At 42.0% G+C, this 243,793-nt stretch overlaps 15 protein-coding genes and 4 long non-coding RNA genes across 34 annotated transcripts; 9 read left to right on the top strand and 10 right to left on the bottom strand.

Moving 5' to 3' along the window:
* Positions 1-549: 549 nt before the first annotated feature.
* On the bottom strand, positions 550-92,170 carry gabbr1a (gamma-aminobutyric acid (GABA) B receptor, 1a). Of its 2 annotated transcripts, none has more exons than XM_030395073.1 (24): positions 91,679-92,170; positions 85,960-86,046; positions 85,630-85,694; positions 84,209-84,347; positions 79,452-79,637; positions 77,025-77,042; positions 62,917-63,077; positions 51,517-51,651; positions 42,957-43,127; positions 41,433-41,534; positions 41,066-41,131; positions 40,635-40,826; positions 35,669-35,914; positions 34,177-34,240; positions 33,126-33,203; positions 21,127-21,277; positions 17,259-17,391; positions 13,482-13,598; positions 11,873-11,983; positions 9,908-10,001; positions 8,626-8,753; positions 6,358-6,486; positions 5,418-5,561; positions 550-2,697 (listed from the first exon to the last, which is right to left on the bottom strand). In XM_030395073.1, the coding sequence occupies exons 2-24, from the start codon at positions 86,036-86,038 to the stop codon at positions 2,419-2,421; spliced, it is 2,988 nt and encodes a 995-aa protein (XP_030250933.1). In that variant the 5' UTR covers positions 86,039-86,046; positions 91,679-92,170; the 3' UTR covers positions 550-2,418. The 2 variants fall into 2 exon arrangements, with proteins under 2 accessions (XP_030250933.1, XP_030250934.1); XM_030395074.1 differs by lacking the exon at positions 91,679-92,170 and adding an exon at positions 86,187-86,305.
* Positions 25,517-37,455, top strand: LOC115568036 (uncharacterized). Its single transcript, XR_003981319.1, has 4 exons — positions 25,517-25,652; positions 27,665-27,733; positions 36,022-36,099; positions 37,100-37,455. It is a non-coding gene; the product is annotated as an uncharacterized LOC115568036 (long non-coding RNA).
* A 642-nt stretch (positions 92,171-92,812) lies between the features above and the next one.
* sh3bp5la (SH3-binding domain protein 5-like, a) lies at positions 92,813-100,191 on the bottom strand. The gene is made up of 6 exons (XM_030395075.1): positions 99,958-100,191; positions 99,474-99,536; positions 98,967-99,095; positions 97,235-97,399; positions 95,331-95,504; positions 92,813-95,046 (listed from the first exon to the last, which is right to left on the bottom strand). The coding sequence occupies exons 1-6, from the start codon at positions 100,189-100,191 to the stop codon at positions 94,501-94,503; spliced, it is 1,311 nt and encodes a 436-aa protein (XP_030250935.1). The 3' UTR covers positions 92,813-94,500.
* A 1,515-nt stretch (positions 100,192-101,706) lies between these two features.
* mgat1a (alpha-1,3-mannosyl-glycoprotein 2-beta-N-acetylglucosaminyltransferase a) lies at positions 101,707-104,850 on the bottom strand. Its single transcript, XM_030395124.1, has 3 exons — positions 104,590-104,850; positions 103,261-104,197; positions 101,707-103,058 (listed from the first exon to the last, which is right to left on the bottom strand). Exons 2-3 carry the CDS (start codon positions 103,891-103,893, stop codon positions 102,360-102,362), a joined length of 1,332 nt encoding a protein of 443 aa, XP_030250984.1. The 5' UTR covers positions 103,894-104,197; positions 104,590-104,850; the 3' UTR covers positions 101,707-102,359.
* Positions 104,851-107,145: 2,295 nt separating this feature from the next.
* LOC115566721 (uncharacterized) lies at positions 107,146-109,191 on the bottom strand. 2 transcript variants are annotated; one of them, XM_030392672.1, is made up of 3 exons: positions 108,783-109,186; positions 108,292-108,355; positions 107,146-107,424 (listed from the first exon to the last, which is right to left on the bottom strand). In XM_030392672.1, the coding sequence occupies exons 1-3, from the start codon at positions 109,015-109,017 to the stop codon at positions 107,421-107,423; spliced, it is 303 nt and encodes a 100-aa protein (XP_030248532.1). In that variant the 5' UTR covers positions 109,018-109,186; the 3' UTR covers positions 107,146-107,420. The 2 variants fall into 2 exon arrangements, with proteins under 2 accessions (XP_030248532.1, XP_030248531.1); XM_030392671.1 differs by having other exon boundaries at positions 108,292-109,191.
* Positions 109,192-111,152: 1,961 nt separating this feature from the next.
* On the bottom strand, positions 111,153-113,561 carry rnf183 (ring finger protein 183). 2 transcript variants are annotated; one of them, XM_030392791.1, is made up of 2 exons: positions 113,415-113,561; positions 111,153-112,731 (listed from the first exon to the last, which is right to left on the bottom strand). In XM_030392791.1, the coding sequence occupies exon 2, from the start codon at positions 112,666-112,668 to the stop codon at positions 111,700-111,702; it is 969 nt and encodes a 322-aa protein (XP_030248651.1). In that variant the 5' UTR covers positions 112,669-112,731; positions 113,415-113,561; the 3' UTR covers positions 111,153-111,699. The 2 variants fall into 2 exon arrangements, with proteins under 2 accessions (XP_030248651.1, XP_030248652.1); XM_030392792.1 differs by lacking the exon at positions 113,415-113,561 and adding an exon at positions 112,815-113,047.
* Positions 113,562-116,085: 2,524 nt separating this feature from the next.
* Positions 116,086-134,155, bottom strand: dhx16 (DEAH (Asp-Glu-Ala-His) box polypeptide 16). Of its 2 annotated transcripts, XM_030394840.1 has the most exons (21): positions 133,857-134,155; positions 132,529-132,731; positions 132,128-132,366; positions 131,471-131,651; positions 131,331-131,387; positions 130,955-131,209; positions 130,620-130,853; positions 130,052-130,243; positions 129,563-129,673; positions 129,283-129,398; positions 128,828-129,038; positions 128,375-128,473; positions 127,802-127,954; positions 127,232-127,372; positions 124,259-124,421; positions 124,006-124,124; positions 123,176-123,243; positions 122,889-123,051; positions 121,797-121,958; positions 118,579-118,752; positions 116,086-116,866 (listed from the first exon to the last, which is right to left on the bottom strand). In XM_030394840.1, the coding sequence occupies exons 2-21, from the start codon at positions 132,724-132,726 to the stop codon at positions 116,738-116,740; spliced, it is 3,165 nt and encodes a 1,054-aa protein (XP_030250700.1). In that variant the 5' UTR covers positions 132,727-132,731; positions 133,857-134,155; the 3' UTR covers positions 116,086-116,737. The 2 variants fall into 2 exon arrangements, with proteins under 2 accessions (XP_030250700.1, XP_030250701.1); XM_030394841.1 differs by lacking the exons at positions 116,086-116,866; positions 118,579-118,752 and adding an exon at positions 121,584-121,672 and having other exon boundaries at positions 121,734-121,958.
* A 1,029-nt stretch (positions 134,156-135,184) lies between these two features.
* LOC115566741 (lysosomal thioesterase PPT2-A-like) lies at positions 135,185-142,838 on the top strand. The gene is made up of 8 exons (XM_030392702.1): positions 135,185-135,567; positions 136,887-137,040; positions 139,099-139,194; positions 139,292-139,399; positions 139,496-139,579; positions 139,669-139,753; positions 142,242-142,296; positions 142,482-142,838. Exons 1-8 carry the CDS (start codon positions 135,334-135,336, stop codon positions 142,623-142,625), a joined length of 960 nt encoding a protein of 319 aa, XP_030248562.1. The 5' UTR covers positions 135,185-135,333; the 3' UTR covers positions 142,626-142,838.
* Positions 142,839-145,765: 2,927 nt separating this feature from the next.
* On the top strand, positions 145,766-159,207 carry LOC115567583 (uncharacterized). The gene is made up of 11 exons (XM_030394308.1): positions 145,766-145,995; positions 147,927-148,148; positions 148,221-149,227; positions 150,407-150,553; positions 153,161-153,238; positions 154,347-154,451; positions 154,942-155,091; positions 155,262-155,429; positions 156,894-157,046; positions 157,758-157,949; positions 158,293-159,207. The coding sequence occupies exons 2-11, from the start codon at positions 147,983-147,985 to the stop codon at positions 158,395-158,397; spliced, it is 2,271 nt and encodes a 756-aa protein (XP_030250168.1). The 5' UTR covers positions 145,766-145,995; positions 147,927-147,982; the 3' UTR covers positions 158,398-159,207.
* LOC115567588 (uncharacterized) lies at positions 153,104-170,542 on the bottom strand. 7 transcript variants are annotated; one of them, XR_003981224.1, is made up of 12 exons: positions 170,404-170,542; positions 168,226-168,322; positions 166,662-166,768; positions 166,286-166,427; positions 164,944-165,232; positions 163,634-163,682; positions 162,935-163,156; positions 161,703-162,590; positions 160,326-161,028; positions 156,874-156,953; positions 155,240-155,402; positions 153,104-154,963 (listed from the first exon to the last, which is right to left on the bottom strand). It is a non-coding gene; the product is annotated as an uncharacterized LOC115567588 (long non-coding RNA). The 7 variants fall into 7 exon arrangements; XR_003981223.1 differs by having other exon boundaries at positions 166,286-166,351; XR_003981226.1 differs by lacking the exon at positions 166,286-166,427 and having other exon boundaries at positions 161,703-162,010; positions 162,318-162,590.
* Positions 160,757-166,241, top strand: tektl1 (tektin like 1). The gene is made up of 8 exons (XM_030394312.1): positions 160,757-161,071; positions 161,737-162,021; positions 162,384-162,488; positions 162,970-163,120; positions 163,552-163,718; positions 163,794-163,889; positions 163,976-164,089; positions 165,003-166,241. Exons 1-8 carry the CDS (start codon positions 160,781-160,783, stop codon positions 165,228-165,230), a joined length of 1,437 nt encoding a protein of 478 aa, XP_030250172.1. The 5' UTR covers positions 160,757-160,780; the 3' UTR covers positions 165,231-166,241.
* LOC115567587 (sperm acrosome membrane-associated protein 4-like) lies at positions 166,762-169,615 on the top strand. The gene is made up of 3 exons (XM_030394313.1): positions 166,762-166,912; positions 168,184-168,303; positions 168,484-169,615. The coding sequence occupies exons 1-3, from the start codon at positions 166,861-166,863 to the stop codon at positions 168,687-168,689; spliced, it is 378 nt and encodes a 125-aa protein (XP_030250173.1). The 5' UTR covers positions 166,762-166,860; the 3' UTR covers positions 168,690-169,615.
* On the top strand, positions 170,257-174,998 carry zp3d.2 (zona pellucida glycoprotein 3d tandem duplicate 2). Of its 2 annotated transcripts, none has more exons than XM_030394311.1 (8): positions 170,257-170,877; positions 172,583-172,698; positions 172,809-172,912; positions 173,043-173,217; positions 173,333-173,438; positions 173,611-173,696; positions 173,807-173,880; positions 174,607-174,998. In XM_030394311.1, the coding sequence occupies exons 1-8, from the start codon at positions 170,353-170,355 to the stop codon at positions 174,978-174,980; spliced, it is 1,560 nt and encodes a 519-aa protein (XP_030250171.1). In that variant the 5' UTR covers positions 170,257-170,352; the 3' UTR covers positions 174,981-174,998. The 2 variants fall into 2 exon arrangements, with proteins under 2 accessions (XP_030250171.1, XP_030250170.1); XM_030394310.1 differs by having other exon boundaries at positions 173,608-173,696.
* A 1,103-nt stretch (positions 174,999-176,101) lies between these two features.
* On the bottom strand, positions 176,102-199,731 carry fli1rs (Fli-1 proto-oncogene, ETS transcription factor-related sequence). 5 transcript variants are annotated; one of them, XM_030394664.1, is made up of 10 exons: positions 199,577-199,731; positions 190,164-190,369; positions 188,151-188,317; positions 182,588-182,791; positions 180,189-180,275; positions 179,165-179,233; positions 178,928-178,990; positions 177,866-177,913; positions 177,540-177,626; positions 176,102-177,224 (listed from the first exon to the last, which is right to left on the bottom strand). In XM_030394664.1, the coding sequence occupies exons 1-10, from the start codon at positions 199,592-199,594 to the stop codon at positions 176,647-176,649; spliced, it is 1,527 nt and encodes a 508-aa protein (XP_030250524.1). In that variant the 5' UTR covers positions 199,595-199,731; the 3' UTR covers positions 176,102-176,646. The 5 variants fall into 5 exon arrangements, with proteins under 5 accessions (XP_030250524.1, XP_030250526.1, XP_030250527.1 ...); XM_030394666.1 differs by lacking the exon at positions 199,577-199,731 and adding an exon at positions 199,030-199,462; XM_030394665.1 differs by having other exon boundaries at positions 176,647-177,170.
* Positions 199,732-205,334: 5,603 nt separating this feature from the next.
* Positions 205,335-211,485, top strand: etsrp (ETS1-related protein). Its single transcript, XM_030392730.1, has 8 exons — positions 205,335-205,478; positions 205,803-205,884; positions 207,706-207,825; positions 208,105-208,179; positions 208,266-208,415; positions 208,509-208,754; positions 209,305-209,423; positions 210,578-211,485. The coding sequence occupies exons 1-8, from the start codon at positions 205,413-205,415 to the stop codon at positions 210,860-210,862; spliced, it is 1,143 nt and encodes a 380-aa protein (XP_030248590.1). The 5' UTR covers positions 205,335-205,412; the 3' UTR covers positions 210,863-211,485.
* Positions 211,486-212,589: 1,104 nt separating this feature from the next.
* Positions 212,590-216,701, top strand: LOC115567535 (uncharacterized). Its single transcript, XR_003981216.1, has 4 exons — positions 212,590-212,963; positions 215,755-215,797; positions 215,892-215,929; positions 216,463-216,701. It is a non-coding gene; the product is annotated as an uncharacterized LOC115567535 (long non-coding RNA).
* Positions 216,702-217,070: 369 nt separating this feature from the next.
* Positions 217,071-226,672, bottom strand: LOC115567530 (uncharacterized). The gene is made up of 6 exons (XM_030394220.1): positions 226,622-226,672; positions 222,511-222,838; positions 219,692-219,729; positions 219,226-219,585; positions 218,145-218,236; positions 217,071-217,927 (listed from the first exon to the last, which is right to left on the bottom strand). The coding sequence occupies exons 2-6, from the start codon at positions 222,752-222,754 to the stop codon at positions 217,855-217,857; spliced, it is 807 nt and encodes a 268-aa protein (XP_030250080.1). The 5' UTR covers positions 222,755-222,838; positions 226,622-226,672; the 3' UTR covers positions 217,071-217,854.
* Positions 226,673-227,433: 761 nt separating this feature from the next.
* LOC115567536 (uncharacterized) lies at positions 227,434-228,224 on the top strand. The gene is made up of 2 exons (XR_003981217.1): positions 227,434-227,482; positions 227,991-228,224. It is a non-coding gene; the product is annotated as an uncharacterized LOC115567536 (long non-coding RNA).
* Positions 228,225-229,158: 934 nt separating this feature from the next.
* On the bottom strand, positions 229,159-240,034 carry LOC115567529 (uncharacterized). Its single transcript, XM_030394219.1, has 5 exons — positions 239,687-240,034; positions 231,153-231,184; positions 230,690-231,046; positions 230,007-230,134; positions 229,159-229,725 (listed from the first exon to the last, which is right to left on the bottom strand). Exons 1-5 carry the CDS (start codon positions 239,934-239,936, stop codon positions 229,677-229,679), a joined length of 816 nt encoding a protein of 271 aa, XP_030250079.1. The 5' UTR covers positions 239,937-240,034; the 3' UTR covers positions 229,159-229,676.
* Between the last annotated feature and the right edge of the window lie 3,759 nt (positions 240,035-243,793).

Genomic DNA, 243,793 nt, shown 5'->3' with positions numbered 1-243,793 from the left:
TTTTTTGTAGTTTCATGTAGCGATGAGGGTAATGAAAAACTGTACACAGATAGCACAGACTAGCTAGCATCTAGTTGCATGGCGAGGGATGTAACTCAACTCAAATATCATCGAGAAATCCTTCCCTTTGTGACACATGAATATGTGGAAGCAAATAACTCTGATTCAGTTTCATGGGACTTTAAATTAAGTAACCGAGAAAATAATCCCAGGCTCCGCCCCTTTATCTGTACTCACATGGTGTCTATCCTCGGCCGAGACCTTCATCCTCCATCAAAGTTTTGTGGAAATCCATGTGGTAGTTTTTCTATAATCCTGTTGACCAACCTACCAACCAACCATCCAACAGACAGGTGAAAACAAAACCTCCTTGGTGGAAGTATTAAAATGTAACATGACCTGAGCTGAAAAATCCACTAGAATTTCAGGTATTTACGTTGTCCGTTGCGCTGAACACTGTAGTGTTTTCGGAATCAACCCTGCAATCCCCCCTTTTGTTCATTCCACCTGTAATCCCACTGATGCGAAAGGTTTCACTGAAACACAAAATTACCCGATGAAAAAACAATTATTTTATTTACGGTACCCATATATCTGCATACACATACTCTGAAATATATTAACATTTAAGATCTTAGATATAGTGAATACAAATATCCCCAAATCCATGTATATTGTCATATATGTGCAAGGTAATAGAACATTTCCTAAATTATTTTCTGCATTCATATGTTACACTATCTGATCCAGGTACTGTACAGTTAATAAATATGGCCTATTTCATTCATTTATATCCTTCTCCGTACCCTGAGCTAAAATGTATTAGAATAAACAGCAACATAAAAGTGGGATAACCATAGTTTGTTCAGTTTAAAGTGCACACTGAAATATATATATTTATATATTTAGAAATATTTGACAAAGTATTGTTTTACCTGCTGATAAAGTTGTTCAGGTATCATTGCTTATAAAATCTGGAAATAGCTCATGAATGAAATAGTACATCCAGATTAACTGCTGCTGAGTAAATACAGTATGTCACTTTAAATTACGTATATCCCTCGTTGAGTCATTTACAACTTATCCAAAGGCAAAAATGGGAAAGAAAAATACAAAAGAAAGAGCATCCATCCAGATTGTCTGTTACGGGAAAACATAAAAAAAAAAAAAACATCCTTTAAAATAAAAAAAGGTTTACGAGAATGACATGTATGTATAAAATCTTGAGGAAAAAACTGTGCTTTCTTTGACCGCCCACAGAAATAGCCATCTTAGAAGCACCGCATCAGACCGCACCGCTGCTGTAGAAATATAGATTGGATTTCATTTTCTGGGAGGCAGGATTCGAACTGTTTCCACAAAATGTGAGAATCAGCTGCAGACTTTCTTTGTCGTCTTTCTCTGCGAAATACATCCGATGCGGGATGAGGGATTCAGCAGATGGCTACTACCGTTCTATACTGCTAGATAGATACGACACGAATCTCAAAAAAATACATTGTAAAACATTTCAAATGGCAAAACTATCAAAATCGTCCTCACACACCAGCAAGCTTCGATCATTTTCTCCTTTAAAATGGGTCTAATATTCGTACATCAGCGAAGGACTGGATTTTTAAGATGCAGTGCTGTACTTAAATACATAGTCCTGACAACAGACATCCAAACATGCCAAACTCCTTGGTCCTTCTACATTATGGCTATTTAATAATGCACACGATCGCTTTCCAGTGGAGCCAGTTTTTCACGCAGTCGAGCTCAGCTGCTCCTCGGAGGGGAACCACCAGAAGAAACTGTACATTGCTTTGTCCCTTTTGTGAAACGTCGGTTTTCACAACTCTCCTGAAAAAGTAAACAAATAACTTAACAACAACAACCCCATGACGAAAAACAGATCAGATATTACAGAACAATATAAATCACTACTGTAAGTGCTAAGTCAACGAACTGGAGAGACAAAAGGTGGAGACGATATAGCAAAGACACAAACACAAACACTTCCTTTTTGAGATCCTCGAGTGTCTCCACAACAGAACGAGATAACGAATGAGGGAGAGGAGATGACTGAGAGATCTGCGACCTTAGAAGGAGATCTCAAGTGCTGCTCGTCTGAGATGTGCTTGTCGCCGCGTCGTTGCTGGGTTGAACACAGTGAGATCAAAACTGTGAGGACGGGTGTTACCTGCGTGACTCTCCCCGGAGCTGCCAAGTGTAAAACACTCCTGTCTGCGGAACTTGTTTGTGCTTTCACACCGTTTTTTTTTTTTTCTTTTCTTTTTAAAAACAGTGTCACAACACCGCTGTGCTCGTCGCCGATACAAGTGAAAGTCACAGTGTCTCGTTTGTGTTTTCGTGTCCCCCCGTGTGCATTGTGCGACTGCCCCCTCCCTCTTCCCCCTCCCCCCTCCGTGCCTCGCCTTATTTGTACAGCAGTGGGATCTGGCTGTTGTGACAGTGGTTGCGGCTCATCTTGCTGTCGGCGGGGTAGAGGTTGGAGGAGTTGGAGAAGGAAGGCGGGAGGGAGTGATTGTCCGTGGTGGGGTAGCCGGGCGGGGGAAGCAGAGACTTGGGATCCGGCTGTGACGACGGCGGTGGGGCGTTGTGGTTCTGGTTCTGGCCTGTGGAGGGCCGGCGGCGGTTGCGCAGAGCCTGACGCTCAGCCAACTGGTTGCGGAGCGCCGACACCCTCTCTTCTTTCTACAGACACAACGAGAGGAGAAGTTATTGAACAGCTGTCACGTCTAAATGAAATCAGTGTCAGGGCGACACTTTATGTGTTAAGTTATTACATCAGAAATGAATTAGACAATTGTCAATTAGTCATTCAGGAGAAAATTAATTGGCAGCTGTTTTGATTGTCAGCTTTCTTAATGAGAAGTTTTCTGCCTTTTCCTGGCAAATATCGCAGTGAATTTGTGTTTGGGATTCTGGGATTCTGACCCTCGAATATCGCAGAAAGTGAGATTTCCACGTCCCTTTTGATTATAACGTAGGTCCCCGTGATATACAACTACTGTAAAAAATGGTCAAAGCACTGAGAAATGCAAACAGCCTGTATTCAGAAACTGCTCCTTTAAACTGCCCTCAGCTAATAACAGGCTCAGGCAAGCATGAGCTGACCAATAACATCAGACCGAGCTCACTGAGCGGCGCAGTTCCTTAAAGAGACAGAGCGTTCAGACAGAGGATGAATAGAGGTGCTGCAGGATTGGCTTGTTCGAGTACAAATAATCTGCTTTATGAACATTAAAGAACATTATGATTGACTAGTAGATACGTAAAATTAAAGTATGAACCTGAAAAACAGCATAAGGGAAACTTATGGGGGGAAACTGTGCTGATCAGTTTTCACAATTATTTGACATTTTGGAGACTAATCATAGAAAAAAATCTGAAGCGTCTTTGATAATGTAAATAACTGTCCTAATAAGAGGGATGCAGCACACATAAATGCTTGTTTACACACTGTTTTGTAGTGGTAAGCTTATATAAGTGCTTATTGTTTATCTGTCTACAACTGTGACTCCTCCTGTGAGGCCGGTGTATAAATAGATAACAGATATAAAAACTCTTTCATCTCCTTATCAGTGAAACTCCTGAACGCAGGACAGAAGGAGGGCGTGAAATGACGGGCTGTGCTGCATTTATGTCAGCACCTGTCTGTTAATTCCTCATAATGTGTGTATGTACAGACAGTTTTGTGTGTGTACTTGAATTAGAGCTGCAACCATCAGCTATTAATCGATTAGTCGATCAAAAGTAGACGTGTCACTATTTTGATTAGTTTTTTAGATTTAGAGAATTTTCAAGTTTCAAGTTCCAGCTTCTGATTTTCTTTGTCATTCATGATAATAAATGAGGAGGATTTGGGTTTTGGGGCTGTTGGTTGGACAAAAGAAGCAATTTGCTTATAAACATTAAAAATATATGATGGGGTTTTTTTTGTAACATTTATAGACTAAGCTGAATTAATCATATCATCAATCAAATAATTGTTAGTTGCAGCCCTACTTATCTGTTGTACGTACTCTTGTCTGCTCTTTATTGTATATATTTAGCAGCCTTGATGTCCAAGACAAATATTCCTCGGCACAAATAAAGTAATCTTGAATCTTGATAATTAATGACAACATGGTACGACAACAATAACTGAGAATAATAAATGTCTTAATAGGAGAAGTTAAAATTAAATAGCTACGTTTTTGTATCCGCTTAACTCTTCATTACAGCGTGTTACGAACCCTTTATCAAATGTTTATATTGTGCTTGGAAATTAAAGTGTTACCAAACTAATATAATAATAAGTGTGTTCCAACGTCACAGTGTCTAAAAAGTCTTGAAAAAAAAAAATGTGACCAGAAACTGTTTTCACACTGTAATAATTTGTTTGAGTCGGAAGTCTTCCTGCCTCTGCAGCCTCTCACTCCACTCTGCTTTCACACTGCTGTTTCGATGTTTGAGTGGAAACTCGAGCGCAAACCGAGGCAGAACTATCCTAACAAGCTGCAAAGAAGTAAAAAGGAAGTTTGAAATAAAAAAAAAAAAGAGCGAGAGTCCCTATTCCTCTTCCCTCCGAGGAAGAAAACATTGCATGGCACCCCTTTTCATATGCGACCAATCTGGTAATGAGTAGATGCCGGTCTGTAAGCGATGGCGCATCCACTGACTTCCTGCCGAGGATAACAGCTGCATGGAGTCATTCACCGACTGAGAGCAGAAGGATCTTCTTTAGCACAAATAAGCACGGGCAAAAGAGAACCCCCCCTCCTCCCGATCAACAACCATCTCAACACATCTATGAATCAGTGCCCAGAACGGCTGGAGCTCCGGTCTCCTTTATGTTTAGATTATTTAGCAGGGGAACAATAAACTCTTCTGATATTCTAAAATGTATTAACTTAATGCACATACCTCACATGAGTTACGTAAAACATCAAACTTATGTTGCACGGAGAATACAACATTCTGATCCCTTTATTATCCCTTTATGATATGATGAATGATGAATAAAAGAGGGATGCGTCATGACCCCCCTTTCAAATCTGTCAGTGTGAAATGAGGTTAAAATATCAAAGGAAACCTGCGGGATAACATTCAATTAATAAAAGGAATAATTGCAACGTTGTGTGTTATTTTTATTCTCTGTTTTCTCACATTATGCGGCATTTACCGTTGCGAATTCTGTACAATTGAATCGCGCTCACACACAGAGGAGCAGCAAGCACACGCTGCATGTTAACTAAACAATAAGCGCTTAAAATTACATGTAGATATTTATTATACAACTTCTGCTTCCAGGATGAACTCAGATGCTAACGAACACAGAGGTGTGCATCACGGGTGTTTAAATGTGCATGTTGGGTAATGACACTAATGTGTCTGTGTGTGTTTAATGTAACGTATGTAATGTTTCTCACCTCCTGGATGATCTTCTGCAGCTCCCTGTTCTCCCGCTCCAGCTGCCTGGATTTCTCCTCGTCGTTGTTGTTGGTGGACGAGCCGGTCTTCAGAGTGTCCTGCTGCTCCGACTGCCACTCGCCGCGGGTGATCAGGCGCCGCATCTGGACCGGAGAGTCAATAAAGAACAAAAATCAGCCCTGAGAGTGCAGCGTGCCGGATGAATAATGCATCTGTTGAGAACATATTTTTTAATATTTGCAGCCCCGTAAGCCTAAACCTCTCGCACTTGTCTGGAGGCTTAAAGACGATCACTGCGTGGAGCCATTTTTAAGGGGCTGATGCTTTCATTTCTTTTTTCTTATTCCGGTGACATCTGAGTGCTCACCGCTGTGCGGTTTCTGCAGCGTGCTCCCAGAAATAGCCAGACAATCAAACAATGGTGACAATATTGTGATGTTTTTCTGCCTGAGTTTCAGCTGATGAAGTTAGAGCTTCTGTAGGTGGCACTCTTCCCTCTGTCTGCAGCGGCTCTCGTGTGCACTACCCAGCTCTATTTAGTCCAAACAAATTATAATAGCTGCTGCCAGACATGTAAATGTCTCCCTTTATTCGTGCCAGAGGATTATTTTTTTTTCTCCCTAACACCAACTGTTTACAGCAGCTACACATCTAAAAAGCTCATTATATTTTATATTGTCACCGTGAGGGACAGATTTGCAAACTTATCAAAGATTTGATCATTCAGGTAGTCTTCTTATTCGATCACACAGCCAGTCCACGCATCAAAGCTTCATTTTTTAGAATGCAGACTGAACAATGTGCGTTTCAGAAGTTCTTTTCACCCAGAACAGCCTGGACTCTCTCCTTAAAGACGCTGAGGCCGGCACGTTTGACATTTGCTGCGTTAGTTAGTTAGTATACTTTTCAGTGTGTGCGGTGCGTAACGAGTCGGAGCACCTTGGGTACAAAAAGCACCACCAGCGTGATGTAGGCAGAGAAGACGATTGCCAGAGAGGCAAAGGCAAAGGAGGCGTCCTGCTGCGAAGACAGGATCATAGTCACCGGAGCAGTGATCAGGCACAACACCTGCAGGAAGAGAGAGACCGAAACAGAGACAGAAAGAAAGAGAGAGGACGGGGCATGGGAAGAGTAAAAGTGAGGTTTCAAATAAAGAGAAAGACGGAGGCAGGAGGAGGAGGAAGAGGTGGTGGAGTGTGCGAGCGAGAGCATGAGAGGGGAGGAAAATCACATCCATAAAAGCATTAGGCATCTGTTTATCATTCCGGGGAGGGCTCCCATGTGAAAACAGCATTAAAAAGTCATGACTGAAGTGGCAACAGCGCGCTGACAATCACCACATTGTCATCTCATCAGGGCCTGCAGCTCCCAGCTTAGCAAAGAGGAAGGAGGTCCCTTTACAGACACCATTAACTATTAACACCATCATAAAACTGAAATGTGTATATCATAACATAAAATAATCACATTAGACTTGTCTCACATTATGGACCCATGTGATGAAATGAGCGTGCAAGCTGCATTTAATGCTCTCATAAATAACCATGAATGATGATCAATGATAAATCCTCTCCGTGACGGGAGGAGGCGAGATCAATCCATTTACTAATTACATATCCACAAAGTATAAGCTGATAAATGTTTGGATGCTCATTAAGACGCTTCCTCTTTTATTCATTAGCGGCGATGCGGGCGAGGACGGCAACTTCTGGCAAGATGACTGCTGAAGACTGAGAGGGGGGAAGAAATGTTCCCTGCCTTCCATCCAAACAGAAAACGTGAAGTGACAGAGGCCACTTTTCGGAGACATTTTACATCAATTACAAAGTTACCCCGTGTCAAGGATATGAGGAAATGCCATCGACTATTTGTCTTAAGTGGCTGAAGTGAACATAATGGCAGCTATTTTCATGTAAAGTGCATCCTAGGTGCCTCCGTTTGAGATGATTCACTTGCTATCAACAGTGGCTGACAAATGTGTACGGCTGACGGCAGCGTTCACCACTGTACTTTAGTGCCTAAATGGGTACATTTTAAACCCATTCCTGCCACAGGGCAAGGTAACAGCTCCACACAAAGTGTTTTGTTTGCTATCTCCACGCACAGATTTCTCCCCATATTTATGCCTCAACGCTAAAAGCTAAAGCACAGAGCACTCACGCAGGTAAGCTTGAGTTGCGCGACATTGCAGCACAATAAAAGTTTGCGATGCAGCCTTTCGTATTTTATAGATTTTTATTTAACATTTATTTCACCAGGAAGTCCCAGCGAGAAGGAGTTTTCATTTCACAAAAGAGAGCCAAGATACGGCGGCGGGCACCGTTGCACCACGGGCGCCATAAGCATCAAAATGTATGATTTGTTCAAAACAGCAGCTTCTGTTTGCAGTTTACTGATTTGGACAGAAATGCGTAAAGGGATGTGCATTTTAGAGAACGAAATCTCGGGACGCACTTGTAGAAAGGCTTGAATATTTTATATAGAAGTCCTGTTTCTGTGTCTGGTAACGCTGCGACTGAGCATTATAGCAACATGTGCTTTCAGTTTATCGTACTAGATCATCAATTTATGATGTGCAGCACATCCCCGAGAGATATGTAAGAGGTAAAGACTCAATTCATATTCTGGTGCACCCACAATAGACTTTTGTTGCATGTTTTTTTAAATGATTGTCACTAAAATGGTTAATCTACAAATAATATCATTATCACACAGGAAGCATTTTAATTTGATTTTCTGTCACGCTTTGCCAGTTTTCAACTCAAATAAAGAAAATGCACCACAGAGGTATTAAGGGAGCTTCGAGTTATGACTAAGAACTCCATTAACTTTCATAAAATGCAAAGAGTATCCCCTTGAGAATGCAGCTTTAAGCCGCTGCAGCTGAAATGTCTTGACACGCTGGTCAGCTGCCTGGTTTGCTCTGAAATGAGCAGAAAAGTGGCTTCTGGAAGCCAGAAATCTCCACACCAGGCAAATTAATCACTGAGGCGCTGGCACTGATTAACCCCCGCCCCCCCCCCAACAGATATACTACACCAGTTTTGCGCTATGGAGCAATAAAAAAATCCGTATTGCCACTTGAATGTTACTCAGTGCGCTATAGTGAAGAAAAGGTCCTTGCAGAAAAAAGCAAAACGGCAGAAAGCAGACAGCAGGACCCAGAAGCAGGAGTTCAGGCATGACCGGTTCTTTTTTTGGACTCACAGCAACGTTGTAAATAGCCATCCCAACGGCTCGGTGGTCATTGATCTTTTCTGTGGAGACAGACTTGGTCTCGTAAGCCAGGAATATGCCCAGCAGCAGCAGCAGACCCTTGTAGCCGTAGACCACACCTACAGGAAGAGGGAAACAGTGAGAGAAGGCAGGTAAAAAGAGTGAATGAGTGAGTGTGCAGCCATGGAAATGAATATTATATAACGTGTGTGCGTAATGCGCATGGTGCAGTAATTCAAATAATGCAGAGTCTGTTTAAAGAGTTGTATGGAGACAATGGACACAAAGCCCTGTACGCAACACGTCGGTCATGATTTTAGCTCAAACCTACATCACCCACCGCTCAGGACCACAACATCATCTTCACTGCTCGTAACGTTAATTTTCAAGACAATTAAAATAATAAAAGTTCAACATGTGCCACGCTAAATCGGCCCAGTGCAACTTTAATTCATGCATTTAGCTTGTCAAGTTATGGGATTGTGTCAATGGCTAAACATGGCTCCTGCCTGCTGCTAGCGCAGAAGAGTAACAGCTCAATATAACCGAGGGAGTGAGCGAGTGTGTGCAGGGGTAGAAAATCAAAAATGCAGATACAATAGATGTTTGAATATGTTGAAAGGGAGACAGAGCCGGGCTGACTGACAGAGAAAAGAGAACATAACCGTGAAAGAGAAAGAGAGAGAGAGAGAGAGAGCAGGGAGGAAAAAGAGAATCTGTGACTGAGTGAGTTCGACACTTCTTCAGACTGTCCATTGTTTCTTTATACCGCCTGATATTAAAGCACCATCTTTTCTTCTCGGAGAAAGGAAATGCTATGGGGCAATGGCCCAGTTTGTGACCCACATTATTTGAATTTCAGCACCATTATATTTTCATAAGAGCTGCCACGCTAAGAAAGACAGCAGAGAGACGGACGGGGAGGGAGAGAGAGAGAGAGAGAGAGGGTCTGCGTGGGCCGACAAAAAGAGAAGCAAAGAGGGAAAAAAGAGAAGAGAGAGAGAGAGAAAAGAGGAATCAAACGTAGGGGGGCGGCGGGGGCTGAGGGAGGAGGCTGTGATATGAGACCTGTTTAATTCAGAGTGAGTGGCAGTGACGTGCGTGCGCGCGCATATGTGTCTGCATATGTCCATGTGAGTGACAGAGACGTTAAAAAACACAGCAGGGCAGAGAGTGATAAAGAGACAGACTGAGATATGAGAGAACAAGAAGAAGGAGAAGAAGAAGAAGAAGAAGAAGAAGAAGAAGAAGAAGAAGAAGAGAGGTCTGATACCGAGCCACGTGTTCATCTTCTCTGAGCTGCAGTGCTCCAACAAGGGCTGAATCAGGACATCCAAATCTTCTTTCGGGGCCTCCTTAGTGAACTTCTGCTCACATGGCAGACGGATGAAGAGGGGAGAGGAACGGGAGGATGAAGAGATGGAGGGAAAACGGGAGAGGGAGAGAGAGAGGAGGGGAAGATAATAAGAAACGATGAGACAGCAGCAGAATGGAGAAGGAGGCAAAAATGCACAGTAAGCAAAAGCCCCAGAGACTGCACGCTTGAGCCCCTCGGGTACACAGGCCTTCCTGTTAGTCAGATATAGATTTCTGAATTAAAAGAGTATCAGATATCCAATAAATATGAAATATGGCTATTTAGAAACTCCATATAAGCTCTGACTGCAGTTAAAGTCGATGCTGTTCAGATCAGGCCTGACGCTGGCGTACGGCCTCTTATTCCAGCGGAGGTTTAACGTCCTTAATGAGGACGGTTTAGAGAACAGCTTAATGAGCAGGCAACATGCAAATAAGATGCACAGTCTGGTGTCTTATCCAGCTTTTGATATTGTTTAAACAGTAGAACAGCATCAAGTATACTACATACTCATGCACAGGGAAACACACTCATCGTAAGTCGCTTTGGACGGAAGCATCAACCGAAGACATGAAAGAAATGCAATGATGAGGTAATATTAAAGAGACCCTGCAGAGATTTGACCACTGGTGGCGCTGTGCAGCAATATTCTGAAGAGTGGGTGCCTGTTTTGTTTTCTGTCTAATGTTTTACCAGCACAAGCATGAGGATACACATGCATATTGAAAGGCATGACGCATATATATTAGCATTAGAGTATTAGCATTAACATCAGTGGCAGAAAAGGAAATAAACAATGCTATTTTCAGATCTTTAAAGTGGCTACATATGAATACGTCATGTCAACAAAAGACCAGGTGAGGATGGCCATCTGTTCCTGCAGTTCCCATCAGCCCTAAGGAGCATTTTAGCATCTTTCAGCTAAGTGTTTTGCTTTTCAACACTGTCCGTTTTTGTTTGCAGCTGTTTTCAGCTGAAAAAAGCTCTAAAAACGTATTTATATAACCTGCTCAGCACTAAACAGCAGACAGATAGTGTAAGCAACTAGCTGTGAACATAGCGGAGCATTTAGCAGCACTCAGGATGACAGAAATATCTGTTTTTGTACTTTCTGGAGTGTGGTCTTTCATTTTCTGGAGGCTTTTTTTGCTTCAGAACACAGATTATGTGTGGTCGGTGTGTTTCTCAATGGATCTCCCATAAACACCTATACATCTGTCACAGCATTCAGGCACCAAATCAAGAATTAGTTACGTAATGACCCTTCCTTCTTTTTAAGGTTCCTTGGCGCTGAGCAGATTATGTTATCAAGATGCAAAAGCGATCTCCTCTTTTTGGAAACAATTGCACACGAAGGCCGACGAGAGCCGCTCTGTCAGAACCAGACTCTGTGCTACACAGTTGGTGATTGTACATCCAGAGCTGAGCGTGCGAGTCCCTTGCGTCAGTGTTAATACTGAAAATATTGATCAATGCAGGTTTAATGAAGTTAAACTCAGAGGAGGAGAGGAGCTCGTTCAACTTGTTTATTTAGCTGCTTGATGAATGTTGAATTTTGTTTGCCGAAAAATGCCTCCGGGCACCTTTAACAGTGATTCTGGTAGTCACACTATAACACAAACACTCGCACATGGATAAATATAATTATCCAAGTCATAAATGTCACAGCTACACTGTTACACTGCCGTTCAGCAGTGACATGATATTTATTCTTGTCTGCGACGGTGCTCTTTGAGCGTAAGATGAATCAAAATGAGAGAACATTGCTACAAACGAGGCCCGGTGTCTCATTACTGCGTTATTGACTGATGGCAGTGGCTGCACGTTCTGCGCCGTTGGGCGATGACACACAAATTATCTCATCTGTCTTTCGTACTCTACCTCAACCGTAATGTGCAGAGGATCCACAATCTGCCAGATCATGAGTGACAGGAAGTCGATAGCCAGCAGCACTCCAACTGTTGCGTAGAGTTTCCATGGCTCCAAGTGTTGCTGTGTGAGTTCGAGCAAAGACACACACACACACGCAGACACACACACACACACACACACACACACAATAGTCATCAGTATCCAAGGGCATCACGAGCCGGTCCACAAACAAAGACAAACAACCGGGACGAATAATACGACAGGCGTCCTTGTGATTTCTGCATGACTGGGCGCGAATTGTCTTTCTGAATGTGTGTCTTCAAGTGTGTGTGTGTGTCCGTCTCCAAGTGTATTTTAGGAGCAGTGGGAGTTTGCTTGTGTGTGTGTGTGTGTTTGTGTGTCTGCAGGCGACTCACAGAGAGCCGCTATATTTGTGCTGCCACCTGAAATCACCGTTTACACACACACCGAGATGACGGTCCCTTTGTGTGGACGGTTCCCGAAGCGGCTGATATCAACTTTATTGTTCTTAACTTGAGCCATAATGGAAGTAATACAGCCGTAACCGAAAAACAAGCAACCGAAATGAGCTCCCCCACCGTGCGCCCCCTCGCTCTCTTTTTCCACACATTTCTTCTTCTTCTTTTTCTTTTTCTTTTTTTTATTTGACCACGCTTACTCCCAGAACCTCCGACGTAGTAGCGGCCATTCAAGCGTGGAATAACTAAAACTGAAAAATATAATAAAGAAGAAAACGCATTACACAGTCCCGAGCGCCTCCCCACTTGAGTTGCATGAAAATAAATGATTTGAAAGGCGCTCATTCACCCCTCGATTTTTGTGAAAGTTTCTTTAAATACTCACGCTAGAGCTCTCTGGCAAAATGCCCTTCTGTGGACAAGAAGAGAGTTGAAAGTCATCCTGATTCGTTGTGCTTTGGCTCAAATAATAAAGCCCCCGAAGGTTGGATTTCTGCATAGAACTTTAATACTCATCCATATTCATAAATATCCCATAAATGGCTTAATCTCTTATTCTTCTGATTAGGTCTTAGAAATTCCCACTACACATCGCAGACTGGCAGTATCTAGCTGGCTCCAGGATACACTATCTTCAAGGGTAAGCACACACACACACACCCTCATATATAAACACACACACACACACACCCTCATATATAAACACACACACACACACACACACACACGCCCCACACTCGCACACACCCGTATGCAAATAAAGCTGATGGCGGGGTGTATCAGTGGCCCCGGTCCAAAACCTGCGTCTGCATGTTTCCGCGCATCAATGTTGTGTATAGTGCATGTGTGTTATGTGTGCATGTGTAAAAAGTACAGTATCTATGTCAGTGTGTGTCCAATACCCTTAACGCCACCGCCGCAGTGAATGATGCCGAGCTGGCCTCTTAGAAGCTTATGTGACTAGGAAGCCTGCAAAGTTTTCTTAACTGAACTTTTTTTTTATCAGCCGGCGCCACACATGCTGCGTGGCCTGGCCCCCCTCTCCCATCTTTTCTCTACTCTCCCGAGACAGCTGAGAGGCTTATCCCTTCCTCGCTCCCTTCCTCCCTCCCTCCCTACCACTCTTCCTTCTTTCCTACCTTCTTCTTCTCCTTCTTTTCGTCCTTCTTCGTGAAGAGGGTGTGGACCCACCAGATCTTGGTGAACATGCTGCCGTACGCCAGGCTGAAGCCGAGGCCGAGGAGCCACAGGCGGAACTGGGAGGAAGAGGAAGAGGAGAGGAGAGGAGAGGAGAGGAGAGGAGAGGAGAGGAGAGGAGAGGAGAAAAAAGAAAGGGGGGGTTGTAAAATCTCTATCATTTTTGTGGGTTTTATGTTCTTATTTCCAGTCAGGCACCCCCTTAGGACAGCCTGGGTCCTAATGTTTGTTGAGTGAGGACGGGATCATATTCCTAACAATCAGAGTGCTGCGGCTGAGGAACCCTGAAAAAGACATTTTTTTAAAAATCACTCTCGATTCTGTTGATCATCCAGTCGACATTATATGAACAACGCAAACTGTTCCGTGTGTCTGTGTCGACTCTCTGGACCCGAGTTTCTGTGGGTTTGGTATCAGCAGTGGGGAATAAATTGAAAATATATAATTATCCAAAACACAGAAGAAACCCGGTGCACGGCCGTCTCTCCCTCTCTCTCCTGGATGCAGCTGCAACAGGGCAAACCATAGCAGACAAAAAAACCCATCAGTGTTCCAGCACACACTTTATAAACTAAGCCCGTTTGCAATAAAGCACAAATTAATCTGACAAAGCAACAAGCAAAACACGGAGCTCCTTGTTGTTTTAATACAACTGTTAATAAAACGTGTCGATCGTGTCTTGGTGTGAGCTGGAATATGGATTTTTTTTTTGTGTGCTAAAAATATGGAGATATCATCTATTGAGCAAGTTTCTCAGTAAAAAAAATAATAATCATAATTTCATAATGATAATTTCACCTGTACTTTAAGACAAAGTTACACTTGAAGCAGATCAATCTGGGATTTAAGAAATACTGATGACATTGGTTGTTGTGTTTTCCATTATATTAAAAAAACCTCTTTGTCAAAATCTTTGCTGCACTGCTGCATTAAACACAATTGACACTACATTTGTATTTGCATGTTTGCTACAAGGAGCGCTGTGCTTCACCGCCTTTTCCACTTGATGTTTCATTGAAATGTTTTTTAAAGAAAATACACACTGCGAATAAAAGCATAGATATCATGATGTTTTTTCCTTTCCAAAGAACATGTAGAGAAGGTGGGAGTACTTTTTTCATAATGATGTCTGCAGGTGTTTTTGTTTTTCAGACTGCATGTACCCCAAAAAAAAGTATGTGTGGAGCCAGCAGGATGAAAGAAAAAAAGTCTGCGAAACACTCCGCAGATCCTTAAGCTTATTGCTCTGAGCGCACAACTGAAGGTGACTCAGATGGAAACATCAACATTTTTATCAACACCTCTCTTTGCTTTTCTCATCTGGACTGTGGCGGACGGACGTTGAGAGTTGAAAAGATTTTTCTGTCAGAAAATCCCCTTGAAACTTTAAAAGCGGGTCGGACGGAGAGACAGTTTTGAAGTTTTCCCCGGTGGAATCTTATTTAACTACAACAAACACAGAAAAACTAAATGTATATGCTTATTTCTTCTATTTACCTGGAAAAAATAGAAATGAGTGCGCATTTACATAGATAGATAGATAGATAGATAGATAGATAGATAGATAGATAGATAGATAGATGGTCAGAGGCAGAGTGCAGTAGAGAGGCAGATAAAAGATTGAGAGAGAATAAAACTGGACAAAGGCGTCAGAAATGGAAATCTCCCTCTCGCCTCCGCAACAAAAAGGCTCAACATGGGTGACGGAGGAGCGCTCCCACTCCTCATTAGTGCTGGTGTCCTATCGTCTGGGCTATTCTGGCGTCCAGCAAATCACGTCTGTGCCACCGAGCACCAAAACACGCTCAAATGCTTGATGAATTATGTCTGTGTTTTAACAATTAGCGTATTCCGTCCACTAAGAGCGCATGATCAGACTCCTGGAATGACAGAATGGGACACACACAGGACAACAGAGGGCTTTAGTTTAGGTCCAGCGGTACTGTATTTCAATAGGTGTATTTTCATGAACTGCTGACATAAATATCTAAGTTTTAACCATCACTGACCTGCAGGTGGACCGCTCATTACGCATTCACGCCGTGCAGCCCGACATTGTTTAACCCCACAGAGCCTTATTCTAAATTCCAGTTGACATCCTGAGGTATCAAAACGTGTCAGGCTGAATTTCGGTCTAATGTGTATAGAATGATGCACAAGACTTCGATAATATTTCAATTTCATGGAACGGCGCCACCATGAAAAAAAAATGTTCCACGCATTTCACTCAGTGTAAACCTCAAATAGCATTAATCAAAAGCTGGAACAAGATGAAACACAAAATGTATAGAATGTGACAATCACAGTCACTGTGGAATAAGTTGATGTTCCCAACCTTTAAAGGAACAGAATATAAATGAAGTGGAAACATTCAGTCATTATTCAGCCCCCTCGCTGATGGAAAGTCAGATGAAGTTTCATAGCCAACCAAAACATTTCTGGAGCTTCGCAGCAGCGTTGAAAACTTCAAAGCTTCCTGCACATTTGGGTCAGCCACGACTAATTGTAACTTCAGTCGGACTTTAAGGGTTATTAAATGGAGGTAACAGGTTTACTGAAGGCCCTCAACGCACAGTAGGTAATTCTTGCCACTATGGTTCTCTCAATCGAAACAATGAAAGCCAAAGATTTTGTTTGATGATGCCGTGGAACAGCTTGTTGTCTTCATTATCAAACAACCATCACTGCGATGAAAACCCGACCCGACTCCAGCAGAACTGTTCATGGAGAAGGTAATGTATTAAAGGAGACATATTATGCTTATTTTCAGATTCATAACTTTATTTTGGGTTGCTGCTAGAACAGGCTTACATGCTTTAATGCTAAGAAAACACATCAGTTATCCCTCTCCGCCTGAAGAGTTCTATTTCAGCTCCTGTCACTTTAAGGCCCCCCCTTCTGAAGACCCAGTCTGCTCTGATTGGTCAGCTCACAGACGCCTGACCCAGCACAGCTAACAACAACAGAGCAGCTTTGCTAAATCATTTCTTCAGTGCACAATTAGACGCTACGTATAAATTACGCAAACGTATGACTCTGTGACATAGTGTGATGTCACAAAGTCACAAAATTAAAGGCGGGACTAGTGACGAGGCGTTTCAGGAGCAGTGTGTTCTGTGGGAGAGAGGAGCTTCTGTTGGTGCGGACTTTGACCTTTTTACTCTCGAGATATTTTACATGCACAAGAACATATACAAAACATACAAACAACTGTACTGGGCCTCCTTTAAAGTTTTATTTACGTTATGTTTAGTCACGTTCGCCTGATGTTCATCTGATGTTTGTCCAGATGTTTTAGCGGCATGTGGCCAAATTAAATGCAGCGCTATCTGAAGTAAAATTATCAATTTTTCTGGGTTTGAACTTTGTTGGAAACATTTAAGATAATGCACACAGCTCAACTTAATAAAACACAGGTCGTTTGTAGACAGTTTAATGCAGAAATCTTACCTATATTATATTTTTCCAACTAATAGTTTTTCATCAAAAACTTACTTGCAGCTTCTACTTTTAAGAGAGAGAAAAATAAATGTATAAAACGTCCCAAAAAAAGGGCATTTAATTGCTGCAATAGCTTGTATTATATCACCTAACAAGCTTTTTGTTTTAGCATCAAATCAGCGAGACCAAACATCCGCAGCCCTACAGCTCTGGTCCTGCCCTCTAGCTCCTCTCTGCCTCCGTCTCTCCCCTGTGTGTCCGTCTCTTGCGTCTCTTACCTGGCAGACGACCGGGAACTGTGATCTGTGGACGTGATGGCCATCAATGCCCAGCGGGAACACGGCAGCCAGAGCCATCATGCAGCCCACCGCCGTCATGTTGTTCAGGTACGGTTGAGAGTTCTGGATGTAGCTGCAGCAGTGACAGATTCACAGAGGGACACACAATGAGACAAAAAAACAAACACTGGTAATTACTTATTTATACTTGAAAGGTACAATTTGTGAATTTGCAGGTAAGGACGCGTTAATTGTGTTGGGGGTCCTGCTGTTAGCTGTTAGAAATGCCATCAATTGTTTTTAATTGCTCTCCCATTGTTTTTTAATTGAAATTTTTATCATCTTAACGTCCTACTTCAGACAGTCTGGATGTTTTTTTAATTACTCAATCGCTCTGGCTATTCCAGTTTAAATGTATAGTTTTTTTTAACCATAAAACTAACAAATGAGAAAAGGGACATTTATGTGTGGCAGGAGGGACAAAACAAAAAGAAAATGTTGGAATTCGGTTTAGTGCAGGAGGAGCCACTGCTTTATTTTGTGAGCTTGAGCCCGGCAGCAGGGGAATTTCATCCTAATTAATTGCGAGTTGGCACAGAAACAATGCGCTGATTTCTCTGGATAATCCTCTGATCACACCCTCAACAGTTTTAATCATATGGGTGACAAAACTAAGAGTCTGCAGCATTGCTCACGCCTCCGTGGGTCTAAATAGGAACTGAGCTAAATGCTAACATGCTGGTGTTCGACTACACGCCAGTTCGAAAGCAGGTTTTTAGTATATGGTCAGAATTGTACATTAAAAAAGTCAGTAAGAAATGGAGGATAAGTAAATTATGACGGTGACACAGCGCAGAAAGTGCTCGGAAAAACAACAAGAAAGTATTAAAACTTAAGAAAGTCACACTTATGATGATATCTAAAATCCAGGATGATTTATACTCTCGTATCACAGTATCGACATAATCTTGATACATTGCCCAGCTCCATTCTTCTATCAGATCTTTTAAGTGCATTATAAACTCGAGCCAGTTCTCCTCAGCTGGCGGCAGCGATTTCAAAACCTGGACGGACAAACTACCTGTGCGTTCAGATTCAATTAAAGGTACGCTGTCTTTTAATTCACTGGATATGTTGTGTGCCGTGTCATTTAACAATGGCAGCAACAATTCAGTGTGGGGGCGCATCTCATACACTTTTCCTCTGCCTACATGTTTGACATCTGATGAAAGTTTTGCATCTTTTCACTGCGGTAAAGCGTCGCTGTGCTTTTCGTGTACACTGTCACTGTTGGTGCAAGTAAAGACTGGAGCTTAAAGGATAATGAAGCAAAAAAGTGATTACCATAAGAAGAAGAAAAAAAAATAAGCACAGTGATTTTTCCTACCCGGTCACGACAAAGTGTTTATGTAAAATGCTACATTAGAGATAATCTCAGTGTTAAAATATTCTCCAAAAAAACCTCCAGATTTAAGACTTGTGTGTTTTACATAATCTGCGCTGTGCAGCGACACCCAGCACGGCAGCCTTCCTCCGCTCTGCAGCTCGGGCTCATCCTGCAGCTGTAGGTGTGTCTTTAATTCTTTCATCCCGCTGACCTGCCCTTCTGTTGCCCTGAGGCCACACTGCTTATTTACTGTACAGCCTGCATACAAACACCCAATCACACAGAAACACACACACACACACGGATGCACACTGGCCCCAGTCCAACCTTTCATACCCCAGAAACCTCTTTAATGCTGTTATATACCATGAATATATGATGTTCATTGTGCTGCAGGAGTTATTTTCTAACAGCGAGTGCTGCTTTCTTTCATTATTATGCACCGTGCTTGCGGTCGCTCTGAATTATAGTCGATTGAGGTTATTATTAGAAGAAAAGCCATCATCTTTTTCTCTTGTATGCGGATATTGTTGAATATTTTGAATAAAAGAAGTTGGGTGATTTAAAAAACTAATTTATATCGTTGATGTCTTAGATCACTGGAGGATATTCTGTGATCAAACTTAAATGAAGCGTCACTGCAGTAACTGATTTTTTGGGTCGGGAAATTGAGTGTTTTGCCGATTGTTTCACCAGTCGTTACAGACATATAGTCACCATTAATGGTTTCTAAGGTTCTAAAGTCCAATATTCACGATCTGTTGGCTCCATTTTTGGTCTCCACCACCTCCTGAGGGAAATATCTCGATCCTTGGCTGCTAAATGATCAACTACATTAACCCGTTAATCAATTCAGACGGATGTTTGAGCGCCTTTTCACTGGAAACAGTTGCCTGCTGCAGAGGAAAACACTGATATGACAGCAGTGGCAGTGAACCCCTGTGAGCTCCGTAAAGCCGATGGAAGCTGCAGATTCAGGTGTTAATTCTCTGTAGGTGCATCGCTACGACCGACCCCTCTCACACTGTCACCTTGTTTTGACATTTTCAATTTGAAAATTTCTTATTAGAAAACATTGTTTGTATCTGTTTTAAAGGGGCGTCAGTGTTTCTAAAGTGTTGCTCCTTTAGGACTGTGATTGCGTTTGACTTTTTCTTGTTTTTAAAATGAATCGGTTATGTATTTTTGTCTCCTAACGAGGCAGTCGGTCGCAAACTTGTTTTTGTAAAAAACAGCTTACTGAATAAATATGATTTGATTTGATCTGACTCACAGTGTTTTGGCTGCTGAGAGCAGCCCTCGGTGAAACTGTGTTTGAAATATAATCAAAGCTGGAAGAGGGCCTGACTGCCACACTGGAGCGAGCCAGAGATCCCCAAAGGAACAAACCTCTCCCGCTTTTCCGAAAAACTCACGATAAGCTCGTGGATTTATGGGACTTTAAATCACTTTGACCCCGGTCAAACATAAAAATACTGTTAGAAGACATCAGAGATACGCTGCGCCAAGTTCACAGACATGTATTAAGCTCAGAAATCCAAGATCAAAAGGCATGTTTTAGGGAAAGTCTATTTGCATTTGGTCCAGGGCTACGCTTAAGCTGCGACAATGAAACCAGCTGCTGGATCGAGAGAAGCCACACCCAAGTCACAAACTTTGTAGTCCCTAAACTCAAGAAGCAGCAGAGCCACTCAGTGTTTACAGAAACCTCAAAAGAGGCAAAGATCTCCGTTGAGCATGTGAATATTTTTTTCCCTTTGTCTCACATACTTCACATAATCACATTCGCACTCGTGCAACCACAGTGAAAGATCAGCTCTGCTGGAGCAGCTGGAGGTTGTTACGGGAAGTAATTTCCAGTCGCCTCTCGGAGCCGTTGCAATTCCTCAAACAGGTGACCTTCATGTAACAAAACCATGTCTTTAACCTCTGATGCCCCGTTTAATTCATCTGTCAATACTCATTATTTTCCAGCTTTTTAAAAAATCCTTTCAACCATGACCTTCCTGTTTGGAGGACGACTTTATTTGCAAAATTATCCGAGATATCGCTCATTACTGATGCCTCTCAGAAGGACAAACAAGAAGGGTGGAAAAGCGAAAAAACTCATAAAACTAGACACACTCTAATCAACCCGCCTGAAATACATGACTTCTAAATGTTGCAGTGAAATAATGAATTCTGGAGCCACAAATTTTCAATTAATCTGCCAATTATTTCTAGATAAATCGATTAAGAATTTTGTCTAAAAAACTTGAGAAAACAGTGAAAAGCCTTGTGTCATTCTTTTCGTCAGACCAAAAGTCCAGAAGCTAAATATATTCAAATCAATATCATGTAGAACCAAGAAATTAATCGATAAATTTACTTATAGTTGCAGCTGTAATGAGTGTACCTACAATAATTTAGGTTTATCGATCATAGCCTGGGAATTAGATGATAGAGCACGCATTTATTCTCATTCAGCCTGAGCGAACTCACCGGACGTTGCCATTGTAGATGTTGAAGGTGAGACACACGATGCCGAGCAGGATGCCGAGGCCAGCGAAGACGGACACGGCCGCAAACAGCTTTTGCGACAGGAACCTGTACTCTTCGATCACCACCGTCCGATCAGCCGGAGGTCCAGCGCCTGAACGGAGAAAATAAGAGAAAGAAATGTGAAAAGGGAGAATGCTTCAGGAGCCGTCTTCTCTCAATCAAGGACACAAGGATGCAGTAGTATGTTCGACTAAACTGGCCAAAACCACAATAAGTCAATAAATAAGACAGAAGAAGATCATTACAGGATCCAGACGGCAATGTTTTTTTAGTTGTTGTGTTTTTCCATAAGAAGACCAACACCAATTTCTGGTTAATCCATCTCGTGACATTTTCTTGACCTCCCTTCCATGTCCGACCCAAACCCACTGGTTCCTACTGAAGCTCGCAAATATGTCATTTTGAATTTCAGCCTGTTAAAAAAAAGGCAAAATAATTTCCCAAAACATCTGTCGACTGCAGTGTTCAGCCTTTTTAGGGTGTGCAGTGACTTTGTTGGGGACTACATACAAGTTGTTATTTCCAGGATCAGCACGGTGCATGTGGGATTCACTCAAAAAAAAAAGAAAAACGACACTGTGTGTGTGTTTGTGGCAATTATGTGACTCATTGATATTCAAACGTAGTGATATTTGGGTTTGGCTAATTGCCCAATTGACAGAAAATGTATCTGCAATTATTTTTAATGATCATGTAATTAGCTCAGTCATTTTTCAGGCAAAAATACACAAAGTTTGCTGGTTGAATCTCCTAAAATGTGAGGATTTGCTGCTTTTTCTGGCCTTCAATGACAGTAAATGAAATATCTTTGGGTTTTGGACTGTTGGCCAGACAAAATAAGACATCTGAAGGTGGCCCTGGGAAACTGTGAAGAGCGTGTTTCATATTTTGTGACATTTCAAAACTAAAATATTTCCTTGATTAATGAAAAAAGAAACATATTTGTTGGTTGGAGCTCTACTATCTCCCCTTTTTAATACTCCTCGTACAAGAGTGCTACAAGGCCAATCAATACTGGCTGAGAGTACCTGAATGTGTCTGCAGCTAAAATTACAGTTAGACACATTCACACAGTCCTATCTGCCAGCCACTGAACAGCTCTACTGGGGCAGTTGCGGGTTAAATGCTTTGCTCAAGGGCACCTCAATGTTGCTGTTTCACTTTCCCCACCCGGATTAATCCTGCTGGTCCGGAGCTCAAGCCAACAATCTTAAACTAACAAGCGTACTTCATTAAAGCAGTGATTCCCAACCCGGGATTTATTTGCATCCCCCCGGGGGAGGGAACTTCTACAGTTGGCAAGGAAAGATCGAAGAGAAGCTCGTGGACTAATTTGTGTGCATGTATCCGCTTACTGAGTCAACTGTAACAACTGAACACTACATAGCTCGCAGCAAGCAGACAAACTAAAATAAAGACGTTTACCAGCAATGCTAAAAGGTGCATCATTAAGAATCCACCTGCTGAAATCATTCTCCAGACAAATAGGGGGCAACATATCACCAGAGCAATCACTTACTGCTACAGGCTATAGCTACTGTTAGCTCAGTGAGCTGTGCAGCTAGCAGCCTGGACGGGACCTTGTGATGTTTACATTGCTAGCACATGAAAGTTGGACTGCTGGGAGGAGGAGGAGGTTTTCAGGCGTTGGGCGGAGAGGAGTTAGCAAGGAATGAGCGGGGATCAGCATTATCAAGCTCAGGAGCCTCAAATTGAACGCAGCCAGAGACCAGACCAAACACAACAACAGGCAATACAGCACTCAGCGGCTCAGGGGCTCAGACAATTGCCCCTTCAGGTACAAAGTGGGATAAGGAGACAGAGGGGGCTAGCTTGTTAGCATGCTTGCTTTAGTATATATCTCTGAAACACAATTCATTAAATGTAATTTCTTCACTTTCAGTTGATTTTAGTTTTAAACAAATTTTTAAACTAATAATCTTCCATCAACCATCTATAAATAGTAAACAGTCAGCTAAAAGTATCAGATACAGTTGAAATAGTTAGCTAAAAGTAATTGATAAATGGTTGAAATTGTTATTTCAAAGAAATGAATTAGCTGTTGAATGAGTTAACAGGAAGTGTTATAAATAAAAATCATGTAAGAGCTAAAGTAGTGGTTGAATTGTTGAAACTGCGTGAAGTAAAAGGACAAATGATTAAAATAGATAGCTAAAAACTGATTGATAAATGGTTAAAATAGATCGCTTTAAGTGAAGAATTAACACTTGAAATAGTTAAAAGTAACAGATAAACGGGTGAAAAGTCCAGAAGCTTCCACTCCTGATTGGAAGTAGAGCAAATGCACACTTGACAAAACTGAACTGAACATTTGCACTTGGAAAAGCTTTAAAACAACCAGTTTAAAATCAATTCAAATTAGCATGTTTAATCGTGACTGGTGGTGTCGATGAAGAGTGCTTGAGCTCGTCTGACGGAGCTGTGGGGCTACATTAGAGAAAAATGTTGGGAACCCACTGAATTAGAGGACCAATTAATGCAATTAACTAGAACCTCCAGACTCCTCAGGACTTTTCATTGTGACTGAGTCATTGAGCCCTCTGAGACATTACGCACATCTAATCTAATGCAAGTTTGACTGAGTCATAAGAGACTGCCGCGTTCAATATCTGCTCATCACAGAGACGTTAGCCTGCAGCTGTCGTACAATATACATCAACGCTTAACACAGAATTACACAAAGTTACATTAGACACTGGAGGTACAAAATAAATTCATACGCTGCACACGTCTCTCTCTCTCTATCTCTCTCTCTCTTTGATTAGTTTAAAGAAAGAACAGACAAAAAGTCGGAGTCTGTTAAATGTTCCTTTAAAACATCAATATCATTCAAATTAAACTGCAAGTCAAGAGTCAAGAAATGCCTGTTTGCTAAAGCTGAGCGCCTGACAGACATCCAGCCGAGGTCAAAGATTTGGATCATCACTGCATCGATACGGACAAACATCATTCACACAATGCTGTAAAAACTGCCCAACAGTTGAAAATCAAATCAGGTCCAGCGGCCATGATTCCTCTACGGACGAATAGCTTCAGCAGCCCACACCTTTCCAGTGCCAGACCTTTGTCTATGATCGTTTCCGTGACATTCCCACGATCCCGCGTTCACACCCTGATTCAAACTTTGACGACGCAACTATTTCTGTCCGTCTTTTTTCTTGAGAACACGATGAACGTCCTCCAGGTCTGAAAATCTTCATATTTAAACAACATCACATGTATTTCCCCCCGTCTCCTTGACACACTCTTCTCATGTCACCAGCAGTGAGTTGTTTTGAAACGACTACAAGCACTTTTGATCCCAGACGACAAAGAACACGTCACTCGAATGATTCAGCGAGGATTCAAACGGCTGAGACGATAGCGGTCGACGGCTCCACATATGTACTGCCGTTAAAAGACTTTCCCCGATTATTAACAAAACATTCTCTTCACAAGCAACCAACCCACCTCTGTCTCACCCCGTGGTGTTTCAATACAGACAAGTTAAAGGATAAGTTCACCCAAAAATGAAAATTCAGTTCACACCCTTTTTTTTTTCTTTCTGGAGCTTCACAGCAACACAGCATTCAGCAACCAAAAAAGAAACCGTAAAATGCTTCCAGTACGGCGTACTCCAAGCCTCTAAGAACCCTGAGATCCCAAACTGATTTAAAAAGATGCTTATTTAGACCCTCGAGCTCGTGCACCCACTTCAGTTGGTGTGTGGCTTTTAACTCAGCAGCTGCAGTGAAGAGTTTGGTTTTAAAAAGAACGTAAATATGGTCTTTTCAAATCAATTTAGGATCTCAGGGATTTCGCAGACTTGGATTAGGACGATGCCATTTTCGTTTTGGTTTTCTCCATTTTTTTTTTTACTGTGAAGTTCCAGGAATGTTTTCCGGGCTGACTCTCCATGGACTTGAGGGTGAGTAGATCGTGACTCAATTTTCATTTTGGGGGAGATTTTTCTGTAAATGCTCTTAACGCATGTACTCTTACATTGAGTGCTCACTCACTCTCTCAAATATTCATTGCAAATTCACATCCATAAATCTGCTATGAAATCAGAACGAAGAACGCAGAACTTTGCAGAAAAATCATCTAATTGTAACCACTCAGATTTCACCCCGCTCCACTTAAATTTAGTTTCAGAAATAAAGTTTCCAAGAAAGACAAAAAAATTTATAATAATAATAATGATAATAAACCTGTGTTTTATTTCAATTTTACCTTAAACTGTCGCCTGGCAACCAAAATGACTGAGCGGTAGAAAAACCCAATTTTTCCAAGTAGGAGTGATTTATTTCGTCGTCGGCCTCGCCTCGGACTCCTGGTGAGAGCGGTACCTGAGCGAAGATTGGAGCGGGATGGAGTGGGAGATGATGCGCCAATCAAGCGTTTTTTAAAAAAAAAAAGCTGCTCTGCACTCCATCCAAAATCCTCCCGCTCGCTCCACTAATCTGGTGAGAAAATAATGACTTGAAGTTTGGGTGGATTTATTTTTTAACGTGGTTAACATGATACAGTTTGGCTAGGTTCAGGAAGAGATGTATAGCTTCATACGGGATGCGAACAGCGGAGTGAGGGTGCCGTGTGTGAGCCTCCACTGAACTCTGACCTCCACCCTGGGAACTGATGCTCAGCAAGTTCAACAAAACTCAAGTCAACAAGAACTCGCTATGCACTTGTAACCACGGTTCTGTCTGTTTGTATGATGCACTGAATGAAAGTACTGCTTGAGATGATGCCACAGGTGTCAAGAGTGGTTTTTCTATATTGAATACATACAGTAGCGGACACATACACACATAGCTCAGAGAGTTTTTTTTTTCCTATCAGCGTATGAACTCCACGACCTCCATCAAATACTGATGAAAGGCGCAGAGGGGTCAAATATACGATCGTGAACTGAGTCGTAAATAGATGTCGGACGTTATTGTACCGTTATGTGACGGGGTAAGCAAGAAATACAACTTTGGTGATAATTACTGTACGAGTTGTAGCTTCGGGGTTTTATAAACTACCCAATTATTCATGCTTGTGCAGCTTCCAGCCGAATTCCTCAGTGGGAGTTAAGGTTCAAAGAGGGGCAGATGGACGGGGAGCCTGTTTTTACCCTCAACAGCCCCGGACTATCTGTCTAAATATGGGACTGCTTGCAGATTTGTGCGTCTGTTTGTGCTCCTGAGTACGCATATGCCAACTGTGGATATACTGTTTATGTGATGAGCATGAAGACCTACAGCATACAGTGAGCATGAGGGTGAATATGAGTGCAGCGGAGCATTAATGCATGTATACAGTACGTGTGGAGTGTGTGTGTGTGTGTGTTAGTGTGGGAGAGAGAAATGGAGAGGGACAGAGTGTGTGTGCATGTCAGAGTGGAAGCTGAGCGGGATTGTCAGCATCGCGTGGAGCTGATGTGTCAGATGTCAGAGGAAAGTGTCAGAGTTGTCGCACCCTCGGGGGGCGCAGGGTGTCGAGACGCCCATCATGCTCTGTTTAGATGCTTGTCACCGGCGTCACACAGCCGCTGTGTATCTGGTGTCATCTGGCTGAGGGATGACGATGTAAGAAGGATTCTGCAGCATTCACCAAGTTCCAGTGAAGAATTTTCAAGACTTGTTTATTACCGCACGGAGTGCAATTCCATGGTAATGTTTGTATGAAAATATGAAATTGTGATGGGAAACCAGAGGTGGGACGACATCAGGGCGGTTCCGAACACCACTTCTGGGGATTCAGGGAGAATTATGTCGACAAAAGCCATAATGTGTCTGTCATAAAAAAAACTGCACGATGTCTCCGCTGAGTTTTCAGGACAAACTCGTAGTAGACTTTGTGATACGCCAGATTCCTTTGGCATATCTGGCACTCGACTTGTTGGGGTTCATTTTTGCAAACTTTAAAGCGATGCCAGACGCTGGACATTTTTTTGACATCTTGCTGTCCCTGGTTGCTTTGCTATTTTTCTATAAAACCGATGTCTGCGTGTGCACGATAATCCAACCAAAGCACATGCAGCATTGTCTGGTTCTGGTTCTGAATGTAACAGTATTTATACATCTATAATGCAACAAATATTAAAAATATAATCATTCTGTGGGGCACTGTTTGCTGTCCACGCAACCGTTACAACTACTTTTTCCTAAAATCAGCACTTGCACATGATTAAAGGAAAAGCTTCCGAGTTACTGTAGAGAGCAGTATTAACAGTACAGTCCACTGTTTTAACTTAGACTTGGCTAATAGTTGTACAACATCTCCTGACACTGTTCAATCGGATCCAAATAATTTTATAATCAACATCACTGTCTACAGGTTTTAATACTTTTTATATCTCAAAGCCTTTTGAGGAAACTGAACTCAACTGTTCAAAATCTACAAATATACGCCTCAATTTATGGTATCGCAATTATTCACTTGACAAAAAAGAAAATGTGTTATTTATAAGAACGTTTGTCCCCCTTTGCAGTTTACAGCATGCACAGCAGACCGATGTGCAGTGACCTGGAGTCGTCACATACTGTAAACCACAAGTAAGGTGAGCACAGCCTTACTCAACAGCTCAATACACACAGTAGTAGTCTTTAGGGCTGCCCAATCAATCGAATTTTCATCGTCATCGCGATATGAACATGTGCGATAAACACATCGCAAAAGACTGTCTGACATGCAATGAATATGAAAAATCATTTTGTTTACATGCGCCATGCATGCACCTTGAGCATGCCAATATTTAGCCTATCAGACGGAGCCCTGGATACAAGGGCCAATCAGATGAAGCCCCAGCTAACCGTTAGCTACCCTGACAAAATTAATCAGCATCAGTTCGGTGGTGATTGCCAGGTTATGAAGGTGAGAAAATCGATGAAAATGTGGTCGACGAAGACCTTGTGGTGAAAAGAAACAGCACTTCTGCTATATGGACTTAATTTGGATTCAAGAGAGACGACGTGTTACAAACACAGGTACTGTGTAAAACATGCCGAGCAGTTGTTGCAACTTCTAGAGGAAATACAACCAAACTCCATCACCACCTGCAATACAACCATAAAGACCTACACCAACAATTCAAAACTAATGTTAGCCATCATTAACTGTATAGTTAATAATATGCAAACTTTAATATTTGTTTATTTATCGCAAGTTATATCGTCATCGCAATATTGAACAGTGTTATCGCAAATCACAGATTTTCCTCATATTGTGCAGGTCTATTAATGTTCTTACGTCTTATTTTGAATTTCATTCTCATCAATCTTACCTTTTTTTATTGATTTTCTGTGTTTCATAAAAATGTATTTGTTTAAATTCTTTATTATATAAACAATTTGACCTAAAATACTTTGAGCTATATATAAAGAGTAAATGATAAAAGGACATGCATGGAGCATTTACTATGGACTTTACAAAAGCTGCTAGAAAATAACGTTTTATGACCATGGTATGATGCAAAAAAGATTATATTAAATAATGTATGTGTCTAATGGCAGTAATTAAAGGTCTAAACTACAAGATTTCAGTCCTCGTTGATTTGGCGACACCTGTGGTTACTGGTAGTAACAGCGAGTGTAGTTTAATACTTGGTGGAGCCAAGCCAATTATTGTTGTTCTAATAAAGAAGTCTAGCAATAATTGACCTTTTTCTGTCATTCTGTGAGCAACTATGATCTGATTTTATGAACTGAGTCTGCGAACAGCCGGGTGCAGTGAAGGGAAGTTGGAGGCGTGTCGCCTGCAGATCGCTGCTCCTTCTTGTTCCATTACACCCGGCATTATAACGAACTGATTCACTGTCAAAAAATGCAAAGAAATGCAAGAAAATGACTGTTATTTCGTTTGTCTGATGAAACGTAGCAGTCAATGCTAATCTCACTGAGCAAAATATTTCCTGTGACTACTTTAAATGCTTAAATTGTGAAGCGGCAGCAGTGTGAGATGTGTGGTTTGCATTCGCAATAAACAAGCAAGCGATTTGTCAAATTCTAACATGACGGATGTTTAACATGCTTTGCTTCATAGTGGCGTTTCACATTGTCGCTTTTGACAATTGTTATGAATCCAGACATGAGTAACTCTATTTCCAGACTGCCTGTTGGAAGCATGAACATTTAAGAGTTCGTGCTTGGTTCGAGCTCAGCATTCACTGTTGATTTTCTCAGACTGTTGTGTCGCCGTCGTCTCATCTCTCGTCTGTCTGACTCAAATCACTGCGCTACACACAATACACAGATTTGATTCGCTCAGTAGCATCACCTGAGTGCTTTTACGATGCACATGATTGGTATGACAGTTTCCTGGACCACGAGAGCCGTAAAGGCAAGAAAAACTGGGAAGATCTGAAAGGAAACGCTCTCTGAAAATGTAATAATGTTCATAATATATCAGGTTTATGTCCCTGCTCGGAAAGGATGGTGTCGGGTTCAGACTAGAGCAGCGGCCTGCTTATTAGTGATCTCAGGGGAGAGGAGAGGACATTGCAGGTTAACAAGGGTGACACAGTTTGCTCATTTTGCTAACAATGACGTCCTTCCTCGAACGCTAACCCCCCTCACATCGCCTACCGACAGTAACTTAATAAAGCATGTTTTGCAGGAATGTCACCACAGAACACCAGTTTGTAATACTGCTCATACAGTATCTAAATATTGCAATACTTTCATCAGTAGCCTGAAGGCACCATCACCATTGTGTGACAGATCGTGACTGAACACACATTTATTTAAAATTCAAATCTTCGAGATTATTACTTTAACGCTGCGTGAGCATATGTCTGCATGTGTGTGTGCGTGCGTGCGCGTCAACTGTCCGTCCTTGATCAAGGAATCAGGACAGGGTGTTGCCATGGAGACCCAGCTCTATAACAGTTGCCACAGCGATTAGAGGCAGAGCTGAGCTGAAGTGGTTGTTAGGGCGACCGTGAAGAGAGTGAGAAAGTGAGGCAGGGAGGCGCCTGGTGGTTAACACGCAGGAAAACAAGCGGAGGGGTTAAGTTGAGAGCCCCTGTGTGTGTGTGCTCCACCCTGTCAGTGTGGAGCAAATCAAACGCACCCGCCGCCTTGTCAAAATAAAAAAAATAAAAAATAAGAAACTTCCCCCGAACTGACTCAGCTCCAGAGAGCAGGAAATTACTCATTTCCTCACAACAAGTAGATGTCAGTTGGATGTGTCTTTATTTGGTAAACAGCAAAAAAAAAAAAATAAATAAATCGGGCTCCAAAAGAGGAGGCCGGGGCGAGGGCGAGGTAAACAGAACTCACCTCTGACAAGTTGGAGAGCGAGTCAGTTTTCAGCCCGGCAGGTTTTAACTGGGCTAACACAGAGCCTGTCACGTTGCACCGAGCCAAACTAAAGAGCTGGCAGCCGGCCCTCGCGAAAGACATGCTGCCTACATGCATACAGGTCACTCGTCCCTCGCCACTGACGCTGACCTGGAATCACTACCTCTTCTGAGTTCTGTTAAGCCTTTGGCAACAGATCATTTCCTTAAAAGCCTAAAAAAAGGCAGCTCTCTACGGGCCACTGAGGCGTGTAGGATTGATTAGTGGCACACTCTGTCCAGGCACAAGTATGTCACCTCTCCGGGGAGGGACGGGCCAGTAAACAACCACAGAATTGGTCTTGGTGTCTGCGGCAAATCAGCAGTAATAGGTTTTCACAGCGAACTAGAATATGGGCAGCAGGAGTTAAGAGAGTCGGTTCTGGTTTGTGTGACGTGAACTCGAGCTCCTTCAAAGAGCAGAATGATGTAAAAATGAACTCATAGTTTTGTTGGGTGAGTTAGCTCGGAGGTTTTTTTTAACTGTGAAGCTTGGTGGGGTGCGCAAGGAGAGACGTGAGGCTAATCTACTGGGACGAAGGTGACATCTGATAAAACAACTGGAAGTTATTGTATTTGGTGCGCTGATTTGGCCCACTTGCCATCACAGACAGCGGTGGGAGCTGCGGCAGTGACGGTGACACACAGCTCGTGGAGGCAATTAAGGTACTTTCAAAGATTGCTGCAACTTGCCACTGAAGTCGCACTCCTTCTCGGGCAAAACTCATGACTTATAACTGAGTCACAACTCATTAAAAAATTAATGGAAAAGCTCTCCCAGAAATTAAAGTTCAGTCGTGTTCACCCTAAAGCAGTCTGCAAAACAATTCTAAGAAAACAGTGTTCGGTGTTTCCCACAGCGTGAGTGTGCCTGTGGTGAGCCTGTGGTGGTGGATGATGGTGAACGGAAGTATTTCACACGTAGAGCATGAGCCTCAAAAATCACCCAAAGTCGCCCCAAAAAACACTCGTCCTGTTTTGTATTTCCTCGCACCAGATGTCATTTTCACAACAGCAGGTGAACCGCGAGTGGAGGAAGCTTGTTGTTAATGACGCCGCCGATCCAAACTATTGAAACCAACATGGTGATGAATGACAACCAAGTGCGCTTACATATTTTCATAAAACAATGGAAGCAGAAGAGCTACACAATCAGTGCGTTTACAGAAGATTTATCTCTCTCTCTCTCTCAGTGTGTGTCTGGTCTCTGCAGAGTGTGTGCAAATGTCAGTAGACGGGAGGGAAAGTTTTTTGCTTTTAAGGGAAGCAAAAAAAAAATAAAAATAAAAAAATCTCAAAATATAGCTTGGTGGCTGTTAATCTACCTGGTTGGTAGTAGTTGGTAAGTGTATGTGTGGGAAACACTGGTGTTGCAAAATTCTGCTAAACAACTAAAGTAGATGGAGTTCTGTTAAAACATAAAAAACAGCAGAAAATAAATAATAAACTGGCTTTATGTGCTCACATAATCCAGGTCTCTGGCAGTCCCGACACCCCAAATTGTTTTGGATAGACGTTAATTACAGTCTTGACATGTGGTCGAGCTCGTGTATTCACTGCAGACGGGGTGCGCGCTAACGCTTTAGCAGCCACTATGTAATGTATTCATGATTCAATTTGGGATCTCAGGGCTTCTGGAGACTTGGATTACACTGAACGAGCTGTATGGAGCCATTTCATGTTTTTTTGTTGGTCGTTTATTAACGTTTTCTAGACTCCATCTACTCTACTTTAATTGTCGAGGAGAACGCTGTAACACTGTTTTGCTGTGAAGCTCCAGAAATGTTTTGTAGACTACGAAACTTAACTTTACTTTCCACCGGCAAGGGGTGAGTTGATAATAAATGTATTTTTTATTTTTGTTGGTGAACACTTACTTACAGATACACAGACATGCTCTTAACACACACATACATACTGCACTTTTCTAGATTGAGTGCGACTTGCGCTCACTGAGGATATCATTATCTCAAATATCCATCACCAATAAACATCCATAAATCTGCTCAGAAATCAGAACATAGAGACAGAACTCTGCGAATAAATCATCGAATTTAAAGTTCACTTCAGTATCTCAATGATCCACTGACAGTTGCCTGTATTTACAGGGGAGCATTGCAGACAGGAAGTGCTGATAGCTAATTCGGCATACATTTAAATATGCGACTTGGGTAAAATAAATAACAGGACTCAAGTTTGCCGACCGCTGACTCACCAGAGGAGGCTGCGTCTGGAAGGTACAATGGCTTTGATTTGGTCTGCGGGGGGCCCCCACAGTGAAAACTCCATGGTTAGCTAATCAAAGCTAGCTGCTGCTCGGTATGATTACTGTGCATCTGCTGCACCAACATTTTAACACATGTTGGACGGTGAGTGTGCAGGCGGCTCACTGCGGACGAACGTCAGCCTCCAAATAACTAGCTTCACCCAAACAAGCGGTTAGAAAAAAATCCAGCCTGATTATATGTAATTTCGACTGTAAGGAAGTCTAAATTAAGCCACACCGAGGAGGTCTTATGTCACAGCACAAAGATGTGACCCTGTTGACTCACAGCGAGACAGACGGGACACAAATACAGACACAGGAAGCTGGGTGTCATGAACTCCATCTTACCTATCCAAACATCATTGCCAAACCAGGAGAGGTTCTTCTGAGAGCTGTCGTAGTAGCCGATCTTCTTGTAGCTGCCTCCTGTGCGATTGGAAAAAGAAAGAAACAGGAAAAAACAGATTGAGCAAGTGAAACAAAACCACAAAAAGTCACGGAGAAAGATAAAATTTTAATTGGTTTTGCTTGTGTAATTCATTTCCTCCCCCGGTGTGTTGTGGCGGATCATGTTCTCAAACAATAAAACAAAACTCGACAGAAGTGATAAATATTCATATTCACGCGACCACTATTAAGCCATTTTTCTATTATTCCTGCGCTTTCATATTAATGGAATTTGTGGGCACAGAAATATAAGCACAATGCACAGATAAGAAAGAAGTGAGGGATGAATGAAAAGGTGCATAAAGAAAAGGACAAACAAAGACGTACCAAGGGGAGAAGAAGGAGAAAAGGAAGGAGGGGGGGGGGGGAAAAGGAGCTTATGTGGCGGTCTTGACCAGGAATACTGATGAGGACCCACAGTGATTCAGGGATGCAAGTCAGGTCGTCTCATTGTGGATGTCAAATTACCTCGACACCACAACAGGAAATATGAGACGGAGTGTGAGGGGAAAGGGGCAGGATTATAAATTTTCATCCTTTAGGACGCCAAAGAGAACAGAGGTAGAAAATAATCCTCAACCTTATCCGGCGCGGGGAAACTCATTAAGTCACTGGTGACAAATAGGATGCCATTTCCAGAAACGGCTTAAAACGATGGCTTGTGCCCAATTAGAGCAGAGCTTACAGTCAACACATTCCTGCATCCGGCCCCCTTTTTTTTTTCCCGCATGTGCAATTATAGGACGTCGAGACCAATCGCAGTGAAGGCCTCGACGACCCCCCTACCCGCCCACGAAAAGCGAGGCTTCGCACTGAAATGAGCTGAGAGCATCGATCGATACATGATGAATTTTAGTCACTGGTGATTTTTTTGATGAATGAGTGAGTTTACCGCTCGGCACAGATTCCGCAATACAACAACTGTGGGAGGACAGCATGGGAGTGTTTTTACCTTGCAGTTGCTCGATAAGAGTCATCGCCATCCTGGAACCCTGGGCGTCAAACACCACTTGGCCCTGAGACACAGATGGGAGGAAGGATTCCTTATTCATTTTTTACTGCAAATGATTAACTCCTTCCTTTAAGGAGTAGTGTGACCTTTTGACAAATATTTGCTTTCCTGCCCGAGGGCTGGGTGACAAGATTAATACCACTTTTACGTCCGCACACTGATTATGAAGCTGCAGCCGGCAGACAGTTAGCTTAGCTGCGCTCCAGACAACACATATCTGAAAGATTTACGACCACCTACCTGAAAAAATACAATGGAAGGCCACTTAAATGTATCATTTAAAGAATATGGCCTATGGGTCCAAAATCCTATGTGGCAGCATATCACCAGTGTAACAGACAACTGCTGCTCTTTGCTAGCCTTCTTTGGCGAGCCGCCCAGGAGATCGCCGGGCTTTGAAGCTAACGTTCACAGTGGCCAACTGTGTCATTACAACGTCACGTGATGCACTGTGGCCCAAAAAAACATTTTTTCTTTAAGCTTACATCATGAAAGAAGCAGCTGTAAAACGGCGGATACATTTTTTGAGCATCCCAGTGATCATAATTTGAGCCATTCCATCCAACAAAATATGGAAATTCTAGAAAAACAGCAAGATTAAATAATTTTATCTCTGTTCGAGGTACCCAGGTGATAAACTGGGAGTTAGCCAGCTTGTTTGGTGGAGGTTTCTGGTGTGCATGCTCTATGGGCCAGATGATTAAATGACTAGTTGTCATCGCCACCTACTCTGATAATTGATTTAGTGGGAGGAAAAAAGGTCAAAATTCAAACATTTTCTGGTTTATTTGCTCCTCTATGACAATAAACTGAATGTCTTTGGGTTGTGGACAAAAGAAGACATTTAAAGACGACATCTTGGGCTTCGGGAAATGCTAATCAACATTTCTGACATTTTATAGACCAAAGAACAAATCAATTCAGCAAGAAAATAATTGGGTGTCTCAGACACAAGCACAAACTATGAGCTAATGTGCAGTCCTGTCGTGGTACATCAAATAGTATGCAGTCTGTGATCTGCTCTCACTGATAACCATCACTGTTATCAACTCCATTAAAAATACTGATTTGTAGTGAAACACTGCACATTTCTATCAGAAAGTTTTTCCCTCTTTGAGAAGAAGAGTTTCAGTGAACAGCGGCATCACTGTCTGTGATATCAAACACATTTTTTTATCTGTTCCTTCCAGCCACACAGATGTACACTTCACATGTACAGGCCTCGACACAGAGATTCGAAATGAGAGCGTTGACATCGTTTGATCACCATGAAGAGCAAGAACTGGAATTGTAGAGTCAAAAACACGGCACTCAAAACACCTGAGCAAAACACTGCATACTGTTGTAGGATTAATAACTATAAGGCACCAAATTAGCAATTATTTTAATTATTCATATTACTTTCCCATATTAAATCATCCTCTGCACTTACCGAAACACCTTCGAAGGAGCTTGTGTTCAGGGCCCTGTAGATCTCGGAGGTGATGTCGTGGTTGTTATAGTTGAAATCCTCCAGTCGTCGGCCCTTTGCCTTCAGCGGAGCCACAGTCTTATTGAGGGCAAGGGCCAGAGCCCACACGGCATCGTAGGCGAGAGGGGCCTCCTGAAACCCGCCGGTCTCCTCGGGGTTCATCCCGCCCAGACGAGACATCAAGGCGGCGATAAACTCCTGTGATGTCTGATAGAAACAGGACAGAACTGATATCAAAGAGGAGTCCTTGTGAAGAAATGCAATGCCTCAAATAAAGATAATTTTAAGAGGATTTTTGATATTTCTATTTTTAGATATAACATGTCTATACTGGCAAAGAGGATGAGATGGTGAAAGGGAAGCAGTGGAGAATCATCTGGAACACCTCTGGAGTAAGTCCTCCACGAACACACATCCTACATGAACATATCCTTAAAAGTAATGACGTTAGAAACGTCATTAAAGAAAACACTGCTGGTACAAAAAAAAAATAAGTGAAGTTATTTTTAACCTCCATGATGATATCAAGAGGACCACGGAACAACCTGAATCCGTCCACTCAACATGAGCAGTATTTCGTACGCCAAAATATATACAAACCTTGACAAAAGTAAGGAGGAGGGTGGTGAATGAGAAATAAGTAAAGAGGGGGCACCAATTCTAAACGCAGAGTTCGGGGTGTTGCGCTACAGCAACACACCACCACATATGAAAAGGAATCACACAGACCTTCATTGAATAAGAGTTAAAAAAATGTACGATATACATTTTTTAAATAAGCAAAGTAGTGAGTAAAATATGCATTCTAGAATAAAAATGTGGATTAAAAACTGTTCCGCATCGTCTGAAGTTATTAAAAGTTGGCATGTTTCCGGTCCGACGCACAACAACCGATGGGTGGCAGCAGAGAGCAGGTGGTTTGTCGTGGTAACCGCCAGATTGGTAAATGAAATGACCAGTCAGGGAGGAATTTGGGCCACAGGAGCTCCTGGGCCGACAAGCAGGCATTTGGGCCCACTGAGGGCTTTTTAAGGGGCAGTAGAGCTGACCGGAGACCACCTGGACCGCTCAAGTGCCCAACACATGGGCACTGCAGTGTGTCCTATAAGAACATATCCTGCCAAAAAATATTTTCAAACAGAAGAGCCCTTTGGCATTCAGTGCTACGAATGGATTTGAAATATTTAAAAATATTAGAGTTCGGTAAAAGGATTGATACCACTACGCTAAATGTGGAGCTGGAGCCAGCAGGCCATTAGCTTAGCTTCAGTGTTGCCAAATTGACAACTCTGGCAACGGTGCTGGATGAAAATGCAGTGACCAGCTCCTCCAAATGATGCTACATCTTTGTTTTTCTGACTGTCTAACTTTTTTTTACTGCATTGCTGACAGGGGTACTGCCTATGGCGGAAATACAGTCATCAGCACTGGAGAAGAAAGCAGGTGTTTTGGATTAAGAGCAGCAGACACTGAGTCCATCACGGCCAGCTGCGCCTATCGACCATCCAACCTGAGCAGCTGGACCGCCCCAGGGAGGAAGAGAGTCGGAATAAGAGTTGTGCTGATGCAGCATGGTTTTTAGGCTGCTCGTGGCTAACGTCCAGAGGAACTGCAGCCTCGTCTACCGCAGGCACATGCAACTCCCTGTGTCTTCATGCTAAGCTAGGCTAATCGCATGCTGGCTTAAATTCATATTTAGTGATGTCAATCTTCCCATCCAACTCTTGGCAATAAAGCACAAAAGCGTCTTCCCCAACATGTTGAACCGTTCCTTTAAATATGCTGAAACGCCTCGTCAGTAGTCTTGCCTTTAATTCCGTGACTTTGTGACATCACACTACACCAAAAGATTGTTTCTAGATCATATTGGTTCTGATGATGAAGTTCATTATTTTCTTGCTTTTAATTTACATTCAATACAAGTGAAATACACCCACATTTGTTAAAGTTACTCGTGAAAAATGAAGGAATCTTTCATGTAGCTTTATCAAAAACTAAAAGCCTCAGAAGTGATTTGTTCCTATTCTCACATGTACATAATCAGGCTGTTTAGAACTGTTTCTGTTGGCTAATTAAACACCAATAAGCTTGTTTCTCTGAGGGCGAGGATGCGTGTGTGATGGGAAATTATTGCTACCAATCATCATGGTGTCCCTGTGGATTCTCCGGGGCCAATTAGGCCGACACACTCCCAATTCAGTTACGTCAAATTCATCTCATTGAAATTCCACCTTGGCATTTGGCATTTAAATCCGCCACTACCTTCTGAAAACTAGCTGACAATGTGCTATTGCAGACCCTGCAGCATCGGCACACTCGCTTAATCTGACTGCTCCATCTCGAAGAAATATGCCAATTTCAAACTTGGAAATTGAATTTGAATGGATTGTCTATGAGCAGGAGCTCTGGCTGTAATTCTTATCACCCGTTGAGCAGCACGTCAACAGCTAAATCAGCAGGTAGTGGCAGGTGCTGTATGAATATAAACAACAGCTGCTGATGAAGTGCGAGAGAGGGGAGGAGGGGCGCTGGGGGAGGATGGTGGAAAAGGTGGGGATGGGGAAATGATAAGGAGAAGGGGAAGGGGAAGGCGAGGAGGGTAAACAAGAAGAATGAAAGGATGATCCGCCGCAAGACCAGCAGAGTCAGAGAAGGTCGAACAATGGGAGAGACGGAGAGAGGAAGAGACAGTTTAAGAGGATTAGAGAAGGTGAAAGAGGGGAGAGCGACAGGCAAGAGAGAAGCCGAGAACGACAGGTAACCGAGAAGCTGAGCGGGGCAGGAATTATGCAGGAAGGTGTTCAGAAAGAGGGCGACGTCGATGTTCCTACCCTTGATCGGTGATTGATGACACTTAAAGCCTTTTCACACCTGTCTGTTTTTTCGTCTGCGGTCTTTTAATCCGTCACCCGATAAAAACACATCGGCACGCCGAGTCTCATGCGTTGATTTATTTTTTTTTTTTTTGGGTGAAAATGTCCAATATGAGACCTAAAAATTAAATAAATAAATACATAAATAAATAAATTACTGGGTCCATCTTCTCCTGGAAGCAGGACAAGAGCAAGGGGAGTTTCACCGGCTGATGAAGGAGCCGCAGAATCCTGATTGAGATTCCAGGTGTGTTTCCAGATGTCATGACACGCACACATGCAGATACACACCACACACACACGGCACATCGCATAATTAATCCAAATTGCGCCATCGGAAAGCACGTGCCAGTATCACCTGGATCCGCAGATATTGGCCATGATCACGGTCAGTTGTTGTCCTGTTTTATCCAACTTTATAACACGGTCTCAAAACACTACGGTGGCTCTGAGCAGTCAAACAACCCAATAAACGCCTTTGATGGATGTGGAAAAAAAATGCAGAAAATCAAACCCCTTTCTGAAACAACTACATGATAGATGAATGTCAGCGTGTACCGACACAACATGAGGTCGTACTTGTTTTTAGACGTGTTGCCATTTCGGGCGGATGCAAAGTCGCTTAATATTGATCCGGGTCAATGAGGCCGTGACATCATCGTTCTCAGTTTCTGATTGATCCAAAGAAACTCCATCGACGATCGAAAAATAATCTGCCTAAAACAATAACTTCAAGTGTTTGAATCGCATGTTCATTTTTCACTTAAGTGTCACATTCAACTTAAAGTTTTTCTGTCATGTTGAATCAATTTGAATAAATTAACTGACTATATTAAATCAATGCCGGTGCAGACGTAAACATTCTGCGGCCATTCAATTCATCCAATTATAACATATTAATGAACACAATGTGTATTTCAAGTCTCACACATAAAAGTCATGAATTTCAAATTGTTTTTTCTGTCTCCTGTAATAAAACACACGTGTAGTTATTTTATTTAAACACACTGCCTCAACTTGACAGAAAAAACTGCAATAAATGTGACACTTTACATTAAATGTTTGTCACAGGAAAACTCCTGTGTAATCAAAATCACTCCTTTAGGCAAATTGTTGTTTTGAGTACACTGGAAACGATCTATTTAACGAAATACGGCAGCAGATGTTTGTTTAGCACACAGGAAGAGAAGCTGTAGCCACGTATGAGCAGATAAGTAGCTCAATCTGCATTAGATCCAAAAGAGAAGACATGGCAGGACGAAGGTGGGAAGAAATCTAATATATAAAATCATTTCACTGTATTTAAGGACTTTATGTGTATTTTAAAAAATACTAAGATCGTCAGCATCAGCATGCAAACATACTCACGATGTCGATGACAACGTGCTTATTTTTCGGTCATTTTGTAGGTACTGCTAAACTGATTAAAAAGGAAAAAAGAAAGGCACCATCCCCCAGAGCAAACACTGTACACTCTATTTTTAATTAGCGAGGAGACTCCGGTGCATAAGCAGCATCGCAGTTGCACTTAATCCCCATTTTTCTTTTCACCTTTTGGGTGCAAAACACAGGTGATAATTGGCGTAAACCAATCTGTTCCTTTTTCTGAGTGTCTGAGCTTTTTTTCTTTCTTTTTTGCTCTCATTAAAATCACTTATTCAAGTGTTCGTTAGAGAGTTCATGAGATCTTTGAGGGTCGTTTGTACTTCGTGAAGGTTCTGCAGATGTTTGTGCAACGTTTCCTTTCGACGTAATCGTTCTCATTCTGTGACGTGCTGCATTCGTGCGGTATCCCACGTTCCCGGACCTTGGGAGACACATCTGGGAACTCACATTTTCCCATGTGTGCCGTATGACAAAGCACAGGTGCTCTCTGTTTGATGTCATTAAAAGCTCATTAAACACCCTGGACCTAAGTGGCTGAAGTGTTTTGTAGTCCGATGTAAGACTCGCACTTTATCAATTCCAGGATGGCATGATTGGTTGATGTTGCTGCTGATGATTAACACAAAGACGACTTAATGCCTCTCTGATATAATCGTAAAAAATCCCACCATGTTGGAGACGCCGCGGACGGTCTCGGGGTTCAGCATGACGATCTCGGTGGTGACATGTCCCTCCACGGCCTCCGTCATGTTCTCCACCGTGCAGTTGATGGCGGGGTCTTTGATCTTGAACCAGTTGTCTGCGTACCAGCCGATCAGGAACCACACATACTTCTTCCCGTAGAGCTTCTCCTTGAACACCTGCAGCAGGGAGGGGAGGAGGGGGGGGGGCGGATATGCGGGGCGGATGAAGGGAGGGAGAGAAATGATAAATAACCATGAGGAGTGTTATTCCCACAGATGTGTTGAGCGTGTTGTATAACTGCCAAACAAGGAAATTCATTCAGACATTCAAACAGCTCATTACAGAGCTCAATTTCTTGCTAATAGCCAGTCAGGTTCGGCCTACTGGGATCAATCGAGGAGAAAAAGGTACGAACCTCACAGAACACCTTCCTGGCTTCAGTCTCATAAAAGAGCCCCACGATGATCCTTGCGTCCTGGCGCTGCATCAAGACGCGAAAGCAAAAACACAACATTGCTTAGTTACATCAGTAGCAGCAATATAACTTCACGTTAGCACAGCTTGATGTGGCGGCTCAGTGTGCCAAAGTTCCTGCTGCTTCGCAGGACGGCACGTACTGCTGTTCAGGAGTTGCTAATTAGCGTGGCGCATTAATTTCCTCTATCAAATCGCCTCTATGCTAATGGTGTCGTGTGCAGCTGTGAGCCGGAGGAGGAAGTAGAGGTGGGGGGGGGGAGCGAGCGAGACGACCAGCAGCTGAGGTGAATTTTTAATCAAAGCACCTTGAGGTTCTTGACAGCGACAGCCGGGTCGGTGAGGAAACTCTGGCGAACGCTGATCTCGATGCCTGCCTCCTTCGTCCTCTGCTCCAGATCATCCAGAGTCTGCGAGATGAAAGGAGGGGACAGAGGGAGACAGACAGGGTGAGAGAGGAGGTGGGGGAGGGAGGAGGGAGAGGTTAGAGAGGCAGCTCAACAGAGAGGAACAGAGAGAGGTGGCGGGTTGAGATTACAGAGCAAGACAAAAGAAAAGGCAACCAAGTCCGAAGAGACAAAAAAATAGATTTAAAAAAAAAAATCAAAAAAAATCTGGAGTGTATATGAGAAATGTCAAGAAAGGAACGGGCAGCGTGCGGATGTGTGATAAAGGCAGCCGGAGAGGGAATAGATTTTTAGACAAAGAACATGAGCGGAAAGAAGAAAAGACGAATGTGAGAAGGGAGAGGAAAGAATGTGAGCGGGAGATCATTAACCTCCATTACAGGAACCAACCAGAGTGTCATGGTATCGACCGCCGTGCCCGCCAGTGATGTATTGTGTGATCAATATTTCTCACAACCAATACTCGAACAAATTACTGCAAAAATCCTCCATCAATCGTCAGGACGGATCGCTGGAAGCAGCGTTATACAGCCCGGGAGCACAACAGCCCTCATAAACAAACACAGCCGCTCAGTCACCGGAGTAAAATGTTTGCATTGTGCGTTTCTGCAAATGACACAGGCGGTTACATTCAGACCGCTTGTAAATGAGTTCGCTTTCTCATCAGGAGGAGGAGGGTGTGTTTGGCATGGAGACGGCGACCAGGCTAGAGACCTCGGTTCAACTTGATATTAGCCGTCTTTGTGACGAAAGAAAAGAGAGTTTTTAACAAGATATCGGGACATTTGTAGCAACAAAACTGAACATTTTCAGCCAGACGTCGGGACAATTTCCTGCCCTCTTTGTGGCAGCAGGACCAGATTTTTTTCAGCGTGACATCGGGACATTTCCAGCTGTGTTTGTTGTGACAAAACCAGATATTTTCAGCCAGATATTGGGGCAATTTTCGGCTATCTTTTTGGCAGCAAAACCAGATGTTTTTCCATGATATCCGGACATTTCCTGCCATGTTGGTGGCAACAAAACCAGATATTTTCAGCCAGACATCGGGGGCAGTTTCCTGCCATCTTTGTGGCAACAATCCAGATTTCTTTTTATCAATACGTTGGGTATTTCCAGCTATGTTTGTAGCACGAAACAAGATCGTTTCCTAACTCTAACCAGCTGGCATTTGAGCCTAAACCTAACCTAAATAAAGCTCTAGTGGAAACCTATAACGTAAAGTTTCAAGTAGTCGTGGTTTGCAGTAACATAGAATGACAACATGTATTCTGCTGATTGGGTTGCGGCACCTAACATGACACGTTCACCAAAAATGATGGTTGCAAAAGAAAATAAAAAGAAAAGACAGGGAGGGAGATAAAAGCCGGAGACGTATCAAAGCTGTAAGATTGAAGGTGAGATGAGGAAGATTAAGGCACTGACGGAGGTGAACACTTCAGTCGTCTGCTGGATGGTGGCGATGCGGGTCCACTTCCACTTCTGGAAGAGCTGCACTCTGGTGGGGTTGTGAAGGGTGGCCGAGGGGTGCGTGCGGAAGAAGGTGGGGAAGCGCTGGCGGTTGGACAGCGCCGGAGAGCTGGAGCCGTAGGACAGCTGCGAGACACGAGACAGAAAGTGGGAAAAATGAGACGGTTTGGTTAAGCTAAAAGGTGTTAAAAGGATATAGAAGTTAAGCAGGGGAGGATATAGACAAACAGGGGAAAAATATACTTCTGAAGGTCCTTCAAGGCATCAGTAGTAAACAGACTTCAATCAAAATGTATTCAAATCAGGACTCTCTTGTTCTTCCCCTGTACACAGTGTTCTTTGATGACGACTGGTTCAAACAGCAAACAACAGAGAGGAAACCCAGCAAAAAGACAGAACCAGAGAAACAATCCCCGCTCCCATTTTTCTCATTTTTCATCCACTCCCCCTCCCTCCCGCCCTCTTTTTAGCTTCCCTCCGGCTTATCAGGTGCGCCGATAAACTCTGTAATTCAGTAAGAAAAACACAAAACACCGCACGCAGGAGTTCCCGCGCATACATCGGCATGAAATTTTAATGACACATTCTACATTTACACACGGAACAGACACACAAAAAAAATATCTAATTATTGCCGTTGCAAACAGTAGCCCCAGTGATCATCTGTTTCTTTCATTTGGACCCATGTAATTTCAAATCTCAGGCACAATTCCCACAAGGAGGCAGATTGCTAAGATGTGCGTCCAGATCAGCAGGGAGGACGGATGGTGGAAAATGCCAACCGAAACGGAGAGAAGACTGTTCCTCTAACAATTAGTTTCACAGTGACGACTCGAGATAAAATCCTCGACAGGCCTCTTTTTAAAACGAGGAACCTGGGCGTTTAGGGAACCATTACAGACACAGACAGCCTATCCGGCTCCCCGGCTTTAATCTCAGCCCCATTACTGATACAGCTCTGGGAGATTCACCACTGGGAGCTTGATGATAGATGTCAAATGTCATGTACGATGTGGACTTTCCACAATAACAAATCCCTGTGGGCACAGGCAGGTAGACGAAGGCATCAGAACGAAAGACGTGGGGAAGCAGACGTGAAGTGACAGATGATCTGGGCGCGGCAGGGAAAGATGTGGAGGAGACCGGCGGCGGCTTCGGCGGTTGACACCTGCTCGATAATAAACGCGAGAGGTGCTCGTAACGTGCGTGAGCGCAGGCAGACAGTGTGGCGGGGTCAAATGACAGAAACATTTCTTGAAGGATACGGCTATATTCCATGTTTTCTTTCATTTTCATCGTCAACGAATTCCACGAAACAACGACAACTAAAGGTTAATTGATCTCACTAGCAAGTGGCCTGTATAGAAAAAGCCTCATCGCTTATTCCTGTTCCTGTGCTGGAGCTCTTGTAACGGTTCTGCACACAGACATCTGGACTGACAAGCAGGACTGAGAGGGAGAGCAGCTGAAACCCGTCAACCGTTGACTCGGTAAGAGTTTAATGCAGGATTCAGCAACAGGTAATCCGTCAGAGAGCGCAAACTAAGAAGCCACGGAGCTGGAAACACCAGGAACAGGCAGGCGAGGAAACAGGAACGGACAGGACTGGATGGAACGTCGGACGATCCGGTAGAAGTTGTGACGGCGTATCTAACATGAAGAAATCATTTGCTAATCCTTTTTAAGATAAATCCAGTTTAAAGCAGTAGACAGACAGTGTGTGTAACGCTCTACCTCAGCTTCACTGATTTTTGTAAATATATGACATTTTTGAATTTGATGCAAGCAACACGTTTAAAACAAGTTGAGACAGGAGCAACAAAACACTGGGAAAGCGAGTGAGTGGTTTGTTGAGGTGATTGCTTCATAATTGGAGCAGCATCCTTGAAAGACTCAGACGTTCACAAGCAAGGTGGGCGGAGTTTACCACATCATGAAAAATGTGATCATAGGGTATTATTATCACATATTAAGGATCACATGATCATCATGTCACAGCTTTGTAACTTGGGAAAAAGACCAAAAAACGCCACACATGGGTGAAGTCATCCATTCTTACACATGACCACATTGTGAAAGGATCTATTTTGGACAAAAACATCTTTTCCAAACCCTGACCAAGTATTTCTGTCACCTATAAATCAAAAATGTGACAAAAAACTGGAAAAAAACCAAAAGGAAAACTAGAACAAACAGCATGTTCCCACTGGGATATGAAGGTAAAATGCTGCTCCTGCATTAATCGTGATGTTGCAGGAACGACACCAACATGAGTCGCTATGACATCACAACAACGTGATTGGTCAGCTGCATAGACGATCCGCGAGCAACAGTCATTATAATGCTGTATGAACACCAGCATGACAAAATAAGATCAACCGTTGCTACACCGGCTCGGGAACACTTCGGTAAACACAGTTTGTTTGCAAAAGGATGAATTCTGTGTTCAGAGTGTCAGGTTGTAAATGCAGGGGGAGAAAATGACGCAACAGGGAACAGGTGTTAGGTGTTTCCCATGTTTCAGGGGATCGGGTGGCTTGGATTGTCGGGGAACACACACGGATTTCAACTTCAGAGGCTGAAAGAAACAAAAAAAGGAAAGAAATATGCACATGGCTGAACAGAAGAAGCTGTTGTGACAGCTCCAATGAGACGAACCGCACTGAGTGACATGATCCTTCATTGCAGCCATTGTAGTTTATCTCAAGTCAGTCCCACACAGTCCCTCTGCTGTGAATACTCTCTACAGCACCAGCGTTGTATTAATCCAATGTATGTAAAAAAGGCACAGAAGAAATGTACGGAGATAAACAACGGCAAGACGCAGCAGAGACGTTCAGCGTAGATTCTATTAAATGACTTTCGCACAAACTGCCAAGCGACCTGTAGTTTCAGAAGTTCTACACGCCAAACAGAAATGTCGGGATTCTTATAACTACGACGAGGCACATTATGTAACTGCGATCGAGAAGTTGACAGAAATTCTCCACTACAACACTAAACACTCTCTTCACTTTCTCCAGCTGTTAACTCAACACAATGCCAACGACGGGGAAATATGCCACATCAACAGGAGCGCTGTAAATTATCTCCAGCTACACTGTGTATTCAACTGCACCGACAATGTATCGATCAATGGAAAATGTAATTAAAACAGAGAAAATGTAACGTTCATAATGTATTGTAGTCTTCATAACTTCAGGATTGAGTTCAGAGTCCCTGATCTGTTATATGGGCATCAATGTTGGACACAGTCGTCTTTTGACATGTTGCTGTTGAACTTGATGAACGTCATATTTCAATCCGGTGAGGACCACAAATGAAATTCCCCCATAATTATAGGCAGAGGCAGAATCTCAGGGGCCCATATCTCAAATAACAAATAGAACATACAGTTTACTAACATGGCTTCATACGACCGGAGGTAATCGAGAAAGCACGAATACTAGGGCTGGGTATCACCAGGTGCCTCGCGATACGATACTATCGCAATATTTTGCCCACGATAACAATAATATCACGATACAGCGATTCTGCGATAATCGATATATTGCAAGACATTTCATCCACGATACATCACGATATCTGTGTCAGACTCAGAATTTATTGACTGCACTGAATCCATTTCACAGGAATTACAAAACACTGTCAATCAGTTTCACATGAATGACAGCCAAGTAAAACAAAGTGTATACTGCACAGTGGCTCTTCTTAACGCACACACCGACCGCAACTGAAATATTATTAAATATCTATATTCAGCGCCAGTGTATCGATAATGTACCTCAAGACGAAATATCGTGATATATCGTAGTATCAATATTTTCGTACACCCCTAATGAATACACCTGTTAAAGTCAACCAGTTGCTTTCGTCTCAGCCTCGAAACATTTGGTAGTTTGTCGGGTCTGTTTTTTTGGCTCGTAAGAATGTGAAATAATCTAAATGAAGCCACAACCTGAAAATCCAACTTCGCACTGCAAAGCTTCTCCTGATATGGTGCCACTCAAATAAAACCCCTCAACAAGACACGAAAGCAGCGACAAAACTGAAACGGGAGTGAAAAGCTGCTGTGGCAGAAATAGACCGACGTAGCAGCACTCTGCAACACGCTGGCAAAGTTCCACATCGAAGCTTCCCAAAAACCACAAACAATATCTCTTGATTCTCGGTTTTCTCAGTTCTCCCGGAGCCTTGTAGCAGCAGATCAATGCCCATCTACAGCTTACAGTGCTTTTAGAAAAAGGGAAATAGGGGATCAAATTAACACTGTGCCAAGAAGAGCCGATCGAGAGCCCCTCCTTGATCACCGTCCAGAAATGGAGCTTGCTTTTTTTTGCCTCCCCGGCACTCTGATGAGGCTGTTTGACATGCGAGGAGGATCCTGCAGGCAGCCAGCGTACAGAAATAATTGAGTGTGGCGGTTAGGAGGTTGTGCCAGTGGTGGCGTGTAGTAAAGAGAGACAGATCCCTTTGTGTGTGGGGAGAATCGACTGCTCGAGTTGAGGGAGCGAGGCGGAAATGAAGAGTGGGAGAGATAGATGGTAGAGATGGAAAGGAGGAAGGAAGGGAGGGAGGGAGGGAGGGAGGAGGGAAGGAAGGAAGGAAAAAAGAGGCTGAAATAGAGCAGACCGGCTCCAGGCGGCGACGGCAGTCGGTGGAAAGAGGAAGGAAGAGAGTCGAATAGTGGGAAGGAGTTTTTAATGACGAGGAAAGAAAGGGTGACAAAGAGAGGAAGACCAGAAACGAGAAAAAGAGGGGCAGGCGCCAACCACTAGAACTGATTGTTCTCGATGACTAATCTCTGGATGAAACTTCAATTACGGGACAAAGCTAATAAGCAGAACGCTGTGAGTGACAGAAAGGCAGATCAAGAGAAGACGGAGAGCGAGATAAACAAAATAAACCGACTGAAGGAGGCATAAAAAGCCAGAAATATTGTCTAAAAAATCCCACAGCAGCAGCAGCAGGCGACAGAAGCAGATCCCTGGTCTGATTTAGAGATCTGGGATGTGTTTGTGTTGGTTATAAGTGAGTGTGGCGAGGCAATATGTTTTTTCTTGCGCTAAGTGATCCCGTCAATGCCGTATTGTCAAGCTGCCCTGTAACGTGTCATCGCTGATTAACAAAAGTGCAGCGTTGAGTATTTCAAAATCAATAAACTAGTACGGAATTGATTTTTGGGGAGTTAGTGTAATCACAAGCACAAAAGATCATCATTTAGATAGAACGTCAGCGTGCAGCAGCATCCGCAAGACCATTTTACACACGGACGACGTTCTTCCGGCGCAAGCAGCGCTCGGGATTTCAGCAGTTGGTGTCGAGGTGTTTTTTAATCAGCTCATCCACGTTATCTGGGGACGGAGATACGGGACGAGAGGCAACATCGTCTTGTTAGGCATCTGGCTCTTGGTAGCTACGGAGGAGCAGTTTGGTTATGAAATGAATGTAGCGCAGTGTCTTTGCGCGAGGGAGCAACAGGTTTTATGCCTAATGTGATCCTGATTGTAAGACAGAAGTTCTAAATTGTTTCAGCTATGGTCTCCTTTATTCGCAGCATCACCAACAGGCTCCACTGGACCCGTTGCGATCACAGGAGCTGATCGCTGTTCTACACAATGCTCATGTTTCAGGAGTCCCAGGAGCTTTTTTCTGCTCTGCTCCACGAAAAATACTCGGCAAGTCTATTCCTGACAAAAGAAGCCACGTGGATCTGCACAAAGCAGATCGAGCCAGACAGGAAGTAAGACAGCGGAACAGAAACAAAGCAGTCAATTCTCAAAATAAAACACCCCGTGCTGATGTGCGGTCTACGGCATAACACAGTCGGAAATATTATCAATGAACACACTTGAAACAGACATGTTACGAACTGATTTAACTACGTAGCCGACTCAACCACAGTAGAGGCACAAAAATCAAGGAGAAATGATAAAATAAACACATTCTGAGCAGGTCAACGACATCAGGCGAGCATGACGCTCTACTTCTGAAATGCTTCCGTTGGGATATGAAGTCACGCGGAGGAAAGAGCGAGAGACAGAGACATCGCACCAGAGAAAAGCTGCCCTTCACTTGTTGTGTGTATTCTTCTCCTGACATATTCTAGAGATAGATGTTAAAACTGTCCACAGATGAATTTGGGTGTATTTCTGCAGAGAAAAATGTTTGAGATCTCCGGATGAAGCGGCGCCGCTTCGCAGAAGATGCGCCGGCTGTGTGGCGGCTCAACCTGCTTACATGGGCGGTGAAATGAAAAGCCTTTTCCGCATGGAACATGCGCCGCTCACGCAGGAGGTCTCTCCGCTCTCGTTTTAATCCGGTTTACACATCCTGAACTGCTCGCAGACTCGACCCAAAAGTATCAAACGCATAAAACCCTGAACGATCTGTCGTCGCTCGTCCAAATGCTTTCAAATTCGAGACCAGACTTCCTCACGTCCTCAGCAACAAACTCGCCATGTGGGAGGTGGATTGGAAGATCAATTCTCGAGATAAATGAAGGACAAACAGAAGAAGGCTCCTCGCTTTAGTGCGTCAGTGTCTCAACTGCATCTCAAGGGGCGTAAACGCAACCTAAGACATTTAATTGAGCTTCGAGTCCATATTTTCAACAATACTCTGGCAATGCAAGGCTGAAACCCAAGAAAAAGGCACCGAATAAATATTTTCATCTTAATATTTTTATACTTAGAAGCCGAGGTGGAGCAGAGTGTGCTTCTGTTGACCAAAAACCCCCCCCCTTCCCTTTTGCCCAGCAGCTGAGAGGCCCGACACCGAAACTTGAGGAGCTGCAGTGTTTATTCGCGGTGAACTGCAAACACTGTGTATTTACTGCCACCAGACAACTTCACGTCTAACCTTTGCTTCTGCTCTGATAGCCAACGCTGTCGGCCCCGAGCGCGGCCAGCGTCGCTCTGCCTCTGTCGCTCAGCTGCACACTCACTGCGACCCACGCTGCTCCAACGCATCAATCACACGCATCCGTGTTGATGGTAAAATATACAGGAATAATCGCACACATTAAAGGAAAACAGCACGCCGCACGGAAAGTTTGGCTGCTCCCTCATTGACACTTTTAAATTCTGACAGAAGCGGTCGAGACAGACACTTCAGTGTCTCGATGACAGCGTCATCACTCGAGCTCTGCTCTGACAAGACGGCTGCAGTCTAGACACGGCATGCGGTAGAGAGTTGTGCTTTAGAAGAAATAGTTCCTAGGATGTGATGCACAAGTTGGCGAGGATGGAGAAAGAAATATCAGGAGAGCTGCCAATCCTACTTTTGATTTTTAATTAAAAATGCGACGCCTACAGAAGCCCTGAGGGGAAAAAGAGGAGAACAAATGTTTTCTGGTGATATAAATTGTTTTCTCTCCTGTGTTTACGACTCGAGAACTAGTGAATGAAAGTTTTTTTGGCCAGGATGTTCTTTCTAAGTTCCTCAATATTTTTTTTCCATCTGTGAAAACATGTAAAGGGAAAAAAAAAAATCATGTGTGAAACCAAGCAAAAACATTCTCCCTGGAAATGTCTTCCCACTCTTTCAAGTGTGAAACCAAGTGAATTGTGGTTTTTTTTTAGGAGAATTTCTTTTTCCCCAGGTTTCACACATCAAAGAAAAAATCCTGAAAAAAATAGAAGAAAATGAGAAAAAGTAATAAGATAAGGAACTCGGAAAATAATATGAGAAACTTCACCAGTTCTCAAGTTACAAACACAAGAGAGAGAGAAACTACTTAGATAAGACTTTGAAAATAGATCACCGGAAAAATACATTTCAAAAAAGTCCTCAAAGTTTCCAAAGAGACCAAGTAAAAGAAAATCTCCCCCAAAAAACCCAAACAATTCACTTGTTTTCACACATGAAAGAGTCGGATGGAATCAGGAGAAATTCTTTTTTTTTCATGTTTAAAAACTAATTTCTTTTTTAAAATCATGCAAATGTTTTTTTTTACAAAAAAAAGTTTTTTCTCCTGGAAAAAAAAAAAAATCTCCACTTGGTTTCACACGTGAATTTTGTTTCACGACATTTTTTCACAGATGGAAAAAAAATGATGAGAAACTACGATAAAATCATCCTGGACCAAAACTTTTCTTTCACCTCAAGTTCTCAAGTCATAAACACGGGAGAGAGAAAAACAAATGAGAGCAAACTTATGTAAATGGATCACCGGAAAAAAAGATGAATGTCTTCACCTGCCGGGCTTCATAAACAGCTCTTTTTGATACTGAAGTAAAAGATAAATATGTGATAATCTGGCAAGTTCTGGACTTAAAATGAGCATCTTTTTTTACATTTCCAAGCAGATTTATGGATGCTTGCTTGCGACTGACATCAGAGTTTGTGTTTCATGTCCGTGTGTCCTGAATCGACTGAGTTATGATTGAAATCGAGTCTGAATTTTTGCGGAAATTGCAGCTCACACCTTCCAATAACACTGGGTTAAAAAAACAATAAAAATTACTGGGGATTGTGAATGTGTGTTGAAGGGGAGATCTAAACAGTCACCCACCACGATGAGGTTCCACATTCGAGCGGCTTCGGCGACCAACGTGGAGACGCCGCTGCAGCCGGGCATCAGGACGATCTTGATGGGCTCCGTGTACAGAAGGTCGTACAGCAGCTTGGTGGCTTCTCCCGGGTCACACTGCAAGGACAAAATGACAAAGTGTTAAATGGATGGACGGGTGGATCAATAACGCGGAAGAGAAATGATCAGAGGCGCTCGAGGAGAGAGCAAAGGCGAAGGTGGAGGAAAAACGGGGAAAGATGAGGGAAAGGGAGACGGATGGAATGAGAGCAGAGGGCGAGGGGGGAGAGGAAGGAACAAATAAGCAACGAAGTGTGGGAGACGGAGGCGACCGAACAGACAGAAGATAACGGAAGAGAGTAGATAAAGTAAAGGGAAATGACACAGAGGTGGAAGGCAGGGAGCGACAAAAAGGCCAACACAAATGTGAAGAGCAAAGTGGGAGAAAGGGAAGGACAAGTAGGGGAAATTGTCACGAAAAAAAAACAGACGAGGTCAAGACAAAGTAAAGGAAAATGGCCCCAAAGTGGCGGCGGGGCATCAAAGACGCAGACGCAAACGCGAGGAGAAGAGACGAGCTGGATATTTCGCATTGAGTTCACGTCCAAACGCAGCCAGGACGTATCATCGAAAAACACAACGCGCCGTCCACAGATCGAGACATAAAAGCAGAAAGACAGCCGGAGAGCAAACAAAAGTGAGGCCGACGACCAAAACAGCAGCCATCACAAGTCATTACAGCCCTTCCAATAAAGTCATTTGCAGCGCGTCTAGGCGGCGAGAGTGTGGCTGGAATGATCCATCACTGCTCTGTCAGCCAGATCACCGACAGGCCATCACCGCCGCGCCGCTCATCAGAGTCACAGATAAACTGGCCTGACACGTCTAATGATTCGCCATGGTAGAGGAGACGCGGCTCGCAAACACGAGCGCGCGCGTGCACGTTTAAAAAATAAATAAAAAATACACTCCAGATGAGTGTCACAAACAATCACGCCGCCGCTGATGATGGCGCCGACCAATACGGCTCCTAATTGCGGTGCTTGTCTCAACGTCTGAATTGTCTCTTTGAGGCAGCGCTGGGATTTTTTATTTATTTATTTTTTCTGAGGAGGTAATCACCACTCAAGACCCGGGAGCACGTGGTATAGCTGGACTTGAGTAATGTGTTTTTCCTTTAACTCAGAGTGAGTGTCATGCCGTCGCAGAGAGAAGTCAGGACGTTAACATGCAGGAGTTAATGAAATATGAAAAGTATTAAAGGAACAGTTAGTAGAAGTAGTAGAAGCAGGTGTAGTCGTTTTAAACGTAAAACAAAAAACAACCACACAGATTCTCCTTGAGGTCTCTGGAGGCCCGATGAGATTATCTACTAAACTGGAGCCATTTCATTTTTCGCAACTGTGTTTTGCTGTGAAGCTCCGGAAATGTTTTGTGAACTTTAAAACTTCAAGCAACTTTCCATCAGCAGGAGGAGGAGGAGATAGTGCCCGAATGTTCACTTTTTGGTGAGCTTATCCTTTACCGTTACTTCAAGGGACTTTCATTTTGGGTTTCTGGCGGCCATGCAGCCGCCGGGTGTAGTCAAAGTCACCGGGAGCCTCGAGATCCCAAACTGATTTGAGCTACAGTGAAGATTTCGGCTTAAAAAAGATCGTAGGTCAAAACATAACTCTTGCTGCACTGTTTTGCCGTGTCACTCCAGAAATGTTTAGCGGACTACACACGTCTGCATGGATGTGAGAAGTTAATGACTGGATTTTCATTTTTGGGTGAACTGTTCCTTTAGAAACTGTTGACTTGTCTCACTGTTCACCCTCTCTGTGGGTTTCTTTATCTGTCCTAGTCAACCTTTGATGAATTTCCCAATTTGGGATTATAATAGTATATAAAATGAAATAAAAAGAAATGTACAGACTTCTTCTTCACCGCAGGAAAAGCTCAGCTTTGACCAACAACGCTAACGATGGCTCCATTCCATTAAGGCCTGGTCCACACGTACGCGAGTATTTTTAGAAACAGGGTTTTAGAATAAACACATCTCAGCCCAGACGAGCATTTTGGCACCATTTCAGAAATAATCTCCCTCCATAAAACACACCTGAAAACACACATCTCATGGCCATTAACTCACACTGAGCATGCTCGGATTGCGCACCCCGGTCGGTTGCTTGGTTACAGAAAACACAGCGAACGAGGCAGTGAAACGTGACGGCACTCCACAGAATCTTCTTCTTCCATCTTCTTGGATAATTTATCAGCAAAACGTTGTGAGCAGCAGTTCTTGTCTCTTTATTACCATCATTGTATCATGTTTGTATGTCTGTAAACAACCATTCGTACTAACTCGAACGCTCCGATATCATGACACACACTCCGGGTTCGCTTTTCACAATGATGCGACAAACACTGATAAACATGTCCGTCTGCATCATCATTTCCAAAAATCTCCAAAAAAATGCATTTCTGAATATCTTCTCCCTGGAATGAGGTTTCCAAAAGCTCAGTATTCAGTGACTTTAAACACTGAAAACATTGTGTACAAAAGGCGAAAACATATAGAAAAACTCTCCTTTTTAAGAAGAAACCCTGTCCGTGTGAATTGGGCCTAACCCCCCCCCCCCCCCCCCAGATTCTACTGGGCCGGGCCACAGTTGCCGGAGCCGACTGCAGCTGTTCTAGACGATGCTCGCGTGTCCACCGGCTGCACCACGGCACATTTCGGCAGCGTCCCAGAAGTGCGTTCCGAGAATATGCGCCGGGTCCATTTTTTTTTTTTGAAGGAAGCGAACCACAGCTGCATTCAAAATACAACACCCACGTGCAGATTCTGAAACTACAGCACAATCAAGGTGAAAATATTAACAATAGCACACAAACAATGAAAAGGAAAAAAATAAACACAATCTGAGCGAGTCAACAGCGACATCAGGCAGACGTGACGCTCCGCCTCTGAGACGCTCCCGGTGGGATGTGCAGCTGTGTGGAGGACGGAACAAAACAGCATCTCACACTCCAGGTAACAGAGACGCGCCTGATGGAATCGAGGGACGAGCGTCCCCGTGAGCCACGTCAAAACCGCCCCTCAAACCAGCTCAACTAAATAGAACGCATCCATCATTAATGTTATAAATTCCACCTGTGACGAGTGAAAAACGTCTGCCGTGAAAAAGCGGGTCTCTGGGGCCGAATAACAAACTGTCATCAAGGTGATCGTCGGAGGCTGCGGAGAGACAAGGTCACAGCCTCCGTGACATCGCCTGCGTCCGATCCAGTGGGTGCTCGGGCGGCTCGGGCACCCACCGGGAAATGACACTGTGGAGGTGACCGAATCAGAAGAAAAGGGCACTGGCACACAAAAGGGCACAGCCGACTTTTAGCTGTGATCGAAACCTGCGACCATTCTTGTATCAATCTTTGTCTGCACCTTTGTCACCACCCCTCCTTTCCCGCCGGGGGCTTCTGCGTCTGTTTTGCTGCCTCTGCTTTGTTTCGCAGGATGAAGGTCAGGAGGACTTTATGAGCCACACCTGAGCCCCGTGTGCCTCTCTCTATAAAACTCACCGCCACCCCCACACACCAGAGATCCCCTCTTCCATCCCGGCCTGGTGTATTCGCTGCAGACGTTTGCACACACCCACACATGCTTACATTAGTGATTACTGACTTCCACGTTCCTTTTTTTTTAAAATGTTTTTGTGGATGCATATGCCCGTGCACAGCCTGAAAACTCGCCTGGTCTCCCTTTTTTTGTCCCAAATCTAAAAGCTGGGCTGTGACAACTTTTGCATCACCTGACCTAATTAGCTCTAACAAGCGTACAAAGACTTTTAAACCGAGGGCCGTTGGAAACAGTTCAACGCACCCCGTCCATTAGCTTACATTGAAGTCATGTTGGCACATATTTGCACTAAAAGATAGCTTTGATTAGAGCCACGTTTGGGCTACAGGGTGAAAGCCTGGGCGGATTAGAGGACCTAAAAATGAATATTCAGTCATTATCTACTCGCCCCCATGCAGACTGAAAGTCGGGTGAATTTTCATAATCCACAAAACAGCAAAACAGTGTCGCATGAACAAGTGAAGCAGATGGAGACTGGTTTTAAAACGGAAATAAACAACAGAAGAAAACGTACAACGGCTCCTCTGCAGCTTGTCCGGCACAATTCGTGTCTCCAGGAGCCACGAGATGCCAAATTGATTTGACAAGATGTTTTTTTACACCCTTTTTTTAAGCAGATATCTTCACAGTAGCTGCAAGACTAAACGTGTTAGCGCACACCCCTTCAGCAGCAGGGCCGCACCTCGCAGGTGTAAACAACATATCTTCAAATTAATCAGAATCGAACGGCTCTGGACAAGCTGCATGTAGTCGGTCGTTTTTTTGACATTTCAGAACAAGTCTGCATCGACGTTTACCACCTGCAGTTGTGGAGGAGAATGCTGCATTACCGCAAGCAACAGTCAATTCAAGCCTTTGTACCGTCTAAAGGTTGGGCCATTGATTGGTATTCTGATTCTTGTTTCGTTCAGTATACAATTCTATTCTACTTCTTATCATACTACCATATACTCACACTTGATAAGAGATTTCATCTTTAAAGGAGACGCTTCAATGCATGTAGGTGAACAGTTTAGCTGCTTAAATACATATTTGCTGAAATGTGATCAAATGCTTTGACCTCAGGCGCCCCGGCGGCTCACCTGGTGGAGTGCGCTCACTATGTGAATGTACAAAGGCTGAATGGTGGAACATGCTGACCCGGCCCGGGTTCACTTCCAGCCCGGGCTATCAGCTGCATGTCATCCTCTCTTAAGCTATAAGCATCCAATAAAGGCAAAAAAAAAAAAAAAGCCCCAAAACATATTTATAGTATTTATAAAAACAAATATTCTACAGTCAAGGTTCACTCAGTCTGGCACCTGAGCAAACACTGTTCACGTTCAACAGCGCTCCATCAGTTTAGCCCGGCACTCACGCTAAATATAACACTGTCAGACTCACGATCGACGATTTGAAAAAAAGAAAAAAAGAAAGAAGGAGATAAAAATTGATGCAGCAGAACTTGAGATAGCTTCATTTTAACTCCATGCATTCTCCTCCCTTGTCAAAACCCTGACACATACGTACATTACCCACAATGCAACTTGTGCATCTTCCTAATGCATTCATGATTTACTCAGCTGCTAGATCAAACCTTGTCAATACAGCGCAATGCTCATTTTGTAGTTAATGTCTCCAAATCAGATTGAAATAGACGATAAAGCACGGTTTGCTAACCCAGCTCCACCCTCATCCAAATTCAGTCACTTACGGTTAAAAAGAAAAAGCAAGATGACGGCGGCCAAAACTGCAAAATCAAGGCTTTAAAACTGTAGTCCACAAAACAATAGTGGCTTCTTTTACGTTGATTGATAACTCCACGTAATAAACATCTAGACTGCATAGAGTCTTCACTGTGGTGGTCAAAGAGAACATCTTGTCATAAAACTATAAAAAACACCTGAACATGTTATCTCTCTACCTTCAAAGCCACCTGGCTGTCCGACTGTGGGACAAATCCTTGAAAAACTTGGCGCCCCAGTTCCTCGCAGGGGTCCCAAGATCAAAGATAGTTTAATTTCTTCTAATTTAACACACCACCAGAAGAGAGCGGGACGGCTTCATCGCCCAAAAAAATCTGCAGCAGAGGAAGTGCTAGGAGAGCTGGCTTGTACATCTTTGTTAAAAAACACTCACTGACCAACAAATCCAATCTGTCCAGGAATCTCATTACATGTTGACATCAACCTGGCCTGACCACTCTGAATAATTAGTTAATTAGAGTGTGTGCCTGTAAACCGGCTCAGTCTCCGTGCACTGCTGCCCGTCTTCAATGCACAGGGTTAACAGCATTAACACTGACTCGGAGAGATGCTTCACGTTATCGATGTCACATAGGAATAGGCAACCTTGCGCGGTGCCGGGGCCGGGAGGCTGCAGGTTTTCCTGCCGATCAATCACTGCGCCGGCTGATTTCACAGACCGCTTCCTCCTCTCTGGTGCTCCTGGTATAAAAATCGCTGCTGCTTGTTCCTCGTAAAACAAATTGCTGTGTTATCTCCGTGTGAGGGAGAGGCACAGACTGACGCACAGACCTTTTTTAAATACTCTCCTTCCCGAAGGTTGTTTGTGTTCTCTGTCGCCGTGGCTGTGGGCTGGCTGCATGCTGAGAAGAAGCTTGTTAGCTTTCTGGTGTTAAAGTGTTTTAACCATATGAGCGGAACTCCAGCGCCCACGCTGATTAGCTTTAAATGATTTCATCAATTTATTATTTACCATCCAACACCACAGCTTTAACTAATAGTTGTTTCTATACATTTTCCATTTCATATCATATGTCTTGACATTAGATTTAGATTTAAAAAGTGCAGATTCGGACCCTGCGGAGGTTAATTAAGTCCCTCCACTTGTTTGAGTCAATATTATTTTTTTACATATTAAAGTAGTGTCAGGCAAGAAATCATTCGGAACGTTTTGTGTGTTGAATTAATCTTTTTTAATTGGAACAAACCTGGCGACAGTGTGGACTGCCAGGTTTAAATATAGTCAGAGAGGCAGGCTTGTCTGCAGAGCTTCTATTAAGAAAAGGAAAATAAACAGTTTTATTGGGTGATAAATGGAAGCTTAAACCCAATCACTCGCGGGCCAACACCCTTTTAAACGTAAATCTACATCATCACCTATAAAATGCACAGATTGTTTTATGTATTGAATAATGACACAATCTGCGTTTGAAATCAGTTCTCTGAAAACCTAATTTTCACTTTGAAATTCATCTGCCACTGGGCATGAAGATGACGGCTGGCTGGCGATCCAGTCAGCCTGGCACCACTTCTATTTGCTCTCTGGCTCCGTCTAACTATTAAGCAAGGAATCTCTGTCTGTCTGGAAATGGACTTCGACTTCGACAGCGCTTTTCCAGTATACTGACCACTCAAAGCGCTTTACAATACTTGCCACACTCACCCATTCACACACTGCCATGCAAGGTGCCAACTCACATCAGTCGCAATTTGGTGTTAGGTATCTTGCTCAAGGACACTTCAACATGCAGCTGGGATTCGAACCAGCGACCTACTGATCACTAGACGACCCGCTCTCCCCCCTGAGCTACAGCCGCCCCTGTCTGTTTGGTATTCATACATCTTGCGAATGGTTCATCTGATATTCTCCACACTTGGCAGGTTTGTTGCTGAGGATGTGCAGTGTTGAATTTGGTGTCATTTTGATACTTTCGTACGCGGGACTATGTCCGGTGTTAATACGTTTTGAATGAGCGACGAGCACCGCTCTGTGCAGCAGCGGGGCCGTGGCTCAGCGCGATGTCAGCTGTTACGGGACGGCCTCTCTAATTGGTTGCCGTGGTCTAGCTCGGAGGTTACCGCTAGATTTAGCTAGCGCACATGAGCTTGTAGTCTCGTCGTTCTCCCCGCTGCTGCTGCTGATGTGCTTAGTGACGCCTGACCGTGTCACTTCCCCACAATGACGCTTCACTGCTTCCAGCATTCATGTGCATACTGCATCATGCGTACCCTAAAGCGTTGCTCAAGACTGGATCTGTTTACCACTCACATTACCAGATCGTAGGGCTGCCACTGTGTAGTCGAAATGCAATCATTCATTTAAACGTGGGGTGAAAAGTTCATATTCGAGCTGTAATTACCTGTTTGAAATGTAAAGTCTATGAGCCCATCACGCTGTCCAGCTAGTTCGGCATTACGGTCCTACTGACCTATCAGTAAACTAAGATAACCTGCATCTGTAACATCTGTAACATCTGTAACGTTTGAGGACCCAGAGGATCTTTTAACGTGGAGGACTGGTACCAAAGGAAGCACCGCGTCAGGCGTCTTCGTTTGATTTTCTCGAAAGCACATTTTGAATTGCATGTTTTGAACAGACTCTGCACCACTCGTAGACTACATGAATGAATAAACTCAGGGTTCGTTTCGTCTCGAAGCGATCTGGTTGTCTTTGCGACTGCGGCGCCCGACAATAATACCACTTGGAAACGCTTGGGGTGGGATTTTTTTTCCTGCTTCCACTTAAATGTGAGAGCAAACAGAGGAGCAACAGCTTTAACTTGACTTTAATAAAATTCACTTGTGTTACCCTTAAGAGTTACTCAAGGTGCCTTATAATGAAGGGGGTCTATTCTCGATCACAAGTGCAAACCAGCACCAGGCTCCGCAGCTGAACCTCCCTTTCATTCAAGTTGTTTCTACGAGCGTAAAGGAACGAAACGCTCGGTAACAAAATGGGAACACGGTGCAGTAAGAGGTGAATAAGCACACAGTCTCCCTCCTGGAAAAAAAAAAAATAGAGAGAAAACAGGGGTGTTGGCAGGTATGCAATAAAGGCTGAGGAATCTCTGCTATTCTTGGAGGTCTGTCTTCTACAACCCTCTGGGGTCATCACCATTTCCACTTTCATTTCTGGCTTTCTCTGTTGGCTCATGAGAGCGCCCGGGTCGTCGGCCCCCGATGCCGCTCCCAGACACACACAGACGCAGAGATTAATGCAAGTGTGTGTACACAGTCATAAAAATGCGCTCCAACGGCTGCACTTACACACATTCGTGACAGAGGCGCACCACCTCTGTCGCCGTCCTCTGTGCTGAAATTCCCTGAGCCAATATCAGTGTTGACGTTAACGCGCCGACGTGGCCCTTCCAATCAGTCAAACTCAGCCTGCGAGAACCTTTAAAGAAACCCGAAAGGCTCCCTGGGCTGGGAATAAAGGGACGAGATACTGGCTCGTCATAATACACTCTCTAATTACACTCCAGATTGAATAATATAAAAAGGGTGTAAAGAGGGGATAAGATAAGGGCCCGTGGGACAGCCTATGTATTGAATCTCAAAGCGTGCTCAGCGACATCCTCCTAATTTCCTCATAATCACGCCTGGCACTGCACTCGGGGCTTGTATGCCAGTGGACACGCACGAGGACCAGTGATGAAAACTGGTTCTGCCACAGCGGGGAGGGGAAATTGTGTCACGGCTGCCAATTAAAATAAAGGGCGGAAGTGAGGGAAGCACCTTGTTTCACCATTTCTCTGTATCTCCACTGTCTCACTCCATCACTGTTAATAATTGATCAAAGTTTGCAGTCTCGGCTTTGATATATCCATGGCAACGGCCTGCGCGGAGAGTGTGCGCCTGTGTGTGTTTGTGTGTGTGTGTGTGTATACACGTCTGTCCGTGTGTGTGAGTGTGTGTGTGTGTGGATCTCAAAAGGCTGTAAATAGTCTGATGCTGTCGCCAGAATAGCCAGAGAAACAAGCCGTTCTGCTACCACGGGGTATCTGCATCCATTAAAAGGACAGGCTGGGATTAAGTGTTGAGCTTCATGAATATTGTATGATGTTGAACAAGCTGAGGACACCGCTTGATACTCCCAACCCTAATGGTCACGGACACTCGTGTGTGTGTGTTTAGGCACCTGTTTGCCAACTTTTAAGCACGCCTCGCACTCAGTGCTGCCGCTCGACTCAAAAAGATGCAGCAAAAGTTTCCCGATCATGATAAATTCAGGTCAAGAGAGTCCGCCGCATAATTACGCCTCTCGAGCCTTGATCTTAAGACGCTAGCAAACAAAGGGCCAGTTACGCCCTTGTCTTAATCTCGCAGTTAAACAAAGAGCTTGCAAGCTGGAGATTTGTCCTCTGACCAAACAAGAATGAGGAGTGAGTCGTAATAACGGGATGTAAATATGACGGCTAATTAATCCCCTTCTTATAATTGCTTTGCCGCCTCTCAGAGGGTAAGATCCTCATTACTATTCCAGCCAGGTGATAAATGTTTGCAATCAGAGGGTAAAAAAAAAAAAAAGGAAGAAAAAGAGGCACCGTACCCAGAGCTGGAGCAACAAAATCCCCCCTCCTTGACTTAATTCAAGGAATTAACCAGCGCCACTCAGACAATGTTACACCAGCCTCTTTGAGCCGCTCTATTCAAAGGATCTGCATCTTTCTCTCCCGAGCCCGAGGCGCCAGCGACTCCTGAAGCACGAGGAGCGATGCTTTCCAATCCCTATGAAATCTGCTCATGCAATTGCTTTATCTTTATGTTTATGGCAGCTACATCTGCAGCTGCCTGCTCCACTACACTTGTAATCAGAGGACGCACAGGCGCACAAACACGCACACACAGACGCTCGCGCTCGCACACACACACGTTTGATCTGTTTAGCATTTGATTGCAGAAGAACAAGGTGTACGCTTAACAGAACGCGAACAAGCGTGCATCGGCTCTGCGTCGATCCAGCACATGAATTTGCACACATATTTCCACAGAGCTGAAACCTTATTTGTTTCTGTGGGTTTGCTTCAAGAGTAGCTGTGTTGCCATGCCAACTCTCCCTCTCTCGCTCTCTCTCTCTCTCTCTCTCTCACACACACACACACACACACACACACACACACAAACACACACACACACACACTCTCTCTCTCTGCTATTCTGTTTAACAGGATTCCAATGCAGAGCCGTGTACACCAATCAGAATAAAGCTCGTAGCAAATTTTCTAACCAGTCCCGGTACAGTTAACTGTTTGGTGCCCCGGCCGCTCTCCAGGCAGGCATCTGTCCTGCAGCATGATTGATAATAACCCTCAGGAGAGGCGACAGAGGGGGATATCCAGTAATTGTTTTCCTGTGTCTCCACTCATGCCATTCTTGAGAAAAACGGATCCCTTTTTTTGGGGGGGGGGGAGGAGGAAAGGGGGATGAAACTTTCAGAATATCAACTAGGACATGCAGCACGGAGGCGCAAATAAATCCCCTTTTTTTTCAGTAATAAATAATGTGCTTCTTGATTAAAGTGTGTGTCAGGAGTAGTGGGTGGTAAAATGGGGCAGCGAGGGGAAATGAAAGCGGTCGGGGGGCGGATATTGGATTTATAGCGGTTGATAATGCTGACATTTTAAAATACCACCATGATTAATGATTGATGAGCAACAAGCAGGAGGTGTGTTTGTTCATTTAGCACAAACCAGCTCTGAGCATGGCATGGCAGCCCCCCCTTTGTTACCCAGAGTCAGGTTATTTATCAGCCGGGTGACCTTTGAGGGAAAAGCTCTGACTTGGGGAGGAAAGAGGCAGGTGTTCCTTTAAAATAGGAAAAAAAAACAAGGTAAAAATAAAACGTACCTGAGAAATAAAAATAAGTCAGAAAACAACACAGCGTGATGACAAACATGAAGCTCTGCAACACTTGAACGGGCTCAGCATCCCCTCCTGATAATTGGAGAGGCTGATCATCAGATCCCTCACTGACTTGACACCACACGTCTCTTAAGTGCGCACCTCCTCTCACTCTCCTCCACATGCACTCACCATGCTGTCGTAGTGGATGAGCTCCAGCTCGTAGTCGGGCAGGATGTCGCTCCTGTTGTTCACCAGGTCCAGGGCCATCTGAGCGGAGGGCATGCACGCCTGACCGCCCGGCCAGCCGCCGCTCATGGGGAACAGCGCTCCGATGTACAGCTTCTTCTTGCCTGCGGATGGCCGTGGCCAGAGGAGGAGAAGGACGATGAGAGATGCCCGGAGGAACATCGCATGCCCGCGGGCTGCGCGACTCACCCGCGGGGGACTTCTGCTAACCAGCATGGCTCAAGGTGAGTTGAACCGGAGGACGCCAATTAACCCGGGAGAAGGTTATTTCTTTTTTTTACGCGCAACTGGAATTCAAGTGAACTCAACACGTGTCCGAGGGTTGTACGCGGAGCTCTGCAGGTGTTGTGTAAGCCAAATATTTACTTTTAGTTGCAAGAGTTCAGCGACTGGAGTGAAAAATGATTTAGCCCGCGTATAATTTGGCAGAATGCATGGTTAATTATACATGGCGCGCTCGATGTCTCCCGGACAAAGTCACGCAGAGTTCAGTCGGGCTTCACTCCGCGCCTCGGGATGCTCATCAGTCAAGTTTCGAAACGATCCGACTCATTTTTCCACGCGTCTCTTCCACACATTTGGCTGAAAGTCACTCGTGAATATTTGACAGCGCGTCCGTTGCTCACGACTTTTACGCGCAACAACAACAGGAGAGGAAAAAAAAGGAGAAGGACGCGCGACCAGGCTTGGAGGAGGCTGCAGCCCAGCACGGAACGGAGCGGGTCAAACGAGCTGCAGCAGCGGGGACAGCGGGCTACATCTCCCTCCTGGTAACGCGACAGTATTTCCAACAGATGAGACCATTTGCCGCGGAAATGCAGGCGCGCCAGAGCTCTGCGTCTGATCCACTGCAGCACCGGCTGGGTGAGTGTGAGCGAGAGAGGGAAGAGGAGAGAGAGAGAGGGAGAGGAGAGAGAGAGAGAGAAGAGAGAGAGGAGAGGAGAGAGAGAGAGAGAGAGAGAGAGAGAGAGGAGAGGGAGGTGAGGTCCCGCTCTCGGGAGAGAAGAGTGAGAGAGCTCTTCTCTGAGAGGAAGAGAGTCCCTCCTGAGGAGAGTGGTTGCTCTCTCTCTCGTCCATCCCTGATCTCTCTTCCGGCTCGTCTCTCTTGATAGAGAGAGAGACAGAGAGAGAGAGCAGATGAGAGAGAGAGAGAGAGAGAGCAAGGAGATAGAGGATATGGGAGAGGAGAGACGGAAAGGAGATGATAGAGAGAGGAGAGAGAGAAGATGGGCGAGGAGAGAAGAAGAAGAGAGAGCGAGAGAGCAGGTCTAGTTTGTAATGTATGCTGAGAGAGGGGGGGGGCAGACAGGAGAGAGAGAGGGATGAGTGGTTTGGAGGGGGCTCTGGGCAAAATCCTTCTCAAAGATTTTCTAATGAGTTACACGCTGAGCTTAACTTAAAGAGTACATCCATTCCACGAGAGTCCCACACAGCCTCATTTTGTCACATTTTCTTCTTTGCTTTTTGACTTCCTCTCCTCCCACGTGCTGCAGCTGCTGGCTGACACCGTTGCCTCTCCGCCGCATCCATAACCGATTTCTGATTGAATCAATACATGTGGGCGACGTGTGCGGACCTCGCCGGGGTTAAAGGCCAACGTTTAAAAAAAACAAAACAAATCTATTCCACGCGCAAAGAGATGGATTGGTTTTCTGGGAGTTAAACGTTAAATTAGTTTTTTTGCAGGCAGATGAGTTTATGGGGGAAGATCAATATCAATCACAACATAATGTAGAATAATCAAACTGAAGTTGAGAGCAGGAATGAAAGTATTCAAATGTTTACGATTATTTTCATTGATCTGTGAATTACTTTCTCGGTTAAAGGTGCAGTATGTAGCTTTGGGGAAGAACTTTTAATCAGAACAGAAAAATCTTCACTGACTTTAGATTTCTTTGTGCCTAAACAAACAAAACAAACAAACTATCTTTGTTCTCATGACTGACTTTTTTCTCTGTACTTTCTGTCCATCGTCGTGTTGCCATGGCGTTTTCAGATGCTAATGTTAGCTATGTTTGGTCCTTGCTCTCTGTTCTACACTGTACGGCTAACGACGCCCGACGAAGCTGAAATTCTCTAAAATGAGTCGTGCGGTTCAAAAATCAGGTCAAAACGGGCTGAAAACGTACAGCGTATACTTGACTTGAAGGACGACACAATTTCATACTGTTTTGTTTTGTTTTTATGTGGCGGACCCTGCCACCTTTTCTAGCTTCAAACAGTGTTCTGGGGACCTTTCCTCTGAGAACAGCTTGTTTATTCAGTTATGGAAACAATAAAAATGTTCAGCCTTGTATTATTAGCTCATTAACATTGTAAATATTAAAACTCTGACTTTTAATTTCTTCTCCAAAACTACATAATGACCTCATCAGGGTTAAAGGCCAACTTAAAAAACTATTCAATACTCAGAGAGACAGATTAGTTTTCTGCAAGTAAACATTAAATTCGTTTTTTGCAGGCAGCTGAGCACATGGGGAAAATCAATATCCATCACAACATCAGTGATCTCTTATATTGATCGATGATTGATCGATTGATTGATGGTTAACAAAAAATAATCAAACTGATGTTGAGAGCAATAATGTAATGCGCAAATCTGTCCCACTGTTTTTCTTATTTTCACTGTCGATTAATCTGTGACTTATTTTCTCAGTTAAAAGTGCAGTTTGTAGTATTAGGGAAGAATTGTTATTATTATTATTTTCTTCTGAGAGCAACTTGTTTATCCAATTATGGAAAAAATAAATATTTCTGCTTTTATAAAAGTGCAAAACCTCTGATTTTTTTGACTAATATAACACTATTTGAAAATATATTGTCAGTCAACAATCAACAATAACATTAAACTAATATTAATGGCTCGACATATAAACTAGGCCAAATTATCTTGAAAAATACAATGTTTATGTAAAATTAAACTAATTCTTCAAGTAGTGTATTTAATGTAGACATATTATGCTCATTTTCAGGTTCATAATTTTATTTTGAGTTACTACTTGAACAGATTTACATGTTTTAATGCTCGACAAACACATCGGTTTTCTCATACTGTCCAGTGCTGCTGCTCTGTATTCCCCCTCTTGTTTTAGCTCCTGTCTCTTTAAGGCCCCTCCTCCTGAATACCCAGTCTGCTCTGATTGGTCAGCTCACAAACGCCTGAGCCAGCACCGCTAACAACAACAGAGCAGCTGTGCTAAATTAATTCTTCTGTGCCAAACTGGCTGTTGGACATAAATTATGCAGATGGGGTGTCGTGTGATGTCACCGAATTAAAGACTGGAATACTGATGAGGCGTTTCAGAGCGGTGTGTTTTGTGGGAAAGAGGTGCTTCTGTTGGTGGTCTTGACCTTTTACATGCACAAGAACACGTGTAAAACACTGAAGGAAAGGAAAAAAAAGCATCATAGGTCTTTAAATTTCTGGCTCGGTAATGATTTTTTCATAATTGAATTATCTGTTTATCCTTTTTTTCTATTAATCCAATAAACACGTCTATTAAATGTCACAAATGTCAAAATTGAGAAGCCGAAAAACAAGATTATGTTTGGGCTTTTTTTGTAAATTAAAAGTTAATTTAAAAAGATAACAAAGGAACAAGGCCACGCTGATTGACTTGCAGCCATTAATGGTGCAAAAATACCAAGTCAAGCCAATTTAATTTTTAAAAAAAACTTACAAACAAATATAAACAGAGAAGCGTTTCAACTCTGGAGACATATAAAAACATTTCTTCTTGTTACTTTAAACTACAGTATAGCTGTGCTCTGATGTGATTATAATGAATGGAGGTAGGCACTTGGATATTGACTATGGCAACTCCCACTCTCGGATCTATTATCCAATAGATTTTGATTCCTGCTCAATCAATTATCCAATGGCAGTTGTACAGCTATATGTGTTTGCTTAATGTCTCTGGCTCGGACGCAGACACAGTAGTGTTGAAACTATCCTCTTTTTGCAACTTAATCAGTGTGTTTGAGTCCTTTTCTTCCGTTTGACGTTTGCTGAAGTGCTGCGAAGCATCTTATTCAGCTGCACTCTACTGGGAGAGGCACGGAAAAATCTTTTTAGGTTGCTGCTTCATTAAATAAATATATCTAAGCATAGACTAATTGATTAATTAACATGTTTGTAGTTATATTTGACCCGTTTAAACTAATTGCACTACAATCCTTGAACATGGCATCTAATGAGACCACTGCAACCAACTGAATATAGATACATATTAATCAAGGTGCAGCATGCCTAATGAATTAACGGGGTAGTCCGGTAATAAGAGATCCGACTTTGATATGAACGCAAGGTTAAAAAAATCCAGTGTGTAAAACGTACGGAATAAAACAAAGCCATTGCGTAGAGCTGAAGATGCTCTGAGTAGATGCAGGTCACAGGGAGAGTAAATGCAGCTGGTAATGTGCTGTGTGTGTCGCAGCAGCGGTGGTAGCGCAGTAAAAAGTAGAGCAGCATTATAAATCTGCAGCCATGCTAGCCGCTCTGTGAGGCTGCACTGAGGCACAGGGGTGCTCTGAGGGGAAACATGCCAACCTGCTCACACTGTTGGATGTTGTGCAGGTACGAAGCTGACCATATTCACCGTCTTTCTCTGGGAGGGACTGGGATTTTTTTCCATATGCCGCCCCCCCAGGTTAGTTTGGAATATGAATTTGACAGGCGGCAGATTCTGACTTATAAAAGCTTCAAATTGTGTCGGGTGCTTTTGGAAAATGGGAGAAAGAGTGCTTCCAAAAACCAGAGGCAATCCAGGCACTCAGTCAAAACCAAGGAGAAAGAGAAGGAACGGTATTTACGTCACTGAATCCGGCTTTGGTGCCAGATTGTGGTGTCAGCTGTGTTGAAGTCAATGGGAGGTACATGGAGAAACACATGAAAACCCAACATATCTACATCCAATAACTGATTTCTTTATCGGCACATCGTTCGTTCCACGTCTTTGTGTAAGAAAGGCTCCTGTTTGCGGTGTAACTGCAGTCTCGTGAGCAGAAATCCGTCGGACCTTCCCCGTTTGATCACAATCTTATCAACCTGTCAATCATTTGGGGTAAAAAAAAAAATCAGTGGTTAACCGACTCTCTGAAGTTTTGTTCTTTCATCTTCTGGAGGCGTTACTTCGTTAGAAGTCGTACGAGGGAGTTATGTTGGGTTTTAGTGAGTTTCTCCGCAAATCTCCCATTGGCTCCAACACAACCAGCACGACAGTCTGGCCCCAAAAATCAAGAGTCAATCACGTAATGACCTTTCCTGCTGGGAAGGAAATATTAAAAAGCTTTTATAATAGTGGCTAAATCATTTAAAAAGCTACTATAATAAAGGGTTTTTAATATTTCCTTCCTCATTTTGACATTTTTTTCTCATTTGGAGTGCCTGGACTGCCTCTGGTGTTTTAATCACATTTAGCCCGGTCTTAACCTAGATACCTCGATGCTTTGTGACCTGCTAATCAATAACTCCATGCTTGCTGGGCCAGCGCACACAAGCGGTGTGCAACTGTGCTCTGTAACCACCTCTGCTAATCCATAGACCATTTCATTTCTGCCTCCCCTCCATCGGCCAAGTCTATAAAATGCTACAGAGGCTGCCTCGAGAAATCAGCAAAAAATGTGGCAGGCGTATCAATCACGGCTGATTTTATTTGCTTTCATTTCAAGAGTGGAAACAGTGATGTAGTTACTGTAGATCAGGGAGAGACTGGACTCCCTGCACACCTGTTTGAGCCCTCTGTTCACGTCCTTGACGCACAAAGACATGCAACGTTGCACACACACACACACACACACACACGGCTATAAAATCGCGCACAATGGCCTTTCAGCCTTTCGCACGGCTGCTTTTCATTTACGTCCTTCTCTGAAATGAACTTGTGATGTTTTTCAGAGATGCGTCTGCGAACATCATTTGATATCGACGAATCCTTTTGAGGGACGCTGTAGCCAGAGGTTAACGACTCGTTAGAAAGGAAAAAAGAGAAAAACAGAAAGTTATTGTCGCGGCAACAAAACTTTATCCCATCTTCAGCGGAGCCCATCTGGATTATTGACTGTGTTTTTATCCCGCTTTTTGCTCGCGTTCCCGCACTTCTTGTGTAAGCGCTCTAATTGCAGTGTAATGTTGTTGTTAAAGTTCCCCTTTGAAAATAAGTTATCGCAGCAATTGAGAAGAAGACCATTATTTCTCCAGTCTAAATTAAAAAACCCTCTGTAGTTAGGCGATGGAATATGACTATTACGTAACCTCGGTTCATTACCCAAATCTCATTATCTGGATATCTCCATGTAGCAGAGAGCTATTCAGCTGCTAACAAGCCCTCACAGGCTGAGGTGAGTGTAGTGATCATCTGCTGGCATTTGCCTTCCACTTCCACCTCCTCATCCTCGCTGCCACCCCGTGACCCATCCAACGCACTATCAATTATTCAGCCGTGAACTTTATGTGCTGTTTCGCTCCGCAAGCCTGCAGCCGGCGCAGGCAAGACGCACTGGCATCGGGGTAGTACGGCGTTAACAACCCCCGTGGTGGCAAATGTCACATTCGGAGAAGACATTAGCGGCGGCACAGCCCGGAAAAGATGCAATGGAGACACGAGTGCGGTAACATGTTGCTGAGCCGCTTTAATGAGGGGTCTTGTTCTGTATGTTTGTGTGTCTGCAGTCTGCACACTGGGCATCCTTCAGAATAATGGCCTGTTTCTCGCTCTGCAGATGTGTTACAGCCAAAATAATGTGTTGAATGTTCCCCTTTTTAACACAAATCAGCAGATTACGCCGTCCTCCACCTGCAGAGCACGTCGTATTCACGGCGCGGTCCAAATCATTGTGGAAATGGCAAATATATTGTGTGACTGCTCTGATTCCCCAGACGCTGATATTGTGTCGACGTACGGATTTTCCACAGCGCTGACTGGACTGGAGTCACGTTCGTCGTGCAGAGATCAGACTTTGGTCCAAGAGGATTTCAAAGTCCATTCTTTGCGTCCGCTCGTAGAAGCAGATGGTGAAAAAAAAAAAACTTAAGCCTCATTAAGACATCACAGTATTATTGGAATCGCAATTTATAGCAGCATAACTGCTGGCCAGCGTTGCTCGGAAAATACAGTTCATCACGCAGTAAAAAAGCTGTAACTTTGATACAATATCATCATTACATAATTTGTCCGGCAGCAGCACACTACACACTACCTTGTTTCCAGCTCTCTGCAGCGGCGCAGTTATTAGAGTAATACATCATGCCTGAGTATCATTGTAGAGGGGAGTTAAGAATAATAAGTTCATTGTTCACTAGGGCATAACTCTGTAGCATCATTTGGCAACCAATGTGTATATTATTATCAATATAGCTGTGAAAAAGGAAAACCTTCTGCTATGTCGATTTTAGAATTTTTTTAAGTATTCGTCGGCTTTAAAAAATCCATTACTGCCATGGGCAAGGCTCAAATTCACATTCCCTTCAGGTGGGCGGTGCAGATAAATCCAACGAGGTCGATCGCCGTTTTAATTCTCAGCTCCACTTTCTTGGGGAAACCCCGACGCTCACAGCACCTGCTCCCGACGCCTGGCTGTATGTTGTGACAACATCACGTGACGCTGTGCAGGTAACACACGTCACATTTATAAATCCTAATGATCAGGAACAGACTTCACCATGAGGCAAGGCAGGCGACTGCCCGGGGCCCAAACAAAAAGGGCTCCAACAGCTTTAAATTTATTATGATGTTTGGATATGAAAAATATTGAATTTTGTCACTAAAGCGCCACAGCATGTACAAAATATGCAACCCAGCTGGATTCGACTCACTTACTGTGTACTTCTACTTCAGAAGGAACAAATACTGCTATGTTAACATGACAGCGAAATGTCACTAGTTACTTCACTTACAAAATATAACTACAACACAATGTTTTACTGATTTATGAAACGTTCCAGCATTATATTACAATTGAAAGCTCCACTGGAACAGATGTTAAGTACATTTGAGTACATTGTGCTGATAATGCCTCTTTCATGCTTCACTTTAAGTATACATTTGAATGCAGGACTTCGACTGTACTCTATAAATACTTTTACTATAGATTTACTTCAGAAAATAAGTGAATATTTCTTCTACTACTGCCAGCATCAGAGACGGTGTTTGCCTCTTGCCCCCACGTCTCTAAATCTGCCCTTCTAATGATAAAACCCATCTTTTAAAAGGATGCTTCATTAGACATCACGCCAAATAGACCCGCCAGTCCTCTCTGTCACTGTCGGCCATGTTTGAATGAATCCAGCTGTGCTGCTACTAATACTTTGTGCTGCCCAAGTCTGATTTATCTTATTCCTCTGTGCCACAAAACTCCAATGTTGTTAACAAAACTTTTCAAAACACACAAATGATCCTTCATCTGCCTTGATAATGTTTAACGGTATCTTATTTTGAGTCCGTGTCCAAATTAGTCTTTAAAAAAATGCAGTTTTTATTCCTGTTTGAACAACATTGGGTAATATTTCAAATAAAGAAGTCATTGACATTTCAAGGCCAATAATGATACTGATTATTAGAAATCAGGTAGGCTGAGGACAAATCTGGGACAAATATTCACCTGTGTTAAAAATCTTTGTGTCAAGCACAATTTTCAGACACTTTACTCGAGTATTTCCATTTCCTGCTACTTTAAACTTCATCTCCGCCGCATTCATTCGATGAATTAATTTACGAGCTACTTTCGGGTTCAGTTCGTTTTATTGTTTACAGGCTATTAATTGTGACGCGTAACCAATCAGATAGTGTTGGTGGGCGGGACATCCTGTGAGAGGATGCTGCGTCAGAGCCATCAGCAATTTTTGAATTAATTTATTTTACAGGAAATCCGACAGAATAAACACTGATACTGATAACCAGAAAAATACTGAATCGGTCTATCCCTTTATATGTAACACTGATGTAGTCCTCGCTTTCAAGAACCAAAAAAAATGGTGACCCTTTAATGTAGCTGTATTGTGTTCCTGTGTAAATGTGCTTGAATGTCTCCTTTTTCTGCACATGCAAGCACAGAATAATTAAGTATTATCTTCTCTATATTTTCCATATACGTATGTTTATACACAATATGGCTGGCTGATGTGATGCCTTTAAATAATATTGTGATACACAACATATCTGGACAATGTTTTAATACCCATATTTATTATTTGTTAATAACAATACACTGCCACACAGTTTACAACTACATGTTCATATTGTACGATATGTTAATATGTATATAAGAGTCTATTCTATTTCTTACCTTTTTATAATATTGTTTATTTTTTACTATTGTTATTAATATTGCTGTCCTTTGGCTGCTGAGGCAAAGAAATGTCCCCGTTTGCGGGAAAATAAAGGAATTCTAATTCTGATTCTGATATATTTTGATATTCTAAATCACCGCATTACCTCACCTTCATTAACACTAGGACTGTTTTTGCCCAGATACCTAAATATCGATATTGCGACAATATTGTAGGGATGGCTTGAATAATGTTAACACAATCAGATATTTGATCAGCAATCATCAGTAATGTAGATATAATGATTAAGGGGCCAAGGCAAGTAGAACAGTCTGGGACGTTCATTAAATTACATCACTTTAATTTCAAAATCGGGGAGAAACAACACTTAATGCCGTATCTCAATATAGCAATTACCAAGATGTAACACTATATAGTCTCATAACACGATAACATGATGATATTGATGTATTGCCCAGCCCTGGTGCACACGTACAGCAGCTGTGTTAGCTTCGTATGTTGTTTGTATTCACTGTCTATGTGTGGTTTTGTTATACTGTACCAGGAGGAAACTGAAACTAGAGATCCTGCTGCATATATATGTGTGTGCGGCACACACACACACACACACACACACACACACAAGGTAGAGCAGACACAGACAGGAGCAGGGTATTAACCTTTCTCCCGCTGAGGAGGCAGTAAGTGGGTGGTGATGGCACATGGAGTGGAGAGCGAGGGAGCAGAGCCAGAAGGAGGTCAGTGTTGTGACAGTAGATGGAAATTTCTATTTGAGGAAACAGAGTTCTCCGCTGCGTTGTTAATCAGGCGTTCGTCAAGTCAGTCTGTGACATTTGGAAAAAAAAAAAGTTTTCATCTGTAACTTCGTGGGATCAGTTTGGTAAAAACTATACATCGAGCTCAGAGTTGCACGCTGCGTCTTTGTCTGTGTGCGAACAGTGTTTGGCTCATGAAAGGCGAGAACGGGTCTGTGCCTAATTCATTACTGTAACGCTGCAGTGTTGTGAGCCTTCCAAGGATTGTAGCGAGCGTATGATTCAATATCTGGCCAATTCCTAATGTGGTGACATAACTGTGCAAGAGGGTGAGCCATCCTGCAACAGTAACACATGTATTCATCATCCTGTGCCGGGGATCAGATAAAATGGCTGCACTTGTAGATGTTTTGACCCCCCCCTCTCTTTTTTTTTCCATCCCAGGGAAGGCTGGTGTAGCTCATCAGCTCATTTGCAGAAATGACCTGCTGCAAACTCGTGCAGTTTTACCCTCGCAGCATTAGACCCACAGTTCTAATAGAGCTGCATGTAGGATGGACTGGGCTACGTGAGCAGACTGTTCCACACCTGATTATATTGATGCCCGCATGGTGAGCAGGCATGGGACGATATGATCATTTTATGTCACGATTATCCCGGCCATTACCCCTATAATCGTCAAATTAGTTTTTAAATGGGCTCCGTGGAACGTCTGCGTTGTGCTGGAAGTCACATCCCTGCCTGTCGGGGGAAAATCTGACCACAGACCAGCAGCTTTAAAGAACTTAAAGCAGCATTATGAAACTATTTTACTTCAGAATAACGGCTTCAAAATCATTTTTAATGTCTCAAGGATTTGAAATAGGGTGAATGGTATCTATAGCGCATCACACACAGCACCAACCATCACTGATTTTTGGTGAAACTGGATCATATTTTCTGCAAAGAATGTCTTGAGGCTGCTCTGCCGCAACCATGTATGATTTAAGAAGTTTCATGAATGCATCCTGTGACTGCAGCTCTGAACTGTTGGGTGGACGACCCGGGCTCATCAGCCTCCACAGACACCATGACAGAGGTGACGATGACGGAGGGAAAATGGAAGAGACGGCAATAGACGGCGACCGAGTTTCAGATTATTATTTTTTTCTTCTGCGTTGTCGCAGTTGCATGATGTTTGGCCTCGTTAGCAAAGTTGTCAGCTCGCAAGTTTTTGTTCACAAGGTTGGGTCAGGCAGGGCAGTCACTCCCCATTGTGGCCCAATTGTTGAAAAACGCACGCTAAAGTGCCCTCTTGGGAGCCAAAACATGCACTAAAGTGCCTTTCTTTTCGCCCCTGCCCTTCATAAAGTCTGTGCACGCCACTGGTCGTTGGCATGTTAAAGCTGTTAAAGGGTGTTAGCATCACGTGTCTCTGGTTGAGGTTACAGCTGTGTGTGACACACTTGCCTACTGAGCGTGCGCGTTTACTTCGAGACCGAGCTTTGTTTGTCGTCTGCACGTAACGTCACATCGCATCGGATGAACTGTTACAAAAAACCTGGGTTGTGAATTTACGACAGTTGTGTTGCACGTTTGGGGGGCGCCATATCTCAGAATACGGATTACTACATGAAGTTGCTTTGAACAAATTGTCCAGAAGTTTGGGGATGGTCTCATTTTCACGTCACGTAACGAACTGCTCGAATGAAAAGTGATTCATACATACATAAACTTTGACACAGAGCCCCTTTAAAACTCATGAAAGGGCTCTTAAACATAGCTTATACTTTGAAGCAAGAAACATTTTTTCTTTGCACCACAGAGACGACGCACACCTTTTGTTAGTGGACATACTTTTAAGTGAAAAAACAAAACGCTTATCTTAAATAAGGTAATCACAAATCATGAGGTCCCTCTGCATTAGTAAAGGATGAATTAACGGTGGTAGCTTCATCTCTCTGTCGTTCTTTAGTTTGGAATCACCACATGGATTTAAATTATCGAGTTTGAAAAAAAAACCCCTTGTAGTCTTGGAAGATAGCAGGAGCAGAGCAAAAACGATAAGCGACAAACCAATAAGTACACACAATATTCATTAACACTTGGGATATAAAACGAACTACAGACATAAAGGGGGTTCGTTTGGGTGAGTTGAAAATGCTACCACGCTAATGATGCAAATTAAATAGCCCTAATGTTCTTTTTCAGCGCTTTGATTCATAAAAGAAGGATTTGCTCGATGCTCTGGGATTTGAAAAAATAATGTTGGTGGCGTTATGAGCTGAGGAGGAGCGGAGGGAGCCCCTGTAATATGTCGGTGCTGTGATATTAGATATGAAAACTAATTTCTTTAACTGAGTAACAACGTCAAACACAATTAAAACTGTAATCCTGTTTCTCACCGAAGGAAAATATTTAATTGGACAAGTTTTTTCACAGAAGGAATTTACTTTCCTACACGATTTTTGCCAGCAGGGGATTTTAAACCCTCGGTTACAGGCGGGGATGTTGCTGCCATGAGCTGCTGCTGCCCTCTTGTGGCGACAGTACGTGTTGCAGCTGAAGGATTTATGTGAGGCAGAATTTAATAAATAGAGCGAAGATCTATTTATTAAATTCTGATTATTTTCTGGGCCGATGACTTTTGAAAATGTCCTTTTGTTGGTTGGGTTACACAACACTGAAAGGACTGATGCAAGGGATGCACGATATATTTGGAACGGATACATCATCGGCCTAATGATGGAACATTTACATCATCGGTTATCGGTAGATAAAGAAATTATAGCCGATAATTCAAAGACAGAATGCTTTTGTTGACATAACAAGTGCAGAATGTGTAGAGCCACACGTGTCATCACTGGTGTGGACAACACAGCATGAGGGAAGAAGTCAAGTTCACGTTTAACCATAAAATCTTATCACAGCAATGCATTATCAAATAAACCATCTTTGCTCACTATATCTCAGCCTTTCTTACACTCAGGTGTGCATAAAGAAAGCATAAAATTATTTCTATTATCTGTTTTTTTTATCAGTATCAGCCACGAGAGTCAGGTGATTATTTGTTATCCTATCAGCTGAAAAAAATCCAGATTGCACATCCCTAATTTCTAGAAAACTTAGAAGGGGGGCGGGACTCTGTGGGGACTGAAACTGCTGAAATCAGATATAAATAAAGAAATATGTAAATGGGTCAATTAATAAAATGTGGATAATGAAACAGAAATGCATACAGAAAAGTAAAATAAAAAAAGCATAGAGAAATAAAATAAGTAATACATAAATAAATACATTTAGAAATTAATACATTAATTAATTATATAAGAAAGTAAATATTGAATTGATACAAAGGTGAATAAATACAACACAAAATTAAAGCAGAAATACCTTTTTATGTCACATTTTTATATATATATTAATTATTGGCTTTTAATAGAATATTTATTTATTCATTTCTTTCTGATTTTGGCAATTTCAGTCATCTATAGGTCCTGAATGTGGACATCGATCACTTTTTCTCACTTTCTTTAACAATGTGAGACAGGACATCATGGACATTTTTGTCATAATCAATTTCTGATAAATTGATGCAGATCCAAATAAAAATTCTATTTAAATGTTTTATTTAATCAGGCTTGGTTGAAATTAAGGGGGCTTTTGGGCCTTGGTGGAGGAATGAACTGTAATGTGTTTATTATTATAGTTTTCTGATAAATATTATACGTAATAAGTTCATTACTGATAAATCTTTCCCCACATCAACTGTATGTTTAGTATCATGTGAGCATGACTTATTGGTTCTTTATCTTACTGAGTTTTTGTGAAAGTTAGAATCTGTAGTCCAGACCAGGTCCAAATGAAACAGAAGAGTCAGTTGAATGAATCGAACCAGTTCCCTCAACCCTGCTGGTAATTAACAGATCGTCTGCTGTAGTTAAGTCAGTGTAATCTGGCATCTGTACGTCCATGTCACAGTAAATAACATGGTATAGTAATACATGATAATAAGAATACGAAATTCTTACCTGTGTAGTTTCTGTCATCTTTGGCCGGCAAACACAAAAAGAAGGACAAAAGATTAGAAAATATAAATTCAGATGTAAACAGAGCAGGTAACCAGAGACATAGCACTTTGCTGCAGCATTAAAAAAGGGACAGCTAGGAATACAAAATCCAGGTTGTTCTCAAATAAATTATTCACCTGTGTAACGTCAAATTTAGAAAGATTTGGTGCAGTGAAGCTCAAAATTTAAACTATTTCCGTCCACTAGATGGCAGCGACGAGACGCTGTGGTGATTTGAAGTGCACTGTGGTTGGATGCAGTGACTGATGGATGTTATGTAATCCTCTGATACCGGACCATAAAAATAGACACAACTGTAAATCTCATATAGTCTTACAGTGTAGGTACAGTAGCTCATCCTATACTGACAACAACAATAGGAGATAATACATGATTAGAGGACATTATTCCTAATCATTTACAGATATTAATGAGCTGTAAACCCTGTGCACGTCTTCTAGGTTAATTTTTATTACACAATAAGTAGCCTACTTTCAGTCGCCCCGGTCCAACTGTGCTGATAATTCCCTCTTTCATCCATTTTAATACCACCATTCCCATAGCAACTTTATTGGTTGCCATGACAACTCCTCTGATAACCAGTTGGCAATCTCGTTTCTTTCAGTTCTGCGTTTCATCTATGTGTGTTTTCTCCACTCGTCATATATTTGCGCTAATTTGGACAAATCTCCTCAGACAGTCGAAAACGCCGACTGTTGTAAACGAGAACACTCCTGGGTGTCGCTGATATCACAAATACCCTCTCACACTCTCATTATGATATTCATTGAGTATTTATCCTGTGTACACTTTGACGTATGGGACATCAGGTTTTTTCACTTGTCCCCATCATTTGTTTTTTACCTGCCTGTGCCAACAGTGCAGGCTGGCCTCCGAGGATTACGCTCTGATTGGTTGGATCATTTGCTGCCTAGCAGCCGAGCCTCACCATTGGGAGAGCAGGTGTTTGTAATTATCTGTCATCCTTAAAGCCTTATGTTCCCATTTTTGTGCGGCAGGCTGCAAAGTGAGCCCTGTTTATGCGATGAAATGGCACAGGATGTGTTCTGTTTATCAGATAGCCAAGTTTATTTATGCCAATAAATGATCAGATATTTGGATAAATCTAAATGGGCTATAAATTAACCCACCAATTAAATTTCTCGATTCACTGAAAAATAGATTCTGACTGTAAAATGTCAGAGTAGTTTTTTTTTTTTTTTTTAAAGCATTTTATAGTTACTAGAGACACAGATGATATCTTTACTTTGCTTGTTTTATCTCATCAGCATAAAGACATTCAGTTTTGTGTAGCAATGTAACAATACTGACGATAATCGTGATATTTAAATATTTCATGTAGATGAAATGTAGATATGCATTGTCTCTTTGTTACAGCAGGTGGCAGTTTGCACCTTGATGCTGGTCGCCACCTGCGATAAAACTGAAAATACTTTAACATTAAAATTACAGTAATTGTTGTTATTGTAAACGTTTCTGTCTCTCTCTCCACCTCCTGACACTCACTCAGTCAAAATCATTACAAATCACAAGTGTCAGTTTCAGAAACATCATAATCGTTGAATACATTTCTTTGTTTCTCCTTATTAGGATGTATTTTATTCATATATGTCAGAATCATTTATGCCAAGAGGTCATTGTGGCATAAATGTTTGCTCTCACTGACGGCAAGTGTTGGATTGTAACTTAGTACATTTACTCAAGTTCTGTAATTAAGTACAATTCTGAGGTACATGTGCCTCATACGTCCACTCAACTACATTCTAGGGGGGGATATTTTACTTTTTACTCCACTACATTTTATCTGATAACTTTAGTTCCTAGTTACTTTGCAGATTGCTGTTGCATCGGAGCTTAAGTATTCCATTTTTATTTTTATTTTATTGCCATTCGAATGAAAAAACTAAATCAAACACTGATTCTGAAAATCAGAAAAAAAATCAGATCCAAAAATCAGTCCATCCCGTACTATACAATAATACACATGTGTAGATTTATGTATAATTGACTTTTACCTGTACATTTATTGCCAGATAATAACTTTCAACACTTAAGTATAGATTCTTTCTATACTCAGATACTGTCAGCCTTTTCCTCAAATATTATTCATTTGGGCGACCTTAAAGTAACATTTTAACATGATATCTTGACTTTTGCTCTTCTACAACGCTGCTGCTGTGCACTAAGTTTTTTTTGCTGGCACTTCCTCTAAACTGGCTGCAGTGTTAATGTAAATCTCATTAATTACTGTCTGTGTTGCCACCTGAGACAGTGAATGACATCCCACCACACCACGTTTCCTTAATTCTACTGTAATTGGAAGCTTAATGTAAAATCTCATTTAGTCACACTGGCTGGGATACTCACAGAGGCAGGTGGGTTTAGGCGCGTCCCACTTGCCCAGTTTAGTGCAATGGCTGATGTTTCTGCCCTCCAGGATGAAGCCGGCATGGCAGCTGTAATGGAGCACCGTCCCTTCGACCGGCGGCCCGGGTGGCTTCACAGTCACACGGCCGTTCTCCAGGGAAGTCCAGACCCGCGGGCACAGCAGCACTTTGAAAACAGAGGAGAGGGAGACAGAGAAGGAGACAAAGACACAGTTAGAAAAAGGTATTATCATCATAAACGGGGAATTTAGTTGCAGTCACACAAACATTTCTAAAAGGAAAAATGCGCTTCAGATGAGGAAATAATGTTCTTGGTTGTCAAAACCAGCGCAGGTTAGCTTGATAGTTCACTTTATGGGCCGCTGAGTGCAACTGACCAAGCTGTGAAGGCAACATTGACTTGTTGACTTGTAACGCTTTTATGGTACACATGTTGACATGTTGCTTATTTATAGCCCACATTCAGCAGAGCAAACAGGGCAACATTAGCATTCATTTGGGGTTCGGTTTCATGGCACACGATGAATGTAAGTCCAATATTCACCTTCTTTTAGCTCTGTTTTTGGTCTCCACCAACCCTGAGGGTAATGTCTGTTTTATTTTGCTTCTAAATGCATCGGCTTAGGAAGGCTAGTCTTGCTGCTGACCAGTCACTTACAAGACCAGCATATGTTGTGTTTTGGTGCTGGTCTATGCTGTTTTACTTAGCAGGGTTCTCAGTTATCCAGGTCATGTTAAGTCCAAGTCCTGTATCGTAGGCAACTGAATGTTTCAGTTTCTGTAAGACGTTTAACTTCTCATCCAAGAGGCTTCTTCACTTCTAACTAACTAAACTAAAACTAGTCTACAGCCATGCTAGCAGCTCTGCAAGACTCTACTACTTCTTTGGCACAGTGGTGCTTTAAGCTAAATGCTAATGCGGCAAGCTAACACACTCACAGTGTCAATGTTAATGTGCTGATAGTATGTTTACCATGTTTACTTTAGTTAAGCTCATTAGCATTTGCTAACTATTGTTATTTTTCCAGGTATTTGTCATTAAACTTCACAGATTAAAGATTAGCGCCGTGAGCAAAGCGATCACAAACTCCTGCCACAGATGCAAAGGCAATAGATTACATGGATCTCTTTTGGTTATTGCCGCTGGCTAATTAGAAAACATAGAGCTATTATAGTATAACAATGAGTCAATGATATTCCTCCAACGTGTCTCCTTTATGTGAAAAATCAATATGTAACAAACAGGATACAAATGTTAAAAGCTAATGTGAAAATGTGCTGCTAACATCAGCTGCTGAGGAGATTAGCCTGCTCTCGCTCAAGCAGCTTGACCTCTGTGAAATGTTTGCATATGCTAATATACAATTTACATCCAACAGATGAACACAAATACAAAACAGACACAACTCACATAACACAGATAGTCTCTGCAATGTAACCTCAACTGCCCTGGGAGCTCCTTTGGCCCAGATGAAGACTAGTTTATGTGTTGGTTACCAGCAAGAACCACGTAAGTCCACACAATTGCAACGTTAGCTTGATATGCTACAGCTGCCAAAGAGTTAAGCAATTGTTTTCTTGGTTTGTTCTTGACAAAACAGCCAAGCTCTTGAATATAATTTGTTTAGCTGCCGAGTTTGTTGAATCTCCCCTCCAGCATGTGAGCACATAATAAAACACCAATCTGCACATTGCAGCTTGCGCTCTTACATAAGCCAGAGAAAACACAAAAAAATGAGAGAATGCACTCCTGGGAAAAAAAAAGAAATTCCACTGATGTTAAATGTGAACCGAAAGAACAAAAAACAGAGATATAACAGGGATTTGATTGGATCTCTGGCCTGATTCTCAGTATTTGCAGAGGCGCTGTAGATGTGAGATGAGTAGAAATTACATGCTGCAGAGTCCAATAAGTGCATTTCGGTTTGAAAGCCTATTAAAAGCATGTAGAGGCAATAAAATAACTTTAATACTAATGAATACAGATATCACAAACTACAGCAGTTTGTGGAGGCTACAAGAAAAACATCATCCAGGCACAATACCCAGCATGCATCAGCCCAAACTATTCTCTGTGGAGGGTATCACAGTGCGCAGACAAGAAAAAGCTGATAAGTAATCAATAGGAAACAGCAAAATAAATCCATTCATAGACCAGAATACAACAAAACAAAGTACCTGTACAGTAAGAGAAGGATTTCACTGAAATAATCCCAACTACTAGAAATCTAGTGAGTGAACCTTTGAGTTGAGGTTATTTTGCCTCCTTCTCTCCTTAACATCCTCTAAATTCTAATTGTTTTTAATTTTGGAACAACAGCAATTGTTTAAAGCTGTTATATTTGATTTTTGTATCACAGCATATATCAAATGACAGTAGGAAAACAATGTGAAAGGTGACGCTCTAACTGAAATATCACCTGAATTCCCCCCCCTGCCCATTATTGTCCATCCGACCCTCAACTTTACTGTTTTGGTTCACTCACACTGATCTCACGGAGCAGTTTTTGGCCGCAGCAGGCGACTATTTAAAGCAAAAAAAAGGCCTTAAAGCTTTGCAATCCCACAGCACACTACCTGTTCAGCAGCAAACGGCAGACAGACAAAGTTAATGAGTAGCTAGAAAGCGCTAAAGAGCAAGATCAAAAATAAATCAAAGTTAATGTTGGATTTATGCTGCCAGCTGGACGGCAACACGACTTCAAATAAATAAAAATGTGTCTCCGTAACTGCTGGATGTGTAAATATGCAGCAGTTTGCTAACGAGCTCACAGCATCGACTTAAAAATGAGGAGATGTCACAATCTGAAAGAATTGTTCACAATCTGAAAAGTGAATCTGATATCGCCGTGTTGGTGTGACAACATCGTAACTAATGTTGCTCCTGACCAGTCTCGCTGTTATGATGTCATAGTGTTGTCATAGCGACTCGTGTTGGTGTTGCTCAACTTAAACGTTACCATTTCAGGGCATTTAGCAGACGCCTTTGTCCAAAGCGACTCACAGTAATTCCTACATTCACGCAAGGTGCCAACCAGCACATCAGGAGACAGTTTGTGGTTCTGTATCTTGCCCTAAGGACACTTTGGCATGCAGACCAGGGGAATCGAACCAACCACCTTCTGATAACAAGACAGTGGCTCTACCTCTGAGTCACAGCCGCCCATACATTATATAGCTTCTGTTGCGAGGGGGCTCTCTGTCAAAACAAAACAAAAGATGTTTGTGGAGCGTGGAGGACCGGGCGGACCGCGGGGGTGAAGAGTCGCAGCTCGGCTGTTTACAGTCCGGATTAGAGCCAGACTCTCTGGAGAAGAAACACCTGGAGTTACTTGAAATTCTGCTCTGATCTGGAAGTGTTTACCAAGGGGAGGATTACTTTTAAACTTTCGGGATTAAAAACTGGATTTATCTTCACTCCTGACTGCAACAACGATCCGCAGAGGTGACCTCCATTCTCAGCTGTTTGTGTGCTGTAGTGCTGACTGCCGACTGCAGCTGGAGGGGAAATGTTCTCTACCTCATGAACAACATCGCAGACAGGAGAGGGGGAAAAAGAAGACAGAGAAGCTGCTGAATTCACCGGTGATTGCCCTGAATTTAACCACACGCTGGGCGTGTGTGCCGCTGCTCGCCAACGTTAGCTCACGGCTAGTGAACAGTAAAGTAAACTGGCTGCTCGGGGCAGATAAACACTGCACGAGTGATGCAAATAAACACAAATGTTCCTGCTGTCAAACTCACTCAACGAGTTACTTATTTGATTAAACTCGTGGAGTTTTAACACTGTTGGAAACATTTGGGATAATAATACTAGTAACTTTATTTATATAGCACCTTTAAAAACAGAGTTAAAGTGCTTTAGACGCATCACATCAACAGAGAATCACAAAAAAGGAAGTGATTGTGGTGGTTATCACTAACATACATATAAACAGGGCTCAGTGTAACACAGGGAAATTAAATAAGTATAATCGTGATAATAAAACGAAGCTAAAATCATCTAAAGCTGCTGTTAAAAGCAGCTTTTTATAAGTATGTTTTAAAACGGGGCACTGATTCAGCACGCCTGTTAATGTAACTACACAACTCGACAAAATATATGACAAAGTTCTAGACAAGTTAATGCAGAATTAATACATATAATATTAACAAAAAGCAAAGTTTTAATGCTGTTATGGCTGAATGGGTTTAGTACAGGACTTAGTTGGGTGTTTAGGAAACCGATATGCTTGGATAGGTTTAAGAAAAGGAGCTTGTGGTTAAACTGGAACCTTTCACAACGTCAGCCACACGTTAGAAAGGATCGTTTCTCCAGTGTCGGTCTTTTTCCTCCACAGAAACGCGATTGGTCAGTCGCAGTGATGGTCCTTGAACAACATGCATCATATACGAATATGCCCAAAAGCTTTGGTTTGATTTCATGTGAGCTTCATTTAGGATTTTCACATTAGTCATATAGGCCTCCATTCCCAGATCTTAAAAAGAGAGTGAGAGTGAAGGTTGCACAGTACTTCACACTTTCCTCTGTGTGTAGTGTAAACGAGGAGGGGCGGAAATGCGCTGTCAAAACAAACCGAGGTTTCATCTTACTGGAGCTGTGACTTTATTTTGATGTTGATTAACCAGACAGAACACGTAACTGATTATTATACGCCAAGAGCTGCCTGGAAAGGGGACATTTGTGATGAGATGAGGACAGTGTGGAGGATGAGAATTAGACCAGAAGGGACTTACAACATCTGCTGTGCTGCGCTATGTCCGTCCATGTGCCGTTGGGTAAACATTTCCTGACCTTGGGTCCAACGATCACCCGGTTTCCCCTGCAGATGTACTCGATCTCGTAATCCACGGGCAGGATCTGCACACTGCGGATCTGGAAGAGACACACGGACACAGAGACAGTCAGTAAAATGAGATTGATGCTCTCTTCTAGCAGTGTTTCCATCTTCCATCTCAGTGCAGTCATGTCTGGTACCATATGGCCGTGACAATAAAGCCCTAACAGGAAGAACGTTTTATGGCTATGCGGTCTGGATTGATGTTCCGTCACGCTCTGAATTACACCGTCTCTCGTCTTTCATGTTGCGCGCGTGCTTGCATGTGACTCGCAATCAGATTCCACACATTTGAGGGGCGTAGTTTCAGAGGTTTTGCTTTAATCTTACACTTTGAAACTGCTTCGATCCGCCTCCCGATTTGAGTTTTCTTGCTGCAGTATAGGATTAAATGCAATCTTGTGAGCTTTAAAGTCGCCCTCCCTTGAAATTTCGCTTTGTGACCTCCAGTGTGGAGGATGATGTTTGTGCAGAGTTTGACAAGGTAACGCACACCAAGGTCGTTGCTGAGGTGCCGATCACTGACAGCAGACTAAAGAGAGAAGGAAAGTGTTGCACACTCTGGCTCCATGTGAAGTTTTCTTTCATCGCCTCACTGAATCACAGGCACTCATGCTATAGAGGCCGCTCCCTGGTAACACACATGCAAGTGATCAGATAATCAACCTCCAACACTGGGCGGGGAAACGGGCAATAAATCAGGAAGTCCACTGTGACGAAAAGATCTTAAAGGACGCGGCCAATCAAACTGTTTCTAGATAAAAAGAAGAATGTCTTACATCTTTTGCAAGAATTCAAACTCAAAAGTCAAACATAAGCTACATATGAACATCATTAACACCTTCGACCAAATATCCAACAAAAAGATGTACCGTATAGAGATTTTTAGAGTTTTTTTAGACTTTGACACCAGATGATCGTCTGCACCAAACCTGTCCACCCTGAGACTTCATTTGAGGTTTTCCATGCACTGATGCAACTTCCTCCTCCATCGTTACATCATTAGCAAATATCACTACCATCATTATCATCGTCTTAAATATCCCACATCATAAGAAGTCATTATCACCAGCTGATTCAAATTAATTTCATGTCACCACCTTTCTTCCTCGGCCTGACAAACTGTTTTCTATTTTCAGTTCGGTTCGGAGGAAATGACACGACAGTTAGCAGAAAGAGTGTTAGCTCCTTAATATTTCCAATTCTGCCTTTTCTCTATTTAGAGAAATCTCAACGCCAGCTGTGTTTGAGCTGTGCTTCGTTTGGCGAGTGTGATTACGTTCTGTGATTAAGATGCGGCGCAGTAACGTCATTCTCTACCTGTTCTTGTGTCAGGCCTCTGTAGCGGATCCCCCCATCCCTGGGAGGCCGGATGATGGCACAGCCTGAGGAGAAAGAGAAGAGGAAGAAAAATGAAGGACGACCAGGGCAGAGAGGGAAAACTCTGCCCCCAGATAATGTAGATGCATTACGGCAACGTGATCTATTGTCGGTTCTATAGCTTCCTCGCTGCGCAAATTACAGCGCTTCATTCGGGTCACTTAGGAATCTCTGCGGAGTTTCTTCTGTCCATTAAAGCATATTATAAACACACACACACAGAGCAAACACGCCGACACACTCCCGCACACACACACACAAACAAATTACCTCCAGTTGATGAATTATGTATGGGCACGACAAGGGATGGAAGAGCATAGAGAACAATCAGAAACAATAGCCGTGCCATCGCTGGATCTGAAAGAGAAAGAAGAGAGAGGTTTTAGAGGGAAAGTGGGGAAGTGTGACAGAGAGATTGAGGGGTTTGGGGGGGGGGGGAAGACAGAAGAGGAAACACGAGAGGCAAAAATAAAATATTACTGAGGAAACATTCTTACAGTATTAATGCTACACGCTACAGTCTTCAGATACAGTCATTTTCAGTCCACTGCAGCCTGTCCTTCTAACAGGGATGCATCAACTTTTTGGCAAAAAAAAAAAAAAAAGCCTTCGTTTCAGCCCGCCTGACTGTGCACGGAGAGGATGAGCCGCAAGATGAGTCCACTTTCCTCTCCCTGCTTCTATTTGTATTTACAGTGCAGACAGCCCATGCTCAGCTGAGAGCCAGCTTGGCTTAATTTCAAAGGCCCTGTATACAAGGTTTCAGCTGAGGTTTTTGATGGCTGATATATATATATTTTTTTTTTTTCACGAAGTGGCTGCCCATGGAAACGTTTCACACCACGGCACCACTCAATAGGCTTTGGAGTGTTCTTCATGTGAGGGTGGAAAGGTATCTGGGACAGCTTGTAAAAAACGCTGGTAACAGAAGCTGAAAGGTGTTTTTTTTTAGGTGTGTTGAAAGCTTTTTTTTTCAGGCACAATGACCGAACCCCGCCTATTCACTGGCAGCGAAGCTCTGGGCCAAGTTAGAAAGACGACCGATTTAGCATTGCACTCCCGTAACCTTGTCAGAGTCACGACGGACAGTCTTATTTTTTCATAAGATTCAAATCGATGCCGCAGGGGGTGTCCCGGTAGCTCACCTGGTAGAGCATGCCTGAGTCGGAGTTCGATTCTGACTTGCTGCTCTTTGTTGCAGGTCATCGCCTCGCCCTCTATCCCCTTTTATGTCTTATCTCTGGCTATATTATATATAAAAATGCACAAAAACGCCTATCCATGAAGCAGAATCAGATACATTGTCTTTATAATTCCACGCATTCTTTTCTGTGTCAAAAACCTAGCGCCTACGTTGCCCACAATGCAACACGTCTGCACAGTTTCGTGGGAGTTTTGGGCGTGTCACTTTGTCAGATTTAATGCTGATTGCAACCAACTGAACACGCCTCGCCTGACCCTCTCCTACGATGGCGCCTGAGAAGACAAAATGTTTGGAGCCCAGAATATTTTGTCCACTCTGGGCTACTGTAGAAACATGGCAGTGCAGACTACATGGAAGCCCTGGGGGCAGCTGGGTTGGATTTATTTTGTGTGATGAATTCGTATCTGTCAGTATTTTGCTGTTTTTTGTCACGAGTATGTTAGACGTCAAAAACAGCAACGTCATTTTGAACAGAACGAGGTTGATTTTTCTGAGCTTTAGCACCGCGACCGAAGGCATCAACCGATCGTGAAGGGCAGAACAGACATGACATGTCACAACTCATTATGTTTGTTGTCACACTGTATTATATGAGGAAGGACACGTAATTTTAAAGACAGCGTGACGAAGGTGACTTGGTTTGCTCCCTGCTCAGACCAACAGGGAGATGAAGCTGTTACATCCACCTGAGATCTCTTCAAATCCACCAGACTGCTTTGGTGAAGACAGAACATGGGAGCTGCTGTGGAGTTTGTAACTCTGGTGTTTCAGCATGTTGATACCTCAGAATGGACCTGACTGGAGACCCGGGACAGTCAGCTAGGATGAACTCTGTGAATGCGACCTCTACCGAGCGAGTTCAGGGGTGCAGGATTCAGCTCAGAGACCCTAACCCTAACCCTCGGCCTGGAGCCAGTGTTAATATACCAGGGTGCAGTTTATATATTGGAGCAGAGTATCACAGTCAGCTATTTTTGCATTTTCGTCAGTTTTTCATCACGTCCCTGTTGTGTAAAGGCCTTAAAGTTATGATTGGTAGATTATAACCACAATTTGACGGTGGCTTCAAAAACATAGCGGGCTGCAAGCTATCCTTGGCTGTAGCTAGGTACCGTGAGCTAAGTAGCTCGTGGCTCAGTTAGCCGTGGAGCCAGCGGCCCTACAGTTGCTGTCTGGACCGGAACCTCGGGTCCCAGGGGGAGTTGCTGTGGGTGACACGGCCCAGTTCAACTAGATTCGTCTGCCTGACGTGAGATTGGACACGGACTGAGAGACACTGACTGAGATTAGTTTGACAACACAGGATGCAGTACGAGGTGATTGTCGGCAGGACGGACCGATTTCACAGCAGCACAGGTGAGAACAATAACTTTACCGATGGCTCCATTCTATTAAGTGTCCCGGTAAGTCATGCCGGTGAGGGAGCATGCACAATACCACAGCACTGGAAGTGGCTCACCTAAATGGAATGCAGCCATCACTAATGTTATAAATTCCACAGTGGATTGCGCACACTTTTTGAAGGGCAGGGGCGAAAAGAGGGGCACTTTAGCGCGCGTTTTGGCTCCCAAGAGGACACTTTAGCGCGCGTTTTGGCTCCCAAGAGGACACTTTAGCGCGCGTTTTGGCTCCCAAGAGGGCACTTTAGCGTGCGTTTTGGCTCCCAAGAGGGCAGTTTATCATGTTTTAACCAGCCAAGGGGGCAGTTTAGTGTGTTTTGCCAACCAAGAGGGCACTTTGGCATGCTTTTTTGGCTCTCAGGAGGGCACTTTAGCGTGCGTTTTGGCTCTCAGGAGGGCACTTTAGCGTGCGTTTTGGCTCTCAGGAGGGCACTTTAGCGCGCGTTTTTCAACAAATGGGCCACGAGGGGGGGCGACTGCCCCCTGCCCCCCCCCCCTTGTGCACATCACTGAAATTCCACCTGTGCTTTTCCAGCACCGCCAAGTCAAAATGTCTGCCGTGAGAAGGGTCTACTGACGGCAGGCGGGGACGGGAGCAGCTTAAAAAAGAGTGTAGAGCTGGAATATTTTTCACATCTTACTGTGAATCGAGGATTTATTTGAAACAAACCAGGGGCGGATGTGGGAAGACAAACCAAGACTGTTTTATTTGATTCATCTCGGGTTGGAATTAGTCGTTTTTGCAATGAGTTAACGAGGTAATTCAGCTAGTCTTTGATAAAAGAGAAACTTGAATTCAGACGGTGTACGGTTTCATTTTCCTGTTATTTAGGTAAACAGCAGTGAGAGTATTTCATTTCTTGACATTAGGAGAGTTTATTTTCTTCATTTACTATGCTAACAGCTGCGGGGGCTGTCGGACAATCGCCTCAGGTACAAAGTGGTGTTACAAGACAGGACAGGCCAGGGCTAGCTTGTTAGCATGCTAACTGCTGCACCATTTCTTTGAGGAAGTGACGAAATAAAGTGTTCACAGTCTGCATTGTCTGGCTGAGAATTGTATACATTTTAAGCGCCTAAATACATCTGAAATGATTCAGTTATGCAAGACAGCCAAAACACATTTTTTTTAAAAGGTGCTGTTTAATTCTTGACATCAACTCGCGTTTCAGGTAACGTGCAAGAAACAACGTTCCACCTTAAAAGATGCAGGTGGTCTTTGTGTCCCAGTTCATAGCTAGATAACATCTATTAACAGTGAATAGGCAGCAAAACATCCTCTCAATTCTTGGGACATCAAAAAAAACAAACACTCGCAATCTTCAGTCGCGACCGACGCTGACTCGAGTGACATCACTTGAGGCACTTCAGCCCAGTGGAGCCACAGAGGGGCTTCGTACCGACCTGCGAACAGACTTTTGCTGCCTAAACTCTGAGGAGTTCCCGCATAAATAGTAATTCTACTTACAGATACTCCATCTGCCTCGCAAGAATGGTGAGTTGCGAAACAAGCGGCCACTTGTCCGTCACACTGACTGCCTAATGTGCAGATTTCATGAGTACAGAATGAGTGTGCTGTGCTAACCAGCAAAAAAGTCAAAAGACCCTTGAGTCCCGCGAGCCACAGTGCCTGGAGTGCCGGGAGGAAGGGAAACACACACACACACACACACACACACACACACACACACATACAACTGACTGTATCAATGATAAACACACTATATATAGCTGCTCATTTGCAGTTTTGAATAATAAATGTTGCTTTATGAGGCTGTCACACAAACATAAACACATCCAAACATACATACACTCCCACAGTTAACAAGGCGGCAAAGGGGGTGGAGGGAGGGTGTGTGTGTGTGTGTGGCGAAGTGGGTGGGTGGGTGGTGTGTGTGTGTGTGTGTGTGTGTGTATGTGTGTGTGTGGAGGGGGGGGGGGGGGGGATAACAAAAGCAAAGCACCACAGTGAGGGAGACAGATGGCAGCGAGGCTTCTCGCTCGCTGAAGACAGAGACAAACTCCACTGGATAGTTCATTAGCATTATCCAGTGTATTTTTAGAGTTCACTGACAAGAAGCATGCAGGAGGTAGACACCACTAGAGAGAGAGCGTGTGTGTGTGTGTGTGTGTGTGTGTGTGTGTGTGTGTTGGCAGTGTACAGTGTGTTCTTGTGTCCTGTGTGGGAAAGAGGGAGGGAGGGAGGAGGAGGGCGGAGGGTGGAGGGTGGAGGGGAGAGAAAACAGGGAGCAAGAAGGACAGCCCAGCAGGAGTCATTAATATCTGCGATCACACACTGAGCCGGATAAAAGCAAAGTGTGTGTGTGAGTGTAGCACAGACTAAAAAAACCAGCACAGAGCCAGCTAACTCCATCAGCTGCTGTGGCTGCAGTAGCACGGAGCAGACAGTGGGGGGAGCGGGGGGAGAGGGGAGGGGAAGGGAAGGGAAGGGAGAGGAGGGAGGGGGGGGGGCGCCAACCAGCCTCAAGCTTTAAATGCAATTAAGCTTGAGCAGCACGGACACGGGCAGCGCCTTCACAGCTCCAGAAACGATGCGGCCCACAGACACTGCTTCCACCTCTAATGTCACTGATGCACACACTGCTCAGCTTCCTCCTCTCTCTCTCTCTGCGTGCGTGTGTGTGTGTGTGTGTGTGTGTGTGAATAATGCCGGAAGCTGCAGTGGAAAGGGATGATCCGGTGCGTTTCAGCACCAAAGACAGCGCCACACGAGCCTGTAGTCGTGGTTATACTCTCACGGTCCACACCAACACACACACACACACACACACACACACTGATGCTGTTATTTCGTGCATGGCTGAGCATGAACTGTTGAGACGTGAGGGTCACAGCGAGGCTGCCACCAACCGTATGCTGCCGGTATAGTTACTTGTCGGCTGTTGACGAGGGGAATCCGCGATGGCCTGTTAAGGAAGGCCGGAGCGCATTAACGAGAGCCCCGTGTCGTCCTCGTGTGAGCGGATCTAGAATTAAAAAAAATGTCACCTGCTCACACTGTCACACACACACACACCAGAAAAGGTCCTACTGATATAAAAAAGCGTGTCTGTGCAGGTAAATGCAGACAGGACGCGGGTGCCTTCTCTCTCTCTCTCTCTCTATCTGTCTCTCCATCCTGCAAGAACTCAAAACAAATCTGGCCTGTGCACATCGAGAATGTACTGTATGGCCTTTGCATACGAAATGAGGAGGCACCAATCTGGCACCTGTCTACATTATCTACACGGCGAACGGAGCGTTTTTATTTTGTATTTTCCTGGACAGATGTACGGCTGACATCGCGACCCACAGTCATAGTAGCATCGAGCTTCCCCCCCCTCTCTCTCTCCTCTGAAGCAAAAGCTGTAGCAGGTGTACTTACTATTAGTTCCGATGCGCTCAGTCAAGATAACAGTGCGTCCTCCGGATGGGACCCGCCAGAGAAAGAAGAGGGGGGAAAAAGCCCCGGCGTCGTATTATTTGGTAGAAATATGCATCGTTTCGGCGCTGCTGCTGCTGCTGCTGTTGTTGTTATCTTATTTATGGCTATAATAATATGGCTATCAAAAATTGTGCAAGCTGCTCCGTTCGTAAACAGACTGTTAGAAAAAAGGAAAAAAAAAGAGAAGCGAGGCGGATCTTTAATCGGGGTTTTTCCTCCGCGTATTGCAGTTACGCACGGCAAAGGTAGGAAACGACAGAGCACCCATACAAAAAAATATACATGCACTATATACAAACGCGTCCCCAGAAACGACGAAACACCGATTCACCACACTCCCCTCCTTTTTTTTTTTTCTTTTTTTTCCCTCTCCCCCTCTACGATCTTGAGCTAATACACGACGTCATGATGGAGACGCACCGTGCGTAACAGTCTCTCTCTCACGCATTTATCTGGGATTTTTTTTTCTCTCTCTCTCCTCCCGCCCTCCCTTCATTCCTTCCTTCCCAGAGATGAAACACGCTAAGGTTCGGGCCCACAAAAGCAAAAAATAAATATCATGATGAATCTTACGAGGAGGATCTGGGTTTATGATAAGCTCGCGGATTTATCCCACCGTGTATAATTATAACACGGCAGGAGGACTAGACACGGATGGAGGTGCAGATATGGCGCTGTGGTATTAACAGTGACTACTTTGTTAAGCCTGTTTCCTCAAAGCCCTTTGGAGTTAAGTCAACGAAGCAGCAGTCAGTCATTTCTACAACACTGGTCACCTATTAAATCAAAGCCCGCAGACTCCCTCTGATCCCCTTTTGTGTCTTTCCCACCATTCTCCGCTCCTCCTCTGCCATCTATTCTGAGATCAGCACCCTGCTTCATATTTATATATCTGCTGAATAATTGAAGGAAGGCTGGGGAAGACATAACCTCTCCCTCTGCCTCTCACCATCCCTTCCCCCCCCGCCCCGCTGTATCTGTAAAAACAGGAGTTCCACATCCCACCTCTGCCTCTTTACATCAAATCCTACATGGGTACCACATGAAATATGACAAGACGGGAATGAGACCAGCCCAAGAAGTATGATCTGGTTTATTGATTATACGTACGATGATGCATAATTTTGGAAACGGTGACATTTTTTTTGGACTAATTCACAAATGCCATTAAAAGGTCAAAGACTAAATGTTAAGACACAAGTGAAGGTGAGGTGTTTCAGGCAACGGTAATGATTTAAATACACACTTTGTACGACAACCTGTGGGTATCCAGAACATCTGTACAGCAAACCTGTCAAATATTCAAATCAGCAACGCACGTTTTAACTGTACATGTCAGTATTTTCCAGCTTTGTATTAATTACATACATTTACAAGTCATTTCTTGACTTCATTGTTTTGCATCTTTGACAATCAAAGTACGATATCGTAAAAAGAAAAATACAGAAATCACAAAAAATAAAGAAAAATAAATCATAACTCTTCAAGTCTCGGCGGGTGCGGTGCCTGCGTGAGTCAGGTTCATAAAAATGTTAATTTTAACCATAAAAAGAGCACATCTTTGTTCTTTCAACGGTTCTAAACAGAACTACAGAAGAGTTTACAATAAAAGTACGACTCGTGCTAAATGTGTTACTTGTTCTGTGTCAAGGCACACTTCAAATTACAACACGGGCAATCTTTTTCTTTTGTTTTAAAGGCAAACAATAGAAGATTCGCTGCCAGAGAAATCCACTTATAGAAATGTAAACGATATTCAAATAATACAAATTCGGGGAAAAAAGGCTTTTGCAGCGTAAGACTACAGCGTAAGACTACAGCGTAACGACATTAAAAAAAAAAAAAAACATGGCTGAGCTTCATCGTCGCAGCTTTAAAGGTGTCAGTGTTTGTTTCAGCCTGTAGCCCAGAATACATGTCATAAATGTCTGTTTTAATTCAAAAGCCAACCAGGAGTGCATGCTGCCGGAGTGGTAAAATGGAGTCTTTTATCATCTCCAGACTCCATTCATCGATTCAGGAATTTTCAAAAAAACGCATTCTCTCGTGCCAGAAATAACGAAGCGCTAACTGCAGCATGTGACTGGAAATAAATATATGAAATGTGAATTCAAAACATGCTTTCACTCTGCGCCGACACAGAGACGTTTCTGTCATTCTTCCCTACACGCCAACTCGATGAGGTTCGGATGTGATGGTGGATCTCAGTGTGTACGGAGAGACAGTGCCACCCTTCTACCTTGAAGCAACCGCTGATAAGAGTCGACGTGACCCGAGGGGGGGAAAACGATGGGAGGGATTTGTTTTCTCCAGTCTCACCAAATTAGATCAACGATTAGCCTGGAAAAGTAAGAAATGATGCCTCTCTAAATACGTCTGTTGGAACAGGGCTTTTGATCCGTCTTCGCTGTTCCTTCATGCTCAAGGAACAAATTCTACCCAGAATCCCTCACAGGGAGCGTATATACACTTTATTTGTCCTGGAGGAATGAAAGCTCTTTAGATTTCAGTAGTGTTCTAACTAGGCTGCAATGTTAACTATTGATCAGTGTCAGCTTTAGAGTAATGTCAGTCAACGTACGTGTGCTTATTTACACAGAGTATCATACACCTACAACTGCATCGCTGCAGTTTCACAGCTAATTCACTGTCTTATACTTTGGTTGGTACCTATGTGTTAGGGGCGTTTGCCCTAATATGTTCTCTTTGATAACTCATGTTTTACTTTTGCCGTGTTGACAGCTGTTACATCTATGACAGCCTCACAAACTGAAGCTTCGGTGGTGCTGCTTATAGAACTGCTGCTGGCGCTCTTTGGCGGATGCTTCCGTTAGCTTGTCTCTTCTATCGATCACTCCGCCCTTTTCCTTCTCCCCCTCATCCCCTGTTACGCTCCCAACATCGCTGAGGTCCCCGAGGTGCTCGATGGAGTCATATTTCTCCAAGTCGGAAGCGATGGTCTGCAGGCTGAAGACTGAAAGGGAATCCGACCCCGCCCGCTCCCGCTCCCTCTCCTTTTCGTTTTCTTTGTACTTCTCCACCAGGTCGATGGCTGCATCTACTCGATCTGACCCAGCCGCACAGCCGCTGCAGGCTCCAACTTCTTTCTTCACTCTGATGTCGGATTCGGCCCCGACGGGGGGACTCCGCCCGCCGCGGACAGTGGGGCACCCTCCCTCTGCCTGGTCTCTTCCTCTCTGAGCGTGGATTTGTTCGCTGATTTGTTCCAAGTTTCGTAGAGCAATGGAATAGCGGGTCTTCACTTTGGCTACCTGCTGTTCCAGCTGCAGCACTTTGGTCTTGTTTTCCTGGAGTCACACAGAGGGCACAGCAACTTCCATCATTCATTTCAACATTGATTTTATGTCATAACCTACTAGTGACCTCTAGTAAATCTATAACATCCCGAATTCATTATAGCATTTTTGCCAGCTCAGCAGCATATTTACAACAAAAAAAAAAAAAACACACAAAACACTTTTTTTTTTCTTGCAAGAATGAGAAACTGGGGCTGACCACACACCTCACAGAACATGTTGTATACTGTGTGCTCCTGGTTTCAAAAACAGTTTTTACCGTGTGTCTACATTACCTCCAGTATGTGGTTGAACTGGGCCTTGAGCTCAAAGTAAGGTTTGGATTTCACGATCACTCTTTTAAGGGACTTTTGCAGCATCTGAACTCGAGCCTCAGCCTCCTGACAGGCATGGGTGACTCGCATGTGCTCCCTCTCGCTGCGGAGTCGCTCCTCCTCGGCTTCGTTCACCTTTGACAGACACGCAGGAGCAGGGTGTTAACACACACACACACACACATCGACGCACAGCCAGTGTTTTAATGAGTACAACGCATGTAAATCTCTTCATTGACTTATCGACTCCAGCGATGTTTGTAACATACTAAACAGTGAGACAGCGCCATGTCACCTCTCACACAAACTGTTAATGTTGAAGGGAAGTTCATTTATCTTACGCATCAAGTCTGTTTACAGGTCTTAGGGTATTACGGCATACGTGAAGTAGGCCACAACTAGGTCAGCAGTCAAGTTGCACTGTGAGTAACGTAGGCGTGCCGGGGCGTCAGTGCTCAGATTAAAATACTAGCGATGGATATTAGCAGATATTGGCTTATCACAGACTTATCAGTATCAGTTTCAGCGTATGTGTTGTTCAGTATGCACCGATATTAAAACTGTGTATTTTGTACATGACATAATACAGAAAAGGATGCTTGTGGTCATTTGTAATTATGAAATTCCCAGTGAAGAATATAGTTACACTAAAAACTACGCTCCCTCTGTATCTCTGTCACAAGTTGTTGAGGAACCACATTTTAGGGATAATCACAAAAACTGCAGGTTGATCTAATGATACTGGAATCTTTTTACTCCCCGATGTTGGTATCAGCATCAATTAGTCACATCATGTATCGATCGGGGTCGTTATGAGGTCAGACTTGATCATTACAATAGGAAGGAGATGCATAACGGTGCATCACAAGGGAAGAGCCAACAACAGGAAAATACTCGGCATAAAACACTGTTTAATCTTTAGGCTATATTGTGAAACATGATACACCTACTGATATTTTGAAATCGCCTCAAAAGTACTTCAGAAAATGCTACGACTGGGCCACACAAATCAAATATTACAATACATCACAAATGATTAACAAAATGGGGTTGATAAATAATCTACGTGGCTGAAAGCAACTATCAGGACAAGTAGAACAGTCTGGTTAGTTCAGACTATCACATCACTTTACTTTATTTCGTATCATGATGTAAAGAGATCCAGGATCTAAGATGATACATACCAGGATAAAAATATGATATCAATATATTGCCCAGCTATAAGTAACAGTCATGAATATGCATCACATCCACAGCAGCAACAGCATGTCAGCCGATCGATGCAAATATCACATCTTCTGTAGAAAGCACCAGTACACGTCAGTCAGCTCAGTGGAAACATGTTCCAGTATCACTCTACTAAAACCACAACACAGAAACGAGTGAGGGGAAACCATTTACGTTTTGAAGATATTAAGTTGACCTTACTTTCAGATGTTATGTTAAACTGGCTTGTTGTTGCGATGATGCATACTTCTTTTAACGTTACAGAAGCAGAGAGTTCACCAGAGTTCACGAGTCAACCCATCATGACTCATTTTTTTTTTTAAGCATAAGGTTTGAATATGTGTACGTGAGAACATGAATTAAACTGGAGCAGGGATTTGGCAGCGGGATTTGACAAGCAAGAGTGTGTGGAATTTAAAAAAAGACAAGACCATTGCTTGTTTCTCTACTACATGTAAAATTGCTCAAATAATAAACAAGATCATGGATTTACACGGATTAAGCTTCTTTTGTTTTATTCCTATGTTACTATCCACCACGTGTTTCATCCCGTTTGAGACACGAGAACCGTCCTGCATCCATCCTGTCTGGTTTTACTCCATTGTTTTAGTGCATGTATTCATTCTTCTCTCTGTTACCTTGGAGGTAGCGTGGTTGAGCATCTCCTGCCAGGTGGGATCCAGGGTGTTCTTCCCATCAGCCATCAGGCCCTGCTCTGCCACATAGACCATCTCCCTGGCGGCAGTGTGCATAGAAACGGCTCTCTCGTAGCTCAAAGCCGCCTTCTGGGTCTCCTGCTGTGCCTACAGAGAGCAGACAAAACTGCCTACAGAAGTGGAATATGACAAGGACACGACCCCCTGTTCTGTTAGGTCCAATTCAATCAGACCTCAGTCAAAGTGTGTTTGTACATCAGTGTTTTTACTTTAACATGCTTGACTTTCGATGAAATTAAAAATGCATCAGGCCCACGAAAATGTAGGAACAGGTCAGGTGGCTATAGGAGAACAAATTAAATGTCCTTCAAATACCTTTATTTGAATATTTATTGTATATTTTTCTCACACAGCTAGCGCTCCTGTGGCAACAAAACAAGCATCTCGTGTCCAGATTGTGTGTAGGGCTACATCTAGTTAAGATGTATCACACGTCATATTTGGCAGTAGATTGAATATCACATGCATATTAAATGATTTGTATGGCGAACGCATTCCGACGACTATGAACACTCCTTCAGTGCAGCCAGGAATGCACTTGCAGTAAATATATTACATATGTGGACAAATGCATTCCTGACCACCTCAGAAAATGCTGTCCGAACAATAAAATACAATATTTCTCTACAATGCACTTTGGGAGCTACTTCTGTCTTTGAGAGCTTTCCACTTGTGATCAGCTCATCCCAAGATGCATTATGGCGCTTTATGAGATGAAAGGCTGGGGTTTGGGTTCGCAGGTTGACACCAAAGCAACTAAATGAAATCCACTTTGATGTATTTTTTGTATTCGGTCCACGCCGATTCACACCGGCCAATTACAACTAAACAGGCAAAAGAAAGTGGCTCTCGCTCTCTGAAGGTCTAGATGAAAGACACTTCAGAAGAACTTGTTTATGCTCAGGCTAAAACTGAGTTACAAAAGGTTAGCAACAGCCTGTCTAGCCACGTAGAATAACTTGTGTATTGTAAACTCCTGTATATCAATTTAGTAAAATGTATTTAAAGTGTAATAGCTAACTGGGTACATCACTTGTATGTGTATCTTTTTATCTGCACACCTGCAGTATATGTATATGTTTTTTATTTCATTAACTTTTACTAGTTATTAAACCAACACAGTATATACGAGTATTAAAGATTATTAGGGGTAAGACACAACAGGTTTCTTTCAGAGTCTGTGTTTATTGTGTCTGATTGCTGTTAAATGAATACATTTCAAAATGTGCTACTGTGGCTCTGATGCAGCAGTCTTTCTTTACTTATAGTCACCGCTCTGATCTCACTCAACGTCCCGCCCATCACACTGTCTGATTGGTCATAAGCATATCAATTTACGACACCGCCCAACCTGTCTGCCTTACATTTTATTCAGTGCACAACAGTCTACCACAATGTTTAATTTAATGAATTCTACTTTAGATTTTCACTTCTGCACTATTCTTAGGTCTTGTGTCTCAGATTCCCTTTTTCTTATAGACTTGCGTGACTTTCTCTGCATGCATACTGTATGAGCAATGTTGAAGTGAGCCTGAGAACAACAATGTGATTGCTGTGCACATGACTGATAACAAACTTGATCCTGAGATACCGCGGCTTATCTTCTAATCACGTGGGACACATGTTTTTAGACACACAAATCGTCTGAGCGTACCTCTTTCGCAAGGCGACGAGCTTCATAGTAGGGTCTTGCTTTCTCTATACAGCCACCAAGCTGAGAGCTCTGAGCATTTAGCTTCCTGGCGGACTCTGTGAGGATCTTCCGGTAGCCTGATCTGGCATCCTGGATTGTTAATGCATGAAAATGACAAGATTAGATTAGAAGGGTGGCTGTGAGTGAGCAATCTTTTCACCGAGTGTCAAGCTATCAGCACTCATACATTTTCCGTTTGAAGAGCTCCAGACTTTATGCTTAGAGATATTGAAAACTAAATTATCATATTGATTAGCACATTCTGGGTAGACTACTAAAATATTTAAGAACAGAGGCAGACTCTCAAGCAATTCCCAGGGTGGTAGTAAATGTTCTTTTCACATTACTCATGAGTTTTGTTTTGTCAAAATCAAAGGGACTTTTCAGTCTGTTTTGCATATTTTCCGGTTAGGTGTATGGAGACTGAACGAATGTTCCAAACTGAGAGGAAAGTGTGTTATTACTAACATCCAACTGCAGTTCTAGTCTGTTGATTTCAGCACTGGCTTCATTGAGATGCTCCAACTCTTCCTGTGGGGGAAAGAAAAATAGTGCACTGCTTCAGGCCTTTATAAAGAAACAGAACAAAATAAATGTGTATATTCTTCTTATAACATAAACAGTCACAGACATGGTTAAATTAGCTCCAGTTGGTAGCTCATCCCAAAAGCCAACTTAGATGCAAGCTCGGCACAGACTGGGGCTGAAATTAAATGTGCTTCGGAGGCACTGTATGTCCCCATGGTGAAATAAACATGTCAGCTCACTTTTGATCTGACAAACGAATTTGCACAGATCACAGTATTATGGAAATAACACAAAGCACAAAGAAAATCAAAGCACCACAGTGTTTTTTCTCCCAACACACAGCCAAAAGCAGTCCAGTTTTACCCGCCCAGGTAACAATAGCTTGGCTGATGGAGGTTTGATGGCCACCAACAGGTTCTCCTACCTGGATCCTGGGGTCCAGCTCCTCCTCGTAGGGGCTGTGTAATTGCTCTCCCACGCATTTCTGTTTGTCACTTTCGCCGTCCTCACAGGTGTCCCTGAGCGCCGGTTCTTGTGAATTTCCATTGGTTTCGGCAGCTTTGACCTCCTCATCCCCACCGGGAATACCCTCCCTCCAGTCCCCCCCATCTGACTCCCCAGACCCGGCGGGGCTCTCTCGCAAGTCGCCTGGCTCCATTCCAGGCCAGACAGTTTCGCTAGCTGCAGCGTTAGCTAACTAAGGTTGCTTCGACAACAGACGCGGTGGCTAACTAGCCCCGAAGCCCGTTCCCTACAATAACAATTCAGTGTTATTTAGCGGGGGTTAATTACTTGGTTGTTCAGTTTGCAATCCGCCATATCAAATCACACCGAAACACGAACCCACTGAACCAAACCCGCCTGTAGCCTAGCACGCTAACAGGCTAACGCCGTCAGTGAGAATTTAACGGCTGCTTTTCAGCAAACAGGTGAGAACAAACAGTTGTCATGAGATGCAAAGTAAACGGGCGTCCATCACTATGTGCCCCCATCACAGAGGTTTTCAGCTCCATCTCTTACCGGTTCCTCATTACTTTAGCTAGGCTAGCTAGCTAACGGTTTCGGTCTCACATCATCGTTACAAATGAAGTAAACAGACGAGACTTGGTTAGTAAACGGGCGCACTGCTTTTGGACCAGGGCGGCTACCGTAGACACAGCCAACAATGGAGACTGATTTCTGTCATAGGGTGATTATGTTTGTTTGATGATGAAGGTCATCTGTGTTGTTATGGAAACTCCCTTCAAGCCAAATTAACATCTAAACAATATAAGGAACTGCTTTCCTGTAAGATGTACGGGCTAGTTGAGTTAATAAAGTAACTTAGGATATAAAAATGGTAATGTTGAAGTGCCTTGTTTAAAAGTTTGTGGAATTAGATTAACAAACATAAAATGTACAAACATAAGAAAACTCGTACAAGATTATAATAACAAGATTTCACCCAAAAGGACACCTTATTTGTGTTCAGACATATACTTAAAACTAGCACAAAGCTTAATTATGTCCCTTCTAAATTTAGAGGAAGGCACTCTAAATTCTTGCATGATATTTACCCATGCAACACATTAACTTCCAAATTTAGGTGTTAAATGCACCTTTTGTGGTCCTGAGCCAGAGACAGTTACACATGTATTTCTATCACTAGCCCCCACCAACTGTTTGAGAGAAACAAAGGTGTTTCAGCCTATAAACATCATCACTAAATTTGAATCTAGTAATCTTAACATCATATATGTAGTGAAAACTGGATAAACAGCATAAACATGAATCAAGATTCCCTAGAACCTTTTCAAACTACTATTCTCTGGTTGAAGTTTGTATATAGATGCATTACTTATGCCAAACAAAGTGAATTCAAAACTTAATTATAAAATGCAGTGTGTTATCAATTTATTTTTAATGTTTCATTAGTATTATAACCCATATCCGTATTTTTATGGATGCTTTTTCCATCAAATATCTCTGATGTCTTCTGCACCAAGTTTACACATCACCAAAATTCAGCTTCTCAGATTTGGCATCTTTGAAAACTGTGGGAGCACTTCATCTATTTTAAACCACACTACCCAAGTAGATCATTTCAACTGGTAATATTGTAACCTGTTAGATAATATGAACTAAGAGCATACCGTTCTTTCCAAAAGAACTAAATAAATTAAACAACTCGTTAAAATGTCATTGTGTATTATTTTTTATTTAAAAATAGAAACACACACACACATGTAGTTTGCAAGGTTACAAACCTGCAGTGATCACTACATCAGATAATCATTAAACAGAATTATTAGACATTAAAGTGTAAGCAGGAAGAACTGATTTTTGTAGTCGACAACACTGATAATCAAATGTCAGATTATACTGCAGTTATGACCAGTCACCATCACCATGAGCAACCATACCACAGATTGTTTTACATTTGTCTCGGACAAACAGTACATATACGCTACCAGAAATTGCAAATAATTTAAACGAAGGCGTCAAAAACTAGGCAACTGCATTGAATGCATTAATGAATGTCAAGTGCACAATTAGCATAATATAAAAATAGATCTCTGGTGAATAACAGCAGTCTAGCAAACTGTTTAGGCCTTTTTTCCTACACTGTAAGAAATGTTTTGGAATAATGAAAAAGACCTGAGTGGTATTGGCAATAACCCCTACACCAGAAAGAAGAACAATCCATTCTGCATTATCAAGGACAACAATCTAGAGTAGATATCATTCAATCAATCAAGAACTATTAGAACATCAGTCTTTGGCCTGGAATGATTTCCCCCAACTGACATTTAAAAAAGGCTTCACATCGGCTTTTCTTCTGGATTATCAGCTCCAGCTGGTATCGTACTGGGTCCATCCTGGAGGAGGGGCTAAGTAGATTCTCTGTCCCCTTGACATAAAACTGACGACCCCTCTGTACCCTGTTCGAGGTACTCCGGACTTCAAGTCATCCATGATTCCCAGGTTTTTGGCCATCACTTTGAAACTGTCCTTTCTTGAGTATTGAAGGCGGAAAGGCCCAGGTCCTTTTAGCTTCCCCTGCTTAACATCTTCATATGTAACCACAGGAGCACTGTAAACTTCTTTCTCAAAAGCTTTTCTATACGTCTCCTCGTTCAAGTAACCCAGGTCTAACTTGCTGAAAGGCACAAATTCGGAATTCAGTTTAATGTAACGCAGGTACTTGTCATAAAACTGACCCAGACTTACGCCTTGCCGGCCAAATGTCAAAGTTCTTGAGATCTCTGGCCGTATACAGGCGCGGTTGCGGCGCTGCTCTGGCTGACGCATCCAGTCGTCCCAGAATGAAGCGGGCCACTTTGGCTCCAGCTCCTCCCACACATCCTTAACGAGCATCCAACCCAGACCGGGAAAGAAGTCTGTCCGGTAGAGCAGGTTAGCTTTTCCTGGATCCACAAAGCCGTCCCTCCCATTGTCATTCCAAGCAGATACACACCACAGACTGGGGTCAGATTTCAGAAGTGGCAGCAAGGCTCGGAAGTACTCAAAGAAATCTGGCGCCACCTAGAGTAGGAGATAAATAATTTAGTCTACATGCCCCCGTCAACAAGTGATATCAGCTGTTTTAAAGATGAGTGAACAGCTGTGAAATATAGAACCAAAACATTATTTTATACATCATTAAATAAACAAAGAACATTTCAATTTATTTATGGGCTTTATGTAATTTATGTGATCACAAATCAAAAATGAATGATGTGATTACCTCCAGATCATCCTCAACAATCACAACAGATGAGTGAGAAAGGGTCTTGAAAACTTGGTTGAGAGCCCACCGGTAATGCCTGGAGATTTTGTAGTAACCCTGAAACTTCTTGTGCTGTGGTTGCACAGCAATATCTGACAGGTCCGGCTGTTTCAGATGAGTTACTTTGTCCCCATAAGAGCGAATAACCTCGGCGGTTTCCGCGTGCCCACAGTCCTGACTCACTATGATTGGGTAAAGCTCTGCTGAAGGTCGGTGCTGCAGGAGTTTGTCCAAGCAGCGCCTCACCGTGACCCTGTTACAGGCGATAACCAGGATAGGAATGACAGGCTGAGGGGGGACGACGACCTTTGGCCCATCTCTGTTTGATGCCTCCCACTGTGAATGATGATTCTGGATCTCCAGCAGGATTTTTCTCTGCCTTTCAAGCTCTGCTTCGAACGTGTCTGCGATTCGCAGCACATCTCCCACCACATCATTGGTAGGCCTTACAGCAGCTCTTTTCTGCTCTTCGCCAGGTTCACTCAGCTGGCCGGGCAGGGGTCTGCCCCGCAGCAGAAGGACCAGTATGGCGTTCCAGGTGATAAACAGGAACGCGCCACAAAGGATGACAGAGCCTCTCTTGCGGAGCATGGCACAGTAACTCAGAGAGAGGGAGGAGGGTTCAAGAGGACAGGGTCTGAATAGAAAGACGTGTCCTTGTTACAGACAATAGGAATGGGATATGGGAAGGGCTGGCTGTGTATCATCACAAGCGCATGATCAAAGATCTGGAGTTGCACCAAGTAGCTTGCTTCCTGTGCAGTGACAAAAGTTAAAAAGACACAAGTCAGTGTCGCTAAATGCAAAGACAGACGAAATGTGGCGGGGGGCCGGAAACATCTTGCAGGAAACTTGTGATTCTGACAGATCCTCAGCTTTGAATATCCTCTTCCATCTGAAACAAGAACATGATGTACTTTAGCAACATAAAAATTGCTATCAAAATGAAACTCAAAGAGGAAATAGCCCTTGGGCGACAAAACTGTTTCTAAAGAATGAAACCAGATGATCAGGCACATGTATGCAAATTTCCATTTCAAAGGAAGTATGCTTCATGGTTCTGAACTGGAGTGATGATTCACCAAACTGCCTCTGATCGATTTCCTCTTATCACCTGTGGCTGCCTCTACAGATAAGCCGAGCGGTGGCTTATGAAGACTGAAAAACAACAACTATAAACACTGACTTTCGACCTCGCTGTCTTCCCAGCAGCTCGACAGACGGGTAATACTCGAATGACTGTAAATACTGTAGCTTAAGGAGGAGCGTGTTGAAATTAGCCCTTACCCTGACAGAGTGGCCACTTCTCCCTCTGCTGCACATTTCTCCGCCGTTTCTTCGATGACAACCAGCAAAGTTGATCGACGGGAGCCGAGAGACCTCGTGCGGCTGCTGTTAAACTCTTCTCCTGCTAGTTTCCTGGCTATAAAAGCAACTTAACGCCCCTTAGTTTATCTTCTTTCTCACGAGACTGGAAGAGGAGGAGAGGGAGGAGGAGGAGGAGGAAAAGTAACACGACGACTTCCTGGGTATCGACCAGTCACGGGAAGTCCCGCCTCAACTGTCACCTCGAGACGTTACACAACGTTGTGACGTATGAGCGGCTCTCAGCGGAGCCAATTAACAAACCTGTGACGTCTTCGTGAGGAAACGTCAGCTCTCACACACCGTGGCGTCGAAAAATGATATATCCATTTTTTTTGTTTGTTTGTTTGTTTGTTTTTTACCTTAATAACTATCCAACCTTTTTTATTTATTTATTTATTTTTGTTTTGTTTTGTTTTGTTTACAAGAAAATCATACAGAGCTCTTGTAGGGGAAGAAACATCAGCACTGTTAATGAAGGTTCTCAGTCATCCAGGTCATCATAAGTGCTGTATCGTAGGCATAGGGATGGTTGTGGGTCACAGGAAGAGCCAGCGTCCTGTTATCCAAAGGTTGCTGGTTAAATTCCCCCGTTCTGCATGGCCTGATGTGTTGATTGGCACCTTGCATGGCAGCCACCACCATCAGTGTATGAATGTATGTATGAATTTCTGTAATTTGCTTTGGACACAAGCATCTGCTAAATGTAAGAGCAACCTTACGTGTTTCAGCTCTCGTCCAAGAGGCTTCTTCAGTTCTAACTGACAGGATTTTAAACTATGTTTTCCTATATTCCTCCATTTGACAATGCAAGTAACATCTCTGCAGCTCCAGCAGAACAAATACATTTTTAGCCATTTGCCGGGCCTCTGCTAATTTCAAACCCACGTGTGAAAATCATTTTTCAACCTTCATGTTTCGTCATTGTTATATTTCGGTGTTATAAGCGATTGTTGTTTTGTTAAATGTCTCCTCGAATGCCGCCCCTAAATGTTTTTCTTTAGCCTTTTTGCCTCAGCCTTGTGATTCTCACTTAATACCTTCCTTTCTTTTGTTATTTTTACACACATTGTAGGTGGGTGATAAGAGTTTAAAAGCAAGTAACTCCCCTTCTGTTAGTTAGAGCTGAGGAAGCCTCTTGGCTGAAACAGGTCCAGTTGCCATATGATACAGCACCTAGAAGAAACATCACCACTGTATTATACAAATGCTGTCAGTGTAAATGAAAGGAACGTGCTCACATGAACAAAATAGACAACAAAAAAAAGGTCCGAGGCATAAAGGCTAGAAATAACATTTTGGAGCAGCAAAGAAAAACAATTTAAAATCGTTTATGGACTCGAAATATATCACGATGAGACAATGATGCTGAGACATGATTTTCAGCAGAGACTCAGCAAATGTAGGCTAAAAATGTCTTCTTCTGCTTGAGCTGCAGCGATGTTACTTGCATCTATCTCAAGGGATGAGAATCGTCAAATGGAGGAACGTGCCTTTGCTTCTGTCTACCCTTGCTGTTGCCAAACAAACAAACACATAACAGTGACTCATGGGGAAAGAGCTCAGTGGTGCTGTTTGTGCATGTTTTGAATATCTTCAGGGTGTTTCAGCAGCAGTGGTCGACGGCAACTAGGCCACATTCACTGAAAGTGTAACTTAAAAGGACATTTTGACACAGCATTCTGCAGAAAAAGTCCCACTTTTGGGAGAGCAAAATCTCTGATTGACTTCCTTTTTAACATTTAACTTAGAGCACATCATTCCATAACTCATTGAGGCTAATTGGTACACATGAATTAAAGGTTAATGACTCCTTTTGTCCCTGATGTAAGGCTATACACAGAGAAGTACTATAAAGCCCTCTGTGGCTCCAGAGGAAGCTCCATGTGATCTGAAATATTGCCTCCAGTGATGTCACTCAGTGGATAGGTTGCATTGTGGGATGCCAGTTAGCGCCACTGCCTCACAGCCAGAAGGTGTGTGGAGCATGTTCTCCTCGTGCACTCCACCCGCGATCCAAAAACATGCATGTGAGGTTAATCTGACACTCTAAATTGCACTGAGGTGTCAATCTGTGTGTGAAGGGTGGTTTGTCCCTATATGCCAGCCCTGTGATGAACTGGCGACTTGTCCAGGGACTTTGGTAAATGGACCTGCATTTCTACAGGACTTGACGACCCGCCCTACAGCTGCTCGCCAGGGGTCAGCTGGGATCGACTCCCTGCACAGGTTAAGAGGCTACAGGTGATGGATGGATGGAGAACCAGAGATATGCCCCCTTTTTATACCGTGCATTCCTCTTCCTTTCTAAAACATGTTGCCTATATTACCCACAATGCAATTTAGCCATTGAGTGACATCACTGGAGGCATTTTTTTTTTACATTGCAGGCTTAAAATTAACATGTTCATCCATTATTTAACTATCCACTGGAGACCTTGAACACATCTAGCATAATGTGGGACTACAAACAAGACGTGTTGGTTAAATGTATTTATTGTTACAGTGTTGCTCACTTTTCCTTGAGTACTACAGCAAAAACATTCTAAACCAACCAGTTGTTTGCCGAGTTGAAGTCCAATTGTGGGCCGTGTGTTGTGAAATCAGAGTAAAAGTCAATAAATAAGTCGCAGAGTGTGTCTTTTTGTTGCTGTATGGTCAGTTTCAGTCAGGTCTGTCCTCCGTGACTGTTTGTCCAGAGCCGGAGTCGTCCTTGGTGGAGATGAGGAGAGTGGGACTGTGGATTTGTCCATTTACCTGAAAGAGGACGAATATAACATGATTTGATTTAGCAAGGCAAGGCAAGTCTATTTGTATAGCACAATTCAGACACAAGGCATCTCAAAGTGCTTTACAGGAGCAAACAAATTACATTAAAAGACATAAAAAAGACAGTAACATCTGGGCCGCAGCGGTTGAGGACACTGAGGTCACGTCTTTGAGATCTTAATACATGTGTGAACATATTTGGTTTAAGGCTTTATCATATCGGTCATATCTTTCAAATAAACAATTATATACAATAAATAAACTGCAAATTCATAGTTATTTCACTGTCAACAAGCAATTCATTGTTTTTTAAACTACTTATTAGCATTTGTTTATCAGAAAATTGCAACTGATGTTCATTATACTTTGGAAATGGTCAATAAATTCTGTGTAGTTCCTTTATAAACATTATTAAGACAGCCGTTAGAGAGTTGCAATAATAAATGTTTTATGAGCCATTTAATTTTCCTCTTAGCAGTGAAATTATTTAACTAATCTTATTAGTAACAATGTTTTTTATAAATTCTTGCCCATGTCAGTAAGGTCTTTTGTAGCAAAGAAATAAGTTCAATATGTTAAAGTTAAATTGGCCATATTTGTTCCTTCTCTTCTTCTTCTTCTTCTGTCGGAATCTGAGTCCAATTTTCATCTGTTTGCTGTAACTGATATTATTTCCTACACGTCAAAATCCAGATAAATGCTCAGATTTTTACTATAATCATTCAAATGTTCTGGGTGGATCGATGGGGGGTTGGGGTTTGGGGACAAGACCTCAGTATTTCTAAAATCCTGGCTGCGGCCCTGAGTATCACCACTGATGTCTCCTCATTATAACTGTATTAAGGTAAGTCTCACCTGCAGGAAGTCCTCTCTGACGCTGTCTCCATCCTGCCGCCTATCACCAGCGCTGCTTCTGGACCTGCACAACACCGCAAGCTTCAGAAACATAAACTCTGACACCAGAGCAGTCAAACACAAACAGGTGCTCTTCAGCGTCGACCAGCCGATCAACACGAAAGACGGAATCTGCGCTGCGTTTTGCCCCAAACGCGGGGACATCACGGACACTTTCAAAGCTCCCGCTGGGAATTCACTGATTTCCTGAACAAATATTATTTTACAGATGTGCGCAGCATACGTTTCACTTCTAAACATCTGAATGATTTGGGAGCATCTCTTTATTCCAGGCAGGTTGGATGTCAGTCTGCGTGCCAGCTGACGCACCAGCGCGTTTTGGACACCAGAGTGCGCGTCACCTGGGGATTGCGAAAGTTTTGGATGACATAATTTATGAATTTCTCTGGCGTCTTTTCCTCGCGGATTTTTATCATGCCGGGTCGACTCACACGCCACAGCGAGTCTTCTCCCCACAACAACACGCTCCCCTCGGAGGAAAGCCTCCCACGCTGACGCCTGGTTGGACCGGGCGCGCTCAGCTGGCGGGTCGCGCACCGCCCCGCCGGACAGTCCCAGGCTGTACACCGAGGCGGCAGGTCGCTTGGTAGGCGGATTCCTCGTCCAGATTTTCCCCCGACACCGGAGAACAGCAGACAGGGCAGAGGCGGAGGGAGTGGAAGCCATGGTGGTCGATAACTATCCACAAGAGAGCGTCTCTGTCTGCGGAGCTGCTGCTGACAGCTCCCTGATGTTCAGCCTCCACAACAGCCGGTCACATAACGCATGAAGGAAAATTTGCGTAAGAAGGGGTACACAGGAGGAGGAGGGGGTCTCTGCTGTGCTCCCTGCGACCATATTTGCCTCGATACTCCAGGAGGGGGGGGGGTCATGTGGGTGTGTCTATAAGGCAATAGTGGAAAAAGTCAAACTCCTGTTCAGACACAGAAGTTTAACCAGCAAAATGTACTCAAGCACTGAAAATCAAAGCAGTGATGGAACGTAACCAAGTGCATTTACCCAAGTAATGTACTTTTATACGATTTGAGGTACTTGTACTTCTGTATTTCCATTTTCTGCAACTGTATACTTCCACTTCACTACATTTTGAAGGCAAATATTGTCCTATTCCTCCTTTACATTTATTAGTTACGACTGACTTTGCAAATTGCAATCTTTAATTGCAAGTGAAAGATTTTTGTCTGATAATCAGAATATATATAGATATCAGATATACAGTAGATACATTCAAATATATGTTTGATTTTACTTTTACTTGTACTTTTGATAATTCAGTACATTTAGTATCAGATTTTTTAAGACTTTTACTCAAGTGCTTTTCATATATATGACATTCATTTTAAGTTCTATTTTAGTGACTTTTTCCTACTCTATACTTTGCTCAGTAAAAGTATTCATTTCACTCATTATTTGTATTTCAGTATCTTACTTAGTTCCTTCTTAAATCCTTTGGGGGAACATACAGGTGTGTGAAGGTCTACACACCAAAAAATGATTCGCTTAAAACGGTGTCAGTATTTTTAATTAAATGTGAGTTTTCCATCAGATTTTATTGCACACGTTTACTGAATGGATCACATTTAAAGCAAAGTTGTTTTTAAATCAAATATCTTAGTCGGATTAAATCAAATCGAGGCAGACGTCTGGATAAACATTACGTATTTCTTATTCTGTCTCCAGGTCATCTAGATTATTCACATTGACTCGTCATGATAGAAAAACTCCGAAACTCAAATGTAATAGAATTAGATGGAAAGTGTAGGTTACATGTAATTAAAATATTCAAAGGTGTAATATGCAAGAATTTTTCAACAATTAACAATAATAATATAATAATAAACAGGATGCGACGAAATAACAGGTGTGTACTTTGTGTAGCAGAGATACTGTATGCAGAAGTTAGCATGCTAACCAGCTAGCCTCAGGCCTGAAAACCTCTTTCAGCACAGGTCCAAAGCTCCTCTGCTGGTGGAGTAAACACCAACACTCCCCCAGGTGTCCAGCTAGCTGCACAGCTAACTGAGCTAGCAAGCTAATAGCTGCTAAAATCATGGATGTATGAGAAGACAGTTAGCAGCTAGCTGTCACTCTGCTCATAGGCTTTGTCATTGTTTTGAGTGAGAATTCAACAGGTGGCCAATTCTCACATACTGCACCTTTAAAATCTCTGTTGCAGGCAAATTATTGTTTGGAGTTGTTTTGCAGTTGTTGTTTCAAAAAGCACATGACCTTTCCTCACCTCACTCTATAACATTTATGTTATTTATAACTTTCCTTTAAGTGTAAAGGCAGCCACTGAACACTCAGATTTAGCATTAAGGCTAAAAGACGGACTCATGTCTTCCCTGTGGTTTGCTTGGATCTTCAGTGAGTTAATGTTTCGTCTAAACCACGACAAACAGTTGGAAGTCATGATATAAGCAAACTTATCTGAGCTCTTTGTCAAACCGGACAGCTGAACTCCCTGAGAGGGATAAAAAAAAGAGAGAGATAACGCTCGTGTTGTCAAACAGGTTTGTCAGCCTAAAGTGCTGAGAGACACAGCAGAGGAGAAGTTCACCCTGTTACCTGGTCTATTTACACCACTAGAGGGTATCAGGTGTCTGGAGAAGCATGCGGGTCCCTTCAGGTTATAGGCAACAAATCTGTTTTGATGAGGACATGCATCATAAAAACTGAGCAGGAAGTTCTGCCTGCGGTGTCGTCAGGAGCTGCTGAAAGCAATCTGGTCATTGTTCAGTTTCATAAATAGCCTATTGTAAAAATCCAGGCGATTTTTTTAGGAAATACTGAGAAATACGTTTCAATGCCCCCAAAAAGTGCTTTATTTTGATATCACAGAGAATAAAGTCCATTCTTGTGAGTGAAAAGAAGATATTTACAAGTATATAACTCATCTGTTGCTTTGTACAGTGAGTTGGTCTATATACACAATTTGTAAGAGCTAGAAACCCTGAACTGGTTATTAAAAATCAGCCTGAAGCAATCAGAAGATACTCAGGTCTTTTCATCACAGAGCTTAGTTCATTTCAACATTTACAGCTTATTAGTCGTAGTGGACAGTGTTTCTGGCTTTTCACAGTGATCGCGGACCTGTTCAGGAAACAAAAATTAAAAAAAAAAATGCAAGATGCAAGGTTGTCCTGTTTCCTTCATGTGCAACTCAGAGCCTGTCTGTCCTTTGTTTTTAAAAAAAAAATGCTGCTGTCCTTGTTTTCCTTCATTTCTTCACCTCGCTGTGTGTGAATCAGCTTGCAGTGTTTTGTCTCTACCTTCAGTGTTGCTCGCCAAAAGGGAAAAGTAGGCAAAAGGAGTTCAGTGTGTTACTTCCTCCTGTCCCCTGCCCCATCAGGGTCTCGGGGGTCCTGGAGGGGTCTGTAATGTTTGGTTCCCCTGAGGAACAGGCCTGCGGTGAACGACCACATTCGGTATGATCACAAAGGCCAGGATCCCCACCAGCATGAGAGCCACAGTGATGGTGATGATGGACCCCACCACGGCGTAGTAGCACTGGTCCGAGCGGAACAACCTGCGCAGGCGACCTCTGACCCTATTTGGAGGCCGGCCTACGTCCACCACGGTGGTTGGGGTAAATCCCTGCTCCATCGCTCCCAGGTTGAGGTCCCCACCTGCCGTCCCCTGGCCCTGCTGGCTCTTCTTAGTCAGGGTGAGGATAGAGGGCTTGGTCGGGCTGTTGGGAGGGGGGTTCTTCAGGAGCAGTTTGCCCTTGCTGCGCTTGAAGCGGATGGACAGAGCCCTCTGCATGTTTGCCGGGAGTTTGCCGATGATGTCCTGGTTGTTGCCCAGGCGGGGCAGGTCCCGGCCGTGGGGGAGCTCGGTCAGCTCCCGACACACGGGGCATGTCAGGGTCTTGAGCTCGGGGGAGGTCACGTTGATGCGAGCGAGGCACTCCAGGCAGAAGGTGTGCCCGCACGCCAGCAGCTTGGGGGTCCTGAAGACGTTGTCGTATGTGCTGAAGCACACAGCGCACTCAGTGTCCTCCACATCGTCTGCGGGGGGCCTCCTCGGGACGCTCTCTCCCTCTTTCCTGTCTCGTCTCCGGGCCTCCTCACTCCTCCCTCTCTGCCTCCTCTCCCCCTGGTACCGGTCCCGTTCTCTCCTCCTCCCTCTATCCCCCCTCTCGGAGTCGGTGCTCCTCGATCTCCTCACTTTTGCAGGCTTCTGGTTCTTCCACTGGTCCTCCTTGCTGTTCTTTTCTCTCTGGTTGAGTTTGGGTTTGACGTTGGGGGCCGGCCTGGAACCGTTGCTCTGGCCCCGGCTTCGCTCGGATCTGCGTCTCTCCCCGTCGTCGCTCATGTTGGAGGGCTGATGTGGGAGGTAGAGAGCTGGCTGGAGTCTGACTCAGTTTTCCAACAGGAGCTGTGAGAAAAAAAATTCAACTTTGGATGAGTTGACTGGCTCCCGGCAACTAACAGAGCAGGAAACAGACTGAAGGAATTCACCTGCACAGTCATCATCGCTGCTTCGTCATGACACAATAGCAACCTAACCTCCTGCTATCTCACATCCCTGTTGTGTTAAAATGCTGTCTGCTGATTTATTTTCTTTATTTTTATAATCTTTTCCCCAAGCACGCTTGCTGTGTTTGTTTAGTGGGCTTTCCCGCACAGACTTAATCAGCAAACACTGGAGCAGCTTCAAAATAGTTAATGGCGTTTTTTTTTTTTTTTGTATGTTCCTGCTGTCTCGGTTGAAACCTGTTGAGAGAATCTAAACCAAGGGTGGCACAGGTGTGTGACAGCTCCATTGTTTTGAAACGTCATCGCAGACATTCCTTCACACGCCCCCCCCCCCCTCGTCTCACGTAGTCAGTCATTAACCTAAAGTTTGCAGCAGATGGAAGGTCAAGATTCCTCGGATCTAGGATCTGGTTTCCTTCACATTGAAGAAAAACGCATCTTGACTTTTGCAACAAGCTTAAATCGTCTTGAAGCGTTTGCTGATTAAGGATTACAGGGCATTAATAAAAAAAAAAAAAAAAAGAGAAGCTGTGAGTTTGCAAGCTAAAGCAAGAGAGCAGGAAGTTTTGTACAGCCACTGACCTGCTGAGGTAGATGAATGTCAGAGTCACGTTGTCACCAAACTTCATTACCAAAAAAAAAAAGCAAAACACAGCAACTCCTGAAGTCTTTCGCCGTGTGTGTAATCCCTGTGTTCTTCCTCCTCTGCTGGTTTCTTTCCTCTTATATCTTGTTTTCTAATTGTCACACAGCACTGCCTCCTCTGAACCCTCCTCCTCGCTGCCTGCTGCCCTCCCTTTTTCTCTTTTCTAGTCAGACCAGTCGGACCAGCTGCAGTGAGACAGTGTTTTTTAACTGTCTGTCTGTGGAATATGTAGATGGTCAGGTCGTTCACTCGGATCGCCCTCGTGAGACAGATCATACTGGTATCACAGAGGCAGCTCTGCCCGCCGCTGCAGCTGAACTGTCCTGAGATTCAAATTCAAATGTCTCATCTTTTGCTGCTTGGATGTCAGATTTGGTGCCAGTGGTGTGAGGGGGGTCACATGATGGAGAAGCACATGAATACATTCCTTTTTTTTTTTTGCTCTGTGTTTGATACGAATCATGTGAATCGAGATAAACAAGAGTGACTGTTGGTGAAATTCCACTGTCGCTGCACAATAGGACGAGGGCACTGTACTGTCAACACGGCAGGTATCAGCGCCTCATACCTGTCATACCTCTGCTGCTCTCATGTCACTGTGCTGAGTTTACCACCCAAACAAGAACAGCGAACCATCAATCAACCGTTTCACTCTCTTGGTTACTCCCTGTTCTTCTAAACGCTCAAAGTGTATGAGAATACACCCCGACAACTCATGACCATGCATGTTCAGGCCCGAGCTGGGTTAAATATTTCATATCAAACAGAAGGCTGGTGTTTGTGCGGTCAAACAGCTCTTCTCGAAGTGAACTGATGCGTCACTCTTTATGTAACAAACACATGCGGCTGTATGAGGGCCCCTGAAGGCACTCATACAGTGTCCCAGTGTCAACATTCTTGTGTAGTATGCATGTGGCGCAATGTATTTTGCATTGGGTTATGAGTTAAAGGTTAGAGGGACAGTTTGACCAAAATCCCCAAAATAGACATTAACTCTTCCTACATGTAGTGCTGTTTGTAAATCTACATCGATTTGGTGTGAGGCTGTCGGCTGTAGAGAAGTCTGCCTTCTCCTGAATATAATGGAACAAGGCTTGTGGTGCTCAAAGTGCAAAAAATGCTACATGCTAATGTCTCTCTGTCACCATACATTAGCTCAACAACACTGCTGCTTTGCTCTACTTATCTAAGGTTTATAAATATTTGACATATTGCTACACACCCTGTGTATATTACAACTACAATCATGTGCAATTATCCTACTTGGTCATATTTAAAAGTGAAAGGCGAATAGTGTATATAGTTTTATTATCATTATTCCTTTATTTTTATATTATTCTATTTTTTCTTGCTTTGTTCCTTTCTTTCAGTCTCAGGTTTTCTTTCTGCCCTTGACTCTTAAATTGTTATTACACGTGAATTTCCCCGCTGAGAGATCAATGAGGTCGATCTTATCATATCTTAAGTTTCTCTGTTCCGGGGCTAATGAAGGATTATCTTATTTCATCTTTACAGCATTCCATATTGAGAAAAGTAACTTAAATACTAAAAAATCAAATCATTTTGCAATTCCTTGTGCATGTTGCTGCTTATATTGTCCAGAGGATGCACCTCTGCCTTTAAAAGTGCAATTTGTAGAATACAGCCAGAATTTGAAGGTAGCTCCGAAAACATGTGGGGCAGCACATCACCGGAGTAACAGACAACTGCTGCTCTTTGCTAGCAGTCATTGCCTGTGGCTAGCTACTGTAAGCTAATTAGACAGTGGCCATAGCTTGTCTGGCCCGTGACTGCTGATCACAGGGAGAATCAGTGCAGGTGGCAGGGCCTCCAAGAGTGACGGAGTAAAGCAAAGTACAGAGGTGATTTACAGCCACCCTGACCAAGACTCTGTCACAAATTGCCCCTTTAATTGTGTTGACTCTGCTGAAAACAAATAGACTGGTTAACCCAGAAAGCACGAGATGAGCTATTTCATGACACAACCATTTTCTTTGAACAAAAATACACTGAAGTAGAAGCGAGTCCAGGCCACAACTACTCATTGAGTATTTAGCTTTGTTAGCCAGCCTCTCGTCTATGTGAATCTACACTCTTCCTTCTGTGCCGATATGGAAATAAGATAGTCCCCTCCATGAAACTGCTCTCAACAAGGTCAGTGGATTATCTTGTGTGTCCGGGTCGGGATGAGCTGAGTGTTAGATAATCAAGAGAGGGTAGACATATGAGGCGGATATCACAGAAACTCAACAACTCACACCAAAACAATTGAGATAAATCGTCAGGTAAGAGGAAAAATATGTACTGGAAATAAAGACCTTAAAATGTTAGAATTGTATGGTTTCTATGCATCATGGGTGATTTTTTTTGTAGAACACTTCTAAAGGAAACTTTATCCCAAACTCACATGTCCCTTTGTGGTGGCTGAGCCTGACATGAGGATGATAGGAGGCTATTCAAATATGGCGTCTAAATATAACTTGCTGAATGAATAAAGCTGAACTTCCTGGTGCAATTTAAACCAGGACAACGACCATTATCCCGACAAGTAGTAAATACTAATCTGATGACTAATCACTGAGCTGCAAAACAACTTGCAAAAACAAGTGATTGTAAAACTTTATTGACGTAGAAAAATCAAAACAAACAAGATAAGGAGCCTCACAGGAGAGGGCAAAACATCATTTGCAAATTAGTCTCTTCAGTTTGGTGGAGACTCCTCCACCTAATTGTCCATTTGCACACAGAACAGTGTGCTCCTTTCAGAGTTTGACAAAGCCTCTTTATTTGGGGGAAGTCAACAAAAAGCACCTGAACGAACCAAACCAACAGTTTGAGCATGAATAAGCTGCAAAACCCACCCAGTGAGTCAGTAACGCTGCCGTTAATGCAGGAAACTCTCATCCAAGTTCATTAAAGTTTCCCGGTTGTTGCCCAGCTGGTTTATGATTAAACCAGTCTGTCAGTTTGTGGCCTATTTCTTTCGGGACCCATCCCTCTGGCTGCACGTGTCTCTGCTCAGGCTACTATGTGCAGCCAAAAAAATTTGATATGCCGAATGCCGATGCTGCGGGAGCACGTAGCTACAGCAGTTAACAGTTTCACATGTGAAGACAGGCTGGAGCCATGTAGCCGTTTATGTACCAAACAACTACTTTTCCAACACTGTTCCTCTCTATCTTTATGCATTTTTCTACTTTCACTGAGAGGAAGGGAGTGTTTATTTTGTCCATCTGTCCCCTGAGCCTCGGTGTCCTCTTCAGCCCAGCTCCTCTTTTGTTTTGCCCTGCTTGCGGGGCATCTTCTTGCTGCTGCTGTCCTCCAGCTCTTTGCTCTTGTAGTAGTGCGGTGCCACTTCGAGCAGCCAGCCGCTCTCTATCTCGATCACCTGGGGGAGATAAAGATATAGATCACTGTGTTTATACGGGCAGGGATGTTGTTAAATGTTGTACATGAATAATTGACACACTTCCTCATCAGTGCCGTCTCATTCCCAGAGGCTTTGATACCGGACTGTGGACTCAATGAAAAGGCGTGACTGTGTTGTATTATTTACATCTGAACTTTTTCTGTGTTTAAAGGGATATTCCGGTGTAAATTTAATCCATGGTCTAACACACCGTGAAACTGCGTTAGACTCCCTCTCGAGAGATCAAGTTAGCAGACCGCTAATTTACGGAGTTTTATCAACCTCAGAAACGACCGCACGACAACAATACACTGCAGTAAATGGATCCAAATATAAACCGCCACCAAAAAATCACAAATAATGCTCAGAACAGCACCAAACTTCAGCAACAGTACAAATAGGGTCTCAGCACATAGACCGGGGCATTAAAACTCCACTAGCTTAGCTGGATTTCTACTGAAAAGCTGACTAAATTTACCACTCTTCTGCAGCAGCTTCCTGTTGACAGGAAGTCCCGACGACTCGATTACCGAGAGCAGTAGAGTTCTGCAGCTCATGGATGAAAATGTATGATCATGACTCCATGGAAAAGCAATCAAAGTTCATATGTGTCGTACCTGCCAGTTTATAACAGTTTTTATCGAGAGTGGACAGGGAAAAGAACGGAATTGAGCATTTCTAACTGCACTCGGTAATCGTCGTGTCAGGACTTCCGACCCGGAAGCTGATGGAGAGTTGAAATCTGTTTTTAGCTTCACAACAGAAATCCAGCTAAGCTAGTGGAGTTTTAATGCCCCGGACTATGTGCTGAGACCCTATTTGTACTGTTGCTGAAGTTTGGTGCTGTTCTGAGCATTATTTGTGGCTTTTTGGTGGCGGTTTATATTTGGATCCATTTACTGCAGTGTATTGCTGTCATGCAGTCGTTTCTGAGGTTGATAAAACTCCGTAAATTAGCGGTCTGCTAACTTGATCTCTCGAGAGGGAGTCTAACACAGTTTCACAGTGATTTAGACCATGGATTAATCTTACACTGGAATATCCCTCTAATGATTGTCTTCGATGTTGGCAGACACAAATAAACAGTGAAAATATCCAAAAGAGATTCAGATAAAGTAGACTAGAGCTGGGAATCACCACTGACTTCCTAATTTGATTTCACTTCAATATCTGTTCAGTTGGGATATTTCAGTTCCAATTAACGATAATGCTTGGACGTGAAAGAGATTATGGGAGAACTAATTGCACAAAAACATTTCTAAATCAAGAACTGAATAAAATAGTTTCAGAGATTTGTGGTTAAAATCTTCCTACAGAGAAATAAACTGAATATCACGTTCTTAGCATCCAATTATTAAAATGGTTTGGTGAAATAACAACAAGGTAATAGCAGATGAAGACCTGTGAATTTCAACACATGAAAATAAAATCAATATAGAAACTTTTCCATGTCTAGGTTTATGACTTTACATGGTGCATTCAAGGTGCACTTGAACGCACCATGAAGTCCTTGTCCACTGTGACAGAGACAGAGGACAGCAGCAGTGCACAAAGATAAAAATAATAGCTTTTCAACATTTATAAGTCAGTGAGGCAGAAAGCCTTTAGAGATTTACTCGCCAAAAGGAAAATCTACCAGGTGTTAATTTTAGACCCCTAAACTCAGGCCTAAAGCAGACAGTATCACCGACCTGTCTCATGAACTCCTTGGTGGTGAAGACCAGCTCGTGGTAGATGAGCCAGCGGGGCTGCTCCTCGAACAGACAGCTGTTGGGGTGGACGTAGACCGTCTGCTGGTGCTTCACGGTCTTGTAGCCGCCTTTGCTCAGTCGCGCCGTGTGATAGAAGTATCCTGCTGTCACCGCCTGGGAGAGAGACAAGAGATGGAGGGAGAGCCTGGATTATCACCGTGCTGGGTGGAAATAAAGGTTGTCCACAGCAGTATTATAGAAAAGGGCACTGTATAATTAAAAGAGTGGTACATTGGGAGTGTTTAGTTAAGAAGAACACGTGCTAATTTCTGGGGGGGGTGAACGAACTTGACTGCATCACTTTCTGATCTTCACTCAGTTAAGCTGAGCTCTCAGATTTTTTCACTGAGAGGGAATAGTGCCTCAATTTTTGTTATATTGCTGATATTAGAGAACTAAAATTTCCATTATAATTATACACACATCTTCTGCGTGACGTCCCAAATGTGCTTATCAAACACTGGTGACAGAAATATGCAGCAGAGGAGGGATATTTTACAGTTTAACAACTTTAAAGTCTAAAATATATGCCGCAAAAATATACGTGCTGTACACAATAAAGTCAGACTTCAGCCTACACAAATCAAACAATATGTTGATCCAACTAAATTCTCACCTAATTCCCTTATCACTTATCACTGAAATGAACTGCTTTGCCCAGCACTATAAAGAGCAATATGATAGTAAGAAAATGTGAAAAAGCAAGAGATGTATGTGAGGAATAAAAAAACAATTATAACAATCAGTGGGTCCAAAATTCTAGATAAATATCTATTTTACAAAAGCTGAAAATGTGGAGCTCCCGCGTGTCAGATAGTGGAAATATTCTCAGTCAAAGTGTGTTCAAGGGAATGATAAAACTTCCAATATGGACTTCTGACTTCAAGAATAATAGTGGTAGTATTAATTAATTTGTCTTCTAATGTATACCGGACACAACATAGTGACAATCAGCCACTCAGACGTTTGTATGAATTCAACTTTATGAAATACATCATTCATATGTAACAAACGACAGGTGATGAGTACCAAGATGTTTTGAATCAAAGAAGAGTTGTATATAGTCTGATGTGCTGTGACTGCAGCGTATCGTCACAGTCATGTAGAAGCCACTGCAGAAACCATGTATCGTATTGTACTTGAATGTGGCGCTGGGAGGAATCAGTGTCTCACTCTGCACATCTGTAGGTGGGTTTCGTGTGGGATTTGCTAACAGATGCCATCCAAACACAACTTTCAGACCTACTTTTCCAATCTTGTTTTCACAGATGCACACAAACTGTCCACGCCTGCTGTAATGTGGGCCAGGTGGTGCTGGGTGTGTTCACAAAACTAATGCTCAAAGGGACAGCGTGACAGTGAAACGCAGCTGACAGATAACATCTGTCACACGCGCTGATCATGCAGGGGCTCATTTTGCTTTACACTCAATCAACATTTCAAATGACTAATTTATTTTCCTTATGTTCGCACGTGTGGAGACTAGGGCTGTAGCGATACACTAATCTCACGATACGATACGATACACGATATTCAGCTCACGATATGATATATATATCACGATATTTAGCCAACGATACGATTCGATACGATTCGATACACTTACATCATTTTCTGAAAGATTTTAAAAGGGACAGTGTGATTTTGGTGACATCTTGTGAGTGAATACAACAATACAACCATTTAATTAATTGTAGGGCTGGGTATCACCAGGTACCTCGCGATACAATACCATCACAATATTTTGCCCTCGATAACGATAATATCACGATACAGCGATTCTGCGATAATCTACATATTGCAAGAAATTTCATCCACGATACATCACGATATCTGTGTCATTGAAGAAATTCAGAATTTATTGACTGCACTGAATCCATTTCACAGGAATTACAAAACATTGTCAATCAATTTCACATGAATGACAGCCAAATAAATAAAGAGTATATTGCACAGTGTCTCTTCTTAACACACACACTGACTACAACTATCATTAAATATCTATATGTGTGGGTTTCAGAGCTTCTTAAACCATTTTTTAAATTTTATTTGGTTGTATACCTATGTTTGAATAAAGATAAAGCTGTCCTCCCGAAGAGGGGTGGTGGTGTTGGTGGGCCAAAAAAAAAAAAAATATATATATATATATATATACATATATATATATATATATATACATTATTTTTTTTTTTATATATATATATATTATTTTTTTTACATTTTTAAATATCGATATTTGGCACCAGTGTATTGATAACGTACCTCAAGACAAAATATCGCGATATATTGTAGTATCGATATTTTGGCACACCCCTAGTGGAGACGTCAGTGCACTCTTTAGATTAGATTAGATAGTATTAATTATATTAGCTATATCTGTTTAATTATTCATTCAACTGGAATGAAAAAAGTTTTGTGATTCATTTTCCCTGTTTGGTGGCAGGAATCTGACTGACACAGGCAAAGACAGCCTGTGATGAAAAAAGGTGTTACCAGACTAATAAAACAAACGCCCTTAGTTATCTCAGGTGCATTATTGAGGTTTGTTCACAACACACACACCCTGATATGAGAAGGTTATTCACACAGCCTCACTTCAGTGATGATTTCTGTCAGATTATGTAATTTCAATTAGCAGAACTACTTTATAATTTTTTTAAGCTCAGGATTATTGCTATTATCATATTACTTTTGTCACCTCCACTGAGGACGAAGCATCCGACAAACTAAAACTTCTTGACCAAACACAGGGTCCATTTGTGAGGGTGACCTTTCACCCCCCTCCATGGAGACATGCAGAAGTCCAAACACTGATAAATCCAGGCTCGAACGTCTTTTCTCAATTCATTGGCATATTAGAGTCAAACATTTCTACAGAGGGACTCTTGTATATCTCTTTTTATCCCTCTCAGTAAATCAGAAAATACTGCTACAAACATAAACTAATAAATTATAATTTATCCTCCCTATTAATGTCTTATTTCTAATGCACTTCTATGTCTCGGTAAGGCGCTTCGCAATGCTTTGTGTCTGAATGGTGCCATTTAAATAATCTTGCGTTTGTCTTGCGTATTTATATCAGGGAACAATGCTGAGATTCCATGTTTTTGTCGGGGGACTTTGGTAAAGCTCTGGGGGACTTTCTTTGAATCACTGACCTTGCGAATGGGCAAGTTGTCTCCGTCGCTGCTGACCACCTCCACCTCAATACGATCCATCAGACCCTCCAGCTGGTCCCTGACATCCCGGGCTCTTCTCATGGAGCGGAACTGGATGAAGTTCTCATAGCACCACTGTGTGGAGTAACCGCTCTCCGTCCACTAAGGGAAAAAAAGCCATCACGACAGCCGTAAGAACAACACCTGGGCTCCACGTAGGAATATATCTCAGGGCTATGGAAGGTTAACAGGCCGTAGCTGTGGGACCTGAGGGTCTGGACCCCACATGGGGTCGCAGGAAAAAAGGGATTGCCAGTCTATAACATATTTCTGCTGCACAAAATTGTGCTCATCTTTCAGTCTTTGCTCTTATCTTTCCTTCCTGCCATGCTAATAATGGCAGTGTTGGTCTTCTTGGTGCTGCCAATTATGAACACTCATTCAAGGTTTGTAGAGGATGAATCCTACTGACTTTGGTGATCCTGGACTTTTTTTTTTTGTGCCTCACAAGCAGATTTACTGCTTTACTACTGCGGGGGTTTTGAAAGACATGCAGATAACTTTCAGACACATTGTATATTCATGTTCCCTACAGAATGGTTAGTGTACTTGCATTTCTGTCAACTGTAAATTAAATAGATTTTATGTTTATATAAAAAAACAAAAGTACAGAAAATGATATTTGTTTATCAAGTCATTGTTCATTTTACTGATCGAATATCCATCCTGTCCTTTTTTTAGTAATAATCTTGAAAGTAAGTTACAGGTTTTAATCTGTTTAAATGTTGAAGTTGATGACTGTTGAGCAGGTTTAAAGTAGTCTAGAAACACACTGATGTTAAGAACACAGTGAGGAAGTTACATGGCTGTGCATACACCAAATGTTTGCATACCTGATTAAAGAAAACCTGAAAATTTGGTTATTTGAGACTGCGCCGGAGGTGTTGCTTCAACTCGAACTTTCTGTCCCTCTCATGTAGGTAAATGGAGGAATGAAATTAAATCCCATCTGACTAAAACATTTTATTTTATACTCAAGATATTTTCAACACATCTTCGGTTCTAACTGCTGCCACCCAGCCATGTTTTTACCTGTGTGTAGACGTTGAGCAGCACCAGGTGGTCTCCCCCTGGCACCACAAAGTTCATTCTGGCGTTGTCGGCGTGCACCACCTTGTCTTTGGGCCGGTAGAAGATAGAGTTGTTCACCGACAGCATGGCCGCTATCGTCAACACTTCGTTTGAACACTTGTACCTGGAAGGAGGCAGAGACGAGGAAAATATAGAAAAATGCAGAGGGACAAACAGAGAGGCGAAGGCAACAACCTCGTTTTTCTTCACTAAATTAGTTGCCAATTTTTCTCGGACTGGAGACTTACTGCTCGGAGGCCAGGATCATCTTGCTCAGCATCGGGTCCACCGGTAGCTCGGCCATCCTGCGACCCAGCTGAACTCCGACAAACAAGGACAAAGACATGTTTTAACAGCGAAAGACTTTCCTTTTCTTTTTTGAACAAAGTAGAGTAGACACACCAAGGATGAAGTCTAAAAAATATCCCTAAGAAATTGATTCACAAGACTAGTGTGGACATTAAAATGTTAAAGTCGGAAACACAGTGAGTCATCTCTCCCACAAGGAAGCCATGATGACACAGCAGCACAAGCGCCAAGTTCACACCATACATCATCCAAATATGCAGGCGATCAGAGTGAAGACGGGCATAGATTATGCAATCAAAGCAAAAGTTACATATCTGTTATTTGAGATTAAAGATAAGAATGAAAAACAAAAAGTTGTCCGTCTGCTTTCGACCCTCTGTGCAGAGAAGAGGATCGAGGGGGTAGAGTAGAATTAACCCCTTGCACTATAAAATGGGATCTGGAGGAACTGATGGCGTGATAAAAAGATTATTCACATAATTTAATAAGTCAAAAATGTTTTGTATATTTTACAGTTACTCTTTGCTTCCTCACTCTCTGACTTTAACTGATGTCAAGCGGCAATCGAATGAAACACGTTACCTTGAATTAAATTATGGATTTCTGTGTTTGAACGTTGATGGAAATGTTTGGGATAATGAGATAATAAGTTCTTGTCGTTTTTATGTAGAAATGTTAAATATTTGTATCTTGAAACCGTTGGGTAAAATGTGAATAAAGTTATTCCTACCTGCAAAGGTTTGACAATACAAGATAAACGACTTTGTACCTTGGTGAGCTCCCCCAGGTGGTTGAGTGCTCCCAGAGCGTACAGCTGCTCCAGCGCCAAGACCAGAGTCTCATGAGGAGGTGGGTCCATGAAGTCAAAGTGAATCAGGTCATTGATGCCTGCAAAGAAAACGTATCATCTTACTGGACAGTCACATCCACCAAAGAGTCATCTAATGTGTTCCAACGTCATAACTTAAATGTATGAACTGACATTATTTTTTAATAGTACTAACAGTGATTCCATCCCTCACCTAAACTTTTCAGCAGAAGGACTACATTTCCCAAGTTGGTCCTCTGAATCTCAGGGACAGTCGTTTCCTCCATCTCATGTTTGAAGGCCCAGGCTGTGTAAAGCCTGAAACATTTCCCAGCAGCCACTCTGCCAGCACGACCCGCTCTCTGGTTGGCTGAAGCCTGAGCATTAAAAAAAAACACACAGCATGATTCAGCAAAACATTTGGAGACCAATACAGAAACTGGTTTTGAATTATCATCTCGTCGATGTCTGCCAACCAGTTCCCGTTTATAACCATGTCCGTCCAGACTTTGGAGGAATTTAATAAATGGTATAAAGTTTATATCTGGCTGAATGAAGTTAAAACTATTTTGAGATATATGAGCCCAGTGAGAAACATGCCTTCTTAATTTAAGTGTGTGTCTCAAAGGGGACAGTATCGCCACCTAGGGGGCCTTTGGAGAACGTCAGGAAGAGCAGGAAGCTATACTTTGGAAAGCGGGTCGTTGAGGTGTTCTTGGGGGAAGTTTGCGAGTTAAACACCTGAAAATGACAACTAGACAAGTTGAAACTTGCATCTACTCGTAAGAATGTGGTTCACAACTTTTCTACAGCAAACTTGTCTACAACAATGCGACGAGATAAGATGGTATATCCTGTCACAGCAACCGCTCTGAAGAGCAACAACTCTTAACTTCAGTGTTTCTCTCAGCTTTCTGCAGCACAGCTTAATGCTGCCTTCACAGAAACGGGAAGTCAGAGTATCGTTTATAAAATTTCACCAACGTGGCCTTTACTCTGTTAACTCTTCCTCGACATTCGCCATGGAGGAAATTCAGAGTTTCTTCTTATCTAAAGCATGAATTTTTTTCTTGCCGATATTTCGCAAACCGCTGTGTTCTCACCGTGGGAACAAATTAACAAGTGGAATGTTCTGCTGTCAGACTTCCTGTGAAAGCAATGTAGCATGCAGTAGGGGTGGGTAAAAATATAGATTCATCAGTGCATTGCAATATATTTTTTCCCAATTCAATATCGATTCATAAAAATCCTCTGAATCGATTCAGGCAAGCGACCACCCGCGGTCCCCGCCTCAAGCAGCTGGAAGCGTCTCGCTTGGAGGGTCGGAGGGTGATGCGCCGCGGAAACACCGTCGGAGGCGGGTAGCCGATGTCTGACGCACAGCTCTTTCGGAGACTGTAAACTCCCAGCGCAGCCGGTCTCACCCTGGCCGCTGCACCGTGCGCCCGCGAGTAGCACTGTCCTCCGGGGAGAGAGGGGGAGTCAGTGTCAACGTGTTACCCCCTCGTGTCTCGCCGGAGGGCGGAGGGACTGCGGTCATGTCTATGTTTATGTCAGACAAAAATGTAGCATACAGTCCCAGAAACAATGGCACTTTATCAGCTTAACTATGGTTGCACTATTTTATAACTAAACACATCGAGTACCATTGTTTACATTTCAATTTGAACTAGAACTTCCTAGAGGAAAGATTTATAATTTAAGATGACTTTTTTTAATAAAAAAATTATCAACAGGTACTTTAATGAATTATTTGTTTTACACACAGCGATTCTGAAGCATTTTATATATCGAGCCGAATCACAAACTTTTTTGAAGCGCCCCCAAACGCAGCACGGCCGCTGCCTCCGCCCTCAACCTGTGGTAAAGCGTCTTTACAACACGTGATTCAATGGAGGAAGCCCACCTGCAGTTGAGTGTTGGAAGGAGTGAGTGAGAAGCCGTTTTTAGACAGGGCAGCAAGCCACCACTCTGCCCGTCCTATTGACGGCTAGGTCCGCGGTTTTAGACAGAGGGCGGCAAATTGGGGATCTGTTTTGGTCCGCCGATTTGCTGCCTAGGACGGTACACTTACTTCCGCCTCGACTGCTAGCTTGTTGTTGTAGCGACAAGCTAGGAACGGTCGCTACTTTCAAATTAAAAGCCCCCCGCTAAGAACCCAGTTCTAAACTCCAATGGGGTGCAATGTAAAGCTCTTATTTTGAAGACAAATTTGTTGCCAACTGTTTGCAGCATAACTTCGGGCTTCACGTCACATGTTTACCTCACCTCTGAGGCGGCTTTTGGAAAGGAAGAATATTATGCCTCCGTTTTAGGAAGCCGATCACAGCAGCTATCACATATCACCTAGCCAAAGCTACGGCCCCAATAAACACTGTACAACATGAGGTATTAGAGGATGTCCTCTCATCTTGGAGACTAATTTTTTTTTTACTTTTGTAAAAATAATTTCTCATCCAATGATAGAACTAACAAAACAAAAAAAACATTGCTTTGGCAGAGGCATAGTAGTATGCCTCTGCCATACTACAATGTTTTTTTTTGTTTTGTTCAAGTTCATCAGTGCAATAAACATTTTGTGAAAAAATCATGCCAGAGAATCGTGATCTCAATTCTAAGCAAAAAAATCGTGATTCACATTTTTCCCAGAATCGTGCAGCCCTATTACTACTTATTACTGAATCGATATCGAGGCATTTAAGTCAATATTGAATCGAAATTGAATCGAATTGCGACCTAAAGAATCGAAATCGAATCGAATTGTGAGGTTCGTAACAATACCCAGCCCTAGCGTGCAGCATCCAGAAACACACTATAACATGATTCAACTTAAGTACGCAATTTAAGAGCTTTTTGCAGAATATTATGATGTCACAGAGAAGTTGACCTTTGACCTATTAGGATATTTGTCATCATTTCATCCTATTAGACATCTGTTTGAATCTTTTCATAAAATCCACAAATTCGAATCAGTTCATGATTGAGTCCAAGTGAATGTGTTCACAAGGAAAGGAAAGACAACCCGCAAACATAATGCCTATTTGCAATGCTTTAAAATTCACACACACATATAGTTTAACCATACCAGCGACTGCACCGATGAATCACCAGTGGAAATCACTACACTGTTGCATGAAACGTCTGACTTCCCTCTTGTTAAACATTCAGAAAAACGGTGAGCAGTTACCCGTGAGCAGGGCGTGACGATGAGTGACTCCATGCCGGTGCGGGCGTTGTAACTCTTCTGTTTGCAGAAGCCTGGGTCAATGACGTAGATGATGCCATCTATGGTCAGTGAGGTTTCTGCTATATTGGTAGCCACCACCACCTACGAGTGATAGGGAGAGAACACGTGGTGCCAGGAGATAAAGTGAGCAAGTGCAGCTCAAACAAAGTAGAATGAAGATTAAATCCAGCTGTTACACAATAGGAACAAGATGCGATAAAGCATCAGACAAAAAACTGGTATAATCAGTCTGTACCACAGCTTATTGTGCTGTAGCAGCCTCTATTGGTAAACAATAGCACGGACATTTAATCTGGGCAAATGTGAGATGGCTCTGATGTTGTAAACAGACAGAGAGCTTTATTCATATGGCTTGAACAAATAAACTCTTTGTCATCGTCAGCTGGCCATTTTGTGTTTGCCAAGTTGAAATATTAATCCTACAGTGACCGACTACATCCAGGCCATTTTCTGTGATAAAACAATATCAGTTCCTTGAGTTTTCTCCACAGACACAAGGCACCGTCTCACCTTACGGGCTCCGGGGGGAGTGGGGTTGAAGATCTTCGCCTGCATGTCTGATGGCAGGTTGGCGTAGATGGGGAGGACCAGCAGCTCGGCGATCTTCGATCCGAGCCGCCTGCATCGCTCCTGGAGCATCTCGCAACACGCTTCGATCTCCTCCTGCAAGACGCACGAAGAGGTTAAAGAGTCCACCAACACACGAGGACACAAAGTCAGGATTTACCCTTTCGTAGCAAAATCCTTCAGTGCTGGTAGTGAGTAAACAAAGTGACAGTGGTCGCCTTCACCCACTTTTACCAATGTTATGTGCAATATATAGAAACATTATGAAGTGAAACAAACAGGTCAGGAGGGAAAGAACCATTAGATAAAATTGCAGCCACTTCTTTAATGTGTTTAAGAAGTAAACAAGGACTCTTATCCGTCACCAACATAAACGGCTACAGTGTGAGGCGTATTAATAGATCTTAAAACTATTCCGCCAAAAATCAACACAAGATATGCAGATACACACACACACACACACACACACAAAACACCATCTCTTGATTAAAGCGTCATGCTGGATATAAACCATACCTGTCCTGTGAGGAAGACCAGACAGTCTCCAGTAGGCTGGGTGACGTGGATCTGCAGCACCGACACCACACAAGCTTCCAGGTAGTCAGCCTCCGGAGCCTTGACAACACAACACACAGGTATCAGAACAGTCTGATTTTGGGGGACAAGAGTTCTCATTTGACCCTGAGAAACTTAAATAACCTTTGTAACACGTCTTTCTCTTTAAAATGCTATGAGAGTTTGGAGGCTCACATAAAACTTATATCATTTCATTTATTGTTAATTATTTTCATAAAATCGAAAAACTTCCATAAATGAGTGAGAAAACAAAAAGACATTTTTTGGGAGTAAAGTAGCCTGTCCCTATCACTGTCCCTTTTTCCTTCAAGCAGCAACCATAAACCAAAGAATTCACCAACTGTTTATTAACTGTAACGTTCAAAAGATCTCAAATAACATGCTCGTTCCTACTTTTGTGTAGAAGATATCGACGGGGAACCTCCTGCCGGGGATCCTGAAGACGGGCGCGTCGTCAAAGAAGCAGGAGAAGCGCTCTGTGTCCAGAGTGGCGCTGGCAACCAGCACCTTCAGGTCCGGTCTGAACCTGGCGATGTCCTTAATCAGTCCAAACAGGATGTCTGTGTGGAGCGTTCGCTCGTGGGCCTCATCTATGATGACCACACTACAGGGAGGGGGAAACAGAGAATGTGGGGAGAGAGTTGAGCACAACACATACATTAAACCTACAGGTGTTCACTAAATGTACAGAAACATATCGATTAGAAATGTGAAGCTGCAAAGAGGAACTGTGGGAAATGACGTGAGGAATTGTGATGTCAGGCTGAAAAAAGTGACGTTGAAGGGTTTAATTCCGGAACATGCAAATATTTTTATTTTTTTCTAACACATTCTCTTCTTTGCATTACCTGTAGCTGGCCAGGTCGGGCTCTGTGAGAAACTCTCTGAGCAGCATGCCGTCCGTCATGTACTTGAGCACAGTTCTCTCTGACGTGCAGTCCTCAAAACGAATACTGTATCCCACCTGGAAGAAGGAGTGATATGAAAACACTGATTGAAGAACTTTTAACCCCCTTAAATTGTTTTAAAGAAATAGTCATCAAAAATATGTTTAGACAAAGGCAGGACAGAAAAACACGGTAACGTATAATTCATTGCTGTACAGATCTTTAGGTGAATTGAGCTCACCTCGTTCCCAAGCTTAACACTCATTTCCTGTGCCACTCTGGCTGCGACTGACATGGCTGCCACTCGGCGAGGCTGTGTACATCCGATCTTCATGCCGCCTTGAGTGTAGCCCTGACAGAACATTTTTCAAATAGAAAATATGCCATTTCAGAACATTGTAGAGCATTTTATTCCTATATTTTTGTATGAAAAGCTGGAGCAGATGATTGATTATTAACACCCAAAATGCTTAATGATAAAAACTTGCTAAAGATGTTAAGTGGAACAAACAACAACGATTACATCTGGGGCAGAAATGATCCAGAAATATGTAAAGCTGTTTCAACTGACTGATTTTTTTTTTACTTCTAATTATCCTCAGCAGTCTTGATCTTTTGCGGAACAATCTGCTGCTTTTCAGTGGACTTTAATGTACACAGTTCACAGTTGTATGAGTATAACATGTTGAATATGTGAATTTGTGATGCCGTTATCAGATTCAGCACTCACATCTTCTAAGAGGTACTGTGGAATCTGGGTGGTCTTTCCGGAGCCGGTCTCCCCCTCAATGACGAGGATCTGGTGCTCCTTGATGGCAGCCAGCAGGTCCTCTCTGTAGGGGAAGATGGGAAGGCTGCGTCGCACCTCCTGCATGGACTTTTTGTTCAGCTCCGCCTGGGACAGAGCCGGGGCCTCCTGATCCTGAACACAACAGGGTTGGAAGAAAAAGGCCTCTTCAGCTCACTGGTATTGTCTAGCCACAGTGGTATGGGTTAATTGAAAGGGACATTGATGGGTAAAATCATCATCTAACTCAACGTCAAAGTGTTTTCATCAGTTTTAATAATTTTCATCATCATTGTCACTACACACTGTTCTCTTTAACTGCAATCAAGAAAAAATTTACAACCATGTTTCCATTCACAGACCATAATCAGGTAAAAAAATAACCTAAAATAACCTGGTCACTTTAAGAGGACATTGTGTGGGATTGTTTTTTCCTGCTCAGTGGGAAATTGAAATGAAAACTGAGACACAAATAATCAGAAAGGAGTAGAAAGAACAAAGTAAAATTCACCTTTTCCGCCCGAGTTCCCTTCATGGTAATGGCGGTGCTGACAAAGTCGATCATCTCATCCTCCTCCAGGATCAGCTCGTACCTCTCCTGCTCGCGCCTCATGCCTTGCTCTCGCTCCCTCTTGGCCCCGAAGCTGAGCGAGGCCGTCTTCAGCCTCTCCTCCTCCCAGCGGCCTTGCTCTCCTCCCAGCTCCATGGGAGTTTCCTCCAGCTCCAGGTCCCTCTGGGGCACCTCCTGGTCAGCGTGGAGGGAGACGGAGAGAAAGAGTTGAGAGAGAACAATTGAACCTATGCACAATTTACTACTTATTAGTCTGGGACATCAGTCGTTCCTACCTTGCTTCTCTTCTCTTCCGGCATGTAGTACCGGTTCTTCCTCTCCTCCTGTTCCTTCGCACCGGCCTTTTTGTAATCTTTAGCCAGGTCCCGAAGGGTGCGTTTATATTCCAACTCCTTTCTCTCCCTCTCGGTGAGCTCGTCCGTAGAGAAAAGGTACTCATCGTCATGGATCTCTGCCTCCAGGTCCTCCAGCTTCTCTGACTCTCGCTTCTTCAGATAATCCCACCGAGAGCGCTTCCTCAACTCTGGCAACTAGAACGAGAGAGGACGCCAAAGGATCAGAAAGATATGTGCTGTCTTTATTCCCCAAGAAATATTCTGTTTAAAGTTGACATATTTTTTTTCAGTACAAAGAAAAACCCTGCACAGATACCATATTCTTCTGGTCATCTTCAGCCAACTTCAGCCTCTTCTGAGCTTCCTCATAAGCCTGCAGAAAAACAACAACACGTGAACGTGTTTGCCTGCTTCACAAAGATGCATGAGCTGTGTCGTAATTTCCTCGTCTCAAACCTTTTTGTCAGTCCTCTCGGTTATGTTACGGGTCTTGTCTTTGTCTTTCTGCTTCACTCGCTCAGCAAACGCATCCCTCTCTTCGATGTCCTGCTGTCGCTCTCTCTCTTCCTTCTCCCACTCTTCCTCCTCCTCCTCACCTATCTTGTCAGACTTGTTGTCCACTTGGCTTGAATTACCCCTGATGTTTGAAAAACAAAGGCATTAAACCACAGCTTCTGTACGGCATTCAACAGTTTTATTAACAGTTCAAAAGACACCTGAATGGTCAAAATCCTTTTAACAAAACAACTCAGATCAGGACGTCACATGTTAACATATCTGATCTTTTCACACACAAGAACATAATTATTTGAATTGGTCCTTTTTAAGTGTTTTGGAGCTGACAAACAGCTGACTGACAGTATCCTCAAGTATAACAATGATAGAAATAACCCAACTTTATTACTCATGTCTTAGAAAAAATAACCATATTTTGGGAGTTTTGGTTTTTTTTTTGTTTGACCAACCCCTGAGCAAACACTGTAACAAAGGACTAAATGAAACACCAACCAAAAGAGAATTTGCAATTATAATAACCTCAAAATAAATTAGACCAACGAATAATAATAGTAAACAAACAAGCATAACAATGTCAGTACATGGTTTCTGGTATACCTTTTAGGCGCTTCCTCCTCACTTGACGACTCGCTGTCTTTCTTCTGTCTGATGTGCTTCCTCTTGTTGCCTTTGTCCTTGTCTTTGCTTTTCTTTTTTCCTTTCTGCTTCTCCCTCACAGTGTCTTCTTCACTTTCGCTGTCCTCCAATAACGTGTACGTCCGATTCCTCTTGTCCATTTCAATGGCTTCCCGTTCCATCGCCCGCGCCGGTTTCTCAACAACCTGCTTGCGAGGAATCTATACCACAACGGTGAAGGTTTTTAAAAGGGTTTCATTCTCACCACAACTTCACTCATGAAAAGGCTAGCGACTACCGCACTGTGTGAGGCATTTAAAGTTCTTGTAAATATGACATGGCAAGTCCTGACAAAGGGTGATGATAGAATTTGAAAAATGTACCTTATCAAAGAGCTCCTCTGCAAAGGCAATCACACTTTGGTCGATGTCAATCGTGCCTGTCTGCTCGAGACGATGCACCAAGTCCTGAGAACTCGATGCTTTCCGTGCAGTGCCGATCATGAATTGGGAGACATATCTGTCACTCAACCCGAGGATGTCATGGAGACGGTCGTTCACCCACTGCTCTAGATTGGCCATGGTGCCTGTTGAGGGAGCAGTCACAAATCAAGAATATGGTTATACGAAATCCAGGTGTAGATGTAAATCATACAGGAACGGATGCCAGCAACCAAACATCCAAAAGGTATTTGTCCTTTGTGCAAAGGTTTAGTCAAAAATGAACAATACAGCAAGAATCAATGGCTGCAAAGTTTTCTAACAACATAACAGTAGCATAGCTAATTGTACAGAGACAAATAGTCAGTTGACACATAGTTAAACTAGATAAACTATTTATTGTTTAAGTCACTTTTTACAAAGGTTTTTATAAAAACTTGTTGGATCTTTTCTGCTTGTGTAATATTATAGTAGCATAATCTAATTGGCCTTTCACTATGTAAGAAACTATGAGAGATTTTTCTAAGATTTGATTCTGATTATTTTGAAAGGTTGTGACAACACTGCTGGTTGATTAAAGATATTTACTGATCCCCACAAGAGAAGTTCACCTTGTGCAGCAGCGCAAAAGACAACGTAGGAAACATCAATTAGAACCATTCACAAGCTATTTACATCACATTATTGGATAATATATAGTAAACATACCAGTAATTAACCTGACCTGTATTACTGAGATCACATTTAAAGGTGGTGTTGTGCTGGACTACATTATATTGTAAGTTGTTGCTTGTTTGTTTGTTGTCCTTAGGAAAACCTCTCAATTCGCAGTTCAGCAGAACACCACTGATGTTAAATTACATAGTATAATTAACTGCTTATGATGGTGTCATACACTGGGCTAAACTCTATAGCAGATTTTAGTTATGCTTAATGTCTGAATCTGTATCCTTTCAGTTTGTCCGCTGCATTTTGTGCGACTAAGGTTATACTAGAGATTACACATTACATTTTCTTAAAGTAAGAGTAAACATTTGTTTGACAGTTCACTTTTTAGCCTGCCAGACGTGAACAGGTGAGCCACCAAGTTCATTTCATGGACTTCCCTTGTTGGTGTCACTGTTCGTGCGTTAACACATTTAAATGATAGTGCACTAGTTAACCAATCTACCATTTTGTTCAGTCATAGTTTTACTTTAAATTGAAACGTTGTGATGAGAAGCGCTGCTACTCATTCTGTGAGACAAAATATCTTCATTAACTTCACTTACCGCTTATTAAAACGCTCTAACAACGTTGTTGTTATGGTAGAGGTAGCGGTCTGTGAGTTAGCTAACTCGGCTAACACCAGCTACAAATAAGTTGTTAGCTCACAAGTTTCCGGTAAGGACACTTAACGGATACGTCCACCCCTCCGTAGTCATGTCAAAATATTCATCCGTGTCTTTATTTTTTCAAGAAACGCGAAATAACTGTTATAATCGATACATATTTTGCCCACTTAGCTTAGCTTGACGCACGCTTAGGATGAGAGCGGAAACACGTCATGACATCTTAACAGACGAAGAAGAGCAGCGCTGCGTCAGAACGAGGCTGCACCGCTCCTGCCCCCAGGCGGCCATCTTTAAAACAACAACAATTATTATTTAGTCATTTAGGAAACGCAAAAACAGCAACGTTATTGTAACATTTATATAGTTTTAAGGGGTCTATGCCACTCAATTTTAAATTCTCCATTTAATCAAGTAATGGAAGATATCAACACATGCAAGGAGTTATTCGTTTGCACAAGAATACTAATGTTTAAGGGGTACTATGTAGCTTTGGAGAAGAAATTCGAACTGAGAATTTAATACTTATATTTTTAATGAGGAATAATACCGCCTCAGAAACAAGTGATGGGGGGCGGGGACATCATTCACCCTATAACAAGACACTGTACAATCAAAAAATATTTTTGAAACTTTTATTTAAAGGTGAAAAAGTTACATAATGTTACTTTAAAGGGGAACTATGTAGTTTTGTAAAGAATCTGAATATTTACAATATCCGTGAGATCATAATACATACTAAAAAACATATGTCTTTTCAATAAATGAATAAACAAGTTGTTTTGGGTTTTTTTTAGAGGAAAATGATGTCCCCAGAACAAGGTTTGAAGCTAGAGGGGTGGCAGGGTCCATCGAGTATAAAAAAAAGGAAAAAAATTATGAAAAAATAAGTCACAGCAATGCTGATTTTTCCGTGAAGCTCCAGAAATGTTTTGTGGACTACAAACTTTGGATGATTTTCCATCCACATGTGGGAGAAGACAGAAGATAATGAGTGAATTTTCATTTTTGGGAGAACTTATCCTTTAAATCTGGGTAAATATCCTTGTATTTGCACACTCTTATCAAGACATGATTTATTAACAAAAACAACAACAACAACAATAGTAGTAGTGATTATGATAATAATATCAATACAAATAATAATAATTTGACGGTCATTAATATTGTTTTTATTATTAGTGACATTATTATCAGAAGCAGCATGACAATAGAATGTAAATAGCCTCATAAAGATCTAAGTATGCTAAAATGAGCACCAACTAACAAAAAGCCTCACAGACCACACACTGGTATACAGTAGGAGGGTCCAGGAAGGACGCGCTCACATGCTCTCCAAGTTAAAAGAGAAGGTGAAAGGATCGATAATTAACATAAAATCAGTCATCAACACCGCTGAAGATCTCATCAGCTCCAGATGAGGTCTGTCTGCGGTCCCTCGTCTCGATCCTGCTCAGCCAGAGGTGTCACCTGTGCCCGGGAGGAGATGAAGAGCAGCCGAGGATCACCGGCGTCCCTGCCGCTGCTGCTGCTGCCGCTGCTGCAGCTGCTGACAGCGGTTTGTGTCGGCGGATACAAGCCTGTCGTCATCGTGCACGGCATCTTCGACGGACCCAAGCAGTTCGAAACGCTGTCTCTTTTCATAGACAAGGTAGGACATCTTAAAACAGGTGCAGCAAATGTCAAAAAGTTTCCTGAAGTCCTCCGTTCAGTGTTTAAATCAGTGATGGAAGAAGAGCACACACAGTCATTGGCATAAGTGAAAGTGTAAAACAGTGTGAAAATAAGGAAGTCAAACCCAGCCTGTCTGCAACATGTCATTAGAGTGAAAGTACAAAAGTGCTGGTGTCAAAATGTACTTGTGTTTACAGAATGTAATAATATTGCTGTATCATTCAAGATGTTCAGGGTCAATTTAAAGGAGCACTGTGTAGATTTAGAGAAGAAATTCAAACTCAGAATTAATATTTACATTATAAATGAGGTATCAATACAAACTTGGAAATATTTATTTTTCCATAACTGAATAAACAAGCTGTTCTCAGAGGTCCCCAGAACACTGTGTGAAGCTCGACAGGTGGCAGGGTCCGCCACATATAAACAAAGTAAATAGTATGAAACTGTGTTGTTCTTTAAGGTCAGTTTGTTAAATCAGTTTAATCATTTCTATACAATCATTACTGTACAACGAAATGACACATGTGGTCTGTTTATACTTATAAATCGATGACTGAATAATAATAGAAAAGACATAAAAACATAATATATACATATATAATGTGTTAGTTGATTGTGTTGTGTATTAATAATCTGAATCCTGTGATGGAATGTAACTTAGTACATTTATTCAGGTTCTTCCACTCGAATACATTTTGGAGGCAAATGTTGAACGTTTTATCTGATCTGGACAGAAACTATTAACTAAAGTTATCAATGTACGTAGTGAAGTAAAAATCTAAATAAAGTGGCCGTACTCATGTAGGCCTACAGTATAAGGAATCCAAAATGTATACGGCAGTACAAGTACAGTATGAGTAAGTGTATGAACTGAGTAATGTTAGTTTGGCCCGTGTGTGTTTGATGACTTTGTAAGCATTTTATGTTAAGAAAGTCTTTATAAACCTGCTCTTCATATTTTAATCACCAGTGAGGCAACATATTCATAAACTTGATGATTTGTGAAAACTTCCCATTTAACTCTGGAGGACGTTCAGGGTCGTTTCTGAAGGCCGGCAGGTTTCAAGTGAAGTGAAAACCTGGTAGCGACCTCCCGGTAACTGTTTCTGTTCCTCTGGAACTTTCTATTCCTCAGGATCAGTTCTGTTTTGAGAGGAACGTCTGACTGAGCTGGCTGACAACGCCTTCAGTCTGCTGGTATTTGATTTAATCACCGTGCTCCTGTTAATCTGCTCCCCCCCTCTGCCACTCAGTTCCCCTTTTTTTTTTCTTCTTTTTGAACCCCTCTCCCAGGTGCACCCGGGCACGGAGGTGACGACGATCGACCTGTACGACAACATGGCCAGTCTGAAGCCCCTGTGGAAGCAGGTCCAGGGCTTCAGGAAGGCCATCGACTCCATCATGAAGAACGCTCCTGATGGCGTCCATCTTCTTTGTTTTTCACAAGGTCCTCTCAGACACTCGGTTATACACTCTTAAACACTCACACACACACACACACGCCGACCACTTCCATTCATTAGCTGTGCAACAAAACATCTTTGAGCGTTTATCGAGGGCCAGCTTGGGATGCAACAGCAGACGGAACATATTCTTTTTTTTTTTTTGTTGAACTTTAATTAGTTTTCCAAAGAACATATACGGAAACAGCTTATTATACTGACATAAACTGACATATCCTAACAAACATCTCTACAAATGCAAAAAAAGATGCATTTTGAATTTCTCCTCATTTATAAAATGGGCTGGACAAAATAATCGAAACACCTGTTTGTGTAGTGCAGGACAGTTCAGCAACACCGCAGACTGCTCGGAAACGACTATAAAGTTCAATAAACTCCTTTCTGACATAGTTCAGATAGAATAATTAGCATTATAGCCTTCATGCAGGTGGGATTTATCACAAAAGTATTGTAGTAGGATGCTCTGGTTTCAGTTTCCCAATAAACTGGTGAGTTCGGGTGTGTGAGAGCTGTTCGTCTCTGAACCGTCACGTCACACATAAATGGGATGGCTTCGGTGAGTGAGAAGAGAAGAGAGGCATCAGTCAGTCTGTCAGAGGCCAACATGACTTCTCTCTGTCAGATTAGACTAATCTTTGACAAACGTTGACGATTTACGGTTTGGCTGCAAGGACAGAAGAGGTTGCACAGAGCGAGAGGGGACAGAGTGTCTGTTTGATGAAGGTCAGTTTAACAAAATAACCACCGTGAGCATGAAGGAGTGGACGCATACAGTGCATAAGAACAGCATATTGTCTTATCGGACTTTGACAAGGTCTCTCCTGCTTAATCTACAAACACACACACACACACACACACATCTCTCTATATATATCATTATACCACAGGCCTTCCACTTCCTCTTCCACACTAGTAGCACTGAGATAAGTCACTTTGTTTAAACCCAGCTGGCTCACAGCTTTACATTTCATTTTCATGTGTTGTGAGTGTATGAAAAAAAACATATTTGTGAACAGGATTGTCAATCTTTCAACAAATACCAATACTTTGTTACTGTACTTCGGTAGGTTTTCCAGGTATCTGTGCTTTACTTGAGCTTTTAGTTTTCTGACACCTTTTTGCTTTTCCTCCCTACATTTGAACACAAATATGTGTCATTTCTACCACTTACATTTCCAGTATCAGGCTTGTTGCTCTAATTTTAATGCATTTGAAGGGGTTAATGATGATTTCTTTTTTTTTTGCGTCCTTGCACAATGCCTTTCCAACATTACCACACACCTCAGACGTAGCAACACAAAACAACGTTCTGTCAGGACGCTTAACCAGCCCACAATGTCGGTACTTGACACCCTGGGAGTGAAACTCAACAATCGATGTTGAGCTTTGCACAGAAGTGGCCGGTGGAAATATCCCACAGAGGGATATGTTTTACTTTCATACCTTTTTAAAATGTTTTTTTTATCTGCTTGTGTAAAGACAGTGTGTACTTGGGTTGGACACACAGCTGTGATTAATTGTACCGTTTCAAAGTAAGCAACAATCAGCCGTAACCTTGTGATACTGAGCCGGCATTCACAGTGTCAGGACCCCAAAAACCAAAGCAGCTCATCTGAATTCAGCCTAGTGTCAAACATTTGCTGGTTGCAGCTTCTTAAATGTGAAGATTTGCTGTTTTTCTTCAGTAAATCAGAAGTCTTTGGGTTTTGGAGGTTGGTTGGACAAAAGAGGTGATTTGAAGACGTCAGCTTGGACTCTGACGAACCATGACGAATAAGTTTCACATCTTTTTTGACATGTTATTGACTGGATTCTAATCGATTACTCGTGAAATTAAAGTACAGATCAATCGATAAGGAAAATGAAGCTCTATTGCAAATTAGAAAAATGTTTGACGATAATAAACATGGCAGATGCTAGCTGGTGTTAGCATCTTGCTCAGAAGCCTCACAGCCGCAGTCGTTTAATATTGGAGGGGAAAAGTGGAAAAATACAATCCTCTGTCCAACTGAACGTGTGTCATCTCCTTCTTTCTTTCTAAGGTGGCCTAATCTGTCGAGCACTTGTCTCCATGATGCCAGACCACAACGTTCACACCTTGATCTCGCTGTCGTCACCGCTGGCTGGACAGTACGGAGGTCAGAGAGCTTCACCTCATGTTCGAACCATATCTAGATAACTTTGTCCTCCAGGTTGTTCGTAATACAGTGAATTTCTCACCATCATATCCCACAGACACAGACTACCTGCCGCGGGTATTTCCTAAATGCATAAAGAAGACAGTGTACCGTGTTTGCTACAACAGATTTGGACAGAAAGTGTCTATCTGCGACTACTGGAACGGTGAGAATGAGGAAGGAGTTCTGCAGGGATTTGAGAGAACCTGCACATCCTGCAAGAGATACACAACCAACATATATGTATGTTTTCCCTCCACAGACCCTCACCACAGGTCCAGCTACCTGAAAGGCAACGTCTTTCTGACATTGCTTAATGGCGACAGACCTCACAAAGACATGAAAGGTAATGAAATGAGTCCCCGTCACAGCCGTTCTGTGCCTTGTTAAAGTAAAAAGAAACAACAACAGATTTTTTCCTTTTCACCTCCTCAGCGTGGAGGGGAAACTTCCTGCGCATCAAGAAGCTCGTGCTGATTGGAGGACCCGACGATGGAGTCATCACACCGTGGCAGTCAAGGTTTCATTGTCCTCGATTACAACACACACTGTTTTAATGAGCCTGTGACAAAAAAAAACAACCTCTCTAGTTCCCCTTTTTACCAAACTTCTCTCTATAATATAGTATTCCCCGATTAAGCAACAGCCAAACGGACACACATTTATTGGTTACGGAAGTTGCGCCACAATCTTGACACCTAGAGACAGAAAGAGAACTATAGTGAACACATCCTCGACGTCCCTGAAATGAAAATCATGGCTGTAGGTTTGGTTTCAGAAGTGGAAGCAGTGTGGGAACCAAAAACAGAAAGAAAAACAAAAAACTTTAAATCTATGAAGGTTTTTTTTCCCCACACTTGTATATTTATATTAATCTCACACATAACTTTATCCAGATTTTCAAATAACTAGTAGACTAATAAAAAAAAGAAATCAAGTTTTCATTAACAGGGACCTGATTCTTTTAGAAGTGCCTCTGTCCTCTACTGTCGTGCCTTTAACTGCTGTTAAATTGTGTTTTTTAGGAGAATTCCATTGATTCCGAACATTAAACTTTTTTTTTTTTAATTGTAAAAACAAACAGAGGGGACATAAAAGTCTACTTACTCCCTGCAGCTTCTAAAGACTCATAATGGTGAACATATGATATCACACTAAAATGATGATGATGATGATATATGATATAAGATATGCATAACATTTTTATCAATATCTCTCTTCTGTCGTCTGGATGTTGGGAGCTAGACAGTTTGAGAGAGATTCCGTTCAGAGACATTTTGATAACTAAATGAAACGGATACCTTTAAAGTGAAACTCTCGCCAGAAAAAGGCTTTTTGTGAATGTGTATGAGTCAAACCTTTGTGTAAAAGCATAATTACGACTCAGATTTACCGTATTTTAGTGCAAGGGGCAAATTAGCGATAGCATCAAAATCACTATTTTTAAAGCACTAAGAAGGCTCGACACAACATGAAACTTTGCTCGTAGCATCACCGGGGGTCTCTACACATGAACACGAGCATTGAGAACATTGGGCCTCATTCATGAACCGTTCTTACGAACAAATTTGTTCTTAAGTCCCACTTACGAAGATTTTACGAAGATTGTGGCATTCACGAATTTTTTCTTATCTAGGATTTTTTCTTATAGGCAAGAACAAATCCTACGAACACTCAGGAGTACTCTAACACACATTTCAGTGCCGAAATGTTGGCATGGTTGTGTTTTCTTCTCTTGTGTAGTTCAATAAAATGCAATATTACAGTGATAATTCTGTCATATTTATTCATTTATTTATTTATTTCATATTTTTGGTAATTTACAAATAATTTAAATTCTAAAATAAATTAAATGTGCCAATGATTTAAGATAAATCAAGTAAATTGGAAACATGCCATCAGTTAGTAACCCCCCCACCCTATTTATACGTGGAATTTCTCCATCCAAGGCCCGCAAAACAATGGCATATATATTGCTCCTGCGGCTTTCATCAATGTAAGAACACAGCTGCAAACAATTCTGAGGCTTATGAACGAGTTGGGGAATCTGACGTAGGGTTTTCTTAAGGAGCCTCTTAAGAACAACTTAAGAAAGAATCTAAAAAGATTCTTAAATAGATATTGGTGAATGAGGCCCATTGTTTGTGTACACAGAGTTTACTAAAAAGAACGTTTTTCTAACAACTCACCTTAGCAGTAGCTTCTTCCGCGCCAAGTCGTCATGGCAGCCGAGAAGTATCGATCTCAGAATGCAGCGTAACTTTGAGGACAGTTAAGGTGGAACTCTAATGTCTTCCAGCAACAACTATCCACGCGATATCTCACGTGACGTTTTTCGGCTTTTGATTTTAGTATTTTTTCTTATATGAGGCTCCTTTTTCAACTTCAAGGTCAATATTGTTTTCGCTAACGACAAAACAACGAATTATCCTTGTAGTTATATGGAACTAAGCTTTAGGAGCGTTCCACCTTAACTGTCCTCCATGTGACATCGCATTCCGAGATCGATACTTCTCAGCTACCATGACAGTGGCTAGCAGAAGAAGCTACTGCTAAGGTGAGTTGTTCAAAAACGTTCTTTTTAGTAAACTCTGTGTACACAAACAATGTTCTCAACGCTCGTGTTCATGTGTAGAGACCCTGGTGAAACTACGAGCAAAGTTTCATGTTGTGTCAAGCCTTCTTAGTGTTTTAAAAATAGCGATTTTGATGCTATCGCTAATTTGCCCCTTGCACTCCCATTGAAAATGAGTTTGTCCCGAAAACGAAACTACGGTCAATCTTAAAAGTGCCTCTTTCATCGTAATTATGCTTTTACACGAAGGTTTGACTCATATACATTCACAAATAAAGCCTAGGTTGCATTTTGGCGAGAGTTTCACTTTAAAGTGTGGGGAGTAGTGACACGGCGCGCTACGTGTGTTGAGGGAACTGTTTCTGGTCAAAACAGCAGCAGAAGTTTCTCGATTCTCGTTACCTGGACTGACCGTTTCCTCTTTCGCACACAGCCACTTTGGATTCTATGACAGCAACGAAAACATTGTAGAGATGAGGAACCAGGAGGTGAGTCGCAAACCAACATGTAATATTTCCTTTCAACTCTGCCAAACTGTGTCACATAAATGGTATCACTTTAATGTAAAATCGAAACACTTCCTTAATATGACCTCAGGCCGTGTTTTAAAATTGATTTCTCTCTTCTCCTATTCTGTAATAACCCGGCCTTCTCTTCCTCTCTCCCACTTAAGTTTTACAAGAACGACACGTTTGGGCTGAAGACGCTGGATGCTCGCGGGGACGTTACGATGTGCGTTCACTCCGGAGTGAAGCACGTTCAGTGGCACTCCAACTTCACAGTTTTCGTGAGCTGCATAGAGAAGTGGCTCACATGAAACCAACTGGCCCCTCAGTGTGAGGGATGTTAACGCAGAGCGCTGTTCAGCTGATGAACTAATCAAACTGATCAAAACTAAACTAATCTGATCCAGACAGACGCTGTTGTGTTTGGAAATACTGTAGAAATTGCTCATGCTTGTGCAAAAACTGTCCAGATGAATGATATTTTATTAAAAAAAGGTGAAACAAAAAAGCAGTTACCTGTGATTTTTTTATCCCAACATTCATGGTCCTTTAGAAAATGACTTTAAAGGAGAACTTCGGTCGATTTAAACATGCAGCTTCATTGCTCAAGCTACCCTTGACTTGCCAGTACCGAAGACGCGAACACATTTGGTCCAACCATTACAGAGCTCCGTGAACGGAGACTTAGCATTGACAGCTAACAGCATGGGGTCAGAACTTTACACTGGGTTTTAAGCGTCTTAACATGCTCCACATCTCACACCAAAAGTTATGCAACAACAGCAGACACCTTAGCACACAGCACTGTAGCGTGTATGACTCAAAATGAATAAAAAAGTAGTTAAAACAGTGTGTTTGTGCAAGGTACAAGGTACAGGCTACTTACCTGTTTGTTGACATCCGGGTCTTCCGGTAGCTAGACCAAACTAGTCAATCCGTCGAGCGTGCACTTACTCCCTCACTGGCGGAGACGGAAACGTAATCCAGCATTTTCGTGTTTCTGTTCATAATGTACATGTCCATGTTACAGCCTGTCATGAGCCATGAGCCTTACAACAGCCTGTTAAGTCTGTTAAGTGTACACTCGATGGATACGCTAGTTTGGTCTAGCTACCGGAAGCACACGGATGTCAACAAACAGGTAAGTAGCTGCTTGCACAAACACACTGTTTTAACTACTTTTTTATTCAGTTTGAGTCATACAGGCTACAGTGCTGTGTGCTAAGGTGTCTGCTGATGTTGCATAACTTTTGGTGTGAGATGTGGAGCATGTTAAGATGCTTAAAACACAGTGTAAAGTTCTGACCCCATGCTGTTAGCTGTCAATGCTAAGTCTCCGTTCACGGAGCTCTGTAATGGCTGGACCAAATGTGTTCGCGTCTTCGGTACTGGCAAGTCAAGGGTAGCTTGAGCAATGAAGCTGCATGTTTAAATCGACCGAAGTTCTCCTTTAATAGCTACTGTGATCACATAACTTTGCCTCAAGTGCCACCATGACTGTGACATTTGGGGTTTTCAGGGCAATGTTTCAATAACCCAACATTATTGAATAGATTTTTATAACATTTCATAAAAAGATCAGATCTATGATGCATTTTGTGTGCAGACTTTATGGATAACAGTGTTACAGTAGTCATCATCTGTGTGTTCTCGCTTTCTCCTGAACCAAAAAAGGCTTCAATATACAACCAAACTATGTGTGGTCGTGCATCTTTAGTGGTTTTTATATTCCCTTTCAAGAAACATCTTTAAATAGTCCTCACCCAGACATAGTGAGTCATGCATAATGGCGAGACATGAGCAAAAGCAAATCAATCGCTGCCCTCTAGTGGAGGTTTGTGGTACTTTGGAGACTTGTAAAGAGTGAATTTATGCTGCATCACAGAGCAATGAAAACTGCTTTCTCCTGCACTGTTTGGGGTGCTCTTCTGACACAAATGCAACATGATGGTGAGTTTCAACCCACAGAGAGCCGAGCAGGTTAGTTTAATGTGACATTTATATTCTGCAGTATCTAATTTGGTGTAAAATGATCTTTTGAGAGTGTCTGAAATGGTGTGTTTTGGGTAAACATCAATCTCACAGTTGTTGTTTGTATGTTAGTTTACATTTATTTGGGAGAAGTCATTTATATTCTAATTTTCACTTATTATCAGTCATTTTAATCTCATATACAAACTGAACGTTTTTAATGATTTATAGTTATTCTCTGTCCCATGTCATTGATGAGATGTTTGTGCTGCTTATCCTGATGATAATCTGTGTAGATAGTGTTCACTCAGCCCCTCACTGCAGAGTACATATGTTGACACTTTTGCCCTTTACACATGATTACATCAAAGCAGCAAAGGGGGCGTGATCAATCAATTAAACCTATTGATTTTCCTTAATCAACTGATTCATAGGGGGCGAGTTGTGGATTCTGAGCTAAGAGAAAAGAGGGGAGTTCATTTTGTTTGAAAATACAGAAAAAAAATTCCAAAATTCATATTTCATTCTGCAGGACAAAGCCAAAAGCCTCCTCTTGAGGGCGTAGAGGAGCTGCAGGGGGAAGCAAACATACTGTGAATTCAGTCAAATCTCAACACAGGCATGAAACTCATCATTTATGTAAGTCAGCGTGACTTAAAATTCCAAGGTATGTTATTATTTATTATGTCCATTGTGATGACACGTCCATAAATTCACTTAGAAATCATATGCAAAAGATGCCTCAGAACTTGCCTGGCAAACATCATATTTTTAAGTTCTATTCAGTATCAAAGTAATCCGGTTATGTTTATCCGGAAATGTATCGATTATGTGCAAACAGGAACAGCTAATGTCTAATTCGGCATACTTTTAATGGTGCCAGTGTGTCAAAATGTGGACAAATTTGGGCTTAACAGAATAATACCATTCCCAAAGTTCTAAATCACAGACCGGTTTACCTGTTAAATATTAACACAGACATGAAACTCAAAATTGACATAATTCAGCGGGACCTAAAAATATTATTCATAACGTCCATTTTGAATACACGTCCATAAATTCACTTAGAAATGGAATAGACATGCCGCTTCAGAACCTGCCTGAGAATTATCACAATTTTAAGTTATATTCAGTATCAAAGTAATCCAATGATAGTTACATGTATTTTAATGGGTTTAATGTAAAAAGGATCAACTAATAACTAATTCGGCATACTTTTAATGGTGCCAATGTGGACAAATGTATGCTTAAAAAGAGAATACCAGTAACAAAATGGCAAATCACAGACTGACAGAAACACCTTTTGTACTCAGAAGCTGTTATAAATATAGTAGTGTGCAGTGAGGTGTGTGATAATGATAGGCCCTCCTCCTATTGTGGATGAACAGCGTAATAGTTCAATTAAAGCCTCTGAGCCAGCGTCAGCAGACCTCCCCTCTTCTTCCTCCTCTCCCTCCTCTTCTTCCTCCTCTTCCTCCTCCTCGCGCTGCTCCAAACAGGTATGACTGATGACGTCGGCACCCACCTCTCTTGCGCTGCTCCGGTGTGCTGTGACGCGGCTCCAGGATCAGTTCCCGGCGGAGATTTTTCGCTGTAGGAAACGTGTCCACCGTCCACTTTACATTCCCTGCTTCGCTTCAGCTCTCTGAGACGACGATGAAGATTCCTCGCTCGCTTGTCGGACTTTAACTTTTGACCGCGGACTCACACGTAAGACTGCGCTTTCAAAAAATACTTCATATGAGAGCTAGTTGTGTGTTTGTGAAGCCTTTTGTTGAAGCCGAACTGAGCTGAACTATGCTCCTGATATCCCCGCCTGCATGTCGAAACCCTGGAGCTCCTCTTTCACGGGCTGACGTTACTTTCACATTGAATCGCTGCACCTCAGTCGCTCAAAATAGATCCAGACAGACGATACTGCGACTGTTTTCCACTGGGTGATGAAGCGTTTCTCTTTTTAGGAAGCTGTGTGTGATTACTCCCCTTGAATTGTTGATCCAAAGGTCGTTAACGTCATGCATCATGTTTATGGTTTTGTTTTGTTTTGTTTTTTAATTCTCGGTTTCCGTGTGCAGAAAAACATGTTTTCACGTTAAAATCATGTTTCAAAATGCTGTTATTCTGTTTCATCTGGGGGGGAATGAGTCGAGGGATCATCTGCAGACATCCTGTGAGGGGCGACATGTTCGTGGAGAGACTGAGTGTGGAAGAGAAAGTTTCATTCATCGACAGTCTGACTGGGTTTACTGTCAGCGTGGCTCAAGGTCGACGTGTCCCGCCCTGTACTGTAACAACCCAGCAGCTGTGAGCTGTAATAAACCGGCCAAAACATCCGTGCAGAGGAGAGATAACACGACCTCCTGTGTGAAAAGCACCAGGGAGACAGTGAATATGTCAAACTGGTTGGATTAGATGGATCAGATAAACTTCCACTGACCTGTTGTGATGTGAAGAGAGCTGGAAAATGAAGTCAGCATCAACTCAAAGCAATATTCAAAAACACACTTGACAGCTGTTGGGTCAAGGCCAGGTTCGCTTTAATGACTTTCTCTTCCGTCTTTCATGGATACTGACAATAAAGCTGGTTCCCAACCAGTGGTTCTCAGGGTCAGGAGCTATGGAAGCCCATTACTGCCAGAAAAAAAAACAAGTTGATTAAAAAAAATATTCCCATCCCCCAAATTCTGAGATATAAAAGTCATAATTATGAGATTAAGTTATAATTATGTGACTTTAAGACATTGAAATTCTAAATTACGAAATGGAAAGTCAAAATAATGAGCTCCAAAATCCAATTTATGAGACAAGTCATAAGAAAATAAAGATTATGAGATATACAGCCAAAAGTATGAAATGTTAAATCCAATTTATGAGGTAAAATTCATGATTACTTGATAAAAAGTCTAAATTATTAGATCAAAAATCAAAATTATGAGATCAAAGTGGTAATTATGAGATTAGAAATCAAAATTATGAGATTAAAAAAATCACGATTATGAGATTTAGTTAGAATTATGTGACTTTATGACATTGAAATTCTAAATTATGAAATGGAAAGTCAAATGAGCTGAGCTGAGAAAATAAAGATTATGAGATACATGGTCAATTATTATGAAATGTTAAATCCAATTTATGAGGTAAAAAAATCAAAATTTTTACATAACAAGTCAGAATAATTAGATAAAAATCAAAATTATGAAAAACAAAATCCAATTAATAAGATAATGCATAATAGCGAGATAAAAAGTAAAGATTATGACATATGAGGTCAAAAGTATGAATAGTTAAATCCAACTCATGAGATGAAAGTCATGATTACGTAATTAAAGTGTAAGAGTAAAAAGTCAAAACAATTAGATTTAAAAGTCAAAATTGATCTGCTTTTTTACAAAACTGATTCCATTCCACAATAAAATGACATCCAACATTTAAGACTATATACAGTCCCATATCTCGACAACAACATATTGACATATTGTGCAGCCCTGTTCATGTTTATGTGACAATTGCAGTTCTTTATCTAAGAACCTTGTGTTTGGATAGAAAAGATTCTGAATACTAAATCTGATCTTGAATAGACTCCCTCCTCTGTTGGGAACCACTGCTGTAAATACATCCCTGTTCTTTCTTTTAATCCACAGAGAATTTCAAACATCTATCGGACAACAAGGGCGACATCAGCAGCCCTCTGTCCACGATGTCCTCCAGAGGTAAAAATGACTTGTGCCGAATATGTGGCGGGACTCTCCTGGGAAACCAAAGGCGGTGGCTGTTTGGGGGCCAGAATAAGAAGACTGGTCAGACCCCGACAGAGTCCCTGAGAGGAGGAAGCCTGTCTCGGTCCTCGCAGAGCAGCCCCTGGGGTGAGTCTGGAGCAAAAGGAAATTAAAGAAAGGTGTAAAGGCGTGTGAAGTAAACTTGTCTTTTCTTTACAGGCAGTACATTATCTCTGGGTTCCTCGGTGTCTCTCTCCAAGTCCCAGCTGTCCCTGAGCTCCCCGTCCAAAGGAATGGATCTGCTCTCTGTGCTGACTCACATACTGGGGCAGTCTGTACCCCGGGGCAATGAGCGAGGGGAGTTTGTGTGCGGCAAATGCGTGTGCGTGCTCGAGCGGGTATTCAAGTACGACTCGGTGATAGCCAGGGTGAGGGTCCTTTCATCCGAGAGGCTGCAGAAGCTGATGCAGGAGAGGGACAAGATCAGACAGTGGGTGCACCAAAGCTACTGCCAGAGACACCCACAGGACTTCCAGAGCCGGGGCAGCACCAGCGAGGAGGATGGAGAGCTAGAGAAGGAGGGCTACAGGGAGATGCTCAAGGAGAATATGGCGCTCTCAGAATACGAGTGCTGGTCCGAGAAGTGGGACACATGTCCGTATTTTATAAGGACAGGAAAAAGATGCCGAAAGGGCAAAGGATGTGAAGGCTGCGATTCGTTACGGGTGTCCGATTCGGATTATGAGTCTGTTTGCGGGGTTCCTCGCCATCTGCCTTTTCAACCCTTCTCCCCGTTGTCACGGGACAAATCCCGGAGCATGCCCCTCCACTGGCACAAGGTGCCATCCATGAACTCCAGCCCATCTTCGCTGGCGGGGTCCTGTCTTTCCTTACATGCATCTTCACGCACTGAGTCCATTCAGTCACTGGACTCTCTTGATGGCAACGACCCGTTTGACTCACCAGGCGGTCAGACAGCCAACGTTGTGCTGAAGGAGCTGAGAAGTATTGAAGGAAAACTGCTCAGTTCGCCATCAGGGAGTAGAATCCCAATCTTGGGCAGGAAGGAAGGCAGGTACTCTGGAAAAGGTGGCGAGACGAGGTCACCCTCCGTGAACAGGGTGCTAGACTTTGTGGAGGTGAGGAACGGAGGGGATGAAATGGATGAAGAGGACGGGGACGTGCTAACAGAGCTGAGGGACGAGTTCATGCCTCTTCATCGAGAGGTGAGTATTTTCATTCTTGTCTGAGCATCCCAGGTGAAGTGAATAACACTGATCATCCTGATATGATGTAGTTCTCCTCTGGGAAATCTTGGGTCCTGGCTTTCATGTGGATGTCACTTTGTCATATGAACAACACTTCCTGATGGCAGTGGCAAGGACAGCAGGGGGGGACATGACAAAGAACTCAAACGATCCCAGTCCGATCAAGCATCCTTCCTCAGGACATACTTGATCCATGGAGGCCCAAGCAACAGATCAGGCATGGCTGTAACCCATCGAGAGGTGCGGCCTCCATGGTTCGGACATGGTCATGCATGTCTCATGGATGCTAGATCTGAGTGGTATCTGGGGAATTCAGAGGCCGGAGCTCTTTTCCTTGGGCACATTGTCCTGCTGGGAGAGGCCACTGTCATCGAGGGTGTAGTTGGTCTACAACATTGTTTGAGTGGGTGGTGTGTTGAAAGTAGCCTCCGTATAAACACCAGGGCAGAACATTGCATTGTAAGGAAATTATCAATGTTATTCACCTCACCTGTCAGTGGATCCAATGTTGTGGCTGATGGGTGTATGTACTGTATGAATGTTATAACTCTGACTACATGCCGTGTGCTAGTAAATATTGACACAGTGTGCTGCAAGAGGTAATCCAGGAGCAATTTATTTCAGTCAGTCCCAGCAAGATTAAACCAACACGTTTAACTTGTGTTTCTACTCCAGTTTACTCACAGGGCTTTGCAGTAGATGCAAAATACATCATTGTGATATGAAACTATATACCGTGTGAGATTTATGATGCCATTATATTATGCTATGGCATAGGTGTTGGCGTTTCTTGATTTTAAATGCTGTAATACAGTAAATTAATCTAAATTTTATGAATTTACCAGACTGTTTTACTTTGTTTTGCATCATTATATTCACAATACTGTTGGTTATTAATCATAAATCTCTTGTTTTAATGATTTGTGAAAGTACCAATAGTCCTGTAATATTATCACAAGATCAGTATTGAGGTATTTGGTCAAAAACATAACAACTTTGAGCTTAATCATTGCATTTATTAACCGCATTTGAGGAGATTCCAAAATATCGAGATTGGCATTAACGCGATGAACGATATCTAACGATACGGCCATACCGCTCCACCCCTGTTTACTGTGAAATAATTTGTTATTTCAGAGCACAACTGGTAAGGTTCACCACGCTTACAGGCAGCTGCGAGGCCAGCTGGACCAAGCTGTGTCCCGCATCAGGACCATGGAGGCCGAGCTGAAACACGGGAAGAGCAAACCAACTGAAGTCAACGGATCTGAAGACTGGGCCCCTGTAAGTATTCACTCCGTTTTCGCTCTACTCCCATTCAAGGCCTTCAGTTATATGTGAAAAGAGTTGTTGGCATTTTGTTCTGTATGGCTTCCTTAGCTTAGCTTAGCTTAGCTTATCTTATAAATACTGGAAACGGGGGCGAGGGGAGAGCTACCCTGACTTGTTCATAGTGAAAATTAAGAGATGCCTTCTGGAGAGATTTCCAACATTACAGCCTTTTCAGTACAAAATTTCCTCTGCGGGTACAGTCCCCTCACCACATCATAACACAGAAACACTTTCCAAGGAAACCGAAGGAAACAAAAAAGGATATTAAGTCCAAAAAGAACAACTTTGGATTCTTCCCACTTGATTTCTCTCACAAGGGAGTCAAACGGTGGACTTGTCTCCTCCGAGCACTAACAACTAGAACCATGTTAAGAAGGGATCTTATTGTTTATATAGGATATATTTTGTGGAGTTGTCCGCTCGCATTTTCTCAGATGTCTCCAATGTTTAAACCCAGAGAAACCTGTCACTTTTAATCAAGATAACGCTGCATTTCGCAACAACTTCTGGAGAACACATCGGGTCTTACGTCAGAGTCAGAGATTTTTATCAGTAATGGCGGTTGTTTGGATTAAAAGAATGAGACATAACCCGTCATGTTCGTGAGTCGGCTTTAGAGGTGCTGAAAGCCAGAAACTTTTTTCTGTTTTGTTTTGTGCTTTTAGATAAAAACCAAGGTAGTTGCTATGCTAAACTAGGCTAGCCGGCTGCTAGCTGTAGCTTCATATTGAATAAAAAGATAACTTAAATTCCTATCTGACTCGGCAAGAAAGCAAACAAATGTGTTGCCCAGAATGTTTACTGCTGTTTTTAAAAAGATTAACAAGGTCAGAGGCATACATAATTGTTAAAATTGATTATATTAATTCTCACATTAATAGTTTGTAAACATATTAAAATATACAAAATGTCATATCAATAAAAATCTAATCGAAAACTGTATAAACTCAGTAATAATCTAACAATAAAATAAGTGGAGATTGAATTGAGATGTTGGTGAGGCTGCGTTGTAACACATTACTTGTAATTGTTACTTTTACCAGCGGTCACAAGACATAATGGCTCCGGACCTTTTTTAAGACGAGCAAAACTGGTTTATTACCAAAGCACAACATTGCACATCAGCTCCAAACGGCTCCATAAACCGCTGTGTGAGTGTTGACCGAGCACAAATATAACATTGTGAAAGGAATGGAGGGTGGATGCACGGTGTTTTGTGCCTGTTGAAGGGTGTGTCTGCGTTTCCTCATTTACAGGTGCAGATAAAGACACACGCACACACGCGGCCTTTCTCTGGAATCTTCCCCGACCGGCAGAGTTTGCCCCGGGCTCAGCAGTCTTATGATAGAGGATATCATTAAAAAGGCCTCTTGGCTGCTTCACATGACTTGATCTCTATCAGGATGTGCAGCTCTGTGTTCTCATGAGGATTTGAATATTAGTAAGAATCAGTGTGGAGTGCCAGAAGGCCTAAACCGTAGCAGCAGTCAGTACGTGTACGAACAAATCTTTATCAGTGAATCTCCCATGTGTCACTGAGTGAATCAGTACTTCACAGTACGTCACTTCCTCGGGTAAAAGGCAGCGAAAGCCACTGAAACAGTCAGAATCTAAGAACTCATTAATGTCATTAATAACAGGCAGATGTGCGGGGTAACAAATAAATCCAACGATGTACATTTGCTTATCTACAGTATTAAATTCAACTGTTATTAAAAATATATGATTCAAGTGGCGGCTGAAAGGTTACAGAAGCCAGCCTGTGATCGGAGGGTCGATGGATCAATTCCCCAGAGCAGCAGACTCAATCTTTCTCATTGCCTTCCCTGAAGTGCCCTTGAGCAAAGCAAAGCAGAACTCAAACTGTTCCAGTGAAGCTGTCAGATTGTGGTTGCATTGGGCAGCTTCCAGGTTTGAGTGTGATCGACCTGATTGGAATTCATGTCAAGTTTCTCATCTGTCAGGACCTAATTTTTCGTGAAATCAAAATAAAAACATTTGTTCAGTCTTCTGTTTTCGTTCCTTTTAGGGTCATTCTAATTCATATTCATAATTGTGCTGGGAAAATCTCTCACTGTTGCTTGTGTAAGCCTGCTAGTTCAGTTTAGTTAGTTAATTTCTGAAAATATGCTGTGTTGGATCTTTAAATTTGCAGTAATCGGGCCTTAAAAGCCATTGAAAAGCCCTAGAAGCTGATGTTTAAAGGCTCATTTATGCTCAACGTTGGATACGCAGGTGGATAAGGATGGAGCCTTCTGTCCATACTCGGCGTTGATTTTGTCTGTATTTCTGCACGTTTTGTGAAAGCTAACGTATACGCACCAACGCTGTGGTACCTCTGGTAGTCGGCGAGCGACAGTGAAGCAGTGTATCCAGTAGTTCAAGCAAGACACAACCACAGGGTCATTTTTTCACCGAATCTCGCTTTAGGGCTAGAGTGCGGTGGGGTATATTTCACTCAGCCTTACCCAAGAATCAGTAAATCAGCACAACAGTTTCATCTACTGCTCCGACTTTAAAAAGAAAACCATTGTCATTTATTTTCCTCTTTTCCTCCAGCTGGTGCAGAAGGAAGGCGGCGGTTCCCTGCTGCAGAGCCTCGGTCACTCCCTCCACAGCCGGGAGCGTCTGATCCAGGTGGGTGAGGTGATGAGGGGAGACAGGACTCGGTCATGCACACGGCAGTCGGATCTTCTGGCTCAAAGCTCACTGGAATGTTGTTTGTCTTTGAAGTCACTGTACGCCCTTAAAGTGGCAGTGCCAGAGCTGCTGCGTTCGCTTTGTGTGTTCAGCACATTGTACCAGTGACACTGAAGTATGTTTTCTTAAGCTTTGAGCTGGACTGTTCTTATTTTTAGCTGCTGGTTATGTTAATGATTAACAGCAGGAATTTAACTGGACTGTTGCACTCTCTAGTTACTCTGGATGAACGTGATTGTGATGTGGCTAAAGCAAACACGACTGTCCTTATCGTGACACCTCCAGTCCAAACGTAACAAAAACAAGTATGACTGGTTAATAAAGCTTTACAAATGTTAGAGATGGATTCTGTTACCTTAGTTGAGCCCAGCTAGCTGTTTCCCCCTGCTTCCAGTCTTTATGCTAAGCTAAGCTAATCAGCTGCTGCTCATCTAACTTTTGCAGAGAAAGCCATAGAGCATATTTCCCAAAATGTCAAACTATTCCTTTAACGTATGTAAGTAGTCCAGGCGTTCCACTGTAAGCGCACATTAAAGATCAGCTGTTTATATGCACACAGTACACTGAGTTTGATAGACCGTGAATGGCACGATAAAAGGAATATCATGTTCCTAACAGTTCTTGAACTCAACAACTCTCCGTCTCTGAGCTCTCAGAGTGCATCTTGTGGTTTCAAAACAGATTTCAGCAGGTTCGAACAGATTTTAGTTTCAGGGTGAGTTGATAGGTAATTAATGTGGCTACCTGTTTGATGGATCTGTAGTTTATGACGCCGCTGTCAGATGTTTGCATGGGTTCTCATTTGCATTTATATGAGCTTGGCTCAGGCGTATCCAGTATATGAACGCTTGCCTCTGGTTATCATGGCCCTGTGTGCTGTTTCATGCTTGAAATGGCTTCATAAACTCAAACCTCAGCACTTAAAAGAGCCTTAAATCTTTAAACTCGAGTAAAGAAAAGTTCAAATGTTTTTTTTCCCAGTCAGCTGTTCGACGGGTGTGTTTCTAATTTCGTACTGAGCTGAAAGATATTTCCTCTCTTCCAGGACTGCATGGGTCTGATCAGAAGACTGTGTGTGGAGGAGGCAGCAGGGACTGAGCTGAGCAACAAGCTGACTGAGAGTCTGAAGGAAATTCTCTCTGAAAACAAGGTTAGAGCCAACACCATCCCGGCCATTGACATCAAGCGCTGCATGCTGGATCTGCTTGTGATGACACAAATGACCCACTCGCTGAAGCATAGCAGTTAGCGGCACGAGCAGAAAGACTTTTGCTGATAGTCATCAGACTCGATCCTCCTGTCCCGGAAGGCTTTTGTGTGAGCTGTGCAGGTCTTGTGATGGGTATTTTTTCTACCTCATGCCTGCGGGAAGTTTTACCAGTGTAACAGTTGCATGTCAGCAATTTCCCCTGTGAAACATTACTGCTGGAACTAGACTTGGGTTAAAGGAGCAGTTCACACAAAATGCATAGTCGGTCATTACTCACCTCCATGCTGGGTGAAAGTCGGGCGAAAACATTTCTGGTGCTACACAGCAGAACAGAGTTGCAGCGTTCTCTGACACAACTGAAGTAGATGGGGAATTGAAATTGCAGAATATTGTTATGTCACAGTGGATTCGACCTCTGACCTTTCTGTAGGCTGCCCTGGAGACTTTGAGGTCTGAAAGGACAGAGAAAGAGAAGAGCATGGAGAAAGAGATCGAGGCACTGAGGAAGGCTGGAAGAGACAGAGAGAGAGACCTCGACACACTCAACACGGTGCTGCAGTGTAACCAGGATATTATCAACGTAAGAGAACACACACACACACATACACACACACACACACACACAGACTGTGGAAGCCAGGGGTGTAACTGCATGCTTTGTGGCTTAAAACATGGTTACATCATGCTCAGTTCCCTCTCTATACTTTGGAAGTTTTATGTCTACAGACCTGCTTGTTGCTCTTGTTCCAGGACCTGCGAGTGTCCCTGGGGGAGAAGGATCGACTGCTGATGGAGGTGGAGAAAGAGAGGGAGGTGTGGAGACACAGGGACAGGGCCCTCACCACGGTCCTGCAGGAGAAGGAGGCCCTGATCCACTTCCTCAAAGCGGAGCTGGAGAGATGTCAGAAAGAAACGCAGGTAACACTCCCACGCTCGCACTTCTACAATTTCAGTTCCTCACTACAATCTCTCTCAACACTATCTTTTCACTGCCCAGCTGCAGTAACCCACATGAGAGGAGAGGAGAGCAGAGGGGCCCCGGGGGGGTAGAAATGTTGGCCAGCTTATGAGTCACCTTCAATTGTTAACATCAGCCACAACTATGAGCTTAACAAGCAGTGTAGCAAACACTCATGGTCTCCAGAGGATTAATGCACGTGACTTTGGTGATCCCTTGACTTTCCTTGTCGCACCAAAAGCGAGTCAAATAAGTAATTTTCTCCATTGCACTTCGGTTTATGACTAAAGGGGCTCTGTGGAACGTTTGTATTGTGCCAGAAGCCGTTGGTTAGTTTATGTTAGCGGACTCCATTTCTAAGCTAATGTTGGCTAATGTCGCTCTCTGTTAGCGGAGCGGAGAGAGGCACTGATACAAGGCAGTCGAGAACATGCATAAATTCACATCTGTCGCAGAAAATAGAAAATAAATCTGCAGCCCAACGGCATTAAACAACTTAAAGAAATCATGCACAGGCGTGTACAGGCAAACACGAGAGACTGGGATGGTCTAATTTTTTACGTCACCTTATAGTCGGCTCACATATGGCCAATAAAAAAGTATATAATACATCCGTGTGTGTGTTCAAGCCATAAAGCAGTGGTGTGACTCAGTACAGCGTTCATCAGTGTATCACAATCTATCAGTAACATGACATGAACACTACTTTAACAGTGTGTTCAAGTAGCATGAACATGAACAATTACTGGATGTCCTGTTTTAGGTTGATGATCAGAATATTGTAGTGGCCTTTCTTTTATATTTTATAGGGTTTTGAGTCCTTTCAGTAAGATTTTCACAATTGTTGATGAAAGTGTCTACCATTTTAGACAATATGTTTTACTGACGAGAGGAAATTACGATTGCGTGATTTTATAAGAGTAACATGAAACTAAAGACTTGAAAACTGTACGTCTTTAATCTCAATCATGACTCTTACAAGTTTAGCTGTTCTATTTTATCATCTTGTCTCGGTCACAAACTGTACACCAACCGAAAAGAGTTCATGTTTATGCTAAACTAATGAGCCTAAATTCATTCTCATTTTAAATTCAAATCATGAAATAAATTGGTCTGTAATATGACTGTCCTACAGATGGGTGAATTATAAGCACGCTGTTGCAGATTTCTGATGTTCTGTGATATAATGTTGAGGGGCTAGCTGCTGTTCTGTATTTTATCTAAAGACGCAGGAGAAATAAAGAATATTTCATTTAATCTTGTCCACCTTTTAAAAGTAAGTTGCAGAACTTTCTCTCACTGCATTGTTGAATGAGGAACTTGTTCTGCAGTCTGTCTTCAGGCCTCGGATGAGGTTGTTCAGTAAATATTGACTTCAGTGACCACAGGGAAACTTTGACTCACAACATGTCATTTTCCTCCAGGCTCTCTCTGACTCTCTGATTGGTCAGGAGTTGGCTGGGGGCGGGGCTCAGCAGACAGCCCTGTTGGAGGAAAGAGAGGGAATCAGCACCACCTTGTGTGAAGAGGTCACCAAACTCACCACAGCTCTGCAGGAATACCAGGACATGGTGCAGGTGAGATGTCAGCATGAGGAGAGGATTTGAAAGTTTTTATACATGAAAGAGAAAACTGGGAAACAAGAAGCCTGCCTGAGTTCAGACTAGCTTTTCCAGTTTTTACCTGCTAACTCTTGATTTAAAATAGGGTTTAAAGTTGAATTTCATTGCTGTGGAACTAAAAGTCGGTTCATTTGGCCAGTCGATTTGATCCACAGAAAAGTTACGTTTTTCGGACATTTTTCTAGAAATGATCATTTAAAAAATTCCAAACATCATCTGCTTTCAGCTCGTCAAGCGATAATATTTGTCTTCTGTCATATTTTCAGTTGAATCCTTTTTGCGTATCAATTTCTGGGGAGTTGGACAGACATTTTAAACATATGTTTTATAGATTACTTTTTACACTGTTTTTTGTACATATAGAAGAACTACTCATTAATGAGCTTTAGAGAGGCTGGTAGATGGATGTTTGTTCCTTTCAGACAGAGCCAGGTTAGCTGTTTCCCCCTATTTCCAGTCATTAAGCTCAGCTAATTTGCTGCTAGCGGTAGCTTAATAAGAGTGCCATCAATCTCTTCATTGTACTTTTTGAAAGAAAGCAAATACGTGCATTTTCCAAAATCTTGAACTTTTCTTTCCCTCTGCTTGCACAGTAGTGCAACATATATCCTTTTCATGAGCTGTACGTCTCTTAACTTGTCATGAATCTTTTTGCTTCTTCACCAGAGCCAGCAGCAGAGTCACAGTCAGATGGTGTCCTCTCTGACAGCTCAACTCAGAGACACTCAGCAGGAGCTGAGGGAGAAGGAGAAGCAGAAGAAGGAGGCCGATAGAGCCTGGCAGAACAACAGAGAGGACAGAGAGAGGGAGGAGAGGAAACTGAGGGCCAGCCTGGAGAAGAGAGACAAGCTCATAGAGGTAAAGAGCAGGAATCTGTTTGGTCTCCAAAAAAATTTAATGCATGCACGTCAACAAGGAACAAACCAGCCATGTTAATTAAACCCTTGTGTTTCTAAACTGCAGTAAACTCTAGCAGACCACAGAGCTGTGTAACTCTGAGTGAATAAATAACTCAAGTATATTATTTTATGAAAGATATTGAATAAATAAATCGCATTATAAAACTGAACAAAACCAAACCAACAACAAATGAATAAATCCTGTTAATAAGAATAACATCCCTTTTTAAGGTTGTGAGATAATCTGAGCTTCATCATGAATTCTTGTGATGATGAGTGAGATCTTATATTTTTATTTGTAGCAAATCCTGTTGGATGCTGAGGAGCGGGACCATCTGTTCAGAGAGCTGCAGCAGAACCTGCAGAACAAACGTGAACCTCTGACGGCATTCAAACACACACTGTGATCGAGGACAACGGCGCCGACAAAATGCAAACTAACTGCACATGGACGAACGATTACTTTTGCACTTTCTTGCCTCCCCTATTTATGGTGGTGTATAGTAAGTCTATTTATATTTAGCTCTTTACATTTTTGAGGTTTGCATTTGCAGACCTGCCTCGTTCTGGCATGGGCCAAAGAAATGTTTAATTTTCTACAGACACTACAAAGCCTCTCTGAAGTGAATCAGTAATTTCAGACTCAGAGAGTCGGGTACAGGCTGATTGTTTTCAGCGTGGAGAGGGGTCAGGTCCAGCCTCTTAAAGCTGGATGTTTAATACTTGATTTAAAAGTCATCTAATTACTGTATTTAGTTAATTTTTTGAATGTAATGGGTCTAATGGCTCGGCAGTGATTGGATTTCATTTCATGCAGTGGGATTGTTGGTGATACAAACATTTCTGAATGGTATTGTAAGTGGATCTAGTGCGAGATTTTGGTACGATGTTGCTTTAAATCTGAATTTGCCTGTTTCTGTTCTACAAACTTTGCAGAAGTGTCTTTTATTTTGTTTGTCTTTTTACTTTCTCGGTACAGAACTGCCGTTGTTTTTCGGTTCACAGTCCCCACCTTTGCACTCATGGCGGGGATTACTTAGGACCAAAATATTTTTAACTGCTCTAAATTTCTGCTTTTATATACGTCTCTCTTATTTTGGAACTATTCTCAATTATTTTCAATGTTTACAAGTCTTGTATTGTTGATCTGGGACTTATTACTGGAGACATTTTCTGACCTTTAGCTCAAGAGAATTAAACACTCTGATTCAAATTGTCGTTGTCTGAAGATGTTATTTGTATACATGTATATGTAAAACCAGACAAAGAAGACTCAATATTGTATAGAGTGGTGTAGGGATAAAGTATTTTTGTAGGCTAATGCATAAGTTTGCACTGCCCGGGTTCCATTGACAAGAATTTGGACTGGATTCTGGATTACTGTCAAAAAATGAAATACGGCAAACATGATACACGTTTGTTCGGTAAAATTATCTTCAGAGTTGAACACCATATTAGTTATTTTAGAAGCGTGAAAGTAAAAAGATATTTATAAAACCACCGACTTTAAGAAGAGGGAACCGGAAGTGCTAAATGCCAACATTTAACCCTGTTTTAGGACTTATTACACCATATTTGTATCATAATAATTAATGGTGCTCAAATACACTTTGTAATCCGAAAGGAATTCAACAATATTGTTTTTTAAACTTCGTTTTTGAGCAATCACGTTTTGTCCGTTGTTTTGGCAGAGCGTACGTTGCTATGGGAAACAAGCTAACGTTAGTCCAACAGTGTGAATCGTGGAGTTAGGAAACTCACCCTTCCTTGTTAAATAATGGCGAACCAAAACACGGCGATATTTGTGAAATTCATTCATTAATCCAAAAAAATTAGTCCAAGATAAACAGCCTTCAGCTGCAGTTTGTTATTTTTATCAGCCTTCTCACCTCGCTCAACATTCGCCATCAACACCAACATGGCCGCAGCCTCGACACAGAAAAACTTAAATGAAAATCACAATAAATCTGTGCATAATGACAACTAGTTATGTAAAAGGGTAGTTCATAAGTTATCTGAGCTGCTCAGGAGCAGCTCTACTGTGTTTAAGTAACGGGTTTTAAACGACACAAAGTCACTAATGCGGCCGTTGGCGGTGCAGTCTTCTTAATAAGGTATTTTCATCTTATATTTCATTAGTTTAACGACAAACTGCCACTTTCTTAACTTGGAAAATAATCTTTTACATTGACAAACATCATATGTGTTTCATGGCACAGTCCAAACAGGATTTAAAAATGAATTTTGTCTCTCCATTCACTACCGTGCATAAGTTTTTTCCGAAATAACTTCCTCTGAGGAAACCGGAAAAGGCATGACGTTGGCACTGTCTTACCGAAATGCTTCCTGGGAACCGTAGTTGACATCTCCCTTGGTGTGTTAAATCTTATTTTACATCAAGGAACCACGTACTCTCCGACGCTGGTGTTAAAATGTTGTACTGATGATTAAACCGGAAGAGTTTTAATACCGGCCCATTCTAGATATGTTTCAGATCTGTGTCGCGTAAAAATGTAAAAGTTAAAATAAAAAAATTGGAAGTGTAGGAAACCTGAAATAGCAATACTGTAAAAGCCAGTCTTGAATGACAGTGCCCCCTGTCTTCATGTCTACTAAAGAGCTATGAGTTTCTTGTTACTTCAGGAACCGTTGCTATGGCGCTGATGCTTCAACACCTCACAAAGTTTTGACCCTGAATGCCTCACAGTGGTAAGTAGATGGGTTTAGGACATCCAGACACCTGGCAGCTGAGAGGAAAGCATTTATTTGGAGGAACGTGCATGTGAAGGAATGCAGGTCCAGTCGGTGCCCCTCGGCTCTGTCACCATCGGACCGGAGTCTTGGAGCGATGGCACGGTCCGCTCCATCCGGCGAGCGGAGCGCCTGGTGCGGCAGACTCGAGCCGGGCGGTCCGGGACCTTGAGCCGGCCCCGGAGCTGCAGCGCCGCCGCCGGTCCCACCCCAAAGCTCACAGACAGCCCAGCGGAAACATCCGAAGATAAGATCACACAGGAGGGATGTGGAGAGAGTCGTGACTCCTGCAAAAGTAAGATGACGAGGCCTCAGACTACAGGAGCAATGGTGAGCAAAACACAGGCTTTCATGACAGAACTGATCCACTATCTGTTGTCTTAAAGGGGCGCTGTGTAGTTCTGGAGAAGACATTCAAACTCAGAAATATTAGATTAACAATATTAATGACCCAATGATACAAACTCAAATATTTTATTTTTTCTAATACTGAATAAACAATCTGTTCTCAGGGGAAAATAAGCTCCACATAACACTGTTTAAAGATAAAAAAAAAAAAGTGGCAGGGTTAGGGTTAGGGTTAAAACAAAGAGTTTGTTTTTTTATGCTTGAACTAAATAAACAATCAAAACCGAAATGAAGATCTTTCTGTTCTGATTACATATTCTTCCCCAAAACTTCATAATGCACCTTTGAATGAAAAGTGGGGACAACTGAAGGTTAAGTCAATAAATAATCATATTTAAGAGGCTAATCATAAAATGTTTTAATTTCTAAAGTAACTAAAAACTGTTTTAATAAGATTACTGGATAAAAAAGTGCCATTTTTCACTTGGACATGTGGTGAGGTAGAGTTTATAAAGTTGTGTATCATGGAAACACTCAACATGGAAACTTACATCAAAACTGTTCTTAGGCACAGAATTTTATTAAATGTACTAACGTTCCACCTCTGACTCACATGTGATATTTTGCTGTCTAACACTCTTCTGAAGTTCCCCAGTGGTTCCCAGAGGACTGCCATGGCCCCGTTCCCGCCTACTAGCTTGCGTGAGCAGTGTGCCGGAGCCAGCGTTGCCGTGGCTGGTGAGTACATGCGGAGGGTGCGGGAGGTGGAGGGCCAGCTGCGCAGGCAGGCCGGCAGGGTGACGCAGGAAAGCGTCAAGCTGGAGAGGGAGAGGGTTCATCTGGAGAGGATGCTGCGCAGCCTCAGGACTGACCTGACTGTCAACAGGAGGAGCTCAGAGGGGAGGACCAGGAGGCCGCCCACTGCTGAGACGGTGAGTTTACACACTTAACCAAGAAGCAAATGCACATCACAGTTTAATTCATCTTACATTTATTTGGCTTAGGTGGCCCAAAACTGCTTTGGTGCTCCACCTAAGCCGTATAATGCCATGCCATGTTTCTCAAACATCCATGAAACTTGTGTTGAAATTCCTAAAATCACTTATCCAGTCAAGGTACTGCTCACATCAAATCATTTTTTAAATCCTTTCAATAATGACTGATGAATATGTTATCCAACACCGGTCTGGGTGTAAGTGATACAGCAGACTCTGGATTTATTCATTACGTTGTGTATTGTGAGCTCCATTCATCAAGGGGAGATGTGTTCACTGACAGGTCTGCTCTGCTGCAGGACAGAGACGGTGCTGATTACTTGTTGCTGTGTGAGAGAAGAGAGCTTGCCCAGTTGAAACAGGATCTGGAGGGAGCGCTGAGGAACACACTGACCCAGCTACAGGTGATTTACAACGTCACCTTCCTGTCTTCATCAGTTGACTCGTTTTCCTCCCCCGTGGTCTCTTTCTTTCCACTTCTCTCTCCATGTGATTTTCTGGCGTGACTGATGGAAGAAAAACAACACTGCCAAAGCTTTCACGCACCAATAACCTCCACCATTCTTTCTACATTACCCACAATGCAACTTGCACTGAGGGACATCACTGGAGGCAATTTATCTGATTACATGCAGCTTTCATCCTCTGTCTTACATGATAGTAAATTTGACCTCTTTGTTGTTTTTTTTTTAAGACTTTTGAACATATATCACCCCAGGCTTTAGAGAAACTGATGGACATTTTTCCTGCTGACATATTATAGTTACAGTACAATTTATTCATTAAGTAAATAACCAGCATATTTATCAGTATAATAACAACAACAAAGCAGTAAGGAATTAATCGTTACCTGCAGCCTCTTTAAGTCCCCTCTGTCTCTTCCAGGCCCTGGGTCAGAGCAGCAAGCAGCTGCTGGACTGTGCCGGTGAGAGGGCTCGCGTCCTGGAGCTGCTGCCTCACAGCGGCTCTGCTGGAAGACACCGCAGCGCTGCTCAGACCTTCTCCAAAACAGAACCCATCAGCCCATTTACACCAGGTACAGTCAGAACACCAAGTGGACCCGGATCAATTCCTACAGGCAAACAGGTTGTTGAAGCAAGAAAAGCAGCACTCGACAAAAAGTGAAAAATTAACAAGAAATGACACCAAAAAAGTAGCATAATTTGGAAAAAAGTAAAAACAGAGACTTCCAATCACAGTTATATGTTAATAAATCCATATCGGATCTTTGTTAGGCCAAAATAGCACTGCGGCAGTAGTTCTAAACCCAGAAACAGATACATTTATTGGTAAAAAATGTAAATACAATACAATATGGGAATATCAGTATTTGTAGAGTATATCAGAGGAAACACTACAGTGTAGTTCCTACAGCGGCCATGTAGGACAAGACTAAGAGTCTGCAGCCATGCTGGTAGCTCTATGTGGCCGTACTGATTGTTTATGAATAAATTTGTCTTCTTGCAGAATGTAAACAGGTTTTGGAATCATCCATTTTGACAGTCAACCAGTCACAGCTACTGAGGGAAAACATCAGACAGATGCTAACCAGCGCTATGACCCTGCAGAAGGCTGTTCACTGCTCCATCAATGATGGCCTGGTGAAGAAAATAGCAGAGACAGTCAGTCTGCAGGTAGACATTCATATTTGCATCATTTGAACAGCAGAATAATAAGACAACAATTCTAATTCTAACTGTCTTTTGTAGCAAAACCTGACTCTGATGTCTGCGGCCACCAGACAGGCCATGTTTCGCAAGCAGAGGGAAATTAACTGTATTCGTCACAGTCATGGCAGAGCGCAGGTCAGTGGTTATGTTGAACAGGATTATTGAATTTATCTGAGATTCAGTGTCAGTGACCAACACAAGTGTTATTATTCTCTTTACAGGGTCCAGAGTACAGCGGTGACATATTGTCCAGAGAGAAACTCAACAGGCCTCTGGTGCAGGTTTATCAGAGACACCCAGGGACGCAGTTACCTGAGGCTGCTCATCTCATACAGGTGGTTACTGCTTTAAAATGTCTATTTGTGTGTTCAGATTCAAGGAAACACACTAACAAATGATGGAGACAGAAACTTGTCTTGGGCTCAGTTTATGTCTTCACAACCGAGCAACCAAACTATTAATTACTGTACAAAGTTTTATTAAATCATTTATTAAGCATTTGTCAGTCCATTAAAGTGACTTAAATAAAAGTATGCTTTATCATAAAGTGTCACCAACAGCTGAAAACTATGCTAAATAAAGCCTCAGTTGACAAACAAACCTCAGGCAAGCTTGCATCACACGTCTGCAGACCACAATCTGCATAACCAACGTAAACCAAACCAAAACAGCGTCTTGTCTCTAGATATTGTGTCAGCATGGTAACTGTAAGGGGCTGCAGATAAACAGAGGCACAAACATTTGCAACAACTTGGGGGCACAGTTATTAATCAATTAGTTGTCAACCATTACATTAATCACTTACTATTTTTGATAAAATTGGTTTGAGTAGTTTTTACAGACAAAAATATCTACATTTCACATTCTTAAATGGGAATATTTTCTTGTTTATTTACTCCCCTTGTGACAGTAAACTGAATATCTTTGGGTTGTGGACAAAACAAGAGAACTAATCGAATAATCAAGACAACAAAAATTGTCAGATTAATCAATAATTTAAAAACTGGTTTGCTGCAGTTCTGCAGTAGAGAAAATAAAGAAGGTGTGGAGAAGAAGTTCATTCTTCCACTGTATCTCTACACTCCGTGCATACCAGAATCTCTTCGAATTCAAATATTTGCCAACAGATGTTCACGCCATATATTTAAAAAAGCATTCAGTGGTTTAACACTGACATCCTCTTTCTCACCTGCTGAGCGTCTCAAACAAACCAAACCAGGCTACATGTGTTTCCTGTTTGTCTCTCAGGGCAGTGCAGTGCTGAAGCGATGTCTAACGTCCTCTGAGGGTGAGCTGGCGAGGCTGCAGAGCACCTTTCTGCAGCTGCTGGACGACCTGCACGGCAAGAGAGCGGCAGCTCAGGTGGACGCGGCCGTTGTCCGCATGAGGCGTCAGCAGGTGGACAAGAGAGCCATGCCTTCCTTCCTCCAGCAGGAGGCCTGCAGAGGCCAACTCCGCCTGTCCTGTGCTCAGTAGAGCTGCAGCAAGCATGCAAGTAGAGAGCGATGATAGTGTTGAGTGTGTTGTGAGATAGAGGGAGCAGCCATGTGGGAAATGTAAAGTTTCAAGATTAGTTAGATGGGATAGAAGCTAAACTGTGTGGCTAAATGTACATGGACACCCCAGTTGACGTACCCTTGGGCTTGGTTTTGGCGGGGCCCCTGGCTAGCTCTTTGTGAAGATGCTGGGTACTACAAAGTTCTGAGGGGTTGGAAACTGTTTTCAAGGTTAGCAATAAACTTCAGTTCCAATGCATTTCTTGAAAATTGCTTGATTTTCAGCTAAAATGTATTGGACAGATTGAGAGTGAAAGCAGATATGAAATATGAAAAGTACGGGGAATCACATAAGATGCCTCTAGAATCTAACTAACAATGTTCTGGCATGAGCAGTAACCATTTGACTGCCAAGGCGCTCGCTGTTGATATTATTTTAAGGGAATAGTGTGCAAATGGCCCACACGGAGTAATGTCTCAACCTTGTCTGGCAGCTTTGGTATGAATGAGACGGTGGACTGTGATGATCTTATTACTGCTCTTGTGGCCGAATGGGAACAAATCCCTGCAGCCAGGTTCCAAAATCTTGTGAAACGCCTGAAACCAAAAGAGTGGAGGCTGCTGCAGCAGCAGATGTGTTCAGAATGAAAAATACATATGGGTATATGTTGATGATGTCCATATACTTTTGGCCACATAGTGTTTGTTTCTGCTCTGACCTGCGCACTGTGCAATGACATTTTAAACTATGGAATTTAATAAAAAGTAAAACAAAAAAAAAAGTGTACAAACTAATGTGCAAGACTTTCACTTTCTGAGTTTAGGTAACTTAGACAAATGCAGTAAACAATGGCCTTCTATCAGAAGGAAAACCGTGGATGGAGATGTTGTAGTGTCTAATATGATTATCTTATCTAACGACATGATCAGATTTCTCATTGAAACCCCGTTATCTACGCATTAAACCACAGCATCAGAGTTTATTTAGAGGAAAAAAAACAGCTTTAAAGACCTGAGAATAAACACTGTTCCTACCTCCTTGTCAGAGTTCTAGTCATGGGACTGCAGGTCACTTGACATCCATCCCACCAAACTCAACGTCTTTCATTAGGAGATAAGAGATGATTTAATAGACCTGCCCTGTTCTACTTTCATACACACGCCATGCCTTTTCAGTCTGTATACAAATACAAGATATAACATATTTAAATTTTACCCTAAACTTGACAAAGCCCTATTGATTCTCTAAAACCTGAATGGGGCTATTCTCTGCAGGACAGTGAGCCTCTGCAGCGCTGTAACATCAGGGCTGTCACCGAGAAGCTAACACCCTAACTAAATCATAAGTGTGGGGGTGTGGAGATTCCTGGAGTTAATGAACAGCTTATCAGTACAACCAGAAGACATTTACCGTCAGATGTCTGCAGCTGGACTGGCCGAGGAAGCTGAGAAAAACTGGATAGAGCTCATCGGAAACTGAAGGACTCAAACAGTTTCTTGTGATCGAGACATAGACAGCTGGTTTGATCCACAAAGACAACAAGAAAGAGACGAGCTTAAGAATTGGGCTGCAAGAATACTTTGTCCCTGTGAGACAGATACAATCAGTAATGTCGAAGCTGGTTTGCCCTCTGATTCTCCTATGTTTACTACCAGCTGTGGGTAAGTGAACAAAACATAAGTGTGTGTGTGTTTGTGTGTTTTCTTGAGTGTATGAATGTAGAAAATGTGCTGCTGCCAACAGAAATAATGTTCTTTTGAATTGCTTTTGCAGCAGTAGCTAATAGTAGCGCTGCAGCTAACAATTATTTTTTTCACTGATCAATCTGCTCTTTGTTTTCTGCACCAAATGAACCATTTGGTCTATAACATGTTAGACAATGGTACACATTTGTACATAATAATTTCATTGAGCCCCTGTTTAAATACTCAAATGTCCTGTTATGTCTGACTGACAGTCAAAACACAAACAAATTCAATTTACTATAAAAAAAAAGGACAAAAAAAAAGAAAAATAACCAGAAAACCCTCACATTTGAGAAGCTGGAACCGGCATTTTTTGGCATTTTGACTCAAAAAAGTTGATAAAACAATCACATGATTAAAAAATGTATGCCAATTAGTCAACAAATTGCTTCAGCTTTAGCAAATATACTTTTTGTGTCAACAGTGAAGCTTTCTGTTATTGTTACCTCCACCAAGGACATTATTTTTTCTCCAGTGTTCGTTTATGGATTGTCAGCAAGATTACACAAAAACTACCAAACAGATTACCATGAAACTTGGATGGGGGAAGGGTTCCAGCCCAGAATAAACCCCATTGACCTTTCATGTTGATCTGGATAAAGGGACGGATCCAGGGTTTTTTTCTCTAACATTGCGAGAAATCAGACATATTTATATAACTGCATGGTATCCAGGAGTGAGAACAAAACGTTACTGTTGGACTGCCTTTCAACTTAATTCATTGATTTACTTACATAATAACAGTTATAACATAGTAACAGTTATATAACCATAAAGCAATCTATACTTATAGTATACAACCCCGATTCTGAAAGAGTTGGGATGGTATGCAATATACAATAAGATTATTTTTAATTTAATGCCAGCGTCACATTTCAAATAAGTTGGGACAGTGGCAACAAAACACTGAGTTGTGAATGCTTAAATTCATGAAATGGTGTAAAAAAAAGGGGGGGGGGGGGGGGGGCATCCTGGAAAAAGCTCAGTTGTTCAAAGGCAAGGACGGGGCGAGGTTCACCACTTTGTGAAACACATGATTGTATAAAGGATCTTACTACATGGGCTCTTCGTAAAAGTTGTCAGTAAACAGCTGTGTTTGCAAATGATTGTATTCTCTTTTTATTCACACTTTACACATTGATTTAAAAAAGACCATTTTGGTTTTAACCACCTTGTCTGTTCCTCAGTTCCCCTCTTCTGTTACACCTGTGTGTTCCCCGCCATCTCACCTCTGGACTGTATCAGATTCCCTCTGAGGTGTCCACCCGGGCAGGTCTGTCTGTCCAGCAGAGCCGTGGGTGAGAAAGGTGAGGGCGCCTCATGTCACTGAAAACAAAATTCAAATGAATCAAAACTGAGAAAAAGAACTGAGAAAGATGTTTCTCTGCCCAGTTCGAGATGAGTCGGTGTGGTTGATTTTTTTTCTTTTTCTTTTTGCGAGTCTCTTCCAAACTGATGTTTCCATTGAACTTTACTCTGACTTTCAGGAGACTTCCGTGTGGTGCTGTATGAGAAAAGCTGCATCCTGCCTTCCCTGTGTGGAGTCACGGGTGAAAAATACACCATGGGACTCAACTTCACCTTCACCAATGAATGCTGCAACACACATCTGTGCAACAGAGCTGCAACACCCACTACCTCCTACTGGACTGCCACATTGCTCACACTACTTATTTCATACTCAGTTTGGTGAATAAAACAATGGAGATAACCATTTTGATACACATAGAGCAAAGTTGCTTTTCCTGCCCTCTAATGGCCTGACATTTTAGTTAACTTCCTTTTAGTAACCTTGCACTAATCTGTGCTTTCTTTTACCTCAAGTGTGAGATGGAAAAAAAATATTTTTCTCTGATTATTGCAAACTCACAGAGCTGGAGGGGAGAGAGTGGGGAGGCGTGTTTAGTTTGTCCCCGTGATTGAGTAATTTTATGCAAACTTTGATCAAATAAACAACCTCTATCCAATCATCTGTCAACTTTGTCTAAGAGGGCATGAAAACAGTTTTGTTTTTGCTCCCATTTTTCACAAGTTGAAGTAATAGATTCAAGACCACCGGACAGGTGTGGCATGTCAAGATGCTGAGTAGACAACATGATAAATGCACAGGTGTCCTTTGTACTGATCACAGTAAAAGGCGACTCCAAAATGTGGCGTTTTATTACAACCTGTCACAAATCTTGAGCAAGTAGCACGTTAGCTTCAGGAGTGTCCACCAGAGCTCTAGCTGTAGAGCTGTAACCCGTGAACTGAATGTTGCAACATCTGTGGCGTTGTGTTGCCTGATAAAACTGCACATTTGGACATCAGATGTTCACTCATCACGTTGAGTCATTTTATCTGTGTTGAAAGAATTGTATATGAAAGTATACATTGGACCGATTGTTTTTGTTTGAGCATATAAACACATTTTTTGTATGCTTGTTTTGTATTATGCTCATGTCAAAATTGTACTAATCTATCAGCAACACATTTTCTTTAAACCTTTTTTTTTTTTTTTACAGCAAGTACTCAGCAGTATACAGCAATTATAACGAGAAGCACCAGTGTTACATACAACATTAGTTATAGTTCTGTTCAGATGATAATGCACTAAACAATAAAGAGATATCAACACACTTGCTGTTTTGCTCATTGAATTACCTGAGTTAGGATAAAAACAACAATACACAAGTTAAAACCAGGACAGCTTGTGACAATAAGTTGTTTTTCATGAAGAAACCAAAGAGCGGCGCCATTTTGTTTCTGTCTACTCTCCTTTAAAACAACAAGTGCTGATGATTTTGTCCCAACTGAGCAGAAACTCATCAGTGGTATGATAATAATAATAATAATAATGATACATAAATGATTGAGCTAGAATAAACATAGACAATGTACTTGGTAGAAGCAGGGCAACTTGTGCCATCAAGTTGTTTTTCAGGACAAAACCAATTAGCGGCGCCATTTTGTTTCTTTCAAATCCACCAGGTGCTGATGATTTACTCCAACTCAAGAGAAAAACAATTGTGTTAAAATAAATGAATAAATAAAAAATTGAGGTAGGATAAGCATCAACAATTAAATACACTTGTTAAAATGTAACGGTGCCATTTTGTTTCTTTCTGCTTCCTTTTAAACAAAGTGCTGTTGATTCTGGAGAATCAATTCGTAGTAATAATAATAATTAAACTAGGAAAATAATCAACAATACACTTTTATAAATCAGGACAACTTGTGGCATTAAGTTGTTTTTCATAAAACAACCAGTGAGCGGCGCCATTTTGTTTCTTTCCGCCTCTTTTTAACCACCAGGTGCTGATGATTTGGCTCCAACTGAGGTGAAAACCATCAGTGATGATACTCTTTGACTAAAAATGTTTAGTTTCAACTTTAAAATACAAATTAAACTTCCGGGCATGGTTTACCTTCTACTGTTCCTCACGTTGCCGCTGTTTTCCTCCACTGATGGAGGAGGAACACCACCAACGTCCGAGGCTTCACATCAAACCACCCAGGTGATGAGAAAGGTTTCCCGGAGAGAAACACCGAGGCTGCCGCCGCCGTACCTGCACCTCCCCGTGTTTGTGGACTCCAGGACGCCGCTGGTGGAGAAGGAGCAGTTCTCTCCAGCTAGAGGTACCGGGCAGGAGCCTTTACCCGAGCCCGTCCGGGAAATCCTGCTCCCGGTTCGGCCGAGCACCAGTCCGCCCAGCGCTTCGGGTGTTTCCGTGAAGACTTCGTGCAAGCTGAAGAAAATCCTTGTGCAGGTGCAGAGGAGCATTTTGGGAACCGGTGAACCACTTTCTCGGGTCACACTGGGAACATGTCGACCCAGTAAATCTACTGCAGATTACATTTATTTTGAATATGACCTCGGCTTGTGTGGAACTAAACGCAAGGTGAGTTTAAAGCCCAACTTTTACAGTTTGTAGCTATACTATGCTGTGGAACCAGGGGTGGAAATCTTGGTCTAAACTTTGGTCTGACTTGAAATATATCAACATAAGTCTGATGGATTGTCACCAAATTTGGTACAGACATTTATAGATCCCAGGGGATAACTCCCACTGACTGTGGTGATCTCCTGACAATCACTCTTGTGCCACCAGAGGCTAACATTTATTTGTTGAGGGTCGCAATGTAGTCGATCAACTATTCTGACAATAGATTAATGAATGTATTTTCCAGGAAATGCAAAGAAAATGATAGAAACAGTCTCTTAAGAGTAAGTTTTATGTCTTTTTGGTAATATTACATTGTAGTCAGTTGAATATAAGTGGATATTGGCCTCCAGGATGCTGGAGTTTGTAATGTACATACACCAAACATTTTAATGATAATGAAAACAAAAACAATCAGCAGCACAGTTAATAATGAGAAAGTTGCAGTCCTAGGCCAACCAACTGTTGGATGGACTGTCATGAAATATGGTAAACAAAGTCATTAATATCTGAAGACGGTTGGTAAAATTTTACGTCAGTCAGGTCAGAATTTGTCCAGTACACGATTTTATGAGAAGAAAACCCCCAAATTAAAGTGTAACGCCACCTTTTTACACATTAAGGTGTGTTTCCAGGTCTTTGGGAGTACAACTACCTAAAAAGAACAATGGATTTTGTACCTCCAGAGGAAGCTGCCTTTAACCTGATATATTATCTGATATACAATGACGCTTTGAGGATACTTTTAAAAAGGCCCAGATGGACCAGTGCTAGTGAGCTGTTTGTGAGCGCTGGAGTGAACACACTGCAAGCAGTTCTGAGAAATGTAATGCACAGGTTCATCTGCCGGTTAAATGATTCTGAGAATCAAAATGTTGTGGCAATGGTGAACATCATGTATAGTGACACGCGCTGCACGTCTCAGTTTTGGGGGCACTGGTATAAGTGTCTTTTAAAAATGAGTCATTAGATTATTATGTTTTTATTTTATTGTGTGTTTCTTAATCCTTTTGTACTGTGTGTCTTGCTTTTATTTTTTGTATGGACCTTGAGTCTGAAAATAAAGCTTATCTATCTATCTATCTATATTGCCCCCAGTGATGTCACTCATTGCTTAAATTGCATTGTGGGTAATGTAGGCCCCATGTTTTCAAAAAGAAGACGAATGGTGATATCTCTTGTTCTGCTGTATCTTTTTTGATCATTTGTTCTTTAAACTGTCCAATAGTGTAATAGGAATGTGATGTAGATCAGTGGACTGCTTTTCAAACAATAGCATCTACATTACCCACAATGCAACGTAGCCACTTGATGACATCCGTGGAAGTCATTTAACAGATTACATGTAGCCTCATCTGGAACCACAAAAGGCTTTATACTACTTTTTTGTATATGCACAAAGAGACTTTAATATGGAAAATGGATGGAGTTGCCCTTTTTAATCTCACAGCCTCAGCTGTACTTATACACATTTGCATGCTAACTCTGATGATGAACATGGTAAAGATGTATATCTGCAGGTCAACACTGTCATTGTGTATAGCATTTAGTTCAAAGCCCAACTTTGCGAACAGTAAGTAAAGACCATTAGCATGGCTCTAAACTCTCAGTCTTGTGGTAATTCACACTTAAGATTTATAATTTAGATAATTGTGTTTTGCAGATAAATAACAACCAGGTGATCTATACAAACGCACTACGATATGACCCACTGAGACTCCAAGGACCAATCAGGCGAGCGGCGCCCTTCACCATGCCTGTTGTATGTTTTTATAACAGGTAAGACCTGTGCTGGATTTGGAGCATAAAGCGTTCTGCGCCAAGTTCTTTATTACATAAAATACTGTATTAAAACTGTTTTTATCTGGTCAATGTATTTAACTGTTTAGGTACCAATATTCCTACAAAATTGGCTACACACCAAAGATGCAGATGCGTAAGATCTTTAAACCAATGAAGACGGGAGCGAAATTCATTCTGACTCCACGAAATGGTAAAAACCTGCAAAAACATATCTTATTATCAGCCCCAACTGTGTCCTGTGTCTTGTAAAGGTCTTGGAAAACAATTAGAATCCTTTTGAATTGAATCTTGCTGTCTGACTGCTTCCTTCTGTCCGTCAGCTCAGTGGGAAAGGCTTTCCCCGTCAGATCAGTACGTGCTAGGAAAGCCCATGTACTTTGAGGCCGAGGCTCCATCCATGTCCCAAGGTGAAAGACTGTATGTCCACTTGTGTTACGCGACTCCTGAGAAGTCCCCCACCTCCAAGCCTCAGTTTCCAGTCGTGAAAAACTTTGGGTAGTAAACACCTCAAACTAACACCAACTGGACACCTGAGAGCTGAGATTTATTGTCACAAGAAACAGAATTGTATAAAAATGTTATTCTCAGGTTTTCTCTCGCTCTGTTAAAGGTGTATGGTTGAAAGCAAGGACAGTCGCTCCAGATTCGTCCCATACAAAACCAATGCTGTGAGATTCACTGTGGACGCCTTCCTGTTCAAGGGAATGACGGGCCAGGTGAGCAGAGAGGCTTTAAGAAGTATTGCAATTTGTTAGTGTAATTTTTTTTTTTATGATATGGTGATTTTGCAGCCTTTTCTTAATACTTTGCTATAAATTGTCTGGTATTTGTTTTAATACTGTGCTCAAAAACTGCCGGGGTATCTTGTGATCTGCTCTCCTGAAGCAGCTCTACATGCACTGCAGCATGTCTGTGGGCAGTTCCACCCCAACACCAACAGCCAAGTCCTGTAACTACGATACAAAAGCAAAAAGGTTCAGTTTTTTTTTTCTTGAAGTAATTGGAATGAGACATAAAAGGTTTAAATGTGCTGTCCAGTTCTTTCCAAAAAAAGGAATCAAATCTTCAACACTGTTTTTCTCAGATGGGTTGAGCTGTATGGAGCAGACTCAGTGTGCAGCTGCTGCGACTCCGACTGCAGCTCGGCTGCAACCACAGGTCAGTCTCTGCTTCCCTCAGTTTCCAAAATAAAACATCTCGTTACCATTAGATAATAAGGCTAGATACATTCTTTATTGTCAACAAAGCCCATGAAAAGACCAAAACTAACAATTATTTGATCATAAGTTTGTCTGTGTAGTCACAGACTTGCTGTGCCACCGTCCTCAGAAATTCTGCTGCTATTGATACTCACTAGTGCATCAGACGCCTATTATTTTGTAAACTGTAAATAGTCTGCAGTGAATGCAGCATTTGGTTCTGCTGGAGTAAGGTTTAGAAACTTATTAGGATTTTTCTTTTAAATAAGTATTTTCTATATGGTTATTTTTATCCATTCACCAAGAAGGTTATGTTTTCTCCCGTGCCAATTTTTTATTTGTTTGTTTTGTTGGCTGTTTTTTTTAGCTGACTTACACAAAAACCACGGTACGAATTTCCCCAAAACTTGGATGGTGGATTGGTCTCGGCTCAGAATAAACCCCATTAACTTTTGTTGTGGAGGCAGATTCAGTGGTGGATCCAGAATGTTTTTCTCACTTACTTTAACATGGCCAGACATGACATTTCCTTCACTTTCTCGTGAAAAATTGCATGGATCTGGCATATTTAGATGGTTGTATATGAATGAGTACAATATGACAAAATGGATCTAGCCCACTTTTTTGTTTTTTAATTGTAGCTTCTGTGGTTGTATTCTAATTTCAAATATTCAATATTTTCCAGTCACCAAAATAATCAGCAGCAGGCCGTGGACCATAGAGCCCAAAGTGAAACCCACACTCGCCCCGAAGAGGAAGACTGTTTCCACCACAACAAAAACAACAACTACATCAACAGCACCACAGTCTACTAGAAAGGGGACTGAATGGAGGACGGAGGTGGCTGCGACTCCAATGGGTAAGGTGGAGAGTGTGGTGAAGGAGTTGGAGTGGCCGTTTGGAGGTGGAGGAGTGACCTGGGTCGAGGTGGAAGGTGAGGAGCAGCAGGTGAAGGGGTCTGCTGTTGTGGAGGAGCAGGTGGAGGAGGAGGAGGAGGAAATGGAGGAGGTCACAGAACCTCGCACAATATTCGAAGACATTTTTGACTTTGACAAATAAAGCTGACGTTGACAGTGATGAGCTCGGCTCTGGTGTAAATATCGTCTATATTATTACGCATCTAAAAAATTATGCAGTAATGAGTCTATATTAGTAATTTTGTTAAAGGAATAGTTCAGTGGCTTTTTTTTGGCTTTCTTGGTGCAAGTAGGATGTGAAGATTGATACCACTCTCACATCTGTCCATTTAATGTTAAGCTTCACCCAGCAGCCAGTTAGCTTAGCACAAATTATTCTGTCTCGTGCGGATAAAACGAACAAGATCTGTGTTAACTTGTTAGCTTGTGAAGTGCTGTAGACAGATTTATTACTTTGGACTGAATCAGGCTGGCTGTTTCCCTCCATTTCAGTCTTTTTGCTGAGCTAAACCAGTCAGCTGCTGGCTGTAGTTTAAAGGGACAGTTCACACAAAATAAAAAATAAAAAATGTTTCTTTTGCATGTAGTGCTATTTATCTGCTTGGATTGTTTTGTGAGAGTTGAGTTGTGAGAGTTTCGGAGATATGGGCTGTAGAATAATCTGTCTTTTCTCAAAGAAAAAATCTAACAGACATGTCTCTTTTCAAAAGTTATGACCCGGTTCCTTAAGATAATCCACAGATGTTGTTGTAGCCGTTCCATGTAGGAATTATTTTCCTTCATCCAAACTACACCTCACAACCATATCGCAGCACAGAAGTAAGCGTATGTCTGTTCATGGATGAGAGGCTCGTGCTCTCAGCAGCACAGGATGTAAACATTATTGGCTCCTCAGCTGAACTGTAACATAAGCTAGCTTAGCTGCGTCCATGATTTCTGGAAAGGGACCCTGCTGTTGTATTTTTCTGACACTTTGAGCCATCTATTTCCACTAGATCGGTAAAATGTAAACATCACTTTGGTGGATATCTCCAAAACTCAAACCAAGACAGTTACGATGGATAAATAGCATCAAAAAATACATGTTTTGGATTTTGGGTTAAACTGTCTCTTTAATAATGATCCAGAGGATATGATGGTTACATCAAGCTAATTATGTCCGCACTTCCCACCTTAAAGTGTAAATCAACAATCAATATCACTCAAAAACCTCTTAACGCCAAGTTTCAATATAGAATCTGAAAATGACAAAACTTACAAGAGTTGCTTTTCAGTACAAGCATCATTTATTAGCTTTACACCATGGGTAAATGTTATATTGCTACATGAGTCATTCTGTACAATTTTTGTCAGGTCAGTGAATGTGATAACTGCAGTTGCGACCTATAATGTGAAAAGAACAGTTTAAAAAGACGTTATGCTACTCAAACAGTTAAGGCCATGATTATAGACTTTACAGGCGCTATTAAACAGAATACTTACAAAATAAACTTGGTTTCATAAAATCTGAATAACCATTAATACATTGTGTTATCAGTATATTCACGAAAATGTTGAGAAGAGTATAATACCAGTCCTTTTCGTTCATCACAGAGTTGATCTACCCTCGTGTTTTGTTTATTTTTAAGAAGGAATGTGACAAAGACAACTTCATAATGCCCTTTTTAAAAACAGACCGTAGCGTCATATCACCTTCATGTCAGACAGGGTTCAGCTCAGGTGCATCCTGGGTGGTGCGTGCATATGTTTTCTGGCACGTTTGGGTTCCTCTCTCGTGTTATCCTGTTCGGGTGTGAAATGCATCGTCCTCAGTAGTACGAGCTCAGGTGGGAGTGAGTGGTGGGATGCCTGGTCATGGCTGAGCCGGGGTAGATGGGGCTGTTGGGTGAGTTCCAGTACGTTGACGGAGGGGTGAAAAAGTTGCCTGGGGAGACGGGCATAGGTGGAGGATGGCCACCCATGAAGTTCATTTTGGGCTGGTGGCTGTGGTACGGCTGGACGTAAGACATCTCAGTCTGGTACTTAACAATCCCCCCGTCCGCTGAGTGATTCTGGTGCGCCTGCGAGATGCCTTGGAAGTCAAATTTGTAGGCGTAGCGCTTGCCGTGCACTTTAGTCATGATGTTCTTGTCATAGTAGTAGCGCAGAGCGCGGCTCAGCTTGTCGTAGTTCATGTTGGGCTTGCTCTTGCGCTCGCCCCAGCGCTTGGCCACCTCGTCCGGGTCGGTCATCTTGAACTCTCCGTTGGTGCCCTCCCAGGTGATGATGCCGGAGTTGTTGCTGTCGGACAGCAGCTCCAGCAGGAACTGCCACAGTTGGATCTGGCCAGAACCTGGGAGGAGAAATGAAGAGGAGTAGTTGAGGAATCTGGTCTGGACATCATTGGCTGTTCGCACAGATAAAGACAGGAAATGGACAGAATTACCAGAAGTTGCATCTTAATTCTTTAACTTGTAATATTTTGACATTGTGGAGGATCATCTGTGTGTAAATATCAAGCCACGAGCACTAGGTAGCTTTTTAAAATTACAGTCCAGTTGTTCCGGTACCTTGGACAGCTCCTCAGTAAGTATGAATTTTGTTGTGGACGAGTCTCTTTCCTCGACACACATCTAGCATCTCAGTTAGCTTGATTTTTTTTTTTTTCCTAGCAAATGTGACCTTTTCACTGTGTGGCTTGGAGGAAGTGACTGACACCTACCCACAGGCCTGTGAGCGCTGGGGTCAGGGAGCTTGTATGGACTTTGTTTGCCCGTTCGGTTCTTGGATGAGCTGAGGGCTTGGCCTTCTGTGAGGAAACAGCAGGGCAAACAGTCATTTTGGTGACAGGGTAGCCCGATTTTTGTCTCAGTGTAAGCGTGATGCAGTTCTGCAGACACAACAGGTGTTGCTTAATGTTTTCTCCACTTTGGAAAGCGTGTGTGCCAGCCCTTGCTTGCTTTACTCTTCTGTTGCCAAAGCAGACAGTGTAAAGGCCTCATTTGTGTCATCCTTGTTGGTTTAATCTTCAGGGGTTTAGATTCTTACCTGGGTTGGCTAGTCGACTGCTGATGGGCCCTAATGTCTGATATGGATCTGTAAAGAAGAAGGAACGTGTCATTAATTTCACACTTTTTCTTTAAGATGTTAATTAATCTTTTCAGCCTCTGTGTTGGCAAAACTCCCCTAACTTTCATCTTCAGGATAAAAGATCTTTCAGTTTTGTTTCACATCGCATGCATCATAATTCTGTATGTATCATTTTGGTGAGGTGAGCTATTGAAATCACAACCCAACCCTCAGGGATTGCAAAAGGGGCCTGATGTTGAGCTCACTGACAGACATAACTGTCCTGTGGAGACACTGTCGACCGATCAGAGGCAGAAAAGCCGGCGTAAAGATAGGGAATGTTAGTTGAAATATCACTGTGAAAAAACGTGAAATTACCGGTTCCTGAGACTGAAAAAGAAGTCGGTGGGACGGGTTTGCATACTTGCCAACCTTGAGACCTCAAAAAAAAGGGAGGATTTTGAAACCAGAGCAGACGAGAGTTTCATAGACTTTGTTTCCTGCAATCTGGTGACTTAAAGATTCAAAATTTGAGAAAATGTGAGTGCACTGCAACAGCCTTTTTTATGTTACGTACGTTTTACTTTGAACTCTCGGGAAAGAATGATTAATAAATCCGGAAAATTGATGTTTAATTGTGACATATATCTCCTCAAAAGCACTTGATAAATGCTCCAACTGGGCAGCGATAGTTTCATTGAGTGCTTTAATGATATTGTGACGATATTGTTGGAATGACTTTGGGCACTTTCACAAAATATATATGAATATATGAATCATCATCAGTAATAAGGATATAAAGCCTAAGTGGGTAAAGTATTAGAACAAGTAGAACAATCCAGTAAGTTTGTAAAATGACATCACTTTACTTTGCCTTTTAAAACCAGGAAAAACAACAACGCCAAATAACAATATCTCAGACAATCTGTAGGCTCATATCACTTTAACAATGTAGTATCAATATATTGCCCAGACCTACTTACATGCTAAACTAAGACAGTGAACATTTTATTCATGATCATGATTAGCAACAGTTCATACCTTGCACAATTCTTGGAGCAGGCTCTGTAACTCTGTTGCTGTGTTGGTGCTCCATAGACGGACCTACAAATCAAAAGGAAAATGCTTTATGTGAAATACTTCGATCCTCAGATGTGGCCTGGTTGTTACTTTCTGTTTTTTGGGGGGGTTTTTTTTGTAAACCAGTAGTCGTTCATGTGAAAAATTCACTGTGCTCTCTGTTTTCATATGATCCTATGTTTTTTGTTGTTGTCGTACCTTTTGGCACTGCAGTCATGGTGTTTGCCGGCCAGCTGTTCCTGCGGCTGATCTCATCAAAATTGTTCTCTGCACACACACAAATAAAACAAGGATGAGGCCAGACATCGACAGACACGTGCGACAAGAAAAAGGCTTTGAAGCGGACAGTTCGGCTTATGGTGGGAAGGAAGTCAGTAAATGGAGACCAAGACAATAAGATTTTGGGGGTTTGAAGATGACCCACAGTTTTCTTGGGCAGACGTTCTTTTGTTCAGGCCACCCCTGTCGCCACAAGATTGTGAATTGTGTCCCAGGAGCGGCACCCATACCCCCCATTTCCTGCACCGGTGCAGCTGTTTCCTGTCTGAAACTGGCTGTTGAGTTTTGGACTCATCAGAGTTTTGTGAACTGAGGCCAATGTGGTGCCAAGAGTCTTGAAACTATGCAACGCGGTTCTGAAACTCAACACATTGTGTTTTAAAATCTCTAAATCATTCAAGTAGTTTTGTCTTTTCTGATGGGTGTGAGATGAATTCTGAGCTTTGATTCACACCCTTAAAAAACTGACATCTGGACAATATGACTAAAGAGAAATGGTGGCGAAGTAGAGGAATGCATTTGTGATCTTTAAAGGACAGAAAATCTGACTTTTCCTCAGTAGAATATTGAATTTCGACTGGACCTTTTGTTCAAATTAAAGTGTGTGTTTCATTAGGTCGCCCCTTGCTGTCACTTCCAGGAGAGGGTCAGAGAGTGAGAAAAGAGGTCGGTGGACGAAACTAAACATGAAGTGAAAAAGACTTTAAACGTCTCAGATCGATCGATTTTCATCAGCTTCACTATGAAAACAACGACTCCCGTGATCCAACGCTGCTTGCGTGGTGTTTTGTTTTGATTGAACAGGATTACTTACTATGCTCTTAAATGATGCTGCGTGACGTTTTTGTAGCCGTCATTATGAAGTAAATGTATCTTTAAAATAGTGACACCATTGGCGTTCCCTTGCTGTTTTGTCTGCCACCTGGAGAGCGGAGGATCTCACCTGCTTTCACTTGTAGTCTGGGTTGTTGTGGTGGTGGCGGTGGCGTGTTGTTGGTGGGAGTTGTGGAGTAAGAGAAGGTGGGGCTACCTGAGGAAAAGACCAAAAAAGTAATATCAGTATTATATATTCTTTGGAAAGTGAAAATTCATCAAGCCAGGGTAGAATACGAGTGTCACGAATAGTATTTTAGAATAAAGGATTCACATGACAGACATTGAGGTGTCATCTTGAGTCTGTTGAGGGCTTTTGAGGACGCGGTGTTGCTGTAGCGCTGGATTGCGTGATATTTTAAGATGTTGTCATCATTTTGATGTTGTAATTTTACCTTGAAAACCAGCATAGAGCACGGTGACTGTCCGTTATATCTGCACTTGTAACAGTGATTTGCAGAAGCGCAACTGATGCTGCGATAGTCAGAAACACGGCAAGTGCCAGTAATCATGATGTCATATTATACAAGGATCAGCAGTTCCACTGCAACACAAATTCTGTTGAAGACTCGACAAATTTCAGAATCAAAAGACATCATGTTCATCGAGCCTCGTTAGAAAACACAGAGCGGACATTCTAAGCGCCCCTGTGTTCCCAGGTGTATCTATTATTTCGTCCACATCCTCGATTGACCTTTTGGTGTGTTCCATTTAGCTCCAAAGTGGGAAATCAGAGCTGGAAATGGCGTCATATCCAAATTGGCCATTTTCCAGTACAAGAGGTCTGAAAACCATTTCAAGTCAGATTGGCCACTGTAATCATTAGCGATACCAGTTGATAACGACACATAACGAGGTATTTTACGTACAGAAACACCAGAGGAACATGTCCACAGGTACACGTTGGACTGTGCTGTGTTTAAGACTGATTTAATGAGACTCAAAGAATACAGAAGTGTGAATAATAAGCATATTCTACAACTTTCACAGCTGTTGATGCAACTTCCCACTTCAAATGGAACAGACCATTAATGCCTGGGGTGGAATATGGTTACTTTGATCATGTGATCCGCAGGCTTCAAGCTGCAGTCTTGTTGCCGAGCACACAGCTGTCGAACCAATCAGCTTCCTTTTTCATTAGCCCTGTCAATTATTGGGGGTGGTTGAGGTGTGATGACAAGTGAGAGAAGCGACTGCTCATTTGAAAACAACAACGGCGGCTCCTCAGGAGGTTAGTGTAGCTGCCACAGCATCAGTTCTATCAAAACTACAGAGTGTATTTCATTGAAGGAGGCTGGAGGCTTTTCTCGATGTAGTGCAGTCTCCTGCTATTGGCAGGTGATTGGACGACCGTCTATCAACCAATATCCAAGTGTTTTTTTTTTTTGTTTTTCAAGTGGCTGCCCTTTCCTAAACTGTTTCTAAAGGAGAAAGTATGTAAGTATTATAAACATCAGTTGCAACTCTACAATAAAAATGTGTTTGTAAATCATTGCATTGTTTGTTAACGGTGAAATATTTTGATTCTGAAGTTCTGCTTGACCCAAGTGACGGTCCAAAAGCCCAAACATTTTTTTTAAAGATTTTTTTCTGGCATAGACACCTTTTATTAGCAGTAGACAAAGAGGAAACACGGGAGAGAGAGGGGGATGTGACATGCAGCAAAGGACCTCCGGCCGGAATCGAACCGGGGTCGGCTGCATTTATGGCATGCGCTCTAACCACTCGACCACCTGCGCCCAAACTTTTAATTTTGCAATGATAAAAAGAGAAAAAGCAGCAAATTCCCCCCTTTATGAAAAGCCTAAACCAGCAACGTTTGCCCTTTTTGCTAAATCAACTAAATGTTTTAGTGCTTCATCACTAAAGCACTTCTTGTTTTTGACTATTCTGTATGCACAAAGTTAGTGTTGATTAAAATATAATGAGTTTTTTGCCCCTGTTACTCTCAGTCGAGAGTATTCTGAGGTCATAAAATGGTATCTTTGCACCAGGCGCCTAAATATTTCCTCAGAACTTAGATCATGTAAGACGATATGATGTGGACCCATTGTGTTTCACACCCATTGAGGTGTGAAAAATGTGTTTGTTCAAAATCCTATAGATCAGTGCCAGAATTCAGACAGCTTGGGGGGGAAAAAAGTCAACTAATTACTTTTCAAGAAAGCCTTAAACCATGCCTGTACTCCAAATGTACTCTGGGTCAGGCGGTTAGGATGATTTTACGTGAATTTTCAGAAATACGAACAGGTTAAAGTCCATCCACTCGTCCGTTGATTGTTGAATTGTTTTCAGCTCTACATATTTCAGTAAAGCGTCTCATGTCTGATTGTTTTTCTGATCCTGCTTACGTGCAGGTGAAACACTTCATGGCTACAGAACAATGAGAAGTTCTTACATTGTCAAAACCCAAACAATGTTATCAGCTGGAGAGAGAGAGATGTTTCTGAGACACGAGGCGAGCCTTACTCTGCCGGAGATAAGCGAGGTGTGAGAGCAGGATGTCTGCGTTGTAGGCCGACGTGAGACGCATCATGTCGTCCTTGGTCATCTTGCACAGGGCCTTGCCGTCCAGCGCTTGGAAGAGCATGACGTCCACCTCCTCCAGGACGTACTCCTTGATGGCCCAGTCCAGCCACTGTCGCACGTGGTCCTGAGTCCAAACCTCAGGATCTGACATTGAAAGGTTGGAGGGAAGAGAGAGGCACAAAACTGATCAGCAAAGACTCCAGATACAGTGATTTATAACATGGTGTCTCGCTCTGTAGTAGCAGTGTTTAAATAGGGTTAACAACCTTTTAGCTGGAGGAGAGTTGGCACATACTAGCTGGACCTTTTAATTTGAAACGGATGCTGCTCTCGCTCAGATAAACAGGAAGTTGTAGAAGTAACAGGAAGCTGAGTCATACAGAAATTTGCAGAAAGTCCCTGTTAATCCAGCCGAGCCTAATCCAACATCAGATAAAACCTTTTAAATCTGCTAGATCCGGATTTTTATTTCGATCCACATCAAATTGTACTATAGATATTGGTCACCTAAATATGCCAGATTTTATTTTTTTTTTTTACGTCACGATCCGGGCATTGTTCTCTGAGAAATGTGTGAAAAAAAACCTTATTCTGGGCTGAGACACGTCCTCAAAACAATTTTCGTGGAAATCTGTTCAGTAGTTTTTGTGTAATCTAGATCAAAAAAACAGCCAACCAACAAACAAACACAGGTAAAACATAACTAACAATAAAAGTTTGATTTATACTTGGAAACCTTTTATTAAATCATGTTTTATATATAAATCTTTTGCTCTTAGTAATGTGTAATATGGTAATGTCTGAAACGTCCACACAGAGTGACCTAGATTAGTAAGAAAAGTTATTTATTATCCTTGACCCTGATAGAAGTCAGGTAAAACAATATTTTTGTGGTGTAAGGAAATGTACTCGTGCAGCAAGTCTGGTACAAAGTAACTTCAAGCAAATCTTTGTAGCTTCCACGTTTTTTTTTTCCCCCATTTCAACTTAAAAGCTCATGAACACACAGAAGTCAGAAGAACGACTCCAGACACGTGAAACTCAGGAAGAGAACGTAAACTCAGGGTTTAAACTAAATCTGAGAGCGGAGTGCTTCCATACTTCACTTTGTTTGACGAGCGCATGGAAAAAGATCTTTTAGCTTCCTGGTGTTTGGACGTATTGTTCAGTCTTTTATGTGCTGACGCAGAAATCTTGTATAAATCTCTATCTTCAGATAAAAAAAAGGCTCCTTTTGAAAAGACAGAAGCATGGCGGGAGGAGGAGCGCCTTACAGAAATCTGAACATGATTTGTTTGTTGAACATGAAAGTGCTGAGTAACACCGGAAACTACTCAGATAGATGAGTACCTGTTGTGATACTTGATGCTAATTATGATATGAGTGTTGGGCTGGGTCTAACCACGCTGTGAAAACAGATGGCTGAAACATCGGTCACCAGTTCCTACTTCATGTGTGCCGTTCATATTCTCAGTTTAAAAAAAAACATCTTTCAGCTGTCGGACGAACGGACATGGTCTTGTTTGTGTGTTGAGCTGTGGCATGAAAGAGTTAGACGCATATTTCTTATCAAGTGTTTTCCTTCTTTAACTTGCTGTGTTTCCCACAGGCCACCACCTGCTCTCACGATTTCCCTGAAGGTGACAGGATTCAGGAAGTAAACAAATAATTACCGATAATGTTAAACTGAAGAGGGCCCCAGGGGTCCTCAGGGAAGACGCCAAGTGTGATATGCGCTTGTTGTATGTGGGGGTTTTGACACCGCTGTCACTATTTATATGCACCAGGACCAGGGAATGTTATATTGAATATTACTTAATCATTTTTCAAAATTTCTGTTGTGAAAAATTAGTTGTTAAAGCTTTAGACGTGTGAAGGGTTGTTATTCCATGTAATGTTCCCAACAGGGGATTCAAAGTTCATCGCACTGAACGTTACGATTACATTTCAATGATTTTGTATATCTGCTATATAGAGGGCGGGCGCGAGTCATGAAAACAAAATATGAATACATAAATGATCAAATTTAAATAATACATCGCCTCTTCAGTCATTTGCATTACTTTCCGTTGTTTTTTCTTCATAGTAGGTGGCTGTCAAGCACTTCAACATTAGTCAGCACCCGCCAGAAAATGAAGGGGAAAGAGTTTAATAATTACACTTCTGTACAGTTGTGGTTAAAGACGCCCTGCAGCTCTTTATACGTGTACTTTGAGTGTAATTTATTTGCCAAAAAAGAGAGAAAACACACAATAAAGGAAATTAAATATTAATTTCACTGAGCTTTTTCTATTTTAATTCACATTTTCCATATATAAGGAGACATTATCATTATTGTGAATTCTTAAGGTAAAATCTGAGCTGGAGCTTTTACAGATATTTCAATAATGGAAAAATGTTTATTTTATATCGTAATTGATTTAAAGACACCCCAGCGTACTAGTGAGTTTGTTCTTTTATTAAAAGGATATTATTTTGTCAGCAGAGGTCTTATAAGAGTCCTTAAAAACCTTAAATGCGATTTTTTTTTTTTAATAGATACCCTGATTTGAGAGAGCAGCTGTTAAACTTTCTGTTACATGACTGTTGTCTTTGGTTATTCTCAATAATGCAGCTACAGAAAACTATTCGTGGTAAAACTTTGTACGTCCTGTTTTGTCTTCAAATGCCTGTAAATAAACAATTTGCTGCTACAGTTGCATGATAAACATTTCACATCCTCATCCACATTAGATATCGTCTTATAATATGATATGTCTGTTTTCTGTTCTAAATTAAGTTTATATAGCACTAATTTGAAACAGCACATGTGTATCATTACAAACATAATGACTTGCAGGTTCCATGTTATCAAATTAGGAATTGTCTCCACAATCTGAGCTCTTTCATTACAATTTCTGTACATAACTAAAGCATGATTAATGTATTTATGGTTATATTAAGGCAGCTCACAAGGAAAAGAACCCATTAGTGTTTAAATAATCAGAATTTCTGAAAAACAGGGTTGATATTGAGCAGTTGTACATTTTTCACACTGCTTATGCTTTAAAGATTCCTCTATTATAATAAATCATTAAAAGAATCTAAGAGAACGAACATGTTTACTTGTATGTAGTACTTAAAAAAAAAAAAAAAAAAATGTGTACGAGAAACACACGTAAGCTTCTAATAACGGGTAATTTGTCGTCGAAATTCATCACCGTGTCTTTTTATGGTACTAAAATATATCCCCAGTCTGATTTCAGGAAGGCGAGCTCACTTCCAGTAGCAAACAATGACTGTAAATTGCCCGTAATATTAGGCAGGAGCTTTAGTCGCCACACCCTCAGGTCCTGATTGTCCTTGGGTAACACATGCCGCTGTGATGCAACATCCGTGTATTATGAAGCCGAATAACTGAGCGCTGGTGACTCATTGACGAATTTCACAGAGCTGAATTTTAAAAATCGTCCGCTGCACGTCTCTGGAGCGTCTGCTGAAGCGGGATTCCACCAAACACACTGACTCACTGCACACGAACACGACGCTCCCACCTGCTTAGAGTTTACGATGAGTCTCAAAGGAGGATAACAACATGGGAACTGTGCACGACGGACAGCGTGAAGTTTGTCATCAGGAGGTTTCGTAGATGTTTGGACGGCTGATTCATTGAGAGAATGAGACTCAACGTGGAAGATGGTCCAAACCTTGACTGTAACTACCGAGTCAGTAATGACACACCACTGTGTTGACTCCACGCTGTATATCAGTGATTTTCCTCTGCGTGAAATAAAAAGGGAAACCCACTGCGCTCACAGTTGCAACTGTCGCAATAGTTTGAAAGCAGAGCAGGTTTCTTGGACACGTTTTACCCCAGTCATCGATAAATAAATGACCGATTCTGGAGTTTTGGGGCCGATGCTGATCTTACTGAATAAAACAATTCCGATATTCTTCTATATAGACAGATTATCAGGGCCGATATTCAGCAATAACGGGTTTTATTTTGTCCGAATAGATTTAAAGATGGATGGATGTACATTGGCTCTGATGCGACGTCCTCTCTCTGTCTGTAGTCTCACTCGATGTCTCCGACCCAAAACACCGTCTGATTGGCTAAGCAAGAGCCTATCAGCACTGAATAATCTGAGTGTGCAAAGTAACCAGGAACTGAAGTTATTAAATAAACGCAGAGGAAAAGGAAACGCTCTACATTTTGATGCGCAGATTTTCATTTTTCGTTATCGGTTCTGAAAAAACGATATCGGTCGACGTAGAACGGACATCATTTAATGTTGACGGGATGTTTTACACTTTTATCACCAAACTGTCTGAAATGAAGTGCACTGACACAATACATTTCACTGTGAATATAATGATTATAAATTAGAACCCTGTATCGTTTTTATCTTTTGCATCATATTCTGTAAAACAAAGAATATTTGCAGAACAATATATCAGTCAGGCCCTTCTCATGTTGTCACGTGTCTATATATTATACGCTTTAAAAGATGATGCTTGTTATTTCTTTTTCATATTATAACAAATCCCTGGAAAAGACCAAAACCATCAGCGCTTTAGTCTGTTTCTCGATACTTTCTGTCCTCCTGACAGATCAAGCAGCCCGACAGTAAAGGGCCACAGTGGAATGAGCTACTGTATATCAGGCTTTGACTACACAGTTTCATAGTTTCATCCACTGAAAGAAATCTAATTTATTGAAGTCCATTCTGGGTTATGAAAATCCCTCTCAAGCCAGAGAATAAACTCAATAATGAGATCTCAGATGTCGCCGCAGGAAGCAGAGCGATTCATAACGAGAACGTCCTCAGCAGCTCGTCACACGTCCGGTCCTGCTCTCTTTCTTCGTCAACGTCACAGTTAAATTAACACACAAGACTTCACACTTTTTTAATAGCCTTCACTCTAAATATCCCCTCCACACGCGCTGTTAGCCACACATCAATTCTCTATCGTGTGCAGAAATAAAACTGTACTTGCAACATTAGACTCCTCCTCCCTCATGAAAGTTTCAAGAATATATGAGTGTGCAAATATTTTTTGTCGTTTTTCGCAATTTTTATTGCCGAACACAAGATGTCTCCTTCGTCACTCTGAAGTCCGTTCTCAGTGTTTTGTGTACCGGAAGGCTTCAAGTTTCAGCTTCACACTTGTGCCAGCTGAACACTGGACCAGAACTATGTTGTGATGCTCGCAGGTCGGCCTCGTGAAATCTGATTTTACACTTTAAAATGTTACACTTTGAGCAGTGAATGTAAAAACAGCCTGTTAGTGTCAAACAAGAGAAGAAGAGGAAACCAGACACACAGAAACGTGCTGTTGTTTTTAACTGTCACTCTAGGGAGTTGTAATTTTGGGGAAGAAGAGCTCGGATACACAAACACACGCGGTGCCCATATGTAATTCGGTTGTGCAAGAGCGTGTGTGCCAGCTCGTGGGTAAGTGCCTCATGATTATGACGGTCTTGTGCGATGACGGAGGCGGATCGAGTGACTCAGCTCACCTGCAGGCACGATGACCCTCTTCTCCTCCGTGGCGCTGCTGGGCGGGGTGGCCGTCTGGGGGCTGACGCGAGGCTCCGGGTATGAGGTCTGGTACGGCATCGGGGCCCCCTCGTTGCTCATGTGTCTGGAGCGCTTGGTGACGCTGCAGTCCACGGGGGACTCGCGGCTAGAATGGAAGAGAAGCGATTCATTGTGGCTCGAAACAGTGTAGAGGAATACGATCGATAAAATATCTGACACGGCTTGTAAATATTGTTCATTTATCTCTAAGAACTGCCATCGTTTTGTTGACTGCGGCTGCTAATCTCTGGCATTGCCCAAAGATTTCACAGTTTTAGGTGGCACGCAAGTTTATTTCCTCTCGCAGTGTTATCTGTAGGTGACAGGAGATAAATTTACACCCAAACTGTTTTGCACCAACACGAGTGAAAAAGGTCCGTAAAGAGCAGCAGCTGAATATACGCTTGAATCCTGTTGAAAGCAAATTGGCCCCTGAATTGAAATGGGCCGCGCGACGCAGAGTAGTTTTGAGATGAGTTGCGATTCAATATTTCCACCCACGTAGAGTTGAACTTATGTGATTATTCCGTCAAAAACCACTGAAGAAAAAACACTACTCGGATCCTTTTACCAACATGACAATATAAAGATACACCATTACCATTAAGCAGTGATTTGCATAAGGGGGGGAGCCAAAAAAATTTGTCAAAGTGCCCTCTTGGTTGGCAAAACACACTAAACTGCCCCCTTGGCTGGTTAAAAAATGATAAACTGCCCTCTTGGGAGCCAAAACATGCGCTAAAGTGCCCTTCTTTTCCTCCCTGCCCTTCAAAAAGTCTCTGCACGCCACTGCCATTAAGAGTCCTGTATTTAAAGTCTTACTTAAAGGACAAGTTCACCCGCAAAGGTTCAGTCATTATCTACTCACCCCCATTTGTGGAGCTTCACATAAAAAAAGTGTTGCAGCATTCTTAACAACTGAAGTAGTTGTGGACGGGTTTTAAAACGTAGGAAAACAAACACAAGATGGCTCCATACAGCCTGTCTGGGGTCATCTAAGCCAAACTGATTCGAAAATATGTTGTTTAAACTCTTTTACAGGCCCAAATCTTCACAGTAAGCACTAGTGCGCTCCCCGTCTGAAGTGGGTGCACGAGCTCGACTGCTCGCCAAGAGTGTAAATAGCGTCTTTCAGAAATTATGTGCGATCTCAGGGCATTATTATCATATCAGCATGGAGCCATTTTGTGTTTTTTTGTTGTTGTTTTTTTTACGTTTTAAAAGAAGTCCCCGTCTACTTCAGTTGTTCAGGAGAATGCTGCATCGCTGTTTTGCTGTGAAGCTCCAGAAACTTTGTCTGAACTGTTCCTTTAAGTCGAGGAGCAGCAGTATCATCACAATGAACTGTAAGTACCAAAAGTAAAAGCACTCATTGGGGGGTATGCAGGTGACGTACGGGTATTCATGAGAACTGTGACTTGTGTTATTATTACAGATAAGATAATACGGTGTGAATATTCCAGCTCAGCGTAACTGTTCTTTGTGTGGGTTTATTCACAGTTACAGACTTTCTCCACCTACTTACACTCCTATTTAGGGTGTAATTTATCAACTGAAAAAGAGACAAAACACAGATTAAACAAAGTTAAAGATTAGCTTGGATTTATATCAGTTTTCTATAGAAATTGCAATGATTATACAATACAATATTGGACGTGATATTGGTGAACAGCAGGTGAGACATGAGTGCTTTTGGTAAGAGAACAAAAAAACCCTGTATGGATATTGCAACAATATTGCGGGGATGACTGTTGGTACTTTCACAAAATAATAACACAGTGAGATTTTTGATAAATAATTAGAAATGTGGCTACAATGACTAAGTGGTCTGACAAGAATCATTTTCGGGGTATGGAAAATCCCAGAATGCTGACATTGATCGTCACTAATCTACAGTCAGATAATCCGGGAACCTGTGGCTCCCCTGTGGCCTCGGCCTTGACCTGACTCACCTGGTTCCATTGACGTGTTCGGCTCTTTTCCCAGGATTCTGCGCCGGCGGCCCCACCCACTCCGGCTCGGTGGGCTCGGGACTCTGCTTGGAGGCCTGGCTGAACGCTCCGGGCGACGTCATCTCGGTCTTCATGTGCATGGCCGGGGCTGCGGTGTAGGCCGACTCGAATATGGGCTGATCCTCACTCACCACGGACAGCGCTTCCTGTCCAACAGAGCCACAGCGGTCAGTGTCTGCCATTAATGCGCCGGGTCACAACCTGTGGAAACTGTCTGGTTTTTCCACAAACCGACTCAGTTTATTCCAACTAAGATGCTTCGGGGAAACACGAACGGGGGTCAAACTTTGTTACAAGGGTGTCTGTGTGTGAGACTGAAAGACATCTGAAGTCGTGTAAAAGAAAAATATCATCTAAAGCTTCGACAAAATCAATTATCATAGTTTGCAGGAACAGAATAAAAGCAAGGACAGGAAATCTCCTATTTCATATCTGCTAAAGATATTCACCACAGCTGTAAGAAACACCTATTGTGTTGTCTTGTTCAACAGGCAAAAACCCTGAGAGGCAAGTGAGAAAAAAACAATTCTGGTTATCAGAAGATCTCAATCTGCTCTGAACTGTTTTCTCTCATGTGTTTGTGATTTAAGAATAGATATCAGATGTTTCTTATCTTTTTATTTATTTTTTCGCCTCTCAAGAGTTGCGCGGTTCTTAGATCCCACTCTGCTCGTCGTGCTCAGATTACGAAAAATAGTTGATCACTCGGTATCCAACATCTTTTTTACATCAAAGAATAATATCCACATTATATTTTTCTTTTCTGATTTTATTTGATGGAAACATCTGGTGAGCTAAATCAAACTTGGTGGCCAACTTTTGTCTGTGGGCTCCAATTTGGGCGGCACCGCATTTAAACATTTGCAAAATTGATTTTCGCCATTAATGGTAAATCATACAAAGCCATTATCAAATATTTTTGCTCATCGATTAATCGGCTTGAGTGATTTTTTTGAAAAGAAAAACATGTAAGGATTCTCTGATTTCAGCTTTTTGAATGTGAACATTTGACAGTAAACTCAAATCAAGACGTCATGTTGAGCTGCTGGAAACACTGATCGACAGTTTTCACCATTTCCTGACAGTATGAAGAGAGAATCTAATCGACAGATTAATCGACATTGGAAATGAAAGTTATCTTCAACCCCAGTTGCACAAAGATGAATAATAGATGTTAGTGTTGTTTTTATTTGATTTGATTTGGTTAAGTTGTTATTGAATTCGACCAGAATACCTGCGGCTTCACTGAGTCGCTCTCAGATTTTGAGAGCAGGGACCATTTCATCTTCACTCAAGATTCAAAATGGCATGTGCTTTTTTTTTCTTCAAACCTTTCCTCCCACGCACAAAAAGCATATAGAATTGTTTAAAATTCAGTGTGACTGCCGTGTGATTGCTATGCGATTGTGTGTTTAATCCAAACACGCTAGAGAGATGAGAGGTTGTCAGAGATACTCAGGAGTGAAATGGCAAGCGAACGGTTCAGAAATAGTGCCTAATCTTTAAGAACATCAGCAACCTTAACCACAGTTTTATTTTGTCGTTAGGATTGGGGTTGCAGCGCGCGGGGGGTGGGGTGGAGGGGTGTCAGCTCAAGGTGGAGTCTAATCGAGATTTAAGTCCGTCTTCCTGTGTTCAGCACCTACAGCGAGGCCTCACCGCCGCCCTAAGATGGCACTTTCATCCACTGGACCTGTTGCTCTGTCTGCTGCTCAAATTAACCGTGTTGCATGCGCGGTGCGACCACGGCCGTCTGAGTGGGTGCAAGTGCGTGTTTGTTTAGAGGAGCTGAGCATTGTCTTTGGGCCTCGTACGTCAGCGCCGGGCTTTTTCAGTGGCCTACAGGAAACCTGGCCGCCATGTGCAGAGGAACCTTTTGGCACAGGCCGAGGGAGAGGAAATGGTGGAGGAGGGGGGCACGGTGTAAAAATCTGGGTCATTTTAAAGCTGGAAAACAACCCTAAAGTCCTGTGGTGGTCAGGGGAGGAGAGGGGGTCGGGTTCATTGGACAGCAAGAAGAGTACAGCCTTGATTGAAGTGCCGCCTTCTCATTGTTTGTCTTCGCTTTTTTTTTTTTTTTTTTGCCTGTGTGTGTTTTTTTTTAGCTCAATTGTTGCTCCGGCATTGTGCACCACATCTTAATGCATGGCACACAGTTTGGTATTTCCTCGAGGCTGCAGACAAACTGATATAGAAGTCAGTGTGTGGGATTTCAGCCGCCTGCCGCTGCCGTGCATACGCCCTTTCTTTTTTATTATAAAGGAAGCAGGCAAATGATATTAGGGTCATATGCCAACTCACACTGAATTCAGAGCTTTCACAAGTTCATGTCATTGGTTTTCCCAAGAAAAAGTTATTAATGTGAAACCATTCAAAAACAACTATTAAATGGACGCATGTTGCAAATTATCCAGAGGGTTTCTTGGATGTTTGGGGGTAAATTTCAACCCAATCTAGTGAAAAATTAGCAGCTATAGGAAGGTCCCATGAATTTAACAGAAGGTTCTACAACATTTAATAAAGAAAATCCATGACGTGAACTAGGTGGTCCCAGGTACGCTGGTCTAGAATGACACACATTGTTTGATTTTACATGAAACAAATATCGCGCAGTTGCTGAAAATTTCAGGACAACATTGGTAAAAACATATAGAAAGCATGTTGTGAATTCATTTTGTTTTGGTACCCTTTTCACACGTTCTTCTTACTTGTGAAAACATGGCGCCTATATCACCCAGAATGAAACTAGTTAAACAACAGTCTAGTTGGAGATTCAGATCGATAACAGGCCCCGAGGACGAGCGCAAGGCCTTCGTCAACGTCATGTGATGCACAGGGGCCCAAAGAGACTTTCTACCATTATCTTAAATTGTGTGATACGTTTTGTTGGGCCTCACAATCCCCACGAAATGACTCTGACTATCATAATTTGATTCATTTGGTCTGATAACATTCGGAAGGTCCATAAGAGCTGCACTGTTAAATCATTTCATCCCCATTTAATTTAGCAGAGGGCTGAAATGGGACTCTTGTTCTGTATCTGGTGTTATTCTGTTCTGACACAGACGAGTAATATTCTATCTGTATTGCATTGGTACTATTGCATATGTGAAAAAAGTATTTTATTTCAAATGTTTTGTTGCTCCAGAGGAAGCTGCTCGTAATCTTAAAAACTGCCTCCAGTGATGTCACTCAGTGGCAGATGCATTGTGGGTAACGCAGGCGGCAGAACTGCTGTGACATTGTTGGACTCATTGTGGACAGTTTGATAAAAACAAATGAGCAGAATCGATTCAGCAGAGCCGCAGATATCGCCGCGTCCTTCTCAATTCACAAAATCTGGCGCCTACATTACCCACAATGCTACTTAACCACTGAGTGGGATTGCTAGAGGCAAGTTTATCAGATTACATGCAGCTTCCTCTTGAGCCGCAAAATGCTTGACACTACTCTTTCACATATGCAGCAGTTTACCCTGTCTGTACAGTTTATATTTATCGTATTATGAGTGATGACTGAATAGAAAATGCTTCCTCTTCTACTTTCTAACCAAGAAAACAGATTTTTTTTTCTTCTTTTTTCTTTCTTCTTTCTTTTTCTTTTTCTTGTAGTCTTCAGAGCCAAGTGACCCATCAGACTTCAGGAGCTCCCTCCGTAGCCACAAGAGGCTTCGTACGACTTCCCCCTTTCCTGTTCCCCTTTAAATGTGAAACGCAGTTCATCAATAAAAACAGAAATGTTTTGTTGGAAATGACGGGCTCTGAACGACGTAGGTGCCACATTTTTAGATGATCGGTATCTGATTTTGGGCGCTAGCTGGAAGCTAAAATGTTTCCCGGTTTTCTCCTTCAGCTGATTGCTTTGTTTTATTTCTGCTTTGTTTCGCTCTCTCCCCCAGTCTTCCTCTCACACCGAGTGGCTCCAGAGGCCCCTTTTTTTTTTTTTTTTTTTTTTTGTCTCTGTGCAGAAGTGAAACAGGCGACTGACTGGCAACCGACTGCAGATTCTCATGAGAAGACATGCGAGTGAATGGTTGTAATCCGTGGTTAAAGTTGAATTTCGAAATAGGTTTTTTGGGGGTGCTCGACGCTCAAACTGTTGATATAATCGTGACTCGCAGCCGCTCATCACATTTGGTTTTCAGCACGGTACATTCAGTGACAAGCTCATGCTTTCACAACCACAAGCTCGCACTCCCGCTCTTTCTTTATCTTCCCCCCGCGCTCTCTCCCTCTCTTTCTCTCTCTCTCCTCTGCACACTGATACAAATATACCAAAATGCGGCCTGACCGCTAATGCCACAACTGACTTCCTGTTCAATGTGTTTCAGCCTGTTGCTCAGTGACACAAAACAACTTTTTTTTTCTTAAAAAAACAACATGACCTTCTCGAGGTTCGACGCTGCCGCGTGCCTCGATGTCCCTAAACTTTACACCGGTTGCGTTCAGCTTGATGGTAAACAACCTTCTTCACTTGATGTGAGCGCGAAGGCATGCATGGAAACTTTTGACATAGCTTTAAGTCAGCAGCTCTGCGCGGTTGCATCATGCAGTCTTGCCCAAACCAAGAACCTAGAGCGTGATTACAGGCTGTTTACAACATGGACGCTCATACTGCTCATATCTTTATGAAATAAAATCCAGCTGAATCCACCGTGTATGGACATTCTGAGACGTAGTTTGAATAATTACATGTATTTTTATAGTATAGTTTGAGTAGAATAACGGGGAATGTTACAACACAGCCTGAATCTGCTGATCTGAGATGAAGGTCATGTTATGAGACACATATGGAGGGTGTTGTCCCTGTTTTAAAGATCAGTGGCTCTCAGGTTTCACGTCTTTTTTTTTTTTTCCTTTTTTTACTATACTTAATGTAGTTGACTGTGATTGTACTAACTTTCGATCAATTCGTCCATAATTAACAATCTAATATATTCTTTGTGTTGCCCGACTGGAGCCACTTTGGGAATCACACGTGGTCACGAGGGCTGCAAATAACAATTGTTTTCATTTTCATTAGTTTATCTGCTGATTAAAAGAATAGCCACTGATTCCAACAAGCAGAAAATGCCATAATGTCGAATCCAATAATCAAACTATAGTATAAATAAATGTATTAATCACTTTTACTTGTTCTTGATTTTTGCTCAAGCACGATATCCCTCCTCTTATTCAAGTGTGACTTTGATTGACTTCTTACTGTTGTTTTGGTTCGTAAAACAGTGAAAAATCTTCTTTTGGCGTCAAATGTTTTGTTCTGTCCAAACCAACACCCAAACATATAAAGTTCACAATGAAAAAGCATCCAGTTCTCTCGTTTGAGAAGCTTAAAACATCAAATCTGTGTTCAGAAAATCAATTATCAGAGCACATCTGCAGATTTACTTTCTGTTTGTCGTTTCACTGTTCACTGTTCACCTCAAGTGTTTGGTTCCCAACAGGTTGAAGCATTAATGTGAGGGACTGCAAAGAAAAGATTTGCAACATATGGAAGCAGAAGATAAATTCTGCTGCGCAACATTTTCTTTATCTTTTTGGATTTCCATCTCATCTTTGAGAATTCTGGTAAATTAATTGATTATTTCTCATCTCTATGCCTCTGAAAGGTATTCAAATAAAACACAACGTGCTCTTCGATTGGTCACGACAGGTGAACACAGCGACCAGTGGTGGAATGTAACTAACTACATGTAATCGAGTACTGTTGTACTTGAGTGTTTCCATTTTATTTTTTATACTTTCACTTTCCTTCATTATGGAGGCAAGTGTTGTACTTTTTTTTACTCCTCTGCTTTTATTCGATGACTTCAGTGACTCGTTTCTTTGTAGATTGCACGCTGCCTCAGACCCGAAGTCCAACATTTTCAAATAAATGTTATTTTAAAGTCAGTCGGATTAAAAAAACACTGATTTCTACGATGAGAACATTGCTGGATATCTGAGTTTACCTACATATGCTACCATGAACCCTTTTAAATGTATAATTTTACTTCTTTTACTCGTTCTTTGAAACTTAACTACATTTTGATCCCACAGACTTCAGGACTTTGGCTCAAGTGCTATTCAAATGTGTGACTTTCACTTTAATCACATTAAAATTTCAACACATCATTTTTTACTTTCACTCAAGTTTGACTTTTGGGAACTTTTTACAGCCCTGCAGCCTGTGAGGTTGTAAGAGTCACACAAGAGCTCCGTTTAAAGGGGTCACAAGCCAAAAAGGTTGAGAACCACTGTCCTAAACTGCAACCAAGGATGTGGTTAACAGCTTTTCTGTTGCATGCACCAATTATATGGCTGATAAATGAAGTCAGTTTTGCACACAGCGGTGAATTTCGTGACATATTTTGGTACAATAATAATCTCACCTGCAGCTAAAGTGAGCTGCAGCCTGATAAGCAATCCTCAATTCCTGTTTTGGTCTTTGATGTTTTGGTCATGTTAAAGGAACAGTTAACCCCAAAATGAAAAGTCAGACACTATCTACTCTCCCTCATGTCGATGGATGGAAAGTCCGGTGAAGATTCGTGGTCCAAAAAACACAACAAAACTGTGTTGCAGCTTTGTACTTAATAACTGAAGTGGTGGCGGACTTGTTTTAAACTTAAAAAAAAAAAAAACAACAACAGAAAAAACGTAAAATGGCTCCTGAAGCTCTGAGATGCCAAACTGAACTGTAAAACCGTTTGTTTAAACCGTTTTAAAAGCTGAAATCTTCTCTGTAGCTGCTAAGCTAAAAGCATTAGCACGCACCCTGTCTGGAGCTCAGCCGCGCGTCAACGGTGTAAATAACATGTTTTTATATCAGTTTGGGATCGCGGGGCTTCTGGGGAACCGGTGCCACATGAGTGGTATGGAGCCATTTTGGGTTTTTATGCTGCAACTATATTTTGTTGTGAAGCTCCAGAAGTGTTTTGTGGACCAAGAAGCTTCACCTGACTTTCCATCCGCATGCAGGTGAGCAGCTACTGACTGAACTTTCATTTTGTGGGCGAAATTTCCTTTAAGTAGGACTTTAAATGCAGACTTTTATTTTAACAGCAATGTGTATTTGCGTATTGCTGTGCTGGTATAAAGGACCTGGATACCGGATACTATCTGGATAAGTGTTTTGTGAAGTATGAAACTTAACATGACTGTCCATCAGCATCAGGGTGAGAAGGTGAGGCCTCACTTTTCATTGTTGGGTGAACTGTTCCTTTAAAACATTTGATTTTGTACAGAACTGGAGATTTTATATGACATTTTTTTGATTTTACAAGCCAACACTGACTGATTAGGATGAATGCCGCCATGTTCTTCGCTTTAATTTAGACTTTTAAATGATGTATGTGTTCCTGAGCTCCTGTTTACATTTTTGATCTCCCCCAAAAAACGGCTTCCAGATACTTGGAGAACATTTTCAATAATGGGTGTCAGCTCCTGTCAAGGCTGAGCGGTGGGAGGACAACTGGTATGGAAAATAAAAAGACACTGACACAAAACAAGGTGTAGCCTACAATAACAGGCCAGAGATCACGTTGCGCACAGAGGCACGGCCCTGTGTGCTCGCCATGTCAGAGAAAAAGTGGCAGAAAGCAGAAGTAAAAGTTAAGGCAAGCTGATTTTGCAAAGTCCTGAGCAGCTGCGCGTTTTTTTTTTTTTTCTGCTGCACAAACAAACGGTGCGGTTTTCACAGCTCGGAGCCTGGCAGGCAGCACGGAGGCCTCAGCAGGCCGCAGACACTCAGGCAGAGGGCCCGGGGCCTCCTCCTACTCCTCCACCGCCCCGGGGCCTCTGCTGCCTGCGAGCGGACAGCGTCGACTTGAAACAATGCAACGCCTCGGTTCGTCCACTTCGTTGCTTTCTGACGAGGCTTTGTTGCCTTTTCGACAATTTTTTTTTTTTTTCTAGTCCACGGAGCGGAAATGTGTGCGGAAAGTCTGAGGTTTGAGACAGGAAGCCTGCTGAGTTCAGATAACGACACCTGACAAGTGCTCCCGTTTGCAGCTATAAATTATACTTAAAATAACCTCAAACACACAATCTGCAGCGACAGACTACCAGAGAAAAGTACCGTGCAGCAAAATATCACGTCTGTGCGTAGAAAAAAAGCGTGTGTGGCGTTCAAAGCACAGCACCGGTATTTAAAACGATACACTTTTTAAGGGACAGTATATATCATTTTTTGTTCTCATCTCATTTTCACGTTCTCGTGTCAGTAACGTGAATGGATTGACTTCACCGCCCTAAATGCATCAATATAGAGGCAAATATGTATTTAAAGAAAAAGAAGTTAGTAGGTTACAAACATTAGTTCCTCAATCTAACGAAGGCCCGCTTTTTAAAATGCCTCTTTTTTTTTCTAATCTTCTGAAGAAAAACGTTGAAATTGTGGCTGAAAAATCAAATGATTCGTTTTAATTAATAATTGATGACAGAGTTAGAGGCTTCGTGTTGCTATTGCGTCATATTTAAGAGATGTTTTTCAGAAGTTTGCAAGAACACTCGATTAGACAAATAAATAAAAAGGCAGCCGGTTATTGTTGCACATTAGACGCACATCCTGTTCAAAGATAACACGAATATGTGGCCCGTGTTTGTGTCATCAGATTAAAAAGAAAAGTTTGCCTGTTTTTCTGTCGTTGCGCAACAATCTGTTATTTCATCAAAAAAAAGTGTTTTTCAGTTCAGATTCCTGACATGAAGGCGTTTATTTCTGCACTTCTGAGAAGACAAGACACTTAAACACCGCAAAAAACTGCGGTGTGCTCGTTTTAAGAAGAAGATGGTGTTAAGAAATAATAGGATGAAGTGTGAAATACCAGCAAAGTGATGGAAATGGATCCTCCTGCTCTTTATAAACGGGCTCTCGGTGTGTCCAAGTTGATCCATGGCGCCTTCAGGGACACCTGCTTTGTGCGCACCGATAAAATCCCGCATCCCCTCATTAACTTATCCTTCGTTAAAGAAAAAAAAAAATCAGTAATTGCGCCTTTTTATGTCTGTCTTTTTGCGGATCCGTGGATAGTGCGGGGGATCAAACGCAGCGACTAGAAGAGAAAGACGAAAAGAGAAAACAAAAACCAAAAAAAAAGACCCGAAACGCGCGCGTTTGGAGACCCTCTCTCACGCGTAAAAGCCGGCCACCAATTAGTGTTTTTTATCTGAGCGTAAAGATGTAGTGGTTAGTTGTGTTATTATAGAGCCGACATACAACCACGAACGGGAAGGAAGAGGAAATTTTGTACAAGAAGGAAAGAGTGGGGAGCTCGCATCACCGCCTCGACTCTCTCACTCAGCAGACTCTGGTGTGGGTGGCCGCCTGTCATGTTCCAGCAGCGGCGTTAAAAAAGCGTAAAACACACGTACCTTTATCGTACAGTCCATTGCAGCAGCCTCGCAGTCTTTGTCATTTAGTCGTTTATTTGGGGGGTAAAAAAGTCGCAGCTAATTCAGCCTTCTAGCCTCGCTTCAATGCATGCAGGGGTGCATTGGCTCTATGTCGCAAACCATTGCACTTACAATTTTTTTTTTTTTTTTGCTCACAGACCATAACCGGATGGCAAGTTTTTTTTCTCCCCTCTCTCTCTCTCTCTCTCTCGCTCTCTCTCTCTCTCTCTAAATTGGGAAGTGAAGTCACTCTGAACACTGAGAGCTGCTTCTCATGAAACCGACCGCTTGCTGTGCTCAGAGAGGCACAAACAAAAAAAAAAAAAAGCTCCTCTCTCACAAAAAGAAAAAGATATAAAACATAAACTGACGACTGTTTGATTTAAAACGACTGATCAGAGCGTTTTGGAAGTCGTTTAGCTGACAAAAACTGGTTTTAACACGCGAAAAACAAACGTGTGACAGTTAAAAATGGAGTTTAAACTGTGCAATGTTTACATTATCAATGAGGCGGCAACAAAAACTCAAACATAACTGAGGAAAACAAGCTGTTATTGGAGGAAAGTAAGGCGCCCAGATCACTGAAGCTGGAGAGGTGGCAGGGTCCGCCACATGTAAACAAAGTAAAACAGTTTTAAACTGCGTGTGAAGGCAGTTTGTTTATTAAGTTTGTTAAACATAAAAACAATACAATCAATGAAGATTAAAGTTTCGTTACCAAAACTACACAGTGCAGCTTTAAAGGTGCTATTCGTAAGAAAAGTTGGGGTTTCATTCCCACCTCGTCAAATACAGGTGCACTCAGGTAGGTCGGGCCGGACGCCAACCCAGAGCCTCAGTGGTCAGGGGTCCTCTCATGGACAACCAGGATATCCCTCACTCACTCAGATGTTACTTTAAAGGAAAGGTTCACCCAAAATGAAAATTCAGTCATTACTTCTCACCCTATAATGCTGATGAAAAGTGATGTTTCGCAGTTCCCAAAAACATTCCTTGAGCTTCACAGCAACAACAGCGCTGCAACATTCTCCCAAACAGCTGACGGGGTCTTTTAAATCTTTAAAAAAACAACTCAAGATCCCACACAGCTAACGCTTTTAGCTTTGCAGCTACAGTGAATATTTCGGCTTAAAAATATGGTGTAAATGACATATTTTCAAATCAGTCTGGACTTCTAGAGACGTGGATTTCTCCAGATAAGCTGTATGGAGCCACTTTACATCTTTTTGGTTGATTTTATACATTTTAAAACAAGTCTCCATCTCCTACAGTTGTTCAGGAGAATGCTGCGACGCTGATGTTTTGTTTTTACGTCTAGTCTAAAACAATATAAAAGTGTCCACATGTACGTTAAAACAGCACTCCTGTTCCTACTGACCATTAAAATATCTCATCACAGTGCGCCTCCCCTGTGAGTGACACTGCTCTCCTGCCAGTATTCAACATTAATCTGGAGATAATATGCAGCTTCAGCCACGTTCTGGTCTTTCTTTATGAAAAAATGTCATATTGTTGTTACTGTCCTACTGCAAAAAGGGATTTTCTTCCTGCTAATACAGATTTCCACTCAGTTCAGCCAACTCAGACATGCTGAAGCCTCATATAAGCTTCAAATTGACACATCTGTGCACATTAAATACCCTTAAATACATTAAATACCCTTTTAATAAGCTGTTATGATTTTTTTTTTTCTCCCACCACTCTGACCTCTGCTGATCCCTACACTACATGTTCAACACAAACCGACGTACTCGACAGCAGAAATGATTACAGGAAGTAAAACCTGTCACAATGGTTATGTGGGCACCTCACTGCTGTTGTAAGACAGACGTTTGAAGAACTGTGGGAAATGTGACGAGCTGTCAGTTACAAGGGAGGTGTATCCTTCGATAATAAAGAGTGTAAGCAGGGCCGCTTTTACAGTTAAGGACATTTTTCAACACTGCTTAATTTATTGCTTATATCAGTCACAGAATAGTCAAATGTGGTGTTACAGCAGTATGAGAATTTCACAGAATGATAAACATATTTTAAAAAATCACAGTATTATACAATTCTTCTTATTATTACTACTATAATGAACTAAAATTATATATGTTATAATAACTAAAACCTAAGACAAGCAAATGTAGACGATACGTTCTGAGCAGGATGGAGGCATGAGGCCAGGGGAGGAAGTAACTTACTACATCTACTCGAGTAACTGCAAGTAAGTTTTTCAGGAGGGCACTTGTTCTTTTATGAGTGTTAAATTGATATTGAGTAATATTATTATATATTCAGTAATGTGACTTTGGCCTTTAGGGCCTTGTTGCCACTAGAGGGCCCGAACTGCCTGCTTGGAACAATGTTTAACATTTTAAGATGTTTAAATCTCCGAACTGAACCTTTATTCATTCATTTTAAAACACACACACAACGCTGGCTGTACTTTATTTCTTATGAGGGAAAACACAGAATTATAAATAGAGTGGTGCAGTAATGAGTCCCAAAACCTGGAAGTCAGTCAGCATCTTTGCACATTCGGTTCCCTCGTCAAAGTCAGAGAGTTTTTTTAATTGGTTTTTCCATTAAATGCCTGAAATAAGGTCTTAAGATATTTACACGTTTTATTCTATGACATAAAGTACATCATTAAAACGTCTAACAGTTGAATTATAAAGTGCTCACGTGTCTTAAAAGCGGTGGTTGCTAACTCAGCCACTCTTTACAGGCCGACTCTGGTTACAAACTCACACTTTACAACTTTAGATTGATCAGTTTGTACAAAACATGTATAATAATTGTGAGGGAAGACGTTTAGTGGTGGTGACGTTTAAGTCATACGACCGTGATGTAGTCTGGTTATAGCCTAACATCAACTTTTTACTTTGAACGATTTAATTTATGATTTGAAAATCGAAACAAGAGGTTCTCATGTGTGTTAAAAAAGTCCCTTTGGCTTTTTATGGAGGGAACCTTTTCCACACCACTCTATGTAACCGATAATATAACTAGATTAATCAGTATAATAATAATAATAATCGCGTAGCATTTAAGTGATTGTATTTGCTTACCGACTATCAACATGTGCACGTGGGGGGTCGACATACAGTCTGCCCACAGCAATCTGCATATTTTATCCGGCCCTGACACAACTGCCAGTTTTCATATCCTGCAGGTGAAATCAAACTCAACCTGAAACAGAAATCATCCAAAGAAGTCGTCGCCTAGATGAATAAAAGCTACAGCTGCCTGATGACTCAGTTAGATTTCTGGAGACTCTTCATGAAACATCCTCACTCACCACAGTCCCTTTAAGACTTTTGACAAGTTTTAATTTGGAGGGGGTTTTTGTTGGTGCTTCTGCTCCGCACGACAGCTCGCTCTCAGCTGTGACCCGCTGTGTGATCCCCCCAGGTGGACTCCTGATAGCTGACCGCAGACCAGCTCGTTAATCACCCCTCGTGTTGTGTAACTTTATCCCGGTTGTGTTCTTGTCTTCGAGGGTGGGGCTCCCAATCACGACTCCCGTCTCCCACCGACGCGCACGATTTCACCCGGCACCACTTTTCCAGATGGTGTGTGTGTGTGTGTGTGTGTGTGTGTGTGTGTGTGTGTGTGTGTGTGTGTGTGTGTGTGTGTGTGTGTGTGTGTGTGTGTGAGGAGAATAGCAGAGATGTTTGTTTATACAAGGCCCTCGGCTCGGCCTTATCTGCTGCAGCCACTCACGCCGTGATTTCAGACTTTCTTCAGCGGTCACTTTGTGTGTGTGTGTGTGTGTGTGTGTGTGTGTGTTTTTACGGGCCATTGTTTTGTCGAATGGCTTCTAAAGATACAGAGATATTTTTTTTCTTCCTCCCAGCTCATTAGAAACCGACTGCTCTGATTCCAGCGCACTTCATCTCCGCCCAGACTGTCGGTTCTGTTGTTCAGTCAGACAATCAGAAGAAGCTTTGAAACCTCTGAAGGCCATTCACAGATTAAAATAACGAACTTACCGCTTGTTCATGTGTGATCGATACTTTTTAGAGTCCGAATTATTAACTGAACGATGTAGAACATATTTGATTCCCATCTTTGAGCCGTGAATTCCATAATGATGAAAAATGTAAACATTATAAACTGGTTTTAAAGCTACCATGTGTTATATAGTTGAATCATATCAGTTAATGAGATATAGTTTTAGGGCTGCGACAGAAGTTAATTATTTGCCTGTCAATTGAATTGATCATTTATTCTGTAAAAGTAAGAACATTGTGAGAAATGTTGAGACTCGTCCATTGTCTCATGTGGTCTGACAATCAGGACAACTGTTGCTGAAAGAAATGACTAATTAATAATTTTCTGCCACACGACTTATCATTAATGGACTCATCAGTGCAGCCCAAGTCGTTTATTTTTCTTTTTTGGTGTGTCTTTTTACCATCCGGTGAGAGACAACACATACAAATCATTTAAATGTTTCCCATAAGAAATTAAATGATAAAATAAACATAAATAAACATAATCAATACTGTTTTCAGGTTTTATTAGTGTCACTTTCATCAGTCAAAGGTGAGTATAAGTGCCATTATTGTGCTATGTGGGGTGAGTTGTTCTTTGTAGAGCTTTAATGTACTGACAGTTGGTTGATTGATTTACTTTTTTCACTTCCACTTATATTATACATGAACAATCCCACAGACACACATAGTGTCTTTATTAACTGAGATAGACTTTCTGTGTTAGCAGTGATGGAATGTAACCAAGCACAGTTACTCAAGCACTGAAATTAAGTACAGCGTTGAGGTACCTGTACTTTACTTGAGTATCTTCATTTTCTGGCTCTTCATACTTCCACTCCATTACATTTTGGCGTGTGCAAAGGTGGTACTTTTCACTCATTAGTGCATTAATATAACAACTTTAGTTACTTTTCAGATTACACGCTGCTATAGGACGGCTAATCAGTGATGGAGAGAGACTTCTTTTACTCAAGTAAATGCAATTTAAGTACAATTTACTATTATTATTTCCATTTTAAACTACATTATACTTATACAACACCACATTTCACAAATAAATATCTAGTCTCTTAGTCTTAGTCATTAGCCTGCATGTTAATAAACAATAGTAATTTCTAAAACCACAATATTTAATGCAATGTTGCAGTAATTATGATAAGATATTGCAGCAGACTATATATGACAGTTACAGGGGGAATTCTACTGCCTATACGTACTTTTGATAGCCTACTTTAGTTAGCCTAACTTGTGTTTTGTTGCTAAAAGTAGCTTATTTATTGTTGCATGTAGTAGCTTATTTTCTGTTGATAATAGTTGATAACTTGTTGTTGTTAAAAGTAACTTACTTTTTCTTGCAAGTAGTAGCTCCCTTTTTGTTGCTAGCAGCAGTTTACTCTTTCTTTCTAGCATTAGCTTACCTTTTCTTGCTAGTAGCAGCTTACTTGTAAACACATTACACATATTTTGAATTCATGTCTTCGACCTTTTTAGTGTGATTTTGATCCTTCCACTCAATGAAAACATCTAATTACTTCTTCCACCACTGCATTAGTGGGTTAAACTCTGTTCTTTCTCCAGGTGTCGGTGAGTGTTTTATGAATGAATGTTTACTTGCCTGTTGCTAGGGGAGGCAGGAGGGAAGGGGCGTCTGACGTCACGTTGTTTTAAACAAGTGTCTGGTCACGACGCACGGCGCGAACTGGCCCCGCCCACCTCCGCTGCGTTTATAACGGGCCCGCTCCGGCCGCAGACTGACCACTCGTTGTTGTGCGGTAGATGCGGTAAACAGAGACTGTAAAGAGTCAAAGAGAGAGGAAGAGAAGACAGAGATGTACTGGGACACGATCATCAAACCAGGGGACAGAAACACAGACAGCAAAGAGTCGAAAATAAAGGTTGGTTTTCACTTTTTCATTTTAATTATTTATTTTTACAGCATGTCATTCATTCATAACATCCAGCTTATAACTTATATTATCTCTAATTTAACCCTCTAAATAAGTGAAAATGTTTTTCTTCATGTGACAACAAATAACAGATTGTGTTTTGGTCTTTTTCCAACATTTTTAAAAACTAAATGATGAATATTTCAATCAGAAAAATAATCATATTAATAGGAAATAACTGTAAGTTGCACCCCTATATCCGTTGTTTTTGTTGCAAGATTCTATGGAGTGCACTGGATATTGATCAATAATCAGAGCTGTCTTTCAACACAGATGGAGGTTTGCCAGACTGGATATTACACAGAAGACTTCAGGACACAGGAAGTGCCAGCTGGCTTTGACTTCACATCTTATGGTGAGTTTAGAGAATCACTTGACTAGGACCTGATTGCTCCATCACATCGTGACTTTTCATTAGTTTAAACTCTCACAGACACAGAGAGTTTTGTGGGTTTAAAAAAAAAAGAAAGAAAATGTTTGCGTGATCTGTTTCCTCTGAACCTGAGCAGCTGAAGGACAGAGGAAATATTTGCGCAGACTGTATCATCACATCTGTCAGAGCTTTCTCAATGAGACCTTGACACCCGGGGGGCTCTCGCTCAAACCCAGGATAACGGGGGGCTGCTGTTGCGTGTGTGTGTGTGTGTGTGAATAATGCTTGAATGGGCTGAGGTAGGCAAAGACAGAAACAGGGTGGTCAGGTTAAAGACACTCCCCTCTCTGTCTTCCCTAATCCTTTCCTCCAGACTTCCTCCTCCAACAGATTTAGAGTCCCCCCCTCTCTCCCTCCCCATCCCTCCATCACTACTCTGTCACACTCCCTCCGCCTGGCGTTTCCTCCTCCCTCTTCCTCCCCCTCCCTCCCTTGTTTCCTCCTAGCTGCCTCCATCCATTGAGTTTTAAAAACAAGAAAAGAACCTGAGGTGCATGAGCTTGAGTGCCTGGTGCTGATTCGACAGTAAACAAATGGCTTTTTTCTTGTGTCAACATCCACCGTCAAGATAAAAAAGCTCCGCAAACTTACAAGTTCATCCCATCTTTCCTCACTTTTATGCTGAGCTGAGCTTTGACTAACGCCGCTGTTTAAAGGACCATACCGATGACATTTTTTAGATGAATTTTCCACCCTTTAAAGGACGAGTTCACCCCAAACATTGATATTCAGTCCCTCCGGTGAAGTTTCGTAGTCCACAAAACATTTCTGGAGCTTCACTTCAAAACAGAGTTGCAGCAACAACTGAAGTCAATGGGGACTTTTTTTTTTAAACGTAAGAAACAACCTCCCAGAAGAGCACAAGATGGCTCCATACTGCTCGTCTCGAATAATCCAAGTCTCCAGAAGCCTCCTGATTTGAAAAGACGTTTCTCACCCACTTCAGACTTACTTTCAGTGAAGATTCGACATTTTTATAGGGTGTAAATAACATCTTTTCAAATCAATTTGGGCTCTCGGGGCTTCTTGAGACTTGGATTATGCCGAATGAGTCGTATGGAGCCGTTTTATGTGAATGCTGCATAGCTTCTTTGCTGTTGAAGCTCCACAGTTTTTGTTTTGTTGACTACAGAGCTTCCCCTGAATTTCCACCTGCATTTGGGCGAGTAGATAGACTGAGAATTTTCCTTTTTTAGTTGAACTTATCCTTTACGGCAGTTTATTTCAGCACAGTGAGAAAATCCACGTACAGAGACTTGAAACGACAGGCGGGATAGTTATCTTGATTCTGTGATCTAGCTGTGAACATCAGTCTTCCTCTGTGGTGCATTCACTTCACCAAAAATGTCAGGAAATCTTACTAAAAAGCCAGAAAGATGTCTAATTTTTCACACCGCACCTAAATGCATCAAAATGAAGGGCTTTCAGAACAGGCCCACCTCTCAGCTGTGCTACTGTATGACAACAGTGCCATGTATACTTTATTTAATTACTTGTTCATTAAGATTTCAAGTCTCTGTGTGTGAAATTTCAAACGGTGCTGAAGCAAATGGGAACAGATAGCTGCCCTGTAAGGATGAAATCAATCTGAAAATGTCTTATTTGGGAAACTGTCAGGCATTAAAGTGAAGTAAGTCAGGTTAAAACCGTCGGTGTGGTCCTTTTGAAGCACGTGCTGATCCTCTCTCCCGCCTCCATCATCACTCACTGACTCCATCTGTCTGTATTCTGTTTAACCTCCAGACTACACTGGTGAAGACCTGTCTTTTCTGTTAGACAGTAAAGCACCCGGACAGCAGCAGTACGTCACAGAGAGCAGCTACCCAGAGCCGCCGAAAGCCTCTCACCCATATGACACTAAAGGTAGAACCTCAAAACACACAGAAACACACAAATCAATTCAAATGAGCTTTTCTGGCATTTAATGTTTGAGTTCTTTTTACTACCAAAACTAAACTAGATATGAATTAATGATTATAAATCAAATATGAACACTCCTAATGATGCAGAAACATCTAGTTCAGCTTGTTTCTCTCAGTTTATGGCAATATTTTGCAGGGATCTCTACTCAAACACACCGTGTTAGTAATATTTTGGTGTTTTTTTGAACTAATTTTAACATTTCCTTGCTCTTTTCCTCAGTGAGCAGCAGCGACACAGCCCTCTTCAACCTGGACTCATACCAGGAGTTCAACTGGTGGACCTCATATCCACACGGTGAGCGTCTGACTCTACGCATTCTGTGTGTAAACTCTTTTAAAGGCCTTTACTTCTGAAAGTCAAACTTTGTTCTTGTCGAGCAGATGGTGTCACGGTCGACCAGCCACAGACTGGATACCAGGAGTCTCCACAGACGTACCAGAGCCTGGTGCCCCAGAACGGACAGTTCAGCCCGGCCATGGAGGGCAGCCACAGCCCCTTTCTGACTGCCAAAGGACCAAACACATTACAAAGTAAGACTTTTCACCTGTGGATATTAAAAAACACACCTTTCCAGTGGGCTAAATTTAGCAGTTCAGTGTGTAATTCTTGTTTTTTGTCTCCAGGTGAGACGGATCGCAGCTACTCGTGTCACTCGGCTGAACTGTACGACTCTGACGGACAGAGGCAGTCCTCGTCCTTCTGGTCTGAATACCCCTCACCCAGCTTCCCTGCCCCCCTACCACACCCGCCTCCGGCCTCCTGCCCTCAGTCCTCAGAGCAGTACTGCCCCCGTGTGGTCAAACGCAAAAACACACACCCTCAGAGGCCGGAGAGGGAGGGCCACATGGCAGGAATGTCAGCATATCCAGGTGAGAATGAGCATCTCCTCTGTGCCTCTTTTATAACATCTTAGTCTGATTTATAAACCTATTAAAATCCCACTTCTTCCAAATCTATGGTGTGTGTATTCCGGTTACCTGAAGTTGACATTTTGCACTTCAGCACTTCATAGTTTTTACTCCATTTCATTTATCTGACAGCTTTAGTTATACATTTATTTACAGATTGATTTTAAAATATGATATATAGTTAGAAATTAGTGGCACATGAACAAGCACAACATTTAAATACTACTTAAAAATTAATGTGACAGTAGTAATCATTTATTAGTTAAAATATATAATATAGAGGCCATTTTTCTGCACTTTTACTTCTGACACATTTAGCTATAATACTAACGTACTTTAAGTTAAACACATTTTTCAAAGTAAATATAAATTTGACTTGTAACGGAGTATTTTTACGCAGCGTTATGGCTTCTTTTAATTGTGCAGCGGTTAGAGTGCCTAGAGTTAATAACTTATAAGAAATAAATGAATCAATGTGTTAATGAATTCATTAATTCTCTCAATCATTCAGGTTCTGGTCCAATCCAGCTGTGGCAGTTTCTACTGGAGTTACTTCTGGACTCTGCCTGCCGAACCTTCATCTGCTGGACGGGAGACGGCTGGGAGTTCAAGATGTCCGACCCCACAGAGGTGAGGAGCTGACATTTACTCAAGTGTTGTGCATAAGTACAACTTTGAAGTTCATTAGTAAAGATTTCCATTTTATTACTTTAATCTAGTATTCTATTTTAGATTTACATTTCAGAGGGGAATATTGTACTTTTTACTCCACCACATTCATTCAACAACTGTTGTTACATTCAAAAAGACACCTGATGATATTTTAAAGTTATTTATTAAGAATTAAACCGGTGGTTTCCAACCTTTTCGAACCTCACAAATATCAGTAAGTACCACAATATGAAGTGGTTTGCAGTCCCACCAAAGAGACATTTCTGGATGAAGGAACAAAGAAGGTTCCACTTTTCAATTTGATATGAATGAATAAAAAAAGTCCTAAATGAGTAGACAAATATTTGTTTCAGGGCTTTGTTTTTTATTCTTTCCTGCCTCTGAAAGAGTAACTTAAAAGCAGGATGAAAAGCAGCACTTTGCTGCCCTCAGTTAAATGATCCGAGCCTGTTTCACCTCTGACGTGGAGTCTTCCTGTACTTCCCTGCAGCCAGATGAGAAGTTAAGCCACTCGAGGTCAGCAAACACCAGATTTTCAGCAGGTGTTAAAGGCATACAATGCAGGATTTATCATTAACAGATGCAATAAATCTTTTTGAAGAAAGAGACTTGATTGTTGAGTCTTTGTCCACAAAATAAATCTGTCAAAAAAACAACTTATGCGCTATACAGTCTGGAAAGTTTTTGTTGAATAGTCAAATCTGTTACGTACCCAGAAAAACACAAGTCTCAATCAAGAAGAAGTCTTGTTCTACAATCTTTAGAGAGTTGAGTTGTTGCAGAGAGACAAATGTTTCGACCTCTGTAGCAATCACTTCCGTAATGTTGTCAGACCTTTAGAATTACAACCTCAGCCTGTCAGTGGCAAGAACAAGTCCCATCAGTGGACGAAATCCTCACAGTCGAGGTTGCCCCCAAACGATAAAATTGCAGTCAGTTGAGATGATCTACTGGGCCGATTCCAAAACATTTAGAAGTGTAAAATCATTAACACACCAAAACATGCAAGGTTTGCTTCCTCCTCCATTGCTACACAGAGGGTGTGTTCAGTGTTTTACTGAGGTATAAACACAGTTAACTTCATCTCTGTGTGGTGCTTGTTGATCCAACAGGTGGCCAAGCGCTGGGGCCAGTGCAAGAACAAACCCAAGATGAACTACGAGAAGTTGAGCCGTGGCCTGCGTTACTACTACCACAAGAACATCATCCACAAGACGGCGGGCAAACGCTACGTCTACCGCTTCGTCTGTGACATTCAGGGCATGCTGGGAAAGACGGCGCAGGAGGTCCTGACCAGTCTGAACGTTTTGCCCACTAACACCGAGTCCTGGCAGTGTCCCGGGGTACCGGCTGCAGCAGCATCGGAGCACAGCAGCGACACATGGGCGTCACAGTAGGGAGCGGTGACCTGGACTCTGAGCGCTGCTGGCTGAGAGTGACCTGCACATTTTCATGGAGTACTACAGAAAAAAAAATAACACAAATAAAAGTGAACACATCCTCTTCAAGCCCTGGCTGAACTAGAGCATCCTCATGGAGGTGATGTTGTCACACAGAGGCCACGAGAAGCTGCATTTCACTCTGCAGCCAGCCTTCAAAGATAATATGTTGGGGTTTTTTTTTAATAATAGATGATATAAACTACAAGCTCCGATACCTGACTCATAAACATGTAGCTCCTTAACCTCAGGGCTGAATAACTGCAGCACAGGAACAAGCCAGGAGAGTTCTCAGCACTAGAAATACATAATTTTGCAACATCTGGGGCCATATTTTCATGTGATGTGTGTTTTTTTTTTTTTTTTTACGAAGAAATTGATTTGTAAATAGTGTTAATACGTTTGCTATGTAGAGTTTTGTGCATTTATATTATTATTTTTTTGTAATACAAAACTCATGTCTACCTCTGTTTTTAATCAGAATAACATAAACTGCATAATCTTTATGCATATTCATAATCAGGTGAAAGTTTTAACCTGCGGAATGATTGTTTTTTTTTAAATAAACTGTATATAAATAACGATTTGTGTGCCGTCTCACTCTATGCAAGTTGTTTAGTGCATCTGGATCCTGCCTTTAATTATTATGAGAATATAAAAATGTGTCAACTTAATAATGACATTGACATTTTGTTATATTGTGTTTATTACCTATACTTAGGTGATAGTTAATAAGGTTATTGCTATACTTACTTTTGGACATATTTGTTTTATATTAGACACATTAAAAATGTGTTCAACAAAATAAGTAGATGAGGCATTTTAAGGTTTTTGTTTTTTGTTTTAACAAGAAAATTGCATTTTTTTTTAAACTAAAGTAGGTTTGATTTTAATTAATGATTTTGGTACATAAGCATCAGGGCTGAATCCAGTCATCTACTAACACCATGTAATCAAATTAAACCGAGGTGATAATCATTTAAACTACTAAATAAAATCAGTAAGTATGAAGCTGCTGCATGCTGTGATCTTGTAGCCTGAAGTGTAGTTAATATATCATAATTATTTTGTCATGTTAGGTGTATAAATGTGTCAGTAGTGAGTGAGCTGTTAACATACAGTATGTACAGCACCAGTTCGGCTTCTTCCGTATCTCATGCTGCCTTCAGTGCTGCGCGTAAATATCCACACCAGAGGTCGTAAATGAAAGTTGATACTCACACGGTAACACCAGTGACACAGATCCAGGGAACGACTACTTTCATTACATATTTCATAATATTAATTCGGAAACCTATGTTTTAATGTATATCATTATTATTATTATTATCATTATCATCATCGTCATAATCATAATCCTAATCAGTCATTATTATTATTATTATTATTGTTATTATTATTATTATTATAATATAAACAAATATTGACAAATTGTTGACCGGAGAGGCAGCAGTTGTTCAAATAACCTGTGATTTTATTATAAAATCTGAAGAAAGAAAAATCCAATCTCAAGTGTTTTTTCTGGTGTGTTTTTTTTTCTGTGAGGGCAAAGGACTGAAAAATGGACGTTAAAAAAAACAACCCTGAAAATTTTTTTAGAAAAATAATAAGTTCCACCTGTACCTGCTGTCCTATTTCCCGCTTTGTCGGGTGCGGTTGCATTTCATAATTCCGATATTTTTCAAGCGTACGCGAATGCCTCTTTCCTGTTAACTTATCTTCCTATATAACGAAGTGAGGAAGGAGAATACAACTCAAACGCCAGAGCTACAGATTCACACCTTTCTGCAGGTGACAGGCTGAGAAATGCCTCCAAACACCATCAGGAAGGCTCTGGCGGACACTCTGGAGGATCTGTCAAAGCGGGACTTTGAGAAGTTCTGTCACGAAATTCTGGACCGCAGAGAAGAGCCGCGAATCAGACGGAACAGGCTGGAGGGTAAAAACTACTTGGATGTCGTTGACGTCCTGGTTTGCACTTTTACCGAGTCAAAAGCTCTCCAGGTGACTGTGGAGACACTGAGGCAGATCGACTGCAACGAGGACGCAGATGCACTCGGTGAGATTACTGTATATATTTCCGCCAGTATTTAAACTGGGCTGCAGTAGATCATGTTGTTCTGTTGACAGCAGTCAGATGTTATCATGTACAGCACACAGCATGAAGAGTGAAAGCGAGATCGAAAAGTGGCTAAAGGTATGTCGATTGCTGCTCAACGGCGTATACACCGATCCCCAGACTGACATACAGATTCTCGGAGTGGTATGCTGCTATTATGCCCTGTTATTCCACCGACACATGACGGTATGTGCCGCTTGAGATTGTTACGGCACTGAGAGACTGTTGGAGGGGTACCGCTCCCTGATGAATATGCAAATGTAATGCCACTGGGCTGGTTTGACGACAAGTACAGCCGTAAACGTATACTTTTTTTTTTGTCTTTATTGACAATGCTAACTTAACACTTTAACGCAAGTAATGTTATGTTGTTGGGATTGTACGCATATAGATAGTAATTATAGACAGTAATGGCTAATATTAGCCCAGCCACCGTAATAATGAAAACCCGTCACTAACTATTGTTTTGTTGGCAGGCTCAAAAGTTCTGCTATCGATTAGTCAGACTGGCTAAGGTGGCTGGGCTAATATTAGCCATGTTAGCTAAGGTTAGCGCTTTCATTAGCTTTAAGTAGTTTATAGGCGGACATTTAGACATATTACTTTACTATCATATCGTAAGAGTCCCACGTGTAATTACTGTCTATACGCGTACAATCCCAACAACATAACATTACTTGCAGTAAAATGTTAAGTTAGCATTGTCAATAAAGACAAAAAAAAAAAGGATACGTTTACGGCTGTACTTGTCGTCAAACCAGCCCAGTGGCATCATATTTGCATATTCATCAGGGAGCGGTACCCATCCAACCAGTGGGGGTTCTAGACCAGTTTTAATAGGGGGGCCAGGTTGGGGCCGGCTTTTTTGTCAGGGGGCACATACAACCCGGAAAAAAGGACAAATCCCTCATTCAGACAAAGCAGTGTTTACAATTTCAGCTATTTTGATTGGGTAGTAAACTGCTGAGACACTTTATTTCTGCCTTTCCCTTCAGAACAAAATCATTGCAAGAAATCTGTCATTGTGTTATTAATGCAGACTCCCTGTCAGGGGGGCCACAGGGGGGTCCAGACTCAGAGTTACAGGGGCACAGGCCCCTGTTGGCCCCCCCCCCTAGAACCGCCCCTGCATCCAACAGTCTCTCAGTGCCGTAACAATCTCAAGCGGCACATACCGTCATGTGTCGGTGGAATAACAGCGGCATAATAGCAGCATACCACTCCGAGAATCTGTATGTCAGTCTGGGGATCGGTATGCCATTCTAGGGATCGGTATATGCCGTTGAACAGCAATCGACATACCTTTAGCCACTTTTCGATCTCGGCGCTACTGGAGAAGAGGCTGCAAACACAAAACCCAAGCTGAATAAATAAACTGACCTGTAAAAACACACTTCCTATTATTTTACTTTCATTTTTAAAACTGGCCACATTAAAATGACAGATTATAGATATAGGGCCTGGTCAACACTTTTTAAGGCTCATGTCAATACTGGCTTTATTTTATTTTCGACCATAAAAAAAATATTTTTTTAAAGCAATAGTTTAACATTTTGCTTGTTTGCTTCCTTGTTGAGATGAAGACATTCCACTCTCATCCGTCTGTGGTGATAAGGCCACAGCCAGCAGCTGGTTAGCTTAGCTTAGCATAAAGACCTGAAACAAGTGGAAACACCTAGCCTGGATCGGTACAATGGTTCAAAAGAAAAAATCCACCCGTCAACTAAACCATATTAATTACCATATCTGGATTCTCCTATTGGTTGCCTGAGAACCTCACAAGATCTGGAAATCACTGCACCAAGGCCTTTGGTCAGAGGCCGGCTAGCTGTTTCTCCTTGTTTCCAGTCTTGATGCTAAGCTAAGCAATCCGCCTACTGGCTGTAGCTGTTCAGCATACAGACACACTACATTGGTACGGCCAGAACTTTTAGGGCTGATATTGTTTTTGAGTGTATTTGGTTGTTGTTTAAAAATTCAGAAATATTTATTTTGGCATAAATAAACAAATAAACAACATATTTTTAAAAGCAAAATCAAAGGAGATTAATACAACATTTAGGCTACAGCCAGCAGCTGGTTAACTTAGCTTAGCACAAACACTGGAAACAGTGCGAAACAACTAGCCTGGCTCTCAGCAAAGATTTAAAAAAAAAACAAAAAAAAAAAACAGCTCTCTGCTTGGTTGCCTAACAACCTGACAGGCGATCTGGAAATCACTGCACCTGGGCAAAAAGTAGTCCCTGCTGCTTTTCTTAACCTTTGGTCAGAGGCCGGCTAGCTGTTTCCCCTTGTTTCCAGTCTTTATGCTAAGCTAAGCTACCAGCTGTAGCTTCACAGCGTACAGAGTGCATAACATGCTGTCTTCATCTGACTCTCAGCGAGAATGTGAATAAGCTTATGATTCAACTTGTTATTTTAACAAGGATATATATTTATTATATATTTTACCAGTATACTTTGACCTACCAATATGTTGGCCTGGCTTGTTTTTTATCAGTTGGACTCTCTTCCTGCAGTAAAAATAAAGATATGAGTATAAAACAGTAATATAATATGTGTAACAACATATTTGATCTGAGACAACGTATCTCAGGTTTTCAGTTGTAACATGAAACTACACCTCAGCTACATGGCAGACTGAGGCCCAGATTAATCGTCACTGAAGAGAAAACTGTATGCAGGTAATCTGTCAGCGCTACTCAACGTGTTCCTTTCTGTGTTTCTACAGTCAAAGCGACAAATGGACTACAGTAGACACCTCGTTTTCTACAGTGAGTCGACCTGCATGCTCTGAATTTGACTTGTACAGCACTGTGCAAAGAGTATGTTTGTTATACAGTTTAATTTATGTTCAATATTTTACAGCTGCAAGACCCTCAGCAGAGCCATGGTGGTGGGAAAAGGTACAGATTGATTATGCACCTTCACATGTTACTGCCTGCAGGCTGGATGTTGGCTCTTATTGTCCTTTCTGTCCTCAGTTTATATGAAAAGCTTCCCTAAAAGAGGAACAAGCCAAGACAGTAAAGTCAATTATTTCATAAATCAGTATTCATGTAACTGTTGCAACCATTAATTTTGACACAGTTTAGCTAAAACCTTATTGTTGATACCATTTATAGTGCACATTTTTTCATGCAGCAGCCATATCATACATAAATACCACTCTGTACGGTCTGTAGTTTGTGGCGGGGTCCGCCATTTCTGCACTGGGTTCAAATTGCCCTCACGTGCACAAGGGATTCACAGGGATCGATGCAGCATGTTCAATCTTCAACATCTTCAATACGTTTCACAAAACAACATTTTGGATTAAGAAAATTACCATATAATCTGAACTTTGATTACTCAATAGCCATAAATCCTAATGTAAGACATAAGATAACAACTCCAGTGTGTTCCATTAATGAGTCGATGTCGCTCTCTTTCTCCTCAGTGACACTCAAGGAATCTCATCCAGGAAGTGAACACCAGACGCCGTGTTGGATGAACTGATCAGCCAGAACAATGTCAGAGGATACAGAGGATTACCTGCAGCAACCAGCCTGAACGACTTGAGACATCAATGGTTTAGAATTTGCCATCATACATTTTCTTGGGTTGCCTTTGCTCTGTGGTTCATCATCTTATACAAGTCAATAATGTTTTTTATTAAAAGGTGCTCTGTGGAACTTCTGTGTTGTGCTGGAAGACGGTTGTTTTGTCATGTTCGCAGACTCCGTTTCTAAAGGTTCAAGGTTCATTCATTTATGATTTTACAACACCGGGGTTCCAAAAAACGAAACTGAGCTCGATCCTCTTTATGCTACACAGATAAACAAAACTGGAGTGACCAGTTGTGATCAGATCTCACTTTCACTTTCTATACAAGGAACCTCAAAAGGGTTCATTATGTCACTGATTTTGTTCCACGACTTTGTGTAGGAAAGGCTCCTGTTCGCAGGGTTATTGCAGTTTCATGAGCAGAAATTAATCAAACCTGCCCAGTTTGATCATGATATTATCAACCCTGTCAATCATTTTAGGTAAAATGAATATAAATTATGTAATACAACGTTTATTTGTTGGCTTTTTCGTGTGTTTCTCCAAGCTGACACCACAGTCTGGCACCAAAGTGAGAGTCAGTGACACAAAAACCCTTCCTTCTTTTTTAGGTTCCTTGGAACTATAAGCAAAATAAACTCATCACAGGGACAAATGAACACTATGTATTTAAGTCACAAAATTGAGCGATTTCTCAAGGGAGTCTGGGGATTTTCTTGTCGGGTGACAGAGAAGTAGTATGTTTTGTTTACTGTTAACAGAATTTATAAAATTTTACATGTTTGTTTTCATCTTATATTCATTTACCGATGATGATGAAATCAGATGAAACATTGAGTTCAAACGGCTGCTAAAGAGACACATTTTACATCAGGACTGACGTGACATCCGATTTTGACTACATGATTATTGAAGCCAAACAAATGCACTGTAGAAATATTGCGACAAAATGACCCTTTTTACGAGAAACAACTTAATGTTTACATTTAATACATGTCAATTCCTACAAATTACACCTCCAATTAAAAACGTTTACCACAGAGTAAAAGTTATAATTAAAGGGGTTTATTAATGTGAATGAATAATATATATGTATATAATATATATATATATATTCATCAAGTCAAATATCACAATATCAGCGTATCAATTTGTACTCATTAAAGATTTTTCATTACAAAAGCTTAACAAAAAGTTTCAGTGGGCTGCTGAAATGTCTGGGACGTCTACATTTCCTGGTTTTAAAATCTGGACCAATAGAATCTGTAATTAAGAAGTCCTCCAGTCAGTAACGGTTGTAAGGGGTGAATGATTTCTTCTTCCAGCTTGTTTTCTGTTTCCCCTGTGTGGGCCTGGAGCTGAGGAAGAGGAAACTTGAGTGAGCCAGGCCGTCTGAGGCAACAGAGGACAAACACAAACACAGGACAGTGCATACACAAACAAATTATCTACAAGTGACAGTTAAAGCAGCACATTAACTTTAGTTTATTTATAGATATTTATAATATACACATTATAACATATGCTGCTCATCAGGAAAGCGCAGCCAAACTTGTTCCAAAACACAGCACATACCTTGAGGCAGTGCTGGGCTGGCCTCCAGTGGCATACAGTTTGACTTCTTTCAACACCTCAGCGTAAGCAATGGAGTACTGAGTCAAAAGGTCCTACAAATGAAAAGAAATGTGTGTTATTATTAAAGCTCTTACTACACAATTTATAATTAATTCGATAAAACAACTTTTATGGGCAGTTTGAGGAGATCACATGATACAAATAACCATTATCTACTGGCTAAGGACAATAAAAAAATGAAAAAATAAAACAATGATGTCACAATGATGTTAACTCTGGACCTTTCGGATATAAATGTCTTCACTTTATCATTTTGTCCTTTTGCACTGTGGAAACATGTTTTGTCATACTTATTATATAAATTGTGACCATTCAAAATTAATCAGTTCATCACTGAGTCCATGTGGATAATTTGTGCCATATTTAAAGAAATTCCCTCAAGGTGTTCTTGAGATATCACGTTTACAAGAACGAGATGTAGCGACGAGTGGACAACCCAAAAACATAACGCCTCCGACCGCGGCCATCGCCAACTTGGAAGATAAAAATATCACTTTATGAGAAATGAGGGGCTGCGTTTGAGTGAGAAGCTAATCAGGCGCCGAGAGGTGCTGCAGCTGATCGCAGCATGTATAGGCACGTTGCAGATCATCCTTTCTGCCAGAAGGGAGAGCGCAGCTACCACAACTCTGCTCTGTCGAGACGACCTTGTAGGTTGAACAGGTTTCATGCATAATAACCTTTAGGAAACGTGTTTGGTAGGAGTGTGCCATATGATATTGTTCATGATAATGGTGGTAGTGAAAAACTTTCTTTTTTTTTTTCCAAATCATATGATAATGGCAAAACTCCAAATTGCTGACATGATAATGTCAAACTGTTACACACCGCAAGAAGCATGACTGAAAACAAAAGGAACATTTCTACTGGTTCCAGAAAGGGGAGAGACTTCAGGACTGTGGACATGGTTTGGTTATAATAGATCAGATGTGCAACAGCTACAGTAAAATGTCAGAAGTGCATGTAAGTAAGAACAATCTCAGGCACAGGCACCCGGTCGAGTATGATTTTTCTGCAGTACCTTGTGAACCATCAGTGGGCTCCGATCGTCTCGCTTCCACATTCGCTCGTCCTGGTGGGTGGCCACCACATAAACAGCGTAGCCCACATGATTCTCCAGCAGCCACTTGAAGGTTTGACCTTTGTACTGGCCAAACTGAATGATGAACCGGCTCAGAACGAGCCACTCATTAGACGGATCCCCGCCCTCAGAGCGAACGCGGGCCACCGCATCAGCCTCCACCTCTTCTGGCTCCTTCACAGGACCTCCATTTCTAGTAGCCTTTGCTTGTTTCTGGTCTGCCACAATGTTCAGAGCCTCCTGTGAGGGCTCTGTCTCCAACTCCCCGCTCGAGGTTCTAGGGAGGGCAGGGTCACCATTCTAGAGGAGAGGAACAAAAATGAAAACACCAGTGAGTATTATTTTTAATGAACCAGACGCATGTTAAAGAGAATTCTTGAATTTCAGTGTGTGAAGTTCAACTTACGTCCACAAAGACTTTTGGTCTCTTTCTGGTTTTTGATTCTGTAGAGAAAGAAAATAGGATGTGAAAGGTTGTTGTAAGATATGCTTAGGAGGTTTCTGACTGCAGCATTAATCTAAACGCTACACTCTTCCAACATATACACACTAATGGCCTGCATGTCTAGACAAATGAATACACCTAAAAATCCACTGCCTGATTTAGTGACTGACAACTCGGGAACTCTGAAATATGCGTATTTTCTAATAGGGGGCAGACAAGCTGTTCTCAGAGGAAAATGACGTCCCCAGAACACTGTTTGAATATAGAAAAGTGGCAGGGTCCGCCACATATGAACAAAGTATGAACAGTATGAAATTGTGTTGTCCTTTGAGGAAAAACTCTGTCAGTGAAGATCTTTCTCTTCTGACTAAAATGTCTTCCATAGCGCACCTTTAAATGAATTACAAAGAAATATCATCCAAAGAATTTTTCACATCTGCACTGTTGATACTTCCCTGTGCTGAGGTGCTACCTGTGCCTATGTCTGAAATGATTCTACATTATTGTGTCTATTACAGGGTTCATACAACTTTTTTAAGAGTGAAATTCAAGCACTTTCAAGATACCAGAACCAAAAATGTCCAAATTCTGGATGACTGTATCTTCACACCTAAATTGCTACTAAAAACTTTAGAAAAAGAAGGAAAGAGGAACATCGTCTGGAGCAATTTTACAGCTGTAAATCAAGACGCTGCGCGCTGTGATGTGTGTCTAAGGCTGTTCAATACCATAACAACACCACAATCTTGTTTAAAGAAGATGAAATGCTTCATCAGCCTTTTGTCTTTTGAGAGGCAGGGACTATCCAGGCATATACAATAAAAATGAATAACAGTCAAACTAATTAAATATATTATAAGATGAGATTTATTTTGTGAAAATGTATTTTATTTTGTGGATAACCTTTTTCATTCACTGTTTTTTTTTCTGATATTTGGATATTTTCATAAATGGTCATTTCATACAATTGGGGATGTCCCGATCCAATCTGTAGGATCGGGATCGGGGCGATCTGGACATTTTTCCGCTGATCGGAATCGGCAATTTTGAACGTGGACCCAAGCCCGATTTCTATTTTATTTTATTTTATTTATTTATTTTTTTTACGTCAGAGCACAATTTGTGGCAGAACTCAGACGCGCGCGTAGCGTTACTCTGGCAAACTTGTGGATAACATGTCTGCAGTGTGGAAATAAGTTATTAGAAAGTGAAAGCAGTCCAACGGCGACATGTGACATCTGCAATACGACCGTTTCACGGACCTGCATTTAATAATACTCATTTGATACGGCATATACAAAACTAACACTCAAAGAACACAACGTGTTCAGTCGAGCAGGACACCGAAGCAGCAAACACTCGCGGATACTTTCAAAAGGAAAGAGAAATATCCTCGAGACAGCGACATGGCCACAAATATTACAGAGAAGGTAATTAAATGAATCGCTCTGGATAACCAGCTCATATCCCCGGTATGCGCACCAGTTTCGTGGGTCTCATACAGCAGAGCGTGTAAAACAGGCAATCGAGGGGATGCGGAACACGTGTTAAATAGACAAGAAACGCGTCCACGTCATTTTACATGACAACGTAAGGAATATGTAAAACGCAGTGGATGACATGGAGGAACCAAGCGTGGGCTGCGTCTCACACACTTCAGCTGGCTGTACACGAGAGTCTTCTGTCACAGTGCAGCGTCACACACTCACCTGCTAACACAAGGAAGGTGGTCGGCCAATGTTGGAATAGCATGCAGAATAAGAAAGAGCCATATGAAAGTATTTGTTTCAACAAAATAAAAAATAAAAAAGGAACAGCTTGGATGCAGGTGCCCTTTTTCCTCAATGCAGCTGTATTATCCAGGACAATATTAGTTAAGGAGTATTAAGTAAGTTAATTTAAGTATCGGATCGGGACTCGGTATCGGCAGATACTAAATATTAAAGGACTCAGCTCGGGATCGGGGTATAAAAAAACCTGATCGGGACATCCCTACATATAATACACTGAATGCTCCCCTTTAAGTTAAATCTGTGTGTAAATGTGACGTCTGTGGGAATAAACAGCACCGAGCAGTTTTATTACGATCACCGTAAATGTTAGAGCATTTGCGCACTGGAAAAGTGCGTCGAATATGCACACCGCCCTCTGACGTATTAGATGCGTAGCACAGTTGGTCAGACTGGGGGCTGAAGAAGAAGAGGGGCCGCTGACGTCACTCTCCTGCGCCGTTTGGGATTGCAAATTCAAATTTTGAACTCTTTTTTGCGGGGGGCGGGCATTAAAAACGAAAAAGCCATGCCCTCCTAGTTTTTCTTTTTAGTCGTGTGACAAAATGAGCAGTCTTGAAGAGGAAAATGAAAACGCAATTTGGACGATTTATTACTCATTTTATTTATGAGTCAAAAAATGAAGCTATATTCTAAAAATGAAAAAGCATCTCTGTTAATCCATTTTATTTTGAATTTTGGTACAGATTTGCTTCCATACTGTCGGGTGGGGAGGAGGAGCAAAGCGTGCCTGCTCCGTGCTGTGAGGAGCAGCACTCGAAAGCAGCGGCACTCACACAGACAGCCAGGTCGCCTCTCTGATGAAACTGCAGCAGTTCATACAGGGGAGAAACTGGAAGTAAAGTGTTGATCTCATTACACTGGTATCGATCAATATCAATGCCAACATAGATATCGATATTATCGATATTTGGATTGATCCGTCCACTGCTAATGAGGAGCCTGGTGATGCATGAAGTTTCTGTACAAGTACAGCAGAGAGTCACTTACCGAGGTCGGCTGCATTTATCTTGCACTCTGTCAGCAGCTCAATAACCACGTCGAGAGCTTTGGCCTCACCGAAGGTTGTGACTATAACGTTTGTGACATCCAGAAAGTCTTTTCCTTCCACCTTGCTGGTTGCGATCCGAGGCTTATCGCTGCGGTCCACGAGTGCTTGGCAGAACTTCTTAAAGTTCCCAGCTGTCAGGTTCTCCAGAAAGTCTTGTATCGCCTTTTTGGTTTTGGGAGCCATTTTTCACCAAGAGATCTCAGCCCGCCGTCCTCGGTCCTTTTCCCGCCTAACGTTACTCTTTCTGCAGAGGGACGCCTCCTCCCTCTGGGTGGAAACAAATCAAGGACGTCATATTACATCATCTGATGCAGTGAAAGTGTTGGTGCCAAACAGGAAACAACGAGTACACATGCCTGGAAGCCGCTGTGCTGCATGTTTCACCCGAACAGTATCAGAATATAAACTCCTGCACTCTGTTCATCCCACTTGCATGAATTTTACTAACATCACTCAGCAAAAACACATCCAAAATATGTCTTTTCAACACCTCTGCTGACACAAAACATGCCCAGAGAGCAAGAATGATGAAAGATTTTTTCTTTTTTTAGGTACTTTCAATGTTGGCTCATGATGTCCATATTAAATTAAGCTTTTATAATGTAATTTTAGATATCTTTTAACCTTCGGTCACAGTCATCCAAAGAACTTCTTGTGAGTGAAAATTTAAGTATTTTTAAAAACTGCTCTTTGCTCTTTACCAGGTGAGCTATTTATCAGCTTTATTAAATTCTATGTTTTTGCCATCCAACCTTCATCAAATAGGGTAATGCACCAAGGTTCATTTACCAAGATGTTGTATGAAATAAAGCTGATAAATAGCTCACCTAGTAAAGTTCATGCCTCATGAGGCCAGGGAATAAATCCTCCCTGTAGCTTAGTGAAATTTGGTTATACAAACTTTGTGACTCTGTGACTGAAGTTAAAAAGGATGTCCAAAATTCAATAACAGTTACATTTAGCCAGTGAACGCTGAAAAGACGTCTAAAAAAGACAAGTAAAAAAAACAAAACCTGTGTGTGTATGTGACCATATCAAGATCTTTTACTAAACTTAAAGATCTACTTTGTAAGAAAGTTCGCTGTTGAGTCCGATTCCCAGCTCCTCAAACACTGATGCTTTGAGATTGTAGGTCGGGTCGGTCGCCATCCCAAAGCTTCAGTATTTGCCGAGCTGGGTGCTAAGACTCAAAAATCAACATTCTTAGAAAAACTGAATACTTGGAATAGTTTTATAAAACCCTGAAAATAATAAGTCAATGAAGTCTGAAATATAACATCAAACTTCACACAGGTCAAAACCCAATATCACGAGTGAGAGAAGTGTCTGACAGTACCTGGTCCATTCACACACTCTTTATATATCAAGTCACTGACTTCCCAAAGCCTTAAGGTTCTACCCCACTAAGAGGCAGCTGCATAAATTATTTTTCAGACCATCACCATCCAAACTGAGGCCAGTGGGCCAAAGATGGTTCCATGTCGCCCGTCAGATGAACACTATTTCATTTTTGTGGGTAAAAATGCTCCCTGAAATGCTCTCTGAGAAAAACTTTGGACAGAAAGTTGAAGGACGTTTGGAGGACTTGGGCATCAGGTCAGTGGCAGCTGCACATTTTCTGTTATGTGCTTTTAAATCAATCAATCAACTCAAAAAGGGAAAAGCAATAATGACAAAATGGTAGAATATATGGGAGAGACAGGATGAGCCCATCTTACCACAAAGTACAGACATCCATAAGGGGAAACAGAAAGGAGGAAGCCATTATAGGCTAAAGTTTGGTGACACGGGTCTCAACAAGACTGTTTTGGTTGTGGGGATAAATATGTCTGTTTTCATTTCAACACAACCGAAAATGATCAACATATATGTCATGGAGGTCACTGAATATTTGTATGCGTGAGTGTATGTAGGTAGATGTGTGTTCGTAGGTGTGTATTTGTACATGTGTTCAACACATACAGGTGTGTATGTAAATATATTTATTATGTTATACATTAATTGTACATATTGTGTATCAGATTGTATATAGTTAGATGGTACTAACGAAGGTACACAGGTTCAGGAATTAAGTAAATTGACTATGATCTATTAGTGCGTTGTGGATTAGGGTTAGGATTAACTAATAACTGAATTCTTCCTACTCCGTGTTGAGCATGTCATTGCTTGTAAATAGAATTTACGTTGTAACATGCTTTTCATTTTATCATGCTTAATTGTCTAACTAATGTAACTTTTTGTTTTGTTTTGTTTTGTTTTCACACGTCAAAAATACATCTCCAGTCAGTCAGCCAGTCAGTCATTCACTCTACCTCATCCCGCTCAACACACACAACGAGTAGAAAAGTGTTGAAATGACGTCACGTAGGTCACAGGGGAAAATAATCGAACCCTGATTACCAGGGGGTGTAGTGGTCGGGGGACGCGGGGGACGCGGGGGAACAGCGTACAGCGAACAGCGTTCCCCCAGTCTTTTTGGCGAGATTTTTTTATTTTATTTGTCCAATACATTTTTTTTAAACATTGCCTCTGTTATCATTTTCGCCATTGTATAGCTTCGAATAAAGTAATAATACATACTGCAATTCACAAATATTAATAACAATTTTATTGTGTCACGGCAGGATTTGAAGCCTGTGTGAGGTGGCAGTGCCTATATGAGAGAGGAGAGAAGCAGCGCCTTCTGCTGTTTGCAATGCCATATGTCTATACTTCAAGCATTCATGCAATTATTAGGACTACAATTTGTCACTTTTTGCCGTGGGGCCAAAATGTGCATAATGTTGAATCTGTGTGTTGAGAAGCGCCGTGTGTGCGTGTGTGTGTGTGTTCAGGGCCGTAGCCACCATTGAGGACACCGAGGTCATGTCTTCGGTATCTTTTTTCCTTAAGTTTCGTTTCATTAAAACCGAAAGTAAACACGGACTGCAGGTCTATTTTTAGAATGGCTATTGAATGAATCAGAGCAAAGATGCAATGTAGTGGTAAGAGGCTGCATCAATCCAAGTTATCATTTGTTGCAGCAACAAAAGGCAGAGGATGATCAGGCAAAGAGGAGGAAAGGTGAGAATTGTAATAAGCTAAGAGAATGAGAAAAATAGTGAACGAGCCTACACATGCAACAGATAGCCAATAGAGATGCTAACCTGTAACCTACTGTAAATGTAGCCTAGGCAAACAAAATGAAAGGACATGCAATGAATCAGAATATTTAAAGGCCATGTTCAGGCACAGTATGAATTATCCATCAATAATATTATTTGGATGTTTGAATGGATAAGTAATAATGTGACTAAACATGGCATTAAAATATTAGGTCATGACTCAGTAGTATACTTAGACTTACTTGATACTTGATTTTAAAAATTCAACAGAGGATGAGACAGGAGAGAGAGATGAAGAGGTTGAAGGCACAGAGACAGGAGGAGAGGAGAGAGAGCCGGAGAAGGAACCCGTGAGATGCATGTGGAGTCAGGTCCAGGAGATGCAAGCCCATTATCAGCCCACGACCCAGCTGCATGCAAAGGCCAGAGTCACCACTCTGATGAAGAAAAGGCTAAGCTATGGTATTATGGAATTAGATTGACAAAAGAAACAAACAAAACTTCTTAAATGTCAAACAAAAACAGGAATTTGACAGAACATAAAACTCATTTCAAAAATAAAACTTAGAACTTGCAATCAAATAATTTGTCAAATAGAGTTAAATATTGGCCTTTTACTCTTCTAATAAAGCATTATTTTGTTTACGGTTCCCTCTGCTGGTCTCTCTCCGCTCAGACTTTTGCGCTGACTCTCAGCTTTGCGGTCTCTCTGCAGCTGACTCGTTTGCACTCCCTGACTTTTTGTTTGCAGTTTTGGCAAAAACCTGTAGGCGGGCCTTTTCAGCAGAGCGTCCCCATTGGCTAATTAGTTGTTGACTGACACAGCTCAGTACCTATGTGTTAGCTAGCACGCTAAACGACCCCGGCTTTAAAACGGAGAGAAGAAGAAGATAAGGACGACAACAACGACAATGAAGAACAATAAATGTGTGTAATAACTACTTACATTTCATTAGTTTTTCTTGTTGTGGGTTGTTACTGTTGTTCTTCATTGTCGTCGTCGTCATCCTCTTCTTCTTTCTGTTTTAAAGCCAGGGTCGTTTAGCGTGCTAGCTAACACATAGGTACTGAGCTGTGTCAGTCAACAACTAATTAGCCAATGGGGACGCTCTGCTGAAAAGGCCCGCCTACCCGAGAGGTTTGTGCCAAAACTGCAAACAAAAAGTCAGGGAGTGCAAACGACACAGAGCTGCAGAGAGAGCGCAAAGCTGAGAGTCAGCGCAAAAGTCTGGGCGGAGAGAAACCAGCAGAGGGAACCGTAAACTAAATAATGCTTTATTAGAAGAGTAAAAGGCCAATATTTAACTCTATTTGACAAATAATTTGAGTTTGAGTGAAGTTCTAAGTTTTATTTTTTAAATGAGTTTTATGTTCTGTCAAATTCCTGTTTTTCTTTGACATTTAAGAAGTTTTGTTTGTTTCTTTTGGCACAAATCTAATTCCATACTTTTGGATAAAATTTTACAGTCACAACTTATTTGATCTGAGACAACATATCTCAGGTTTTCAGTTGTAACATGAAACTACACCTCAGCTACACAGCAGACTGAGGCTCAGCTTAATCATCACTGAAAACTGTGTGCAGGTAATCTGTCAGCGCTACTCAACGTGTACCTTTCTGTGTTTCTACAGCCAAAGCGACAAACTAACTACAGTAGACACCTCGTTTTCAACAGTGAGTCGACCTGCATGCACTGAATTTGACTTGTACAGCACTGTGCAAAGATTATGTTTGTTATACAGTTTAATTTATGTTAAATATTTTACAGCTGCAAGACCCTCAGCAGAGCCATGGTGGTGGGAAAAGGTACAGATTGATTATCCACCCTCTGATGTTACTGCCTGCAGGCTGGATGTTGGCTCATTATTGTCCTCTCTATCCTCAGTTTATATGAAAAGCTTCCATAAAAGAAGATCAAGCCATGACAGTAAAGTCAATTATCCGTTGATTTGACTCAATTTAGCTAAAACCTTTGTGTTGACACCATTTATGGTGCACATTTTTTCATGCAGCAGCCATATCATGCATTTATATTCAATTAATACCATACGATCTGTAGTTTTAGTACTTGCGGGGTCCACCATTTCTGCACTGGGTTCAGATTGCATTTACCTGCACAAGGGATCGCAGGGAGTGATGCAGCATGTTCAATCTTCAACATCTCCAATATGTTTCAAAAAGCCAAATTTTGGATTAAGAAAATTACCATATCTGAATTTTAATTACCCAATAGCGGTCAATCCTAATGTATGACATAAGATAACAACTCCAGTATGTTCCATTAATGAGTCGATGTTGTTCTCTTTCTCCTCAGTGACACTCAAGGAATCTCATCCAGGAAGTGAACACCAGACGCCGTGTTGGATGAACTGATCAGCCAGAACAACGTCAGAGTATACAGAGGATTACCTGCAGCAACCAGGCTGAACGACTCGAGACATCAATGTTTAAAATTTGCCATCATTTCTTGGGTTGCCCTTGCTCTGTGGTTCATCATCTTATACAAGTCAATTATGTTTTTTTTTTTATTAAAAGGTGCTCTGTGGAACTCCTGTGTTGTGCTGGAAGACAGTCGTTAGTTCATGTTTGCCATTTCTAAAGGTTCAAGTTTGATTCATTTATGATTTTACAACACCAGGGTTTCAAAAACTAAACTGAACTCAAGACTCTTTACGCTACATCACAGATAAACAAATCTGGAGTGACCAGTTGTGATCAGATCTCACTTTAACTTTCTATACAAGGAACCTCAAAAGGGTTCATTATGTCACTGATTTTGTTCCGCGACTTTGTGTAGGAAAGGCTCCTGTTCGTAGTGTTATTGCAGTTTCATGAGCAGAAATCAGTCAGACCTGCCCTGTTCGATCATGAAATGATCAGCCCTGTCAATCATTTTGCATAAAAGGACTATAAATTATGTCATAGGATGTACATATGTTGGGTTTTTCGTGTGTTTCTCTAAGCTGACACCACAGTCTGGCACTAAAACGAGATGAAAACCCCTCCTTTTTTTTAGGATCCTTGGAACTATATGCAAATAAACACACACATCACAGGGACAAACGAACACTACGCATTTTACACAAAGAAAAAAAAACATTTGCGGAATTAAGGCATAAATAATTAAGAATTTGTCACAGTCAGTGTTTCACAAAGTTTGTAAAGTTACTTTAAACTCAGAAAGTCACAAAATAGAGAGATTTCTCAAGGGAGTCTGGGGACTTTCTTGTCGGGAGACAGAGAAGTAGTATGTTTTGTTTACCGTTAATGGAATTTATAAAATTTTACATGTTTGTTTTCATCTTTATATTCATTTACTGATGATGATGAAATCTGGTGAAACATTGAGTTCAAACGGCTGCTAAATGTCGGCAGGTAAGACGCACTTTAGATCAGGACTGTTGTGACATCAGATTTTGACTACATGATTATTGAAGCTAAACAAATGCACCGTAGAAATATCGCGACAAAATGACACTCTATACAAGCAACAACTTCATGTTTATTACATTTAATACATGTAAATTGCTACAAATACAGCATGGGGCCCCTTTAATATTTATCAAACTCGGTCATCGCGGGTCTTTGAAACAACACACGGGTGCTGTATGTTTCCACAAATACATGAGTCTACATAAACTAACTTTTAATGGACTTTTAACTGTTTCACAGCTGGTCTGTTTGACCTGTTGATTCATTTTTACATGATGATTTTTAAAGAAGAAGGCTGCAATTATATACCGTCATACCGTTTACCACAGAGTAAAGTAATTATTATTAAAGGGGTTTATTAATGTAAATAAATAATACATTCATAAAGTCAAATATCACAAAATCAGTATATCAATTTGTATTCGTTAAAGATTTGTCATTACAAGAGCATAAAGCTGCTGAAATGTCTGGGAAATCACAGTTTTAAAATCTGGACCAATAGAATCTGTAATTAAGAAGTCCTTCTGTCAAACACTTGATCCAATCAGTAATGGGTGTAAGGGGAGAATCATTTCTCCTTCCAGCTCCTATTCTGTTTCCCCCGTGTGGGCCTATAGCTGAGGCAGAGGAAACTTGAGTGAGTCAGGCTGTCAGTTTTATTTTGATAAAGACAAAAACGTGTGACAAAGGAGCATTACAATGAAGTACTAGATCACTGCAGAGACGCCTTGGCCTTTAAATCGTGTTCTTAAGTAAAGACAAAATGCAAAAGCACTTCATATCAGTAAATACTAGAAATGCTCTAGCAAGTCTGCAGTGGATATTTATAATATGCAACATATTCTGCTCCACAGTCATTAGGAGAGTAAAACCAAACTTTTCCTAACACAACACATACCTCGAAGCAGTGCTTGGCTGGCCCCTGGTGCTTTGGACCTGTGTCCCTTTCTGTGCCACTCTGTTACGAAACAGTCGGACTTCTTCCAAAACCTCAGCGTAAGCCACGGCGTACTGAGTCAGAGAATCCTACAAATGAAAAGAAATGTGGTTTATTATTAAAGCTCTTACTACACAATTTATAATTAATTTGATAAAACACATAATTTACTCCTTTTATGGGCAGTTTGAGGAGATCACGTGATACAAATAAGAGCCACTATCAATTGGCAAAGGACAATAAAAAAGTATATATATGATCTCACAGTGACATCAACTCTTGACCCTTTGTATATACATTTTTTCACCTTATCATTTTGTCCTATTGCACATCAGTGGAAAAATGTTTTGTACTAAACCAACTTGGAAGATAAAAATATCGCCTCACAGGAGATGAGGGGCTGCATTTGAGTGAGAAGCTAATCAGGAGCAGAGTGTTGCTGCAGCTGATCACAGCAAGCATAGGCACGTTGCAGGTCGTTGTTTCTGCCAAATGTCAAACCGTTACACACAGCAAGAAGCATTACTGTGGTAGTGGTTTGGTTACAATAGATGTGCAACAGCTACAGTAAAATGTCAGAAGTGCATGTAAGTAAGAGCAATCTCAAGCAGAGGCACCCGGTCAGTAAAATTTGTTTGCAGTACCTTGTGAACCATCAGTGGGCTCCGATCCTTTTTCCACTTTCGCTGGTCCTGGTGGGTGGCCACCACATAAGCAGCGTAGCCCACATCATTCTCCAGCAGCCACTTGAAAGTTTGACCTTTGTACTTGCCAAACTGAATGATGAACCGGCTCAGAACGAGCCTCTTATTAGAGGGATCCCCGCCCTCAGAGCGAACGCGGGCCTCGGCATCAGCCTTCACCTCTTCTGGCTTCTTCAAAGGACCTCCCTGTCCAGTAGCTTTTAAGGGAAACTGGTCTGCTGCAATCTTCAGAGCCTCCTGTAAGGGCTCTGTTTCCAACTCCCCGCTCGAGGTCTTAGGGAGGGCAGGGTTACCGTTCTAGAGGAGAGGAACAAAAATGAAAACACCAGTGAGTATTAGTTTTAATGAACCAGACGCATGTTAAAGAGAATCTTTGAATTTCAGTGCGTGAAGTTCAACTTACGTCGACAGAGTCTTTGATTCTGGTTCTTGATTCTTTAGAGAGAGAAAATAGGATGATGAAAGGTTGTTGTAAGATATTCTTAGTACACTCTCCCAACATATACACATTAGTTTAGTTTATTTATTTATATAGCACTTTTTTCAAAACATTAATGACCTGAATTTCTAGACAAATTTATCCAACTTATAATCCACTGCCTGGTGTAGTGACTCACATAGGCCTTTTTGGTGAGATAAAGACAGAGGAGACATAACTTTTCATTGTCAATCAGAATAAGAATCAGAATTCCTTTGTAAGGATTAAAATATGTTTTGTGTCCACCACATTGATAAAAAAAAAAACCCTACATAACTAAAATAATCACTTACTGTTTGGGGCACTTGTGTAGACAAATTCAAACTCAGGATTTTCCTATTTACATTATCAAAGAGGGGAACACACAAACTCAGAAATATTCATCTTTTCCATAAGTGAGTGAACAAGCTGTTCTCAGATGAAAATAAGGTCCCCAGAAGACTGTTCAAATCTAGACACAAAATATGAACAGTGTGAAATTATGTTGTCCTTTAAGGTCAGTTTGTTTATTCGGTTTGTTCTGGAAATGTACTGCACTGTTTATTCTTCACTGTGCTGCGTTCTACCTGTGCCTATTTATATCTCTGCAATGATTCTTGTAATTCTCATGGAGAGAAGATCCAGAGTGACCTCTGCAGTCCTACAAATGTTTCCAAATCAAATACAACAGAGTAGGGATCACATACTATTGCAAAACTTGGTAAATACCCATTGTGCAGTGACCCCCTGAGGTTTGGGTTGACCGTGCCTTTCCCAGAACAGTGACCCTCTGATGTTTTATTAGGACAGTACATGTCATCTTATCTACCGTTCTGTCAACACCTCAGGCAGGGAGAACTGCCTCACATATGACTTTCTGACCCTCACCCCAAAAACGGATTCTCCTTTCCCCCTCTCACATCCCGATCTGTTCTTTACAGCACATTGATTACTGAATAGAAAACTATGTCATTTCTCACATTCTATATTAATGTGTTTATATATGGAGGACTAAACCTGACATAAGTATAAATAAATGAATAAATGCATAAATAAATAGCTGTTGAAATAAATGAATGAATAAATAAATGCATGAATAAATATATAAATAAATACAGGAATAAATAAATAAATGAATAAATAAATGAATAAATGCTGAAATAAATGAATAAATAAATAAAAGTATAAATATAAGAATAAATGCTTTTTATCTATTTCTACATTTCTGTTCACCTACATTTATTTATTTATGCTGTATCGTGAGAATATCACGATACAGCAATGCTGCGATAATTGGCATATTGCAAGAAATTTCATCCACAATAAATCACGATATCTGTGTCACTGAAGAAATTCAGAATTTATTGACTGCACTGAATCCATTTCACAGGAATTACAAAACATTGTCAATCAATTCACATGAAGGACAGCCAAGTAAACAAAGAGTATATTGCACAGTGTCTCTTCTTATACACACACTGACTACAACTCTCATTAAATATCTATTTATCTATGTGTGGGTTTGAGAGCTGCTTAAACCATTTTTTAAATTTTATTTAGTTGTATACCTATGTTTGAATAAAGATAAAGCTGTCCTCCGAAGAAGGGTGGTGGTGGGCCAAAAATTAAAATATATATATATATTAGGGCTGTCAGGCAATTAAAAAAATTTATCTAATTAATTACAGGATTTGTAATTAATTAATCTAATTAATCGCATTTTAATCTCATATCTGCTAAAGGTACCCAAATAAAGAATTAGAATTCTAGGACATTATAAAATTGTATTGCATGACTAATCAATTGAATACACTAAGAAGAGAAGATCTGAAATCCACATTTTTATTCGTTAAGTGCATTTCATAAATGAAATTTAAAAGTAAATGGTCAAGCACATCCCAGCAAACCAATTAGGCCAGGTGCATTATTCAAAAATGCAATACAAATACACTTATATAAATAAAATTCAGAAATAAATTAAGACTGAATCTATAGGCACTTAAGCAGACTCTCAATCCCAACGTGTTTAGCGTTTAAATGATAAGTCAAGCTGGAGCAGCTTCGGTGATAGGAGAATTCTTTTTTACAAAAGTTACAAATCACCGCGTTCTTGTTGATAGTCCCGTCTTCATTCTTTTTATAAATAAACTTGCCGTTCAAAGGCCCGAGCAACGATGTGCTCGCCTCGCTCCCCTGAGTCGCGTCCAGGATGTCTGTTGTCACCCTGCTTTGACTAGCGACGCAGGTGGGAAGTGACGAATACGTCCGGACAAGTTCCTCTGTGCTACCGTCATAGACATGTTACAGTTTAGATTCTCTGCCCGAGCCCGAGCCCGACCTTGCCGACATTTCCTGTCACTGTCCTCGGGCCGGGCCCTTGATCAAGCATTTGTGCGTGTGTGTGTGTGTGCGTGTGTGTGTGTGTGTGTGTTTTTTAATAACTCAAAATAATGACTGTATTTCCAGCTAGAATACGCGCATCTCTCTCCTCCTTCCAAGATACTTGTGTCGCTGCGTGGTGTTACACATGAGTGAGTGTCCTCGTGCTGAAATCGTGACATCTCGCGCACAAGACGTCACCCCTCCAGACGCAAGAAGAAAGCAAAATATATATTTTTACTAAGGAAAATGACAAAAATAATAGTAACGCACAGTGACTTGAATTAGTAACTTTAATCTGATTACTGGTTTGGAAATATTACTGCGTTAGATTACTCATTACTGAAAAAAGTGGTCAGATTAGAGTAACGCGTTACAGGCGTCACTGATTGTAAGTGCAACAAGGAGCTTGAGAACGTCAGTTATAACAACCCACGTATTGAAAAAATGTGGGGTTTAAATACAGCTCGGGCTCATAATTACAGTTAATGTGTCGGCCGGGCTGTTCGGACACAACGTGCATGGGCTCATGTCTGGTCGGGCTTGATATTTTGGGCCCGATCTAATCTCTAAGACATATGTCTATGACTACCGTAACATGCCACTGCCAAGCAGCCTACGGATCATTCAATGGGCCAAATTTCAAATGCTCGCGCATTGAATTGCCACTCAGAATCTCAGAATTAATTGCGTTAATTTTCATAATGCGTTAATTTGCTGTGTAATTAATTAATCTAATTAACGCGTTAAACTGACAGCCCTAATATATATATATATATATATTTATTTTTTTTACATTTTTAAATATCGATATTTGGCACCAGTGTATCGATAACGTACCTCAAGACGAAATATCGCGATATATCGTTGTATTGATATTTTGGCACACCCCTACCGTACAGGAATGTTGCTGGCTACCAACAAGCCTGCTCAGCTAACTGTTAGCTGCAGTTGTTGAAATGTGTTCATGTAGCTCTGGTTCAGTAATGAATTTGACTGGCGTTCATTTTAACTTTTTAACTTGCGAGGGGCCCACGTGTGCTGGTGGTGTGGTTTGAGAATCCCGTCTGGAGAGAGAGGGTCCTCAGCCATGTCCGCTAATCAGGTAAAACATTCTGCTCACCGCTCTAAGTCATGTATATGTGTATTCATTTTGACGTGGCTTGAACACTTCTATCCACGCGGAGATGCCGGGGCTGCAACCTGCAAGCCACTGCTAGACGAGTGCTACAGGGCACAAATCGTCCAAAAGTGCATGTTGTCGGTCTCATCTCTTTATATCAAGTATGAAGCATTTGTTCACGACGAGCGGTTCGAGAGCGTTGTGGAGACCGCTGTTAGCAGTTAGCTGTTAGCTCTTAGCTGTTGGCTGCTCGCTGTAGCGCTGAGAGCGTAGCGTCCAGGTTAACTGTTGAGATACATGTCTGGGCTTTCCTATGAACCATTCAGTGCGTTTACATGACACTCAAGAAAACCACATTACTGCGTTAGTCTGACTATGAACGGATTTTTAAGATGCATGTATACACCTTAGTCTGACTAAAATCGGACCGGATCGAATTTCTCATAGTCGAATTACACCACGTAGATTATTCGATTGAAAGTCGCATTACTCCTGCACGTTTCCAGCGGATCGGATCGGATTTTGCGCTCTGCGCAGGCGCGAGATTTTTCCCCGGGGCCGTGAGCCGGAAGTAGATGGACGGCGGCGGTGGCGGCTTTCCTCCGAAATCACCGCAAGAAAGAGCGCCAGAGTGCACCTAGTTTGTGTAATTATCATGTACACCATATACGAAGTGTACAAAGATGTAGCTTCGTCTCGCTCTTCGTACGCCATCTTTCTTGAATGCCGAGGCAGCTGGTGACGTAAAGAGGTCAACCGGAGGTGCGCCGTTACCACTAGTTGAAATGGGTACAGCGCCACCTAGCGTACCGGGGTATGACATGCTTTCAGCCAGTAATTCGATTTTCTCACTGGCATGTATACTCGGATAATTGCAGTTGTCCGATTGAGCAGCATAGTCGAACTATGACTGTAATCTGACTAAGCTGTGCATGTAAACGTACTGATTGTTGCTACTGGTGTTTGTATCACAGGTTGATCTAGACGTCTCACGATTTGCCACAGCTGATTGACCTCACGCTGAGCTCGGGCTGGATGTCAAAGTACTCTGCAGACTGTTTGACCAGCAGGCTGTATGACAGTGTAGTTTTCACACTGACTTAGCGTCAGCTTAATAACGATGTATGCGGCTCAGAACGATGGCTTTAAGTAACCATTTGAACGCAGTGCAGAATGAAAAATACCCGATGGTAACCGGCGTCACAAGATAACCTGGACGCTGCGCTACAGCGAGCAGCTAACATAAGAGCTAACAGGGGTCTCCACGACAACATGCACTTTTGGACGATTTGTGCTCTGTAGCGCTCGTCTAGCAGTGGTTTGGAAGTCGCAGCCCCGGCATCTCCGTGTGGGTAGAAGTGTTCAAGCCACGTCAAAACAAATACACATATACATGACTTGGAGAGATGAGCAGAAAGTTTTTCCTGGTTAGCGGACCCCTCTCTCTCCAGACAGGATTCTCAAACCACACCACCAGCACATCTGGGATAGAGGTCGACCGATTAATCGTTTGGGCCGATTAATCTGTGTCGATAGGACGTTTTACAAACTATCAGAATCGGCGGAACTTGGCTCCGATAGTGGCCGATGGCTGCTTATTTTTTTCCACAGTGCCATAAACTGCTTCTTCCCTGCCCTGGTCTGTGTCTCACTGATCACTGAGGGGCGGGGCTGCTCTTCACACACACACACACACACACACACACACACACACACACACACACACACACAGAGCATGGGAGAGAGGAGAGAAGTGACCCAGGTGGAGACGACGACACGCGTTATTGTAAGTGCAATAAAACCTTCACGAGTTGAAAGGTGAGTAAAACAATTAACAACTTGTTAAGAACACGCTAAAATGAAAGCTGTCTGTGTGTAGTCTGTTCATCTTAGTTTGCCATGAATCTTAAAATTTTAAACTTTACTGTTGCTGCAGTGGAAACGTAGTTATGTATGAAATATAAATGAATTCCTGTTCTGAATTTATTCTTTTAAAAAAAGATAATTAAAAAACATGCCATTCTCAAGTAGTGAAGAACAGGACTGTTAAGAGTATGGATAAGATAAAGATACAATCCTGACATACCAACCCTAGCTGGTTAGTGGTTACAGCCTGACTATAGGAGGATGAGAAAATCACAGTTCAAATCCCTTCACTATACGCCTTGTTTAACCAGTGTCATCACTCACAAAATGTGAAGGATCACCTAATCCCCCCCCCCCCATATTAAAGTGCAATTTAAATCATCCATGTAGATTTTAATAGATATTGAACATACAAGTTTAAATTAAATATATTATAATATTAATTATATATTAATCACATATAATAACATATAGCTAATAGCGAGTGAGTGATATCAGCTTATTAATCGGCTATCGGCTTTTTCCTGCTCCAAATTATCGTTATTATATAGGCCTTTAAAAATCCATTATCGGTTGACCTCTAATCTGGGACCCTCCCAAGTTAAAATGAACGCCAGTTAACCTGTCACACTGGTCGAGGCCATTAAGCTAACTGGAGCTGGTTTACAACGTTACAGAGAGTGAGGCTTGGGATCAGGAATCGTTTGCTTTTGTCTGGCTCTCCGATTTGATTGGACCTCCTGCCTCCTCATTAACATATGGACAGAGAAATACAGAAATAAATAAATGTAGGTGAACAGAAATGTAGAAATACATAAAAGCATTTATTCTGTTATTTATACTTTTATTTATTTATTTATTTATTTATTTATATACATGTATTTCAGCATTTATTTATTTATTCATTTATTTATTTACTTCAGCATTTATTTATTCCTGTATTTATTTATATATTTATTCATGCATTTATTTATTCATTCATTTATTTCAACATTTATTTATTTATGTATTTATTTATTTATTTATACTTATGTAGGATTTAGTCCTCCATATTTATATACCAATAGGTAGATATAATAACAGGTCCAGTGTTTCCCATCATAGAGCTAGTGATAGACCGATACATCGGCCAGCCAATATTATCGGCAGATTTTTGTGTTTTTTACGTGTATCGGCATAATTTAGTTGCTGGAGACGCTGCAAGAAATGGCAGAGCAGAAAACCAATCCAGTGTGGCAGCATTTCACAGAGCACTGTTCTACCTCACCTGTATTTGTTAAATATTGTTTACTTGTTCTTGTTCTACCTCATCTGTTTTTAATTTTAAAAAAATTAAAATGTTCCTTTTTTTTAAATTGAGACTTGTAACATTTGTTTTCATCATTGTGTAATTTTTATGATGTAAATTGAGGGAGCAAAAGTAGTAACGGCTCCAAATATTGGCTCAAGAAAACTGGCAGTCCGGTCGATCCCTACATAGGGCCCCTCAAAAGTTTCACAAGATATATCTGAGGGTTGCTGAGATTATCAATAGGGTAGAAAATAAGAAGTTCTCCAACACAAATGTGTGTTGTTATCCCTGAAGTTAAATCTAATCTTGTATTATTTTGTGAAATATTTCAGATTTTTATATTATTTTGTTACCTCTATGAAACTCATTTATCTATTTAAAATAAAACATATGAGGAATTAACAGAATAAATATCTGATAACAATCACTTACTTGTCATGCAATGATTCAATTCAGGCAAACTTAAATACATAGACACAAGGTATACAATTCCATAGCTTATAGACTTATTAATACTTTTTAAGGGACGTCATTTTTTGCCACACTGATTTATCAACTTTGAATACCAGAGATGGGAGTAAGTCACATATGTGCAAGTCATAAGCAAGTCTCAAGTCTTAACCTTCAAGTTTCAAGCAAGTCCCAAGTGACTGTGATGAAAATCAAGCAAGTCAAGTCAAGTCATTGCTAAGGTCAAGCAAGTCACAAGAAGTTCATATGAATGTATTTTTCATATCTGTAGAGACAGTCAACAGAAAAGGGTGGTTAGTCAATAATATGATGTAATTGCATAGTTGATCAAATTTAGAATCTTTTTTCCAACCCCGTGAATACAAGAATACGATTAGATTAATATCAACCCTGGAACTGCACCATTCTGCACGACAGCTGAGAATATTACTCTCAGGTATTGTTTCCCCTCCCCCTCTATAAAAGGAGGCTGAAAATCACAAGACATGTCTGTTCTGTCCTGAAATGTGTGTTTCTCTTCTATAAACAAATTCTACATCTCAGAGGCGACGTCTTTTCACATACGGCCCCCCTTCTCCTTTCAAACGGAGCGGAGCCACTTGACAAACAGTAGACACAGACACAACACCTGAGGGAAAAGCAGGTCCGTTGCGGACGTGTATGAAAAAACAAGTGCGTCACACCGAATGTGTGCCGATATAGTGTGGTGTTTGGTTGTGAGCGCGCATAATGCGCGCCTATTTAAAATAATGACTTTGTGCGCAATGAAGACGCTATATCTGAAACATGCACACGCTGTAACAAAGACGGCCTAGGCATGAAATAATCTTGGAATCCAAATTTGATGATTTTCGGAGCTCTCTCCATGCTGCCTCTCCTCCTCTGATCCTGTCCGCCACAGTGCCACTCTGGCACGCCCGCCACCTGCCAGGCTTGCACGCACCGCGTCAGTGGCAGAGAGCAAAGTATCAAAAACGAAATTAACGTCTCAAAATGCGCATAAAAGAAAGAAAGAAAGAAAGAAAGAAAGAAAGAAAGAAAGCTTTTGGGTCATCTGTGTCAAATCTAAGTCAAGTCTCAAGTTATGAATGCCAAGTCAAAGTCAAGTCTTTCATCAGTGTTGTTAGTTAGTCAAAAAATAAGTCCTCAAATTTGTGACTCGAGTCCCCCACCTCTGTTGAATACATTTTAAGACTCAGCATACACTCTGATTATGAATCTATAGCCTGTTTAAGGATCGTAGGAGGGTGACGTATGAGAAGCCTGGATGACTATCCCGCACAGCCTCCTGCAGGAAGCCTGTGATGGTCTCTGAATGTATTTTTGTTTAGTCTGCATGTGTTTACTCACCCAGTGTTTGTGCCGCTTCGTTGCAGTTAATCTGCCTCAGGGTATTCAGAGCCACTTGAAGAGCTTTGGGCTCGGTGAAAGTTGACACCAGGAGTTGTGTTATATCTACTGGACCTTTACCTTCCACGGAGCGGCGTAGGATCCGCGGCTCTTCCCTGCGGTCCAGCAGCTCCTCACAAAACTTGTCAAAGTCAATCTTACTCAGATTCTCCAGCTCGTCCCTTATAGCCCGTTTGATTGTTGTTGCCATCTCTCATCAGCCTGCAGCGTTTTTGTTTTGCTCTGTGTTGGTAAATATGACGACCCGGCGGCAGGATACGCGCTGGATGCGTTTGAGCTGCGCGTAGAGTTGAATTACGCGGTAAAGAGTAGCAGTTACGTCTCTTCCGGGTTGAGTCTCAGAAAAAAAAAGACTTTGCATGGTAGTGAACGGAGAGAGGTAAATGATTTTTGATCCCGCTTGAATCGTGCCGTGAATCACACATATGATGTTCACCAGTGGCGGCTGGTGACTGAAAAAATTGGGGGAGGACAGGAGGAAAACCAGTCCATTACAACCAGTATATTCAATGAAAATTAAGCATGTTTTATTGCTTACAAGATGACTTACAAGACTTCTTTAAAAAAAACAAAAAACATTTCATTAAATGGCTAATATACAAAACAAAAAAAATACAAAATTGTATCCCTTCCAGGATTCAAACCCTGGTCACCTATATTGCAGGCAACTGCACTACCCCCTGTGCTACCTTAACACACAATGACACACCAGTGACTTTGTTTCTGCTCTGTATTGTGTGCTCTGTAACTGAAAGAAACGAAAACTATGAATTATGTTTCTGACTGCTTCTCTCTGATTTCTCCAGTTTTTTTTTCTTTCAGAAATGTGCTTATATTTCCTTGGAATCCGATTCCAATATCGCTGAAAACTTCATATTTCTTGTCCGAGCATGGCTAGCAGTGAAAGCTGTAAAATACATAGAAGTATTTTTTGTTTACGGTTGTATAAATGTGAGAATAAAATTTGGGAACTGTTATTAGACCAACCTGCTGTCAATCTTGTATTCTGGTTGCTGATTGGTAAGGGAGGACGTCCTCCCTTAGCGCGTCAAATTACGTATCTTAGCCAATCATGGATCAGCATGAAAAAATCCTAAATGCATTGAGTGAATGGAAGGAGATCCCTCCCACGGAGGACAGAAGCCCTCCGTCCTCCTCTAGCCCCCACCTTCCTGCTCCCTGCTCCTCTCACAGACTGCTCTGTCTCCGCCGTCTGCAGCTGTCACTGTTGAACCATTTTAAGTGGATTTTCTTCCAAAGAAGTAACTTTTTTTTATGATATAATATATATATATAAAATATTTTATAAATGATACTGAGATTTGGTAATGATTTATTTCAACCAGTTTCTCTTTCTTAAAAAAAATGGATCTTCCCCTTGCCTCTCAAAAATAGAGGACCAACCTCCTCTGCCTCTATGCACGAGCTTCCTCTGATGTTCACCAATTTATGAGATCATTATTAAAATTGAGAACGTCGCAGTTTGTCTCTAACTAATGAAATATGAGACTGTGAAAATAATTAATTATAAAGACAACTGTCGCGCTGGTGACATCATCTCATTTAACGGTCACCAAACTCTGTAACGTAAACATCGCGGAGCTGCTCCCGTATATACGCAGCTCACAGAACTGATGAACTAGTCTTTAACATAACTGTAATTATCAATATGGACACATTTATTTTGATTTCATCTGGTTTAGTAAATTTTCTGAGCTGAGTTGGCTGCCATTTTGGTGTTGGTGACGTCTGTTGAGCGCGACGATGTAGTTCACGAGTGGTTTAAAACAAAACTACATGTATGAATGAGCGAATGAGTGAGTGAATGAGTGAGTGAATAAAAAAATATTTTGGACACGTCGAAACAAAACAAAAAGTAACATTAGTTCGACAAATAAACATGATAAAATGAAAAGTATGCTACAAAGTATATTTCATTAACAAGCACTGAAATTCCCAATATAGAGTAGGAAGTATTTGCTTATTAAATTCTACCCCTTCCTTACAACTCAGTAATAAATCATACTCAATTCATTTCAATTCCTGAACCTGTGTACCTTTACACACTCCCATCTAACTATGTACAATCTGATACACAATATTTACAATTAATATATAACATAATAAATATGTATATATATGCTGATAATTTTCGGTTGTGTTGAAATGAAAACAGACATATATATCCCCACAACCAAAACAGTCCTGTTGAGACCAGTGTCACCAAACTTTAGCCTATAATGACTTCCTCCTTTCTGTTTCCCCTTGCGGATGTCTGTACTTTGTGGTAAGATGGCCTCTTCCTGTCTCTCTCCCATCTATTCTACCATTTTTGTCATTATTGCTTTTCCCTTTTTGAGTTGATTGATTTAATAGCACATAAAAAAAGAACAAGCAGCTGCCACTGACCTGACTCTCCATATGTCCTCAAACTTTCTGTGCAAAGTTTTTCTCAGAGAGCATTTTTAGCTCACAAAAGTGAAATATCTCACCTTACACACTAGCCCCTTTTTAGATAGAAAAGGCGGCATATTTGCTCCAAGGTAACGGCAGCAATGTGCCATCAATCTCACGCAGAGGCCGGCACATTTCCACCTCGTTTTTAGATAGCAATCGGGGCGGAAATAAGAGTACCCTCCGAGGCGGAAAGTTGGTGGACCATAACAGACCCACAATTTGCTGCCCTCTGTCTAAAACCGTGGACCGAGCCGCCAAAAGGATGGGCAAATTGGCGGCATGGTGCTCTGTCTAAAAACAGCTACTGCTGTATCACAGCTTCAGACATCGCACCCCCAGTCCCTCCCCCTCATCTCTGGTGACATAAATCACGCTTCCCTGTCTTCCACCCTCTCTACCTTCACCTGGTATGTGAAATGCCACACCAGAGACAAGAGAACTTTGTATCTAATGTATGTGAACAGTGAACACCAAGGACGCATACACCTCCTCCCCCCTCCCACACTGGGCCGTTCTGCCGTTTCTCTGGCCACACAAAGGACAGTGGGAGGGAACCTGAATCTGGAGACCAGGACTGAGACACTGCTCAGACGCCATTAATTATAACATCACTGCTGTCGCACAGTTGAAGCGCCATACAGGAATACCGGTCGTGGACCATGCGTTCGTCCATCATTTTTCTCTCAGCACAGCGCATGATGGTAAATACTGCTTAGTTAGTGACCATCGGTTGAAAACCACTTTTCGCAATGCATTGTGGGATACTTTAAGTCCACTATATAGGGTATAATAATTCCCGCTAGACATTCGGACAACACTACAAAATTGCGTAGTCACTACGTAGTGCACTATATAGGTAATAGTGAGTGATTTCGGACACAGCCAATAAATCTGTCCATGTTGACAACTACAGTTATGTAAAAGACTACTTCATCATTCCTGTGAGCTGCGTTTACACGGGAGCAACTCTACGACGTTTACATAAACGTTTAAACAAGATGACATTCACTGACACGACCGCTGGCTGTGTAGTCTTTATAATTATTTATTTTCACATTCTCATATTTCATGAGTTTGACGACAAACTGCCACCTTCTCAAGTTAAAGTTAAGTCTTTTATGGCACGATTCAAGCGGGATCAAACAATGATTTACCTCTCAGTTTTTCTGAAACGAAGTCAACCCAGAAGAGACGTGGCTGCTACTCTTTACCGCGCAAGTCTACTGTATGCCGCCTAAACTCATCTAATCATACCTGGATAGGGCGTATCCTTCCGCCGGGTCGCCATATTTACCAACACGGAGCAAAACAAACACGCTGCGGGCTGATGAGTGATGGCAATAACAATCAAATGGGCTATAAGGGACGAGCTGGAGAATCTGAGTAAGATTGACTTTGACAAGTTTTGTGACAAGCTGTTCAACCGCAGGTCCAGTAGATATAACACAAATCTTGGTCTCAACTTTCACCGAGCCAAAAGCTCTTCAAGTGGCTCTGAATTTACTGAGGCAGATTAACTGCAACGAAGCGGCAGAGACACTGGGTGAGTAAACACATGCAGGACAACTAAAAAACATTCAGAGACCATGA

Source organism: Sparus aurata, chromosome 17 (assembly GCF_900880675.1).
Source record: "Sparus aurata chromosome 17, fSpaAur1.1, whole genome shotgun sequence".
Lineage (NCBI taxonomy): Eukaryota > Metazoa > Chordata > Actinopteri > Spariformes > Sparidae > Sparus > Sparus aurata.
This window is presented reverse-complemented; position numbering and strand designations above follow the sequence as displayed.

Coding starts and splice junctions, on each gene's coding strand:
- zp3d.2 (XM_030394310.1), top strand. CDS start 170,353: ATGTTTAGTTTCAACTTTAAAATACAAATTAAACTTCCGGGCATGGTT. Junction 172,699..172,808: donor GTTGTATGTTTTTATAACAG/GTAAGACCTGTG, acceptor TTAACTGTTTAG/GTACCAATATTCCTACAAAA. Junction 173,439..173,607: donor TCAAGGGAATGACGGGCCAG/GTGAGCAGAGAG, acceptor GCTCTCCTGAAG/CAGCTCTACATGCACTGCAG.
- etsrp (XM_030392730.1), top strand. CDS start 205,413: ATGTACTGGGACACGATCATCAAACCAGGGGACAGAAACACAGACAGC. Junction 207,826..208,104: donor TCACCCATATGACACTAAAG/GTAGAACCTCAA, acceptor TCTTTTCCTCAG/TGAGCAGCAGCGACACAGCC. Junction 208,180..208,265: donor GTGGACCTCATATCCACACG/GTGAGCGTCTGA, acceptor CTTGTCGAGCAG/ATGGTGTCACGGTCGACCAG.
- mgat1a (XM_030395124.1), bottom strand. CDS start 103,893: ATGCTCCGCAAGAGAGGCTCTGTCATCCTTTGTGGCGCGTTCCTGTTT. Junction 103,059..103,260: donor TTGTTGAGGATGATCTGGAG/GTAATCACATCA, acceptor CTCCTACTCTAG/GTGGCGCCAGATTTCTTTGA.
- LOC115567587 (XM_030394313.1), top strand. CDS start 166,861: ATGTCGAAGCTGGTTTGCCCTCTGATTCTCCTATGTTTACTACCAGCT. Junction 166,913..168,183: donor ATGTTTACTACCAGCTGTGG/GTAAGTGAACAA, acceptor TCTGTTCCTCAG/TTCCCCTCTTCTGTTACACC. Junction 168,304..168,483: donor CAGAGCCGTGGGTGAGAAAG/GTGAGGGCGCCT, acceptor TCTGACTTTCAG/GAGACTTCCGTGTGGTGCTG.
- tektl1 (XM_030394312.1), top strand. CDS start 160,781: ATGCAGGTCCAGTCGGTGCCCCTCGGCTCTGTCACCATCGGACCGGAG. Junction 163,719..163,793: donor CAGAGACAGTCAGTCTGCAG/GTAGACATTCAT, acceptor TGTCTTTTGTAG/CAAAACCTGACTCTGATGTC. Junction 164,090..165,002: donor AGGCTGCTCATCTCATACAG/GTGGTTACTGCT, acceptor TTTGTCTCTCAG/GGCAGTGCAGTGCTGAAGCG.
- dhx16 (XM_030394840.1), bottom strand. CDS start 132,726: ATGGCCAATCTAGAGCAGTGGGTGAACGACCGTCTCCATGACATCCTC. Junction 129,399..129,562: donor GTGTTAAGCTTGGGAACGAG/GTGAGCTCAATT, acceptor TCCTTCTTCCAG/GTGGGATACAGTATTCGTTT. Junction 129,039..129,282: donor CCCGACCTGGCCAGCTACAG/GTAATGCAAAGA, acceptor CCCTCCCTGTAG/TGTGGTCATCATAGATGAGG.
- fli1rs (XM_030394664.1), bottom strand. Junction 182,792..188,150: donor GAGGGTCATCGTGCCTGCAG/GTGAGCTGAGTC, acceptor TTTCAATGTCAG/ATCCTGAGGTTTGGACTCAG. Junction 178,991..179,164: donor CATGACTGCAGTGCCAAAAG/GTACGACAACAA, acceptor TTTGATTTGTAG/GTCCGTCTATGGAGCACCAA.
- LOC115566741 (XM_030392702.1), top strand. CDS start 135,334: ATGAGGTCTGTCTGCGGTCCCTCGTCTCGATCCTGCTCAGCCAGAGGT. Junction 137,041..139,098: donor TCTTCTTTGTTTTTCACAAG/GTCCTCTCAGAC, acceptor TTTCTTTCTAAG/GTGGCCTAATCTGTCGAGCA. Junction 139,195..139,291: donor GCTGGCTGGACAGTACGGAG/GTCAGAGAGCTT, acceptor CATATCCCACAG/ACACAGACTACCTGCCGCGG.
- LOC115567530 (XM_030394220.1), bottom strand. CDS start 222,754: ATGGCTCCCAAAACCAAAAAGGCGATACAAGACTTTCTGGAGAACCTG. Junction 219,730..222,510: donor GATAAATGCAGCCGACCTCG/GTAAGTGACTCT, acceptor CTTTCTCTACAG/AATCAAAAACCAGAAAGAGA. Junction 218,237..219,225: donor GCCCACTGATGGTTCACAAG/GTACTGCAGAAA, acceptor TTTCATTTGTAG/GACCTTTTGACTCAGTACTC.
- sh3bp5la (XM_030395075.1), bottom strand. CDS start 100,191: ATGGAGCCAGGCGACTTGCGAGAGAGCCCCGCCGGGTCTGGGGAGTCA. Junction 99,537..99,957: donor AGCTGGACCCCAGGATCCAG/GTAGGAGAACCT, acceptor TTTCCCCCACAG/GAAGAGTTGGAGCATCTCAA. Junction 95,047..95,330: donor AGTTCAACCACATACTGGAG/GTAATGTAGACA, acceptor GTGTGACTCCAG/GAAAACAAGACCAAAGTGCT.
- LOC115567529 (XM_030394219.1), bottom strand. CDS start 239,936: ATGGCAACAACAATCAAACGGGCTATAAGGGACGAGCTGGAGAATCTG. Junction 231,185..239,686: donor CGAAGCGGCACAAACACTGG/GTGAGTAAACAC, acceptor CTCTCTCTAAAG/AATCAAGAACCAGAATCAAA. Junction 231,047..231,152: donor GAATCAAAGACTCTGTCGAC/GTAAGTTGAACT, acceptor CCTCTCCTCTAG/AACGGTAACCCTGCCCTCCC.
- LOC115567583 (XM_030394308.1), top strand. CDS start 147,983: ATGTCCTCCAGAGGTAAAAATGACTTGTGCCGAATATGTGGCGGGACT. Junction 148,149..148,220: donor CTCGCAGAGCAGCCCCTGGG/GTGAGTCTGGAG, acceptor TTTTCTTTACAG/GCAGTACATTATCTCTGGGT. Junction 155,092..155,261: donor GTAACCAGGATATTATCAAC/GTAAGAGAACAC, acceptor CTCTTGTTCCAG/GACCTGCGAGTGTCCCTGGG.
- gabbr1a (XM_030395073.1), bottom strand. CDS start 86,038: ATGGCACGGCTATTGTTTCTGATTGTTCTCTATGCTCTTCCATCCCTT. Junction 35,915..40,634: donor TCCGCGGCGTCTCCAACATG/GTGGGATTTTTT, acceptor TGTTTCTATCAG/ACATCACAGGAGTTTATCGC. Junction 21,278..33,125: donor TGGCAATGATGTTTGGATAG/GTAAGATGGAGT, acceptor TTCTCCGTTCAG/GCGCTGGACCTCCGGCTGAT.
- LOC115566721 (XM_030392671.1), bottom strand. CDS start 109,017: ATGGCTTCCACTCCCTCCGCCTCTGCCCTGTCTGCTGTTCTCCGGTGT. Junction 107,425..108,291: donor TCAGAGAGGACTTCCTGCAG/GTGAGACTTACC, acceptor GTCCTCTTTCAG/GTAAATGGACAAATCCACAG.
- rnf183 (XM_030392791.1), bottom strand. CDS start 112,668: ATGAGCGACGACGGGGAGAGACGCAGATCCGAGCGAAGCCGGGGCCAG.